At 39.5% G+C, this 288358-nt stretch overlaps 4 protein-coding genes across 14 annotated transcripts; 2 read left to right on the top strand and 2 right to left on the bottom strand.

The window, feature by feature from the left end:
- The first annotated feature begins 126080 nt into the window (after positions 1-126080).
- Positions 126081-165898, top strand: RNF17 (ring finger protein 17). The gene is made up of 37 exons (XM_030952661.1): positions 126081-126196; positions 126620-126701; positions 127283-127374; positions 128065-128123; positions 129079-129134; positions 130322-130421; positions 131509-131586; positions 132991-133088; positions 133873-134044; positions 135371-135447; positions 137717-137791; positions 138965-139056; positions 140616-140777; positions 141365-141557; positions 142011-142176; positions 143512-143702; positions 144273-144411; positions 144868-145021; positions 145722-145837; positions 146729-146849; positions 147574-147691; positions 149257-149478; positions 150438-150588; positions 151659-151777; positions 152382-152472; positions 152980-153095; positions 153425-153732; positions 154854-155017; positions 155803-155922; positions 158321-158401; positions 159024-159149; positions 161465-161569; positions 161936-162086; positions 162993-163128; positions 164392-164581; positions 164912-165013; positions 165819-165898. The coding sequence occupies exons 2-36, from the start codon at positions 126625-126627 to the stop codon at positions 165008-165010; spliced, it is 4515 nt and encodes a 1504-aa protein (XP_030808521.1). The 5' UTR covers positions 126081-126196; positions 126620-126624; the 3' UTR covers positions 165011-165013; positions 165819-165898.
- A 1337-nt stretch (positions 165899-167235) lies between these two features.
- On the bottom strand, positions 167236-183016 carry CENPJ (centromere protein J). Of its 5 annotated transcripts, none has more exons than XM_030948975.1 (17): positions 182970-183016; positions 180979-181489; positions 179809-179932; positions 178774-179007; positions 177968-178115; positions 176714-176819; positions 174797-176420; positions 173809-173941; positions 172824-172989; positions 171558-171797; positions 170838-170937; positions 169611-169711; positions 168834-168932; positions 168596-168736; positions 168404-168488; positions 168195-168315; positions 167236-167559 (listed from the first exon to the last, which is right to left on the bottom strand). In XM_030948975.1, the coding sequence occupies exons 2-17, from the start codon at positions 181354-181356 to the stop codon at positions 167367-167369; spliced, it is 3993 nt and encodes a 1330-aa protein (XP_030804835.1). In that variant the 5' UTR covers positions 181357-181489; positions 182970-183016; the 3' UTR covers positions 167236-167366. The 5 variants fall into 5 exon arrangements, with proteins under 5 accessions (XP_030804835.1, XP_030804848.1, XP_030804857.1 ...); XM_030948988.1 differs by having other exon boundaries at positions 169614-169711; XM_030948997.1 differs by having other exon boundaries at positions 169611-169708.
- Positions 183017-200516: 17500 nt separating this feature from the next.
- Positions 200517-225434, top strand: MPHOSPH8 (M-phase phosphoprotein 8). The gene is made up of 14 exons (XM_030947206.1): positions 200517-200654; positions 201009-201683; positions 205435-205590; positions 206473-207312; positions 210203-210299; positions 211977-212102; positions 212189-212277; positions 213403-213543; positions 214348-214434; positions 216338-216492; positions 219921-220075; positions 221379-221506; positions 222146-222229; positions 223104-225434. The coding sequence occupies exons 1-14, from the start codon at positions 200517-200519 to the stop codon at positions 223155-223157; spliced, it is 2925 nt and encodes a 974-aa protein (XP_030803066.1). The 3' UTR covers positions 223158-225434.
- Positions 223829-285408, bottom strand: PSPC1 (paraspeckle component 1). 7 transcript variants are annotated; one of them, XR_004060834.1, is made up of 10 exons: positions 284916-285408; positions 283020-283321; positions 280373-280468; positions 279184-279380; positions 275141-275225; positions 274143-274251; positions 231704-231808; positions 228519-228623; positions 227988-228268; positions 223829-227358 (listed from the first exon to the last, which is right to left on the bottom strand). XR_004060834.1 is itself a non-coding variant. In XM_030951001.1 (9 exons), exons 1-9 carry the CDS (start codon positions 285291-285293, stop codon positions 250105-250107), a joined length of 1581 nt encoding a protein of 526 aa, XP_030806861.1. In that variant the 5' UTR covers positions 285294-285408; the 3' UTR covers positions 249813-250104. The 7 variants fall into 7 exon arrangements, 1 of the variants encoding a protein (XP_030806861.1); XR_004060836.1 differs by having other exon boundaries at positions 227988-228264; XR_004060832.1 differs by having other exon boundaries at positions 228519-231808.
- Between the last annotated feature and the right edge of the window lie 2950 nt (positions 285409-288358).

Genomic DNA, 288358 nt, shown 5'->3' with positions numbered 1-288358 from the left:
ATTTTTCAAAGGCTCTTACAAAGCAGAGGATCTGGAGCCGTGTCGGGTCATTCTGCAGGGTCTCTCCATGTTCCAGCACTTCAGCACTGCCTGGCCTGGCCATGAAAGTGGCAAAGACCAGCTCTTGGGCATCACCAGGAGAAAGATTTATCTGTTTGCTGAATTGAAACCCAGGACTTAAATATTTTTTTCAAGCAATAGGGGACCTCGGGGAGAAGATGTGAAAGCAAAGGGGGAAAACTCAGTCCTGCTGTGTGTGCAAGCAGGAGCTTGGGTTCCCACAGAAGCAGACTGACTCCTCTTCTTATCAACTTTTGCTTTGGGGTTCAGTCTGAATCTGATGTGAACTGGTACCCAGTTCCTAAGGATAGAAAGGAGAATGCTGGAAGGCACCTCAACTCTGCATTTGCATCCTTTGCCATCCTCCCAGGCTAGACCATCCGCCCCCTTCACTATTTTCCAAGTATCTTCCTCAGGAGAACTGGCACAAAAAAACCCAGAGGGGTACCATAATAAAGATAACTGCTTAAAATTTTCCTCATTAATGGCTTTGCCTTTTCTTTGCCCTTAAGCCATTTTTTAAATCCTTTTCAACATTTTCTTGCCTATTCTCTGCTATGCTTTCTGACCTTGCAAATCAATCTGTTGTGCAATGCAGTATTAAATGCACCCCTGGCAGCTGGATGAACTGTACTGTTTCCCCCTTGTCCACTAATCTGGTAAGCAAATTCCTCAGTAGCCTCCACCCAAAGGTCTGACCCTCCTTGGGGAGCAACAGTGAGCCTCTCACAAGGCTGGAAAACAGGAGCATGCAGCCCAAACGCTTTACTAAGGACGGTAACATTCTTCAGTCATCATCCATAACCCAGTCTGACTCTCCAGCATGAAGTGAGAGGAAAATTAATGTCGGTGAGGTGACACGTGAGTGGTTCTGGCAAGGGTGGGAAGGCATTCGGCTCTGCCACTTAAAATGCAATATTATATTTGCTTTTAACATTCTCACACCTGGGAAGGCTCCCTGTCTTCCCTGTCAGCAGAAGCCTCCCACGGCACAGCTGGTGAGGCAGGGTGCTGCGTCTGACCGTTCCAGCCAGAAGGTGTGAAAGCAGGAGGGCTGCAAAGTGCCTTGGGACATCACACAGTCCAAACCCCACACTGAGACAGGCTGCAAGACATCCAGACTGTCCCTGACGGATGTTTCTCTGACCTTGTCTTGAAAATTTTTTAATTATCCTTCTAATTAGAAAGTTGTAAAATTAAATGTCTCTGGCTGCAAAATATAGCTGACTACCGCTTGTGTGCCAGTCTGATCTCCAGGGAAGTCATGTAACAATGGAAAAGAGGAGTTCTGAGATCTCACTGGTATTTCATAGGGGTTCAGGGTCAAAATCCAGGCCAAAGTAAGTATTTCATTACTGCCTTACTAGTGAAACTGTTATTGACACAGTCACATTTCTTGGAGGACAAGAACAGATGGGAAAACAAACGAGCATCTCAGAGCATGAAGGTGAGCAGTGCTGCTCCACTCATCTCTCTCCATGGGCCCAGGAGAGGAGTGTGCTTTTCTAGTCTGTCCTGGGCATGTCCCTTATATATTCTGTGCTCATCACTATTCGATGTGATGTCCCTGTAGAGAAAGAAAAAATGTGAATTTTAAGTAGAAAAACTCTACTTTCAATGCATTTTTCTCCAAAACACATGATGACTAAATGATTTTGTTAAAAAACACAAAATATTTCCATTTTTTCCATTTGTTTCCCTGAGTATTCTGACAGACTCTGCTCTCATTTCTGCCCCTTGCAAACCAAAGAGTGGGCTTGGGAATTTCACTGCAAGTTCCCTCTCTAACCTCAAAGTATTTCCAAGTTCTCTTTTCTACTTTCTCCCACTTCTTTTCGCATGTGAACACCAAAACTCCCATTCATGTGCAAGGGTAACTATTGGCCTCTGACCTGAGAGAAGCTCGACCAGAAATTAGTAGTTTCACCAAGCTCTATTAATGGAAATATTAAATAATATATCAGATGGAGCCGGTTTCAAACTCCTGCGAGACACTAACATGGTCTCATGTCTCCTTGGAAACGCTGCAGCATGGGGGTTTGGCAGAGCATGTCAGTGATAGTACACATTGTGTAGTGTGGGACTACTATAGCTGCTGGCCACTGCATCCAGTCCTTCAAGGCTTTCTCTACCCTGCCTGCTAAAGACATCCCTACAGAAACTGATTTCCAAAGCTAAAAACTGCCATCCACGTTTCCAGGTTTTTTAGGCTCAAGCAGCAAGGGCACAAAAGGCACTTAGTCCCAAATTATGCACGTTTTCAGAAGGGTTTCAGCACATCCTGATGTCTTTCACTAGACATCTATAGAGACAGTCATGGACTGCAAGCTAAGAATGTCTTTTGATGAACCGTGACCCACATTAAATATTTAACTTGAATAAACTGGCTTTCTAGTACCAAAGATACTTACAGGGAATGTTTGCTTAGACACTAAAGAAAAGCTTTACTTTCTGGTTGCTTTGGCATAATGGGATAACCATTATAAAAATGGAATAACACATTTTTAGCATATTTCCTTTTTAATTTTAGGTGAAGGCACAGATGCATTTGTACACAGTAAAATGAGATAATCTGAGAGAAATATGTCAAGACAGATTGCGAAAAGAGGTGATATTTAGAGTGGATGAAGCAATTACAATATGAGATGCTGGTATGGACTGCTATGTACCAGATTACATTAAAAAAAAAAAAGGGGCAAAGCAAGGGGTTTTGTCTCCTTCCTTCTGAGGAATCACTTTCAGACAAGCCCCAGGAATTAACCTGTGTTCTGTTGTGCCCCTTTCTCACCCCTTCCCCACTCCAGCAAGCAAAGGTTTCTCAGAAAGCTTCCACAGTCCCAGCTTCTGCCCTGCACAGCTCCAGAAACTGCTGAAGCAGGTGCAGCTCCACAGGGACAATAAAGGTGTAGCAGATTGGCCCAGAACAGAGCTTTTTGGAAGCAGGTGAAAGCTCTCCTTTGGTGGGGAAGCTGCACTTTGGGACGTAGCCATCTCCAGTGGGAGATCAGCTGGGCTGGGCTGTCACTCCTGAGATGCTGGATGTAAGCCCTGCACGGACGCTCTTGGGGCAGGTTGTTCTCTGTGCAGCAAAACCACACCTGAGGAGCTCCTGCACAGGGCCTGCACAGGCTCAGGGTGGTACACAGGGATTTGGCATCACACAGCGTGCAACACCAACATATCCTGCTGTCTGCCAGCCTAGTCCTGCTTCTGCACAGATACATGCATCCTTAATGCCCTCAAAGAATCATAGAATGGTTTGGGTTGGAAGGAACCTGAAAGATTGTCTAGTTCCAATGCCCCTGCCATGGTCAGGGACATCTTCCACTTGACCAGGTTGCCCCATCCAACCCAGTCTTGAACACTTCCAGAGATGGGGCATCCACAACTTCTCTGGTCCACCTGTTCCTCACCATTCTCACAGTAATGAATTTCTTCCTCATGTCTAATCTAAACCTACTCTCTTTCAGTTTGAAGCAATTTCTACTTTTCCTGTCACTACATGCCCATGTAAATAGCCTCTCTCCATCTTTCTTGTAGGCCCCCTTTAGGTACTGGAAGTCTGCAATGAGGTCTTCCCAAAGCCTTCTCTAATTCCAGGCTGAACAACCCCAATTTTCTCAGCCTTTCCTCATAGGAAAGGTGCTCCATCTCTCTAGTCATCTTAGTGGCCTATGCATGGTGAGCAATTCCCTTGGTTTTCTATGCATGGGAATTATTTGGACATGGTTCTCTGTAGGAATGAGACTTATGTGTCATTATTATTAATATAAACATGTTCTCAGCACCAACATAAAGCTGTTTCAGCCCCAAGCACTGAAATACAGCCATTCTGTCCTCACTCCTTGCTAGTGTATTTCAGAACAGGTGAAAACAGAAGATAAATCACTCTGCACAGAAGTGGCTAAAACTGGAAAGACTGGGAGAGTTAGCCGTGTGTCACTTTTTCCTTTTTGTTGGTCCTGGGGAGGCTAGAGAGCTTGTGATACTTAGCAGCACAGGTGACAGCAAGGGCACCACAGCCTGTGCAGCAGTATCTTTCTGGTCTAACACACACAGAGGCTATTTATTTCTACTTACTATGAATGTGATTTTTCAGAATGAAGGCACTGAAGAATGATAGCTTCTGTTCCTGCAGGGTGGAACAGGTCAGTAAAAAGGGAAGATATAAGACCTTGGTGCTAACTACATCTTAAAAATTCCTGTATTTAGGAGTGAATTTCATCCTCCCAGCACCGCAGTGCAAACTTCCCCAACCACAGCATCTTCCAGAGCTGCTCAACCCTGACATGGAGAGTTCTACCTCTGGGGCTGAGAAACAGAATGGTGTTCTGGTTTTCAGTTCCCTTTTGCTGTAGTGAAATATTTCCAGTAAAAATAGGAGCTGTTCAGTGTGTGCCTCAAACATTTGCTGAATGGCAGCAGCACTGGGACTTTGCAGTTTAGAAAATTCCTTGTTCACCCTTATGCGATGTGTGAGATCATGGAAAGACAGAGCAATTCACCTTCTGCGTGCCAAACACCCAATCACCATTTAAAGATTTTACAGCATCCCTTGGTGGGTATATATTAGCACCATTTAACTACTTGCAGATATTTTTCAGAGAAAGCAAATCAGAAGTGTGAAAAACAAGAGAGAAACAGGACAGCCATCTTAGCAAGAGGAAGCCACAAAAGGAGGGCAAGCGAGTCTTGGGAAACAATTCTCAAATGAGCAAAAAAGTGGCATTTTAGGTAAGTACACATTCACTTATTATGTCATGCTACCACCACTTAAAGAAACATGAATGTTTTGGGGCAGTAACAGCACAGAACGTTTCCCTGGGTAATCTGCAGGCTGTCAGGTAAGTCCTCAAGTGCCTCTTGCTGTTGACAACAGGGTCAAACAAGTGCGGCAGAGTCCATCCTTGTGGCTGCCTGAGTCACCGGTCCCAGGAGGACAAGCTGGCAGAAGTCAGGGATGGAGAACCTCTGTGTGGCAGCTTCGTGTGCAGGAGATGACCCCAGGACAATGGAGGAGCTGTGAACACGGCTCTGGAGGTTGGTGGCTCCAGCCCAGCACCGTGGGCGGCTGGGCTGAGGAAGTGGGGAAGTACCGCTGTGATTTTGTGGATCAGCTGGCCAGGCACACGTACAGCCCGGCACCACGGGCTGGGAAAAGTGCCCACACGCTAATGAGTACAGAGACATGGCAATTAGCTTGTAAGCACTTTGGATTAGGACCATCTGTGCCATGTTCATGCAAAACCTGCTGCCACGGGCCCTCAGCCTGCCTGGCTGAAACACTCCGGCAGGACAAACACCCGGAGCAAGGAGCTCACACTTTTCCTGGTATCGCTGCATGTCTTCTTAGACAAAGCAGGGAAAACAATTATTTTTCAAAAGAACATTGTGTTATAACAACTCTGAGCATTATAAGCAGTTAGAACTGCTCAGACCAAGTCAGTCCTGAACTTAACAACACTTTCCAGCCGAAGAGCACAACAGAAACATATGCTGGTTTTTGGACAGGAAGGGACAAGATGAACTGAAGACAATTCTGTGGAAGATTCAAGTATATTTCCAGGAAAAGATAAATGATTCATCATGCTTCTAATAGCAGTTAAAGCCCTAACTGCAAAAGCAGTAGCACAGCCCAACAGGTCAGATTAATTAAGACGGAGCAGAATGACATCAATTCTGAAAATCTGAGAGAGGAGAAGAGTTCTGGTGAAGTACCTCTGGGGGATGTGCTGAAACCTTCCAACATACAATCACCAAATCAGAATTTCAAGCTCTAAACCTGCATAAAAGAACAATCAGGAGAGAAGTCCTGAAAACAATGAAGGTCAAGTCCAGCACTAAGGGAGCTGCTCATGCCCTCTGTTCCCAAGATTAAGTGTTCTATTCGTTGTTCCTTATAGTCTAACAGTTCATGGTAGAAAATATTACCAAATTTTTTTTTATATGTTCCTGGGAAAAAGCTAATCTACTTGCTTTTTTTTGTAAAATAGCCCACAGTTTATGGGGAAAGGACATGTGCAACTAGTTTTGAATCTGTCAGGAAAAAATGCTATCCACTCTCTGCCAAATTTATTTGATCATTCAACCTATCAGTAATGAAATGGCAGTGATTTTGAGACAGAATAATCAGACAGGAGTCTGGCAGGGTGTGTGATGCATCTGGGGATACAGATTATAAGGTTAGCTGTGTTAACATGGATGTGCTGCAGGATCAGCAGTGCCACCTGGCACTGTACCATCCTATGTAGGCACTGCAGGATTTTCTTTTCACAAATCCAGCTGTGATTTTAAAATTCAATGTAAATTAAGAAAAACATGCAGCTGGTGTATAAGATATATCTAACTATGCTTTAGGGTCCATTTTGTGCAGAGATGGTGGTTATTGCTTATCTCACTGGATAAGTCCTTGCTTCCAATGAAATCTTGAATAAAGCCCCTAGAAGCTTCAGTGAAGCTAATGGCTAATGCCTTTTCCTACTGAGTTTAAAGTCTCATTTCTGAGCACAGAGCAGAATCCAAGAAAGGTCCAATGATTTAGGTCATACCTGGGTCTCCAGTATTTCCTTGCACTCAGTGCCCTATCCTTTGAGAGATTTTTCAGTGTCTTGTGGCGATACAGGATCTCTGTTCCCATTTCTCAAATGAGGCTAATGCTTCCTCAGTAGAACAGACGAGTGTGTGGAGGATGGCTTGGAAATCAGGCACACAATGGCAGCAGGACAAAGAACTCTAGGTCTAGGCTAAGTCCAGAAGAGCTCTCAAAGAGGATGGACAAAATCCCACATGCATTGAAACCACTGCAAGCAGAGGGACTGGGCAGCTCAACAGAGTGGGTCCTTTCCTGCAGGTTCATCTGAGCTGTAATGAAACAGAGGGAAGGATCTCATGGTAGGAACTCTGCTAGGTTGTCTCCTGCTCCTTTCCAGAGCACAATTCCTCCCACACTGCAACGCCTCACTGATGTAGCTCGTTCTGTCCCTGAGTCTCCTCATGCCTGTAGCAGAGACCCATGTCATCTTAAACATGGGAATGATGCCAAATAGTGTCAAGAGTATCAAACCCCACAACCAGTGTGTACTGGAATAGTTCAATTCCATCTCCTCACCTAGAGGTGGTTGTCGTACCTGGCTCTCAGCTTACTGTGAGTGCCTTGTCAGAATCCATTACAGGGAAACCATGTCACATTCAGCCAACGTTTCTTTCCAGGACTCATCCATGTTCTGAAATGTGGAGTCTCTCATATATAGGGGTTCAGGCAAATTTTGGTTGCCCAAGCAACTCACATGTTATGATTCCCAAACAACTGAGATGTTGGAAGGCTGAGAACACGAGGGAAATGATTATGGAAAACAGAAACAGTTTTCCAGCCATACAGTCACACCGTGGTAAGATCTGCATATTGACATGTTTTCAACTCCTCATCATTTTCTGCATGGCCGACAGATTACCAAATATCAGACCAGACATTTTATTTTCCTTTTTTCCCTTATGAAATTCAGACACCAGCAAAAGAATCTGCCTGGGAAGAGCACAAGGGTGGCACAGCGCCCCTCGGGTGTGCTGCCTGCAGTCAGCCCCTCACAGCTTACAATTGTCTCCGTAGGCTCAAGGAGCTGCAAAACACCAGCTGAGGTTGTAAAATAAGATAATGAAGATTACTGAAGGTCAGGGCATCAGATCTTGATGGAACACCAGTCAGCATCATTCCAGGGACACTAACACAGCAACTCAGTTCACTGGACACCAGTGATACCTGTTTGCAGACCATCCTCATCATCACATTTTTAAATTTTATTTGTTTGCCTGGAAAAACTGTTTTAACTGGCAAAGTGACGTGCTTGGATCTCAAACACCAGGCTGATTTCCAGCCTCTGGTGATGAACAGTTTCCACTGCAAATCAGCGCCTGTAACCCCAATAACCTTCATTTAGTTTCACAGCTCCTGACCTGAATCAGTCCCTCAGTCATTTAATTTGAGGCTCATGATTAATTAGGTAGGTAGCTTGTGTTAATCAGCCATTTGTTAACTGTCAAAATGCCCCCACCTCATGCAAGACTGGGTTCCTCTAGCACAAGATGTCCTGGCAAGGTGGAACACGACAAGGAGCTGGTCAGGCAGATCAGTGGGTTTGTGTCAGCTCCTGTTGTGCATTTCAGCTTTGGCAAAATTAGTCCCAATTCTCTTTTTCCTCTCCACCTGCCCTGAACTGTGTTTTTAAAGCTTGGCTGGCACTCACAGCATTTAGCATTAACAGAAATGCTGCCAATTACTTGAGATACCCTATCAAAATATTTTTAAGGCAGCTATTTTGCAAGTACAATATGAGTCATGTCTAAAGTCAGCCCCAAAGCAGCAGCCACTGTGATAAGACAGATAAATCAATCGTTGGTTTGACTCACATTTCTTATTCATCAACTTTGCAGTGATTTGTCTTTTCTGACAGCAGGCTACTTGTCTGTACACCTTTCAGAGGCAAATTCAGAGAGAAATGCGGACTGAGAAGTCTGCTAAGCAGCCCTATGCAGAAGCAAAAGGAGTAAGAGTCACAGGACATAAGAAAATGTCATATATATCATAGAGCATAATAAAAATGATCCTACCCTGACCTGTGACCATGGGTGGGTAAAGAAACCATTGTCCTGAGCAGAGACCGCTGAGCTCTGAATACTCAGCCCATTGCTGTGTTCCAGCTGACAAGTCAAGCTAAGGGATTGCGAGCCCCTTCGGACAAAAATGTACCATAACACCTTCTGCAGCACTCCCAGATGCCTAGTGACCAAAACCAATATAATGAAAAAAGCTTTCAGATTCAGACAAGTCACAATTTGAAGTGTGACTGCCTCTTGGCTACCAAAAATACAGGTAAATGAATCTGAAAGTTGTAACGTGCTCAAAGCAGCCAGCTCCAAACAAGCTCCTGCCATTCCCCAAGAGTCTTTATCCAGCTCTGGAGCTAAGCAACATACTGATTTTGGAATAGCACAAGCCAACTGAGATTTGAAAATTAGCATAATAGCTTAAATTGCTTTTGATTAATTTTTCTTGGTGATGAATTCATCTTAAGATATTAATTCATTATATTCTGCAACATTAACCAAATAACAGGATTTCAAAATTATGGTTTTTCTTTGAGTAGTTCATTCTGAATTAAAATATTCACCCCTTTGTACATCTGGTCCCTTATTCTTGAATGAAGGTCAACATTGAAGCTAAATGAAGGGAAAAAGCAGGGACTATCATATTTGTAGTTAATTTAGCATCTCTAAGGAACATTCATACTCTGGAGTTTTAAGTTCACAACTGTTTTGGAAACTGCTCTTTCTAGGCAACATGCCATCACTAAGAGAACTCTCGTGTACCAGGAGTTCCTCATTATTCATTTCACTGATGAGATGTTTTGGGATGAATCATGCATTGCTAGAGTTCATTTTGAGGTTTGTCTTGTATGCATCCCCATGTGAAACATCCAGTTCTAGCATGAGAAATTATTCTGGTGCCCTGAGGCATGGAGGTGACAAGCAGATATATCCCTTGATGATGAAAGAATGGAAATCTTGTGAGTTGTGAAGTTGGCATCATCACTTTTGAGAAAGCTTAACACCTGGAAAACAACTGATGAAGCTATTAAACCCCAGGTACACTCTTTTACCCACTGGAATCAACAGCAATGCACCACTACACCAATATCTTTTACTTTAAAACCCCTTTTTATTAAAAGAAAACAACAAAAACCAGCTAATAAACATTCTGTAATTCATAAGAATTAGGCCTGTTAGTATATTCATCTTCAGGAACAGGAGAGACAAGTTTTTCTTGCTGTATACCAAACATAACACATCCCCAAGATAAGATTTCATTAGGATCTCTTACCTCAAACTAGCATGTTTTTAAATTGTTCTATCTGAAAACAAAAAGACAAAGTTCCCTCCATTTCAAGCAGGGATGTCCAAAGGGCTCACTGCATGCTTGTGTCATCCTCTGTGAAAAAAACTTGTGCGACAAACAGACCAGAGAGGTTGTAGATCCTTGGAAAACATCTCCAAATCCTTGGAAACTTTAAAGATGAGGTTGGATTGGGCTCTGAATAATCTGATCAACCTGAAGATGTTTCTGCTTATTGAGGGTGGATTGGACTAGCTGGCCTCAAAAAGTTCCTTCCAACCCAAATTATTCTGTGATTAAAAACATATCTTGAAGCAGGTATAAATAATTTAAATCTTTGATAGTGGTAGGTGGGTCCCTTCAAGCTGTGACAATTCAACATCACGTGTACTTCTAGAGATTTGTGTATTTTTTAAGAACCTAGTAGCAGCTTAAAAAAATAAGGAGTTTATAAGAGAAACTTGCAGACTTTTCCCACTGGTATTAATTGGTCAGGCAGTCCATGGACCCATAGGTAATGGAATAGTTTGGGGGAAAAAAGCACATTTTCCATACTAAGTATGTGTGATGTCGTCACTGCCAAATGGAAATATTACAAGTATTGCAGTAAATTTTGCCACAGACAGAAGTGGACTTTATTTCTACTAGTACCCATCATGCTGTGTTACCAAGATGTGTGTATGCTGAAGTATATAACCTGTTAATAGCCCAGCAGTCCTTCCTCCTCTGCTCCTCCATGTTCCCCTCTCTCACAGCAAGGAACAGACTGCAATGGGGCCAGGAGGCCAGACTGTCCCTCCTGTCGCAGGTGGCACTGACTCAGCCAGGGCATAAAGCCACAGCCTCACCCCGTGCCTTGATTTTCACAGAGACACCCTCTGTTTCCCTGGAAATACAGAGCCTCACGAGCAGAGACTGGTTTTTTTGTGTGTGTGTGTGTGTCTGTCTGTCTGTCTGTCTGTCTGTTTGTACAGAGGGGCAGACTGATGGTGTTCCTTTGCATAGCAGTGATGTTTATATGCAGGATAAGGAGTTGCCAACTTCCCTGAGGACAGTGTGCAGACACCATCCTGCAGTGAGTGCTCACTGTGCTCCAGCAGCAATGTAGGGATGTTTCCCAAGTGCCGGGCGAGCTTCACTACCCTTGTTGCAAGTGGGAGAGTTTTGCAGCTCATCATCCCTGCTCCTCATCTGTGACCCCAAGCATGGGCCAGCTGAGGGCAGGGTTAGCCAGGTCCTGGTGTCACCCACAGTCATGTGCATGCTCCCCTTCCCCAACAAGCCACATGCCTCATTAAGATGGTGCAGGAGGCTTCACCCAAAGCTGTCACACAGGAACAAGATGTCTGGGGCACGAGTCCTCTCACCAAATGTCCTCCTTTCCCTGAGGCTGAGATGTGCTCAGAGCTAGGTTACAGCAGTTTAAGCCTGGTGCAGCTGTGGCTCCTCAGCTCCAGTAGCTCAACAAGGAGGTGACAGCTTGGGAAGCCCCCATAAATCATACACTCAGCCTGCCTGAACTGAGCAAGTGCCCAGTGCCCATGAGCAGGGAAGAGGAGAAAGCCAAGGTCTGAACTGCAGGTAAGCAAGTTTGCTTGTATGGCCTTATATTCCTAAGCAAGATGTGGCTTAAGAAACAAATGCTGGAAAGGGCTCATGAGAAAGAGTAACAAAAAAGTAGGCGAACAGAACTATGGCATAGGATATATCTTACTGTTTCTTATATTTCTCTGGTTGCTTCTTCTCATCAAGTGCAATCAAAAAAGGCCGTGCTCCTCCCACTTGAGTTAATCAACATTTGCACTGACAGTGAGTAGAGCTCAGGATAAGGAGACACTCTAAAATATGACTCTAAGATATGTCCTTATTAACCTCTGTAATCCTCCCTGTGCTTGTTAAAGGTGATGGCAATTTAATATGTATTATTCTGTTCTATTTAATATTTTTCTTTACATGCCACTTCAGTTTCAGTTTCTGTCTGTTCTAGCAGCAGAGAGGGGAAAAGACAACCATTCTGTCCTTTGCTTTGCAAGGAAAAGGATAGAACCCAGAAGTCTGGGAGAATAGCAAAAAGCCATATTTATAAAAAAGTCACCTCCTTTCTCTTGACTTGTCCTAAATAGATTTATTAGAAACACAAGTGAGTACTCACAAGGGCACTGTCAATTTAAAAATTACTGCATCTCTGCCTGTAAAGTACTCACTGTCCCTTGCCACAAATAAAGCTGTAACTCAATATAAATGAAGGCAAAGAAGAGGTAAAAGTCTTTGTTATTTTGCTCCCACCCCAGTTCTTGCAGTCACACAGCCCTCTCTATCTTTTTGCAGCAATCTATTGTCTCTTTGTATTTACAGTCATTCTCCCTCTTCAGAGGTTTGTTGTACAGTTGCAGAAGAGGAGAAAAGATTTTCATTTAAAAAAAAAGGTATCAGGAGGTGTGACCCTTCCTGCATTTGTAAGCCAACTGAATGTAAATTGAAAGGTAAAACATAAATGAAAAGAGCTTAATTTTTTGTCTTGCTACAATTTCTAGTAGTGAGTTCATTGCTTGTAATTTGTTGCTGTGCACCTTAATCCTAATTGCTGAATGTTCATTTCTAGAAAGGCAGATGTGCTGTTGGGGTGGGGCAGAAGTATCCACAGGGCCGGGGTGGTGCAGGCTGCCCTGTGCCCTGCTCCCAGCCCAAGCTATCCGAACAGCCTGGATCTGCTGCCCAGCCAGGGGCTGGCTCTAAGTGTCATAAACCCTATGAATAGCAGGTTCTTGTTCCTGCCTTCTGATGTTTGACCCTGTGCAGGTCACGTTTTCCAGATAATCGCTGCGCTTGGAAATCGGCTGTTTGTAAGATGTGAGATGAAAATAATCATTCTCCTGGCCATGGTGCAGAAGAGGGCACATCCCAGCCCAGAGCCACCACAGCCACCCCTCATGCTCCCAGTGTTTCTGGCTGAGGGATCTCCTGCTGTGTGCTACAGCCCTTTCTGGCAATTAGCCCCGGGGGAACTTGCTTAGGGAGCAATGCCGGGAGCACTGACCCCACCACGGCTTCCCCTGCAGCCCCTCAGTACAGCTGGGTGCCCAATTTATTTAACACCACAGACAAGCACATCCCTCAGAACCACATAAAGGTCCTGTCTAAGCAGAGTCAGGCTTTGTCAGAACCCAGGATATTCCTCTGGCTGCCCTGGAGGACTCGAGACCCTGTCAGGGGGCTCAGAGACCTTGGCACAGAGTCAAAAACACTTGTGCTTTTGATTTTAACCCATGGAAACAATTACCAACTTTGTATGAAGATGTACAAGCCACAAGGGTTTGAATAGAATGATAGCGAATTTATCACCGGGCAAAAGTGTAGAATTTTGGGGTTTTTAGAATGGGAGTTCAAGAGGCAAGATGGAATCTGTGAGTGTCCAGCCTTTCTCCTTCTCCTTCTTGGCCTCCGTCTTCTGCTGTGATGGTGGTACTTCTGGATTGGCTTAGAGTAGGGACAAACTGTCTAACATAGGTGATAGGTATTGGAAAATTATTGTAAATAAAGTCTACGTAGTTTTTAGTATTAAAAGATAACGCCGCCCTGAGGGCGGTCAGTGTAGCGCAAACAGACCTGCCAGATAGACCTCAGCAGGTCAGAGAAAGAATGTTATAGATAAGGAAAAATAAACAACCTTGAGAACCAGAGATGAGGAATCCCGTCTTCTTCTTCGGTCTTGGGACTGGGAAAAAGAGACTTTGTAGCACCTCGGGGTCATGTCGACATCAGAGACCTCTTCAGGTCTTCACACAGGAATCTCCTGCCCACCACTGCAGAATCAAGTACCACCACTCCTTGTCCTATAACAGCAAAAGTGTCTGCAAAATTCCAGCAAGATCATTCCTGATGAAATCAAGCATTTTTTCTGACATTAAATTTTAGCTCAAACTTTTCCTATGTCCACCCCCACCCGATGTCTAAGCTGTTGGAAACACACCACCTACCTGGTGTGAGGATGTTGGGCTGCAGACACTGTGCAGCTTTGTTCCTTGGAAAGCTTTTTCTGCCTTCCCCTTTGGAGACAGAACCAACGTGGGAGTGCTGTGGCTGTGACAGCTCTGCCAGGTCTCTGCAGTGAGGTGCCCAGCTGCAGCACCCTGCCTCTTACAGTGGACACACACATCCTCTCCATGCCTCTCTTTGGAACAGCTAGGGGAGCCCTTCCTTTCCACAGCTTGCAGCAGATCAATGGAGATCTTTCAGGAGGAAAGAAAACCTAATTCATCCTCTCTTCCCCCAGGCACTCTACTCTGTCTCCTCTGAGTTTGGGAAAACAGTCTTCCACAAGTAAAGTGTAAAAATCAGGGAACAGTTATTACTGCAGCATATTGCTTCCAGCCTACAGGTTATATCAAAAATGCTGGAAGAGCCCTGTCATGGCCCTTAGGAGAAATTTTGAAGTGTCTTATAATAAGTATGCTTTCCAAATCTTCTGTAAGCTTAGCTTCCAGTTATGCTGTAAGATTTGTCTGAATTCAAATCATTTTTACATTCAGAAAAAAAAGGCAAATATTTGTTGAACTCATAATAAATTCAGGATGGATGGATACTAAGAGCAGAATAGTCTATTCTTAGAAATATGTAAATTGGATTTAAATAGAGTTTCTCACAAAGGTTGTGCAGGGAGATAATGGGAGGATTACATTTCTAATGTACCAAGCTATTCTGAATTCTGGATGAGTTCTTTCTCTTAAAATTAATTTTTTTTCCAATGCTACCAAAAAGAATCCCATAAAAACGGGTGAATCACATTTTAATCAAATGCTAAGTTTATTCAGGTTAGCTTTAAAATATCTAGAAGCTGTTTTGGAAGGAGGTTGCACTAGGGGCTAATTCAACAAAACAAACCACAGTTTCCAGCTTGTACATTAGTTTTCTGGGGTCTTGACGAGGCCAACATGAAGCCCCATTCTCTTCCAGCAAGTACCACAAGTGGCGATTTTTGGGACAATTCCTCCATATTGTGAAGGATGCTGTAGGGAAGGGGTAGCAAGCAGGTGCTTTCACACACTTCCACATGTACCATCAGGTCAGCAGACTGATGCTGAGCAGCAATGCAGCATTCTGATCCCAATCTCCTGTGGGATTTTGAGCCAAATTACTTCTGTTCCTGCTAATGGCTACTTGGCCTTTGTCCCCTCCTGTGGGCCTGCACACAGCCATCCCAGTGCTCTGATGCAAAAAGGTCCCTCTTACAGCCTCCCAAGCAAATCTGCAAGCACTGTAGAGTCAGCTCCTCATGGATTATCCAGAATGAGCTGTATGTACACTCCCCATATTGCTTAAAAGCCTTTTATGAAGCAGTACACCCTGGGGAGCATTTACTGTCCAGCAATCCCCCACTCATTTCTTTTGCCCCACCAGCCTGAATATTTATGAGGTGGCATGTGATTTGATGGTACTGGTTCCACATGTAATGATGATGTCATGTGTTTTAGATTTTAAATGCCAGTTTCATTTTGTAGTGCATAATAATTTGTTTCTTTGGCAGTCCATAAAGAATTGCACTGAGTCTTGGCATGCCTGGCTGCAAAGACATGGAAGGGGAAGCAGGACTTAATGTGCACAAGGGGTTGTACCCAGAATGGTGCAGTTCATGCTTTCTGCCAAAAACATCATCTGACATCAAGATATGTCTATGCATGCCTGGAACACTTGCTCCTCCAAGTGCTTTGCCAGCAGTGATGAGCAAAGCCCTGCAGCATCTGGGCAAAGCATGTTTGGTGTTGAGTCCTACCCAGCAAGGTCTGATGTAAAGATGGGAAAAGGCAAAGCATCCTGCTAAGTTTACAAAAACCCATGTGCGAGAGACAATCCATCTTGCACAGCTCCCACAGCTTCACTGGAGCCATCCTTGCTCTCCCAGATACAGGCATCATCAGATTTTGGGCATATCTCCCCTAAACACTGTTCTGGTTAGAAGTAGCCCACACCTTCAAGCCTCTATTCATTTTTTCCCCCTGAAATTAGAGCCCTGCGTGTAATCTAACTATCACACCTCCTACCTAGTTTCAAACCAGTTTCCAGTGCAGAACAAGAGGGGTACATTTGGGAAACAGATGCTCAAAGAAAGAGACAAGTTGGATAAAGAAATAGGAAACTAATGTCCTTTTTATTGGCCTAAAACACTGCTGGACAGGACTTACACCTCTAAGGGCAGCAGGAACCAGCAAGGCATGCAATACCCACTGCAGTAAATAAAACTGTTGCCATCAGATGCACACACGTGTATGAAGTTTCATGGGCATTTACATAGAAAACAAAGTCCTTCCAGTAATTTCTGCTGCTCACAGAGGAGTCTGTGCCATGCTGGAGCTTCCCAAACAGCGGGATGAATGCTGCTTGCCAGGTGATGGGTGCTAGCACAGTCCCACCGACATTGCTCCATCACTGCACCACAGGCAGAATTTCTGAAAAAACTGTATCTTTGTAGTGCTCCAAGCAAATTCATTCAAAGGAGGATCACTCTCTGGCCAGGACAGTGTAAAGAGCACCCTGCTAGTGCACTGGTAGCAGCATGCATGCTGCACCTACAGCAGGTGGGTCTAGACTCTCTCCTGCCTTTGCTGCCTGTTCTGCCCAGATAAAATAATTAATCCTTGTCAAAGCATACCCTGCCTGCACAGGCTCTGTATGAATTTTCATTACTATCTCAGCTGCATCAGTCTGGGGCAAGACTTTCCTACACAACTGTGCAGGCAGGGATAAGCTGTGCCTGAGGGTGGCATCTGCAATTTAGTGGCATCTACTTGGCATGGTGGTGTAAGTGCACTGCACTACACTGCTCTATAATGGTGTAATTTATTATTACATTTACATGAATACAGCTCCTGCTGGTCTCCTGATAACTCATCCTAGCATTCATGCCTGCATCAGTAACAAAAACTGTGCAGATAAAAGTCTAAGGGAAAGCTGAGAGAAAAAAAATTAAACCCCCTGTAAACTGACAAGAAGAAGAGGAATTCTTAAAGGAATTGTTCGCACAACCTGGTTACTGAAATAAACCCATCTATTACTCCCAGTGCAAGCTCCCACAGATGTGGGTGCTTGGTGGGATGGCTCCTGGAGGCAGGCTGCTGTCACTGCTGCCTGCAGACATGAGACAAATTCCTCAGGGATAGGCAGGATGGGGTGGGCATCCAGGAGTATATGGGTGCTCCTTGCTGGTGAGGCTGCCTGGTGCCAGCTGTAAAGAGCAGCCTGCTGCTATCTACCAGGTCAAGAGCTCTGCAAGCAGAGGCATAGTGCAAAATCACAGTATACCAGGTCAAGCCAGTGAACAGCATGTTGCTGTATATTGTCACTTTAATTTCCTATTCCTCTCTATGCCTTGGGCTGATGTCTGGCCTGAAGGAGCTTCCTCTTCTGAGGCAAATTAAGGCAATGCTAATACCATCTTTACATGGGTGGACACAGTTGGAGAAGACAAGCCTTGAAGAAACCAGTGCTTTCTTTAGGATTGGGACAGCAAAAGAATCCAATACAGGTCCAGAGAAACTGTTCTGAGTGCAGTCTGGCTATGCTGATCTGTCAGACAGTTAAAAAAAAAGTATCTGGGAGAGCAGAAGGTGTGTCCAGAGAAAAGATGGGAAGACCCCATCCCCATTTCAGCTCCAAGGGAAGGGTGGCCTGTCCACATTTCATAATTTCTATCTATAGGTCTAATAGAAGACACTGTCTCTTCCAATATATCCTGCCCTGCACTCTGAGACTCTCCTGGTAATTATTTTCTCAGCCAGAGCACTCTAATACCAGAGTGTAATAAGCACGGCACACATGCCTTGGCAGGTTGACTAGATAAGGTTATATACAGGATGACAGAGTTTTAAAATTATTACTGACCAGGCTCAAAAGCTCAGTAAGAACTGAACATCTTGTTCTCGTGACATATTGAACCTCTTCTCCAGACCAGAGAACTCTGAATAAATTTCAGCAGGCAGCAATCACTTAGATGCACTTCAGACTCTCTGCTCTGCCACTGCTCTTTAGAAGAGGCCCAGGGGAATGCGTTTGTGAAACAATGACTTCAGATTTTCCCTGTCAGAAATCATTTATCAAAACAGAGAAGTGAAAGATCTCCATCACCCAACAATGGAGATGTCAAGCTCACCAGAGGGGGGTCAGGACACAATCAACATGCATGCACACATGTTAGTGAACTGCAAGGCAAAAAACCACAAATGATTGCTCTTAAAAAATACTTAAAGAATTAGTATAGAAATTTCAGCATACAGCTTTCTTAGGTTTCCAAGGGATGGAAGGAATTGTCTTATGGCTGTGCTATGTGTTAGTCTTGCTCAAGCTCCTGATATATTTTGCAGAATTTCAGATTTCTATTACTTTAAACTAAATGTCTGCAGCCAGCAGTTACTCCTTTGGAGATGAGCCTTGAGTCATTGAAATGCATGTGACCTTCATGTAGACATCTGTGAATCCTGCACAGCCTGGAAAAACAGCTGTGGTTGGTACAACTTCAGAACAAGAAGTATGGAGAGTATCATTCCAAAAGTGTGGAAAAGAAACATGGTGTCACTGTTGGCATACAGACTCAAAGAACAATAAATAATATATTTGGGGTTTTTTCCTGTTAAGAGCATAAATGTGATCCAATACAATTTAAAGGAAGAGTTAAACTGAAGACACTACAGCACTTTACATCTCATATCTTGTTTCCAGTTCTGCAATCCTTAATAAAATCAAACACACTTATTTACTTAAGAAGACACATTTATAACTCCCAGCTGCAATAGTACCAGTGGAGAAGAAAGATATATTAGAGATCTTAGAAACATTGCTCCTGGATCTCATGAGGTATTTTATAGATATATTTTCTGGGTATCTTTAGGCTCTGCCTCCTGCTAGTTCATCCCACTTGTCCTAGGAGAGCAGCCACTGCTCCCAATATATTCCTCTGATCTGTTTAGTTGAATACTTCCAGCAGTGCACAAGCCAGTGCCTCCCTGGGCAGCCTACTCCTCTGCTCACTGCCTGTGCCATTAGACACTGGCCCTGCCTCTGGGGGCCCAGAGTGCCCCCAATGCCTTGCAAGGCATCAGGACTTCTTGTCCTGTCACTGTGGGTGCCCTTCCAGCCTGAGAAACTTCTTTGGAGCAAAACCATCATGGCATTTCCCAGCACTGAGAGCAAACAGAGGTGCAAGTTTTGGTAGTCAGCAGTACGCTGTTTCGCTCCACTCCAGTCCCTGGAAAACCAGCCAGTCAACACAGCCTGTTGTGCACAGTGGTGTCACTGCTGCATCTTGCTCACCACAGCCCCTTCCCACAGCCCTGTGCAACAGGGGAGTGCAGTGAAGTCATCCTGCTCCTCCTTCTCCAGTTGCATCAAAGGAGCAGCTGCAAAACCACTGTGAGCTCTGTGAGACAATCTCCTCTGTGACCTCAAGTACCAGCAGCCAGCAGGAGAGGGTGGTGCAGAGCATAATCTTGGGTTTGCTTATGCTTTCAAAGAAAGATGTGAAGGAAGAGTGTTTAAAGAAATATGTGAACCCTCTGGACTTAAAAATTAGCTGAACCCCAACTCCAGAAAGCTGGTGGGTTAGGTTGAATTCAGTCAGTTCTCCGTGTGCCCCAGCAAAGCCATCAGTAAAACTGGCCTCCTGAGCTGGACAAAGGCAGCAGCTCCTTTGCTCTAAATCTGCCTGCAGAGGCTGCCTGCAGCATTTGGCCAGGGCAAGCCACTGGTCAGAGTGGTTTTATCAACAGCTGGAAATAGTTTGTACACAGGACATTCATCACCCCTTTTGCTGTGACAGTATATCATAAAATGTGAAGTTGAAAGGAATGTAATCTCACATCTCATCAAAGAGAAGAAATTTGTTGTGTGTTGGGTTTTTCTTTTTTTTTTTTCAAAGACAAAAAGAAGGATTATCTCCTAAAAACTTTCTGACCCAAATCAACCTCAAGTGGGAAAGTCTGATGCTCTGTTTATGGCTCAGTACCTTTGTGTGACCATGCTTAAAACTTTTGCAGTGATTGCTGTCTCAGAACCTCTCATTCTCAGCTCACTGTAAATATTAACACTTTAGGGCTTGCAGTATTTTTATCTGAGCTAAACACATCAAGGGACATTTGTCTCATCTAATGTGAACTGACAAAAGTTAGATTCCTCTTTAGTAAAGGCAACTTTAGGACAATTAATTAATTAATGTGAAAGTAATTAAATATAAATTTCCAAAATCATGAGGTATTTCCAAAGACCAAACTCCTCTCTGTTTCTCGTGGGGTGGCTTGTGTGGGGGACCTGCTGCACCACCCCCATTACAGCAGGGCAAGAGGCATGGGATGTGTACTTTGGATTGCTAAGGATGAGACACCTTCATCAGGCTGAGCCTCTGATGCTTAGGCCCATTTTACATCACCCTTTCCTGCAACATTTTTTGAACACATCACTGCCTCCCCCTGCTCCCCACCGCTGTCACAGCTGAGTGTCTGTCATGTGAAATTAAACAGGAAAGGTGAGCAGACCTCATGTAGTCCTTGACATATCTCTAGGATATGTTTTCTGGATGGGATCCCTCTTTTGGCCATAGTCATTTGCTCTGTCATTATTCTAGAGAGGGGTTTTTCTGACAGGGCACTGGAACAATTGGGCACAGGGGTAGATGAGTATGTTTGTATGGTAAGGAAGGTGTTGCAGCTTTTTCCTAAGGGCAGAAAGGCTTTTGATTCACTTAATCCCCTTTCAGAATGTATACTACTGTCAGATCCTTAGAATAAAATTGCTGTCTCCTGCTTTACTGGGGGCAGCTGGGCAACCCTGCTCAGGCTATCTCTCGCATCTCAGGATCTCCATTTCTCATGCTAAGTGAGAACAATATTGCAATCAAGCATTTCTTCATGAAAAACCAGCTCTTTTGTGAGCACAGCTGTGCCCTCCCAGCTCCAGAGGGCCACGGGGTCCCTCCCCAGGACACTTGCTTTACCCTCTGGGTGAGGCTGGAGAGTGCAGGCAGGGCTGCAGGTACAGTGTGTGTGGGGACCATGCCAGCCCTGATGAGGGCTGACAGAGCATCACCACTTGTCACTGAATTACCAGCACACGATTTATGACCACACTGAATTTAGTGCTGCCCATATCTCTGAAACAAAACCCATGAAAGAGAATCACAGCTTGAGTCAGTGGCCATAAATCAACCAATCCCCAAACCTCCAGGACGTCAGGGGATGAGAAATGCATGCACTTTTAAGCACTCCTAGACTCACACAGGGGGCTCCTTGGAAAGCAGATCTGCATTTCATTTGATTTGTCCCATTAATAATAAATACAGTACAATACATGGTGTATTGTCTCCATTTTTGCTTTGTTAAAAATACCTCTACTCTTTCCTCTATTCCTTGTTTTCTCCTCTCCTATTCATAACAATTATTGTTTAAATGCTCCTAGCATTTCAGTTTCGTATTAATAGGAACTAACATTTAGCCCCCGTTGCAAATTGTCTCACAGATTAAAGTGAAATTAATACTACTCAGATGTAGCCACATCAAGAGAGAAATCTCACAAAAGCTGAAAAGAATCATTTTCCCTTATAGATTAGACCAGGGAAACTTCGATTTTCATAACTTGGATGCCAATAATTAGTCCCTTAAATTCACACTAATTTCACAGTTCATACCAACGGTACTTATATTGGTTTTCTGGGACACTTAGTAACAGGCAGCTCAAAAGGAGCTTTCTGGGTGACACACTCAGATGTTTAAATATGAATTTGGAAGTTTGTGTTTAGGTACCTGTCTTTCCCAAGTCAGGTGTGTGTTACTGCTAGCTGCCAGCTGCATGAGTGATTGAACCCAAACCAGCAGTGGTGCTGGGACCCCAAGTCACCACTCCAAGTGCGTATCACACAGAAGTGTGTTTCCTTTGTCAGGATGCACAATGTATGTCACCTGTTTGACGATGTATGTCACCTCCCCGGTCTCACTTTGGTCTTTCATTCAGCTCCTGTCTAAAGATTAACATCCCCTTGCCATTCCTGCAGTGGTGTCCCCATTTGGGGAGGGGGCTGAGGGGATCCTGCAGACCCAGGTCACTGCCCCCAGCCCTGTGAGCTCAAGGCCAAGCTGCTTCTCCCATCCCTTTTATAGACTGGTAGCTCCGGGCATCTCTCTGGGATGCACCCATAGCTCCAGCTGCTGAGTTAAAAATACTCCCCTGTCCCTCATTATTCACCCCTGCAGGTCAAGGCAGGACTTTGATCTGAACAGAAAGGCATTTCCAGGGATATGGTTACATGTAACATTCTATAAAGGCTCCTCACCATCAGACTTTATCTTTGCTTAGTAAGTTTAAATGACATGCAAATGATGAGGGCACGGCGGGAACACAGCAAGCCTGTAGTAGGACCCTGTTTGATTCAATAAACCTAAAAACTGTGACCAAAATGGGGCCATTCCTTGGCTCCTTCCTTGGCTGTTTGCTAGTGAGAACACACCTATCTTGGTGTTTGTTTTCACTCAAAGCAGCTTATGCTTACCCAGCACAGAAAAAGTGTGTGGTCTGGGACACCATCTCTGCTCCTGGAGCACGGTGTGCTCCTGGTTGTGCTGTAGAACAGGAGAAACTAGCTCTTTTATTGTTTGGCATTTTGGCAACCACCTGTCCCTGTGGACTCTGGGTGGAGGATTTTGCTGGATCCCCAAGTCGTCCTCTGCTCAACATGGAGGACACATTTGTGACCAACCATGGGTGACTTCATCACCTCCAGTGTATTTCTGTTTGTCAGTTTGTATTAGACAACAATTTGTATTATACAACAGGCTATCCTTCAGCAATTATTGCATCAGTGAGTTCTTTTAACCAGCCATGTTCATGAAACAAGGAAAGGGAAGATTTTTAAAACAGCTTAGGTAAAGTTTATGTAGCTATTAGAGCTGGAACTTTGTTTCTTTTGGGCAGGTTCCTTAGGGTTTTATGCCACTTGCTTAGGTCAGTTTTGTGTGAGAGTTTTGCCTAAGGTGTTTGGTTTAAAGCCTGCTCTTTCAGTGGTGGCAGCTGTGGGTGTGCCAAGGATCTCGGGTGTTTCTTATTTTGGTTGGGGGGAGCCAGGGGAGGGACGTGTGCTTGTAGCTTTTCCTGCCATTCAAGCAGCTTAGGTTTTATATTTTCTTGATTATTTTTGGAACAGGTTGGGGAATTGAGGAGGTACAATCAGTTTCCATGGGAAAAGTTTCATCAGCTGATACTGCTGGTCATCACCAGCACCAGGCTATGGTCCATCTCAGCCACAGGATTTGCTGCACAGGCTTCGGTGGCTGGGCTGATTATACCCAGGGAAGAAATAAAGACACACTAGCTCTGTTCCACCAACAGGGCTGTAAATCTGAATGCTCTCCATGAAAGTCAGCAGTGTCACACAGGTGTGAGGAGTGACTCACTCACTGCAGCCAGCTGTGCTTACCCTGCTGTGATCCCAGCAGCTATTTTTCACAGGGGTGTCGTTGCTTTGCCCATTAAAACCCGCGGGGTGAATGGAGAGTTTTTCCCGGAGAAGGGTGCCAAGGAAGCACAGCTCTGCCCGCTTGCTCCATCCACCCTGGGTGAGCAGGGCCTCATGTGGCACTGCTCAGGGGCTGCCCTCATCCCCAGAGCAGCTTCCTGCAGGCAGCTCATCTACCTGAGGCACTGCTGAGGAAGGAGAGCAATAAAGTACAGGAGGTAACAGGCTGTCAGGAGTCCACCCCAGCCAAAGCTGGTGTCTGGCCCCAAGCTGCCATCAGGAATTCAACAAAGTAGCCCTGACACAGAAGGAGAAAACCTCTTTAAAGCCAAGACCAGCAATTAGGTTCCCAGTGCCCATCACTTGTCTGGCACTGAGGGGTTGAAGGCCACCAGGGCAGTTGTTCCACACCTCCCTGCTGGTGCTTGCACTGCTCCTGCCCTCACCAAGAGCAAGCACATCACCCCGGGTCACCCCGAGGGCTCCCTGCCTTACACTCCTCAGCCAGCTGTCCATGGGCAGGGCTCAGATCCCTCACCCCTGCAGCGGGTCACTAAATATAGACTGCATATTTTGGAGGAACGTGATGTGCCCTGGGATGCAGGAGGCATGGTGGCATCTTACCCTCTGATTACAGAAGTCCTAACCAGACAAATATTTTTCCAAGTGGAGTCCTCCAGTGAATTAACTTTATGATTAATTACAGGATAATGTGGGGCCATACTTTCTGGCAAATCTACTGTTTGCCAGAACTGTGTTCTTAAAATAACTTATTATCACAATACTGACAGATTAAAAAAAAACAGAGTCTGCCACTGACCTGCCATTCTTGACATCCCAAGGGGCAGGACTTTGAGAGAATGAGTTTGCGAAATGCTACAGAAGTCAAGAGGTTTTGATCTGTATCATCAGGCAGATGATAGGGTGAACACACAGCCAGCAGCCCCTTCTCCAGGACCTGTGTGCCTCCAGCCCATGGGCCCAAGCAGAAGAAAAGATGATGCAGGAATCAGGATTGGCACCTTTTTCCCTGAGCCGAAGAAGAGTTGCATATAACAAGGAAATGCAAAAATCAAATGGTACACGGAGATTCCAGGGCCGATTACTGTCTCAGAGTCAGGAGATATAAACATCCTCTTATTTCATTGCAGTTTCCACATGCAGAAATAATGTGCTTACTGAGGCTGATGTCAAGACAAATTATTTCAGGAAACTCCACAGGGCTGTGTGTGAAGAATGGCATCTCTCATCAAGAATAAAAGCATGAGAATCTGCTTCTAAGTTAATTGTGCCATGCAAAATGAGCTGGAAGTCATCAAGACTGTGCAAGGGCCTACCAGTCTAGAGATGGGAGCCCTGACCAGCAAAGACCTACAGACAGCCCAGCTCAGTGCTCTGCTCACACCTGAAGAGGTACAGGAAAGTGCTGCTTCCTGTTGCTTATGGGGTTTATTATCAAAATATTCCTTATATCTGCTGGGAAAAGCTAGGACTGCCTGCATTTTTCAGTAAGGTTGCCCTTGCCCAGAGTCATCTCACCTACATTTAATCACTTTATTTGGACACCTGAAGTTAGGTGTTTAATCACTTTAGACTTCCCTACCCATCTTTGATGTTGGTGGGCAGCCAGAGGGGGAACCATTCCTGGGGGTGTCCCAGCAGGTCCATGAACACCTTTTTCAGGTTTTTGGGAAGGTCTGTTCTGTATCTCTCCCTCCCTGGAGCACACCTGTATCTCACAACTTTTAGGACTGAACAGATCCCAGCCATGAGGCTAAGCACTGGCAAGGTCCGGAAGATTCTGTCCCATCATAAGCTGTTTCCTACCTGTTCCAGTTCATGAAGCAACACCTGAGAGCCATTCCAAACTGGAGTACATATTCTTTAAAGGCACCTTCTGCTTCTTATTTTGTTAGCAGCCTGCTATGAGGCTGAGACTATCTGAAACACACAGTTGTGCTCCTCAGGTACATGTCATTTAGAAGACACGCTGTCCTTGCCTCTAGAGAACACCGTGGTAACTCCTGTGCACTCTGTGGCCATGTCACAGTGGGACCTGGCACTGCAGGACATAAACCACAGCTACTGCAGAGCCTGCAGGGATTCCTTACAATATGTGTAATGGAAACAGGTGACATTTAAACAGTACACTTAAGTACTTTTCTAGTTCCCATTAGGGTTTTGGAGCTCTCCTTTATTTAAAGAATAAATTTCTGACACTTAAAAGAAGGTAAACAACTGTGTTTGAAAGCTTTAACATAAAACAGCCTCAACTCTGCTCTTTCTCTTGAGAAAATTGTTCAAACCACTATCAAAATGTCTCTGTTGAGAATATGGAAATGTTTGGATTAATCATTATATTTGCTTGCTAAAAATAGATGCGAAGAGCAAAACAGAATCCAAATATATGAACATGTGAAAAATGCACATGTACACAAAGGCAATCAAGAAACAATGGAGGATGTAACAAATGTTTGGAAAGAAGTTACTATCAGGGTCATCCAGGAAAGAACTCCCTCCAAAATACAGAACTCAGACCACTTTAGCTAATTTGGCACTAGTGCATGCTAAACACAAGTGAAATCAAGAGGACTGAAATAGTTATGGATCCCTTGGATCCACTACAGATCCTGAAAAATGTAATAATTTCTTATACCTTTGTTTTGCTAAGTAAGGGGACAGCTCCTGGGTGATTAATAGGGCTGAAACTATTTTGCCTGTGTGATTTTCCCTGGTACTTCTGTGTTCCTTACTGTGTGCTTGGAGGCTGCAGGGAGGAGGTGAGTATTCCATCATTTTGTACAAGAGGCGTGTGGTGTTAGCAAAGCTGGCTGGCTATTTATATCCCCCTTTGGAAAACTGCTCCAGCCTCATCCTTAGGGCTCTATGCTGGAACCTGCCTTAGTGTCAAGGATTTACTCAAGAGTGACATCTGCTCTACCAGTGCCAGTGCACCTCAATCTTTTGGATATAACCTATACTGACCAGATTTTTGATCTGTTAGCTGTTACTGTTTAACATCCCTTTCAGTTAATGCTGGAAAGAAAATAATTCCATATCACTACATGGTGCTAAATATCATCTAAGTGTAGCCCAGCAGAGTTTATTTACCATGTGCATCCTGTCTGAGTCGTTACTGATCTTGTGTTCCACATGTCCAGCTCTGCACTGAGGCATTTTTAAGTTTAAGATGGATGCCAGGACCACTCAGGTGGGAAGGGAGGGAATCCTCCTTGTTATCCTCACTAGACACCAATTTCTCACTGGCCCGTTCTACTTCTCTTGTTGTTTTTCTCACTGCTGATATCTTCACTTCTATAACCTCCCTACTGAACAACTGAATGTTTTTCCTGTTATGAGAGCCATCTGGGTGCCCAGCTGGGGCCCCTAATTTGCAGTGGATGGATAAACCCTCCTGAAAAAGGTGTCCATGTGTCTCTCCCAGTCAGGAGTGAGAAATAGGTTGATTTAAGGGATGCTTTACTGTTATTTGCCAACAGTCAGGTGTCTAAATTAGGTAGATCAACTTCAATCCTTCTGTGTTTATTCTCTTTCTCCTCTATTCTATACCACATGGCTTTTTTAACCTACATCTACAGGTTCCTAATGTGTTTGTGGCATAATGGTTTTAGGACCACATGGTAACGTGAGATTTTTTTACCACGTGGTAAAGTGGTTTTAACTTCCAAATATTGCTCACATTTATCTGTGTCACTTTTCCTTACAGTCATTTTTTCTCATAAATATTTTCAGCTTTGGGAAATTCACCCTTTTTTGAGAGTTGATTGTCCCTTCTGCTTTGGCCAGGGTGCAATAAGAAACAGAGAATGTGTTCAGCTGTTGCTGAAATAAAAGGCTGCATTGGGTTTCCTGGCGGTCCAGAGTCCAGCCATGCTCAAGCCTGATGAATTAGAGCCTTGCACCACGGCACTCAGCACCAATGTCCCCAGGAAATCCACATGTGCAGCAGACAGACTCTCAGACACCCCTGAACATTGCAGAGTTAATGCAATCCTTCATCCAGACACTTAATTATTTCCATTTTGCAAGTCAGGGCGCATATGTTTCGTTTTGGTGATTTGTCAATTGAATTTTGGAGCCGAGGGCAGGAGGCAGGGTGGTGACAGCTGAGAGCATGCTGGTACAGCCCCAGCAGTGCAGGAGTGTTGCTGCAGCAGCAGCAGCAGAGAGGCAGGGAGGGAGGCTGCAGAGAAGGAGGGCTGCTCCCTGGCTCCCCAGCACGTTCCCAGTGCGCACCCCGGTGTGAGAACAGGCTTTGTGGCTGCCTTCACACTCTTGTGCTGATCTCAAGCAGACTTGACATCAGGACAAAGTGTCCCTGCCACATGGGATTTTTCAAGCTGTACCAGAGCTAGATCCATATTTCCAAAGTCTGTTTTCAAAGTCACTCTCTGAATTCAAGGGCAAATCTGGTGATCTGGTTGTGTCAGACTGTCTGAAGCCAATGGACTGAGTGCATGCATCTTTCCATCACAAGTTACTTATCCCAGCTGCTGAGGAAAAAGGAGGCTGAGCCAAATACAAAGCAGAAATAGTCCTTCCTATTTTGTTACTTCTTTTTTGTCCATTAGTGACAACAACCTCCATAGGAGCCTGTGTCACGCCACTCAGGTGAGGAGAGAAAAGTAAATAAAGGGTGTTTTTCAAGAAATAGGAATTACCTTAAAAACAAAGCAGGATTGACAGCTCCACGTAGCATAGTCACAGTATTTATACTCTGCTTTCTGGTGGCAGCATTTGCCAAGGGAAGCCCAACAAAATCTTAACAATTTCTGCACTGCTGAGAAGATGGAGACCGGCAACATTACCAGTGAAATTATCAGCACTCCAGCTGATGAACTATAGGAACCATTTGTATAGAGTCTTCCTGTTAAAATCTTGAAACTCTCTTTTCCTCTTTGCTGGAAGAACTTTTGCTACACCACCACCCACTAAAATCAAGGTTACAGCAGGTTACCCAGATGAGTTTTGAACCCTCTAGAGGATAGAGATCTCACTGCCTCTCTCAGCCTCTGCTCTGATCTTTATCCTAATTCATAAGATTTTCTCCTTATGCAGAAGAAATTACGTGGTTTGTCTCCATTGGGTCTTGCCTTTCTCTGTTCACCTTCAAGAAAAGTGCAGTTCCATCTTTCCTGCAACTCCCACTAGGGAACTAACAATGCAGCTAGCTCCCCTCTGAGCTTCTCTTCCGTGGGCTGAACAAGCCCAGCTCCCTCAGCCTCTCCTCACAGCCATGTGCTGAAGTCCCCCAGCTTGGTAGCCCCTTCTGGACTCACTCATATGTGTCCATGTCTCACTTATACTGAGGAGCCCAGAAATGGATCCAGCACTTCAGATGAGTCCACAGCTGAGCAGAGGGGAAGGATCACCTATCTTGACCTGATGAGAGCACTTTGCCTAATTCAACCCAGGATGCTGTTGAATTTATTTGCTGCAAAGACACAGTGCTGGCATGTCCAATTTTTTGATACCAGGATCCTCAGGTCCTTCTCTGCAAAGCTGTTTTCCAGCCAGTGGGCCCCCAGCCTGCACTGCGCTAGAGGGTTATTTCCTTCCAGCTATTTTCCATTTGTCTTTACAGAATTTTATGGGGGCTCTGCCACTCTGTGTCTCCAGGCTGTTGAGATCTGTCTGAAATCTCCTGCAGTTTCCTCTTAACCACAGAGTTTTCACCACAGAAAGCAACAAGTTTGGCCAGACACAATTTACTCTTGGTAAGTCCAGTGGGGCTGGATCCCCATCACCTTCTCCTCCTTCAGATGATAATTATGGCTTCCGGGAGGATTTGCTCCATTATCTTCCCAGGAGCTGTAGCAAGGCTGACCTGCCTGCAGCCTCCTCCCTGCCCTTCCTGAAGACAGGGGTGATGTCTGCCTTTTTCCAGTTTGTTTCTGGCTCTGTCCATCTCATGAAGCCCATAGCCACTGTGTTGTGCTCTCTTTTTCTGGCTAAGGACTCAGCTTTGCAGAAAATAATCATGTCCTTGTGCTCTTAGAGGGCATCAGAGACATCTGCTACAATATATTCAGCTGCACACCACAGGGGCAGGGTGGATGTTGTGTTGGGATTTCATTCTAATACATTTTGCTTTGCCGAGGGAAAAGCTATCATAGGGGGAAAATCAGCGGTCGTGAATTTACTTGCTCTCTTTCTGGGAAGGAGCATCCACAGCTTTTCTTAAGGAGCAGCTAGACTATGCTCAGGCTCTCAGTCCACCTCCAGCAATGTTAGTAGTCACAGTTTTCACACTGACACAGCTGTCACTTCAGGCACCAGCTTTCTCTCCCAGTTTAGAATGGTTTTAAACCCTGACAGAATGGCACCTGCATGTGTAAATACGAGACATATTTTGTTTCACTATTAAAAAACCCCAAATTTTGTGTATTAAAGCAGATCTGAAGTGTAAGAACTGGGATTGCCCCCAGTGTGCTGGCCACAAACATTGTGACTTACCAGCAAGAGGCGTTACCAGCTGTAATTAAAACATACACATGCAAGTGTCTCCCACAGCCAGAGTCTCCCTGTAAAGGATGAACCTCTGTACCTGTAAAAGGCATCCTGTCCACCACCTCTTACCCACAGCATCCTCAGAGACAGTGGAGAGCATGTCCACTTCTGGGCTGGTCCCAAGTCATTGGCCATGGGGCATGGAGACAGCCTCCAGAAAACCCTCACTGTGTTACCACATTACAAATTGGTTATGTGGTCACACCCAGAGAGCAGTGGTCAACAGCTCAATTTCCAGATGAAAATCGGAGACAAGCAGTGTCCTTCAGGGGTCTGTATTGGAACCAGAGTATTTATTGTCTTCATCAATGACACAGACAGCGGGATCAAGCAAGTTTTCAGACAACATCCAGCTGAGCGGCATGGCTGACACACCTGAAGGATGGGATGCCATCCAGAGGGACCTGGACAAGCTCAAGTTCAAAGTCCTGCACCTGGGTCAGGGCAACCCCTAGTATCAATGAAGGATGGATGGGAGATGAAGGGATTGAGCAGCCCTGCCAAGAAGGATACTCCATATGTTTGCTAGCTGGGAAGACTTATACCACAGTCAATTCTGGACAACTTATGGGAAAGGGGAAGTTCCCTGCTCCAGAAGCTTTCCAAGCAAGTGAAAGCTATGCAGCACCTTAATCTTCTTACATCTTGTGATGCCTTTGAAGGGCTATTCAAAGCCCACGGTGAAGAAGCTGATTTTTATCTGAGGAGCTGGCACAACCAGGCTGGCTGGAGTGACATGAGCATTCTCTGGGCTTGTGAGCTTCAGGAGCAAATAGCTTTTCCCACCAGCCCTGTCTATCATCTGCCCAGTCCCGCTGTGATACGAGGCAGTACATGCAGAACCATCTTTGTCGTGCCAGAAAAATCACTGCTCGTTTCCCTGCTGACATTTTCGGACGTGACACCTTCACAGGATCACTGGCGCTTCCCGCGGAGCTGCGGGAGGTGCTCTGTTTCAGCCAAGGCACCATCTAAGCAGAGAAACAGGCTCAGCCTCCAGCAGGGCTGGGCAAGGCTTTAATCAGCCATTTATCCAGCTTATTAAAGCATCTATGAGTAGCAGCAGACTTGCTGGATGTCCCCATGTGAGCAATGTGCATTTCCCAAGTCCCCAAGAATTTGGCAGCTGCACCAGGGCTCCCCTGCGCAGGGGAAACCAGAGAGCTGGTACAGAGCCTGAGCACCATCTTGGTAGCTTATAAACAGTGTTTTAAGGTGAAGCACAACACACAGGGGCTTGTTCTGGCACATAGCTGTGCCAAAATCATTTGAGGATGGGAACACCGGGTGTAGGAAGCGAGAGAAGGGGGTCTAGGGCATTAATTTAAGTGGAGAAATCTAGCCTGCATGAAGGTTGACTTAGCAAAATCTGTCTGCTTATTTGCACTCCCCTGACATTTCCTGTCCTTCTCCAAGCACAGGGTAAATTAGTCATTCAGATTCTATGAGTTATTTGGGCAGGATTGAAAAATAAATGACAGCTCACCTCCTTCTATGAGGTTGAGTTATTTGAGAAGCAGTGCTGTTTGTGTCTGACATAAGCCTTGCCGTGAGAAATGATGGAGGAGGAGAGAAGAGATATTATCGACTGAAATGGAAAAATTCCTAAGCTCATCACACTGGAGTTTTCCAGGTGTATCTCAGGGCTTCCAGCATGCGAAAAATGGATGAGCTTCATCAACTGAAAATCAGGAACGATAAGACTAAGTCACTCATAAAGCCAGCAAGATCTTTATTTTGGGTAACCCTTCTTTTTAAACCCTGTGATCAACAGCAAAAATGCTTCTAAGCATTCTGGATAAGAAAAGAAGAACGGAAAAAAAGCCACCAAGTAGATAGTTTAACAGGGTGATAATGACTTGAAAGGAACTATTTCACTATCTGTCTCATCAGCTACAGAAAAGGGAGGGCTTGGACTAGAAGCTGTAAATAGTTGTGCATTATTCAGATTTGATCCAGGCTGTAGAAGCCTCCCTGTACACTTGCCCCACTAAGTTCCTGAGACCCCCTCAGTACACCTCAGAGACCAAAGGCATCAGCGGCATGGCACAGCAGGGCACAACAGCATCCCTCTGCAGACACATCCCAAAATTCATGATGCTGAACTCACTGCTGCTGAGGTGACAGGAGTTTGTGCAAACAGATTCTGCAATCCAGCACAACGCAAACATTGGCAGAAGCTTGAAGAACTTCATGTTTATTTATCACAAACTATATTGAAACCTTTCCCAGTGGCTCCTGACAGCTCCAGGTGGAATAGCCAGTGTGAGCTGGGGGGGGCTGATGGTCTTGTACTTGTGTGCACAACCCTCCATCTCTTTCAAACTATAGACACACTTTGACTGTAAAACTGGTCAGGAAAAAAGAAGAGTGCTCTTTTTGGGGGAGCAGCTTGCTTCCTCTCACCTATCAGAAGGAAACTGCATTTCACCTACACCTACATTTTGTTTGACACAGGATTACTGGGTTTTACCTTGCCTTCATTTTCCTGCTATACCATTTGCTTCAGAATCTGACAGAAGTCTTTTGGAAGAAGAATGCTTTCAGATGTAGAAAACAAAATCTGTACACTTTAAAAAAGTAGTTTTAAGTAAGTGTCTCTTCCCCTGCCAGCATATTTTAATAGTGTAGCAAAAACTTATTCCAAATATGCTCATCATATCATCATTGCAAATCTTGTGCAGTCAAATAACTGGCAGCTGTTGAGCCAACTGTTTCCCATTTCAAAAAAAAACCAAAACCCAAAATTTATTTATAAAAGAAAATGTCCAGTCAGACATTCTTCCCTTTCTGTTCCACAGATGCCTGTTTAAATAAAACCTCCTTGCATTACTCATCGGTGGAGTCCTCTCTGCTCTGCTCAAGGTTTAATTACAGCTTTGTCAGAAGTGAGACATAGTAAACAACAACACATGGTGGATCTGGGTACTGGGGTTTATTTAAGAGCCTAATTTCAAGTTCTTGCTTTCTGTCATTATATCCTGCAGTCATTTCCCTTCTTTCCCCCAGGCCTACATGTCCCTCCCACAGGCAGGTCGTTTCTTCTTCAGAAGTCAAAAGTTCATTTTTGGACAGCCATTTTCTCACACACACATACCCAAGGATCTGCTACCTGTTAGTGTTTGTAGTTTAAGATATTTTTTAATCTATAACAACTTTCAATAGCATGTTCTTTCAGAGAATGGAAGTTAGCTACAATTACGTTTGTTCACTTTCATTTCATTCCCTCTGATGAAATTGCTCATCCCAGCTATTGACATTTTCTATGGATGATATGCACATTGAAATGTCAAGTACCAATGTAAGCAAGTTGCTTTTTTTCTGTTAGAAAAGATGTTACACAAGTTTCCATTCCAATGTTAATCTACAGCAGATTGTATGAGATAGTTGAAGCACTACACTGAAGGGAAATGCATAGAAAAGATACAGGAAAAACCATGGGTTTATGCTTTTGACATATTGTCCAAAAGATCAATCTGCACAAACTTCTTTAGTGCAACTTTTTAGCTTGAGCACAGTTCAGGAGTGCTGAGACATTTAAGACAAATTGAGAGAAGATTCTGCAGTTGATGCAAGAGGTAAGGACCTCCTGCTACAGCACCTGTAAGAAATGGAAGCTATCAGTGATGCTTGTCTGAGAGAGGCTCAGCTTTCATCAGCTGTCTGTGGCAGTAGTTTGGAAATAACATCCACCTCTCAAGTCAAAGGCAAACACCAGGCAGAGGCCAGAGAAACCAGTGATGGCTCTAACAAGCACAGCTGAAGGCTGGGGTGAAAGTCAAGAAACTGGAAAATACTTGGACTACCAGATATCAGGTGCAGGACTTGATTGTCAGGCAGCTACTGAGAAAAGCTGTCAGTCTGTGCTATCCAAGTGAAGAAACTATTTTCATTTGTTAAATTCAGCTGGTTTCCCAGCAGTTGAATACTTTCCCACTCCCCCATTGTGAAGATCATTCCCATTCTTTCAGGGATGCCTGTTGCACACAGTCCTAAGGATCCTGTCCCACTGCCAAAGCACTTGTTCAGCCTCGCTGTGGCTGCTGCACTGCATGAGCACACACAGGCTAAGACCCAGCATGGTGGCACTGGTGACACTTGCTCATAAAAACAAAGAAATTCATTAGAAGATGTAGAGGCATGAAAACAGCAACCTCATCCCAGGGTTTAAAAGAGGACCTGACTGATCCCGGAAGCATCAGCTGAGCCTTTTACTACCTCAGGACCAAGGCAGAGACAGGAGTCCTGATATCTCTGTAGAGCAATATACAGGGTGGGAGTGCGGCATGACTGGGTGCACTAGAAGATGTGGATGTATGCTAGAACAAGGAGTAAAAACATCCAGAGTTTGACATTAAAAAAAAAAAGCACATGCTCTGGCCTTGATCTGTGTGCATCTGGTCATGATTGTGCCCTGGCATGTTCCTACTGTGCAAACTACATCTGGCACAGGAGTAGCAGCTGACTGCCCACTACTGCATCCAGCCCCCTTGCCAGCATGGAAGATGATTCATTCTCTATCAAATGGGGGAGTCCTCAGTTGGAATAGTCATGTTATCCCCTATGAAATTATTTAGATAAGCACTAGAAAAGAGAGAAGGCTGGGACATGGTTCCTTGCACCAACCAAGTAAACCCAACCTGGTCACTCAAGGCTGAAAGCCACGACACAGAAGACAAGGAATGTGTATTCCTTCTGCTGTGGGAAAACTGGAGATGAGCAAGCAATGTCCTAAGAAATAGAAACATTTTTTTCTACTGTCATAGATTTTGTGAGTTTTATTAATTAATAATAGAAAAAAAAAGAGAAGAAAGAGAGGCAAAGGAAATAAATTGATTAAGTTTTTGACATAGTAAGGCTGATGTTTTGGTGTGCACATGTCAAATGTGGTTGAAAATTATTTTGATTGAATAACATTTTATACTTCAAGTACAATTCAGATGGAAACATTCACAAACTTATATAGTGGTGATTCAGGTGAGAAATAATTTTATGACTGCAGAAAGATTTTAAGTTTTATTACTCACTTAATGAACTAGAGCATATGTCACACGAATTCTCACATACATCATCCTGTCCAAGGGCAAAAATGTGAACTTTGAATTTCTACCACAGAAGCTTCTAAGAGAAATTAGATGCTAAAATTTTTCCAGCTGTCTTTGCAGTTCTTCAGTTCATTGAGGTTTGAAACCTTCTAAAAATGTTACAGTCTAGCCAAGGTCAGTTTGTAACAAAGCATGTTATGTTTGACCTGTGCAGTGCACATTGCAAAGCACTCACTACATTTTATATTAGTCTTTGCAGCAAAACATGTGAAGGTGAAACTGTGCCCTTAATATTGGTTCTCCTGATATATGTTTATAGGGGTCTGTTTACAACAGTACTTGTCTGCATCTGCATGGAGAACAAGATTCAAGAGCATATAAGGGTAGGTAGCATAAGTTTTAGGCTAAAAATAATTGCTGTTATATGTGAAATGTCTCCCATTACTTTAAGGGCAGTTCCATGTGTCTAATTCTGATTTACGTGTTCAAAGATGGAAATTACCTTGTGTCTGTGGTTGGAAGAGGGTTGTTAAATAGGATCCCTACAGTCAGAAGGTGTGGCTAAATGAAAAGATGGTCTAGAAAGACAGTATTTTTCTTATCCTTAACTTTCTTTTCTGTTTGTATTCACAGGCTTTAGATATTTTGTAACTGTTCTTTTTCAGTTTGTCTTTATCTGTGGAAACCCAGGGCACCAGGAATATTTCTCTGTCTCCTCCAGGGTGTCCTGACCCACTGGGGAGCACTGACTTTGACCCTCATTCATGGGGAAAGTTTCTTAGACTTCAAGATAGACTAGAATCCACAAAAGTGTGGAATAGATTATAGAGAGTAGTGCAGGTGTATAACTTGGTGAGAAATTTAAGTTTTGGGATTTTTAGAACGTTGTGGATGGAAGCAAGATGGAGGGCACAGGGTATCGTCCTGGGTTTCTTCTTCCTGCTTCTTCTTCCTTCTTCTTCATGGGTTTGGGTGGTATTATGCAATTGGACAGAAAAGTCCACATTGTGGGCTTCGAGGGATCAGTTATTGGGTTAAAAGGGAAAATAATCTAGGTGTCAGTTCTTAATTGGATAGTTTAGTCTTAAAAGGCCTTGTTACAAGAGATGGCCATTTTGTGCCTTCTAATGAAAAGCTGCCAAACTCACAGTGATGAGGCTGCTTCACTGATAAGAAATAATAAACACCTGAGTCCAAACATGAATTACTGTCTCAAGTGCCTTCAATCCAGACCCAGAGAAACCAATATTTATCCTGCTCATCATCTATTCATTGATCCATCTTCCTACCCATCCATTCACACAAATTCCCAAAAATGGATTCCCTTCATCATGCCAGCACTTTTCTCTCTGCAAAACAGTCTGTAGGTAAGAATAACCTGCAGGGTGTCAAAGTTCTCACTCCTTCTACCTGTTCCTACCTTCATTGAGCAAACCTTCCGTTTCTTGATGGACAAAATTTCAGGATGACCAAGACTAGGAAACCTGGCACTGGTCTGCTCTGAGACACATAGATCCTGAGCCCTACAGAAATTCAGAGGGGCCAGTTACCCCATTACCCAGAGAGGACATTGCACAGTCCTCGCTTTTGCTCTGTTAGACAGCCTGGTTTGTGTCTGAGTGCCTGGGAACACCCAGGTCCACCCCATAAAGCATCATTTTGGAGCAGAACAGCTAACCCATCCCAGCCAGCTGCTGGACACAGCTCAGAGCCAGCACTGGCCATGGCCCATGCGCCAGGACAGACACAGCCCGTGGGCTCACAGGACAACCCGGCTGCTCCATGGCTACTTGTGTAGGAGAAGCTGCCATTGCAAGGAGCCACCAGAGGAGCATCTGGAGGTTTGGGAGCAACACAGTGACAGGAGATATGGAACCACTTTGGGGAATACTGATGGCAAATGTTCCCTTAAAGAGGAGGAACATTGGAGCAATCCTTGTATTTCAGGCCAGGCTGCTGGAGAATTCAGTGCTGGAAATGCAGAGTGGCTGTGACTTGTTCAAACCTGGCAGCAGGGCAGGTGCCTTCCCAAGAGAGGATCCTGCACACCTTGTTTGGAGCCTGGGGGAGGTAGGTTTGTTCCTGCTCCATTCAATCAGTGTTCAAATGCATGGTGGGGACAGCAAGCACCAGGCACAGCCAGCCCTTGGCATCCCAGGCTTTGCAGCACCATTGGAGTGAGTGAACCTGACCGTCTGGGTCACTGTTCATTGATTTTCTTTAGGGAAAGATGATTTACAAAATGAGAAAAGTATTCCAAAGTGAGTGCTTGTTTTGCAGTCAGCACCACAGGCTGAAGCTCCAGACACAGTGCTATGCCAGGACCTGACAATGCAATAGTAGGAGTCATAAAAATAGCACAAAGGCATGAACGAATCTGCTCTCAAACCTCTTTTTTAAATGATTAATTTAATTCCTGATAACATATTTCTCACCTCCATTTCACAATTTCTGAGCTGTCTCATTATGCAATAAAATGTTGTTTCCTTTGGCTATTTGCTGTAAAAATGACTCTAAAAAACAGATTGTGAATGAAGAACAACATGTGCCAGTTCTGTCAAAAAAAGGGAGACTCAGCTCACAGTTTGGCAGAGTCACAGGAGAAGCTCAGGACTGTGCCAAGAAGGGGCCAAGCCCAAAATAGACCCTGGTCTGAATAAATGTGTGGTGGGCCAGGCAGCTTAAGCATCTCTTTCTGCCTGCAGACCATCTGCTTGCCTTAAACCTGCCATGTTCCAGTTTGTAACAGGAAGGAAGGGAAGGAAGGGAAGGAAGGGAGGAAGGAAGGGAGGGAGGAAGGAAGGGAGGGAGGGAGGGAGGGAGGAAGGAAGGAGGGGAGGAAGGAAGGAGGGAGGAAGGAAGGAAGGAAGGAAGGAAGGAAGGAAGGAGGGAGGGAGGAGGGAGGAAGGAAGGAAGGAAGGAAGGAAGGAAGGAAGGAAGGAAGGAAGGAAGGAAGGAAGGAAGGAAGGAAGGAAGGAAGGAAGGAAGGAAGGAAGGAAGGAAGGAAGGAAGGAAGGAAGGAAGGAAGGAAGGAAGGAAGGAAGGAAGGAAGGAAGGAAGGAAGGAAGGAAGGAAGGAAGGAAGGAAGGAAGGAAGGAAGGAAGGAAGGAAGGAAGGAAGGGATCCTTTCTGCAGTGGCATGCTGCTATTTCAGGTAAGTGCTGTTACAGAGAAAGCATTTCCTCATCAACCAAATGTTCTATTGCATCGTCCCATTCTTCTTCAAATTCCCTCTGATGACCTTTCACATAGCACATGCAGAGAACACTCTTCTTTCTCCCTTCCTTGTATCTTTAAAATCCTATAGACTTGTCCTTCCATACCCCTTCCAGGTCTTTCCTGATCCCCTAAACTACATCTGCCAACATGGCATGGTTGAAGCTGCCCACCTCCAGGATCTCCAGTGAGTTTCACATTCTTGTTCTCACCTTGGTGAGCCTTCAGCATATTTGATGTTTCCTCTGTGTATGCTTTGATGGCTCTGAGCTCTTCTGTGGCTCCTCTCATCTCTCTGAACAAACCTTTATGTTGGACTTTGATTATCTCATTCATCCTCCTGCAGGCTTTGTCCCTCTGTTGTCCAACTTGACTTCTTCAACCTCATCTAAACAGAAAAATCTAAGCCCTTTGGAGCAGGACTTACGAGGACATATCCTGAGCCACTGTGGCTAACTTTGGTGAAACATCTATTGCACACTCACACACCAAGCAGCACTCTGCAAAGGCACCAAGGACCAGAATTGCTGTGTGTGCTCTGACAGGGGCTTTGCTCCCTGCTTCCTGAAACCTGGCTTCATGTTCCAAAGATAACCCAACCCACATCATGTGAGCCTGTAACTAGACTCCAAATTGCTGTCTAATGAAGCAGGGCAACTCTTTATGACTCTGCAGGCACTTCAGTCATGCCCAGGGCCTCTTGAGATGGCACATGATCTAAAAAACATACACAAAATTATTGTCTCTGTACTGGACAATGCACAAATAGCCAGCTGACCCAGAGGGACCCAAAGGTAGATCTCTTAGCCTCCAAAGCTGTAGCCATTTGAAACTACTCTTGATAAATAGCTGGGGCTAATACAGACAGGCAAACTGCTGTGCTCAGGGATGTTCCCTGGCCCATTTAATTTCCTGGGAGAGGTGCAGCCAGGCATGCCCTTCCCCAGCTCCCCATTATTTCCCATAGCAGACTTGCATTCTCATGTCTTCCAACTCTCTCTCATCTTCATGCTTTTGTCTCCAAAGCATTTTTCCTTCACATTTTGCCTGACTCTGTTCTCCACCGTACATCTTCTCCCAAGTGGCATTCTCCAGTCTCCATTGACCTGGCCTCTGCTATCCTCTAATTTAGCATATTTATTGGCACTGCTCCAAGCAGAGTCTCTAGCGTGTTCTCCTGCCAGCTGCACAGGCATATACATGGGCACAGGTGCCAGCATTTGTGAGAAGCTCAGTGGGAATGTGGAAAAGGTACAAGTTCTGAAGGTTTGGAGAAGGCCTGCACACTACAAGCTCAACAGCTTCATCTTTATTTATCGAAAATTCAAAGTTCTTTCTGATGCTCTTCTGTTGCAGGGATGAAGCCTGCCCTTGGGCATGTTCTGCTTTTAAATGTAATGTGAACATGGTTGGGCTGGGAGCCAGGGCTCCCAGAGATGGCCATGCCCTTGGTACACATCACCCCAATGCTGCAGTGACACAGCTGTGAGCCTCTGTCACTAGTGGGTCCCAGGGAACCCATCACACAGCCTTGCAAACCAGGCACGACCTTCACACTGACCTCCTCTGCTCCGCACAGCAGTGGGGCACGACCCTTCAGAGCAGCTTAGTGTCAAATGGATAAACCAGACCTGAGCTCTAAGGGCTTCCCTGCAAAAGGGAATTTTACATTTCATCTGCTACAGACAAAGTAAAGTGCTGGAGCCCCAGGCAGTCTGCAGTGGCTCCCCATGAGCCACAGAGTATGTCAGCAGGCCCAGGCAGTTTTGTCTCACATGCTGCTCTCCTGGCTGCAAGACCTGCTGCTTCCCCTTGCAGTGGCATTGTGATTCAGAGCAGTTTATTCAAGGTGTTCAATTAAAATCCCACAACACCCAAACAGATTGGGCCTTTTTTAAATGATTTGTTATTCCAACCAAAAACACTATCTAAAGATGGTTGTTAGAAGAATATGTTTCCTTACAGAGTTTAATTTCTCTTTAATTAAAAAGACAGGGCACAGTGAAATAGAAGGCTGACATTTTAATTTTATTGTCTACCATAATCCCAAGAGCGATTGTAAGAGAAATAAATGTCAGTGGCAAAATGATTACAAAATAATGAAAATAACTTTAAAAATTACTGTACTTGGACTAAGTTATAAGGTAAAAACCAACAAAATCAGCACTGTACAATTTTTTAAATTCAGTTTATACAATGGTATGAAAAAAAATTAATACTATCTCTAATACTCAACTCTTCATCCCACTTGAAACCTGTGGTTCAGAAGCCTGTGGGTAGTGGGGCTTGGAACTGGGCTCATCTTGAGGAGACTTTCCAAATATTTCACTGGTTTTACTTAAGCAATGCAATCATTTGCAATACAGTTTCTGACTTTGGTGATTGCTACCATTCTTCTTCTGGGTTAATGTCCTTGCACAGCGACCTTGGCTGATGACAAAATTTATGGCTAATTCATTATAGTTATTCAGCCATTTCTAGGGAATTAGGGTTATGGATGGGCTACAAACTGCTGAGATCCACACACGAAACTGTGAAGGAACAGCTGCACTCCATAGTGATCTCAAATAGTTGAAATAACAGTGGCTTCTGTGGCATAACTCTCTAAACCAAAATGACATGTTAATGACAAAGTGTCACTGGCCATTATCCCCAAAAGTTTGTGTCAATGTGAAAAAAGGTGGAAGGTTATAGGGCCCAGAACAAGCTGAAAGGGAGACCTCTAGAGATGAGGGGCTGAGACATGACTGACAGATGCTTGAAACTAAGAGGAAATGAAACTAATGGCTAATTGCTATTTGATTTCTCTCTGTTTGAGAAACGGAGCTTCATCAGTCTCAGTAAGTAAACAGAATGATTCAACAGTAAAACCTCTTGGTGGGATAATTTTGTCCTCTTAGCAGAAATAACCTTTAACAGACCAGAGTTTGTCTAAACATTTGTGACATAGGGGTATCATGTTGGTCAGCACTATTATCTAAGCACACTTAATTCACAACTGCCCAAATTCACTGTTCCTTTCATAGGTCATTAGTTCACAGAAGACTGGGTAAAGCACACAGTTTGAATGCAGAAACCACCACCTCAACCCTCATCACCCTAGAAACAAACCCAGAACCTGCAATCAGAGCTGATATCTGGGCTTTGTACTTGGAAATTATAGCAGGTTGATTTTTTTGGGAGCTAGGTTCCCTGGAAAAATCTTGCATTGTGATGGAGTTCATTGAATGGGCTTTGTTTTGAGGGCAGTCAGTGAAAAGTGAAAATGCCCACATGAGAATTTGTTTGGCATGTGTCTTTGGAGGATTGAAGAGTAAAGTATTCACAGCCCTATCCCAGAGTGGAAGACCTGCATTGATTTTTTTTTTCTCTCCTCATCCATTTAATCAATCAAAATTCATAGCTGCATAATATTCTTCAGGTTACATTTCACTTCCTTTGTTCACCTTATGGCCCTCTTGACACTGTGCAAGGTCTTTCTGAGCACAGTAATAATTAAATACAAGCACCATCTATTTTATTGGAGCCTATATTTATTTCACAACCTCAGAGTATTGCTGCAGAAATTATTGCTAACATATTTGACTGCAGAGAGCCTACCTGGGGCACCTTTCCTGGCATGGCTCCTCAGAAGGTTCCCGTTAACCACCTGCTGCTCAGGACCAGGTCTGGAACACATCACCACTCCTACCCCTTTTTAAACTTGTTCTTTTCGTTCTATATAACTTGTTTTTAATAAGGCACAGCTACAAAGTTGCTTGGTTTATGTTCCATGGGGCTGCCAAAGATTTGAGCAAATAAGGAGGGGGAAGCTGATTTTAGCCCAAGGCAATCTCTCTACAACCCCCTCCCCAAACAAGCTCACTGACAGCCCACTCCAGGGAGATTTATGTTTTCTCAAATGAAATTAGGTAAAAGCTGATGGTGTGAAATGAAGGGCAGCAGGGTCCTGCCAGACCCATTCTTTCCCTTCCTCTCAGGCTGTTGAGCATGGGGAGGAGTGACAGGTACCCTGGCCATCAGCGATGGGACAGCCTTCACCCATGGAAATCAGCAGGGGGACTCTCTGCTCTGGCATAGATACCTCCTCCACTATTCACTTTCCTCTTGTTCAATATTTCTGAAGAAACTGTTTTGAACAGTAAAAATCTGCTCTTGTGTCTTAGCCAAAGTTCTCCAACATCCATATGACCCAGCCCATCAAAGTGCTGATAGGAAAGACATGGAATATTTGGAGATGATTGATCATCCCCAAATAAGCCCTCCCATTTAATTGCCTTCCCTAACTAAATGAAGCACTGTGGATGCAGCTTTTCAACAAAAGCACGAGGACGTGGGCTTTCAAGGCCACTGCTTAGATGAGGTAAACCTGTCCCACTGCAGGCAGTCTCTGGGTACCTCCCTGGGAGGGAAGTCTCACCCGTGGTTAAATGTTCTCAGTGGCCTCACTGTTCTCCCTGGACTGCATTACTGTGCAAGAAACCTCTGAGCAGACATCTATCTTTGGTGGGTCTTCAGTGTCAATTCACTGAAATTACATTTGCCAAGGAAACAAAAACAATCACAGGAAGAGTAAATATTGGGAAAGACAAGCTAATTCCAGCGTTGCCTGAAGAACTGGAGCAACAGCAGTAATGGTGGCAAATCTTGGATGGGGCAGGGAAAGCCCTTTTCTTGGGGAAGTTGTCAGAAAACAGAAAGAGGGATGAACTTGATCCAGCAGCACAGCTGCTGCATTGTTTTATTTTAAAGACAATGTTTATTTTAACAATTTGTGATTAGCACCATTGTAGTTACAATGGGATATTTTCTATAACAGCTGAAGCAGAAATCTAGGAAACAAAGGAAACATGAGTACAGAAAAGGAGCTCCTGAAGTAGAAGTTCGTTTCCTGTTATGAAAATATAAAATATTGTACACCAGCATGTTGTTATTCTAATTTTTGCAGACTATTTTGTCTCTTCTCTGGCTTCTCTAAGTGTTCGTCTTTGCCACTGCAGGGAATATTGTGCTAATAAAAGAGATTGCCATTCTTGGTGGAGTCCTTGAGCGGGAGATTTCTGTTTCTAATTGTTTTCTTATTGTTGGCTTTGAACTTCACATCTTTTGTGCTGATGTGTGCCTTGAAAGCCCTTCTTGGGGAATATAGTATTACTAATGTGAGATGTTGATCAGCCCCCATGGCAGGATGTTTATATACAGAGGAATGTTTTGATCTGTGGCTATAGCTTGAGTCTGGATCTTGCTTGGGTTAATTTGGATGCTGTTTTCTTTGATTCTGGCAGACTTCCTTCACTGTTTCTTGGGTTCACTCCATAGGTTTCATGTCTTTGATTTATCAATGGCCAGAGAATCATATTTTCCCGCATTTTTACAGATTTTATGGTAAGTGCTATGTTGTCAGCAGTTCGTGTTTAATATGTAGAGAGTTTTAAATTTATGAGCAGCATATTACCGTTGCTCTGTTGAATTATTAGCAGATTCCCCTGAATTTGGTGTGTTTATATAGTATTTGTAACTTTTGATTAAATACAGCGCAGTCCTTGGGACATGTACAGTACTTACATTTGAGTGTTACCAAGCAACCTCACATGATTTTTGTATCTGTGATTGTCACAAGGGACTGTGAGGTACTGGCTCAAAAGCAAACTTGCTGCTGCTCTACTTGGGGGGAAAAAAGAAAAAAGATAAATTATTCCAGATTTGCCATGCTGGCTGAAATCCATGGTTGGGCTGGTCTAATCCAGTCTCCCTCGTCCAGCACCAGCTGAGAGCTGCAGAGGAAAATTGAAACAAATAAACTAACAAAATCTGAGAGTTATGTAAGCAATTTACAGTGTGATTTACAAGATCACAGAACTCTTTGCTGACTTACAGGGATGGCCTGGGGCGGACAATTGTCATTACCTTTATTAAACCCCCAGGGCAGCAGATTGAAAGGAGTTCAAGTGAGGTGTGTGGTGGTTTGAGGGGGGTTGATACAACACTGGGAGGGGATGGGACATTCTCCCCTTTGGCAGAGGAGGGGAGGAAGGGTTGGGAAAGGCCACTTGGGCAGCGCTTCCACCACTGGAAGATGTAAGGGGAGCTGGTGGATGCTGATCCTCCCATGGCTTGGCATGTACCGGGACATGCTGCCCTCAGAGAGGTGATTCTCCCACCCAGCTGGGGTTAATTATCACTTTGATGAAGAATGTACCATGAGAATTGCTACTACTGCTGGTCTCAGAAAAGGACCAGGTGAAACCTGTTCAGAATATTCACCTTGCTCATCCTAGACATGCAGAAGGATAAAGGATGAGATTCAGGAAAGTGCTTTAGAACCTTCTCCTCAAGCAAGGCTGTAAACAGTGATCAGAAAAACCTGGCCTATGTCCCTGGGTCCTGCACCTCTGCCAGGTGCCCTAATGACAACCTCATTTCTCATGGGCCCCTGGCTGTGGAGGATGGCCCACTAAGGTGATTACTGCCCAGCAATCTGACCTCTCTTGAGAAGAATTCTCAATTCACCTTCCCCCATAAGCTTAGGAGGACCTAGAATTCACATCCCTTTCAGTTCACTGTCCTAAATCCCCGGGTTCTGCCCCCCATCTCTTACAAAATCTCCCCCCATATATGCTGCAGCATCAAAACCACAATTATTTTAGGGGCATTTATAAGATCCTTCTTGTAAGATCTTTGGGGTGGGGGATGCCCAAAGTAGGGTACACTGTCTTAGTCCAGAAAGAGGTCTGATTGTGGGTTTAAACAGTTGAGTAATTTTGCTAAAGGAACCAGTTCTGTGCTTACTCCATATTGCTGGAGTAACCACAGCCACTCATTTCTGACTCCCTCTAGAATGTTCAGTGCCTGGCAAGATCAGCTCTACACACTCATCACAAGTATCTCAGCAACCCAAAGTCAGAGCCTGCCTCCAGACATCTAAGAAGAGTGTTTGAACCATCAGGGACTTGTCATGGTCCCCTGAGTTGCTCTGAAATGATACAGAACGAAGAGGACGCAGAGATCTTCTTCAGTGAGTATTTCTGGAGCATCTATTAGAATCAGCAAGCTCTCATAAAACCCTCATGAAGATGAAGACATTGTCCCAGAAAGTTCTTCATCACAATTCCCACCCTAAAGACAGATTCCATCCTTTATACCAGCAGTGGAGCAATTCCTTTTGAATATGAATTAATGGTGGGGGTTTTTTCACAGAATATTTGAAGCCCTTCTAAGCTGTCTTTATGCTAGTGCTGATAGTGTGATTTTACAAATGGCCTCTGCTGCTGTGAAGATAAGCCAGGCTCTGCATTAATGCTGTTACTGCACATTCTAATCCAGCAAACCACCTCCAGCTCTCTCAGCTTCCAAAATAGGAACTGTCAAGAAGTTTTCTGTTCTGTCAAGATTTTAGGAGTCTTCTGGACAAGAAGAGTGTCTTCGAAATAAATTCCGACATTTTTTTTAGTTCATACTGGTTTTCTAAGAATTTTTACCAGGTCTCCCAACAGTATATAGAAGTTTATAGCAACTAAATACCTAATTTTGACAGAATGCTTTCATTCCATTTTCTTTCTTCTTCTCAGTCATTAAGGCACCCTGGACAAAGAGCCATAAAGATAACATTTGCAATGTAGTGTTTTCTAATATCAATTTAATAATCCTCAGATCAAGATATGAAAAGAAAAAAAATATAACATATATATAAGTTTAGCATATTGAAAGGCACATGTTTATCAGCAGTAAATCCATCTGACCCCCACATGGCCCAGCAAATATCTATGTGCAACAATTCACACTCAGACACAGAAGTCACAGTGGAAGAACTTAGATCAAGCCACTAGTGCCGGCATTTTTCTCTAGAGGAAAATAATTTCAAGCCTCCAGTTAGAGGTTTCCAGCACAGCTGAATTACACAATCCATGCTGGGTTGGGAAGACTGGGAAGTGTCTCTGTGAGCAACTTTCATACATTAGTCCTGCACATACAGCAGTGAAGTGCAAATAACATCTGGTTCTCAACACTGTTACATCAAGGGCATCCCCCAGCCATTAGTCCAGGTGTTAATCCTTCTTCCAGTAGAAATCAGAGAACACCTGGAATGGGAGAAATCCTTTGGGAACAACAAATCAGAAAAACAGCTTTAACTTCAAAATGTGTTTTAAGGCAAGATTTTCAAATGTACCTAATGTCAGAAGCAAGCACCAACCATGAAATTTAAAACATTCAGCAGGTACATTTGTGGGAGGTGAGTGCCAGGTCAGCTTTGGGATTTGTACAGATGAAGACAAATGATGCCTTGAAGAGTATCCATTGAGGTGGATAGGATGGAAGGAGGGAGAGGGAGTCAAACAGGCTGCTAAGGCTGGAGTTCCAGGTGGTGAAAGCAACTTCTCTGTGTTACACCTGGACAAAATGGTTTCCACACATAGGCCTGATCTCCACAGGTAGTCCCACATGCTGTCTGGAAGCAATCTGCCGCAGGGGGTTCCTGGGATAGAAGAGTACCAGGATGGATTAGAGCACAGGCTTCACAGGACGCAGCAGAGATGAAGCCAAGACAGGGAAGGAAGGAACATAGTGGGATAAAGCCAAACATCCTTTTCTGCTGGATTTCCTTTTCTTGTCAAGACAAAGTCCTGGTAGAGAAAAGTTTTGTTCAACACAAAAGACTGAAGGATATTTCACTCTGTTGTCTGTGTGCCATTTGTAATCCCAGCTGATGTTTCAGGATGCCAGCATGGGGTCTACATTGATATTTTCATTGAGGGCTTCAGGTGTCAGACATGTACCTGAGGAGTTGTTAGATTTACTCCAGATTTCCCCCATTTTCACTTGTTTTCATTTATATATGATTGGCATGCCTCCTTTCATTAAAAACATAAACTCCCCTCCTCATAGCCAGTTCTGGAGTGAGATTAGGTACACAAGTATTTTTAACAAGCTATATTTCTTTCTCAGAATTCTGACTTTTTCTAGGGAAAAAGACCACAGCAACAGCAATAGGAGAAGCTATTTCAAGAGCACTGACACCTGACCACTTTCTATGGTCCTTTCCCATCCTAATTCCCCATTATCTGCTATCAATTCCTAATCTAGATGTGGAATGTCAAAGGGTAAATACCTGTCTTTCCCCTTTAGTACTTATTTTGAATCTGTTGTCTATAAATCTGCTTCATTTCTATCTGAATATCCTTAGTTAAGCAGTTCTGCAACCTACTGGGACAACTAAGTAATAAAAAAGAAAAATGACTGCTCACTTAGAATCATAAAATCATTTAAGTTGGATAAGATATTCAAGATCACTGCATCTGGCCATTAACCCAGCACTGCCACTAAACCATGTCCCCAAGTGCCACACCTACATGTCTTTTAAATACCTCCAGGGATGGTGACTTCACCACTTCCCTGGGCAGCCTTTTCCAGGGCTTGACAACCATTTCCATTAAGAAATTTTTCCTACCTTATAAAGAAATACTTTCTATTATGAAAATCTTGATATTTAGAATTTGGAAAGATACCATTAGGAATTATGGTTTGTTTCCAATCCTTCAACCAGCTCTCAGTCCAAAAAGGACCTATTTCCAGTCCCATAGCAACATAACTTCTTTCACAACCTAAAGTGTGGAACTCTATCACAAGGTTTTTGCAAATCTACACTTGCTATATACAAATAAAAATGCACCCTTTATCAGCATGGTCCCTTTACCACCCTCCCAGAGCATGACTGGGTGTTCCTCTCCTCACAGAGGCTCCATTGAGTTTCCCCAAAAAATAAGGCTAACCCATGTGGTGAAACAATCCTGTTCTGCATCAGGGCTTGCCACCTTACCAGGGTTGGAAGTCAGAGGCACTGACTGATAGTGCCCTTTTGGAGCCTTTTTGTGGATAGAAATTCCACTGAAAATCCACAAGGTCTCTAGCAAGCAGCAGTAGTTTGTAATGACAACAGATACACCTTGGCCCACAGCCCCCTAATTGTGCCTAGGGGCCCTTCAGCACTCCCAAATCAGTGTTATCCCAATTTCACTACTTGATAGGATGCGGTTTTCTTGTTTAGACTGCTATACCCTGTCTCTTCATCTCAACCTGGTCTAGCTCTGCTTACCTATTGGCAAAGAATCTGCTCGTGGTCTTCTGTGTTGACTGATGTAAAAAATTCCCTGATCTTTGCCACTCTGGCTTCATCATCTGTAAATGACCTTTTGACATATTGGTCACCAAGTGCCCCTACTAGTTTTCTGACTGTTTTCTTGCTTTTCAGCTTTTTGTTATCCCCTTTTCCAGGCACACTCATTTCTTCTGTAGCTCTCTAATTTTTCTGTTTGCATTTGAACTGCCATGTTTTATGGCTGCTCTGTTCCCTCTTTTGGGTAATCTTTTCTAGTCTTTCCCCTTTCTGATTCTGTTGGGCCACACACAGTTTTCATTGCATGACTTTCTTGCATTCTTGCTAGCAGGTTTAGGAGTACAGACCACATGCAGGATAGGCTGGCCATTTGTTTTTTAATAATCAAGTTACTTTCTTGAGGCCCCACACCTTTTATATTGTTGTGCTATATCCTCAGTGAACTGTGTGTTACAACTCCACATCCTCAGCCCTGCTCCTTGGCTCACTGGGGCTTGTGCAGAGGAACACACTCACCTGGGAGTGGTGCTGCACAGAAAACTGAGACAGGCATGTTGGCTTGAATACTTCCATCTGAAACCTGTGCAATTCTGACCATTTTTGATGAATTTCTTTCCTAAAATGAGCTTTTGTGTTTGTTTCAGGTACACGTACGGTAAAAACAATTGCAAATCTTACAAACCAGACCACTGAAAAATTAGGAAGACTACATGATGAGTTATTCCATCATTTCTTGGCCCTCCTCAGCATTCTGTTCTAGGAAGGTGACATCATCGGTCGAAAGAAAAATTGATTCTCCATATGTGTGAATGATAGTGAGGAGTTTTTCTTCTCTTATTAATATTCTCTGGCTGTGTGGCTTTTCCTATTGCAAATATATGCAGGTATTAAAAGAGGTGTGATAATGTATGCCTATAGTTTTAACATTCTAAGGATTTTTGCAAACTGCATTTTAGAAACACAGTTACAGTGCTTGATTTGCTGCTGCATCTGTACAATTGGAAAGAATTCCTGGAAAAGGTTGGTATGTTAAGGAAACTCAAAAAATATGTATGGTTTACAGGCAAAATTCAATGAAGAGTCTGATTAGTTCATGATTTATTTTATGCTTTTAAAGGCAAATGTATTCAAAGTATTTCAAGAGTGTTTTGTGTCTCAGAGGTCCTGTTAGGACTTAATATGGTCTTCTACTTGCTAGAATGGTCCTAAAGAAATAAGTGATATGTCACAACTGTAAGAGAAGGAATGCTGTGTAATATAAACAAATTATTAGCAAAACTGAACCGGCATTACTTGCCTAATAAATTAATTTTTGGCATATATTTCACAAACATTAATTTTAATGTCTACATTCTCTGTTTTTATTTCCTAGTGATACAGTTTTATGATTGTGACCTCAACAAGGATCTCTATTGATTGTTACCCACAATTGTTTGGCTCCAGTCTCTAACCTGTCAAAACTAAGCCTGTGCCTGGATGTGGGAAGAATAAAGGAATAAGCCAGACCACTTAGTGAAAAGTTGTACAAAGAAACAGCCATGACTTTTTACCTGGACAGAATCCTAAGAGAATGTTATTTCAGTTCAAACCCCAGAAATGAGGTCTAGTGGACCTAACTTCAGATTAGATTTTGAAAGATTTTTTTAAAAAAACTCAAAAAAACCCCAACAAACAGGTTTAGGTTTAGATTAAACATTAGAAAAACATTTTCACTGTAAGGGTGATTACACATTGGAATAAGTTGTTTGAGGAGATGGTGGGGAGGAGGGAAGGTGGTCTCTGGATGTGGCTTGGGCATGATCATGGTGGTGCTGGGTTGGTGGCTGGACTAAATGATCCTGAAGGTCTCTTTCAACCTTGATGCTTCTGTGATTACATAACTTGAGCCCTGTCATTCATCTGTCAGTCTCAGAGAGCTAGAGAGCTCCTTGCAAGTCAGTCAGGAGCAACAGGCAAAACAGGGCGGGTGATTCATTCTCCAAAGGTGCCCATTTCTGCCCCAGGACTATAGAAGGGAGCTTACATCATGAACTTCAGATCCAGCCAGCTCTCAGACTTCCAGCTTTACTTGAAACGGATTCCCCCCAGCAGCTATCCACAGTGCACATATATATGCTGGCACATTTTGCATCATGAGGAAAGAATCTGATGCCATAGAGATGACAAAACTACCCAGACCCCACAAATCACGTGGTGTACTGCAGGACTGGGGTTTTGTATCCCACAGTAGTGTCCTGGCAGGTGAAGAGATGGATATATGCAAGTGGGCTGCTGGAAGAGAACAGAGCAGCCCTTGGTCACATCTGGCCACAGCCACAGGAATTGGTATGAATAGCCCATGGAGTGTGCAACAGAGCTGAGGGAGAAGTCAGCATCCTCCAAATAAAACCCATAAGCAACGGCCAGACATGGTGTCAGATGCCTCAGTTTTCCTTTCCCATTTCAGTTTTTTTCCTCAGATGTTGTAAAGTTTCTCAGAGCTGCCAGATAAAGTATGCCAGAAAATCTTAATTTTGTTAGAAGAAAAAGTCTTTATTTGTGCCAAAAAAACTGCATTTTCAGCAGCACTGAAGAACTTGGCCTTGGGACCAAATGATGGAAATACCTTCTTCTTATTCTTACCACATCTGTCCAAGTTCTAGCAATAATTTCAGGGCTCCAAAGGTTTCAATGTTCACAGATGAGTGATACAGAAAAGCCAATTAACACACACATTTTAAACAATTATTTTCAGTCCTCTTTGAAATTGTAGCAGGATTATATTCTTTCAAAAGACAGCTCTTTTGTGACAGGGTCACAATTTTTTGTTGTTGTTGTTATAACATACAGCATTAAAAAATATACATTTAAGAAACTAATCTGGCTTAGTTGCACAAAACTTACAGACTTTTAAAAGGATTGCTATAAAAATATTATTTAGTGCCTGAATGAAAGAACTCTGTTGGTCTGCCTATCTTTTTGCAGAAAAGGCAATCTTAAAACTTTTGCTCATCAGTGGAGTTCGCAGTAATGCAGCCAGCTCATGTATGTCAGCTGTAGTTGACAACCAATGCAGTTCTTTAATTGGGCTCCATTCCCATTCTCCAGGATGTTGCAGAGGCATCTGCTGAGACTGTGCTTCAGCACCATCCCAACCTTCAAGGCCCTAAGCAGTATCTGCCTGATGCACAATCAATGTGCACATGCACAGAATGCTTCTACATCACAAACGCCTCAAAATATTTTGGTGTTTGTGATGCCTGAGAACTCATACCAGAATCCAGGGCATCAATAAAACCTCTGCAGTAAACAAGATTAGACTTGTTGCACTTTTGGACTAATTTTGGAGCCCCAGTTAATAAAGGATATTGCAAAACTGCCACCAAGATGGTCAAGGAGCCAGAACTTATGAGATACAGAGAAAGTTGAGGACTTTGGGCTGGCTTTGTCTGGCAAAGGGGAGGCTAAGAGGGGTCTAACAGCCCCTTTTGAAAAGGCAGGTGCAAAGAGCAAACAGTTTTTGGTAGTGGCAAATGTCTAAAAGAGATAAGGGCCCAGATTGTGGCTTAGCAAGCTCAGGCTGAACATCAGGAAAAATTCATCCACCTTGAGGGTAGTGCAAAACTGGAACCAGATAACGGGAGACAGGGGATCCCCATCTTTGGAGTTGTAGCAGACTCTGCTAGACAAAGCCACAGACAAGTTGATCTGGTGCTGTTGATAGTACTATTTTTGAGTGGGTGGCTTGGAGTGGAAACCTCCTGGAGTCCCTTCCCACCAGTATGTCTATGAAATAAACTGCACAGGATAGATCCTGGTAGATCTTCTTTCAGCCTGGGGCTCAGGGCAAAACTGCAGGATATCATTGCTCTGCTCACACCTGGGGCTGTCTTCAGCCCTGGTTTAAGCCTCTTTGGCTTGCAAGGGGCACCACTCAAATCACTCCTGAGACTGGCACTCAATCCTTACCTCCTGTGAGTGTCCTTGGCAGCCTAGGAAAGGTCTGCATGAGTTTACATGTGGGTAAACTCATGGTAAGTATCTGCTGCAATCTCCTGACAGTTCCTGGCTTGGCTGCCACAGAGATCTGACTGTCTCCATTGCTCTTCCTATGACTGGCTCACAAAGAATACAATTGGGATGAGGTGTCATGTTGGGATTTTAGCTTTTCTTTAGAGAGGGATAGAAATCTGGAGCGTCAACCATGCACAGAAACCACCTGCCATCCATACTTTATAATTTGGTTATACTCACCAAAGCATTTTCAGCTCATACAAACTTCTCCAGGGAACCTCAATCCCAAAGCAAATTAGGAAAAAAAAGTATATCTCTCAATATTTTCTAGCCAGGTCTGCCTCTTACTAAGCACTGGCATCTGCAAGCTTGCAGGATTTATGAGTGCAGATTATCTCCACAAGCTCCAACGGGAACAGTGGCCATAAATCCCTACACACCATTAATACACTGCAGTGTGCTATCTGCAGTTCAGCATGCTCAGCAGAGCATTGAAGGAAGATGAACATTAGAAGCACTGCTTTCCACTCATCACTGGCAAATTACCATAAAGAACTACCCTTACAGCAACGATAACCAAAGTAGATGATTACGTATTTGCCTGGAGACATAGATACAGTCTGATTATTTAGCTTAATTATCTCAGAAAAGTGATAAGTAAAAAGTATTTTCCCAGCAACAGCTGGTATGAGACTTCCCTTTCTTACTATAAAGGTTTTTACAAGTTTGAATTATTTTCTCTAATATGTTTTAATAATTTTGAACAAAATATGCAAAGAGAAATACAAGACTCTTTTACCTTTTAAAGTTGATTGTATTTGTTTTACACAGTGGGCTGGAATCCTGACTACATTCCAGTTAAATATTTAACTTCTGTCTACTTAAAATTCACCCTAAAGATAGACTTAAAGAATATATCCATCTTCCTTTCCTGATGTGCTGTACCCACATCCTGCAACCATCTTGAAGGCAGATGCATTTCCCTTGGACTGCAAAGCTGGTCCAAGAACACCCCACACAGAGCTTGTCAGAAACACAGAGGGTATGAAACAGGCTCTTGTTTTGACAGGCAGCACAGATAGCAACAGACGCAGTTAAAAATACCCTGAGATTTGCTGCTTCAAGGTTTTATTTTCAGTTGCTGATGATTTTGTCCAACCATACAACTATTTTTTCACCCTTGAATCTTTCTATCCTTGGTTGATTTTCATTGGAAACTTCTAGCCAAAGCATGTTGTTCAAAAAGAGGCTAAGAGGCTAAATATTAATATATTTCACACTGCAGCTTTAGCAGTCTCCCATGCTGCAGCATACCCCTGATGTTTGGAAAGGTGGTCACCCTGTGCTGTGACTAAAAAAACCTCCAATAGCTGATGGAGTCAGGGGTCTAAAAAACACCATCCACTCTGGCAGAATTTAGCAGCTAAATTCCCCAAAGCTCTAGATTTGCTGTAACTGTAAATGATGCTGCCAGAGCAGGACCTCTGGTCACCCCAGCCCCCACCAGAGGCCAGTCTGCCACGGCAACCATTCAAAACCAGGGAATGAAATGCACCCTTTCTACCACAGCTGGAGTACAGCTTGGGCACCCAGCTCCCCACACTGGGGTCCTGGTGTCAAACTTGGGGTGACACCTGGGGCTCCTCTCCTTCCAGGGCCAGGCTCCTTCTGGAAGGTCAACAGCAGATTCCTCCTTCCAACCTTACCTTAGAGGTAACTCACTGGTAAACTGTGCCTGACACTGCATCACTCAGATGCCATTAGAAAAGACAGTACAAATCCATTTTATTTGAATGATGTATTTTGTTCAACCTGAAATATGTTTCTTTGGTTTAGTTTGGGTAGTTTTTAATGAATGTAGATGAACAGACCCTATAGGGCAGGAGACCCTGTAGGGAGGAGATGGAGGGGGCCAGAGTGTAGCACTAGCCTCAAATCAAACCTCATCCCTGGTGCTGTGCTCCAAGCTGACTGAGTCTGACTTACTGCCTACAACTTTCCCTGGGGACCTTGAGAAACTCTGCCAGGGTATTTTCTTCCTCTACTCTTGCAAGTTTTTTGTGTACAAAATAGCCAAGTTGTTGGATAAGCCAAGTGGGTACTCTGAACATGAGACTGTCTCTCCCACAGTGGATATTCAATAGTCTAGTATAATAGTGACTAAACTCCAAAAGGGGCAGCAAAGGGTCTTGCAGTGTGTAAAAGGCCGAAGTGTAGCTAAAGGCTAATGAGCAGAACCTCCTGAGTTGTTTGTACATGGAGGCTGGATGTCCTTACAAGACCTGCATTAGCTGAAACTCCTCCCGGAGAGAATTCAGCAGCACTTGTCTGGGCATCTCCTACAGAGCAGGGTAAGGCAGTCTAAAGGCTCTAAATCCCTCTTCCTGCCAGTAAAGGTCTGGATGGACTTGTATCCCATAAAACTGAAATAACACCAGGGTGAATGAGATACAAAAGATACACGCAGAGTCAAAACAAGCAGAGTGTTGGATACCTGTTCCATGAGGCAGGCCCTTGAGGCCCCAAAGAGTCTAGATCCTGCAGGGAAGCCTTTTGACCTCTGGACATGGCTCTTTACTGGCTGAAGGTACAATACCCTCCATAGTCACCAGGACACTGCTGCTCACAGTAAGGAGGGTGACGCAGCTTGTGCTCCCAGCTGGGACACTGCCGTCCTCAGCTCGGCATGCTGGTCCTGAAGGGGTTGGGCTGCCATGTCATGCCAGAGGTGTAGACACAGGGAGCAAGTGCCATTTCCACAAGAGAGGCTGGAAACACCAGCAAAACAGCAGGGTAGAGAGTATGAAGCATCTAACTTTAGATGCAAAGGTAAATCTCCCAGGGCCAGTGACTTAGGCTATGGGAGAGTTATGCTGACAGTGACAGATGGTTTGGTCAAGGCACTCCAGCATCACAAGGTTCCCTGTTGGGCACAGTCATTCACCAGGACCTGTCAAATACTACTGCTACTAGAGAGCTCCATCATATAATGAAATGGCCCTGCCTTTGTTTCTGCCTTGCCTTCAACAACCAAACCCTCTCAATCATCATTAGCTGAGGCAGCTCTGCACAGTATTTTGCTGATCCCTGGAGATGTACCTTGAATTCCATTTAAGTCCAACTGTAGATTCCTGACTGCTTTATTACTGAGTTCACCTTAAATCTTTAGGCAGCCTTCAGACACTAAGGCAGCCAGGCAGTAACAGTTAAATAAGCTTTTAAATATATAAATAAAAATTACTCCGAAGACTGCATATGCTTGTTATTTTGCTGAGACTAAACTAAATTTTCAGCTCCAGGATAATGGATTTGTTTAAATTAAAGAATTCTGGTCTTTCCGGTTTGTGATTGTTTTCTTCTAAGATACAAGCCAAGTGAGTATTAAATGAGCCCAATGAGCCCAGAGCCGAGAGGAGAGGACAAAGTGAAAATATAATTTATTTACATAGTGAATGCTCCACACAAGGTTCATAAAAACAAACCATATTATGAGAAGTGAATTAAAACCCGATTGCTTCCAGGTCCAAAGAGTTTGATGAACTAATTAAGCCATGCTTTCTCAAATCCAACCCCTGAAGTCTCCAGGGAAGGTGAATAGCTGAGGGACACACTTTCAGACCACCTGTTCATTAATTCATTCCCTTTCACAGCGTGGCTCTGCAGCCTGAAGCAGAGCAGTGAGAGCCTCCTTCCCTCTTTGAGCTCCTCCCAGGAACGGTGATCTGCCTTGCAATGGTCTGGCATGTCTTGCAGCGATCTGCTGCCATCACTGTCCACAGAATGAGGCCAAGGCTGCTCAGCTTTGTGTCACAGGCTAAGCAGCAGACTAAATTCTCGGTGTCCTATGTACAATCTGTAAATGTCTGCTGAATTATATTTGATATCTCCTTATTAAAAACATTATTTTAAAATTCTGCTGACTTCCAACAATGACTACCACAGGGACAAGGTCCTCTGGCATCACAAACTGGGACGATTCCCAGACAAACTTGATTCCAGGACTTCAGAAGTGACAAGTCTTGGATGCTACATGTCGTTATCTGAGACTGTCCCTACTGTACCCAATGCTGTAAATTTCTTTAAAATGTGTGTTTATCCAGCCTCATGTTTTGCAAATCCACATGTGAGGTCTTGAGCTACTTAAGATTTTTTTGCTTCACTCTGTCAGTTTCACACCAGGAAAAGTCCAGAGTGTATACAAATAGTACGTTCAGCTTAGTCCTCTTCCATTGGTTTTTCCAAGTATTTTATTATAAAAGCTTCCATTTTTGGCGGATCAAACTATTTAAATCCTAGTTTCATCATTTCTTCAAAATATAGGTTTGATTTCACCCATAAACCCTTTGCATGAGAGGATGCCCTGTATTTCATGATGTTGGTCAAATTCCCACCTGATTGTCAAACCCTGTTACAGGAAACAAAATGTCTAAATTCATTGAAGTAGAATCTGTTATGGGGTGACTTCAGATTGAGGGTACATATTGGGATTTGGTCCATTTTTAAGTGACCTTTGGCAATAATTCAGGAAACAATTATCAGTAAATGGAAGTAGATTATGCACATCACAGAATTGTAATTCTGAGATTTTCGATATACAAAAGAGTTTTGATCATTCTACAGCATTATGCAGGACTGGCTTTAGCCTGAAAACTCTGGAAAGCCACATTTTCTTTGTACACATAAAGTATCCACAGTCAGAGGGAAGCTGGTGACCTATGGTCCTCTGAAACAAAACAAACCACACTGGCTGTGTCACAATCTGAAATGTTTATAAAGGTCAAGGGACTCTGACTTTTTGTCTGTGTGCCTTTGTTAGGCCACTGTCAAGACAAATACAATCATTGTTTCAAAGCTCTGTAATTCATATTTGTACTTTGAAAGCAAGAAATATTCCTTAAATGGTAGGGGTAATACAACCTCACATAACACATACTGGTATTTACACAAATTATGGGCCAAGTATGCTTCCACACAGAGAATGATTTTATATCCCAATGGGTACACTTTTCATTCTGTTGTATGTCGAAAGTTGTTGCTCTCTAAGGTCCAAAGCACTCTAACACACTCTCTCCAACCATGTGCAAAATGGAATATCAGAAATTATTGTGAAATTAACTGTTTGAAGAAAAATTAGTCTCCAGTTGCCCAAACTCTTCAGATTGCAAATAAATCCAGCCTCGTTCTAATACAATTAAATTGATTTCCTTTTATAAAGGCTTCTAGGAAAGGATCTGGTATGTCAGTGGTTGGATGTACTCAATTCAATAAATGTAAATATGAAAAGAATTTTTATGCAAAGCTTTTGTTGGCTTGTCGCACTGGCGCATTAAAAATTGGCAGTAGCACCACTTTCCTCTTTGAGAGCTATTTTCTCAGTTTAGATGTGATTTTACAGTCCTGTAAGATGCTAGAAAATAAAAGGAATCATACATCCTTTTCTATCCTAACATGGAACTCCTGGTGGAAAATAATCTCTTGCCTATACTTAGGTATTAGAGAAAAACAGGCTGAATTCAGATATGAGAAAAAATCTTCAAAAACTACAAATTCTCTCCTAAACACTTCTGGTTTTATTAATTCTCAGTGTTGTCACAGAAACCCCACCAAACTACTTTTTTTTTTCATGAGCTTTCTTGTAATTTCTGCTCTTGGACTTAAAATAGAGGCAGGGGCGAAATCTGTTCTAATTCTCTACTAGAACTCCTTATACAGAACTTCAGCTGTCTTGGTAATATGCCATAAGAAAAAAACATTTGAGCTTTCTTGTATCTATTCCAACAACACCCAGGAAATGAAAAGAAATGAGAGGATGTAATGAAGATGGAGACAGTGTTTTCTCAGTAGCGCCCAGTGAGAGGACAGGAGGTAATAGGCCCAAACTAAAATATTGGACACTGCACTTACAAAAGCTTTCTTTTTTTACCATGAAGATGGTAAACAAAAGATGGCATAGGTTGCCCAAGAAGTTTATTTAGTCTCTGGATTGGACATAGTCCTGGGGAACTTGCTTTCAGCAACAGACTGGACCAGGCAATCTCCTAAGGTGCCTTCCAGGCTCAGCCACCCTGTGATTCACCTGTACGTTGATTTCCGCCCAGAGAGTACAAATCCATTACACCAGACAATGTTCTCAGGCACAACTCAACATGTGTTTGGACAAACAGAAGAGCACGGCTCTGGACAAACCACAAAGTGAGTCTGCTGATGGTGCGCATGTACCATAATTTAAATCCATATAAAACATAGGCCACAGTCCAACAAAGCACAGCATACTGATCTCTGCACCTTAGACTGCAAATAAACTAGGAATAAATAAATGTATAAGGGTCCTGGAGGCATTTAATTTTCTATTTTGAAGAGCAGCACACCCTCTATGCTCAAGTGCAATTTCTTGGCCTATACTAGGAGAGCATCTGTCTCCTACCAAAGCTCCTCTACAAATCAGATGCAAGGCAGATGCACCTTATTCCAATCAGATCTCCAGGGCAGTTGACTCCCTCAGGAAGTTCTCAGAAAAGTCTGTGTGTCTACACTGACTATGCTGAGACCAGAGAATGACCAGCTCTGATAGAGGTGCCCACGCTGGAGGTGTCTGCACAGACGAACTTCACCAGTACTGACAATAACCTGAGACCTCACTCCTCAAGGAAGCTCCTGCCTAGACAGCTCCCAGCACAGCTTTCAGGCTTCATGCAGGTTTGCTACACAGAACAGCTTTGAACTCCAGAAGGAAGCAAGGACCATGCAAGAGATGTTCATCTAGAAATTCCCCTTAGGAAGGGTGTCGGTGTCCAGCAGGTAGACAAACATATTCTGGTAAAAAGGGGGAAAACTTCAGGTTAAATTTCCACTTAAACACTGACCTAACTTTTGATCCACAAAAAGTCTACTTTAGTGTCACAACATGCTGAATCTCCTTCAATTAAAACAATTACTGAAGCATATGGGCTCTCCAAGCTTACAAACGTCAGATCCTTGTAATTAAAACCAACAAGATCCATAGGCCAACAAGGCTGTACTAAGACTGTAAAGACAATAAAACCATCAAAATCTGGAAAAGGCTGAGCAAAATGCAAAACTTTCCCAGCTGTCATGATCTTTAAAATATCTCCATTCTGTAACACTTGGTTGGCTTTTCATTTTCGGGGGAGAGTCAGCATGAAATCACATTTCATACTGAGCCTAGCAAGTGACAGTGCCTCCTATATTCCTGTCAACAAGGAATAAATTGGATTAGTTTCAGACAGCGTATGGTGTTCTGAAGATGTAAACATATGCCAATAAGAAGTAACATAACTCTCCAATTTAAACAAAGTAATGCACAAAGGAAGCCAGCAAGAACCGTACCAAACTTGTGTTAGTCATAATAGGCAGCTGCAGAACATGGGATGCCAGAAGATTTACCCAACCCCTGGTGACCATTAAAAGTGCTGTAAATAAGAAGGGCAAACTTGTTTTGCTGAACTTATAAATGATATAAAATATCATATGCTGGAACATGGAAGGAAGATTCTGGGGAGGAAAATATGAATTCACATCAGCACTTTGAATCTGATCTGTAGCGACTGCAACTTGTGTTACTGCCCGGTCATGATGCAGTACCCAGGCAGTAACCCAGGAGTAACTGTCTTCACTTTGTTTTTCAGCTGCTACAGGCATGCAGAAGAGAAAGAGCCATGCTGGTTAGTGGTAGCTGTTATTGTGAACTGGGAAAAGGGGATGATGCTGGAAAACTGATCTGAGCTCTCACCTCTCACCGAGGTCAAAACTGGATTACACTGAACAAGGAGGGGAGGAATAAGATAATTTATTCCTGCTGCTCACAGGGGACTAAGGAGCCTGTTTTTCAAGTCCCAAATCCAGCAATAAACACACAATTCTTCCTGCTATCCATAATCAGGTGAAAGGTAAAAATAGATGCTGCAGAATCAACAGAGTTTCTCCACATTCACACCAGGGTAAACAGACAGTCCTGACATGCAACTACTTCTATGTTCTATTACAAAGATTTAATTTATTTTAATCTTGTTACCTACTGCTTGGTCTCTTGCAAATTGACAGGTTTTTCACCCCTTATGGGTGAGCTTTATGGAAAATTGTCTCTGAAGAGTCTGAAGAATCTGTTGGAGCAGTCCTGGAGGATACAACAGCTGGGTGATGTGATCTGCTGCTAGCTATGGACCATATGCTGAGCAGAGTCTATGCACACAAACACAGTTCCCTCCTCCCATTAGCAGCTGGGAAGAAACTGAATTATATAGAAATGAATCAAAACTTCATTAATCTGCATGAAATACAAAATATTTATGTGCCTAGATGACATTCAAGGGAAACTATTTTGCACAAAGGCAAAAAAATCTGTCAGAGAACAGATGCATAAAACTTCATATTTGATTCTATTCTCACTTGTTGCAATTAATTTTTTAATGTTCTGTAATGATAATGCAGGGAGGTCTAACACATTTGAGTTTGGTTGCCTTTAACAATTAAGCAGTTTTCAGGACTATTAAAGAGACAGTGCTGTTCCTGTGTGAGCCAGCACAGCAGCTGTTTCAATCTCTGGAATGGCCTGTACCTCACCTTTTACATTAGAGCCTCTGAAGCACAGAAAATGCTGCCCAGGACATCAGCAGCATCCTTAGACCTTCAGAACAAAAAGCTCCATGCAACAAGCTGCTAAATAAAAGAGCCACTAAGCTGAAATATACATGTAGAGCAAGAGCAATATTACCGGGTAGGAGGCTGTGTCTACAGCACAGGCAAATAAATAAATACCCAAGGCTTTTCTAACCTTTCTTCTCCATCTCTCCTAGTATTCCTCTGAACAGTGCATCTTTTGAAATAGGAGTTTTAGCAAAATGGATGTGGAGTAATGGTCCCCACAGATCTCTGTCAGATGTTGCAATGCACTTTTCTTTAGCAAACCTGGTCTTTTTCAGCAAGCATCTTTCCCTGGCAGCCCAATGGTGTTTTAAGACATCATCAGTGATGAGGGGGACCTCATCACTCTCTGCTGTATTCCATTGTGCTTGGGGTGATAAACAATAGTCCACATCAATAAGAGCACTTGATTAACATACATTGTAATCTTAAAAAAATACTATCCATATATGTATATGATAAAGAGGGTATAACAGAGTCAAAGAAGAGAAGGATGTATCACAAGTGGTCTTCTCCAGGCTCAATATTGGAGCCAGTTCTGTTTAATATCTTGAAATGACATCTTCCCAGGATGTCAAGAACATGTTTAGACCTTGCAAACAAAAAAAAGGAAACAAGCTGCTGAATAGAAGAGTTTCTGGCTTTGTCCACCAATGATCTGGACAAGGGGTTCAAGAACCCCTCAGTCAGTTTGCAGGTGACACCAAGTTGTGTGGGAGTGTTCATCAGGTGGAGGGCATGAAGGCCCTGCAGAAAGATCTGGACAGGCTGGATCAAAGGGCAGAGGCCAGTCGTATGAGATTCAGCAAGGCCAAGTACCAGGTCCTGCCCTTGAGGTCACGACGGCCCCATGTAGCGCTACAGGCTCAGAGGAGGCTGTCTGGAAAGCTGCCTGATGGAAAAGGATCTGGGGGTGCTGGTCAACAGCAGCTGAACATGATCCAGAGTGTGCCCAGGTGGCCCAGAAGGCCGATGGCATCCTGGCCTGGATCAGCCAGGCTGTGGCCAGCAGGAGCAGGGCAGTGACCGTCCCCCTGTACCCAGCACTGCTGAGGCCACAGCTCCAATCCTGTGCTCAGTTCTGGGCCCCTCAGTGCAAGAGAGACATTGAGGGGCTGGAGCGTGTCCAGAGAAGGGCAACAGAGCTGGGGAAGGGTCTGGAGCACAAGTGCTGTGAGGAGCAGCTGAGGGAGCTGGGGGTGTTCAGCCTGGAGAAAAGGAGGCTCAGGGGGAACTCGTCACTCTCTGCAGCTGCCTGACAGGAGGGTGTCAGCCCTCTTCTTCCAGGTAACAAATGACAGGAACAAGAGGAAACAGCCTTGAGTTGCACCACGGGAAGTCTAGATTAGGTACTAGGGAAGTTTTCTACACCAAAAGGGTTGACAAGCACTGGAACAGGTTGTCCAGGGAGGTGGTGGAGTCACCATTTCAGGAGATATTTAAAAGACATTTAGATGTGGCACTCAGGACATGGTTCAGTGGTGGACTTGGCAGTGCTGGGGTAATGCTGGGCTCGATGATCTTAAAGGTCTTTTCTAACCAATGAGTTTTTATGATTCTGTGATTCTGTGTTTGGAGATAGGGGCAGGGAGAGGAGAGAGGGAAAGAAGAAAAACTATTATCTGCGGATCCCCAGAATAAAGAGCAAACACCAGCAGCCGTACCCCTGCTGAGAACAAATGAGGAGTTGACAGCAGTTAGTAGACACCCACGGTATGTTTTTCAGCTGCTGCTCTGGATAAAATCATACATCAAGGAAAGACATTCCAGGGCCGGCTGATGAAAACTGACAACAGAAATTTCAGTGTACCAGCTCTGGCACAGCTCTGTTTTGAACTGTTCAGGTAGGATTCAGCTCAAGACAAGCATGGCTAAATTTAGAAGCATGCATGCGCAGTGGGTGTCTCTGCTCCCTTTGTTGTCAGTGGAGATACAATCAAGTTTCTCACAGAACCCAGAGAGATTTTCAACTCACCATAAAACAGACAGGGACAGATATGGCTATCTGGAGTGCACTGACTCTATTGTTAGGGCGTGACTCCACAGAAAAGCATCTTCAGCTGCCCCTAATTATCCCATCTCCAGCAGCAATCCCAGCTGAGAAGTGTCTTTCACACATCCTCTCTAATTCTACCAGGCCCATGAAACTCTCTTGGATACCTCACAGCACCTAAATCAGCAATAGGCGCACAAATGTAATCAAATTAATTCCATGCTAAAGCTCCACTGCTGAGATTTAAGGGTCAGATGCAGAATCCTGCAGACAGAAAGGCAAATAATGCTTTACAAAACATGAAAAACAAGTGTTTTCCTACTCTTACTCTGCATTCTCTGCATACTCTGTTTCTGCATTCTACCATCGTGTTTTTCAAGCATTCCACACAGCTTTAATTCTAAGAGCCATATAAAAAACAACTCAATGTTTAGTAAAGACTCAAAAATCTCCTATAGAAGAAGTTAATAACCAACAAGGCATTTCTATTTCTGCTTCATATATAGTTATTTTTGTTCTGTAAATAAGAAAATGCAAATGTACTTTCATGCAAATGCAACCTTTCTACTTGTAAAAGCTGAATGAAAAAGGTGTCAGCATCAGTTGGCTTTATAATAAATTTTACAACATCTAGAAATTGGGCAGAAGGAAAGCTGAAGAGTTTTGTTCCAAAATTACTATGGAGAGAAAAAATAACCAAAATATATTTCTACCTCTCATCATGCAAGTTTTTACTAAGTGCTGGTAGGCTTCATAGTGGTGGTATAGAAACATTTTCAAGGACCTACAAAACATAGCAGATCCGACAAAGATAGTGACATGTTTCTTCTGTTCCACTCAGACAAGAAAAAGATTGACAATTAGCACCTTATTAATGTCATTTGGAATGCCAACACTTGAACTGTAACCTATATTCCATCAAAAGCTCCAGCTATTTTGAAAGATCTCTGGAACTGGCCCCAAGAATATAAATGAACTAAAACTAATAGATAGGATAGGCTGCTGCATTTAAATTCACTATGATTAAATCATTGCAATTTTTTATTGCAGCATCATAGCATTTTATTGCGCTTGACACAGTACTGCCCTGAAAACCCTCATGTCAGTGAGTAGGTAATCAGGGTCCCCAGGCATTTTCCCCAGAAAAGTAAGAGAGCGTCTGTGGATAGCTTGGCTGTAGCTCAGCTGCAGGTGGAAGGTGAGGAGAAAGAGAGGCCTTAGGCTTTTAGCATCTGGTCAAATTACAGAGTTACAGAACCAGACAATACTCTGAGTTGGAAGGGACCCACAAGGATCATTGAGTCCAACTCTTAAGTGAATGGCCCATACTGGGATAAAACACACAACCTTGGTGTTATTAGCACTATCCTTTGAGGAAGAAACACTGAAAAAAGAATGCCTCAGTGAAACAAAATGAAAGGAAACCTGCATAAGGGTATTGGTCACTCATTGGAGTTGGTAAGTCCAGGCTGGATTTCATGCAGTGCTTACCTTAGGGAAATGCCCCCACAAATTCACTTCAGAGCTTTGACTGATTTGGTATCCCATCAGAGGTGGTAAAGAGTACTAAGAGAGAGCCACAGTCATTCTATTTTAAGCCTACATTTCAATGCCAGCAGAAATTCAGAATAGCTCAAGCAGAGTTTGAGCTACAAGAGTCTGCACAGAGAACAGAAGGTCAGCACTAGCTGATGAAATGCCAGCTACATGTGAGGTGCTTCATTGATTTTAAGGTCAGAAATAAATTTATAGTCTCTACTGATTCAGAATTTCAACAAACAACTTCCACTGGGAACAATTATTTACAAGTGTACAGAATTCAATTTATTTGGCCACTGAAAGGATATTGTGAGTCACCAAAAAAAGAAGTAATAACTGAAGTTGTGTGTGCAAATTATGTCATCTAGGATTAGTCTGAACACAAGAAAGAATGGACTGGAAATACAGACCAGATATGATTGATATAAAGTATAAATAAACATTAAAATAATTAAGCAACTTCTTAATCATAGACCTGTTCTACCAGGGACAATAACAAAGACAGAATTGTTAGCATTTGTACGCTTATAATCTGGCAAAAAAACTCTTCCAACCAAATACAGAAATACATAATGAAGAGCAAATTATTTCATTTACTAGGGAGCCTTAAAGACACAACACATTGTTTTTCAAGTCACCTGCTTACCTATAAATTGCTGTACCAAAAAAGACCAGGGATTCATCTAGTTCAGCTTGATGCCTGCTTCTGGCATCAGGAGGCATAAAAACACACCTCACAATGCACCTGGACTCCTGTGCCAAGCTGTCTCCCAGGGAGAAAATCTCAGCCCCAGCCTGAGCTGGCAAACGCATTTTGCCCTCATGTAGGAGTCCAGTTCAATTTCTCCAGCACTCCTTAATTCACTTTTTGCCTTACATTTTATTTAAGTATAGAATGGAATCTCTTAAAATGTGAAATCTCTTCTCAATTTCAGTCTGTTCATGGAGGGCTTCCATTTGCCTCTGGGACACAACAGGACAAACAAAGCCATTGTTTGTCATTGTGCACAGCATTTCACCTCCATTTCACTGCCTGACTTGGAAGGCCATTTCCCATCATGGAATTAGACAAACCTATCTCTGTTAGGACAGTGTGTGATCTCTTATTTCAGTTCTGTATAAGGCCAGACTTTTTCAATGGTGGCTAGCACCTGGGTTTTTAACCCAGGTTCCACTGTACATGTCAGCAAGGTCCTCTAATATTTCATGAGAACCTGCTCAAAACATTTTTGATTGGTTTTAGATTCTGTTCTTCAAGCAGCACCTGGAAGTGAGGCATTTCAATAAAATATGTCTATTCCCATGAGATCCTTCAACAGAAAAATGGCAGCACGTTTTGTTTAGACAAAGGCTGCAGGATTTTTCTTCACATGAGTTTTGATACATTTCAGTATTTGAGTTTGATTTTTTTCTGTAATATATCAGTGAGCTAACAGTGGGTTCTACAGTACATGGTGTTTAATGCTAAATAAGCTGTGCTGTGTTTAATATTGAAAAGCAATAATAAGGTCAAACCATAGCATCATAGAATCATTAATGTTGGAGGAGACATCTAAGACCATCAAGTTCAACCATTAACTTAACACTTCCATGTCCACCACCAAACCATGTCCCCAAGAGCCACATCCACACATCTTTTGAATATTTCCAAGGACAGTGATTCCACCACTTCCCTGAGCAGCCTGTTCCAATGCTTGACCAACCTCTCAGTGAAGAAATTTTTCTAATATCCAATCTAAACCCACTCTGATGAAACTTGAGGCTATTTCCTCTTGTCCTAAAACATGTACAGATATAAGATTATATTCTGAGTTACAGCAGCATAAATAGTAATAGTAAATAGTTTAAGACATTGGAGCAAAATGTGCTTGGCTGGGCTCCATAGAAAACAGAACAAAGCAAAGAGCCTAAGATATTAGGGTTGTTGTTGTGCAGGGCTCATCCATCCATGGGGCAGGACTTGGCACTATTTCTTGCTGAATTTCATGAAGTATCTGTCATTCCACTCCTCCAGCCTGGCCAGGTCCATCTGAGTTACACACTAATTTGCCAATGATCCAACAGGTCCCCCAGTTTGTTGTCATCTGCAAATTTGACAAAAGCACACATCCAAGCAGGCCCTGCAGGCATGGCTACCAGCCTTCTCAAGAGACACATATTATTTTATAAATGTTTTTTATTTAGGAGCCTGTTCAGTGTTCCCTCCAAAATCCTCTTTCTGACTGGAGTATGGCTACACACTGACATGCTGATTTGATATATGTTGTGTCCCAAATGTGTTTATTCTGATGTTCCCTCCCTGTGGTGTTTTCTGCCATATGTTGCTGTGCAATGTGAGCAGTGCCGCTCTGTGGATGCCAGCAGTGCCAGAAGCACACTTCCACACTTCCACATTCATGCCCCAGGAGAAGCTCACACACCACAAGTTGTGGCCACATTTCTCTTCACAGAGAAAAGCAAGGCACAACTGCCCAAGGATGTTTTCTGGGAATCGCGGCGAGGAACCTCAGAGAAAGAAGAAACAATTCTTATCTCATTTGCTGTGCCTGTGTTTGTACAAAAGTAGAACGCAATATGGAGATTTTTTACCCGAAGTTTCGGTGTTTTGTTTCCTTGGCCTATCAGGGCCAAGTGCCTGTGCAGACTGTTGGTCAGCAGACAGTCATGAGATTCTGGGCCGTTGAGTTCTTGTGCGGGTTCAGTTTAGACGGAGTGTAATATAATATAGAATAATATAGTATAATGAAATAATTAATTAGCCTTCTGATATCAATGGAATCAGATGCATCATTTCTCCCAGACGCTGGGGTCACTTTTACTGTAACAAGTGTCAGAGACAGCTGCCTGTTACTCTCATATTTTCTGGAAAAATCCCTTTACCAGGATTTCTTCTTCTGGGAAGCTGAGAAGCCTCGGAGAGAAATGAAAACAATAATTATCTGATTGCTTCTCCTGTGTTTGCTGCTTTGGAATGTGGTCTGGAGATTGTTTACCAACTGGTCATTGTTTGGTTGGTTTCATGTGAATTGTTTTAACTTAATGACCAATCACAGTCCAGCTGTGTCACATCTCTAGAGAGTCATGAGTTTTTCATTATCATTCTTTGTAGCCTTCTGTCTGTATCCTTTCTCTATTCTTTAGTATAGTTTTAGTATAGTATTCTTTAATATAATATAATACAGTAAAATAATAAATTAGCCTTCTAAGAACATGGAGTCAGATTCTCAATTCTCTCACCTCGTCCTGGAGACCCCTGCAAATACCACAGCTGCCCACAGCAACAGAGGAGGTGCCAGAGATCCATACTGCTGGAAGCAAATGCAAATGGAACCGCTCTCCAGGACCACCCTCTCCAGCCAGGCTGAGCATAGGAGCACCATGTAGAGCATGTGTGCAGACAGTGAATAGAGTACCCACAATACAGAGGGTGTGTGCTGGGATGTGATCTGTGGGCCATTCCCAACAGGATCACTTCTAGCCTCTGCTTCTGAGTCGTTTAGACACACACAGCAGCAACTGGACTGAGCAAGACAACTGCTCACAGGATGAGGTTTCAGGGTAGGGCTTGTTTCATCCAGTGTCAGCCATATGAAAGTTGGGAGTTCAGTTTAAGCCATTAGGATCCTGCTATGCTAATGGGGAGAGAAGAACACAGAAGGAACCTGAACTTACCCTTCCTGCCCTTCTTCAGGATAGGATGGATCATCCCTTGCAAGTGCCTGTCTCTCTCCAGTAATTAGAGGCGCCCAAACATCCTTAGGTTCTCCTTCAAGTGACTAAATTTCGATGAGGATGAGAATTCTTCAGCCTGTGTAGGGGTAGTATGTATTCAATGAATGAGGTCTTTTATTAGCACTGCAAAAGTCAGATCAAGGGAAACTCTTTGTCTCAACAGCACTGCTCTCTTTCATTCCCCTTCCTCCCCCTTAGTGCTCAAGCAGTCTATTCAGTTTGCAAACTTTTTGAAGCCAGGACCTGGCTCCTCTCTGCTGGTAAAGCAGCTGGCACATGGTTAGTCCTGTACAAACAAACAATAATAATGCTGTCTAGAAGCAGATGTTTGGAACCTGTTCTCAGATGGAAGCGGCTCTGTCTAATTTGATGGAACACGAGTAACGTGTTACATGCAATTACCTCCATATGAATGTTGAACTCATTAATTAAAAGGGGACTTGGAGGATTTATTGCACTCTATGTCAGCCTGGCCTCGCAGGTAGATGTTTTCCATACAAATAACTATGGGTGTCAATCCTGGTTTTACAAATATCCATTGTGAAAATGTCACTGAATGCTGTGGGGGACAGACTTGGTTCTCTCCTCAGAAAGACTGATTCCTTTTTCCTTTCAATATGAGCATAACTACAGAAATATTTTTCAGCCAGTGAGGTTATCACCAGATACTGAAAATTTTCTTTGAGATTTTTAAAATCTTTAAAGATAGTGTATGAGTACTTGAACTCTGATGCTGTTTCTCTGTTTTCATAGACGCATTATGCAGCTTCTGAGCTGCTACACTGACCATCAGTGGGTAGCTCTCAGACAGCAGAAAAGTAAAGGTGTGAAATAGGTGGTATTCATTTTGCTCATCCCATATTTCTTCCTGGATTTTAAAATGCTGACTAATATGCTAGGTGCTGAACTGGAAATGATTCTCCCTTTGGTCACCCATCTGGACCAATCAGGTTTTTACTGTAATCAGACACTCTAGAGACAATGTTAGCAGATAGTTTAACCTACAGGAGGAATTTAGTGAACAAGTATGAACTATGTGCTTTCAACATATCAGAAGACACCTGAGGAAAAAAGACAGTATATCTTTATATACACACTAGAATATATAAATACAGAATTTCAATGTAACAGTGTTTTCCTTTCAGCTGAAATTGACTTTTACACTTCCATCAACCCCAGCAGTCTTTCACAGATGCAGATATCAGACCTCTGTGTCCTTAACTTGGCTTCTGGCTTTCAGAACCCAGACCTCACTTCACCAATCACTTCTGCTTATAACTGTATCAATTTAAGTTATTACTCATTACCAGCAGCATAAGCCAGAGAGGGATCAGAGCTAGTTTCAGTTTTCTGCTATGACTACTGACAGATTCAGAGCTACAGACAGAAAAATATGTGCAGAATCAGTGCTTCTGAAGCGTCTTCAAATTCACAATTTCTGGTGAAAAAACATGGAAAACGGTTCTTTGGCCTCCCAGGTTACACTCACTTTGCTTAGTGGAGAGATCTGAATCCTAATTCTGACTGTGATAAGTTCTGATCAAAACCTCATGGGACAGGCTTCTCCTAGAAAAAAAAAATGTTTTGAAGCAACAAAATTTCTTGGCAATCGCAATCATTTAGCACCATATTTTGTGCTAGGATCAAATATTTTCAACATAAAGGAAAATGCTGGAAGAAATCATTACTGTAAACAGTTGCAGCTCTTGATATTACACAGTCCTTGTTTTTTGGGTTTTTTTTCATTCAGAATGTAGCACCATTTAATTAAAACATGAAGGGAAAATCATGTGATTTACAGAAAAAAAAAAGAGATGTTTCAAAATCATGCAGACTTATTTTAACACATTATGTTCTCTATAATAAGGAATGTTCAACATTTCTGCAGTTCCAAGCTGAGAACAAAAACAAGCACTACAGTGAGAGAAATCCCCATGGGAGGTAATTGTGCATATTGACCAGCTCTATTAATAGCGCTGAAATTCTGATTAAGTTTGGGCTGCAGGCCATAAAGTTAGGATTATCTTCATATGGAATTTGAAAGCAAAATGGAGCCTGAAAATTAGCAACTATTAACTAATTAGAAAGCTCATTACACTGGAACAGCATGTCAGAGGAATTAATGGAAGATCTGTCTCTTGTAGCACTGAATACGCAGACGGACAAAAACACTTAGAAAGCTCCACAATGGACAAGAAAAGAACCTGATAGATTGATCCATCCCAGCAAAACATTTCCATCTCTACTATCTGTCCCTGTCAGTGAACAGTAGATGGTGAGTTCTATCAAGAAGACTGAGTTTGATCTAACTGCTGCTGAGCCTTTTGGAGTTTCATCATTTCAGCTTTCAAAAATACTTTAGCTAATTCAAGAAATTTCTCAAACCTGAACGTTTTCTTTCGCCTTTCAGAGGAAATGATTCTCAGCACTGTATGAGGAGTATTTTCAGTTCTGAAGTTTGAACTCACTGTAGTAATTGGAAATGTGAAATTTTTTAAGTAAGCTAAGTTTGCTCCTCGAAACTTCACTCTCTGAGGCATATTTCCAGATATGCTCTTTCACAGACACAGCATGTTCCAAATTGCCCAGTCCTCCCATGCTCTGGAAATGTAGCACTTGTACCAGTAAGAACAGCATGACTGCTTTTCTGGATTTTTGGTTTCTATCATTTCTTTAAGCAGTTGTTTACCTCCATCCAAGTAGCCAAGTTATTTGATACACATAAAGTACTTTCACAATGAAATTTTAAGGATAATCACTCATTGTTTTGTTCCATCCAGTTCATTTTTTCCAGTTTTTATGGTGAAAACATTATGATATCCATAGTAAATTCCTTGCTAGTTAAAATATATTCCACTCTCAATTTTCCAGGAACTCAATATGATCACATTGTACTTCAAGAAATGAAAAATTGACTTTCTGAAAACAAGAAAGTGTCCAAGGCCCCAAATCACTTAATTTTCTGTGGTTGGTTAGAAGATTCCATTCCCTGAAATCTGTTGTCTGGTCATTGCCTCCCACAGCTTTGTTATCTCCTTGTTGCACTGTGAGGTAATACAAATAATGTCAGCAACATTGCTAATAAGCAGGTTAAATAAATAATGCACTTGATATGACTCTTTCAGGCCTTGGAAGATTCCAGTTAGCACACAACCTACACATCCAACATATGCTCAGCCATGCTAGCTCTAAGAAACAAATCCAAATTGCTTTCACTCTCACACAGTACCTCTCCCAGTGCTTCCCAGCAATAAATCATAAATCAAGATCCCACACAGGTCTCAGAGGCACACTGCAGCCTGCACCTACTTCTACATGAAGTCCTCAGCTGACAATTCATGTCTTCACCACAATAAAACTCATTAAGGCAAGAGTAAAATCTTCTCTGTACAGGGGAGAAAAGCTCCCAGACTTTCTGGGAAGGCAGCACTGAACACTGAGGTGTGCTTGCATTGAGAGCAGAGACAGTCCCCAGCCTCCCTGCCTGCTGCTCCCGGGGCAGAGCACATTTCTTTGACCCTGTCTCCTCTAAAAAGAGCCACACCTGTGCATATTGATACATCTTCTTTAGGTTTTCAAAATTAAACAACCACCTGGAAAATCTTCAACAGAAAGGAACAGAAAAAGCATACTATATATTAGTCACATTAAAGGTTTCACTGCCATAAGGTTCTGGGATGTTGAGAAATAAGCACAGCAAAGCATTGCATAGCATAGCAAAGAGGGCAAGGCAAGTTAGTTTGGCCAATTTCCACTCAAATCAGGGAAATTATCCAGCTCAAACCCTCCCTACATATACCTACAATCTCCTTATTTTCACTTCATATCTTAAACTGTGATTCACTAGTTACAACAGGAGAGTTCTACCTGAAAAGAGACTTCATTAAGGAAAGACCATGCTTTTCTTACTATGCCTTGCCTATGTCAGGGGCAATGGCATGAGTTTAATGCTTTATTAATGAATTACTGACCATTTTTAAAAATCCAAGTGCTGGTAAAATACAAATACACCTACATTAAGAACATATTCCTTGCTTATATGAGGGAAAGTTTTCATTTTATCTGTCCAACTGCATCAACCTTGAGTTCTAGGGAAATTAAGGCTTTCAGATGAAATCTGAAACCAGTTATCACTGCAGCTACTACATTTATAAAATGTCATTTTGCACTGGCCAGGTTAGTTTCATGCCAGCTGAGATATTTGCTTTAAACAGCAATACTCTTAGAGAAATCACAGCACTGAACATTTCCCTGTATGTGGGCTGGTGTAAGAAACCTGTTACCATAGGCAGCTCAGTGGTGCTCCTGACATTTTTCAATAGCTGCTAAGAATAGGACATCTGAAGCCATTTCCTCCAGTTCCCCTTTTGGGAATGCAGGGAAGTGATAACAATGATCCAGAAAGCCACAAGAAGTTCCTTTCAACTCTGTTTTAATTGGACTCCATGGGCGGCAATAAAGAAAAGGCATGGAAAAAAAAACAGTATTTATGGTAATGTAAAGGAAAACATAAAAATGTCTGCTAAGATTGCCCCAGAAATAAAGATGAACTGCAGGGGAGAGGGAAACATGAGCAGGATGCTGGGCTGAGAGCCTAAAGATGTGGCATTCCTCTGGGACAGCTTGTGGACTCAGAAAGTCACTTCACTCCCTGGTGTCATGGAACCTCTTCTCTGTAAATGGCTTCAAGTGACCATTTCTGTAAAACACTTTCAACCCAATACAAAACAAAATGATGTAAGAACTAGACATTAGTAAGTTATACTCATCCACAGCAAATTTGGGATCCACTCTCCATGTGTTTTTGAGACAATACTGGCAGTTGCTGCCAAGCTGACCATGAAAGCAGGCAAAAAATCATTTTTCTTTATCAAAAAAATAGGCTGGATTGGCCATGTTAAACTGTTCCCAGGAACATCCCAATGACTGGTTCCTGAACATCAAGCTCTCTTATTCCCACCAGCACAACTCAGCAGATGAGAGATGCAGGTTTTGCACTCTTCAGCTCTTCCTGCATTGCAGTGTCACACTTTTCTTCAGAGCTTACACAGCTGCTGAGTGAAACATTTACCTGCCAGGCCCACTTTTAAGAGTTACATGCTCACATCTTCAATGTGTCACTTTCCTTCAGTTCTTCTTGTCCCCTCTGGCCCCGTCTCTGCATCCCAGTCACGTGATGTGGCTCTCCCAGCTCCATGACAGGTCAGGCTCCCTGCACAAGGCAAGGAGAGGCAGATAGATATCTGTCTGACCATCACAGCGAGGGCTCCCGCAGGAAAATTCAAATTATGCGCCAGAGAGGAAAGGAAGGAAAAATAAATAAGGCAGTAATTAGAGCACAGAGCATGAGGAACATACTACAAGGGTCTGGACCAGAAGAAGCTAGCTGGAAATGGAGACTAGGAGCATGGCAGGGCAGCCATTGATTCAAGAGGAAGCAACACTTCAATTTAAAGTCACCATGGCTGACCAAAGGAAGCAAACTTTCCTCCAGTCAGCAGCCCCACTAATTCCAGTAGGATATATAAAGCTGGTCTAGCTGTAGGCCCTGAGGTCTCCTTGGGTTATTTATTGTCTCTAATAGTCTGTAAGGAACAGACTGTACCATCTCATAGTGGTCCTCCACAAAGATCAAACTCTTTAGAAAGAATCCACCTACAGGGTTGAGGATTTTGGAAGGCAAGTGTAACCCACTTACTGCTCTGGGTGTTACATGAAAGCCTGCTTTTGTCAGAGTAGGTGAAAGGAACAAGAAGGATTTTATTGTCTGGTGAAAACCAATATGGGAAGCTGAAATATTAAGATTAGCTTTGGTTTTAACAATTAACAGCAGGGCTTTTCACTTGTATGGCTTCTGTGCTTTGAAGAAAGAGTGCTACAGATAGCAACACAATGCATTGAAAACAACAACAGACAAAAGAATTTGGGAAAGAAAATGCCCTTTGAGCAAAGGAAAAGCTCAGTAGTTACTCAGGAAGCAAAATCACAGCCTTGTACTATTGGATAGCCCATTGAGCAGAAGGAAAGTAATGGGTATGAAAACAAGTACAGATTTTAGCCCCACCAAATACAGCATTGTGTAAAAGGTACTGTGTGTCTCTGGAGAGTAGATTTAGTAGGTTTACTCAGATACAGAGAAGAGAAAATCACTCAAAACCTGTCAACAGGAAGTCAAGATACAGATTTTGGGGGCCTTTCAAACCCTACAATGCTTATCAAATGAAAGGGTCCTCTCTAAGTTCTACTTGCTGCCTTAGGATTTTAGCTTTTATATTTTTCATATATTTGTAATCCTGCAATTCTTTAGTGTATAAACTCCATGTAGAGTGTTAGCTACTGTTCTGCCATTTTATTCAGACAAACCAATTCCTTTCTAGGCCTGAAAGGACATATCACAGTCTACCTGAGAGAAGTAAAAACAGTGAATTGGCAGGGGGCAAACTTGGAGTAAATGACTTCATTACCTGAAGCAGTAATTGGAGGATTAACCCCTGATATGTAAATGGACCAAACTTTGTAACTGTGTGACTGTCATCTGTCTTGGGTGTAGCCCCTCAGAGGCTTTCGACTGCCCAAGGTGTACTTATTGAAGGCCTTAAAAAAATACCCACTTTTATTCTCTTAATGTGGTTTAACCTCTCCTCTAGGTAGCCACTCCAAGGCATCATACTGACACCTTATATCCAGAGCAGGGCTTTTGTTCCTGATGATAGTGACATCTCCTTGTCACTGTTTTTGGTGGAGAAAGCAGACACATCCCACCCAGCTCTCTGCTCTGCAAACCAGCTCACTGCACACGGGGACCCTGCCTAAAGAAGTAATTACCTCTACCACAGAGCACAATTAGAAGAGGCAAACTCTTTGTCTCAACTTGGTTAACAAAGAAAAACTGCAAATTGACTTCTCTTCACAGAAATTTCAGATAGAGCTAGTAAATTAATTCTAGTTAAAAACATTTCCCAGAAATGAGGGGAGGGGCTCAGGATTCAACTATTACTGTCAAGAACAAGAGCTGATATCTTGCTACATAGCAGCTCCTTATAAAATATTATCATTCATATGGCAGGAAGAGAAGTGTTCTGATACACCCTTTGATTTAAATGACATGCCCTCAATTTTTTTTATGCTGTCAGTACTAAGTGATGCCTAAAATTTTTTCAAGTCTCTCACTTTCCTAACTTGTGGGAAAAAAATCTATATTAGGCTTCATCTTGACACAGAAAATATAGCTGATTATAGAAGGGGCTGCTTCAACTGTAGTGGCTGCTCCAGAAGAAATGCTTGTGCATTGATTACAGGTCATGTGGCAAAAGTCTTGGCCACTAAACATGGCACAAAGCCAAAGATTGTTATTCACTAAATCAGTTATGACAATGAAGCACTCTTCCCAAGGTGCCCAAATGGCCTAATGAAAAATCGAGCTAATTAACAAATCAGCTGGAGAAAAAGAATGAAAAAAAGAAAGTAACACAGAGATAATGGTTATGCAAATAATCACACTCACATTAACCCCCAGAAATTTAAGAAGAATGAAAACCACAAATACAATTCCATGACCTTCAGACCTGTGAATAACATGCTGGATTTTAAGCATCTCATGTTGACTTTGCTAACAATTAAATTCCTGTGCTGCAGATAAACTTTAGTCTCAGGCAATTTTGAAAAGTAGGCAGAAATGTTCAAGAAATGTTATGATTCTTCTTTGGTTAAAAAAATATATTGCTATCAAGTTTATGTCAAAATACTTTTATACCAATAGAGCAACAAGTGACAATGTCAATCAGTTATAAGTAAATAAAGTTAATAACTAAATAACATGTTGTCTATTTATTTAATGAGTGAATAAAATAGTTATTAATTTCCTTTAATTAGTTCATTTTAATTAGTTTTAATTAGTCCATTAATTAATTATCTAATAAGTAAATAAAGATAAACATTTAAGCATGTCTGTCTAAATGGCATGTGAGAGTTTGAAGGAGCCAGCCCGGGACTTTTCTGGCTTATTTGTGCTGAGCTTATTTGTTTAGTCCATAAGGAATGTGGATCTTAAAACGCCTAGGGCCTTTGAAAATGCCTTGGCATTAAGAGGAATAGTGTTTGGCTACTGTGACCTGTGCATTTACAAGCTTGTTAGCTTGGCACTGATGCCCAGGAAAGTAAGAATGTGTGTGACATGCACTCAGTTAGCACAGAACGACAGAAGTCAGTGCAATCTTTGAATATCAATGTGCATTTATAGAAAACAGATTTGGTGAGGCAGATGAATGATTTTTTTTCATGGCTTTCTATATTTGGATGATAAAATGACTAGTGTTGATATAATAACAGCAGACCTAAGTAAGCAAGTTTGCTTAAGACTGCATGACATTTTAAACAAAGTATAATCCCACAATATCAACATGGCATGTATTATGTGGACTAAAAGCTGCCAAACTTATAAAATCTCTCAATTTTCTAAGGATGTTTTAGAGAGATTTGATCATCACTTTTTAATATCTCTTAATGTCATAATGGGACTCTTTTGACAGCTACTTCTATTTTTTTCATTATGCTGAAAACCCACAAGTAATATGGATCCACTGGGTGGAAGCTGAAGTTAAATGAGTGAGCAGGTACCCTTAGGAAAGGCTTCCTGGGGGTCACACTTGAGTCCTCCTCTATGTATATTTGAAAATTCAATAATGTTGCTCTAGATCAGACATACATGAAGTCAGCAAAATCCTATGACTTGTGGTATGAAAAGGTTGAACTAAAGGATGGCCCCATCTGGCCTTAATTTACACATTGTTGAGATCAGAGCATGTGCCTGGGTGAACCTGAACAGTCTGTGTGGATTCCCTGGCAGAAACACAGAAAAGGGAAAAATCATTTGTATCTATATGAATTTTGGTTCTGGCTTCAGAGGCAAGATTCAGCAACTGAGAATCCATCTGCTCTGGCTGCCAGGTTTGCTGCATTGACATTTGTTCCAGCAAGCAAAGGTGTGGTGGATCCATCAGCTTCATGCACTGGCACAGAGTCCCTGCTGTTCGCTGGGCTCTCTGAGAGGGCAGAGACACTTTCACAGAGAAATAGGTTGGATCAGACAGCAGAAATTAGTAGCAATTACTAGAACAGGCTGTCCAGGGAAGCTGTGGATGCCCCATCCTGGAAGTGTTCAAGGCCAGGTTGGATGGGGCCCTGAACAAACTGATCTAGGGAGAGTTGTCTCTGATCATGGCAGGGGGTTGGAAGTGGATGATCTTTGAGGTCCCTTCCAACCCAAACCATCCTATGATTCTATGAATCATAGTTTTATGTTAGTTTTATCTTTCTTTCATTTGCAACACAACTATGGGACTGGCTTGCAATTTTGAAGGTATAAAATGTCTATGCAGATAAATACATGCATTTTTACACAAACATTAAGGGAGTATGAAAAAATACATTAAGGGAGTATGAACAAAGTCAGTGTGAAAAGGGCACATCCTCATTTATGAGGCATGATATTAACTGAGAGGATTCTCAGAAAGGCATGAAGAGAAATGACTTCTGCTTGAATAAAGGAATCATACAGGAACAAAGCTGATTTTAAAGACCACATTAAATTTACCCTTGTGTCCAAAGATATGCAAAAATCTATTCTTTCTTTAAGTTTATTTGAACTCCAGATGGGATATAAGAAATACTAAGACCAATGCTAAAATGAATTCAAAATAAGTCCTTGCTTCATTTAAAAACATTCTCAGAAGTATTTCCTCTTGCAGCAGGTGGCATGTTACTGTGAAAAAGAAAAGACATGTAATCTCCTGGTGGCAGAACACTCCTTGAGCTGAATTATATGTGACTGAAAGCCCTGTCATTGAAGTGAGAGCTGCAATGAAACAAAGCACAGGTTTTTCACTCCTGAAGAGAAATTAAATATCTCTTAAAGCTGAAGTGAAGAACAGTTTCATGAGTATTGTCTGATGTTCAGAAGGGGGGGGCTATCCTTCCTTTTGTCTTTATGAATCCATATTGGCAGTGGAATTATTCCAAGTGTGAAGCAGCGGTGGAAAGCAGTGAGACCCACGTGTGAGAAGACAGAATTAGCCTGTGAGGTAATCATGTACAAGACAAGTGAAAGATGAGAAAAAGAATTAATAACAATTATTATCTCCAAGGCACTGTGATAACACTGACGTCTGTTCCTACAGCTAGAGGTTATGTTCCATGGCTTCTCCTATAGTAAGGGAATTCCATCACTAATAGGGTTTTTATTTGTTTCACAGACTTAATGGGAGCAGGCAATATTAACTACAAATAAATAATCAGATTTCATTTCTTCTGCCTGTCCATTTTTGGTTGTTACTGAGCCTTAGCCTGGAGAAAAACCTCAAAATAAAATCTTCTTCTGAAAAGTATTCTGTTAGTGAACTAAAAACAATGTGGGCACATACTTTAGGATTCTTACACCTAGATTTAGGTAAAATATCCCAAGGTGAACACAACAACTGTAGAATAATGCCTGCATACCATTTTTCTGCTGCATTTATAGTGGATGAGTTGCTAAGACTCACAGAATAGCTGAGGATGGAAGGGACATGTGGAGATCACCTAGTTCAAGCCCCTGCTCAGAGCAGGGTCACCTACACCAGGTTGCTCAGGTCCATGGCCAGTCTGAGTTCCCTGCCAAGTTTCTTTCCAGCCAGCTGGCCACTGAGTTAATTCTTTGTCTGCTGTTAATAAATAAACAGAGTTCCACTCACCTGACTGGTACCTACTGCTTTACAGTTTGGCTACATTTTTAATTTAGAGAGGATGCATAATCATCTCTAGGTATTGTAATGCTGCTCATGCAAATGCACATCTACTGCAGGAAAAGCAAGACTGGATTAAGTATTCAGGCATCATCAACGCTGATCAGACAAAAAGGACAGATTTTCTTTAATGAAGAAATAATGTGTTGAATTACACTCAAGTTTATTTTAAATGAATACTTCATTAAGTGTGAAATGGAGATGTATTTATCAGCCTGCATAACAAATGATACCATGTAGAAGCAGACTGGCTTATTAAATGCATATTATTACTGGTTTTACTGTGATGGTACCTCATGGAAGTACAGTGAAGGAGAGAAGGACAACAAATAAAGAACTGAAGGATCAATGTTATTTGTCCACAGCCACAAAACTGGAAGCTCAATCCAAATCTCCCAAATTCCAATCTATTCATGTGTTTGAAGCTAGGCATTAAAAAAAAAACTTGGGTGGGAAAATTTCCTTCAGATTTTTTTCAGCCTGTTGAACTAAAAACAACCCCAAGGGTGGCTGGATTTCTGTTCTGTTCCAAGCTAGATATCTATTTAAATTTGACACAGTTCATCTGTCTTGCTCCAAAGGCAAACTCTGATTTAGGGTCCCACAAAACTGGAGTCCATGACCCCAACACAGGCTCCTGCACTTTGAGGTAGGAGCTCTTCTGAGATCACTGACCTGATACATTGGCTGAAGCCATTACCGTCTGTGGAAAACTAAAGGAAAAATGAGAGCAGGTAAAATCACAGGCCTGCCTTGAAATGGGATGATTCATGCCTTGGAGGACGCTACTTCTCTCCAAAACAGGGAACAAGGAAGCTTTGATGACTTGCTTAAACCATAGCAGAGACGTACCCAACAGGATCTGTCCAATACAGAAGTCTACTCTCCTCATGATTGCCAGCTATTAGTGTTTTAAATCAGCTTTCAGCCCCAAGTAAAAAGAGAAGTTAACAGTGGATATTCTCAAAAAGTAATGTAATTAAAGGCAGAATTGTTCACTGTTGTAAACAGAACAAAATTAACCATGTCTGTGCCAGCAGGTACGCGAACCGATGTCACTGGGATTTGGTAGGGTAAGAGCTGGGACATGTGGAACAGTCTGGTGGGGAGATGGGAAGAGCAAACTGAGAAATGTACAGGGTCAGACAGCACAGCCTGAGCTCTGCTGCTGCACACCTGCCCATGCCCTCTGAATGCCACAGGGCACTAGGAGGGACCAGCAAGAAGCAGTCATTGTGCCTGGCAAGGCAGAGCACAAAGAAAGGTCGGGATGAGTGGAGCTGGAGCCAGGCTCATCAATGCAGCTGCAGCTCCTGATCTGCAGCTGTGCTCCTGAGACACAGCACATCCCTGAGCCAGAGCACTGAAACGCATCTTGGAGGGACTAGGTCATGGGGAAAACCCTGGGCACTGCTTGACATTGTTAAGGAAATCATGAGAGAGTTGAAGAGACTAAAAGGTGAAAATAATTTATTTTAAATTGCGAATTAAATAGTGAATAATTTATTTTAAATTGTGATTTTGAAATGAATGATTTGCTGCGCATAGTTTTTATCTGTCACATGAACATGGAGATTGACACAGGGGAACAAATCAGTCCAATTTAATAAGTTACTTGATGCTTCATAGAAAACAGAATGATGAAATAGTCTTCTTGTGCCCTGTCACTGGCCTATGCATGGAAGCATAAAGGTTGCTAGCTTTTTTTTCCACTCATTCAGTTTACTTGTGGATGACCTAATTTTCCATATTATTCTTGATCTCTTGTTCCCTCTTGGCTCTAAAAAAATTTAAAGAAATAAACAAAATTCACTCTCTTTCAAAATCTAATCCATGTTTTGCCTTTTACTTCAGTTCAAAACCATTGCTATCATGTTTGCCTCTTTGGTGACAAAGAAAACTCGGCAAAGGGATGCCAAAATATCAGTGAGAGCTACTCAAGTCTTTCTCTGCAAGGTACAGATAACTACTTTATCTTTCTGATGACTGCAATCCAGTATCAGAAAAAAATCCTCTGTTAATCTTCAAATGATATATAAAATGTTTCCAAATTGTGTGGCATCCTGTAAACATGCTCTTCCGGATATTTTAAGAGTTGGTTTAAATGGATACAATTAATGCCTCATTTTGGATATATCTGAAGTTGCCTCCTTTTCAGAAAGCAATGACCTCTACCCTCTATAATCTAGGTGCTGTCTGAGTACAAAAGACAGACTTAAAATCACTGACTACTTTAAAATAAAAATAAATTTAAAAAAAAACCACACAGCAAAAATTACCACTATAATTCTAATATACTGAAGCAAATTATTTCTCTCCAGTGTTTCCTGGGTATCACTTACTAACAGATCTGCTTGTAGGAGATCTGAAAAATACTCCTTAAAACAAGCACTGTCATGTGCTTCAGCACAAAGCAGCACCCAGCATCCTCTGGAAATGATTCTTCCCAGGAAAGCCTGCTGCTGTGCTGGGCTCTTCTGAAACAGCTTATCTATTTGCTAAGACCACCTAGGAATATGGATGGGGAATTGAAAATTTGATTCATAGCCTATTCAAATAAATAGCAATTCCAACTTATTCCAACAGGCTCTGCCTCAGGATATTTAGCAAACAGCTTTTAGTTATTGGCTTGGCTTGTAGCTAAATCATTTACTTGACAGAATTCCTACACACTGAGCCCTTCTGCAGCCTGCATCCCATCTTGCAGGCCTTGGTCTTGCTGGGCATCACTTGTGTGTAACGGGAATGGAAATAATTTTCAGAGTACTTTGAATAAATTAACCTGCCACAAGAAATCTGGCATTTCCTTTGCTCTTGTCAGTCTTCTTGATCCCATCTTAAAAGATCAGCTGTTGATACCATTGACAGCTTTATTATTACTAAGTGACAGAATGTGTCAGAAAATCAAAAGAAAGCACAGCAAGAATATGAAAAGGTTAAAAGCAATAGAGACAACATTACTGTTGCCATGGTACAGATCAGCATCTAGCAAAGCCAGCAGGGCAGTAGCAGTAACAGCCAGTGCTCAGGCAGTTTCCTTTTCTCGGATAATTCCAATAAAGTGTCTGGAAGGCAGCAAAGATCATCCTGCAGAGTCCTAGTCTGAGTGAGGACTCAGTGAGAACCACGCTGACAGCTTATTCTGAAAAGTCAAGGCTGATGAGGATGGAATGCCCCATCCTCCCCAAGCTGCAGGGACAGCCACTCAGTCATTTACCTCAAGGGCTGCCAGTCATATGCTTGGCAGTGGCTCTGATAAGCCACCAAATAACATTTTATCACTTGCCAATTCTTGACCAGTTCATGGAGCAGACTGAAAGAATGGGCCATTAATCACATCAAAAGAAACAAACACACGTGGTATTTGCAACTCTGAAGTCTATGGGGGAAAAGCAAGTCAAAAGCACCTTGTTTTCCAGTTTTGAGTTTCCCAACTTTCTTTATTTTGATTATTCTAAACCTTTGCCTGCTTTAAGACATAAATATGGTAGAAAGCAAAATAAATAGCTGATTTAATGTTGGTGGGAAATTAAACCTGGATAAAATGTTGTATTGTGCCATTCCCTATAAATACTTTTTTTTCCTATTATTTTCACCTTTTGTTTATTTTTGGCTACCCTGTCTCAGAATTATTTCTTTCAATGGAGGGACACAGCAGAGTTATGTATCTGCAATGAACTCAACAGCTAAACAAGGAAGAAGTATTATAGGAAAAGGTAAATCTTTTTATGCTCATGGCTGAGCCTCCCTGTACCCAAGACCATGGCAGAACACAAACCTTCCTGCAAACAAAGCTGTAGTCAGAGTGACTCTCTTTGAAGAACTGAGTATACAGCTTCAACCAAAGCATTTGGCTGTAACACAGCAATAGCCTTTAGACTCATTCTTTGGGAACAACACATATCAATGTTTTATGTATTCCAAGTGTAAGTTTTGTATAAAAGCTTTTACCAGAACAAACACATCAGCTCACTGACAGAAGCAGCCTAAGCAACTTTCCGATATTTTTGAAGGCACAGGGGGCAAACCCAGGCAGGTTCACAGCAGCTATGTTCGCTCAGACCCATTGCAAGGAACCAGACAGACTGTTACAGAAGAGGACCCTTGTGTTTCTTCCTCCGCATCTTTGACCTCACCTACCTTTTCCTGCTATTCCTCCCACACTGGTGTGTCATGAGGAGTCACAACACTGAGGCAGATCAGTCAGAAAACTGACCTGCTGAGCAAGTCTCCCGTTTTAGAAATGCAGAAGTTAGGTCAGCCCAATCCACCTGAAGACCATCTCCAGCCTCTGCCTGCCAAGGTGATGATGAGACACTGCTGGCAAGGCCAAAGAACATTAAATCCTCCACAGAGCACCCCACATTCTCAGTGTGGGGCAAGGGGTAATAGGACTTTTTAGCTTCCCACCTCAGTGCTGGGGACAGTGTGTAGGACAGCCTTGTACATCTGTACATCACGTGGCAGGGTGTACCAAATGTCTTCCATCAGCCTGCAGTTTGGTAGTGCACAGGTGTTCAAACACTGCTGCCCTTTAGTCTGTCATTCTCATATCTTCTCTTAATATTTTCCTAATACTTCAAATATTGGGCCAAAACAAATTCTATTTTGCAGGGAATGCCACTTCTTTGATATAAAATGAAGTTATACATGGCAAAATGATGCAGAAACCAATCACTTGTCTGTAGTCTGTCCCCATATAAAAGTTTCTCCCCACATTATTTATTTTTTTATTTTATTTATAATATTTTTTGAAGGGTAAAAGTCAGTAAATTTCCCATAAAAGCCCAAGTAATGCAGCTCAGAGAAAGTCCTAAAAAAGTACACATACTTCATGTCTTGTTTGCAAATCCTGTCTCAGCTCCCACTGCTCCGCAATACTATCAGGAACACAAATGAGACTCTTGGTATCTACATTATTGCAAAGTCATTGATCTGCTTAGGGACCACATGAGTTCTGATTCTCACAGAGAAGGACGGAAACTTTTGTAATGGGAGAAATTTAGGATCATCACATTTACAGAAGCATCACACAGAAATACACACAGAGCAGTTTTGACAGACAGCTCAGTGTGTTTCTTCCACATTCTCTTTAGTGCTTTTCATAGGATTTGCAATCAAATGAATGGAGATCTTATTTCTATTATGTTCTTAGATGGCTTCCACAGAGGAAGAGCCAGCTTTCAGAACCCAGGCCAAACTAAGAGAGTTATTTGGATTCAAATCCTTCCCCTCACAAGGATTTCTTAATGTTCAACTCAGGAAAGATTTTTCAACCTGCCTGCCACGATGCTACTATCAAAACTTCCCAGCTTTGAAAATATCCCGTGGGGTTAGCCTGTTGGAGGCGTCATGTGCTGAAACTTCTCAGAATTGGCTAAATATAAATCCAGTATTTGACTGAATATTAGCAAGTCACTAACTTAGTGCTTGATTTCATCCTAGAAGGATGAAATGTTCTTTTCAATCTGAAGTGCAAAGAAAACATACAAACAAGTAGTTTTTTCAAACAGTGGACAATGGCTGCCCAGGAAGGTCGTGAACTATCCCTGAAGGTTGTCAAGGTGGTGATAAGTCAAAGGTTGGACTCGATGATCCTGGAGGTCTTTTCCAATATAAATGATTCTGTGATTCTGTGAAAGGCAACTTGTGATATACCAAAAGGTTTGGTGATACTTTGATTGGAGCACCAGGTCCAGGTTTGGGCACTGTACATGGAGAAATAGTCATCACTGGGAATCTAGACAAGAGCAGGCTGGAGTAAACTCCAAACTTATGGGCACAGTGAGGCACTGGAAGAGGACAGATGAGAAGACTGTGTAGTCTACAATCAGAGCTTTTAAGAAAATGTTGAATAATTAGAAAACATTAATTATATAGACACAAGTTAATCCTGGTTGAGTGAGGAAAGAGAAACTAAACAGACTCTCAAGGTTTTTGGGGTTTTTTTTGTTTCCCTAAATGCTTTGTTTTATGACAATCCACATTCAGGTTAAGAGAAAGTCCTGCAGCATTTTACTCAGACAGCTTGCATAATGTAGGGAGGAAAAGCTATTTAAATCAACTTGCTTTTCTGTGCAAAGAAACCAAGAAAATGGCAGATCCAATATTGCCAGGTGCTAATCCAAAGCAGTTTGTAACTGGCATCTTTAAGGGGTGTGTAAGAAAATTGTCTGGACTTCATGGACACAGCCAGCCGCACTTAGCTCCTTCTCTAATCCAGGTATTTCTGCTGAGAAGTAGGATGAAGGGGGTCATCTTCAGTCTTAACAGCATCTCTTTAAAGCTTTTTTACCATTTCACCTAAAGTAAGACTAATTCAGATAGCTCAGTGGTGGGTCTTCAGTTTCTTCCGGCTTCTTTTATGCATATGGACACAAATGCCACACATGGTTCACAGAATAATTTCTATCTTCCTCATCAAATAAAAGCTATATTTCTTTTCACTCTTAACTCTTTAATTAATAGATTTCAAAAAAAAATTAGTTAATAGATTTCTAGATATCAGTATGTAACTCCTCTATACTAAACCAGCTGATTGCTGTCTCAGGGGACTGAGGAACTGCTGCAAGCAGGAGACAAAGGGAAGCAATTGACTGGCCCAAGAGCACACATACTTCAAGCCACTAAGGGAAGAGGGTTGTTACAAATTACAGACATTCATCTGCCCTGGGACAAATCAAGGACTAGATTTCCTAGAAGCTGTTCTCCCAGAAACACTCTCAGAATCTGACCCAGCAATCAATTAAGTTAAAGAGCAAGCAAGCCAGCAACAGGCAGCTGAGCCATCTCTCAGACTCAGCAACTACTCAATTCAAAATTATTTATGCCAAATACAAATAACATCAGCACATCCTCAGGAAAATCAAATCCCCATTAATCTGGGGAAAAGGATTCCAAGCAGGGTTTTTTAATGACATAAGTTTGCTAACACCAGAGAGAAAAAATTACAAACCTTGCTCAAGATATTGTTTCTACTAGTGTGTAACAGAGGTCTTCTAAAATAAGCAGATCAAACATTGATCTTACAGATTACAGGACTTAAACACCTACAGAAAAATGTCTTTTTGATGTCCAGAAATCCATCCTTACTGATCCTATTAATTTCAGATGGCATGCTTGGGTTTATTCTTTGCAATATCAGCTCACCCATCCTGGGGAGATACATGGCACCAGTCTTTGACTGCTCAGAACCTTTCCCAGACCTTATTTTGGAGAAGAGTTCACAATGGAAGACTGTGGACTCACATTATAAATCTCACCTTATAAATCTCTTGCTTGGCAAAAATGGCAGCTCTGACTTTAACCTTGACTACTGGGAAAGTTGGCAGGAGGCTGCAGGCTTTTGGAGATAGGGATGATTCCTCCTGCAGGCTGGATCCAGCCTGTAACTTCCTGGGGACCTCTGCTTCCTCTTGAACCCCTCCTTCACTGGGCACCTCCTGGCCATCAGTCCCTCTTTGCAATGATGTACAGTGTGACTTCCCAGGGAAAGTGCCTTTCCCTTACAGTCCCTGACTTAACTCTGAGTGTTGAGAACCTGTCCTGCAGAGCATTTACAGACTGCTGGCTCACAGCCCCATCTCTTGTCACGCCAACAAAAGACTTGAGCCTAACAGTTTAGCTAAACCATAACATTAAAATTATCTCCATGTATTGACATTTCATGTCCTTCCCTAACTGGTGGAATAGCTAATACAAAATTAGAATCAAACTAAGAAAAAAAAAATGCTGCAAATCTCAGAACCAAATAAATTGTCTCAAAATAAATTTAAGAAAAATTAAGCTACCTTCAGCAGAAAGCAGTCTCCATATTTCTGTCCTAGGCATTCCCAACAGAACTGAACTGAGGAGAACTTATGATAGAGTTAAGCCATGCTTGGGTAACAGGAGATGTAATAAATAACAGACATGGTAGCAGAAGCAATAACGTTTTTATACTGCCGTCTGGAAAAGCTTATTAGTATTTTTTCCATTTTGCAATTTTCCCCATAGCAGCGTTAAAGAATGACACATACTCTACCTGTAGGGTTTATGAGAAAGGGACTGCATGCTTTCTACATGAGAAGATATTCACAGTCTTTGCACCATCAAATCAGCAGTTTCCTAACTCCATATATCTTGTTGACCCAGCAAATACGTGTTCTGGACAGCGTACTTGCCAAATGCTGGTCACTGGGCTGTTAGTGCCCATTGTTTCCTGCCAAACAAAACTGAAGTATGTGCCTTTTTAATGAAATTGCATAGTAAGACATGTTAGAGCTTTCTAATAAAAAAAAAAGGAGACTTTAGATGAAATCACAGCTCCTTATTCAAGCAGTATCACAATCAACTTGATAATGTTTCAGTTTTTCTATTACTAACAGCTGTGGATGCAAAGCAAACTCAAGCTTCACGCAATATGGTCTCTTTTGTCTAATATTTTATATGTAAATTGTGTCCAAAATGCTTGATGGAAGTTAAAACTCAGCTACAGGGGAAAATAGCAGAATTTGAGAGAAGTGAAGAAGAAGAGCACAGAACTGGAGACTGAAGAGGCAAATAGGTATCCTTGGAGGCAGTCACTGCAGAGGATGACAGTCAGAAAGACAAGGTTAGGGAAGAGCCTCTGCACAGAAGTGAAGGAAAATGTTCATGGAAGTTTAGCAGGAACCCTAAATCTGACCTTACATCATACCAATCACTTCTTGAAGGTGTCTCACCGGGAATGGAGGCTGCCCTGAAGCTCTCAGCAGATCAAACCAGCAGGACATCCTTGAGGACAGGGTTTCACATGAAGGAGCGCTAAATTAAAGGGAAATAAAGCAATCAATTGAACATAAACTAATAGAGGCAGATGAACCATACACACATTTTTTCAGCAACAAAGAAATTAATTATGCAGCTGTGAAGCCAGAACTGCATTTTGAGTCTAGTACTAAGTGCAGGTTCTGTTCTCTGCCATATGCTTAAACTAATTAGATGAGATACTAAGAGAAAAAAACAGTTTAAATTTACTATGACTGCCATTAGAAATGCCTGATAAACTGCCAGTAAACAGGTATTTCAAAAACAGCAAAGCAAGACTAAATAGCTATATTCAGCTATTGTGCAGTGCTGTGTATATTTTAAGCATAAAAGGATAATTCCTTAGCTAATCTTTATTATTTATAGATTTTGGTACATTATGCAAAATATTGGCTACTATTAACTGCTGCACATTTATATAGAAGTCGCTCCTATCTTCCTTTCAACACAGAAGAAATTAAAGAAATTTACCATAAATGTTTAAATGTACCTGAGTTTAAAATCTCAAAAGAAGAAAGGAAAATTCTTATTTTAGAAAAGAAATTAATTTAATTTATTTATACATCATAAAGATACCTGCTTCCACAGCAAAGCAAATGTTCTAGAAAAAAAATCTTCCCACATCTACTCCATAAAATGACTATGCATTGCCGCAATAATACAGATGCTACAAAGCTTTGGCCTTACATACATTTAGATTTCTGGATCTTAAAGTTAATACATTCTGCGTATTCATAATGCAATTACTTAAACCAGATTACTTGATTAGAATGGCATGTTAATATAAGAATCTTGCCGTTTAGATTTTGCTCTTATCTCCCCTTTTTCCCTGGGTAATCATCATCACAGTAATGACAACAATAAAGGCCCATATGTTTCTTTGTCTCACACGCTGCTGATTGAGGGAGCGTGGTGCAAGCTAATGCAAAATGAGCTTCACAGCTCCCTGTGCCAGATAAAGCTGCCTACACAGAATTACATCAGAGCAGCCGTGGCCCCAAGGAGCAGAGCATCCTGGAAGGCTGACTGCAGAGATGGGGGCATGGTTCAGTGGGGGTTGAAAAATCAGCAGGCAGAAGGAGACAACACACTTAACACAGTCTCTGCCGTGTGATTGCTTAATCATAACCACAGATACCTACATTTGTTAAGATGAAAGAAGCTATTGCTGTCTGATGGGGTATTAACGTTCAATGTGCAGGAAGCACATGCTGCAGATGTCCCAGCCAGCACAAAAACCACGTTTTGAAAGCTGGCAGCCCCTCCAGTTGAGGTAATTCATGTCTGTAACCCACCTCTTGTCTGGAGGCACATTTGCCACTGGTGCATCTGTGCTGGTGCAGCTCTGTCAGGTGAGCACGGTTCTCATACAGCAGTACAGCAAGCTGGGTCTGCACCAGGACTTTGCACCAGGAAAATCTGAACCCCAGGTGCAGTTCAGTTGCCAGAGTATGAAAAATCAGTACCCATCCCTGACCTGCCGCTGTGGCTGCTGTAGTACAGACCACAATGAGGAGCAGACTGAGAGCAAGGCTTATGAGAAGATCTGGTGCCACATAATAGGAAGATCCTTGCAATAGTTTTTCCTGTCCAGAAAGGTAAGGATTTTTTCATGGCTCTATTTCAGCATTTCTGCAGCTATGTAAACAAAGTTATCTTTGTTCCACCCACAGACAACAGTGAGCCTTGTCATATAGGAGCACAAGCTGTTCTCCCAGTTTTGCTTACTTTGTCCCACTTAACCTGAACACTTTTTGCAAGACGGGAGAGCACCTACGTCCATCTCCTTGCTGTGAACTTGTAATGTAAGAAAACAGAAGATAGCTATCTTTTTCTTTTAAAGGCTAATCTTGATGTGTCACTGCTTGATGTTGGATGCCCCTTGTGCTGCACACTGTTATTTTCCCCTTAGCAATATCAATTTAATCTAGACTGTGACTGCTTAGCAGAAAAATCCTATGTATGGCTGGCAATGGTCATGTGAGTGTACACACATACTATGCTGTCCTGTGTGCTTAAGCAGCTACTCAGTATCCTCTGCTAATATGTACAAAGATGCCTTGAAAGCAAAAATACCTTTCTGGCACTGCCTTTGTGTTTAAATTTTTCTCATAAGTAATGATTAAAATTTGTGCCCAGGAGAAACAGAGAGAAAATAAAGAAGAGAGAAAGGGAGAAAGAACCACTACCATGTTAGATGAGCTATATTGCTACTGCCATTTCAAATACTTTATGAGGTTCAATGGGTATATGGGGAAATCACTGGCATGCACATTTTCAGACTAAACACTACTTTTCGTGAACTTCATTCATGCAAAGAGACACTCAGTTTAAAATAACTTGGCCTTGGTTTCTTTAGAGGTGCTGAGCATTACTGTTTCATACTGACCTGAATATCTGCTATGGATGCTTCACTTTTCTGAAAACCAGTCCCATCCTGGCCATACAACATTTCTATTTGCATCTAAATATGTGTGCCTTGATGTGTAGCATGTAATAAAATAGTTTTTTCCAGTGTTCAAAAAAAGAAAGGTAAAGAATGTCACTGGGGTTCAAAGTATCCTTGATTTGATTCACATCTCAGTTGATTTGGGAGAAACTTTCTCTTCCAAAGAGAAGCTGGCCTCATTAACACTGATGTTAATGCTTCACAGCAGAAAGGAAGGACTGGCTCCTTAATTTAAAGCGGCTCTACTGATTGCTTTTATAAAGAAGAAGGAAGAGCAGCAATTTGTGTATAACCTTTGTCCTCCCTCTTCATACTAAAAAAACCATAAAATTAACAATTCTGTTGACCTCAGCAGTGCAACATTTGTGGGTTGGGGTGATGACTGTAACCATCCCAGCCCATCTTCCTTCTGCAAAATCTACTATTGATTGCTAATGGTATTGATGGATTGATCTTAATTTTCTTTTTCCAAGTGAAATCTTATATTTTGCCTCAAAAACAGTCCAACATCTTGTTTAACTGACCAAGGAATAGCTTTGGGGTGGAGATTGCATTCCTTGCCAACACCAATTGCCTTGTGGAAAGCTTTCTGGCTTAGGAAGCACTAAATGCTTCAACACCCATCACAGCTTTTCCTTTTTTCTTAAAAGATGTTTCATCTCCATTTGGGCAGATACTCTAAATGGAGTGGGAAGTCTTGCTGGGAAATGGGAGAAGACCTCCTTGTGAAAAATAACCTTAAAGTCTCTAACAGCCTTTCCTGAAGGCTGCAGACAATAAACCACTAATTTTGGCATGACAGAGGGAAGTCAAGCCCAGCATTAGCAGACTTTTCTAGTTCACATCACAGCTGACCTCTCTCCACAATACATACTCAAAGCATATTTGTTGTTTCTGGAAGAATTATGTCTGACAGAAGAGCTGTATCTTGAAAATTCAGGGTAGCTATTCATCAGAAGAGATGTCAAAAGCTTTGGGCACGACCACTCAGCCAAAGCTTTCTTTCTGACAAAAAAGATTTTCCTTATTGATGCAGATAAAGATGACAGGCTTGGCTGATCATTGTTCAGTTTCATGCTGTTAACATTTACCTGTGTTTTACAAAATAATCCTGCGTTTGCAGCACTTCATAGTTTTGGAAAATTACAGAGATTTGAATTTAAAGACTTTTTTTTTTTTCAATATCTCGTCACCTTAAAGGGAATACAATCTAGTGATATTTTGAAGTGATTTGGTGAAGGCTACAGTGTGAACAGAAAACCTAGCTCGAGGAAGCATCACATCATTGTTTTGCCCCTCTATTCCTGCTTAAACTTAGAGAGGGTCAAGTATGGTATAAGTCAGATCTGCAGTAAAGCAAGATAGAAGACAGGGTTACTGAATGGGTCAGATATTCTCATAAAAGTGCTTTAATTTCTAGGGCACCCCTTTGGCTGTCCAAGCCTTGTGACTTTTCTGTAGAAACCACTGATGTGTATGGACATTAGTAGTGCTTTCATTGTCCTGTTTCTTTGAGCATAAAACATTTCTTCAAGGCAACAGAAGACAAAACTGAAGAGAATTTTTTCTGTAGAAGAACATCACTGAAAATGATGTCCAGGGTCACTGGGTCTCACCTTGCTCTGCAGTAATGTTCCATAAAGACCTTTATGAAGTGAATTAATTTCACCTCAAAATTTCCTATTTATTTTCGTTCCACTGTTCTTATTTCAGAGCCTCCTTTCCATGATGGCAAAAAAAAATATTCTTCTCATTTCCCAAGTAAATGTATTCTTTCAGCAGGATAAGGAGTAGGCTGGCAACTGAAGAGGTAGGGGAGGGTCTGTCGAACCTTGGTAAGGAGGTGGGCTAAGGCTTTCCATTCTCCTGAAGAGCACAGGAGGAAAACAATGAAAAACTCCCCACCTACAAAAAGAGTCTTCCCCAGCCCACAGAAATTGGTGTCTCCCATCACCTTACCCATATCCGAAGTTTCCCAACAACGTATGGCCAGACCTCCCAGTTGACCAACTTAAATTCCTAGAAAGATACTGGCCTGTTGTCTGACTCAAAGCTTTCCCTAAAACTTTTTTTAGCCCCACTTCCCACAGCCCCACAAGAACTGGCCAGCCCTTCCCAGCCTCTCCCTGATGCACCCGCAAAACCCCAGAGCCACCTAGGAAGACTCCCGGTGCCCATCCTTTCCTGCTCTTTTATGGCATCTCCTCTGTCCTTGGTGCAAAACTGAATTACTGCCTGAAGGGCCCTATTTCCAGGAAAATAATTTCATCTGTGTGGCTGGGAATTTTCAAGACAAGACTAGGTTTTGTGACAAAATTGTATATATAGTTTAAATAATCCTATTTCTTCTCCAGTATTATGTTTCTCTTTTATGTCTTGCTCTCCTTCCTGCCACCTCCAGTTAAATTATGGAAAGCAATAATGGCCACTCTCTAAATTCAGTTCAGTTGAAGAATCTTTTTTATTTCTCTCGAAGAAGATCCCCTCTATTTCCTCCATCATGCAAACAGCCCTTTTTAAACAGTGTCTACTCCTCTGCAGTCAACTCCTCCTTGAGCATTCCCATCTTAAGCAGAGAGTTACACTCCATGGGCACACTTGTTGGTGAGATTATATCCAGTGGAAATATCTTGCCTTGCTCATTGTTTGAACAAAATTGTCTGTTTCACAGCTGTAATACAGTTGCTCCTCACACTGGTCCCATGGTGGCTACTAATTTCAACCAGCCCTTAACAACATATCTCTTTCTCTCTGGTTAGGTCTTTTTTGCTGTTGAATTCCTACATTACTGCACAAGATACTTTTCTATTACTTCTGTTCTGTATTGTTCCCCTCTAGGTTTTTACCCCATTTCCATTACTGCACCTTTGAAGGCTGTACTCTTTTTCCTTGTGTGACACATCAAGGTCTGTTTGAAGCCAGTGCCTACCAGCTTGCCTTTTGGTGGCTTCCAGCCACTCTGACAGCCACCCCTCAGGGTCCTGCAGACCACAGACCTGCAGGTTTTGTGCACAGAGGCTGCTGCAGACTTGGAGGTGAGAGAAACGAGCAGATTTCTCGCGCGCACTTTCTTACTTGGCACTTTCACATTTCTAATTTAAATTCTATCATCTGTTCTCCTCTCTGCTGAGTGAGAAAGGTGATTGCATTGACACAGGCCATCTGTATACTGGAAGGTGTAAGAATGAAAAATGTTCTGCTGCCACAATAGAAAACAGTCCAAGGGAGCTGTGCTTTAGGTATTACAGTAAAATATGTCTTTGGATAAGAATAATTTTGGAGTTTCTGTTACCTCAAAGAAGTTCCCTTCAATTTTGTCTTAATGCTGTGCAACTACATTTTTAAAAAGGCTTTGGAATAATAGGTCTATTTCTCCCAATCCTAATAATGAACATAATAAAAACGTTTTTTCAGCTTACCAATATTTCCCCTCTGAAATTACTGAAAGTCTCTTGCTGACATCAGCTCTGAGGAATTCCTCCTGCTTGTTAGTCAGATTTACATCATTCACTACTTAAAGCAGGAGAATTTAGCTAGCATTACACCAGTATAACAACCCAAAAACTTACAGGGTAATTATTTGCATGCTCAGTGCCATATATTTAATTACAGGAACTTTGCTCAATCTGTATTTATTTGCATTCTGATTTACCTCTTTATACTTACCTAAAGACTTTAGTTTTGTAAAGATGAAGAAATAAAAAGAAAATGGTTGTTATTGATGTTTTACTCAAATGACCTGAAGAGCTTATTATGAGGCAGATGGTTGGGCAAGAGGACTGTAGACCTGGGATGAGGTCTAAGATGGCAAAGAGGTGAGAAATGTTCAAAAGAACGAATGAACATCACCAGAAATTAAATTGAAAACAAGAACCAAAAAGATTATAAAGAAAATTAGACAGATGGAACTGAAATAAACTGGAGAGGACAGGGGAGCTTCTGTTCATCTCCTTCAGACACCTCACTCCAGAGCTACAAAAGCCTAAGGAGTGTCTCCCCTGCAGATGCCACTGACTCCAGAAGGAATTAAACACGAGCACCACTGGCCCTGCAAGAGGTTTGGGTGGGCACCAGTAACAATGATTACAGCATGTCTGACTATAAAAATATTTATTTCACATCCATAAAAAGCTTTCCTAACCACAAACTTTTGAAAAGAAGGAATGAAGAATCTGCTAGAATGGCATAACATGTATGTACACCATAACCCTTAAGTTGTTTGGCTTCATAAGGGTGAAGCCTAGAGATAAAGGAAAAACACGTGCTGGTAGAAGTTTTCAAAGGTGATAAATACTCAGGCACATAGTGATTGAATGAAAGAAGAAGCCATTATTTTAAAAATGCTGATTGCTTATTGTTAAATGCCATTTTGAAAGGTGTCAGTAAAAAAATTATTTTCAAAATGGAAGAAAGAAGAATTTTTATTACTTGAGCAGCATGCTTGGGAAATTACTTGTTTGACTGAAGTAATGTGGTATTACAGTATTTTGAGAAGAAGGACAAGTTAATTTTTGTAGTGAGCTCAAAATTTACAATTCTTTCCAAAGCTTCTAAGCCACTTTAATATGATGTACAACAAGGACTAGACTGACTTTGCTATTTAATAAATTACCAGATCCTGTGTTCCATTGTTCAATATGGAAAGCTCCTATCTGACAAAGACTGCATAATAGAAACTATATTGCTTTCTGCTAAGTCATTCTTTAAAATACAGATGTAAGAGTATTAATGCATTAAAATATGGTGCAAGATACAGCTAAAGATGAATGAGCCTGTTTAGATACGATATTAAAATCCACTGAAAGATAATTTGGGCAAAGAAAAATACTTTTTACTTTTTTTATAGATTGTAGAGTTCTGAGACAATATTGACAATTACAAATAATATCCCTATCACACTGTATGAAAAGAGTACTTAAGCTCCACAGACAAAAAAATCCACTATGTTTGTTGACTTCATGCCTGAAAATTATTTTATTATATCAAACCCCACATATTTTCTTAAAAATGGTGAACCCAGTCCAAGATATTTGTGGACTCTGATGCCTATGGAACAGTAACTGGGCATTCAAGTGGCATTTCACTGCCACACGTGAAACAGTTCAGAGTAAACAAAAAACTTAAAAACAAAATTATAAAAAACAATAAATGACTGAAAATTGTAAAGGAAATGTAAAAGGGAATTGTTTTACAAGCACTGAAAATCACTAGTTTAATACACTTCTGGAAAAGGGAATTCATAGTATTCAGTGTTGTTGGTAAATGAAAGTTCAAGACAACCTAGTTGTATGCACGTGTTTATTCAGATTTTGGAGAAGGTAACATGATGGCAAGCCTTCACTGGCCAGAATTATCCATAACTGTTATCAACAGTAACCAATGGGCTTCATGAGTTCTGCTATTTTTAATCTTGATCTCAAAATATTAAACTATTTCAAGATCATGAAAAAAAATGTGCAAAGTATGCTCCCACTTCAAGAGAAACTATTTTCAAGGATTACATTTGAAAAGTTAAAATGTTTCCTCCTGCTGCTGATGCTTTTAAAGGAGAGAGAATTTTCCCAACAGTGTTGAAAGTAATTCTGGAACATGTAGGTACTAAGCAATTTTTTTTCAATTTAATTATTTAAATTGAATGAGAAGTTTAACCATATTTTTAGTTGGAAAAAAACTAAACCAAATAAACACAAAATGAGAAAAAAATATTAAATTATCTAGTTCATGAATCCCAAAAAAGCTAAATATAAAGTATTACAAATACAGAATTTTGTCCATTTGTCTATAAAAAATGTACAGGAGGAAGAGATGAATTATTAACTGAGTTCATTTTGTAATAATTTTACAGGATTGATATGGCAGAACAACGAAAAACTCTTTATTGTGAAACACCAAGTGGCAACATCAAAAATTAAATCCTAAGAGCCTAGAAATTCTTAGAAATTTTTACCACTGTCAACGTGACATTTTTTGAATCAATGTATTTCCCTGAGGAGCTGCTGTCATGTAATACAAGTAAATATCTTGGAGAGTAATAGTGAGACACCTGTAACTCCCAAAGCAGCCCCACTCAGGTACAGGATTATGTAGGCGCATAGAAGAAGATTTTTCCTTCCTCATTTCTAGATAATGAAGCCAGTTTCATGGAACTGCTCATCACTACATTTCAATCTGTGGTTCCTTCGTATTTATAGAATTAATTTCTTCTGGTGATCTGAATGTGCAGGTTCCTGTACCTTCTGGAAAGCTACTCCCAAAATTTAAACAGCCTCTCAAATGACTTTTGTTTGAACTATTCCTGTTATACCTGGTCATGAATCATTTTACAGTCCCAATTTGGATTTTAAAACAACTTTTTCATTCCGTTGCTAAATGAAGTGAGTGAAGCAGATGGCACACTATATGAGGAAAATACTAAAATAGCAGGATGCAGAAGTGTTCACACTGGGATTGTGGAGGAAATTTATGTCTCCAAATCCAACAACCAACTCAGAAGGCTCTACCCTATCACTGCCAAAACTTCCTAGTTGGATGGGTGGAACCACAAGTCCTCTTTGCTTTACCCTGTGCTTTGGTGCATACTCAGAGTAGCACAATCCGAGAGTTCAGTATCTTCCTAAAATCTATTTCAGATCAGACATTAGGCCCCTCATGCTGCCATTTCTACTTCAGTTTAAACCCTGGTAGACAGAGCTGTTACTGGAAGGTCACAGATGTGCAACTTTTGCAGGCATGTCAGAGCCTGAAACTGAGGCGAGTCTTGCCCCAGTTTCCTAACAAGACTTTAAAATAGGCAAAGCTTTTCGTGTGCATGTGAAAACAGGAAAGCATCTGCGTTGGTCCAAAGCTAGAGAAAGTCCATGAGAAAGCCCCATAAAGCCCATGGATAGCCACTTGCCAATTTCAGTGAGATTTAGATCAAGTTTTTATTGCATTACTTATACCTCTGGAATCTACAGGGGTAAAAAAGCCTCGAACAAAATCCTTAGGAAAGGAAATAGAAAGGGAACACCCTGTGATTTCTCATTCCAATTACAAATTTTGAAGCTAAGGCAAATAGTCAAAATAAACAAGTGTTTTCACAGCTGCTCATAATAGCTTAAAATATATAAAGCTTGAGTTATAAGTTATTTTCCTATTTTAGAAATGCATCATAACTTCCACCCCCTCGTGCATTTGTTCAGAGAGCCTGCTAAAAGAATTTGCTGAGAAGTGGAGTGCATTGCCATCTGCTAGCAGTCGAAAGAGACCCACTTTTTAAAAAAAATCTTGTCTTCATATTGCAATCAATTTATCTTCATCCTCTGTCTTGATGCAACCTGTTTTCAACTTCTGAACAAATCCTGAGGTCATGAATATCAGGCAAGAATATTTGGATTGGCTAAGGATGGCTCAAAGGAGAAAGGTATGGAGGGAACCATGTTGTGGCAGTTCTGTGTTCCCCCTGGCATGACTTTTGCAGCTGCAGTGTGCTTGGAGCCCCGGGCTTTGTGGTTTTTGGAACCCTAACCCTAGGCGGAACCCTAACCCTAGGCAGAGCAGTAAAAGCAGCCTTGGCAGAGCTAGGTAAATGGTTGGACTAAATGATTCTATGAAGTCAAGGAGGAAGAACACCAAGAGAACAACAAAATCTGCCTCCTTATAACTACATGATTGCATACACATTTTCTTGCTTTAAATACATTTTATAGGCTGCCAGTTGTCAGTGTTGCAAGTCTCGGTGTTCATCCTGCTTCTGTTCAGAAGTGATTCTTCTGTAACTTATCAGTTCTTATTCCCACAAAGCATTTCTTCATGTCATGTGAGCATTTAGGATGACCCTTGACATACATGTCTCACTTATTGCTTACTCAGAGGAAGGAGAGCTGTACCCCTCCCTGTACCCCTCCCTCGTTGCCATAGTTTTTAAGATGCTGGCCTCTCTAGCATTTTTAAACAAGGTACCAGTACAGAGCTACACTGAAAATGGGGATCTTTCTTTCTCATAGTGGGAATGTCTCACCCATCATGGACAACATCCCAACTGTTCTGAGTACTGTTGATTGAAGGGTTCTTCTGGTTAGTGAGGAAAAACCATGGGACTTCTGCTGCATAAAGAGGTGACTCCAGCAAGCCACACAACCAAAGGCCACAATGAGTTTCCTTCAGGGAAGGAGATATTCCTGTAGTTTTCAGCTAAATAAAGGAAATAGGAAAGGTCTCCATTGTGTTTTGTTGAAGAAGAGTCAGAAGACAAAGTGGGAACAAAGTCAAACTCCTGGATATACAGATGAGATCATATATCTCCAGAACATCCATGCAAACCAGCAGGATCCCTCTTCTTGGGGCCAAAATTAAATATATCACCTTCTGCATCTTTTATAGGTATGTAATTCTGAAGAACTTAATCAAAGGCAACGTGTCCTATAAGCAGATGCCACATTAGTACAATGTATGGCAATTACTGTTCCTACAAATTGATATTATGATAGTACACTTTAATAAAGCCATATGTCAGGTATCCTCTTCTTACCTCTTACTCAAATGACTTCCTTTCTATGGTGCAAAGGCTGTAAATTTTCCCAAATTAATTTTAACTGGAGAAGAGAGAGGAATACCTTTTTTTCCTATTTGTTTTCACTGTAGTTCAGACATCAGAACTCCCTGTCACTCATCTGAGACAATCTGTGAAACCAGTCTGTTCAAAACTGATCTGCTTTTACTCTTTGCAAAAGAGGTAAGATTTTGCTTGCTTTGCCTCACTAATTGTAAAATTTGCCAGTGATAGGGCCTGAAAAGTTTCATAAACTTAATTTCTGAACCATTTATCCACACATCTTATATTCTCACATTTTCCTCATTAAATTATTTCATCTGTAATCCAGAATAGATGGAATTGTGCCAGAGGTCTGAAAGGTAAGGCAGGGAACAAAAAGACTCCTCAAATCTTTCCATTTTCATATTTTAAGATTAACATACTCTGTTCAGCTGCTGGGCTTCCAGTAAAAGCTCATAAGCAAAGAATGGGTGTTTCAGCCTTTCAAACTTGATTAGCCAGCTCAATATCATGTTCATGAATGAGCCTTAGAAAGGGAAAGCCTGAAATGCCAGTTTTGCCTGAAGACATTTCACTATGTACACGTGATGTATTGGGCTATGTTTGTGTTACTTTCAGTAATATTATTCTTTACAGTATTCCTCTAGCTGAAAGCGAGAGTGACAAGCCCAAAATCTCAAATGCTCCTGCTGATTTTGGGCCCCATATTTTGGAAGTCATCTGGATGACCTTAGCAAAAACCAACACACTCAAAAACTGAAGAGCAGTTTTTTTCATAAAATTCAGTTTTCGTAAAATTTTCATTAAATCAGTTCCAAACAGAACTGATTGGACTGTAGTTGGTGCAAGTAGCTACTTGGATGGGAGTTTCTCTGCCAAAGGATTCATGGTCCCCTCACTCAGCTTCAGCGGTGGTGGGGAGAGGCAAGTAAGCATTTAGATACAAAGACTTAGAGATGCCAAGCCTTGTAGTGTGTCTTTGAACACGTGTCAGATATTTGTTATGTTCTGAATCAAAAAGAGGATTACAAAAGAGCATGAGGCTGAAATGTTATGTATCATTATTTCTTTATCAAAGATTGAGGTACGACCACATCCCGGGGTTGCCAGGCCAACAGATATGAGATTCTTGTATCTAGAGGTCACAGAAATTCTTTGGCAAATTCAAGGTTTCTAAATCTTCTTTTCCTTTGAAGAGATCACTGAACAGCTCTACTGATTTTAGTGTTGTTCTTAGCTTGCCTTGTTGTAAACAAGAAAAGAATGAAAAGCAGACATGTACACAAGCAACAATTCTTGTGATGATAGCTGCAATATTTTGTAGAGTTCAGGTACAGAGAGAGGAAATAACTGGAACTGAAATGTGGCAAGAAACAAAAATATCATAAATTTTCAAACACAATAATAAGAGCAAAAATAGACACTCTACAGAGACAATAGATGATCAAGCTACAACAGAAAGACACAGAAACATAATGAAATCACAGCCAAAAACCACGTGTATTTTGTAACTGCACATGTTGGGAAAGGGTGGTGGTCAGGAGAGGATATCCTGGAACCCATCAGAAAATTTTTTATGGTAAGCATGTGGAAGATGTGTCTCAAGCCAAGGTGTCAGAAGCAGTAGTTAGGAAGTGAAGAAAAAGAAAGAGCAACAACAACCACATAGGACAGGACAATAGGAACTCGCAATTGCTAAAGGTACTCTCAAAGATAAAAAAGCCAAACCACTAAATCCTTTAAAGCTGTTTCATGTGCAGAACAGTGGCAGTGGTTTTTTATAAAGGTTTTCAAAAGAGATTTGAGGAACTCTAAGCAAGTAACCTCAACATTTCACTGAGGAAATTGGTAGCAATTCTTCTCAGGAATAGAATTAGCAGGTACAAAGTGGGGCAGATCAACACAGTCTTTACAGAGATCAAGCCTCAGAAATCTGCCAGAATTCCCTGATTATACTTTAATTAACATGTGGACAAAGAAGATGCATTTAATATAATCTACTTTCATTTCCAAAACAAATTTGGCAGGGCTTACTATGAGACACTTTTATAGAAACAAGCTAAAATGGACAAGAGAAAAGGTCTTTGCATGGCTACATGATTAGAAAACAAAGGCTAAGAATATTTAGTTACTTTTTATGACTGGGAAGTTGCTATGAAGCCCTGTCTGGGGCTTCACCGTATCTTTAAAGAGATAGATAAATATGTATAAGGGTTGTCAATGTTTGTTAAGAATACCAAGGTGTGCAAGGTAATACAGATGCCAGCTGACTGCAGAAATGCAGAAGAGTTTTATCACGCTAAGTGATCAAGGGAGAAAATGAAAGATCAAGTTCGGTACAGGTCAACCTAAAATTACAGAAAGGAGGGAAATCATAACTGTCTAATTCCAAAGAAATATTCTTCTATGGTTAACGTAGCTCATGTCATTTCCCAGAGATTGTGTCACTGTAATTTTCAACCCCTGTGTGTGGTGAAAATATCTGTTATAATTATAAACACCAACCCTGAAATCAATCTGAAGTCAAGCAAAATTACCTTTTGGATAAATGGGAATGACACTTTTGAAAATAAGCCAGAGGCCTGTAGATGCAAATAGAGGAAGAACCTGAATTGCTTTAGAAAATAATGAAGTAAGAGCAAGTGTTTTCCAGCATACTATGTACCAGAGCTGCAATCTGATCATTATATCCACTCAGTCCCCTGGAACACAGTATATTCTGTGACTTCACAAATAATCAGGTCATGGCATTCTAACCATGAGATTTCTCCTAAACACTCTTAGAATGTCTCATAATAAACTGTACGATTTCCTCTGTTGTCTCTATAATGGAAACTGAATACATTTTCCCTTTGCTACCAAATAGGCACACAAAAATCTGACTCTATATAGATTTATTGTACAGGCTGCCAGAACCCTGACTAGGGAAGATCCTCTTAACACCAGATCTTGATGAAGGACAGAAAGTACCACTAGAGCACCACAGAGCTGCTGCAGAGGCCAGTGCTTTCAGGCGACATAACAGCAATTGACTGTCCCAAGGGAGAAGGGAGTCTGCTGATAGAGTGAAGAGAGCCTTCCTATTTCCCTGGACACCTTAGGAAAGTCTTCATATGATATGTGCTGAAGAACACATATGGGGGATGCTACATACTGGCTAGAGATCTGTGAGACATTTGATACATGTAATTTGCACTGGAGGGGGGAAGCGGTCTATTACCTGACAGTCATGGGAGAATTTCAATAAGTTCAACAACAGAAGGAAAGTGTGAAGGCCAGCAGTAAGCGTATAAAAATTTAAATGGACACCTTTTTTTCTTGATTCCATGATCTATTCCAGCTTCTGGACACATTTGTCTGTCCCCTGGAAAAGGCTGCCTCATGGAGGGAAGGCTACCCCCCAGCATCTCAGACCCTCCAGAATCCTTTTATAGATTCATAAAGAACAGATATGAATCAAAAAGCTGCTTGCTAGAGTCAGTCCCAAGGCCCTCTCAGAACTGTACTAGTAGGAAGATGGCTTTGTGGATACAGTCTTTGTTTGAGAGGGAATTGGTAATTTTTTTCTTCAATCTGACAAGCTGCCCCAAAAACCTTATTAGTTCCTTCTCCTCAAGAACACAGTGGCAGGAGCAATGTAATTTCCCGTCCCATTAAGGTTTTGACCTGAAGAATGCCCACACTGGGCTTTTTTTCTCACTGCAGCACAGAAACCCAAGTGTGAATGTAAATGCACCCAGGATAGGGCATTTAGGGTTCCATATTGTTACTGATGATGAGAGGAGCTGGACCAACCCTGGGAGTTCTGAGTCCCATGGTATCCATTCCCAAAAATAACTCCTGGCCATTGAGGGCACACTGTACTTAGACCCCATAACACCTGCTGCCAGGCCAAAGGCTAGGACCTCCCATTGGCCTGGGTGGGTAACACAGGGCCATGCACTGTCCTTACCGCCAACAGCATCTGGAAATGCAGCTCAGGTAGCAGAAGAAGAGGCAGGGCTGCAGCAATGTGGAAGAAGGAGAACACCCTGTGTGCAGAGGAAAACAGCTCCTCTGGCTCCTCTTCCTGGCATGCTGAGTGTTTGTACATGTCCATGGAGCAAAGCATGGTGCTGGGGTCTCTTTGCAACTCAGCAGCTGCGGACAACTTTTGCTGTCTAATGAGAAAGGGACAAAAAGATCTAAGCACACACACTGGCTGCAAGTACGTACAGTAGAAGCTGAAAGACAAAACTACTTTCTCTAAATATGCATAGTACTGGCAAAGGCTATCCAAACATCCTGGTACCACTCTGGCTCAGATATTCCACTGTGATCTCAGAGCAGGGGAATATGTCCTACATCCACATCCATCCATCCATCCATCCATCCATCCATCCATCCATCCATCCATCCATCCATCCATCCATCCACACTGGATGAAGGTTGTGTACACAGGCTGAAGGGCAACTCTGGGTGTTTTGGATCTGTTGCTTAAAGTAAACAGCTCATGATCACAGAATCACAGAATCGGTCAGGTGGGAAGGGGCACTGGCAGGGTCATCTGGTCCAACCTCCCTGCTCAAGAAGAGTCTTCTTAGAGCACATGGCATAGGATTGTGCCCAGACAGTCTTGAATAACTCCACAACCTCTCTGGGCAATCTGTTCCAGAGCCTGGTCATCCATACTTGACAAAGGCGTTGTCAAGTACACTCAGAGAGGAGAGCCAGGCACCATGAGCACTCAAGGAGTGGGACCGTGTGAGCACATAAGTAACATGGTTTGTTGAAAACAGGCCTCTTTTCATCACTTTGCTCTTTTTACTTTTTTACAGCTTTATTTCCAAAAATATACATTTACAGTAATCTTAATTCTCAATCTCTCTTATAGGTAATTGAAACACGAAGCTGAAGTAATAGGTGTTACATGGAGAAATTCAGAGCAGACTCCACACTGAAATCCCTTGTGCAGCTCTTTGTTCTTTATTTTGGACTTTTTTTCTCATTACAGATTGCATTTCAGTCTTTAGAGGGTTGCGTGCTTTTAATATGTGTCTATGGCAACATTTATTTTGTTAAAATATTGTATATGCCACACACATTTGGCAACAAATTGACAGTATCTAAACTAATTCCAGAAATAATAATTACAATAATTACACCTTTCCACATTGTCAACAAAGAGATCACTATCAACATCCCCAGCCTTAGCTGATTACTCAGTCCACTCCTGAACTTAATTTTGATCTAAAACTAACCTTTTCCAGGAAATATTTGAGTGAATGTAAAGCCTTGTGCCACTAAAGAGGCACCAAAATAAGTCTGTAGTGAAGTAAAAAATGAAGGCATTATGAGACCAGAGAACTCTACCAAAGATGTCTCGGATCCACATTTCAAAAAGAACATCAAATTACCTTTAAGAAAAGCAGTGGGCCTGCATTCAGCCTTCTCACATATTTATACAGTTGCAATAAGGTCCTCTTCAGTGCTTTACAGGTTAATATTTACTTTTCTTGGGCTATTTCTATACCAGTTAGATTTGCAATGCCTCTAGCATTGGCCTCATTCTCATCTAAATGAAGGCTAAATTCCATGTGCTGATCATAGATTGTGTTTCCTTCATTTACTGCCTTATTTTTTTTTTTATTCTGCTGAATCCTTGCATGGCCTAATACTCTCCTCCAGATGAACTCTGCTACAGAAGGATTTTGTTGTGCACAGTACACAGAGTTCTAATACACCCCTAATGCCTCTAAGTACTGCCTAAACACATGCCATCTATCACATTCAAGTGTTACCTTTTTTCTAGAAAGCACTGTTCCCAGGAGCAGTGACTTCCTCCCCAGGCAAACAGAGTCAATATCCTGCTTCGTGTTAGGAAGATTCAACACAAGGTAGCAGATCATTAGAGATCATTGCCGGAACAGTTCAACAAAAATTAATTAATTCGTGTCCTGCTCTAAGTGGACATTGTTGCCAATGTGACTTCTAAATCTGGACAACTCTAGAAAATACTCTGCAATGGTAATCCTTCATCCTTACGGGAAACTGCATCTCTTAATGCATATATCCTAGCTGTGTTTGTCTTCATGTGTGTTAGAATTCACGACCTTTGGTCTCTCAGACATCAGGCCAGGTAGAAAGGTGCTTAGCATCATACTGGAAAATGTATTGGCCTTCTGGGATATCAGTAACGTTGTAGAGATCTGATATATAACGCCAGCCCATGCCTCCAAGATTAACATGTGCAAAAGAGTTCAGTCATCAAGAAGAGATGATTAAAGATCCTCGCTAATTCTATCTGCCTCACACCCATCACACCAGTCCCATTTCCTACACTTTATTAATGAGTGCACCATTGGAAAATCTGTTATCAATGTTCTTATTATGCAAAGGTCACAGACTGCATTAGCATTTGCAATACACCGGGTTTTTTTCTAGAGGCTGTGCAAGTCAATCACTTGCCAGACAAGCTACCATGTACAGAACTCATCATCTTTCTCACTCCTGCCCAGACTCAGAGCAGAATCTATGAGAAATCAAGAAATTCATGAGCATCAAGAAGTCCGTATTATCCATATTGTTCACATCTCTTCTGTAACATCAATTTTCTACAAAACATCTGTCTACAGAAATCTTAAAAGTAGCACAGCTGAAAGTATCTAGCTGTCAGCATGTTTCAACAAATTTCCATGTTTGTTTTCAGGATGTGATTTTGTGCCTGCCACCAAGTTCTCAAGCAAATGTCAGTGCTGTTCCCAAAGCAGCAGGAACTCTACTCAGAGGACAAATAGGGAAGGAAAACACAACAGCTTTTTTTTTATAGTTAACAAACTTTACAGAACTCTGAGGTCAAAGGATGATGACATTCAGCTCTTGATAATGAACATGACATTTTCACAGTTACATTATCTTCTCTAAATGTCAGAACAGAGTACTCCAGTCACAATACATCAGGGCACTCAGAGAGGATCTGGTCTTCCATTGTCTTCCATTCCTTTACATCAGTTTTGTACCAGTTTGACTTCATTTAGATTCACAGAATTGTAAATTTTGAAAAATGTTTAAAAGAGGAATACAGCACAAGGATGGAGCCAATAATGATTTCTGAAATTCTGCAGGGAACATTTCCCTATATAAGATATCTTAGACTTTGTAACAGTTGTAAAGTCGATTATACTTGAGGAAGAAATCAACTCAGCCATTCTCTAATATTTCAGACAGTACAATATCTGGGGCTGTTGTCAGATGTAAACCAAAACTGACACTTTCCCTGGTGCCTGGTGCTTCCATAACTGACCCTGAAAATCTGAACTAGACTTGCAGAACGACATTTTCTGGTTATGCAGAAAATGAAAAGAACAAACCAAAAACAAGAATCGACCCCCAAATATTGATTCAGCTCCCTTCAGCACAATCAATTCAGAAACTTCAGCTTTTTCCTCAGACTGCTTGGTTGAAAATATCAGGCAGCTATGGGTAGATGGACAGCTAGAGGAACTATATTGCTAAGACCGTTTGTCATTACGCTTATTTTGGTACACATGCAAAACCTCTTAGTGAAGCTAACACAGCCTCTGGCACCTTATCTCTATTTATCTTTGGCACATCACACTTTTAGATTCAGAACCTGTAGTACAAGAACAAGGAATAAGAAGGGAGCACTTGAATTTTAGATCTCTGCTTGTTTCCCCCACATACTGTCATGAAAATCTTCTTACACTCATAATGATATTTTAAGTACCTTTTAAAAGGTATAACTAACTAAACAAATACATAACTTGGACAAACCTGTGTCTGCAAACTTGAGTGGGAAAACAAATTTGTTTAATTTGGCAGATGAAAGCTCCATAAAGCAGAGAAAACTGCATGGATGTGACAGAGTAACCAACTGAGTACGAGCAGAAAGTGATTTCATTTTAGCTGAGAGCAACTTAATTTTGGCTGAGAGCAAAAAGGCAACCTCACAGTGCATGAACAGACACTACACAGTTGAAGTGGTGAAGTGGTAATAATTTGGTACATAGCATTTTTCTGGTACTCATGTCAGACAAATATTCAGAAAGCTGTTCAAATTAGAGTGGCACATCCAGATGCAGCTTTGCTATCAAAGAATTAAAAGCAGTTTCTCTAGTGGAAGGCAAACAGAGCATGATCAGTCTCTAGATATCTAAACAACAAGAGATATTTCTGAAAGCAGATTAATCTTTAAGCTAGCACAGGCATTATGAATTCAATATCTAGATATGGAAACTGGAGACTTCGGCCTAAAAATAGGTGAAAACTGTTAACAGGGAATTAAAAACCTTTCTTATAAATGTGATTTATTTTCTTTTAAATTTACAGTATTAAAAGCAAATCTAAATGCAGTTCTAAAGGTTATTAACACTCATAGTCATTAGCAACTAGCACAAAAGACAGTGAGAACTACTGAGAACAGTTTTTTTTTAAATAACATTTATTTAATTCAGCATGCTTAAATCATGCCTACCATAACTGATGACAAAAGTTACAAGATGTAGAAATAATTGCAAGGATTTTCAAAACTATAGCACTAGAACTAAATGTGTTGACCTAGAACATATTTGGGACAGCTTGACTTCCAGCTGACTACTCTCCCAAAGCCAGTGGCACTTAAGAAAATCACACATTGCAAGTGTATTTCCCACATGCCACTGCTCAACGTGTTTTTTCTGTTGATGTTAATCACTAGCATATAAGCAGTCACATTGTGTACAGAGAACAAGCAACAAGAAAATGTCCATTTTCAGAGGAGACAAATGGAGCAAAGTAGAAGAGGAAGAAACTCTAACCGAGTTAATCCTGGTCCAGTACAAAACTTCATCCATCCAACAGCTGGACACATCTCAGCAGGACGCAAGGATATCAGAGTTCAGACACACTGAGATTTCACTAGCAGAACAGTAAAACCTGTGAGCAGTAACATCTCCTTGCTTCCTTGAATAATGTGCATTTTTCTTGCACAGCAGGTTTGACCTGCTCAATTTAGTTCTGCTTCAAAAAAATGGTGGTTCTGATAGATGATGCCTTATGTTAGCATAGTCTCAAGATACAAGCATTACCTGTTCTTTATCTTGTAAAATATCATCTTTGACCTTCAAGTTCTTTTGTTTACAAATATTAAGTTACTCATATCTGCAATTCAACTGTGATGGACACAGGAATAAAAATATAAAGATCTGAAGAGTACAATATTTATTAAAATGCTTTAATATAGGTTCTCTAAAATAGCCATTACATCTCAATGACATTATTTTGAAGTGTTTGGATCACTGCAAGTAAGTATCTTCATACAGTTCTAGCATTCTCTTCAGAAACCTCTTCTTCATCTCTTGTCAATAAAAAGGAGACAGGAACATAAAATGCCTTCCAAGCACAACTTTTAAAATATTTTCTATTATAAAGAGAACAACTCTGCATGAAGATTTTCTTTTTCCCATGCACTTTCTATTTCCCACACTTTTCATTTCTCTCATATTTTTTAAGATATCTGTTCCAGCAGCCTGGGAGGAAGCATCATTCACACTGACTGGCAAATCTGCAGATCCAGTTTAGTGTCTGACCATCACACAGCCAACAATAAACTCTTGACTATGTGTAATTGTGTAGGTATTCAGTAAAACTCACGTGTTAAGACTGTCTTCGTTGTTGATGCTGACACTCAACCTGCAATTACCAAACATCACTTTGATCAAAGGTTTTGTTTTAAATTCTCAAGGGTATGGGGAACACTTTCAAGATGCTGCATATTAAGACTATAGGAGTAGTGAGACCACAGACAGTAGCTCACTGAGAAGGCTGCTCTAAGATACCCAACCACACACACAATCCAGCGCTCCTCACCAGTCTGCTGGGGACAGCTATAGCTAAGCTGCTGGAGGCAAATCCCCTGCTGGCTTACAGACTGGCAATTCTACATCAATAGGACAAGAATCTGCTCCCAATGGATTCTCTGTGCTAGAGGCTTGATCTGACAACATTTTGTGTATCTTTCTGCATTGCTCACACTTCTAAATGGCGGTTGTTAGTTCCTGACTGGCTTCTAGCCTCTGGCAGACTCAATATTTTGAGACCTTTTTCACATTCATGCAATAAGAAGTATGCTATTCCATTTGGAATTAACTTCTTTATGCTTCCATAGTTACTACTTAATGTGGCCAGCCTGATATTACAGGATTTATACCGAATCTTTTATTTATTTACTTTTCTTCCAGAACCTTCTTTTCTCATCCTTGTATTCATTTTTCACCATGAACAAAACAGTTTCAGAAGAGTTATGTAAAATGAAAAAAAGAGATCAGAGATTTAAAAATCTAGGAAACCTCTTAGTAGAACAGGATAAAGTAATCCAAAACTTTTGGGCAGAAGCTGTGATACTCTCCTTATCCAGTTCAAAACTGCATTCTTGATATTGACAAATTAAAGGTAATTTTCTTCTTCCTATTTTTTTAATGAAAAATCCATGCAAAACATTATATTAGATGTTATTTGATTTTGCTAGCTGCTATGCTAAATTTTTATGTGTACTTGTAAATGGGAGAATGCATTTATGAAAATCCATCCCCTTCTGCGCTGGTTCCCTCTCCTGCAATGAGCTGAGTGCTGGAAGCCCTCTGCCACAGCGTACAGCAACTCAACAGAGTTTAAACTGAGAGGAAAGGCTGTCAAAGGGGCAAACATTTCAAAAGATTCTGACTTTTGTTTCTCCACAGAGATGTAGAGAAATGCCTTTTTTTCAGTTTGTAAAAATAAAGCTATTAAATAAAGAAGTGGCTTAATTATCAATGTTTGTCCTTACTAACCTATTCTACCTCTCTGTTTCTTCACATAGGTCTCTTCTCCAGGGCCTTGTGCAGTAACATTCTTGGGGTGTGCAGGGCACTGGTCTGAACTATAAGAGCATTCCCTGTAACTCCTATGCAAGCCTTAGCAGCTCTGACAGCCAGTGCTAGAGTGTTGTTGGACCTGTGCATTCTCCCCCACCCCTCCAGCACAGTAGGCCAGCCCTCCTGCTCACTTGGGAAGGCTGTCCCGGTGGAGATGCTGAGAGATGCTTTTTGACCTTCTCCATACAGACACAGCAGATTCCAGCCCTCCTGTATCTCTTAGGCTGAAAATATCCATCTGCTTGGACTCTGTCACACATGGGAAAGCTGCGCTCCCTGCACGCTTGTCATCCTGTAATTTACAGATCAGCAGATTCACAGAGGGCCAGGGGAAGCAGAAAGGTGTGTGAAGGTAATGCTGTTAATGCTCTGTGGCTCTGCAGGATGCTGGGTTATACCCACTCTGTTTCTGGTTTTGGCTGCTGTGCGTGCACCTCACCCCCTTATCAGTGCAACGCAGGGGAAAATTTTCACAGGAAATATTCCTAATCCCAGTCTCTCTTTTGTAGTTTATCCTAGTTAAACTTTTTTCTCCAAAGCTGCCTCCATGGACATTTTCATTTCATTGAATGGACTATAATAATGTTGAGTACAGTCTTTGGAACACGTGCTCCATCACAGGCACTCACGCATGAATTCTCACACCTGGGCCCTTCTGCCTCTCTCTCCACTGGCCTCAATGTGAGCAGGATGAGCAGATCTGGGTGCAACAAGGATGGGAGTGAACCAGACTGGGCAGCACACCTGCAGCACAGCTGGTGGCACCACAGACTGCCAGCTATAACAATCATGTGGGGACAGGCAGGGAAACCAACCATTTAATACAGAGCTGAATTCCTTGAACTACATAGGTCCACAAGAGCTGTGGCTATAAAGCCATACCCAAGCTAAAGGCCAAATGAGTAAATTTACCTTCCATAGCTCCTCCCATATAATGCACGGAACGTACTAATAATCTGGCCTCTCTAATACAATTTCTCTGTCTTATTCTATTTCACACTTTTGTTTCTTATTTTTCTAATTTTTCCTAAAATTTAAGTAATTTTAAAAATTGCATGAAAAGAGCTGGAGTACTTTCTAGTACATTAGTGCTAAAACAAAACAATAATGTTCCAAACTAGAGAAGAGAAATGCAAGAACATAAAGTCCATAATGATAGCTAGTTTTAAAAAACAATATGGATTTCATCCAATATAACTCCAGTTAATCCTTAACCAGGTTCTTTCACACAAAAACAATCTTTACTTCAACTGGATCAGGACCATTTACAAAGCTTTGTTATTTTTGGTAGTGACTATAGTAACTGCAGCAGTAAAAAAACAGCTTTAGTAATTTAAATGGCATTTCAAGCATTTTTAAAAGGAGAATTTATTTTTTACGTTATTGAAAATTCATTAGTTATTCATCTTGTATTGCTTGAGGAAAGCTTTAAGGGTAGTTTTCTAAGACTTTAACTCAATACATGAATTAGATTGTGTTGGTCAAGTATAAACATACTCTAATACTAGACTTTGCACTGTATTCTTTTAAACTCATATGGCTTTACAGAAAGGCTTTCAAACATGTGAGATGGCATAATACATTTAAATAGTCATAGATAAGTGTATATAAGGATCTCTAGAAATTCAGAGATTAACTATTTTAGATGTAAGCCTTTAAATTATTTTAGATGTAAGCCTTTATCATGGTTGCAGAGAGGCAAGTTCATCTAACATTATTTTCCCACAGCCCTAGCTCCTTTGCTGGACTATCTTCTTTAAAGCACATGAAAGTCATCTGGAGTCAAAACTCCTTCAGCAAGAAACAGTCCTGTTAGTGCTTCAGACAGAGTGGGCACTGAGTGAAAATGGCTCCATTAGCAGCTGCAAATTACACAAATGAGAGAGAAGCCTTTCAAAGACAGTGAAGGGAAAGAAGGAGCAGAGAGATCAAAGTGAAGAAAACACAGCAGCAGACTAGATTTTTTCAGTGATCTGCAACTGTAAACAAAAGGCACTGAATATTATAGGGATGTAAGTGTTTAGTTTGTACAGAGAGCCACACTCTCCCTCTTACTCCCATACAATCTTCCTAACTGGTATCAATGGCTAAGAACTTTGTGCTTTAGGGAATTCACTGGCCTGATTTTATAGTTCTGGCTGCATGAATTATGTTTTGCATAATCAAATTGTGGCATTCATTATCACAACATGCCACAGACATCATAGGCATAAATAGATTTAAAATAATTAAACAAATTTCAGTCATTGTATCAATGACTATTAAACATGACTAATACTTGATCTACTGATTGCAGAAACTAAAAGGACAAACCAGGAAAAGGAGCAATGTGTACCTCTAATGTTTCTCCATGCACCACTATTTACCACTACTTGATAGAGTCCCAGATTCAGAAAGGTTAGAAGGGACTTGTGGAGATAATCTAACATATAATAACTCCAACATATCTGCTCCAAGAAGGGTGAACAATTTGTTCTCAGGTGGGTTTTGAATATCTTCAAGAAAGGTGACTCTAAAGTCTCTGGGCAACCTTTTCCAATGTTTGACCACCTTTTACAGCTAGAAAGCTTTTTCTTATGTTTAAACAGAATTCCCCACTTTTCCACTTGTGCCACTGCCTCTTGTCCTCTCACGGGATATCACTGAGAAGACTCTGGCTCCATCTTCTTTCTTCCCTTCTGTGAGGTATAAACACTGATTAGGACCCCTGAGTCTTTTCCAGGATAAAGAGTTTTAACTCTCTAAGCCTTTCCTTTCATAAGGAACATGCTTCAAGTGCTTAATCAGCTACATGCCCCTTTGTGGACTTGTTCTGGTTTGTGCATCATATTCTTACATTCCTCCTTCTTGTCTTCCTAGCTTGCTCTTCCAACACAGCTATCCCACCATGTTGCTGTGATCACCATGAGATTTAACCCTGCAGTTAGATGCAGTGCTATAACTCCTCCTTTTTGCTCTCCATGGAGCATGCAGCTGCAAAGAGGCACTCCAGAGAGGTATTTGGTCATGCTGATGTAGTGGCTTAGTTCAATCTTTGGTCTGATCCTGTAAGGATGCTGATGTGGATTAACCCAGATGCTCTCTCATTCTGCCCTGCAGGTGGAATAGGGGACAGAATCAGAAGGGCGAAAGTGAGAAAATGTGTGAGTACAGATAAAGACAGCTTAATAGTTAAGAAATAATAATAATAATAATAATAATAATAATAATAATAATAATAATAATAATAATAATAATAATAGTGAAGAAAATATAAGAAAGAAAAAAGTGAATCCCAAGAAAGAAAATTGATGCAAATGAAAAGAGATTCTCACCGCCAGCTGACCATTGCCCTGCCAGTTCCTGAGAAGCAGCTGCCCCTGGCCAACCTTGCCCCCTAACTTTATTGCTGAGCATGACACCACATGGTCTGGGACACCCTTTTGGTCAGTTACAGTCAATTGTCCTGGCTGTTCCTTGCCTCACTGGTAGGTGGGGCAAGGAACAGAAAAGGCTTTGGCTCTATGTAAGCCCTGCTCAGCAATAACGAAAACATCTCTGTTATCAACACCGTGTCCAGCAGAAATCCAAAACACAGCCCCATACCAGATACTGTGAAGAAATTTAACTCTATCCCAGCCAAGATCAGCACAGCTATCTTATAAACTGGCACTCTGAGTTTTTGCCTTTTCCAGGTAAATGTTGCAGGTAGTTACCAAAAATCATTGTCAATAGGAAAAGAACAAATTGTAAAAGCTCATGGTACAATACCTTCCTTTCAACTAGGATCAAATATTGCTCCTAAGCGACTTTTTAAAATATATTCTTAAGGTATGCAGTAGTTTCAAATTTCAATTATCCCACTAAGAGTATATCTGTCCTTAACATTTGAACTTCTCCATCATATTTACCATAATTAGTCTTTACTTCAGCTAAAGTACAAATTCTCACCGTTACTATCATTCCTTTAATTTTCTTTTCATTAGCTGTGCTTTCCTGTCCCCTGACAAGTCTGGCTGCTTTCCCTGGGACTCTATCCAACCAGGCCATCTTTTTCTTCATGTGCTTCCCCAAAGACTGACATAATAGAGCAGTGAGGCCTGCCAAACAGAGAAAGTACATTAAGGATCTTTCAGATGTCACTTGCCCTGTTCACAGTAACAGACCATTATGTACTCCCATTTGCTCTGTGACTTCTAAACTACATGATTGTAAAATCTTTTATAGAATATTTACAGGCCCAGTTTACATCTTACTTGAAGACATCCACAATGCAATGTCTGACAGAAGAAAGCAGTACTAATGGTCTTGGAACAGAAAAACATCGGAAAAAGGCTGTCACTCAGAAAGCAGGTGGATCACAGAGGCGATATGGCACAGGCAGAAGAGGACATGTTCCTTCTACACAGCAAAACATTTCTCTTTCCCAAAAACATATTGCACCATGAAGCACTCCACCCTAAAGAATTCCTGCCTTTCTCTGAAGTGAATCTAACTGTATCATCTTGCATGAACATAGTGTACAATACCTTTTTATCTTCTATGGTATTGTTGAAGATAACGCCCACAAGATCCACCCCGTAAATAAAATCTGTATGTCACAAATTAGAGCAAGCAATTTTTCATTATGAATAACCTGTGTTTTTTCCATGACTCCTTACTGACAGAACTTACAGTTCCTCTGTTTTTCTCAAAGAAAAAATGTGTTCGGTCAGTCTATTTTCACCGGCCTGAACTCCCACTAATTCAGGGTAAGAGCAATGTGAAGCAGAGATCCTGTATCACTCATTCAGTAGTAGGCAGTTCCCAAATGGGAGAAGCCAAGGTGTATTAAAACAGGTTATATTAAAACAGGTTCACACTAGAAAATGGATGGAAGTTGCCCTCCTGACTTCAAGGATTTCCAAGCACAAAGGCAGATAAAAGTCAAAGATGTAACATTTCTTGAACATTGTTTAAAAAGGTTTACAAGTTGCGGTTTTTATGAAGTAGATCCAGTTTGTAAGATCAGAGGTCAAGATAAATATTTAAGATTATAGATAAATATATAGTTCAATAGGACTTGCTAAAAATTTCTGTTTCTATATGTATATGGGCATAGGAATTGTTTCATGAGCATGCTAATGCCACTGTCTTCTACCAGTGTAATACTTCTGAAAGCCAGACATATCTAGGCTATTTTAAACACAGTAGATTAATTACAGTTAGGTCACCTTGTCTTTTAATGATCAATTTCACTTTCTCCTTTGATGCAGCACATAAGTAAAACTTGCCTTCTGAGCAGCAGCTCAGATGGGTATTAGAATTATAGTCAGAGCAAGCATAAAAGACATAAATAAAGGGGAATAACAGATATATTTGGATTCTGAAGAGAATGATGAATATTACAAAGACATTCTACTATTCAGGCCTCGAGTCTGGAACTGAGCAGCTCTGCTCCTCCTGATGATTAGGTAGGTGAACAAAGTAAGATGGTTACAAATTCAGGTTATCTTGAAGGGAAATCCCTCTGTGTAATTAGGTCCTCTGTTCCAAAAACAGCTACTACAGATTGCCAAAGTAGTATTTATCAGACACCTGCAGATTTCTCTGTCATGGAGAAAGAAAGGGAAAGGGAAAGGGAAAGGGAAAGGGAAAGGGAAAGGAAAAGGAAAAGGAAAAGGAAAAGGAAAAGGAAAAGGAAAAGGAAAAGGAAAAGGAAAAGGAAAAGGAAAAGGAAAAGGAAAAGGAAAAGGAAAAGGAAAAGGAAAAGGAAAAGGAAAAGGAAAAGGAAAAGGAAAAGGAAAAGAATTTTGAAGTATTACAGTCAATACTTTACCCTAGGGAGAGAACAGACAGTGATATCCATTAGTCTTTAAATCCCCCTGTTTACTGTACCACTAGACTTTATGTAATGTTGTTTTTCTTCCTGAAATGGGTCTGCCAGTGACATGAAATGATCACAATGTAATATCCTAAATGTTTTCATCGTGTGTAATTATTTATTTTCATGCTATTTTGAAATCCTAGGCAGATTGCCGACTTGATGATCATGTTTTCCCCCACAAAATACTTAACAGACAAGAGACAAAAGCCTTAGAAGGATCAGAAATAGAAATGTTTGCATAACCTGCCACTTGAATCATGAGAAAGCAAATGCTATATCTTATTATAAAAACACAAACAAGCTTGTCTTGTGCATAGCTTTTAATTAATTCTTTGCCATAAATCTTTATCAACTAATTAGAATAATAATTACAAACAGAAAACACAATTAGACAAAGAAACAAAGAAAATAAGGAAAAGCCAAGCTGACTGAATTAATTTTTATTATCTTTGAAAAACCTGGCAAAAAGTTAACATGTAATTTCAGATAATGTTATTAATTTAATTGAATGATTCTAGAATAGTGGTTATATTAATCCAATTTACAGCAAATTGCAAATAAATTTACAGTATAGGATTTTAGACTCTAAAGAATAGAAATCAGTAATAGCATCACAATCCCATCTTTTTTTTTTAATAAAGCTATAATGTGAATATATGAAAGATAATGTTCTGTAAATTTTCATACCAGAAGGATAATTCTGAAATCTACCATCAGAGTGGATAAAATCACATGACTTGTGGAGCATAAAGATGGTCTCTTTAATACTGCAGCATGAAAAATGCTCTTTTATCTACTCTGCAAAAAGAAAGACACCCTAGAAGTGTGCTCCTTGTGGTCAGATTACTTTACCATTTGGGTTGAAAAGTCAGCTGTGGATAGGCATAAAATTAAATCTTTATGCTTTTTTCCTGAGATTTCAGGTATGTTCAGCACCTTCTGCATACTCCTTCAAAATTTCATTTGTGGTAACCAATTGCACTTTGGTCTTTTCTCAGTCACGCTTGAAAGCACCAATAACTCCCAAACCCAGGACATGGCTAATGTGCACAGACAGAATGCAAAAGAACTTGTACAAGTTGGAGAGAAGAGAAAACTCTTCCAGACACATTATTAAATAGCTAAATCATCTGGGCGGAATTCATGTCAATGACAGGTCGTAAGGCAGATGTCCCAATCTCAGCTGCTCTCTCTAAGTTACCTCTATGAAGTCATACTGACATTTTGCCAACTTCATTTCTTCCCAGCCTTACCAAAATAACTATTGTAATGGAGAATAACCTTAGCTTAACAGTATTCTGTATTTGCTTTGGAACTCCTTTTGAAGCTGTACCTTTAAATAATACCTCAGGAAGCCTGAAAAGCACCATGCTGTTATGAACCTCAAGAACTCCTGCAGCTTAGGGGGTCTTATCAGTCCTAGCAAGAGCTTCTATGGCTACATCAGCAAAACACAAAGAACAACGTAAGTAAAACCACATAACAGTTTCAGAAGACTATTTTGGGCAGGGATGAATACACTTTTTGTCAAGCTTTCTCTCTTTAAGTCTCTTCTTCCCACCTACACTTTCACAAACACCGTATCTCTTCTCTACATTCTCAAGTAATCTGCCTCAAGTCTAAATCCAGAAGCTGCTGAAACAACCTGTCTTACCTAATGGCATTCCTCAACTGCAAACTCCATGCAGAACCACATCTGAGATGGATGGTTTTAAAAAGCACCTGGAAAAAAAAATCAACAAACCCACACACGAAACTACACTTTCAAACCAATGTGTAGGCCCTTTCCTGGACTTATCAGCAACTCCAGGAAAACAACTTCATTTGAATTTCTAAACATGTGCCCAGGACTCTTAGACCTATGACCTGCTTGGAAGGACTGAAGACAACTGACCAGGGATGAACTGATCAACTTTGCCTGGAATGTAATTGAGCACTGCTTTGTAAATGCATGGAAATATACTCTGAAGAATTTCTAGCATTTCTGCTTATATTCTAGTATTTTCCATTATTTTAATTGAAGTCTGCTTGAAAACTTTGGATTTATTTTTCTCCTTGTTCCAGCCATTGCTCTACCAGTCCAGTCTGGTGGTGTATGCTGTTCAGTTTAGAAGAACAGGTTTCACATTTTCCACTTAGAACTCCAGTGATTCCTGGAACACAGGCGAGTTACAGCGAAGAGCTTCCACGCATTGTTTTAGCCTGACAAGAGTGACTGAAAAAATAGAGAAAATAACACAGAAAGAAAATCCAGCAAAGCGTTTCCTTCACAGAAAACAGACACTGGAAAATACTCAAGTTTTTGGTTAAGGATATGTAATAAATTTTCTCTGTATATTCTCTAAAATACTACAAAGCTGAGGCACATTATAAGTATTCAAAAGATCTTGTCTAAATTAAATAAGATGCTAGAACAACTACCATAAGAAATGTAATCCTGGGCTTTAACTGCTCTTAATGATTCCCCACTGCATTCCAAGTGGTCAGTCTATATTGAAAGGATTATATCTTCATGTGAAGAAACCTTTTTCCCACTCTCAACTCACAGTGTCATTTTTGCTAAAGTCAATGTATTAGCCAATATGTTAATTGGAATGTTTACCCAACCATGGAATACACTAAAGCTCAAAATGTATTTCAGTGATAACAAAGAGATGATATAACTACTTTATTAGTGCTAATACAGCTGTAAAAATGCACTTGTTAAAAGTGCATTTAGACCATGTATAAAAAACTAACCACACACCTGAAATAAGTATATGTGTTTTAAAATTTTATTGTATCTATACTTAATAATTTTGTGCTATGGCTGAATTTAATTCTCCTAAATCACGGTACCACTCAGTAATATCAAGTTTTTGCATTAGACCTTTATTAGATTCTTGGGATCATAACTTATTAGCATGGAAATACAAGCAAATTGGTGCATGAAAGAGAAAATTAAAGAAAAGTAGCCTTACCTCTGACTGTGGCCGTAAGTGGGTGTTTAGAGCAAACACATAAAAATAGACCATTATGGAATGGTGCTTCCCTCAGTAAACTCTTTTGCTGTGAGCACTGAGACTAACAGAATTACAATCTATCATGTGTGCACCATCCTTTCTAATTCATGGACCATAAAATTGACTGATCATATCTTAATACATTTATAATTCTGTATGAAGTAGTTTTTTAATGTTTAATTATGGATTGTTTTCAAAAGTGATTTTTGCTTAAGGTCTGTCATTTTATCATTTCATCAAGTGCCTTCTAGTTCTTACATTACTTAGAAGAAATGAACAACCATGGCTGCCCAAGTTCTTATAGAATACTCTATCCTCTACTCTGTTCTTCAGCAATAGCCATGCTAAGAGTTACAGTCCATGGATGCTTTTTTGTACAGAAATCTCTGTGTATTTCTAATAATTCACAGCAATTCTTACCTTCAAATACAGAGGATAAAAGTGAATACTCCTGTGATTTGAAGTAATTTTTCCTCATGTATAATTATCAACTTTAATTTTATGCTCAACATCATATGAATGTACTAAAAGATAGAAAGATAGCTTTTACACCAATTGAAGTTATTAACCACACATTTCAATTATTATTCCAGAAAAAACAAATACTGAAAGATGAAGCAAACAGCTACACCAGCCAAAATAAACCAAAAAGACTTTCTGTTCCTGATATCTTCTTGTATTTTTAAAAGAAGTGAAATTTAAAATACACCTCTTCTTTTTTTTTCTTTTTTTTTCCACAAAAGCTCTGGGCATATTAATACTCATGTGCTTCATAAATAACAGCAATGCTTTACACTCTGTCAAACAGCAGATGTACACCCCAAAAAATGAGCAATACAAAGATAATTTCTGGGAACATAAGGCACATATACATAAGAGGCATATAATCTTGTTTCTCTGGGACCACAAATATATTGTTTCTTGGATATTTAATATTCTGCCTTGTGTAGATTGAAAAATAAAATACTCACAGTCCTGAAGATGTGCTCCACTTGCTTAGCAGTCATTTTAAATTCAGATTCTCCATTTGTCATTGATTTCATTCCCTTTTTTATGCATGAATAACACAAAAACCTTAAGACACAGAGTACCTTCTAGTAAAATATTTTCTCTTTCCTAGAATAGCCAGAATTAATTTGATAGTAATTACAATGACAGGGATTGGAATGGATGTGCCACAGGGTGGTAATCCTGTTCTTTCTAAACGACATCACTTTCATCAGTAAAGCAACAGAATTCAGAACCAGTGGTATGTGGTATTTGTAATCCTAACAGCCATCCAACTCCTTTGTCTATACTTTTGGAGGAACATCACAAAGAAACCAAAATAAACAAGGGGAAATGATGATCAACTACCTAACTAGCTCAAGGTCTAGCAAGGAGTTAGTGGAGGAATATGGTATTAAACTGTCATTTCAATGGTTTCAGTAGTCAAGCTCTTAGACCATCACATAAAGCTTTAACCATAGAAATAATCTACACTCCTCCCTCATCACTACCCATTTTCAGTGCATTATGAAGAGTTTTAACTAGTAAATCCTCTAAATGTCTTCTTCAGACATCAACAATTTTCTATGTGTTGATTATAAAAGACAAAAAAACTAATGATTTTGTCTTACGGGGAGGTCCAGTAAGTGACATAGCACATGAGCAGCTCAGGGGGATGCTGAGAAATTTATACAGATGCATGTGGTAAATATTTGCAACAATTTGCTGTGAAGGGAATATCATTGCATATTTACATCTTGAACTGCTGAAACGTTGTGTACAGGCACTGAAAAAATGCCACTGATCTTTTCACTTTCATTTTGCATAGGTGATTCCAAAAGATCTTCTAATAAATTTGTTTCTTAACAAGAGAACATAATTTGTTAGCAGTACTCTTTATCATAGGACCAGATGGCATTTTTGCTGTGAAACCAAGTTTCTTAAAGATTTTATGAACAAAAGAGAAAAGCTTGGTTTGCCTAGAGACAGAATTTCATCTTCAATTAGCCTAACAAAGGCTGATCTGCAGAAAGATTTGAACATCTTTTATACCTTTCCATACAAACAAATGCAATTGAAAGACCCTCAAACCAACTTCAGTGCCCACACAGAGGCTTCAGTCAGATCCCACAGGATACAGCAATCTCTCTACTTGATATTCATTTGTGTAATGGGACCCAAATCTGTGCCTTGCTACAGACATACTGAGTTTCAGAGATGCAAAGCTGAGGTCAGAAAAAGACTTTTTGCTTGTTTAAATAGTCTTTATTTCCAGATATCCCTACTTATACTGTGTGGTCAAGATGCATTGTAGTCTTTTCAATAATAAATCAAAGTTGGGAATACACACTCAAACCTCACTACCTGCTGGACCTAGAGAGATGGAGCTTTAACAGCCTCAGCTCTGTCAGGCTACGAGACCCAGCAGCTGAGTAGAATGGACCAGGCTAACTCACCATTCCATGTTTGGCTGCTTGATTCAAGTACTAACAGTGTGGTAAAAATCACAGTAACATTTTAAATTAAACATTCTTATCACTCTAAATTTTGTCAAATTTTTACTATAAATATATCTGAAGACAGACTCGGCAGATTTCATCCACTGTGTTTCAGACACAGTAAGATCCTCAAGAGAAAAGGAGCAGAGTGATTTCAGCACCAACGCCACGGAAGTACCTTGGACCAAGCTGTCCGCTGTTACACTTACAGATAGTTTGTTAGATTTAACCAACAGGGTGGATGAGAAAAACCTATCTGGCATACCCTGCAATTAATTTCATTCACAGAAAATTATATAAAAAATAGCTACTGAATATAAGCACCACTACTAAGTGGTTATTGGGTAGTGGTACTGCTAAGCCCAAGTAAGAACAGCCACTGACTGCATTGTTAAGTGCAAGCCTCCAAGGCTCTTGGTATGAATTATGAGGGAACTAAATGGTTACTCAACAACAACCTATACAACCAGGTCACTAATCCATCCAGTACGGTGCCAGAAACACTAGTGGTAACACTAGGAAAGGGGGAACACACAGCTGGGATGAGAAAAATGCAAGACCAACCCTTCAGCAACAGCACAGGTTTAGACCAACACTAACTGGTCATAAAAAGTAATTTTAGACACAGTGATAATAGCAATGTAGTAAATGAACATAAGTAAGTCATAACTCTTAAATTTTATTTGAGTGACTGCTGAAAGATACTAGAGCTGTAAAAATTAACTATTTATCATCATATAAACACAGAAGAAAATACCAGCTGTACTGCTAGAGCAGGAATTCTGCACGTTGAGTAGATCTAGAAATCACAAATGTACATATGGCTAACAAAAAAATCTAATGATCATGAAAAGTAGATCTCTTTTACAGTATAAATTACTTAAATCTGTGATACTTCAGAAAGGCAATTATAAGTACTATGAGCCAGGAGTTAACATTAAGTACATTTCCCTCAGCTATCAGTGTCTCTGTGTTAGGCCACCACAACGTTTTCAAGTTACTAGCCTAATGTGTAAACCTTCAATTGTTAATGCTACACAATTAAAGAAACCATACTTCCAATACAACTGCACCACCCTACCTACAAACTTTACTGAATTGTGTCATTTGGCCCTGCCTGCAGTAATGTAACAGATATCCTTCCTTTTGCAAACACACATGGAACCTGTCACACAGCATCTAGGGGAAGACTTTGTTTCTGCTTAGCACTTAATCACACAGCCACAGTAAAGGAAAAAAAATCTAATAGCCATCACATACCAAATAACCAAGATACATATTTGCACAATCTATAATCTAAATCACAATTAAAAAAATTAAAAACAGGGCAGTTTTAGTGCATTTAGTAATTAAATGTTGAAAGCAGAAATTATTGCTGAGAAAAGGCAAGATACAGACAATGAGAAAGGAAGATGCAATTATGCATTTGAAGAAATAACAGATGGCTGGAAAGATTATAAAGAAAACATAGAACCAGAATAGAATCATAGAATCATTTAGGTTGGAAAGGACATCATTGACTTAAACCTCAGACTAATCACCACCTTGTCAACAAGACCACAGCACTATGCCACATCCAGTCTCCACTTCTAGGAATGGTGACTCCGCCACTTCCTTGGGCAGTTTGTTCTAATGTTTGACCACCCTTTCAGTGCAGAAATGTTTCCTGATGTCCAACCTCAACTTCCCCAGTGCAATTTGAGGCTATGTTCTCTTGTTCTGTCACTTGTTACCTGGCAGAAGAGGCTGACCCCCACCTGGCTGCACCCTCCTGTCAGGCAGTTGCAGAGAGTGACGAGTTCCCCCTGAGCCTCCTTTTCTCCAGGCTGAACACCCCCAGCTCCCTCAGCTGCTCCTCACAGCACTTGTGCTCCAGACCCTTCCCCAGCTCCGTTGCCCTTCTCTGGACACGCTCCAGCCCCTCAATGTCTCTCTGCACTGAGGGGCCCAGAACTGAGCACAGGATTGGAGCTGTGGCCTCAGCAGTGCTGGGTACAGGGGGACGGTCACTGCCCTGCTCCTGCTGGCCACAGCCTGGCTGATCCAGGCCAGGATGCCATCGGCCTTCTGGGCCACCTGGGCACACTCTGCATCATGTTCAGCTGCTGTTGACCAGCAGCCCCAGGTCCTTTTCCACCAGGGCAGCTTTCCAGACAGCCTTCCCCGAGCCTGTAGCGCTACATGGGGCCGTCGTGACCTAATCTATGTTTTCAAACTGCATTTGACTATGACTTCAGAATACAGCTGCAGAGTTCACCCCCAAGCCGTCAGTCTGTCCAGCAGCATCCCCCAATGGCAGCCGAGTGACAGGCGGGCGGGCGCGGCCAGCGTTAGCCCATGCTGCCACCTCGTGGGGACCCACCCGCGACACACCGGCCCTCCGCTCCAACACCGCCGCCAAAAACCAGCGAACATCCGTAGTGCCCTCTGTGCACAGCTTTTTTAGGAATGATAAACCGAACCGCCCGTCTTGTCTTTAGATTCTCAGAGTGGTGTGAGCACAAAACTGAAGGGATGATGTATATATTCCTTTATTCTTTCAGATACAGGCTGACAGAGCTATAAAACCCACAATATATACATGATACATAACATAACCTGTATGCACGTCTTTATAATTCTCTGTAAAGACATGGAGAGCAGAATGTGAAGCTGTATTTTTTTAATTTTTACACCATTAATAATAAGAAAACTATTACTTCAGAATGCGTTGCTATTGTTCACTTAAATATAAGAATGAGCTGTCTTCCCAACAAAAAGCTAATTAGGCCTAATTAGGCTTCATATAGCTAATTACACTGTTTTTCAGATAATCATGTTCTGCTGGTTTAAAATTGCATTCAGACCTCTAATCAAGGCAAACCTTCCTATCATTTCCCTTTCTCTGCTACATCCACATCACCTGGATCTTACATTTTACTCCTTAGCTGTTACTCATTATGATCTTAAGAAACTGTGAGTTAGATTTTAAATGGGAATTAACACATATTAAGGAAGATGAAAGCAAAATTTTGGGTGAGCAAGCCTGCCCTCACCTTGGAAGCAATTTCCAAATCTAAAGATATGTTGAGAAAACACCTCAGATTTTAGCTTCATTGCAAAAAGCTGTTGTTCTAGAGCACGACACAGCACAAAGTACCACAACTCCATCAGAAGGGCGTGAGAGAGACTTATTATAGCAACATGTTGCTTTTATACTTTTCCAAGATATTTACACTCACTTAACATACACATTCACTGCCCATTGGTTATAGGAAAGAAACAAAGTTCTCAGTGGGTGACCAAGGAGCCATGTCACTCTGTGAGCCAGCTAGAGTCTGTATCTCTTAACTTTCTTTCCATCACATCTCCATAGTGACAACCTTGGTGTCCTCCTCAGGAGAGATATGGGGCTTTCCTTTATCTTCAGGAGGCCTTTGCTGGCTCACAAGAATGTCTTTCCTACAAAAAGTGATGGGAGATTCAGAAAGACTGGTATTCACAGAGCAGGAGAAGGGGGTTTAGTTCTTATGGGTCACATAGAGAGAGATTATTAATTTCTTCTCATCTGAGGGAAATTATTTACAAGGGAAATCAGTTTGAGGATAACTTCTGGATAGTTCCGCCCGTCACACACAGATCAGCCTCATTCAAGTGCAGATTAAAAAAAAACCATGCAAACTTGTTTGATTTGGGTGTTTTACCAAGAATGGGTGAGGCCCTACTCCATAGAATTGTGTAATATTTTAACTTCACTGCTCCTTTCTTCATGCTTTCTTCCTCATTACTCCTGAAATTCTTCTCCTGTCCTTTAAGCACACAGGACTGTAGTCTCTCAGTTTTTGGCTCTTTTCCACACAAATACTGTTTGCCTTGGCCACACCAACTGCTATTCACCATGTTATTAAGAAAACCTTGAGTAGGTTTGTGTTTCAGCATTCCCTGTGCCCACTAGCAGTGGTGTGTCCTTCTTGACAAGTTTTGGTAACCTTGATAAGCTTTTGGTAACCTTCCCCTGAGCATATCAAGCCCAAAATCTTAACAGGGCAATTCTAACAAGAAACTTATCATGTTAACACCTGGACATCAGCAGAAGAAAATCAGTGTATCTATAATTTTAAAATTTAACTGTATTGCACTAGAGGTGGTTAAACAGATAGCTGGACAGTATCATGCTACATTTGTGACAGCCGAAACATGAGTTGCAAAACACTGCAAAAATATCTCTTGCCTCTTCTGCAAGTAAAGAGAATGCATGTAGAATAAAGTAACCCCAAAGCAAGGACTTAATGGCTTCTAATTCAGTGCTCTGGTTTTGGCTGGGGGAGTGACAATGGCTGGTATGGGGCTGTGGTTTGGATTTGTGCTGAGCAGAGCGCTGGTAATACAGAGATGTTTCTGTCATTGCTGAGCAGGGCTTACACAGAGCCAGGGCCTTTTCTGCTTTCATATTGTCAGTTTTTGAACTGGTGAGGAAGCTGCAGGTGCACCAGAGGCTGGGAGGGGACACAGCCAGGACAGGGGACACAGCCAGGACAGGTGATCCCGACTGACCAAAGGGACATTCCAGACCATCTGACATCATGCTCTGTGTAGCAAGAGGGGAAAGAAAGGAATGTGGGACGTTTGCAATGATGGCTTTTGTCTTCTCAAGTTACCATTGTACGTGATGGGCCCCTGCTTTCCCGAGGATGGCTGAACACCTGCCTGCTCATGGGAAGCTGTGAATTAATCCCTTGGGGGATTTTTTGCTTTGCTTATGCGCGTAGCTTTTTCTTTCTCTATTAAACTACCTTAACCTCAACCCACGGGTTTTCTACCTTCCACTCTGCCGATTTTGTCCCCGATCTCGCTGCTGAAACAGCGAGCGAACAGCTGCCGGTGTCTCAGCCCGGCCGCAGGGACCACGCCGCCCCCGGAGCGGGGCCTCCTCCATGCGGCACGACGGCGGAGTGACCCGGCCGCGCGCGGCCGCCCCGCCCCTCGCGCCCGCCCGCGATTGGCTGTGGCCGCCTCGAGAGGCGCCCCGGGCCGGCCGCCATCTTGACGCGCGAGGGGTTCGGCGCGCCGGCGCGGGGACCGGGCGCGGTGCGCGAGCGGCGGCCGCGCGTCCCTGAGCCCGCCCGCAGCGGCGCGGGGAGAGAGAGCTCGTGTGGGACAGGGACCGAAAACAACAGCCTGAGAAACCACGGAAGGTGCGGGGCGGCAGCAGTCCCCAGGGATGGGAGTCGGGGTCCGTACGGGGGGTGGATTGCAGGCAGGGAGTGAGTATGGGGAGAATTGCAGTAGGGAGAAACCATCCTTGGAGGGTGCGCGCTCAGGAGGGAGGTGGGAGAGCAGTAGTGGTGGGAGCTGTTAGCTTCCTGCGGTGCCCAGCAGTGGTAGGTGGGTCGGAGAAGCTGAGCAGTGCAGGGTCTGTTCCATTTAGATTTGCTTTTCAAGGAAGAAATAGGTGTGTATGATATGGTTTCTGTGTCTATCACTTCCAATTTGCTCTGTGCAAAATGATGTGAACCTATAGCATATAGTGTTGGCTCAAGTGATGAACTGGGCTGCCTTGAAAGGTTGAAAGTAATTTGTCTCCTATTTTTTCTTTTTTTTTCTTTTTTTAATGTTAGGCACCATGAGTGGAATGGGAGAGTTCTCCTTGTTGGGTGATAGTAATAGAGAGCTTCCCAGAAACCGAACGAAAGGTGTGAGGTATGTGGATTTCGAGATGGTGGCTTTAATATTATCAAGCTCTGACAGCTCAATTTTGAGGAAATAGAGTTGAGAAAACGTAGAAAGTAATGCTTGTGTTCTGCAGTGTTGTGAGACCGTTATGTATGTGAGTAAAAATACTCAGTTTGTGTAAAGTTTCAGTATTGAGAGAGGTTCATGGAAAGGGACATTTTTAATGCAATTTGGTATGCTGTCAGATACTGTATCATACTGGTCTGTATGTAGTTTTTACAAATTAGCTCTGTTGATTTATTCAGTATGTTTTAAATAACTGTAATGAATGTGATTAAAACTGATTACATAACAATTTATTTGTGCTGGTTCCAGTTACCTGAAATACTGCATGCCTAGCAGCTGTAGTCTCACCTTTATGTATGATGAAGTACTTCCCCAGTTAAGAGAGGATAACAAATTTTTTGTGGTGTGTTTTGTTAACTGCAACTTCTTCATAAAGTCATTTGGTAAAAGTGGATGAGCTTAGCTCTGAAACAGCTGGAAGTCAGAATTAGTTTCTTACTAATATTCTTGATGATCCTAAATCTTTACTTTTACCTCTGAAGGCAATGTCCTAAGCTACTAGAAGAGCATTTTACAGAGCCATATCAGAGAAATGGTGATTTGTGTCATATGTCAAAAACTGCCAGTGCAGAAGGTAAGGCTTTGGGATCTTTTTATTTCCAGCAGTTTTATTGTGTGCACAGTTCACTGTTAATTTTTATTTTATATGATCTGTGAAGAACAGCAGATGGGCTGCTGGATTTGATTAACACATTGTTTATTTGCTACTTACCTGTAGTTAGCAAGAACAATCAATTCCTTTTGATTCCTGTCTAGCTCCTTTTCTTGATGAAGTGATTGTCAAGTTTGTTCTAAAAGAAACCTCATTTTTCTGGGTTTTTCTGCATGAGTAACTTTTTTCCAAGAGTTGAAAACTTGTATGGGATGTGTAGTATTTATGGGTGTTTATGAAGCCTTTTTTTTTCCTGTACTTAACTATGTTTTTTGAATGTGTGGGGTTTTTGCCTTTTTTTCCTTTCATATAGTTATCCTGTGCTGAATGTAGTAACGTTTATATATGTATAGCTAAAGATAACAGATAATGCCCTAATCAGTACATGCAAGTCAGTCTTTGTAATTCTCAGCTAAGTTTTACATCTATCCATCTGGATTACTATTCCTAGCTCTTAAATTCTCTTATTAAAAAAAGTCAGGGTTCTAATTCCTGTTGACTTGCTGAATACTGTTTATACTGTTTATCACTGTGCTGGTGATAGTATATTCCTATTGTCTTATGGATTAGGGTGCCCTGCAGGAGTGGGTTTTTCTGTGCTTGCTTTTACAGTGTTGCATGGTGATGGGAAGGATGAAGACACTGATTTGTTTTGTTTTGCTTCTGCAGAAGTAAGTTGATCTAAAGCTTTCAGTTCAGTAGTCACTGTGGTGGTGTGAAGTAGCAATTTTATAGGAGCTTGTGAATTTTCATTGAGAGTGATTAAAGCAGGCTCAGGCTCAGGCCCCCTCTGAGTTCAGGATCTGTGCTTTATGATCACCTATGTCCCCAGCAGGTGCTTGCTAGCGTTTTTCATTACACAGTGTTGCTGTGTAGTGCACATCAGCTGTTCAGAGCCTGGGTTTAGGAAGGTGTGCTTTTGCAGTTCTCATTAGTGCCCCTTGTTGCCAGACCTATTCCACCCTCTTGTGTGCACACAGTGTGCAAGAAAACAACTCATTAATATGTACGTTTTCTGTACATAAAGATTTAAAAGATACTGAAAAAAACAACTTCACTTTGCCCAGTAGTGCGTAAATTTTGAGGTTTTCTGCTTCTGCATCTTAAAAAAAAAAACTTGCCTATGACATGTTAATGCCATTGTTTCATCGAAATTTATATTTTGGACGAACATGAAATGCCCTTTTTTCCTCTTATGAAATTCAGGTTTAGTATTTATTGCAAAATTCAAGCGAGTCAGATCTTTGGCATTTAAACCCTGAAATTAGGCCTGATTGAAAAGGTACATTGTAGAATCTGGTTCAGGAATCCAGTGCGTTATGAGTTTTGCATAATAATGGAGAAAATACTGAGTGCAAACAGGAAGTTGGGATTCCTTTTACTTGGAACGCTTTTTATTTATCACAAAGGTGCACTGATGGCTACAGATGAGATGTTCCACTTTGGAGCTCTTTCCTTAGACCTCCCCTTGTACAATTCAACAGCACTTATTTGAAGCTTGGTCTAATTGAAATGGTGGGCAGGGGTGGATACTGAAGGTGAAAACAGGTTTATAGAATATCTTTCCCTGGGATTTGGCTGTAAGCCTGTGGTTTAACTTGTTTTCCTTTTCCCCCCTGAATTTAGAACAGAACGGACTTTAAATTTGGGCTGTGTGGCAGCAGCTCAGAAAGACAAGCAAGGTAAACCTTTATTAAATCTTTTCATGTCTTTAAATGCCAGCCTGGGGGAAGATTTAACCAAGTAAGTGATTCCAGACACTTTCCTTGGGCTGATTAGTGTGTTCTTTAAACTTCACTAATGTATTGTTGGTATGAGTGTCTGATACTGTGAGAACACATGGAGTACAAGTATAATTTCATTGAGAGGCAGCGAAAAACAAATTGGTTTGGCTTGAAAATGTGTGAAATTGAAAGTTTAAGCACTGTGGTAGATGGCTGATAAGGGTTCAGAGGGAGAAAGATCTGCTGAACTGCCAGGCTGTGGTGGGAAGGACTCTGCCTCCTTCTCCCCAACACCTGCTGATCCCATTGCTCCTTCTGTTTCAATAACCAGTCACAGCTATATGAAGATTATTCCAGCAATATTCTGTGGTCTTATCAAATCTAAAGTACATTCACTTGTTTATTTGCCCAGTCAGTGTGAACCTGAAGGAAGTTTTAAAATGGATGTCTTCCCTCTGCAGTGTTATTGCTGTGGAGATTGATGTTCATGCAAATAAAGATAGTCCCAGAAAATTCTTTCAGGTCTGTTGCATAAGGAAGGAAGATGCAGGAAATTTGTCTTCTGAGTTTGGTGCATGTTACATGCACTGCTAACCTTGCCCAAAGTGAAAGATTTCATGTGTGGCTGTCAGTCTCTGCAGCAGTGTTCTCCAGATGCTCTCACTGTTGGTCAGACACAACAAACTGAGCCCAGGAAGAACAACACAAGGCTTCCTTCCTGGAATAAGGCTGGTTTATGCAGACTGCTTTTGTGGGAGTCTTGTTAGCTGTTGCAGCAGAGCAGCTGGAGGTCATCATATAATAAAACTTAGGAGCCTTCCTAAGATTTTAACAGTAACAAATGAAAAATGAATCCTGGAATATTCACAGTCATGCATTTACTCTCACTGAGGATAAGAATCACTACCAGCTACCAAGGTTTTGTCAGCCTTGCCAAAATTGTCAAATGAAAAATAGCTACATTTAAGGGGATTATAGTAAGAAGATTTTTTTTATGGGGTATCTGCTATATGTGTGAATTCATCTGTTACATAAATAGGTGTGTGTACATGTATTTAATGATGGATTTTTTGTGTAAAGTATTTGTAGGAAGTTTGGTACTTTATTTAAAATGAATAGGTCTTTAATTTTTTTTTTGTTTGCAGGCCCTTCAGTCACAATATCAAAGAGAAAAGTGTTCAGTACCCATTTTCTTCCAATGGTGGGCTGAGTGATGGATCAGCTCTAGCTCCATCATCTGACATGGTATATTAACATGGACTTTCCTTATAATCTCACTTGGTTTGTATATGCTTAGTTTATAGTGCACTTTGTAAAACAAAAAACCCTGCAGCCTTAACAGTTACTTGCTACTGTTCTGTCTTCTTATGGAAGGGATGTGCAGCTACAGTGTTCATAAAATAACTTGACAAAATGAGTGCAGCTCAGACCCCCCAATGAGATCATAGCTGAAGATTGTTAGTTCTATCCAGTTGCTGTGAAATGATGTATTTTGAATTTAGCTTTTCTTAAAAGATACCCCAGGCTTCACAACATTGGCGTTGGGGACTTCTCTAATTGTTTTTAAATTTGGGGCATCTGCAGGGCTCATGTTCACATCCTTAAAACAGTAATTCAGGGCAACAAGGTTGGTGGACAAACGCACCTCTTTAAACGTTCTGTTAAATTTCCTAACCTCGTCTTTCTGAATAGGTTTGTGAGGTTTTAGACCAGAGAACGTAAGTCGTGGATATTTTAAAGTGTAAAGGAACTGTATATCAAGTGCCAGTCATGTTTTCTTCTGTGGAGATTGTCCTGTACACTGACCTTGCAAATGTCCGATGTGATTTCTTAGGTAGTTTTGTTACAGTGCCTGTTAAAGTTGAAAATGGTTTCCTTGTATCGGCAAACTACTGGGAGTTAGCTATGTTCTTTTGAGGGGTTTTCCCCAAGTGATATTCCTAAATATTTTACTTTTGTTCTAGGCTGCAGTATTCCCATTCTTCAATCTTCCATGTTTTCTTTTCTCTGTATTAATAACTTCATTTTGCCTTTTTTTTCAGTTACTGTTTTAATTTGTTTTTTGTATGTGAGTATGCAATTAAATTGTTTCAAGAAACAAATTTAGCTCTGTTTCAGAAATACTAATTTCAGTGGAAATGTTCTCAGTGGAATTCATATGAGCCAAGTATTTTGTGCCTGATGGCCATTATGGAGCTGCTCAGAGTCTTCGCATAGCTCATCAGTCATCCACATCAAATGCCTCTGTCAAAATGGCCAATGGTTGTAGGCCATCTTGTCTTCTAGTTGTGTAAGCAACTTTTATGTTCATTGGCAAACTTTTCCTCAGGAGAACAACACTGGGCAAGATATTGATGAAGCTTTGGGCATAGCTGTTAGTAATCTTGGCCACTTCCATGATGCAAGCAAGGTGGGTGAAATTTAGTTAAATAAATCATTAAATAATCAGTCCTCTCCTAGACTGAAGGTTTTTGTTGGGAGTAGTCACGCATTAACGCATTATTTAAATTTGCTTTTCCTGCCTTTGTTTTGTTACCTCTTTTGTCTTTAACTGTTCCATGTTATTTCTGTGAGTACACAGCCTTGAAGTCCAGGCTACAGCCTGAGAAGTAGTCTGCAGAGGGGTACACGAGCCTGTGCTCAATTTAAAGTTAATAGGTCAATACATACATTTAGCCGAACCATATGCAAGCCAGTCGTTAAGTACTAAGTTTCTGTTTCCTTGGATCAGGGAAAAATTCAACTTTTGTTTTTACTGTAGCAGCTAGTTTAACTTTTTAATTCTGCTGTGCCTCTTTCTGCATTTAAAGGTGGAAAAGATGTTATGAGGGAAGGAGAAGTAAAAAAATGCAACAGAATGTGCAGAAAAATGTAAATCAAGTAATTTGTATGCACAGTATAAAACATAGGAAGAATCCTAAAACACCAGCTATGTTGTTAATAGGTTTTATTAATTAACTTTTAAACTTTATCAATGATAATTAATTTATTTGAACTTTAGCTTTTCTTAAATGTTTTAATGTGCTGTAGAAAAGCTTGCAGTTCTGTCTTTGCCATCTATTTGCATTTTACGTGTAAGATACACAGTATAGAAGTATTTAATGTTTCAAAAACTTAGTTCTGATAAATGTGGTGGGAAGTGTCAGGGAGGCCTGTTTTTCATTACCTTTCTAATGGCCAGTCTTTCTGTTAAGCAAAGCTATGTTGAATTCTTAATTCATACACTGGTAGCATATTGAACTTCCTATTTCAGCAGCTATAATATAATAATGCATGGGTATTATATTATAATACCAAGACTGTGGTCTTGCAACAGGTTTTCAACAAAGACTGAGAAATTGCCAAAGCAGTATTGCGCTATTGAGGGTTTTTTTCCTATAGTCTCTTCATTGAATGTAACTGTAGTGACAAAACTGATGTTTAGCCAGAGGAAGAAATTTTTTTCAATTTTCCCTTTATGCTCACAATGAGTTAAAAAAAAAACGGTAGAAATCTCAGCATGCTGTTCTTTGTGTATGGTGCAGGTTTGAAGGTCAGGTAAGGAAAGTGAGACATTGAGCCCAAGATCTGTTTCTTCATAGAACTAAAAGATTCAGTGGAAGATTCAAACAGTGCCAGCTGACTCCAAGTTAGAGAAAACAGAGGGTTGTAATGAGCTATAAGTGGTTTAATGTAACTCTATCTGCTGAGGTATCCATCACTGTCTTACTGTTCATTGCTTCTGTTCTGAATTTTAAAAGTAGTAGTAGTAGTATTGTGAGAATAATAAAATAATAATGAAATAATGCATGTTTATTCGTACTGAACAAAATAGGTGCTGGAATACTTGGAGCTCAAAGTAAAGCATAAAAAAGACAAAGTTACAGAAGCTGCAGATAGAACACTTGATGAACTTATTACTCTTCTGTCAAGGTAGTAATCTAGTTTGTAGTATGGCACGGGTGAGTTACTTTTACCACAAACCTCGTCCTAATTCAGGTGAAAGAGTAAAATTTTGTTTAGAATTTTCTTGTAGCAGTATTTCGTAGTACCTGTCTTTTATTTTTACCCTTTCATTGTGGCATCTTGGAGCTGGTTTGCATGGTTGAAAAACACTAGCTTATGCTGCCTCTGCTCTTAAAAAGATAAGAAAAACTACTCATAATGTTAATTTTCTGAAAAAGCTCAATTTTGTAATACTCTTATTAGTGGATGGCAAGGATAGCAGGGGTTTTTTTTATTTACTTCCTGCACATTTTCAAGCTGATAAAAGCGCAGGGACGCTTCATTTCTGGATTTTCACAAATATTTATGTCTTCAGACTGGGGGGAGAGAGGTATTAAAGCTCAGGTTTCCAGAAGAGCCTCTGAGGGGGATGGTCTTTAATTCTACCTTAGTAGAATTAATTGTAAGATTCAGCTGTTTATTTTTCAGTTGGATGTGTTTGGAAATATCAGGAGGCTGAAATGGAATAGTGCTCTTAATATTTAATTAATAAGTATCTTTTCAGTGTGACCTCCTTAACTTTTGTGGTTCCTCCAGTTACAGAGTGCATTTCCCATGCCTGTACTTCTCACTGTTTGGGGGAGATGATCCTGGTGTGTGAGATATATCCACTTTGTATTGTGTGGCTGGCAGCTGTGTGTAACAGTTCAGATTTGAGTCTGTGCAGCTGAGTGCATATTAAATTCTGTGAAAAGTAATGTTTTTAACACAGGAAAAGGAAATCATTCGCAGAATTAAAGGAGAACATCAACAACTATTGTTCAAGTATTGCAAAAACGAAGGAAATCATCGAAGAGAAGAAGAAGCACTTGATTGGTGCCATTAGGACGGCAAAGGAATTAAAATTTTCACATTCTCTAAGAAACTGTTGTGATCTCACTCAGGTAGTAACATTCTTGCACTGTGAAATAATTTATTTTTAAGAAATACGTTAAAATTTGGATTAGAAGTTTGTGGTCTCAGTTTGCTGACTTCAGTGCTGACATTTTGGGGCTGTTATATTCTTACCCTGCTTCTTCGCAGACGCAGAATTTTTATTTGGTCTTAGTCATAAGTTACAATCTGGTAACTAATAGGAAGCAAAGAAAGGTGGTTCTTACCTTGAAGAGTTTGGCATCTGAAACAGGAAATGGAGGGGGAGGATAGGAAAACTGGCACAGTGCTGATCAGTGAAAAGGTAGTGTTTGGATCAGTTCAGTTTCTCAAGCCTTTTCCATTCCAGAGCTCTCCCTCCTTTTCACTGAACTACCCCAGAATTCATAGCCACACTCACTGAATCCTCTTGGTCCCAGGCCTTTACTTTTGTTCTTTCTCCCCATCATATCTGCTGTTCATAGAAACCCATGCTACCTGCCATGCTGTTTCAGAGCAGAGGTCCATCCTCTGAAGTCTCCTGTCTCTGGCAACAGAGAGGAAAGATGCTTGGAGGAAGCATCCAAGAAACTGGGGAAGTTGAAGGTTAAGGATTTTAGTATCAGTAGGATACATTGGGCTCATTACACTGAATAACCATTACCTTATTCTGTCATAAGATTGTGGAACATCTTTAATGTTATTGTAGAGCTTGTGGCAATGTGCATGGGTGTGTACATAGGTGCATTATGTGTACATAGGCATAGGTTGTGTCAGTGAGTTCTACCTTTTACTATTTAAAATGGGGTTTATGTAAAAAAGCTTCCTCTGTTATTTCAAAATGTGCCACTCACTTATTTCATTTGAAGCCTTTGTAGTCCTTGTGTTGAGAAAAGGAATGAATAATTGGTCTTGTCATTCTTTGACGAAATGTGCTTTTCAGAATCACCTACACTACATCCGTTTGTCACTTTCCAGCTGAAGAAACTGGGTCTTCTGTCCCAGACAAGTCTAATCTTTCCTTTTTTTCTGTCATTTACTTCTATCTCACCACTGTGATTTTTTGGGAACTGGCAGCCACCACTCTCCTCTCATAGGCCTGCCTTTTTACTTAGAGATCACTTTCTCGTTTGATATTGAAATAAAAGGAGTATCTGACTTTTGCTTCTGTTTATATGCATAGATTACAGAATCCCAACCATTAAGTCTTACTAAGGCAAGAAGACATATTTCAGAATTGGCTGTTGGCTGAACTCTTGGGGTTTTTACCATAAAATTTAAGGTGTCATGCTATAGATAAGAGGTGTTTCTATAACTTCCTGTTTAATGGAAACTAAGATTGTACTTCTTAATTTCAGATTATTTATGATTTGAAGTTGCCAGTGGAGGCTGAGCTCTCAAGAGTGAAGAATTTAAAGGACAAAATACTTTCAAGGTAAATGACTGGAGTGGGAGATATACAGGAGGTAAAAAGAGGCATAGGTTATCTTAATTACAAAAACTGTTCATGAGACAGTTAAACAGCAGAAGTTGAGCTTCTTCACTTGCGGTTGACTGAAAAACTACTTCAGGCATAAGTATGAACTCTTCACTAAAAGTAGGCAGTAGCCTTCATGTGAGGCATGGGGGAGGAAGCACATACAATTTGCTGAAATATAGGCAAATACATATGCATTTTAAAAACCCTTGACAGACTTCTGCCACTTCTGAAATCCTCCTTTCCTTACAAATAGAAATAAATTGGGAGAATAAGAGCTTCATTACTTTTCAGTGAATCAGTTTCTGACCTTCAGGAAACATGAAATGCTTTTTGGGCTGCTGAAGTCTAAACAAAGTTGTGAAAATCCCAGTTGCCGTGCTGTCCTCACTGGAAGGCGCTGATGATTTCTGTAGCAGAAGTGAGATAGAAAGTAGGTCACAGCTGAGGTATACCTGTCCCTGTGCAACTTGGTCATAAGGCTGGTCAAGAGTGCTGCAGTTCCTTGTGCATAAAGGCCACACTGGAAAGTGATGGAGGGGCAGGACAAAGATAGTGCTCCTTTGGAACATCTTGGGGCAGGTCCCTATTATATTTCAGGATGTGGAACCTCTCTGGGAATAGAGTGGGGGTGTGATTCTGACTGGCACAGAGAAATGAAGCTTAGCAAGCTGATTCTTTACATGCTAAATGCAAACAATTTTTGTAGGACCACAGAATCATTTAGGTTGGAAAAGGCTATTAGGATCAACCATTAACCTCACACTACCAGCTCCACCTTTACCATGTGTTTAAGTGTAGTGTCTACATGTCTTAAGTCACAGAGTCATAGAATGGTTTGGTTTGAGAGAGACCTTCAAAGGTTGTGTAGTCCAAGTGTCCTCCAGTGGGCAAAGGCCTCAGCTAGATCAGGTTGCTCAGAGTCCCATCCAGTCTGACCTTAGACCTTTCCAGGGATGGGGCATTTACCACCTCTCCAGACCACTTGTTCTGCTGTTTCACCACTCTTAGTGTAAGAAATTCCTTTTATCTACTCTGAATCAACATTCCCTTAGGTCAAGGGATAATGGTTTTAAACTGTTGCAGGAGGCTCTAGAAAATTTGTGTGTGCCTGTGTTTCTGGAGGGTGCTGTAAGATCTCCCTGGTGCCTTGCCTTCTCCAGGCAGAACTGCCCCAGCTCTGTTAGCCCCATGTCTCCAGGGATGGTGACTCAGCCAGTCCCTGGGTGGGTTGTTCCAACATGAGACAAAAATTAAGATCCAGTCTTGTTAGTTGAGTTCTTGAGTTAGAACATGGATAAAGCAATCTATAAAATCCTCTTTTAGAAAATTTAGGCCCTACCTACCAAGTCACTGTTTTGAAGATACTGTCAGTGATGAATGGCAATTTCAGAGAGGCCTGTTTAAATACATAATGGTAAACTCTCCCAACTTAAAAGAACGCTGAAGCATAACAAAATCCAATTTTTTTTAATTGGAAAACTTTTTGAGAACTTCAGCTGAACAGAGGACAAAGGAGACCTGATGAAGGATAACTCTGAAGGCATTATGTACCTTGTGCCACTCCAAAATTACACCAAAGGTGAAAAAACCACAAGTAGGAGGTGCATAGAAGTTGAGACACGTGCTGTAGACATAAAATGTTGCAGAAAAAAGTGATACTTTCCTGAAGGCTCAGCTTGAGAGAAGCCCAGACAACTGTTCAGTACTACTTACATTTTGGTTTTCATTAATTAAAACTGGATAGAAAAGCTAAGGCATTTATTTAAGTTACATTCACAGTTCCATTAGTTTAAATGTGAAAGTGCTTAAAAGATTTTGCTGGTTTTCTTTTTGGTAAAGAAAATAGTTAATAGTGTAGCAATAAACAGAGGCATATATTCTGGACTTGAGTTACAGTTTTGTTCTTTACAAAGGAAAGAAAATTCTTTGTCTCTGTGCAGAATAATATATTGAACTAAACTGAGTATAGATGAGGAAACTGGGTGAATGCTACAGTACTCTGTGCATGAGGGAGAAAGCATAAGACAAGAGTTTTTAAATATGAACATGAAGATAAATGAGCAGCCAAATCTGGTTTTTGTAGGAAGAAATAAACTGGATTAGGTAATTAATCTTACTTTGCCCCTCCATGAATATTGTGCTGAAAAACACCATAGGTCTCAAACTGTCAAAGTGATTTAGGTATTCTTGTAACCCTCTATAATATTTGTTCTCTTCTCTTGAGATTGTTCCTGAACACTTCTGAGATTACATCTTCATTAGAAAATTTGGGAGAGATTAAACATGGAATGACAAGGAAGTAAGTATTCTTTAATGAAAGAGAATAGGTGTAGTAATTTACCTGCTCTAGTGTTAAGTATTTATTGGAGACCAAATCAAAAAAACTGTAGGTGCGTGTGGAGTTCTAAGAGTTTATTGAAGCAAAGCAAATCTTTATATGCTGGTATTTCAATCACCATTCCCGTCAGTCCAGTTGGTGTTTCAGTTCTGACATTTTGGTTTTGCTTGTGTTTTGCCCTAGTATATTTTGCTGAATCACTTAAGTTATCCACATTTTATTTACACTGTATACTTTTCAACTTTGATTGGCACTTAATGTTTCGACCATGGAACCAGTTAGTTTAGTGGTTGCCTTGGCAGTGTTAGATTTACAGTCGGACTCCATGACCTTTTCCAGTCTGTCTCCCTGAGTGCTGTGTCTACTATGTTTCTGCCACATGTAATAGAGATGTTAATTATTTCAGCACATGAAAATGCGTGTAAATGAATCTCTAATGAACAGCAAACACTGAAATTGGTAGTATTTCCAGTTCACAGTATAAATACAGATTTTGTCAAATGCCAAAAGAATTTTCTCAAGATTAACAAAGAAAACCCTTTTGTTTTTAAAATTACAATTGATTTTATTTTATTTGGAGGTTTTTGTTGTTCTTTTGTTTATTTGTTTCTGTGGTCTTTGACTAATACTTGAAAAATGGGAATGGAGTTGCTGTTAGTGCTGTTGTAGTTAACACTGAATATGCTAAAAAAGGCTTATTGCATACTGTAATATTTGAAAATCCTACACATGAGAGTGAGTAGTATCTGTTGGTGCAAAAACATCTGATATGCCCTTTTTTTTTTTTCAACATGAGCTATTTTATCACATTATGAACATTTTTTTCAAATAGTTTGTATTTGTACTTGTGTTCTCTGATCATCTAGGTGCGGGTGTAGCTCTTGCAGTAAGCTGTGCCCAAGCATATGTACTGTGTCTCTGACAATTCTTCCTAGGATTCAAGAGTTACAGTACTGGTTTTTTGTTGTCTTGGTATTAAAAAATGTGATTTAGTTTATTTCTAGCAGGTCTTATGAGGCGTTTTTTTAACATAGTGATGCATTCTTAATAAAAGTTCTGCTTTGACTTGTGCTTTTCTAGAAGCAGACTGAATTATGTTAATTTGTCTCCAAATAAAATTTTTCCGAAACACAGTGAAGATAATGGGCAAGACACTCTTATCCTTAATGACCAGGAAGAAACACCTGATGTCATAATAGAAGAAATACTTGAAGATGACTTGGAAGGCAAGTGTCTTAGTACCTCATGCTTTCAGTTTTCCGTTGTTGAGTGTGATCCTGGTTTTCAGTCTTGTATTATGCTGTATTTGGCTCGTGCAAGTTCTTTAATGGTGTCTGTTTCAATTCTTTTGAGGCTTTTTTTTGTTCTCAAGTTTAGCTTCTTGAAAACTTTATCACAAGCTCTCCAAAGAGTATTAAAAGCACTAGCTGCTATATGATGATTTACTTTGACTTGTAAGAGTTTCTGTCGTTAGCTCCTGGAGAATTCTTTTCTGTCAGTTACCTCAGCTTCTTGAATCTTCTCTCAGGCCATAGTCCTATGATATTGGGCAGGAGCAGCTAGGTTCTTCAGCTTTTCAGATTTTTCCCTGGATTTTATTAGTAGGAGTGTAGCTGACAAGTCCATGAAGGGATTCTTCCCCTCTCTTTGAAGACTGAATCTGCAGTACTGTGTTCAGTATTGGACCCTGTGGTACTGAAAGTCACTGTCACACGGGAGGGAGTCCAGCAGAGCCTGCCAGGCTGGTGGGCAGGAGGTGCTCAGGGTCTTAGAGGTGTTTTCCAGCCTTAATAAGTCCATGGTTCTGTATGTAAGACAAGATAGCTGACTCATCACTCTTTGCAGATGGTGACCAGGGGTGATCCAAAAGAGGCTGTGTCCCTATAGGGGAAGTCTTTCAGGTCATTCAGACTTTTTGTTCAGATGCCATCTTTTACACTGGAAATGGCCAAGAGAAATCTTGCATCTCTTCTGGATGTGGCATTTCCTAAACTTGGAAGCACAGTTCTGGATACCTGCTTAGATTGTTTCAGGTGCCAGATTCTGTGTAGTCTTTCACCCATGATGTGTTGCAGTTCAGAGGTGGCAGTGCTCCAGGATGTTGCAAGTCTGTCTGGTTGGTGTGCGCTGATCAGTCATGCAGGTGGTGCTCAATTAGATGATGTTGTCCACTCTTTGCAGGTATAAATTATGCTTGTAAGAATTGCATTGTGGAGCTTCTAAAACCCTCTGACCCATTAACAACCTTTGTTGAGTGACTTCAGAAAGAGAAACCTGTCTTTTGCATCCCTAATGGAGTGAAGTACCTGCAGTACAGAGGATTTGAATGCTTAGTCACAAGTCCTGTCTTACATAGGGCCATCTCTTGCCTCGTTCCTTGGTCTTCATGCACTAACACTTAGTACTATAGGAAGGTGCTTAGCATACCTGTTCTTAAAAGTAGAAGTCTTAATCTCTAATTTGCTTTCTATATCTTTGTTAGAAGGAATGAAAACTCTGAATTACCCACTTAAATTCAGGCTACCGCTTTGTGAGACAGCATTTTGTTTTGGAGGGTAGCATAAGGGAGGTAATTCAAAAGAAAAATTCCATCAGGAAGCAAATTTGGTAATAGTTTGAAACAAGTATGAACAGACTTGTCAGATTAAGATCTGTTTGAGGTCAGATTAAAATCTGTTTGAGGTAATACTATAATGATTAATGCAACATAAACTCGATCCTATGCCTGTTAGTATCTGTTGGAGTCACTTGGAGGGTGTTTGATAATTTGTTTTGTCTTACTCAGGTTTGACAGAATTGGTGTTGGTAAGCCATGTTATAAATCCATGCCATTTCTATATTCGGAGATATTCACAGAAGAAAGAAGCATTTGCTTTGCAGACGAAATTAGAAGAGTTCTGCTGTAGTAAGAGTTCCTATCTCTTGCCTTCAGACATTTTGGAACTAGGTAAATTGTTAATTTCTAAAGGTCTACGCAGTTTAAAATACTACCTTGCAATATGCCTTCCTTAGTATCATATTCTTTCTTTTTTCTCTCCTCCCTCCCACTCCTTTGTGTGGTAAAGCAGTCTTTATAAAGTTCACTGACTGAATTGAAACAATTCTAGAAAGAAAAATGAAAGACAATAATACATTCTTAAATCATTAAAATTATTTCCTAGTCCACATGTTGATGATGTTACCCACTTCCATCATGTGTTCAGAAAACTGATGAAAAGTATGTAATAACTTTATATGTCAGTGGGGTTTTTGCTGCTTTACTTAGAACTATAGAAAGTTTACCAGAAATTACTTTTTGATACAAGCCAAGCACTTGCTAGCCTTAAAGATACTGTGTAAATGAATGTGAGGGGAACTTCTGGTGGCTACAGAGATAAGATTTACTGTCTTTGTCTCTTCATTGTAGCAGTAGCACTTTTATTACCTGTGTGGAGGATGGGAACAGGGGAGCATTATGCAGAACTGTAATAATAGTTTCAGTGTGAAATACTTTAAAATACTGAATTTAGTCCTTTTGTATTTGCTTCCATATAGGTGCTAGAACTTTCATTAAGAGTAAGGAAACTGGAATGTGGTGCCGTGGAACTATCACTGAACTAATTCCTGTAGAAAGTAAAAATCAGAGGAAGAAGCTTTGTGGTCCAATAAGATACAAAGTGTGTGATATTGCCTTGCTGAAAGTATACCTGATTGATTTTGGAAGCTCTGTAGTTCTGATTTTCTCAGGGTATGTTTATGGAGAGAGGGGTTTTTGTTTGCAGTTGTTGTCTTTACTGTTATTCAAGGTCTCTTCTGAGAAACAAGTCCTTCCTCAACTTCACACAGGTGGAAATCCAGATACCCAAGTGGCTCTGGTATTCTCTTCATACACATTCCCCTCAAAATAAAAAAAAAAAGTGGCACTATATTTAAGTGCACAAGTGTACAAGCCTGCATATGTTAAAATATTTAACTGAGACATGAATTGCAAAAGCAAACTCATGAACATGTAACTACTAAATGCTTTAAAAATGCATTTCACTGAGACTTTAAAATTCTGTTTTATTAACATGACGTTATGCCAATTACTGCAATAATAACTTAAAATAAAACTCTGGGGTTTGGTTTGGGGGGTTTTAGGCATTGTATTTGGAGTATTTTGTTTTTAAGCTAGTGCTGCATTTATTCCCATTGACATTAGATGTGATCCCACTGAAAGGCCTGATCCTGCTACTCTGCAAACTATTGAAACCCATGACATTTGTCTGTTTGTGAGGAAGCCTGACCAGCACATTGAGGCAGAGCTTGCAGCCATTCCTCCTTTAGCAGTACGATGTTCACTGAAGGATGTTGTTCCCAAAAATGAAGTAAGTACAAACTGCTTGAAGTATTTCAGGAACTTCTTCATAAGATTTCTGTTAAAAAATGTAAATATGGAATTTAAAGTTATCTTATTCCAGTATAAACATAAGGAAACTCAAGAGTACAGAGTGTATTTATTTTAAGTTAAATTCTCTTGTAGAAAGATGTGTTGCATTGCTTTCATTGGAAAAGAAATAAAAGCTTATAGCACTCTGTCTTAAAAAGCCTGTGAGACTACAAATGCATATTTGGGGCGTAAATCTCACTGCTCATACTTTAGACATGTTCTTTTGTGAAGTTTAAAAAGTAATTGCAAAATTTATTCTCTTCTGTGTCTGATAACTATGTAAGTAGTACTTTCAGAAGTCATCCAAACAAAGAATAAATGGCTTCTTTAAAAAATTTAAGATAATCCCTTCAGGGATTGTACTTGTTACTTAAAAAATTTTGCCACTATTGTAATGGCAATAAATAACACTTTATTCTCTTTCAGTGTAACCACAAATAAAGTACTGTCAACCTTTGTTCCATTACCAAAAAACAGCATATATATTGCAGTATTATTTCCTTCAGTATTCACTTTTTATTAGCCTTTCTTTATTCTTGCCACATTCACATGGAAATGAACTAAGTCCAGTACAGCTGTGCATTTCTGACAGTATTAATTGTTGGTCAGTTTTGAGGAGTTTTTACCAGTCTGATGTTGACTGAAATAACTTTAAATAGGAAAGTTGTGGAACAATTTTCCCAAGTGCAGATAAAATGCCTTCCTTATATGTACTTTCAGTTTTTTCTGTGCCTAAAAGGTACAGATTTGCAGTATCAATTGAGAAATGCATTAACTTGATCCCAGAGAAACAAATTCAGACACGGTTCTTCAAGGTAGATAAAGTGTTACACAGGATACTGTGGAGAGTAGCCGTGTGTAAATTGATCAAATCAGGTTATGCATTTGTGTAAAGACACAAGAAGACAAACTTATATTTCTGCTCTCTCATTTCATGGGGAAGTCATGAAATGAAAGTAAGGTAAGATGATTCTGGTTAATGTATCAAAACAGTCTGAGGGGATTTTCAGAAGAAACGTGGTAGAAACTGCAATCCTTTGACCTGACTCCGTTTTATACAGTTTAATACACATACTAATCCATAAAATGAAAGAATTCCATTCAGTGCTGTCCTTGCTATGGACTAGACAAGTTTGACCATGTTCAGTTTTTAATCTGTTCAGATGCATCTGTGCTTCCTTCCTTGCGTTTTCTTTATCTTTTAATTATTTTGTTTGTGTTTTTTGTTTTAACATTCTCTGACATCCTCAGTAACTTTTTCTTTCTATTACAGGATGAAGGTTGGGGAGAGGAGGCAAAGACAAAATTTTTAGAAATGGTAAATAATAAAGTTGTTTCAATGATGGTGTTTAGAGAAGAGGATGGTGTTCTCATTGTGGATCTGAGAAAACCTCCACTTAATGAAGTAAGCAGTAATACACCACTGTCTCTCAAGGATGCGTTGGTTTTCTTAGATTTGGCAAGGTATGTGTCTTCCTTTGGGTCCTGCTCCTTTATGCCGTAACTGATAACAGAGTAATGCTTAACCAAGTGAAGTTTACTAAGCTGGTTACTTTTGCAGTGTTCCATATATTAATGTGTGATGTACTAACCTTCAGCAGCATCTGCTGATTTCCTTTTTTCACCTTCACTGATGAGCACCATGCTATACTCATTTGCACTAGTCAGGCTTCATTTAGATAGGGCATTTTATTTTAGAAAATGGCAAAATATATATTCTGTACAAACTTTAAATAATAGGGGAGGCTCTCTAAGTAAGAAGCCCTTGATGTCTATCACAGACAGAAAACCACATAGAAGTGAGCCCTGGATCTGTTTGATTTGGCTGGTGGGCAGTGGGAGAAGCATTACAGATAATTGACTGCACCACCTGCAAGAGGGAGAGTTTAAGCTATGTGTATAAGTATGAATCAAGTAGTTTTTATAAGATCATTTTTTGGTTATTAATGGAAAATTTGACATTTGAATATAAAAGGGTTCGTTTGTGGTTCATTTTGACTGACTTTATTCAAAATTTCATTTTGTTTACCTTAGGTTTAAATTACAGCTTCCCAGCCAGTTGGAAGACTGCACTGTCTTGCAGTACAGTCCACCAAATATTCCACAGGAAGGAGAAGAGGTCTTTGTTGTGGTTTGTCACATTAATAGTCCAAGTGATTTCTATCTTCGCTTGGTAAGTTTAGAAATAAACTTCAGATTAAACTATGAATAAACATTTTAATGTTATTTGTAGCCCACACTAAATAAGCTACAACTTCTGTTATGTTCTGTCACTTGTTACCGGTGGTTGGATTCCTAGAATTAGTAGGTGAGATTAATTCCAGCAGTCATTGATTCAGCCTAGTTAAAATTCAGGAATTCTTAAAATCCCGGAAAGGTTTTGTCAGTTCTGTAACATGACTCATTCCCTTGTGGGTGTGCAGTATTTTACTGGTTAGAATTGATTGAGCAGGGCACTATTCAATAATTGTTAGGCTCTTTAATTCACTTTATGTATTCATGACCACTTTAATTTTGGAGGGAAGACTGGAAAGTACAGTACTATGAAAAGAATTATCCCTTAAAAGAATAAAAATGCCATTAAAAAGAACATCTGCTGTGTATGTGTGGTTTGTTGTTTTTATTGCAGAGAGAGAGTGTGGAATCTTTAGCTCTTCCAGAGAAAATTCAGGAGATATATAAACAAGAGAATGGTAAAAACTTTGAAATTTTCTGCCCAGTTGAAGGCCAAGCATGCATTGCAAAGCAGGAGGATGGGAATTGGTGCAGAGCACAGATTATAGGTGAAGTATTGATTCTTTTACTCTAATGCTAGGTTGCAAAATCAGATGTTCTGGTAGGTCAGAGTCACATGCTGAATATGAGCAGTAACAGCTAGCCAGTATTTTTACTGGGAATTATGGTGCTACCAGGTAGCTTCATAAAGTCAATAGTACTAATTCATATTCTTTTGCTATTAATAGGCTGGTTTATACACCTCTTCGTCTAAACAGAGATGCAACATATTCCATTCTCTTCTAATAGAATTTCTCTGAAATTCTATTACGTAATTATTTTAAGTAGCATTTCTCTTGCTGTTACAGTGTGAGCCCCAGCTTTGGCTATTCCAGCCAGCCTGTGAGTGTATCTGGAGTTGGTTCATAATTCTCCATTGTAATTCCAAAGGGAGTGGGGGGCTGTGGTTGTGCTGAGTCTGTGTTAGCTGTGTGAGTGCAGTGTATGTCTGCTTACATGTTTACTTGGCATGTATTCAATGTGCCAGTGTCTCACTAAGGGGGCCAAAATGCCAGGGCTCTCATTTCAGGGACCTGAAAAAGCTGGCTCCTAAAGAATACTCATTTTGGTTGGGGTATAAAAATTTTTTAAAAATTATACTAGGTGGTCATATGGTGTGAATGTGGGGTCTGCTCTGAAATTCTGGTGCTTTAACCTGTATCAGATACTAATTTTTTGTTAAAATATCTTGGGCTGTTTTCCTTGGAGGGCTGCCAAGTTGTCGGGAAGTTCTGGTAAAATACGTTGACTACGGCAACATTGCTAACCTAAGTCATAAAGACATACGCAGAGTGAAACAGGAGTTCCTGAGCTTTCCAGAAAAGGTAAGTGCCTGGATTAAACTCTCAGAATTAACAGTATCTCAGTGAATGAGAGGGGAAAGACAGAATTGTTCACCTTCTTATTTAATACATTAAATAAATAATATGTTAAGGAACTTGTTTTGGGTGCATATTGAAAACTCTTAAATTTTTTTGTATCTTTCAGGTGTAAATGAAATCTAATGTTGCTCTGCAGTGTACATACTGCAGAGGAGGTGTATATACGTGTGTATTTAATTCACTTAAATTTATTTCCGTAATAAGCCAAATGGATTTTTGCATTCTTTTTAAATGATAATCTCATAATAAGTGGGGGGTTTTATATATATTTTTGTTTGCATCTAAAATTTGGCGTTTTTCTAACTTGAGGAATGGTTGGTTGGAGTATCTCCCTTTTGAGGAGGAGGAAAACTGACTGGGAAAGAAAATGGCAAAGTATTTCTGTCAAATAAAAAAAATGCCATAAATAGATATTATTTTTTTCTTTGGTATTCATTTGATAGTTTTGGTTACCAATCACAATTATGCTGAACTTTGAAATTTCATATGTTGGTGGGGGCTTTTCTTAACTCCTTGAAGGTACCAGTAGGCTTTTTTTATCGCTTCTGTGCAATAATCTTTACTGATTTCTGCACCAGTTCTGTGTCTTACCATAAAGGGAGAAAAAGATTTAGGCTCTCTGTATTTCAGCAAGGTCTCTGAATGTGAGGTTCATGCTCAGCTACTGGGAAAGGAGGGATCATTTTGAACTAAGTCATATTGTGGTAATATGGAACCAGAAGCCAAGGTTGTGCTGTCTTGGACGAGTGCAAAGCGAAGCCTGTGATTGAGTCATAATGAGATGATCTTCATCTGTATGTGATGTTGATTGCATAATCTTGGGTTATTCTTCAGGCTATCAGGTGTAGGCTGGCTTGCATTGAGCCATTCAAAGGGGCAAATGAGTGGAACAGAGAAGCCAAGGAAAGATTTGAAGAAATGACTGAAGATAAGCTTATGTTGTGTTCAGTTATTGGTAAGTTATCAGGAGTGTATTAATTTCTATTTATATATTGTTGTCTCAAATGTAGAAACAATCACTTTGATATTTAAAATAGTATTTGTTTGAAATGCTTGTGTTTGTACCTGCTAGAGATAGCCTGGAGTGAGAATATCTAAATTCTCTCCTCTGATTGGAGGAGGCATAACAGATAAAACTTGCAACAAAAGTTCTGTTCGTGTCTTGTCTTACAGACCACACCAGTGTTACATGATATAAATATTCTGATTATTCAGGTGGGCTTGTTTCCAAAAGTACTAGCTGTCCATGGTGTTTCCTGACTTTATGGTATCTGGGAGTGTGATTGCTGCTGCTCTAAAATATTGCCAAAAAAGAAAAATAATTTCAGATAACACATATATGCCTTAGTAGGGTTTTTCTCAATACCATACATTGTTCATGTGTAGCTGCTCACTTTTCAGCCCTTGTGGAATGATGATTTGGAACCCATTTGATAAATGGAATCGTGTAGCAGTTGGAGTTTACAAAAGTGTTTTGTGATTATTGGTGTATTTTAAGTTAATTTTATGGATATGTGCAAAGCTAAGCATCTGCATATTGTTGATGTTCAGAATCAATTATTTTGTACATCAAATGTAATTTTGGAGAATCTTTTGGCACTGTTTGTCATTGCTCTAAAACCAGAGTGTTCACACTGTCATTGATTGGCACTAATTATGTTGATATTATTCATTCACAGAAATTGTAGATAATAACATCTTATCTGTTGAACTCTTCAATGCCTCTGCCAATAATGGGAAAAAATTAAGTATTAACTGCCAGCTAGTTGAGGAAGACTTAGCATCCTACATACCTGGGTAAATACATTGTGCATTTCTTTTAAAGTATCTGGAAATAAAGAATTTGTGTATTGAAACTGCTGGTGTTGGTGTGTCACCTCCAGTGGCTGGAATTTACCACATCTGCAATAAATTGATTTTAAGATCACATCCATCAGCTGGTGTAATTTAGAGTGTAACTGCAGTTCAATAGTTAAATTCTCAAAGTAAATCATAACTAATGTATTGAAGTTGTACCTGTGAAAAAAATTGAAACCAAATGTTTGCCTTGTACTTGTAGTGTCCCTAAGTGCCAGATCTTCCCAAAGTGTTCACTGTTAAGGTTCCCATTCCCATGTAATAAGAAAAAGAATTTGTGTCTTAAACCTGTGCATACAGTGAGTCGCCCCTTTGGGAGGTGTGTTACCAGAAAACACTTGGGTAACCAGCTATGGCAGCAACAGAAGGGTTGGGAACACAGCAGAGTTGGGAAGTATAATAGATAATCCATGGGCTATATAATTCATGAAAATCTGTAGTTACTCTTCAATTAATCATTTTTGAATACTGATGGAAATATATCATTAAATGGGAAGTTTTAATTCCAAAAGGAAATTCCTGAATGTGCTTTTTTTAGGAGGAAGCATGTAAGTGGATTTTTACTCCTAGCTCAGAAGCGTTACTAAATCTTAGTAACACTCTAATACTATCATAGTCACAATTTTTAGTAAGATTTTTGTAAGTTACGCAACCTAAACAGCTGAGTTGTTTTTCCCCTGTCACAAAAATATTTTGTTGCGTCCCATCTGAACTTAGATGCCTGCTTCCAGCCTTCAGTCCAGGGGGTATATTCCTTTAGTATAAGTTGTTGTGTAACACTGATCCCTTGAATAAGGTGGATTTTATGATCCCTTGCTCGCTCCCCCTTCTTTAGTTGGACTGGGGAGAAAATAAAAGAAATTCAAAAACTCATGGCTCAAAATAAAGACAGAGAAATCACTCACCAAATACTGTTGCAGGCAAAACAGACTTGATTTGACTTAGTTTTTACTAATTAGCATAAACACTGAATTACTAATTTGGGCATTGGTACAAAGAAGACAAAGATTTATACCTACCCTCCCCCTTTCCCAGGGTCAAGTTTATTCCAAGCAGCTCTCATTCCTCTCCTGCCCTTGAGTTACACTCAATCCATTCTCCATTCCAGGGAGGCAGTGAGTAGTGCAGGAGCTGGGGTCAGGGCACAGCAGTTTATCCGTGTGGCCCCTTCCTTCTTTTTTTCTGTGCTGTAGAATGGACCCCCCACAAGCCTTTGTCCCTTATTTTGTGGGACAAGAGGCCCACTCCAGTTCTTCTGTTCTTATGATCTTGGTGTTTCCTGGGCTATCTCTTCTCTTGCATGAATGTGCAAGGATACCTTCTGAAGGAGAATAAAAATGTTGCTATTATTAGTGTTTAGAAGTAGCACTTCTGAATGTTTTTGTCTAAGCTACAGCTCACTTTTTGCATGTTGGATAATTCCTGTTATTTTGTTATTGAGCCTTTTTCACTTCATTTAAAATCTGTTTAAACTTTCTATTCTAACTATTTTGTGCTCTTTACAGGTACACTGAAAGAACTGAAGTAAAGCCTAATGAAATATGGGATGATCCTCTAGAAGAAATTTCTAAAACCTCAGAAGCTTTTATTCCTACAGACACGGAATCTGTGGATGAAGGAGATTTCAGATCACTTTGTAACAAGGAGTTACATGGGAGGATTAGTCATGTTGTGTCTCCTAGTAAAATTTTTGTACAATTGCTGGCGTCAGAAGGTATACTGAAAAGGTATTGAAATTCAAAGAACTTCTCTTTAATTAAAAGTGTCCTTATGACAAAGTGGTGAAGTATAGTTAGAACAAACTCTCATCAGAGTTGCATTTGATACTGTGTACTTCTTGAAGGCTGCTGACTTACTTGCCTTTGTTGAGGAATATAGGAGGAGAAGAGAGGTTGGCACTATATTGTGGCTTATTAAATAGTTCTGATTCCAAATTAAGCATACGATCTCACTCGTATTTCAAATCAGTTTTATTGTAGTAAGTATTGGAGCCTGATGAATGCAACAGTGTCCAAAAAGATTAAATCTTCCTGTTCTTTCTTCTCTCCTTCCCATTCCCTCATTAGAAATCTGGTTAAATAAAACCTGTATTCCAAGTCTTAGAATTTACTATTAGTGGTAGTAGCAGGGTTTTTTTTATTCAAAGTGTTTCCAGTACCCTGTTAGGAAGTTTGAACACAATTTCTAGACACGGTGTATATCAGCCTGCCTTTGGTAGATATTTAGGTAGCGTTTAGGTAGTCATGCCTGCTCTTTGGAAATAGTTAGAAGAGTGTGTCAAGGTTTAGTGCAAGTTGCTTATGTATTCATTTATCTTTTAATCTTCTTGGCTGTGACTGCCTGGAATTCCATTTATTGTAGTCATGACATTGAGGACCACACTCTCAAACTGTCAAGATAAAACAGTGTAGTTTTCAAATAGTGCCATACAAAGCACTCAGGATTGCTCAGATTAATTCCAGTGTCTAAGTTAACATGATAGGTTTACAGACTTCTAATCAACATGCATGTGTTTTGTAACTCCCATTTCATGTATTTCTTACATGTCATGAAAAAAACTGCAGCACTGTGCATCTGTTAAAACAGTACAGCTTCATTGGTATGCTGGTTGAACACTGGCTGAATAAGCCTTTTATTTACTGCATTACATTTTATCTCTGGAAAAACGGGTTTTTTTGAATGTCAGATTACAGGAGGAGATGGCTTCCATCTACAAAGAATCCCAGCCACAGTCTGTGACGTGGGAGAGGGAAATGCACTGTGCTGTTTACGTACACGATGTGGGACAGTGGCAGAGAGGTCAGATAAGCAGAATTGTCTCTGAAACAAGTGCAGAGGTAAAGCTCTTATTGTAACAGGGTTCATACTTTTATTTCTAAACTTGAAAGTGTTCACTGATTAAAATAAGATTAAATCTTTGTTTATTTCTTCTGTATTCATATTTTCTCACAGCCTTTTGCTTTTGTTGAGAGTTTTAAGTAATGCTGTACATTGCTGCAAAAAAAAGTCATTGCTTTGACTGTCTTGTCAAAGCTCAGATGCCTTTAGCAGGGAATCTGGTAGTGCAGGAAGGCTCATGAGGTTGACTTTCTCTTTGGAACTGCCTTTTGAAACATAGCATCCCAAGCTATAGTCTAACAATTCATTTTAGATTCCAGCAGGTGTGTGAAACTGGGGTCACAGTAATTCAAACTTAATGATCCTTGTTAAAAGAGGGAGCCTGTTGAACCAAGTGCACCACCACAGGATCACATGTAGTCAGGCAGCTGCATGAACCCTAAACTGATGCTGATCCACTGTGCCATGTAGCTATAACATTTTCCACAGTAACCTCACACAGCACTGGTTGAAACGTGTTCTGTTGTACCAATTTGAAAATAATGAGCCCCAGAAAAAAGCATTTTGTCATTGGATACTTATGTGTCTCTAAAGTAAGAATGGCTTTTTGATCATGCAGGTAATCCAGCACTGGATTGCTATTATTTTCTTTTCATCCATCATCAGATTGTGCCCAGGGGTCTTTTTAGTAGGAAGCAGGGATGGGACTTTGTGTACTTCAGTTTGCATCATCTGCTTTCTGAGGCCAAGAGCCTTCAAACAGCTCTTTAATCCTATCAGAATAAAAAGCAAATGGTGGAAGAGAGCTATTTCAGTGTTTCTTGGTTTACCAAATGTCAATAAAGTTGTTTAACCCTCCTTGAGCACATTGTATGGTTTGTCCCTTTGCTTTGCTGTGGTAGTTGCTTGAGTTGTGGTGAAGTATTTCAGTGCAAAAGGCATTTGTTAAATCTCAGTAACGTTTGAATTTTTTTAACCTCCTCATGGATGCTTTGAATTATCATTTCTTACAGATAACAGTAAGAGAGGTTTTTTTTTTTTCTGTTTTGTGGTTGCTTTCCTGTAACAGGTACTACTTTATGATTCTGGAGCTGAAAAAACAGTGGAAGTCAGCTGTCTAAGAAAACTTGAGGAAAACATGAAGGCCATCAGAATGTTAGCAATGGAATGTTCACTGACAGAAATAAGGTAGCCTTTCCCTTATACTGAGTGGCAGCATTAGAAACTAACAATGGCATACCTTTGTTAGCACTGATTGTGTAAGATTTGGATGTGGTTTGTTTTTTGAATAAAGAAATGGGGTGCTGGCTGTGATTTATTTAATAAAGGTGTGGAGTTTTTTTTCTAAGGGTTATACTATATAGTGGTAAAGCAGAAACTGTGCTGTAGAAATAAGCAATGTTTCTGAGTTGAGTTACAAAATAGTGAACAGATTTATTTTATTGAGTACTTTCTTTTCTTGGCTTAGAATTTGACATTAATTGGATCTCCTGAAACTCTACAGAAGGCCTCTTTTCTAGACTGTTTTGACAGATGTCATAACTTCTAGAACTCACGATCCTCCTCAGTTTGAAATTCTGGGCTTGTATTTTTTAATTTTTCTGGTTGTAGAGATCCAGAAGTTAATGATTTCATGTTACTCTTGCCTGTAGTAGAGATTTTTTTTTTTTTCTGTAACAGTTTGGGCAGTGTAGAAAAACGCCAAGTTTTTGGTAGAGGGAAGAGTTGGTGGTTATACTCAGGAGATGCCAACTCCTTTTGTACCTAGAGGTTATCATTTGTTCTGTGTTAGACCCACAGGTGGAAGCACACAGTGGACAGCAACAGTGTGTGAATGCTTGTCCTATTACCTAACTGGAGCACAAGTGAAGATAGTCATACAGGTTTGTAATCAAAACCAGTGATATTTATAAAAATCTTGTCAGGCTGTCTGCTAATTTGGGATTTTTTTTTCTGAATATTTTACCTTTCAAAAAGTTGTGAATAAAACTTGTGTAACTCTTTGCTCTAGGGGAAAAGGTGCTTTCTTCTTTCTGCTTTACTCTTGTTATTCACTGAAGCATTAAAGCAGTTGGCTACCCAGTGTGGAGAGAACTTCATCTTTGATATATTTGGTTACTGAAGAATAGTAGATGTATCTTTGGGATCATTGGATGCTGACAGCCTTTTTGGACAGATAAGCAAGCTGCTCAGGTTTTTTATGAGAATTATTTCAGCAGCTAATTTATTAGTCTTCAAGCCTCAGAGACTGGAAGAATTAATCCAGTGGTGTATGAATATCATTAGTAATTTACCTCTTCCATGGTTTAAAAAAAAGATTAAAAATGTGCCTGTAGTTTAGAGGAAATGCATATTTGTAGTATATTGTCCAGCACTCTCATTTTTTCCAGGAAAATGTTGTGGGTTGTGCATTGCCTGTGAAAATTCTTTGCAAAGACGAAACAGGAAAAATGACTGATACTTCTGAATACCTTATTGAACAGGGTTTGGCTCTTAGAAACAGAAGGTTTGGATACTTTTCTTTTATATTTTCTCAGACTCTGATGTTCATATTTGACCAAACTAATAAGTAATTTCTTTTTTTTTTTGATTGTATTCTACTGTTCTAGCAACAAAACTCCATCTTCAGTGAACTTACTTATAATGTTATATAATGAGTATAATGTTATTTATTGTATCCATGGCACATTTCAGTTTCTAAGTTTGTAGATGAGATGCTTGACTGTATTTTGAGATACCTTTGCCACCTCTCTGTGTTACTTGTATTATTTTATAGATTTGCACTTTTGAAGTTCTCTGTCAATTAATGTATTGATATTTGATTGACTCTTCTAGAACTGGTAAAGCCAATGGCGCTTGTTTAGTCTCCAAGGAGCATCTTGAAGTACATTTTGAGCAGGAGAACACACAGCTGGATGGCTGTAATTCCAAAATTGCATATGAAAGAAACAGGACTGTTCCAGAGGAAACCACCACTATTTCAGAGAGTGAACAAAAATCACTCAAAATACACGAGCCACTGCCTCATCCAGAAATGGATGAAGTATATAAATCTCCCATTGTTCCTGAAGCAAAAGTTTTCCAGGCTGTAGTGAGTTGTATTGGAGGTGATGGAACTATTTATATAATACCAAAATCATTTGGTGAGTTTAAATAGAAGAAAATACATTTATGACTCTGAGTTCCCTTGGGTATCAGAATGTATACTAGAACACTATCTGGTACATGTTCACTGGTCTGGAATATTCCCCTTGGGAGGTGATGTCCTTTGGTGTGAGGGGCAGGGATTCTCTCTGTCCTTAAATTACCTTTCCTGTCCTCCCACTCTCCCAGAAATCCAAAAACCCAAAGCACTTGGATAGGCAGGTTACTTGCCTTTCTTCTCTAGGTTGTAATGGGTAAAGCAGCAAGTGCTTTATTTTGTAATGTTGACTGATAAAGTAAATGTAGTAATTTACTTCAAACTGATGCAGATACAGTCATAAAGATTATTAGAAGTTAGCTTGGTTCTTAGATACTGCTGTATTTTTTCCTTCAGTTTAAGTTCAGTACTGTTTCTTCAGGCTCATTATTTGCATTGTGATACATTCTATATCTCACAATGTTTCGTGTTTGTGTTGCTTGAAAGAAGTTCATTTTCTTCTGAGTGATGCAGTTCCATGTTAGTATATTGTGCTTTAGAGAAATATTTACATATGAGAACATTATTTCTGTCTTTTTTGCTCCACAAGTGCATTTAACTATTAGATTATGTAACTGTTTTTATTCCTAAAACTTTGAAATTCAAAGTACAGTAACCCCACTTGCACAGGACTGTGTGTTCTTCCTGCAGTTCTTGCTGTAGGCTGTACACATAGCAGGAGAGGTTCTTCTGGGCACCTCTTCTGTGTTGTTTCATGGTGTCCTACCCCTGAAACAGTGGTTTGGGATTTGTTGTCTTGTTCATGCTTTGTTTTGCTCTGATATAGTGCTGCCTAGGTGTCGCTTACAAAATTTATAGACTCTTCTACAAGTTCTTCTGATATTAGAATTCAGAATTTCTGATGGCTTCAGAATGGGAAATGCAGTCTACTGTTAGTAACTCTTCTGCATATACTAGATATTGAACATACATATTGTATCAGTGTTGGAAAATATATTTTAAAGCTGCACATGTGTTTGTTTATACCTGTCATCTGCATCTGATGGGGTTTAGTGATAGAAATATTTGCATGAACATTAGAGGCTATTCTTAATTTTTTTTTATTTCGCCTCCTCTCTCAAGAAACTGCACTAAACAAATTGATGGCTGAAATACAAAATACCTTCAAAGGCCTTGGTCTCCTGATACCCTACTGCTGGAAGAAGGGAGAAGCCTGTGTTGTAAGAGGATCAGATACTATGTGGTATCGAGCTAAAATTGTAGAAGTCAGCGGTAGTACTCTGCAGGTAAGTTTGGTTGGATGGGGTAAGGGGGGAAGGGTGTGTGTATGTCTGCATATGTGTGTTTGAAAAAGGCATATATCGAATCCTCTAAAATAAATAATGGATTTAACATTTTTTTCATTCAGCTGACCTGTGCAGTTGTTCATTCTGCTTAAAGGTGTGGATTACTGTCCTCATTTTTACATCTATTTTAAAGATAATTTTTACCTATTTCAGTTGTCACAATTTTTCCTGTAGTTTCCCTAGTAATGATTATTTTCTTAAGTAAAAAGCTGCTCTTGATTTCCTGTAAGTAAACCCTTCTAGTTTTTTTATTTTTTACTGTTCTTACATTATGTGGAATGCTTTGAAAACAATTAGGTTTAGAGTCTCACACCTGCCCTAATCCCCACCCAAAAAGTATTGGCTGTCTGTTTTGAATTCTTTCTGCTGCACAGGTATAGAGCCTTCTTCTCATTAGCAGTTCATCTTACCTAAGCTCTTGAGTCTGCTCATGATTTTTGAATGAAGATTTGAAAAATCTGTCCTAGTTCACAAATTTTTTCCCTTTCAATTTTAAGCTGATGTTGGTTTTTCCACAAAAGGTAGGAATTCTTGCAAGAGAACTTTATAAACTGAATTTCTAATCTGCCACACCACTTTTTTTAATCCTTCCTTGCCTTTTCACTTTGTCACATCACCTACTTACCATCAAACCTTTTTTTTTTCCTCTGTTAAAGTAATGCTGTAAATGAACGCATTCCTTTACTAAACTTAAGTATTTCAGGAAATGTTTGCGTTTCCTCTAGGTACAGTACATAGATCGTGGTTACATAGAGAGCATTCCTCAGTGTCACCTGTATCCAACTACGTTCTACACTGGCATTCCTCCATTTTGCATCCCATGCCAGCTCTACAAGACGCTGCCGGTGAGTAGCGGCACATGCGTGTGTTGGTGGATGGTTACTCAAATCAATACCCTGCCTAGTCAGAAAGGCTGAGAGTAGTGCTGGTGTCTTCTCTTGCCTGCAAGGATTCAGAGAAGAGATCGTGAGGATTGTTTCAGCAGGTCCTTGTCAGGGCCCAGCAGGTTTGCTTTAGGAGGGGACCATGCTTGAAGGGTAGATGTCAGTGGAGTCAAACCTTTGTGAGACGGGACACTGCAGGCTTGGCAGGGGATACTCTGAAATAATTCATTTTGCAATAGCAGCAACAAAAAGTAAGTCCTGGATTTCTTAATGCAGAATGGCCAGACCATCTGAAATTGTCAAGTCCTGCAAAACTGTGTTTCTAACATTCTGATCTTGGCTGTGTAGGAAGCAATCTAAACTAATACAGCTGAATTGTTTTAAGGGTTTTTGTCAGTAAGTAATTGGTGTGTAAATAACATGATCACATACTGTCACACCTTGCATACTCTGAATGGTGCACTTAGTAAAAGTGGAATACTGAGGTTACCAGCTTACTTTTATTGCTGGAAATAGTTAAAGTGATAGAGTAAGGAAGTCTGCAGGGGTGGTGGGGCAGGGACAGGCAGCAGGCCTGCCGGGGAAAGGTAGCATGCCCAGGTAGGAAAGCTCCTGCAGCAGGTGCTGAGAGGGCTGTGCAGCACCAGGGAGGCTGAGGAGGGGTTGGAGAGCTGATTGCAAGTGCAGTCTGCAGTGGACCCACAGCCAAAGAGCCAGAAACCCTCCCAGCAGCATGTGTGGAAGAGAGAAGGGGCAATAATGCAGAAGAATGGAAGCTTGCAATGGCAAGGGCCTGCAAGAAGAAGAGGTTTCCCCAGAGTGTGAGGTGCTCCTGCAGCACTGCTTCCTCTCTCTGTGGGCTGATGAGGACAGAGCCCTCACATCAGGAGAGGCCAGGGCTGAGGAGGGCAGCACCCTCTGCTCCCCGTGTAACCCCCAGGGCAGCTGACAAAAGGCAGGGGGAGATGGGAGACAGGAGTAGCTGCTCCCTCCAGAGAGGTTCAGAGGAGCCCACGTCCTGACCCACCACTCTCTAGAGAGGGGTGGTGCTCCTGCCTGTTTGTACTGGGGACATCACTGAGAGGCTGCAAGGCCCTGTACAGTCCCCTCCCTGTTACCCAGTGCCAGGAGTTAGTTATCTGCTCCTGCTGGCACCAGTGATACCCCTCAGACTGCTCCTGGTGCTATCTGCAGGGGTTATCTGTAGATCCCAAGAGTATGTGTAAGGATCTGTGGCCTGCCAGTAGTTTTTTCATCAGTCCTGTCTGGCAGAGAGAAGGGGTTTGAAAGGTTTACTCCAGTGTGGTGAGTTAAGAAATCATTACAGGACTGTTGCCGTGGCCAGTGGTGGTTGGGTTGCTCGGATGATGGCACTCACTTTGAGGAGGCTCCTCTGGTGGGGTGCTGTGGGGCCCATGTCCCAGAGAAGAAGAGCCTCTTTGGTCTGTAGGCATGCCAAGCCTGGAGCAGGATCACAGGTCAGGAGAGCACCTGAAGAGCAGCGCCTGTGGGAGCAAGTCCAGGGAAGGGCGGTGGAGATAGAGGGCTGGAGCACCTCTCCTATGACAGGCTGAGAGAGTTGGGGCTGTTTGTCCTGGAGGAGGCTCCAGGGAGATCTTCAGCACCTTCCAGTACCTAAAGGGGGCTGCAGGAGAGCAGGGGAGGGACTCATTACAAGGTCATGGAGTGATAGGACAAGGGGGAATATCTTCAAACTTAGAGGACAGGTTTAGATTTGGTACTAGGAAGAAAATCTTAACTACAAGGAGAGTGAGACATAGGAACAGGCTGCCTAGGGATGTTGTTGGTGCCCCATCCCTAAAGTGTTCAAGGCCAGGTTGGAGGGGGCTTGGAGCAATGTGGTATAGTGGAAGGTGCCCCTGCCCACAGCAGAGGGTTCAAATTCAATCTTCAAGGTCCTTTCCAACCCACACCAGCCTATGATTCTGTGAAAGACAGGCTTGTAAGTGTACAGGTTGGACAGCAAACAGATACAGCAGAGAATAAGAGTATTTAAGTTTTGTTGAGTGTCATCTTCATTTCTGTAATTCTTTGGATTATGCTTCAGACAATTTTGCACACGTACATTATTGCATACATAGTATTGGTTAGATTTGGCAAGCAGTATCTCTTTCTAAGCCATTTCAGGATCTGAAAATTGTGGGTTGCATTGTCACTTGAATTATAATGCATCAAATTGCAGGTAATATTTAAATGATTGTAGACAAATCAAACTAATGTGTCTTCTAGTCAGATTTCTTTTTTAATGGTATTTGTGTATTTCCGTGTACCCTAAGAATAGGAAGACTATTATTTATTAGCATCTTTATGTGTTGGTTTCTTGCTTTTCTCCAAATAGATTGGAAATTTTTGGCAGCAGGAGGCAGTAGAATACCTTCAAGAACTCCTCAAAAATGAAGAAGTTGAAATTCATGTTAAGGTAGCCTAATTTATTAATAGATGTGGAATTAAGCAAAAATTTTGTTGTCTTTTTCCTTTTAACTGGCATTGGGAATGGTACATGAGGGAATATAGCAGTAACTGTACTTCTTAGACAAAAGAAAAACCACAACTAAACTTATCCTGTGACTTTACCTTTATTATAGTTTTTAGGCCTTAAATATCTCTATTAGGGCTAGTAGTGTTTTTTCACCATGTTGAGTTGTCATTCTGACAAGTAACCTACCTATTGGCAGCATAAATTGTTATAAATTCTATTCTAAGTGATAAAGTTTTAACATAATTTATTAAAATTATAAGGAAGCACATCATCTGTATTGTCTGAAAACAAGCCATTTCAGACAGCTTAGTGATAAATTGTGAAGGGGAAGGGTTTGAGCAAACATGGGATAATATTTCAGTGTTAGGATGAGCAATTGGTGCTTCCATATTGGAAAGAGAGATATTCCCCTTTGTGTTACAACTGATGTTAATAGGCATCTTGGTCTTGTGTCTTTGAGTATTATGCTTATCAGCAGAGAGGTTTGAATTTCTTGGTCACTATATCTAACACTTCAGTCCCAGTATTACTGTTTCAGTCCTGTTTTGTCCTGTGTAAATAGGAGTTACCAGACAACCCATGGGGCAAGTTGTCCATCAGCCTGTATTTTGGGGGGATGTCACTTTCATCCTTCATGGCATACCAGAGGTACTGTGTTGCTGAAGATTGCCAGGACATACAAAAGCTGGTGAGACGTGTGTGTGTGTCCCTTCTGCTGTTGCTGTTCTAACTTTAGAAAGATTATTCAGTTGCTTGTTGTGACCTAGGAGGATTTGTTACTTTAATATTTGTGTGTGGTTTTGTGCTGTAAGCAGCAGTAGGACTGAGCACACAGATCTGCAGCACAACATGGGGAGCTACAATGTGCTGAATTAGACTCTGTGGAATAAAAAATTTCCAAGAGTTTGTTCATGGACTCTGTAATGAAAAGAGATTATTGCACTTCTGTTTAATGTCCAGCTAGTGTTCCTCTAGAACACTAGGAATAGGGTAATACTCTTATCACTTGAAGGCATTAGTTATTCATAAAAATATATCTAAGGATGGAGTAAATTAAATCAAGTATTTCATCATAAACCCAGTGATTTATTGGGGAGTTACCTAGGTTCTTTATTCCAATAGTCTGGGACACTTACCTGATGATCTTTAGGGGAGGATTGAAGTTTCCACCTAACTTAATTGTCTTAACACAAAAAACCCGTGCAATAAGTAATTTCTCTGTATTTTTCGTTTTTTTGTTCCTTGAAATCTGAGGATCAGGTTTATTTAAATTGCTAAGACTTTGTTACTGCATTTTTCTCTTAATTTTGTTTGTCTGCCAATGTACTTTTCTTTCCAACAAATATCTTTGCTTCAGAAAATAATTTTCCAGTACAGAGTCTGCTGCTGTCACTGCTGGTGCAGAGCTCGAGTTGTCTGCCACTGGGCTCATGATGCAGTTAGAAAAATCCTTCAGTGTGTATTAGAGCTGAGTAACCATGGAAAACCTCTTTGTAAATCAATCTCTTGTTGCATTTTCATAAAGTCAGCACGACACACAGCTTCGGCAAACTAAATATGGATCTGGAAATGAGATTTGTACCTTTAACACAAAAATTAAATTTGGAAAACAAAAGTAAAGCTGTGTAAGAAGGTTGCAGCTAGAAGCATTCAGAAAGCCTGAAGTGCTTTCCTCAAGGAATAATTGCATTAAGCAGATCCATTCCAGGAATAAGTGACTCAGAACAATTTGTAAGAAAACAGACAACAGAAGTGTTCAGTTGCAAACCAGAAAAGAAGCAAGGTGTCCAGAACTTGAGCTGAATCTCAGGAATAGCAGAAGTGGGAAGCAAGCAGCTCTGAACACATTCAGACATAATCAGCTCTGGTTTTAGCTGTAGAGACTCAGCAGCCATGCTCACAGGAAGCTAAAGTGCATTATTTTTACATAAGGCATAACCATTATCTATTATTTCATTCTATAGCTTTGTAACTTTATTTCACAGCTTCAAATCTGTGATTTGGAATAAGTTAAGCTGATAAGGACTTCATTCTATGTTGTGAGCCTTGCAGCTGCTAACAGTGGCTTATGCCGAGCTCAGTGCACCATTGCTGCAGGGTCTCTGTCTTAGAGATGAGCTTGCCTTGCACTGCACTGATGAGCTTAGGAGCTGGTCTTTATTACCATAGGACAGTCCTAGCTTAGGCACTAGCCTGAGAATCCTGGTAGGGCAGTAGGATGTTGGAGAATGCATCAGAACCTCCAGGCATGCTGACCTTTACAGCAGTGACTCTTACTCCAGGTGTCTGTGTCCAAGTGTAGTCAGGTGGCTCCTGACTCACAGTGCTCCTGATAGTTTTGCAGAAATCTGGGATTCAGTTTGTGTATCTGTTATTTAGTTAGACATCCTTTCTTTACTTGTAGGAGTATGTACTTTAAATGGAAAAAAAATCTTTTTTTCCTAGCTAAGTTTGAGGAACATAATGATTTTTTGTACTGAATCCTCTATCAGATCCTGCAAGGGAAACAAAGGGTCATAATTCATTGTTTCATTTTCCAGTTACATATGTTGCTTTTACTTTTTTCTCGGGGCATAATGAAAAGTGTTCCTCAAGTAAATGTGTAAAAATGTATTTTGGAGAAATTGTACATTTTGTTACTCATCGTGTTTTAAGCAAGAGATAATACAAGTTCTTTTCATGACCAATGTTGTAGCTGAGCTGTGTGCCGTATCCTTCTGAAAGTATAATTTAATGCACCAGGGTTTATTTTGTGGTGAACCAAATGCAGCAATGACATGTAGAATTCAAATACATAGTTGTAAAAAATACACTGGACAATGCCATGCTGCTGAGAAAAATCTTTATCTGTACATTGCAGTGTCAGTTTTTTTCATCAAGGACACACTGCTTACTGTTACTATATACCTTCTTAGGTAACTCCTTTGAGCCCAAAGTTATACCTAAGTTAGTTTTTATTGTGTTATTCAGTATGATGCTCAGCTGAAGTCTGTCTTGGTCTAGGGGGTATTTGAAGGAGACCTTTCGCCTTCGTACCTGCTGCAGCCACTGCCTGTTCCAGGAGAAACCTTTCCTGTCACAGTTACCCACTTGGTGTCCCCCAAGGAGGTCAGTGTGTCTGGTCAACATCTCTCATGCTGCACTCCCACTGAGCTGGTGAAAAGGAGAGCACAGATGGCAATCTTAGAGCATTAGAGGCTGCAAAATGGTCCTGAGCTATTGGTGCAGGGGGTTGTGTGGGGCAGCTCTCTGGATGAACACTTATTTGAATAAACCTCATAGGTGGGGGCAGTGAAATACTAATCATTTCTCTAGAAAAATGAATTGAAAGAATTACACTACTGCAGTCTGGTAGTTAGCTTTTTAATAAGAAAATAGGTTGCTGGAATGTAATGTGGCAGAACAATAGTGAATTTTGTGTAAGCCCACACAACTTCCAAAAAATAGTAACATCAGAGCCTTATCTTTAAATAGGTTTATATTTGTCTTGATTCTTCTGAGAACCTGACAAAGTGCTCTGCCACAGAGAGATCTGCCAGCTGTGACTCAGAGAGCCTTAGTAAAGCCCTGAAGTGGTGCAATAAAATTGTAAAGACACTTCCTCATCTAACAAACTTCAAAAAAGGTACGTTCTGTTTATTTTCTTGGTTGTTTTGTTTGGATATTCAGAAAGCCTGAGTTTCCTTTTGTATTTCTATGTATTTTAAATAAAAGTTTTGGAGAGTAAGGAGTAAAATCACACTGTAATTACATGATACACTGTAATATGTTTTTACTTTTCATTACATTGAGGCTTTTGTGTCATTCTCTTCCACTGGAAAATGATGGGCAGAACTCAGACTCCCAGTGCCTGTTAGAGTTACAAACTCACTTCAGATCCCATTTGGCAGTAATAAAACTTTACTCTAAAGGCACCTGTCACTGAACTGTGACAGTTTTATTAAATATTCAAAAGACAAAAGTTATGTACAGAAAATCATGTTATCAATGTTTAGAAGTTGTGTGAGCCCTAAGGAGCACCACTTTAATGTCCACAGCTGTTGGGCCTAAACTAACACAAGTATGGCTGTCTAAAACCTGATGAAGAAAGCAGTTCTCGCTCATACTTGATTCTGCCAACTCATAAAACTCTGGGTGAGGTTTTAGGCATTATCTGCCTCCTGTCTTCCAGACATGTCTGTTCACTTGGAGATCAATCGATTTACTGACTGGACTGTGCAGATGAGTCCCAGTTGAAAAGCTGGAACATTAAACTGTTTGGACCACTATCTTTTAACCAAGCAATTTGGTGTTATTTCTCACCATTGCCACGTGAGGCAGAGAAACTTGACTTAAATTGCATAGTACTGCTTGGATTGAAGTTCAGAGAGAATTGGAGGATGCATGGAACAAAATTGTAGCACAGTTTCGATGAGGAAGAGGAGACTTAATCTTGGTCACAAAGTAAAGTGGATTTTCAGGATCATTTTGTACTGCACTGAGTACTGTGGAGTGTTCTGTGATGGTTTTGTTTTTTTCCTTTCTTTTACAGAACTGCCTTGCCTTGCAGAGTATGTGGATGGTTTATGGTATAGAGCAAAGCTCCTCTCTATTACACAGCTTGTGCCTGTTCAGATTCTGGTTCAGTTTGTTGACTATGGTACTTACTTAGTTGCCCCAACAAGCAGGTAAATAAGAAATAACTGCATGTAAAATGTCTGTGTGTATGTATGTATGTATGCACTTAAATCATAAAATATGTACTTACAAATAAATATGTGTATGTTACATTCATTATTAATTTTTCTAGAACTATGTATATATTTTTTACCATCATTTACTGTTGTATTACAGTTAGAAAGTGTTTTGGCTGGTTTAATAATTTCTGCCTGTGGGGTGTGGGGTTTGTGCACCTGTTTGTGTTTCAGATTGTTCTGAGAAGCCCATTGTTAGAGTATCAGATTTCTCCATTATCTCCACTTACTTAACCTGTGAGCGGGCTCAGGTTAATCTGCTTCTGCCCTTGAGAACCTTACTCAAAACAAGGGCTGAGCCCTCCAGGGTACAGACAAATCCCAATCCTGTGTGACTGTTGTCTACACAGAAGACAGCTGGGGAGTAAACTAAGGGATAAGGGAGTGTCTGAGTAGGACACACCCTGCTCTGCCTGTGTGGAACATGGATGTTCAAATCCCTGTTCTGTGCAGTTCTGAAATGCTCTGGACTGCTCCTGTGCTGACACAGATGTCAGCTGAGTGTCTCAAACATCCCAGGTTTTTAGGGTTCCATAAGCCTGTCTGAATTTCTCATACATATACATTTATATATATACACACACATATGTACTGCTTAATCACAGTGACTTGCTCTCAAGCTTCTTGTGGAATGTACACTTCCTTGCTGAAGATGATGCAGAAATGGGGATTTGAACAGAATTTGTGCTTTACAGTCTGTTGGAGTCTAGGGAGACAGTCTCTTCTGTTTCAGTGCTGCATTTCTCTGCTTCCCCTTTCCTTTGCTTCTTTAGAAAGATAAAGAATGGGGAGATTACAATGTAAACCCCAGGTAGCTATTTCCTGTAGTAGTGTGTCTAGTGCACATTCAGGTGTGAAGCATGTGGACCACAAAGGTTTGTGGAGCTGCATTGTGATGATTCACACTTGGATTCCTGTGCTGCAATCTGTGTTTGGCTCTTGGGAGTCCTCCCTGAGCAGAGTACTAAGGAGGGATCTCTGATGCTGGGCTGCTTTCTGACAGCTCCTGTGCCAGGTCCTTCAGAGGGCCTGAGGAGTTGTTGGGTCTGACGTTGGCATGTTTCTGTAGAGCAGGCACTCCAGTCCTGGTTCCCATACCAGGAAGGTGCTGTGTGACCCACTCAGCCATCCTGATGTCCTTACTGGCCAGTGGATTGCCGTGGGCAAACACTTCTCATTTTGTCATTTTGCTTTCAGATTGCGTCACATACCTTGTCACCTGCTGAAGTACCCAGTTCAAGCAGTGCGAGTTCTGTTGGCTGGATTTAGACCTGCTTCAGATGACAAAAACGTGGAAAGAATTCCTTATTCCCCAGAATGGAGCCTGAAAGCATTGTGGGCCATGGTGGACTGTGTGGAAGGAAAACGTCTCTCTGCTTCCATACTTGTAAGAAATGTTTTGGGTTTTTTTTTTTCTTTCCCTGGTTCTTACTGAGCCTAAAATTCTTACTAGCACTCTAATTTCTAAGTCTTTGTTTTACTCTGAATCCTCATAGTTTTAAATTGAAAACCATTTACCATGAAGGAGAGCTAAGAGAAAATGGTGTAATGTTCTTAATTCTGCAGTCACAAAGTTTCTGAGCATTCCTATTATTTTAAAACCAGAGGTATTCTTTTTATATTCACAGTTCCATTTAGACAGTAAGTGTAGCCAGTTAAATCATTCAGTATCAGCTTGAGATTTAAATCTGTAATTCTCAACACTGTAAACTTTCAGACTGTTTCACCAGAGCTTACAATTTCTTTGTATGGAGATGACAAAAATCTGGTTCATCTGAAGCTGATAGAAATGGGTCTTGCAGAGTTGGATCAGTGACATGTAAGTACAGTGAACATGAACTACAAATTCATGCCACTGGGGAAGGGATGATTGCAGAAGTTCTAAGCAAAGTATAAACTGCCAGTAATGTGGACAACTAAAGTTTATTTGAGAAAAAAATCCCTTCTGTCCACACATCCATTCTATTAGTAAAGTATTTAACATAAAACAAAAAGTTGTTAAAAATTAACGCCTTCACATACCATTACTGAAACCTACAGTTTTAAGAACTTACAGGCACTGAAACAAATAAGCCTGGTGTGGTATAACATAAAGAGCTTCTGCTGCCAGTAACTGAGAAAGGCAGTTTGCAGATGTGGCAGTGTACTCTGCCCAAACAATCAAAACTAATCTTTATTTTCTGCTTTTAATCTGTGTCAGGTGCTGGTGGTTCTCAGTGGTTGCTCAGGCAAACATCCATGATAACATGCTGGTGTCCATATGTCTAGCCAAACATGGAACATTTTTAATGAGGAGCTTTATACTATGTGTATAAAGCTCCTCATTAAAAATTTCCTTCCCATTTAATAAGCACTCTTCTAGCAGATGTGAACAGGTGATGTTCCTAACACTTTCTAATATTGGAATAGTGAAACTAAATATCCACATCTCAGTCTTTTCTGGCCTTGGAGCCTTAAGTATTGTCCTGTGATACCCTTCTCATAGGCATAGATGGAACTAATGCATAGGGGTGAAGAATTAGCTCAACAGCTGATGCTGGGACACTTTTTCTAGTATCTTGTTAAAGTACTTGGAGTAAAGATGAAGTTTTATTATTGGGACATAACTCTTGTTTGTGTTTCAGGTTTATTTGGTGACAGACATCTCCACCCAGCACCAGATAGGGAGCAAACAGCTGGGGCTGCATTACTGTCTTTGTTCTGGAACACGTTTGCATTGTTGCTGGTTTCTGTTTTCACTTTCAGGTGTTGTTACACCTTTTCCACTTCAGAGTTTGGGAATAAACAGTTTGATCAGCATGCACCTGAAAGCTTATTTTCCTTTACTGCTGCAGTATGTGAGGTTTCTTTGGGTGTCTCTTCATTGTACTAAATCCTTTACGTGTGAAGATCAGCCCCTCCCAGTCTTTCCAATGAAAACACTTACGTGATGACTCCATAGCCTCTCCAAGCAGCAGTTCCAGGGCTCAGTCACCCCTCCCAGTACAGCAGCCTCTTGCTGGTCAGAGGGAACCTGCTGTGCTTCAGTCTGTGCTTATACACACAGAGCCTTGCACACATCTCTTCCTTCAAGCTCCCATGAAAGCAAGGGTCCAAAGCTGACCTCTGTGCCCAGGCACAATGGGACAGGCAGTGGAAGGATCCTCTCACACTTCAGTACATATTCTGGTACTAGCCAGACACGTCCTAGGTGCTGTTGCAAATACCCCAAAGAGCTCATGCTCATTTTCAAAATGTTTTCATTTAAAGACCAAAACCCCACTGTTTATCACCCATCTTGAAAGTGACTCAGCCCTGAATTATGTAACAGCTGCTGTTGGAGCAGTTTGACCCAAAAGGCTAAGGCCTGTCTCTGCACCCAACCAGGGAACTTCTGGGTGTGAGTGAGCACAGTTCTCATTGCCACCCTGTGAGTAATAAAGGGCATAGACAGAGTAAAGACAGAGCTGGCCTTCACTGAGGAGAAAAAGGGGAAGGGGCAGAGAAGACAAGAAGAAAGTATCTTCTACTGTGTGAGAGAAGGAAACAAATTTTTCAACATGCACAGGAATGGAGACTTAAAGCAGCCAGCCCAGCAGCAACCTTTTGATACTAAGTACTGCAGAATTTTGAAAGACAAGTCAGCTTAAAAATACCTGCTAGGTGGGAAAACTGGATGAGATGACTTTTGTTTATTTTCTGGTGTTTCTGAGTAGCTCAGAGAATGAACCTGTCCCCCAGTCTCACCTGTGTTAGCCCTGTGAGTATAGAAGAGCAGTTTCTAGAACACACACTGCAGTCTGCTAATGCTATTGCCTCCTAACTCCAAGATGAAGAAAATAAGATGAAGGAAAAGAATAGTCCAAGACTGCCATTCCTTTGGTCTCTCAAGTCAAGCAGTAAGTAAACTGATGTCCAAAATAAGCTGTGGTCTGCGGTTGTTTGCTGATTTAAAAAACACCTTTTTAATGCCATATGGCTGAATACCAGATCAGTAAATTGTTTCTTAAACATAGAAATGGGAAAAAAGAATTACCAAAAGCGCTGATGTAGTAGCACCCACTGAAAAATAAATTTATTTAGAGAAAATTATAAATAATATATACACAACAAGCTTTAAGCTTTTTCACTTGTTTACAGAAATGTACATTATTTTTGCTGATGTGCTAACACTTCAGCAGTTTTGACATGGTCTACAACTTGGTGTCCATGATAATATTACCATCCTTGTCCTTTATTCTGACTCTCCCAGAGACATACTTGGTTTCCTGCTGTCCATTCATGTACACAGTCTTGACAGTCCCATCTGGATACTCCCGTCTCTTAAACTGTGGTGTGTGCAGTTCTCTCTGGCCATTATTGAACTCTATCGTTTTGGTTCCATCTCTGCATTAAAGGGGAAAGAAAACCCCAAGGATTATGCATTGGTGTGAGATTAGTCTCAGAACCAGCACTGGATATGTCAGCATAAATGAAGGAAGATAGTATTTGTGGAAAAATTCTGTTAAATATCTCAGCTGGTTCATACTCAGAAACCTGTTTCTGCAAAACTGATATTACTTCTTTATACTTGGGAGCCTCCACTGCACTTTATCTGCATCAAATCCATCACTGCTAAAGTCCAAGGGGAAGTTTAAAACTTGGTATTTTGAGCACTATCAGTTACCCGCTGTTAGTCACATCTGCTTCCCACACCAGCCAGGTTCCTAGGTTTTTTTTTCTAGAATTATGTACAATTTTACAATGTAAAATTAGATTTTTTTTCTAGAATTATGTAGAAACAGAGAAGTCTCTTAGGTTAGGGTATAAGAAAATGCACTATCTTTTATGCCTCTTCCATGCTACAAAAAAAAAAAAAAAAAAATAAACAACAAAATTCAAAAAAAACCCCAAAACTCCACTGAAATGCAAACCTGCAGGAGCTGCAGAAACACAGCTGTCACCATTTAGTACCCCTGTCACTGATCCCCAAGTGCTCCATCCCCTGCCCAGCCCAGGGAACCCCAGAGGGAAAAGCTCACCGCTGCACACGAACAACGGTGCCATCAGGAAAGATACTTTCTTCTTGGCCATCTGTAAATAGACTCTTAATTGTCTGATCAGGAAAGGTTATTTCCTTCTTGCCATCAGGATAATGCTTCTCTGAAATGTATTTTGAGACAATGTGCTTATTACATAAATACATATGTATATCTGGGCAATAATTCTGACAGTTGGGTTGGATGATTACCTATTTGTCCATTTGAAAACTGCAAGACCTCTAGGCCATCAGTGTATGTAGTGTGAGTAGTCTTAGCATCAGCATAGTAATAAATCTGCAGACAACAGTTGAGATTTAGTGTAACTAATGAGAAGTTTTAAATGAGTGTACACATGCAGATGAATAAGCATTTATTGAAAAATGCAGATATAGGATACCTACCACTGTTTGATCAGGCATAATCTGTTTCACATCCCCATTGAAGAAGGTTATAGTTATGGTCTTCCCATCAGAGCCCACTTTTTTCCATGTCCCATTTGGGAAAAATATAAGGTGACAGCCATTTTTCAAAACCTTCTCGACCTAATGAAAACACGAGTGAGGTCAGTATTGAGCCCTCACACTCATCTTTCTCAACAGCTTTCTTCCAGAATTTCCAAGTGCCAAACTGTCATTTTACCTTTCCATCAGGATAAGCAGTTTCTCTCTGTATCTCTTCACTGCCTGTAAATGCAGGAGCAGATGGTGGTGACACATAAGCTTCATTAGGAGAGGTGTCCTGAGATGACAAGCAGAAACTCAAATCAAGCTTTGTCTTTATATACTTTCTTCCTAGGCTGACAGGTATTTTAGGAAACAAGGAGCATCACAGACAGAAGATGAGGATTGGGAAGCATAAACACAATCTGGGGTTTAAGCAACTCCAAGTATAATTCAAGTGGTACAAGAGATGGAGACTGAGCAATCATTGGATATCTGTGGTCAGTTGTAATCTGGACTAAAGTGGAATTCAGTGATGTGCTGTAACGTGGAGCTCAATTTCCTTAAGAAATCCACATCATCGTATGAAACAATCAAGTTCTCTAAAGCCTAAGTGTAACCTACAGCAAATAATGTAAGAAATAATTAAACTATTTAAAAGATCCTTGCACAGTTGCCCTACATGGAGCATATGAACATCCATCCTTCTTCAGCCCTCCCAAAAGGTAAAAAATTCAAAAGAGCAGATTATTACTTTGTGGTTTTCCTGAGCCAAAGAATAATGCAACTACTAGACAAAGGTAAAACACTCCTCATTGACTGGTACATAGCCATTTTCTGCAATGACAATAAAAGATGAAGAACACAAAAAGATGAGTTAACAGCCTTATCAGTCACCCTCCAGATACTCATTAACTTTTCTATTTTAGGCTTTTTCTTCCCTGCTTTGAAAATCAAATGAAGATACAGGACTTACTACCGTAAAAGTCTGAGAAGAATCTTCCAGTGCTGTCATTGCCTCAGAGGTGTTTCTCTCATTAGCAGGTCCTGATGCAGGTGTTCTAGGAAGTTTTCCTACTGAGATACATGTAATAGTTAAATTGGAGAGAAACAGAAGTGTGGTTTAAGAGTTACAATTATGTAGGAGGTCAAGCTGTACAGGACACCCATTTTTCTTAACTGCAGTAGAAATTGAAAGCAGGGTATTTATTAAAAGGATAAGCACATGCCCAGAAAAAAAAACAATCACTGACATTGTTTTGTGTGTCAGCAAGAAGCTAGAATTGAAGAATCATTACAATGGACATTTAATGCACTTTCTCTCCTATTTCATCTCTGTAGATTTAAAAAGGATTTTCCCCTCCTAGACATTTAGACAACATTATTACTGACACCTTATAATGAACGAAGGAAGGTGAATATCAGCTTTTAACAGGAACTGATCAGCACATTTTTTCCATGTATCTCCTATCAAATTACCAAAATAAAACTACCTTCAATTCTGGAACATACTCCTGTAACAGATAACATGATGGTTGGATGAGCTGTCAGAGGTGTCAAAAAAGGACCCTGCAGTTACTTTCCCTATGTGATTATCCCTTAGGAAGGCAGACACTAACTAACTGTGAACAAGGAACACCTGCCACAGCATTGCCCATATGATTATGAAGAGACACAGCAGTTCTGATGTTATCAACACACTCAACTAGACATTAGGAAGAAATTCTTCACTGTCAGGGCAGTGAGGCACTGGAACAGGTTGCCCAGAGAAGCTGAGGTTGCTCCTTTCCTGGAACAGTCTGAGCACCTCTGGTCTAGTGGAAGGTGTCCCTGCCCATGGCAAGGGGTAGGAAGTGGATGATCTTGGAGGTCCCTTCCAAACCATTCAGTGACTCTGATCTAACCAACACCTGCAGCTTGGAGAACACCAGTGATGAATGTCATTTTTTATTACAGAAAGCAGCTTCTACAGTGCTCCAGACCATCAAGTATGACCAGAAGCATTTTTCACTCCAGAACTGGAGTGAAATCACAGCTTTCTCCAGAATCCCACCCTATGAGGTATTTATCCATATGCTCAAGCCCATGACAGCTCCCACTCTTCTCTCCTTTTGAGGTGGTAATGCACTCCACAAAGCAAAACTTCACATTCATTTTATTTTAAAGATTTAACAGAATTCTCTGCATAGACAAATATTTTTACCTTTTGCTTGTGAATAACTTTTGCCATTTATCTTGCTGCACTTCTGTACTGGAAGAAGTGGAGATGCACTTCGACTTTTCAGGCCTCTATTCGGTAGACACTAAAAGAAAGGAAGTATTTGTGGTTTATGTGACATGTAATCATAACTGTTCAGACAGAGTCAATAAAATTTATAGACCATCTGACATTAAATTTACTGGAAGCTTTCTTCACAAACGACACAGTTTTGAGACCTGATCAGCAGGAGGGCTTGTGTGATGTAGCCCTAGCTGCACTTTGGAACTCTGCCTCCATCAGCTCCTTCGCTATCAACAACTCCAAAATGTTAATTTGATGCAAGCAATCCAGAATAAGAGTTATAGTTTCAAAACTTAATATAACCGGTTTAGACAATTGTGAACTGCTTGGTTTGCCTGGTTGATCCCAAAGGGGCAGAGGTTCACAGCTTAGACTCCATCAATTACTTTTCTTTCATACTTGCATCATCTTTTATTTCCAAGATGAGTTCCTCAACAAAAGGGATACTGCATATTGTGAGCATTGACATTTCCAGAGAATATGGCTTGAACAAAATTCTGTGTCTGTCACCACTAGTGTAGTCCCCACAGAAGTAAATTAAAAGAAAACAGCTAAGTTGTAGCTATTAGAGTCCAAATATATAACAGAAAACTCACCAGTACTCACACAAATATATTTAAAGCATCAAGATTAATAACTTACAGATTCTGTTCTATTTAGACTCATCCCAGGATTTTCTATTTTTTTCTTGCTTCTAGCAGCTTCTACTTTCTTCCAGGCTTCTAGACGAAACTTCTCCATAATTTTGATTTCCTCTTTTAGCTCAAAATTCTCATTTACTAAAGCTTCTATTTGATCTTTCAGGCGTCGATGGGTAGTCGACCATTTTGCCTCTTTTCGTTTTAGATCTTCCTGTAACTCTGCAATCTGCTGTTTTAAAGCCTTAGAAAAATGCATGTTTTCATTTTTAATATAATAAAATATATTTTCATTTTTCATAGTAATACAAACACAAGCAAAAAAGGCATAAGTGGCAAAAAAGTCAAATCAGCTTAATAGTGTAGAGGTGAAAAGTAAGGAAGAGTTTTCTTTCCTGAAAGAGTCTAAACTACCAACTTTATAAGCTCTACTCCAATCACAGGAATTGTTTTTCTTACTTTCTTGGCATCCTTTACACTTCCTAGACTGGACAGTACAAATAAACTTGAGACAGAAACACAAAATCGTTAATGCTACCCTTGGAGGGCCCTTCAAAAATCTTGGCACAGGAAAACAGCAAGGACACAAACACACAAAAACACATGTAAATCTGCCTAGTTTAGCAAATGTCAATTCAGTTTTCTGAAGGGAAGTTTGTAGGGAAGGAAGATGTTTAATATGGCTTGTTTATGCATCTCATATACCATACATCCTGACAATGAAGGAAGAAACGGATCTTGTTCCTTATCACTGATACCTAAAGACCTATAAGTGATAATAAAATGTAACTTTGAAAATTGAAGAAGATTACTACATAGACTGTACAAGAGTTATAGACAGAATTAAACCCTTCTGGAGTTCTAGTATGCACTTTGACTGACCACCATGAATAAAAACTTACAACTTAATATTTTAACTTTGGTAATTTTGTTTCAAAGTTGAAGATCATTCTATCAGTCACCAAGAATTTTTAGTATGGAAATGTGTCAAAAAGATTTGCTCATGAGGAGTTTTTGCCTTAAAACCATCAAACAGCATTGTAAAGACTGTAGTTCCCTTCCTCAATAAGAATAATTTAGATTGGGAAAAAAAACCGTTAAGATCATGGAGTCCAACTGCCAAATTCACCACTAACCCACGTCTGCTAGCAGTTCCCATCTTGAAATCACCTGTAATCTTTGAACTAAGTTAGAATTCAGTTCTTGACTGCCTTTAAGTGAACTTACATGTTCCTTTGTGCACTAGAATAACAATAATATATTTTTATACCTGAATTTCATCCCTTTCCTTTTTATCTGGAATTGCTCTAGCTTCTGTGGTGTATTTTTCAAAAACTTTACGCTCCTTTTGCAGTTTTTTAATTTCCTTTTTTTTATATTCTTCTATTTCAGCCAGTTCTTGGGCTTTCTTCTGTTCAAAGTCTGCAATTTCTTTCCTATAATTATGAAACAAAGTTGTTGTTTTAGCTCAAATCGCCTTTATATTCTGGATTTTAAGAAAGAAAGTGAAGACTCAGTGTCTTGTGGTCACAGATTGCAGTTCAGCATCTCTTACCCCCAGGAAGACTTACTTATAAATGGTATTACTTATTTAAGGAGTAAGAATTGTCACACAGCAGGTGTTCGAAGTCCAACAATATATATTTTTATATCTTCTAGTCACAAACATTATCCTGAATTTAGAAAACGTTTGGCCAAAATCTTGCCACATTCTTTAAAACATTAGAACACCATCCCCCAAAAACACCAGTGAAAACAATCTGCTAATAGGAGGCCAAAAATTAAACGTTAGCCAGAGACACAATGCTATTCCCAAACAAAACAAAAGTGGCTGTGATAGGAACATATGTGCTCCATTTATGTCATCAGAGGTAATTCTTCTGTTCTATATGCCACTTATAAATGCCTCTGTTCAAATTAAAATATTCTCAGTGTGTACACACCAATATCAAATCCAAAGGGAAAGCATTAAGACCAGTTCTGCAGGGCTAATTCAGGACTGTATTATCCTTTAGAACAAAAGTATTCATTCTCCAAAATACAGCCTTTAGGGATAGCATTTTAACTGAGGTGGGGTTCTTAACACTATTAAATTGCATGCAATAATTACAGTTTAGCAACAACTTGTGTCTAGAGCAATTTCTGCTGTAACTGAAGCACGTGAATTGTTTACCTGTGCTGTTGGTAACTGGACATTAGGAGTCTGCAACATGCTGTGAAAGTGAATGCACCAAAATGTTTTGAGTAAAAGTTACCTGATATTTGCCAGGGCGTGCTCTCTTTCTTCACGGAGTTTACTCAGAGTTGTGTTCTCAGCTCGGAATCTCTCAATTTCCTTCTCCAACTCAGCGAGTCTCTCTCTCAGGAGCTGGGATGGACCAGTGTTTCCTGTCAAAGCACAGCCACGTGCACATTACCCCAATGGCATTCATAAGGCTGAAGTGAACAATTATCACACACCAGCTTAAAAATTGTTAAAAATAAAAAAAAAAGAAAAACTAAGTAAATGTACCTCAAATATGGAGTAGATCCATTACTTTTGTAATGTACTTTTAAGTACAGAATGTATCTTTCATCTTGGTAGAACTAAAGCTATATTTGGAACTGGAATTTGAAGGGCTTCACATCCAGAAGAAAATGAGAGAACCCAGAGAAATAAAATGAGGGTATAAGGGTGTAATGAGTGTATATGGCACATGTGTAGGTACATACCACATACATGTGCCAGATACATGTATACAGCATGATGGTATAGGGTATATTAAACAGGAAAGTTTATGGTTGTAAGTTTTTTCAAGTTGTAGTCACTACAAAGTCTGTTCATACCCATTACCCTACTGTGGTATAAATCCACTGTGGTGGAAAGGAAGGTACCACTCCATTTTCAGCTTGCTCTTGCTATTTTCCCTCATTCAGAAACAGTGATTAAGCAGCTTCAGATCACATTACTTCAATGAGCTGAAGCCTCCAGAGGGAAGGAGAAAAAAGAAACCCATCAATTAAATAAATAAAATTTTAAAAAGAAGTTTTCATGAATCAGAGTCATTCTGCAAGCTGTGTAATTGCTAGATCTGGCATCAGACATGCAACCAGAGATGCAGGGGGAGAATAGGGCCATTTCTCACAGCAGAAGTCTGTACTTAAACCCTCTGGGGTAATTTCAGTTTGGAGCTTAAGCACCAGTAGGGAACACTTGTACAACACGCCTTCCTCACCACCTCCTACCCATTGCTGTTCTCTCACCTCCCAGCTCTGGCTCCACATTTGATTTGGTTTCATGCTCTGGATGGCAGCCTGCCTTCTGCTTTGGCTTCAGTGAAGGAAACAGTTTCATCATCAGGTTTGATACAGGACGTCCATCTGAATCACTGTCCACTGCAAACTCTTTGGACATTTCATCTCCTTTCTTTGAGGCAACTTTTCTCTTTATTGCTTTGTCTGGGACAGTGGTATCATTCTTAAAGGAAAAGTCCATCTGCAAAGGTGTTTTAGTATATTTTTCAGGTAAATCAATGCTAACATAATTTTCATCAAGATCACTCCATGTTCTTTCATCATCAAACTCAAATTTATTCCTACTCATACACAACATGCTTCTGTGATCATCTGTAGCTTTTCTAATCTTTTGCCTTGACAGTGCACCACAATCTTTGTCTGACAACTCAAGGTCAGCACCTACATTTTTGCTCTCTTTGCTGATGTCTTTAACAGAACTTCCACAATCAAAAAATTCTGGATCACTTTCTCCATGGTTCACAAGGGCTGTCTCAGCAACTTTGTTGTCATGCTTCAATGTGGCCCCAAATTCACTCTCAGAATCTGTAGCAGTATCACTGTTGCCCTCACTCTTATCTTCATTTACCATCCAGTGATTACTTTTTAAAGCAGGAGCTGCTTTCATGGAAGAAGCTGAGAATATTACACCATCTGTTTTACTCAATGGATCCTTCATTCTAAAATCTGTTCCTGAATTTGAGGCTGTATGCATAACTGGGCTATCATTTGTATTTTCCTGTGCCATGCAGTCTGCCCTTTTATCTCTCTCATTTGTAAGTTCCGCAGCCAGCACCTTGACTTGCTGCTGCTTTGCCTTGACAGGAGTAGAAGACATCCTACGGCCTTTTGAAGTTTGCTGGTCTCGTTCCAAGATCCTTTGCACAAATGAGGAATTACTTGAGAAAGATATTTCATCTGCAGCTTGTTCTAGAAACAAAAATTCATCTAATTCTAGATTCTCTTTCTCTTTTTCTTTTTCCCAGTTCTCCAGTTTATTCTGAAATGAAAGTTCAAAAGACAGTTCTGAATCTTTTACAGGGCGACCTATGGGACATTTAGAATTAGAAAAGGCACTGGTCAGTTCTTGAGACAACTGAGACTTTTCAGCACCAGGTAATTTGTTTTTGATTTTGCCAGTGTTAGACTTAGCAAATTCTGCTCTGTTCTCTGTATTTTCTATTTTTTTGTTAATTTCTGATGGGTAAGAATCTCTCATCTGTCCATCATGATTTTTTCCTGATTGCATTCTTGTTTCTAATAGCAAGATATTTTCTCCACTGTGATTTCTGAGTACCACTGTCTTCTGAATAGGACAATGTTTTACTTTATGGGGGTGGCTGTATTTTTTACATGGTGCAAAAGGATTTTCAGAAACCAGTTCTTTGCCAGGAAGCACAGTTTTCTTCTGTATTTGTAATCTGTCCACTTTAATAACATTTCTACCATCTAAACCCCTTTGTTGAAGTTTTGAGGTGTTTTCTCCAAGTTTTGTCATTTTAGACTTGGCATTAGTGAATCTTGTTAAACCTTCCCCTCTTTTCAGGAAGGGTCTCTTGATCACTGGTTTTTGGACAGCTGATCCATTTGTCTCCTGAAAATGAGTAGAGAAAAGCAAACGATAAAATGTTAAAAAGCTCCTTACACAGTTTGAAGACTTCTTCAAATAAATCCCAGATATCAGTAGAAATTTACATGGTACATTTTTACTGGATTTCTGAAGACTTAAGCAAGTGAAGTATTTGGGGCTTATTATTTTTCAGAATGTGAATGCTGCATTCAGTGTTAGCTTTCCCTGCTAGGATCTTCCTTCTACACTTTTAAAGCACCTATCACATCTTGGCACAATATATAAAGAAGAATTAAGGTTTTTAAATAATCAATAACCTGTAACTTCTGGGTTTGCTCCAGCCGCTCTTCTTCTAGTTGTATCTGTTCTTCCAAGAATTCTTCGAAAGTTTGTTTCTTCCCATGTAGTGCAGCTTTAATAGGTCTGGAGTAAGTACAAACACAACTCTTATAATTCTGTATAAGATAACTATGTTTAACATCACTGATAATCAAAGACCTATGCTGTAATTGCATAAAAGATGGCAAATTCTGAGGTGCTTTAGGCATTAAGTTAATCTGAGAAACGCATTTTAACACTAAATGTTTATCCAATCCCTGCAATAGTTAATATACATATCTAAAAGACAGTGTGTGCAGGTTTTGTTGCTTTTTCTTTCACTGCTTTTCTTAATGATCCTTTCTTTTGGACAAATCACCAAACTTCCACTCATAATTTAGCCACACTGCCAATTCCTACAGTATCACCTTTCCACTCAGGAATGCTACTGAGATAACGTTTCCTGTCTCCCTCTTCGATATTTCTCCTCCTTCACAGGCATGCTGGGTCTGGCTGGCATGGAGTGAGCTTTTTTCATAGCTAACAGCACAGATAACAATATTTTTTTTAGCTATTACTGAAGCCTGCCTGTACAGCATCAGGGTTTTCTTTGCTTTTTCATGCTGCTGCCCACCCCAGGAAGCAGGCAGGGGGTTGGCAAGACCTATCCCAAGGGAGATACAGCCACATTTCATAGAATGACAAAATCACTGAATGATTTGGGTTGGAAAGGACTTTAAAGATCACCTTGTTCCAACCTCCCAACCCTGCCGCAGTGGGCAGGGACACCTTCCACTAGACCAGGTTGCTCAGAGCACTGTCCAGCCTGGCCTTGGACATTTCAAACAATCATAACTCCCCATAATGAACTAAAAAGTCACCACCTCACTCTCCTCCCTCACATTATTACTTTCAGAACCTAACAGTGGATAGGAGGTTGTAATAAATCAAACTGGGAGCAGCAATCATAACTGCTTATATATCCAGCTATACCGAAAGGTGCTTCTATGCTGTCATTATCCCAGGCTGCACACACACCTCTTCATCTAACACACAACACTTCATCTTTTACAGCACAAGCAGTTCCAAGCAACAGCCTCTCTTACCACAGGTCTCCACAGTACCTAGGAAAATCAAATCCTTTGTTAAGAAATTGCACAAATTCAGAGCATCAGACTGTTTCATTCAGGACTCAGAATTCAACCAAATTTGTGTAATTTGATTAAAAAATGCATAGTCATAATCTGAATTACCTTTCCTCTGCATTAGTCAACAACTGTTCACCTCCACAGGAATTTTCAGAGACATCTGCACTTCCCACACCTAATATGTGATCAATGTGATTATCTTCACTCTCCATTAATAATTCCACCTTTTTTTCTGGACACCACAGGTTTTTTCCTGTGAAAGCAACAGAGTTATTTGGTTTTTTTCATCCCAACAACAAATCAGTTTTTAGCACATAATTTAAACAGCATTCAGGTCAGGTGAAAACCAGAAGGGAGCTTCATCACCATTTGATTTGAATTCCTACATAAAACAGTTCTAAGATTTCCCCAAATTAATTCTTACTTGAATTTGCACTTTCTTTTTAATGGAACAAGCAATTACGCACTAAAAATTTTCCACATACCTTAAATAATCCATTCTTATTGTTCATCTGCTTTGCTATTGTTAATGTATGGCTTAAAAACATAACTGAACAAATGTTGATGTCTGCTGTACTGATGAGCTCTCTCATCAAGCTTCTTGTTTCCCACATGTATATGCATAAGTTGAGAAGAATTTGATTTTTGGCTCATGCTGCTTTTAACCAAACTTGAATGGACAACAACAGGAACATTCTGAGGTCTTTAGGCCGTCAGGAAACAAACCAATGTACTTAGTAAACCAACTAAAATTATAAAACATTCAAAATAAGTAGCAGAAAATTACTCTCGGTGACAAGGGGGAAAAAAGCACCACACATCAAGTTATTTTTCTAGAAATGACTAAGCAGTAATGTATTTCTCTTCCTTATTTTTCAAACAATTTGGCCTTTTCAGAGGCACACACAGACCTTGCTTTTCACAAGCAGACACTTCTGGAAGATTATTCTTCAAAGATGAGGTGCATTCTCTGTTGTTCAGCTTTTGTAAAGAATCGTTGTCTTGTGTATGGGAAGAAACAACCAGAGCACGAGCTCTGTCTTCAAAGATATTCTGATATCCAGACACTGGCAACTGAGGTGGAGGTGCTAAGCCTGTGGAATGCCCAGGTCTCAGCTTTTGACTTTCAGCCACTACAGTAAAACCTTGAAAGGAGAAGGAACAAAATGGCTGTGTCATTCTATTTGTGTCACAAAACTACTGCTCCACAGGAGAAAAGAAATGGCACTGAAGGGCAGGATTGATTGCCCAGCCTCTGCCCTTACATCACTGACCAAGAATAAGTGATTGGGCAATCCTGGTTTCTTCTCCTAAAATAAGCCCTAATTTAATCTTCTCAGGTAGGTAGAGCAAAAGAAAGACAATCATTTAAGTCAGGTTGGACTGACACTGCCAAGAGCAGAAAGTACCCCTTCTCAGCTCTAAAAGCTCTTCCCAGCCAAGAGCTGTCCCCTCTCCTTGCACCCAGCAAACAAGACTGGAAAACTGATACAGGTTACAAGTCTCTGTTTTTAAATACAGATCAGCTCTCCATCCTGCTTCAGTTCATCACCTGAACGTGATATGTGTGAGCATAAACAAGGAGGGACCACTTCATTTGGCTACACCGAAAGCTTACAACAATCTAAAGTACTCTGAGAAGGAGCTAATGAGAAACAAAAGGAATTGTTTTACACTTCAATACATGTACTTTGAAGCAAGGGCTCCCATCATAGCACATACTGATCAAGCCACAATTACAGCTGGCATTTTATAAAAATAGGGCAATATTCCTTCTTCAGTAGCACTCAACTTTCAGGCACTGAAGCAATGCAGCATTTATCTTTGACTAATCAAGTAATCTTAAAATTAAGAACCCAGAAAACACTTTCAGATTTTAACTGGAAAATGAGATTAGATTTTTCAGTTTATACAAAGTACATCATGTGCTTTCTTTCCCAACTTACCAAGAGCTGCTGGCTGGCCAGATACCATGCTAAGCAGCTTCTGCTGCTCCTCCATTAACCTTTGAAGTTGTTCCATCTGTTGTTTCTTTAACTGTTCCTGTTTCTGCTGTTGCAATTCCTTCAGCTTTTCAAACAAATAAATAAATGTATTAGAGGCTAGGTTTATTTAGAATATACCACAGAATTATTTTGTCATAGATTGTCAATAACTTTCTAAGGACATTTAATAATTCCTCTTAAGATACCAATAAATCAGCTAATATTTATTTAGCCACTGATTGATAGTACAGACAATATTTAAAAAGTGGGCAAGTATTCACCTGTCATGTAAAATACAGGAGAAAACTTTTATAGCACCGGGTAATTCATGGAATTCTACTCTGGCAACACACACTCTCTCCCTCTCTCCACTCCAGTGAACAGACATAGGGATTTATAATGATGTAGCTGCTGGCAGAGTGGACAAGGACTTCTTAGTCCTTAACTGTAGGATTTACTAAAGTGCTGCTGAAGACTTCCAGCCAACGCAATCTGTATCCAGTATTTGGGAAGTGCTTTTGGTGAAGAAACAGCCACTTACAGAGGATTGACAGACACACTTGCAATTGGAAAAAAAAAAAAAAGTAAGTACCATAACAGCATTACAATTCCAGGCCTTTTTTTATCCTGATGTCTTGGATACTTTATCACATTCAACACTAACATATCCCCTCATCTAAACAGAGCCAGGTATGTCACACCTGCTTTGAGAACTAACAAAAGATGTTGCTATAGATACAAGAACATTCAACTCCACTGTGTTGTGAATACCTGTGGTCGAGCACTATCACTGCAATGACCAGCACCCCATTCCCACAGCCTCAAGGGAAGACACTTGAACTAGAACTGTGTGCACCTTTCCAGGAAAAATTATTTTAAGAACGATTTCATTTTAAACCGGAACTTGTGCCACCTGGAAACAACAGTAGTTACACTCCCAGTAAATGCATGTCATGAGGAGGACAACTTTCATGTGAGCATAACTGGAGCTTAGGATTTGCTCTTTAAGCTTGCTGTGGCCTATACATTCATGGCAAGGGGTTTGCTTACTTGCAGGCATAACAAATCATATGCAGGAACAAAATAAATCTTACTGTAAGCATGTCAAAGAATTCTAGGTGTATTTATTACCTGTTCAAGCTTTTGTAAGAGTGGATCACTGTGACTGGATTTCTTCTGACCATCCACTTCACCATGGACTAAGTCTGGTTTAAAGCTTTCCATGTTTCCAGCTGCTGCCGGAAAAGGTGTTCCAGCAGTACATTGCTGAAGTGCCTGAGAGCTGGCAGACTCTTCACACAGGGAGTCATCACTTACAGAACAGCTATCTGAAAGGTGCAGCACTTCTTCAGGTAAAGCTGTGATGTTTTCACGTCCAGGTAACAAATTTTCTTTCTTAAAGTTCAAACCAGTAAAACTAGGACCTAATAAGACTCCAGCACGGGTACTACTGAGCATCCAATATGCACTGAGGTTTTGCTCACCACTCAGATTTTCAACAGTTGGCATCTTGCAAATTGTATTCCAATTTCTCTGCTGATCAGCATTAACACAATAATATCACGTTCTGTAGATTTAAGACAATATAACTTTCAAAGTTCCAGGAAGTTGGTATGGACAGCTATCTATCTGCTTCTGGCACCTAGAAATTAAGCAGATAAACAAAATCAGAAATTTACAATAACAGATTCCCAGTAAAAGAACACAACCAACTCTGTTATAACCAACCTAGTGCATTTATAAAAATAACTCATAGTCAATAGAAACAATCTGGATAATAAGTAACAAACACTTTTGGTGCAGAAAATAAACATAATCCAACTCTTAATTGTATTATTTCAGTGCAACCAATATAATCTCAAATATCAGAAAGCTGTACATAATATTTTCTTCAGTAGTACTCAGAGGGATTCAAAATTTTTTTATACACTTGCAACAAAAGAAGTAATTTGATGAGCTGAGAGATCTCCACCACGTGAACTTCACATTAATGCAAAGTTTCAGATATGTCCATCTAAATACAAACACTTTACTGCACATATTTCAATACAACACTTATCATTTTCACGTCTTCCTTAGTTTCTCAAGGAAACGCTGCAACTACACTGCCCGTTATCCTCCTTTTCCTAAAAAGATTCTTTAAAATCCATCCAAAGGAAAGTTTAAATACAGCAACAAATCCTACAAGTGCCATAAAACATGAGTAAATTCATGTAGGAAGGAGGCCCAAAGTGATTTCCTCGCTTAAGAAGAAAAGGACAAAACTGCTGCCGGTGACAGTGTGACAGCAGAAGCCGGGCTGCTCAGCCGTGCTCCTCAAGGTAATACCAGGGCAAATGATTCTCTGCCCGCGCATGCGGTGTGTCAGGGGAATAGGGAATACAGAGGAGAAAAGGGGTCAGGGCACCAAGGACACACAACCACAGCAGTCCAGGTTCAGGAGTCCTGCTAACCAGGAAATAACTTATTAAAGTTTCCTCTTTAAGAGGAAGAGAGTTCCTCTTTAAGATTCCCAAGAGTTCAGCCCAAGCCGGCTCTCACTTCATTTACCCGCAGTCAAAATGAGAGTTTCAACAAGAGTTTGAAACCGTGACGGGGAGAAACATAGAAATGTTTCATATAGAAACGACTGCCGTGTGTTTCCCAGCGAGGTGCAGATTCCCGCAGTGGCAAACTGAAGTCTGCAAGGTTCACGGGCTGTTCTACCTATCCCCTTTGGGAGACCCTCTGGACGCCGCCCGTCAGTCTAAACCTCCCCATGAAATTTACGGCAGCAGCCCCTTCGTGCCAACCGGAGCAGCCGGCAGGGATCAGGCTGATTCGTCCCGCGAAGGGCAGGAGAGCCAAAGGGACCCCACACAGGTCGACAGTGGGGAGATGAGCACAGCCCCGCTCCTCAGCCGAGCCGAGGTGTCGGGCCCGGCGCCCTCCTTCCCTCACCGACACCGCCCTCACAGAGCACGCCCCAAGCGCACCCCCGGCCCCGAAGCACCCGCTCCATGACAGCTCCGACCCGCGGCCCCTCACATACAGCGAACCAGCTGCCCCGACCCCGCTCCTCAGGCCGCCGCCGCCACCGCGCCCAGCTCCGACTGCCACAGCCTTCTCCTTCTATTACAAACCTGCCGCCATCGCACAGCCTCCCGGCGCCACAGGCGGGCACCGCCCCGTCGTCCCGCATGCTGGGAGATGTAGTTCGAGCGCCGCAGAGCCGCCTCGCAGCGGACCTGGGAACGCGGCAGATTGGGACTACAGCTCCCAAGAGCCTCCGCGGCGGGAAGGCGGTTGATGGGCGTCCACAGCGGTGGCCGTGCCCCGGTTCGTGCCGGCGCTGTCCGGGCGGGAAGCGGAGGCGGGAGCCGCTCCGGAGCCGCGGCTGTCCCGGCTCCCGAAGGCGCCCCGCAGCTCGGGGTGGCTCCCGAGTGCTCTCGCTGGTTGCCCTTTGCGGAGGCCTCTTGAAGCAGCGTCGCTCAGCTGCTGGGACGAGGCTGCGGACTTCAGTGTGCTTTAGCTGCGGCTACTCACTTTTAAACTTTAAACAGCCTTTTAAACTTTAAACAGCGGCGGGAAGGGAGGAACGCAAAGATAAATGGGCGAAATGCACCCCCGGGCCTTCTGACATTTCGTGCTTTAGGCACGCTCTGTATTACTGAGCGAAATTAGTGTTTTCCTCTAAATTCCAGATAGAGCGGCACGCCGCAGTCCTGGGGAGCGTCTCCGGCTGCGTCCGGCGGCTCCAGGGCCTCCTTGCGGGCAGGGCCAGCGCCGAGCGAGGGGCTGGATAACCCCGGGGCGGCCTCTTCGGGGGCCTTCGATTGGTCTTAATTCTCGCTGGTTCTTTCTGTAGTCCCGCAGGGCTCTTTCTGCTGTACTGCTGTGAAAAAGGCGTATTTTATGATTGGCTTTTCGCAAATATTAAGGTGACTATTATACGTGAAAAATGCGTATTTTATGATTGGCTTTTCTCAAATATTAAAATGAATATTATATGTGTTGTGTTAGATAGTAAGGCTGCATTAATTCTCTTAAGTAGTGTGGTAAATATAGTTTTAGGTTGTAACAAAATGTTAAAATGGAAACTATGCTATGTAGGGATACTTTTTTCCTAAAGAAAGGACGCCCACTGAGATAGCAGTCACAGGACACTTAAATCTTTCAGAGAAAGGAATTTATTGCTCCATTATCAGGAGAAACGAACTTCTTCCTGCCTTGCTCAGCCAGGATGACGCCGCTAGGCTTATGAGGAAGAAGTTGACGATGACCAGACAGAATCCTGTATTTGAATGGAATTTATGCATCATGTATGAGGTGTATGAATATGCAACAAGCTACTGTTTTTAAGGGTTAATCCTCTGTTAACATGTGTCCCTTTTCAGGCTTATTTTGCCCAGAAAAAGGTACCCGGACGTCCGTAACTTTTGTTTCTATAGTCTCATATTGTCCTAATTCAAATTGTCCAAATTATTATTACTCTAATTGTGTTACTATTTTTATAACAATGTTATTACTATTAAACTTTTAAAATTGTAAAAACAACTGATTGGCATTTTTCACATTATATGTGTTATGTTAGAAAGCTATGCTGTATTAACTCTTTTAAGCAGGGTGTTAAATATAGTTTTAGGTTATAACATAATGTTAAAATAGAAACTATGCTATGTAAGATACTTTTTTTAAAGAAAGGACGCCCACTGAGATAGCAGCCACAGGACACCTAAATCTTTCAGAGAAAGAGAACTTATTGCTCCATTATCAGGAGAAACGAACTTCTTCCCGCCTTGCTCAGCCATGACTATGCCATCAGGATTAAGAGGAAGAAGCTGACACTGACCAGACAGAATCCTGTATTTGAATGGAATTTATGCATCATGTATGAGATGTATGAATATGCAACAAGCTACTGTTTTTAAGGGTTAATCCTCTGTTAACGTGTGTCCTTTTTGAGCTTATTTTACCCAGAAAGAGGTACCCAGGCTATCCATAACTTTTTGTTTTTATTGTCTCATATTGTCCTAATCCAAATTGTCCAAATTTTTATTACTCTAATTATATTGCTATTTTTATAATCATTTTATTACTACTCCTCATAAGGCTTCCCCTCAAGGCCCTTCACCATCCCTGTGGCCCTCCTTGGATGCTCTCTAATTGTTTATTGTCTTTCCTGTATGGTGGCACCCAGAACTGCGCATGGGACTCAAGGTGACACCAGCTCAAAGCAGAGCAGCACAATCCCCCCCTCAGCCAAAGAACACTGTGAGAGATAGTTTTGAAAGCTTTACTGAAATCCAAAAATTACATCAGCTGCCTTCCCTTGATCAGCTAGATGGGTTACCATGTCATAAAAAGAAACTAAGTTTGCCAAGCAGGACTTTCTCCTCATGAACCCAAGCTGGCTGTGATTGATGACTGCATTGTCCCGTTTTGCGGGAGTGGGTGTGTGTGTGAGCAGAGAGTACTTTTATGCCAAAACCATTGGTAATGCAAAAACAACCAACCAAAAACAAGAACCACAATATTTAGGTATATATTGACCTTATGTGCTCTTTGATCTGTTATCTACCTGACCTAAATGCACCTACTACCATTATAGAGTTGCCAGTTCCATCAGGTGTATAGTGTATACAGACATGGGTAAAATTGCATCTCATAGTGTTGATTTTCCAGGTTTTAATAAAAAACCCAGATTCAAATGGATTATGATGCTCTGTCTCCTTGACTAACTACTTATTTTATAACTAATAATTTATGTTATTCCACAGTAGCCATCTGATTTTCTTTTTCCTGCGCTGCAGAAACAATGCATGCATTGAAAATCAAATAGGTCAGAGAGTAAGAATATTAATGTATTCCTTAAATGTAGTGTGGGTAATGTGCTCTCAGTCTCAGCCTAAAATTATCTCAGGGTAATGTGTTTTGTTGGAGTTTTTTTAATCTGAAACCTCATCCTAATCATCTCCTCTCAACTTGGCCCTTGATAAATTAATCAAACCATAATCTTATATCAGATTGTCAAATGCTGATGTCAGTGCCATTTAAACATTTTCTCTGCATTGTCACTATCTCTTGATTTATTCCTTCTCTGCACTACAGCAGAATCTTTCTGCAGGGTTGGTGTAAAGGTTTTATTCACCTTTTAAAAGCTGTGGCACAATTTGACCAATAATTTTAAAGCCAGAAGGACCTACTGGGTAATTAACTTATTTGGGTTTAGTCTAAAGAAAATTTTCTAATAAATGTTTCCCCATTTGTACGTACATAGGGCAGAAAACTGTGAATTAGGAAATGAACGCAAGTACTTCAAATAGCATCTGCTTTCCCTTTTTTTCTTTTTTTTTCTTCAGTCCTTAGTGTAGGTTTGTTTATAGAAGGATAGAAGCTTAATCAGAATTTGCAGTCTATGTGGAGTTCTCATTAAGATAGAGAAAAGGCATTTTTGTTCCAAAGGGCCTCTCCAAGAGAGAGGGAAGTTTAACATCAGATGTTTTTGCCAAGCACAAGAACTGCGTTCCTTTCACATTACCTTTGAACAAGAAGTTTCTGATTTCTTCTGCCTCCTCCTGCAAGTGCAGGATGAATTTAGAGGGGCCAAGTATTCTAGTCAGCTCTATCCAGTTATCTCACAAATAAAATTACTTGGCCTTAGGTCACTGTGGAAAATTTGCATCATCAAGTAGACTTTTCAGAAATATAAATAGAGTAAAAGTCTTTCCCAGTGACACTGATACATACCCTCTGGATAAGATATGGACATGGTGCACTGGGATCCAAACATTCCTTGGTGAAAAAATTTATGACTTGACTGTTTTGTTTTATAAGCATGTGTTCCCTTCACACTAGTTACTGTAGCATTAGCAGGGTGTCTGCATTAGCTTGGCTTGGAGCAGTAATGCAGTTTTCAGCCAAACCAAGAGCTACCTAAGGTTGTTCAAGTTCTCAGAGTAGTTTTGAAGCATGCCCTCTGAATGCTTTTCAGAGAAAATTAAACTGTGCCCTGTGCTTCAAATAAGCTTAATGGGAGCATTGTTTTTGGCTTTGTTCTGTCTGAACCCACCCAGTCATAAGACCAGCTAGCTTGCACTTAAGGCTTATTTACCACTGATGGGCTCTGAAACTCTAGAAAGCCCCATGACATGCTGAGGAGCTCATATGCTATATAAAGAGGTCAGTGCTCTGTGCAGTGTGCTCATTTACACAGTGTTTATCATTCTTTTAAAATCAGCTTTTAAAATAACCTTACAGTCATAGGTGCCCAGGAAAACAAATAGATCTTGATGATATGTTTTAATCACTTAAGCCAAATACTGACATTTTGTTGTCATAAACTCTACTCCTGTTTAATTTAAACTTTCACAGTCTCCCATATCTTAGCATAGTTTGTCACAAATGACATGCAGCCGATTTTCATTCAAGTTGTTTTACAGATGATTCAGATTGACACTGCTGAGAAGAGCAGCACTCCTATTTCCATCTTTCCCCTGCCTCAGCCTCACTTCCACAGCCAGAGGTGAATTCTGTCAGAAAAAAGATCTGGGTTAATACTGTCCTCTTGGGTCTGGGGGTTTTGTTGTTGAGGCGTGTGTTGTGTGTTTCCTGCATTGGGTTTAGTCTGGATCAGTTTTCCAAAGTTTTTTTTTTTTTAGATGTTGTGTAATGGGGTTTTTGTTTGGTTTTTTTAAAATATGTTTTCAGATTATAAATCAGTGAGTGGAAACATGAAATGCAATTTACTTTCTTGAAGAAGAGTTATTTTATAATGGTTCTGTGTGAAAGGAGAACTGAAGGCGAGGTTGTTCCAGTCCAAATTAAGGTAATTCCACATTACTAATGGCATGTATCAGCAGCAAGAGATTAGGAAAAGAGTTTGCACTTAGTTCAAGCCATGATTTTACTGAAAATGTAGGTCACACTAAATTTTCCACATAATTAAACAAAATGAATAAAACTGATTAAGATATGTTCCAAGTAGCTTTGAATAGCATGCTGATAAAATGGGATTTGTTTTGGAACTCCCTGGAATTGCAAGAATATGAGAGACTACTTAGGTGGATATTGAGAACAGAAGTTTTCTCAGCCAAAAAAAAAAATCTTTTAACAGCAATGGCAGTCTTTGCAAACTGTGTGTTCTTTATTAAACTAAAATTCTTGCCTATTCGGGAGAAGAGCAAGTTGAAAGCATCCATAAAGGAAAATGGTAGAGTAGTTAATCTTGTGCTGAATTACAAAGTGCTATACTAATGTCTGAGATTTCAGGAGGAAAACACCAAATGGTGCAAGTGTTGTAGAGTTTTGCCTTCACATAGAGAAACAAGAACTGTAGAGATTGTATCCTGATTCAATATTTAAATTAAAATATTCCATTTACATTTTTAATGCATGTGATGCTGTAGTAGTGAAATGTTATATAAAAATTGAAGAGCAATATTCTCTCTCCACAAAAGAACCAGGGAGGGTTTTTTCCCCTGGCTAAAATTGCCATGCTGTTGTTCTTCTCTCGTTGTTGGAGAGGGGAAACTCTGAACAAAAAACACATCACTGAATTGGGTTTTAGTTATGTTATTGTTTATGTAAGAATTTGGAGTCTGCAGATGGTTATGTCCATGCACCTGATAATTCTATGAAAGGCCTGGATAATTTAGTAATTGAATCAGTAAACAACATCGGCCTAAATGGTGTAAGTTAATTCTTGTTACTCTGTGAGGGTCAGTATGTAAAGGCTGTTAGAAGTAATTCTTTCCCAGCAAACATGTATCTTGTGTTTCAGATTGGGGTTGGTAATTACACTTTTGATACTTCTGTACTTCAACAAATCCATGCAGTCATAGAATTGTTTAGGTTGGAAAGACCTTTGAGCTCATCAAGTCCAACCATCCTAACTCTGCCAAGTCTACTGCTAAACCATGTCCCTAAGTGTTACATCTGCACATCTTCTAAATACTTCCAGGGCTGGTGACTTAACCACTTCCCATGCAGTCTGCTCCAGTCCTTGCTTCAGAGACTTTTATCTCAAATTTTGCCTTAGAGTCAGAACACTAAAACCACGCAGTACTTCCCTAGGGCAGATTTTTTATTTTCTAGCAATTCACACAATTCTTAGGATCCCTTTCATGAGATAAATCAAGTAATGTAAGAAGATAGTCACAGAAGGCAGAGCATGCAGCAGGTTTCAACCATCCTTCAGTCAGCCATTTTCTTGTAATGGAAAAATTGGTGTAATTATAGTCCTTGTTGCATTATCAGGTGACATGTAATTAATGCACAGCTACTGCTGAAGGCCTTTGATATTACAGCTCTTATTAAGAGTAACTGCCTATCCACCCTTTTGCTAAGCCTATGGCTCATTTAATCTCCCTTTCCCACATATGTCAATTCTTTTACTTTGCTGTCTAAATGTTGAAGAGGATAATCTTCATTCATGTAATTTGAGTTCCAATGACCTAACAAACAACTATGACTTAAGAACAAGAAAATCACTGCTTAAGGCATGAATTTTGCTAAAACTGAAGGCAAAATTATGTTAAATTTGAAGAGCTTTGCCAATAGAATGTTCCCCAATTCTGGAATGACTTTGCTTAAATCTTATTACATGAAACTCACTTTTGATGCTCTTCCTCAATTTCTGTATGGCAGAAGAGTATTCTTTTCACTTTTAGATGTGGAAATAATGCACACTTATATGGGTTCTGGTGAGTAAGGATTACATTAGCAATTACCATATACATTTACTGTATAAATGTATAAAGAAACCATAGTGACTACATTGCATAAATCAGCAGACACGAGGAAATGCTGTTTGTGGTAAATGCTTTTTATGACATACAAATGTTTTGATATTAAGATTCCTAACATATTTCAGGTAGATGACATTTGATAAGTATGTGGTAAATAATGTTCAATCATTGAAAGCTTTTACAAGAACTGAACCACAGAGATATAAAAGATTCTGAATCTCAATGCATCTCTCTGTAAGAGTACAATAAAACAGTTTTCACTAACTCTTCCCACTTATGATTAATTTATAATAGCATTTAAATTGAAAGGGAAAAAATCTCAGTTAAAAAAAAATCACACAATAATCAAGAAGTGGGATGCTGATCAGTTAGATTAACCTTTCGTTTTGTCCCAAAGGCATTTGAGAGACAGAGACTAGTTCTTGGATCAATATTGAACTGCAGTAAGACATTGCTATGCAGCCTCTTATGTCAACATTTTACTAGCTGTTGCCTGTAGTTCATGTAAATTAAAGAGCATCTTGCCTTTTTCCTCTTGCCTTGAGAGGACAAAATAATAGAACATTCATTACTACCATTTCATCTGTAGGTTGCACTTTATAAATAAGACTTCTACTCTCTTTTAGGATCATGTGGTGCACTTAAACATTTAGTAAGAAATTTATTATCTTCTTTATGTTATTTCATCAATACATTAAAGCTGCCAATGTGGATCAACATGATGTTGTTCTCTTTCAATCTGATTTATATTCCATTTTATTTCAGGGAGGTTATTTTACTGTCTCTTAACTCTACTTGAGGTACTTTGCAAGTAGCCCAGGATGAGGGCAGAATAATATCCAACTGTTAAATACTGTTTTCCTATTCTAGCTGCAATAATATATTTCATGGATATTGCACTAACAAGAGTTAAAGTTTTATTTCAGTGCGGAATTAAATGATCCATTTTCCGTATTTGTTGCTTTGTGCTCTTTCTGCAATTTTGCAATAGCTTTCAGTTTAAGAATCTCTTCTTTTAAAGGTGAGCAAAGCAGAAAGTATTTTACTCCAAGTTAAAAATGCACCTGGATGAGGGACATGGTGATGAGGCACTATAAAAGATGCTGATGGAGTTCTATCAAGTTAGATGTCACCAAACTGAAACAGAGTACATAGTTTCCAAAAAGTTCTTATCTAGAAAAGAGGACCTATGGCAGATAACTTTTCCATATTGCTTGTAAACTCTATGCTACACACCAGTTCTGAACATACTTACTAGATAAATTGACAGGATACTTTGCATAACTGGCAAATTCACAGGCTGTAAGTTTAAAACAAATTAATTTATTGGAATCTTATTATTTGAGTGACACTCATGGGGGGAATTCATTGCTTTCATGTCAGGAAGACAAGTTGCTCTCTAAATGGTGACTTTGTAATCATTGTGAGGGCATCTTCAGCTGGACTTTCATAAATGTTTATCAGAACCCTTTTTTGAGAACTTGCTTGAAGCTAACATAATAAAAAGTAATTTGTCATTTGTTTGCGGATGTTACCAAATTAGCAGTTACCATGTGCATCTGTGTAACATCTGCTTAACAGATTTCCTACAGCCATAATTACCAACAGCAGTTGCAATCCTGCCACAGTACATTTCAAGAGAAGCAAAGGAAGTACTTCTACATAAATCATCAAATGGTCTTTAAATAATTCAAATATGAGGTTCTAAACAAAGACCTTGTAAAACTTAAAGAGCTATCCTGAACTCATGATCCCTTAGATAGACAGCCTGCAACAGTGCACAACACAGAAATGGAGTGTTACCTTTGTGTTCTGAACCTCATAAATAAATGTGGGCCATTGATATAGGATTCGTTTCAATCATACTTCACAAGTCTATATTTCAAAAAATAGCTTTTTAATCTTTCATAAACTCTTTATTTAGCTTATGCACTACCAAATGCAAATCTTTCAAATCCTGTAAAAACTGGTTTTCAGGACAGATTGGGAAACATTTCTTCTGTCCTTTCCCAAAATAAACACTTTCCCTCTGAAAAGTGTTTATTTTATGGCAAGGATAATAGGCTTTGTAGCCCAGGTAGAGTAGGCTATTTATTGTCCTTTTCCATAACTCAGCCCTGAAAAAATACTCTATTTGTTAAGCTATTTTTTAGTAAAAATGCTATTCAGTTGAATAAAAATTAAAAAAAAAGGGGGATGCAACTCAATCTCTAAATGAAGACAAGTCCTGAAACTGAGTAGAAATAGGTTTTATTCTTAGAGATGTATATGCAAACAAATACATAAAGTTCTTTGGTCAGTGAAAGATTTGGCTCTATTTTTAAGTCTATCTTCTGCCTGTGTGTAATCAAGTGACTGTTGTCAAGAGGCTTTCTGCAGTAGCATACACATTCTGTCCTCTTTAAAAGACCTCCTTGGCTGAATTGTAAACCATGAAGAATACCTAGGATGATAAAAGGTTTCTGGAAATGTATTTTTGGTTTGGTTTTGGCTTTGGTTAGACAACCTGAGTTAGCTGTTACAAGTAAAATATCAATCACTCCAGAATAAGTTGCTATTCTAACCTGAAATAAAACTAATAAAAGTTAGCCAAGCAGGCTAACTTGGTTTTTAGTACGTATTCCCTAAGAACACATTCTGTCAAGTCACAAGTCTTTTCCAATCCTGCGACATAATTCCACAATCTCCTCCCCTTTCAACTACATCCTGCCCCAAGCAGTCCCCTCATGCTGGAGCTGTGGCTTCACCAAATCTGTCACATGTGTCTCTGCACAAGGATCTCTATTCAAGGGGTTTCAGTGCCAAAGCAGCCTCATAAAAGCACATAATGATTTTTGTACTATTATAGACATACTGCAGTGGTGACTTCTTTTACAGGCAATAGCTTGACACCTCCAGCTCTGCCAGTGTATCAAATGACCTTTAGAAGGCCATGTTTTCCTCTTCTTCTGGAAGAGATTTTATTGATGATTTAGAGATTAAAATTCTACAGCTCCTTATATATTTCTGGAGATGTCTATTTTTCAAGCACTAATGAATATTGTACCTTCATTTCTAAAGTATAAATAGAAGTTCTAATTGTGGCATGCTGATTGATATTTTGTAGTGAAAAGCATCATTACACTGAAAGTGTTGATGTTTTAATCACAATTTAATATTGCACAAAAAATACTAATTTCAGGTAGTGATGTTACAGCCTCACACCAATTAAAACCATAAATCAATTGAAGCTAAATATATCTTTCCTTTGGAGGATAAAGCTGCTGTTTATGGATTTGACGCTTTTATCAATGGAAAACTCATCACTGGAAAGATAAAATATTATTGTACTTTGCCTTTGATGTAGTTCCTTCAATCTCAAGATCTGAAACCACTTAATTAGTAATGAAGATGTACAATGCTAATCTTAGTTTCACATCTTTTGTTGTTGCCACTTAGCAGTATTTCAATTAGTCATGTCATTTAAGAGAATATTGGCTAAGTTTTCTGTCTATAGAGATAAAATTATTTATTTTGGAAAAGTCTTTCAGAGGTTAAAGAAAAGAGTGGTGAATCAAAAGAATAGGTAATATCAAAAAGTTATTAGTCAGGGTGATAGAGCTTAGCAAATGAACCAAAATACACCACTATGTTCAATATCATGGCTTAGTGCCTACCAGAAAATTTACAATTGTCCATCTACAGATTCCTTGCTGAGTCATGTCTTTATTGAGAAGAGGGCTTATTTAGACCATACATTTGACACCATTCATCGGGTTTTGCCAGAAATGAAGGAATTATGAAAAGTTTGAATTTCATTTTATTATTATAAATTCATTATCAATTCAACACTTCATTAAAAACAAATAGTAGTTTCTGGTTTAGCTTTTAGTTTCAGTGCCTCTAAACACTAATTATATTATTGTTTTGGAAAACATGGGCTTTAATGAGATCATTAAATCTTGTTTCTGGTTTTTGTTTTGGGGTTTTCTTAAGATATTTTTGTAATAAGTGTTGGAAGTTAATCTTCATGTTCTGCAGTTGTGATCTAATCACCTGTGTCACTGCACTGACTTTTCAGAATGGCTGCAGCTCCTCCTATGTGCCAGCTTCTGTGTCACTATGGCAACAAGAGAAAGCATTGAATGAAAAAATGCAGGTTTGTTAAAACAGTCTTAAAATAACCTCTTGTTAAGAAGCAAAAGTTCCATGCCTGTAGGAATGTAGTTACACAAGAGACTTAAATAAGCTTATAATTGTTTGCCTTTCAATTTCTCCTCTTTTGTCTGAGGATAATTGTTTGTAATCATTCTTGTCATAAAGCAACTAAACCATAAACTTAGGCTTGCTGTTATTGGTAGAAGGCCTTGTAACTAGCTCCTGTAGGACTTGGAAAGTTCACTTGTGTTGGCACAGCTCTTTTGAGTTATCTGCTGTGTCTGTGCTGCTGTTTTTCCTTTGGCTTGCACCTCTGTCTGCAAAGTGGGAGATGATTCTACATCATCATGTGGTATCTTGGGTCTTTTTGTATCTTGAGTGTATTATTAAACCTAGCAAATTGCTTTTTGTAATGCTGTTGCGGAAATAAACTAAGAAGCAAGGTCTGCAAATTAAAGCTAAAAAAGAAAAAAAAGACATGCAGATTTACCAGTGATATTTGGAACAGTTAGCCAGGGAAAATTATGAACTCGCCTTCTTTGAAATCCAGTCTGGATGGCTGTTATACAGCTTTGCTTTAGAAAAGAAATGTAATGTGCTATAGAGGAGATGATGCCAAATGACCTCTTGATCCTTTCTAACCTTTTAAGCTATGAATACCCATAATGAATCAATGTGGTTATTCTTTGGGTAGCCTAGGAACAAAAATTTGTCTAACAAGTTTGGTATTCCCCACTTTCGTTTAAAGAGTTTAAAAGGACAGAAAACATAGCTCCTTCTCATGGATATGGCATGACATGCAGATTAAACATCAACTCTCCTGGAGTGGGTTTTTTCTTTTCTCTTTATTTAGTGGATTTTCCATACCCATTTCCATACCCATGGATATGGTCATTGACATACCATTCAATATTAAAAACACACATAGCTTTACAGATAAAGGTAAATTAATTTCACTGTAGCCATGCTTCTCCTTTGGAAGTTCTGTTGTGTATTTAAAATGGAAGTTTTATCCTAGAAAACACTTCTGTCTCATCTCTTTGGCTTTACTGTTCATTCTGCAGGCAGCTTGGTTCTCTGTTCTTCTCAGCTGAAAATTTCTGTTGTGCTTGGAGCCTTTCTGGTTTATCTTCTTATCTAAAAACACATTGGGGAAGGTGAATGATATTTTAAAGAACATAACATGTAAATGGAAACTGTACCTTGTAGACTTTCTATAACCTCTTTGGGAACAGGCCTTGGGAACTACATCTGTTAAATCTACTGTTGTCATTCTCTGTCGTTACAATATAATTAATATTCACTATCTTGTTATTAAATAAATATTTAAGTGCTTTTTTTCCTCTTCTAGAAGACAAACTGCCAGGCTGTAATTAAATTTGTTAATGAGGTTTTGTTCTAAATATCTAGATTTCTCAGGTGTACCTGCATTAAAAGTAGAGAAGCATCTCAACAAAATGAGAGATATAATGCATAACTTGTACTGTTCACAATGTAATAATGAATATGCTAAAACATTATAAACATGAACAGCTTAGTTTTGATGAGTATTTCACACCATGGAAGGGAATGCATTTGATTAATTTTCCTAAGCTGAGCATTCTCCAGAAATTAATTTTCTTTTCAGTAGCACAGAATCTTTTGTAGTTTTTTTATCCTTTGCCTCATACAAGTAAAATATTTCAACACAGTGTCCAATCCTTTCTGTTAAATGACAGTTTTTTCCCAACTGTTGTGCTGCTGTTTGTATTTCCTAGAAATGTGACTACAGTGTTTGATACAGATGTTGCATTTGGAGCAGTGGATGTGAACAAACAAGTCACAGCTGAGGCTGGAACTAAGTGGCATCTATGAGTCATGTAATTGCTATACTAATTAAATATAAACAAATAATGAAACCATTACATTTTTAGGACTGTATTTACAATTTACACACAAATATTTACAGAATCTGTCAGTATTTCATTCTAAGGCATTTGGCCTTCCTAGATTTTGCATTCTGCTGTAGTTGTTGCTGCTGCAGTGATTTTTCTCAAAGGTAGTTGAATCTTTTTCACTAAAAAGTGACAAGGACATAGGTGGCACTTCTAGCACTCTGAAGCACCCACAAACAGAATCCAGGTATGGCTGTGTCACAGAAAAGCTCATTATCACCACTGGAAAACATTAATAAAAGGTTAGGTAGGAAAGGAGAGATCAATTCAACCCCTCTTACTTTCACTCACAGAAATTCTTTGCCTGAGAAATACCCTTAAAACTCAAGAGAGTATCTTAAAATATGTGATTCCAGGTTATTATTGTCCCACACAATTATGAAGTCCCTGACACTTTTAGTTATTTTCAGCTCCTTTTTATATATTTTTTTCCTTACATAAGATAAAATACTGCAGAGGTAAAAGGCAAAGTCTTCACATGACTAATCTTTCCATCCAGTATTGAAATTGATTAAAATAAGTAAGATGACAGATAATATTTTCTTTCCAACCGTGGTGTTTTTTCTTATTCTTCCTTTTCATCAGTGTTGCTTAGTTTAAATGTATTCGTTTTGGGATTTCTTTCTGATGGCTGCAATAATACAGCAACTCCCTCAAGGAAAGGAGACAGGGATTCCTATTTATGCAAACCTTTCCTTCCCTAGTGGAAACACTTTCATTCTTTGGGCATTTCATTGTGCCATTTTTTAAAATCTTTGGGTTTTTTATAGCATCTCTGTTCTTAGCAAGGACAGTATGCACTTCTGGTTTACATATTCTTTTTAATTCTAGTACTTCTCAAAAACTGATGGTGGCAGTGATGACTAAAAGATTATATCTGATTTTTTTTAAGATTTAGAATCAATACTGGTTGCAGAAGAGTAAATTGGATAAGAACGTGAAACCACAAAATTCCCTTTTCAGTTTTTCATGTGATACCTGGGATATAGGTAAAGGACAGGGAATTTTGACTTTTCAGGCATTAGAAGTAAATGACATGTATATTTGTTAAAACTCTAAAATATAGCTGTATTCTGGTCTTATTCCAAAATAAGAATAATGAAGATGTTTGGGTACACTTGTAATGAAATATTTTTCCATTGCCCTGATGATTTTGCTTCTCCTCCTGTAAGCTTGCATGCTTCTGTTTCAACCAGAGTTTGAAACAGCATTTGAAAAGCAGCTGTCCAATGAAATTATTATTTTAATATATTGCTCAATTTTTTGGCAGGTTCAGCTCTATACCAAGCAAAGCCAATTGCTTTACATGTTTTGGATTTTTTTTTGAGAAAGAATAAATACAGTCAAATTTGGCTTGAAATAGAAGTTCCTCTTGAAATACAGTTCCTCTATTTACTTTTTACCCAAAAGCCAGCTGTTACTTTCTTGTCATGGCCTAATTTTATACGTATTGTTATTATCAAACCAGCAAAACACACTGAACCAGGAATGTGTGGCAGTTTGTAATACTTCTATTCTGATATTCCAGTCATAAATCTTAAGTTTGTGTTTCCATATCATTTCTCCATGCTTAATATTTTAATGGTCTTAAAATCAGTCTTTACTCACAGATTTCACAGAATTTTCTTCATTTTCAGTGAACATCATACATGATTTGGCATTACTGAAGGGGTTTACTACAGTAAGTAAATCACTTTGGTTATAGTCTAAAGAATGCTTTTTGTATGGAATGCTTGTCATTGCAAGACTCTAACATGCAACTTTTTCTTTAGGCCAGATTTTAATATTTAGTCTAATAAAATTAGATTATTAATTTAATTTAGTCTATTTGAAGTAAATTTGTCCTAATAACAAGCACAGTCACATATGAATATTATTTTCCCCTAAATATATCTTTTGGAGTCTTATACCTCTCATTGCTTGCTCATAGCAGAAATTACTTGCTTTTTTCTGGAAATCTGTAATTTGTAATTGAAAGCTGCACTTAGACCAGAGAACATTCAGTGAAAAGGAAAATGCTTTTGCCACCAAAGGATCAGATGTAGACTACTTAGGGCAGCAGGAGGTTTTGGTTAGTGCTGTATTTCATCTGTGCCACAAGTAGATGAGAACCTAAGCAAACACAAACTGCAAAATTCCCAACAGCCCATTACCAAGGTTAGTGTGAAACCCAGGAGCATGTTTGACAAACCACTAATGTGAATTCTCTCCCTAGTAGTGGTTGCATGGTGAAACAATTAACTGGCATTAGGCAAACCCTGGCTTAAAGGCCTTTGCAGAAAGTACCTTTATTGTTGTCAAGAAATCATTTAAGCAGTAAAGTTCCTTCCATTTTCTTCTTCCTTTGTTCCAAATGGAAAAGAAAAGCTACTGCTATTGATTGCTACTGTTCTTGTGCTACAGTTCATACGATGCACAAAGGAATTGAAAAGGAATAGTTTTCAAAACACTAATGAAATTGGAAGATTCATTTAATTGAAGGTGTGCACTTTAAAAACATCTCATCTATAAATCCTCCCAACAGACAAAGACTAATATCATCATGGAGATTCAATGGCTATATTAAAGAATATTATAATTAATATATAATAGATTCCTTGAGCCAAAAGAGGAAGATGTATACGCTTCATACTTTACTGGGCATGTAGGAAAAGGATGCAGAAACAGTCAGGAGAGCCCTGGAAATCTTCCTTCCTCTTTTGAGGAATTATATTACTCATTCTGCATCAGATGATATTTTATATATGCTGGATCATCATATTATAGACAATTTTGTCTTTAAAATAATTATCATTGGAAATTTTTTTTTCCTGCTCCTTTGGTGGGCTTATAAGATTTTATTATAATGAAACTTCATTTCTACTCGCAGTGGTGTTCATTGGGCTTTTGTGCTGATGAAGAAAGCAATAGAGTTGGTAAGAAGGCAATTTCCATCTATTTGCTATCAAGCTGAACTTGGGAAAGACTAGGATTCTGCTACCAAGAAGATAATGGGTATCAAGTTTATCTAACATGAGTTATCCTTCTGCACAAAATATTTAATGGTATCATTCTTTAAGATAATAACAGAGTTAGCTTTCCTAGCAGTTTAACATACAATGTTTAAGTTGAGGACATTTGATCTTATATTGTTACTAAATATTAACTTTCAAAGTCACACACTTTAAGGTATGGAAAGAAAGGGTCTTACAGTAATTAAGTGTTGTTTTTACATATTTGTCGTATTTTACTTACCTGTAACTGTTTAAAACACCTTAATGTTTAATTTTTCATGCTAATTTCTGGTTTGTTGCACATTGTAAAGTACTTTTATAATATCTTTGTTTTGATTTCTGCTAAAATCTCATGTACTTAGATGGCACAGTAAAGAAAGCATAATGTAGCAATTCAGTGAAGTATGGCAGATGTTTTGGCAGCTACAAGTGTGATTAACAAGGAACTAATAAATATCTTTATAACATATCAGTGTTCTTAATTGGGTGGTTTTGTAATTCCTACAGTGTGCCTCGAAATGCAAACAGCAGAATAGATATTTTTCTAGTGAACTGCTTTGCTTACTGATCATAGGTTTATTTGTGAATACATAGGTCTGTTTTGTTTGGAGGAAAGAGTTCTCTCTTTCTTTCCTGTTGTTACTCTGTATTCTGATTTTATGCTGATAAATTTATTCCATTTTGTACCAGACCAAATACTGTAGCCTAATAAAAAAACCAGACTAACATTTATTTTAATTTAATGGGCTTTTCATAGGTGTTTAATGAATACACCACATCTTCTAAATTAAGGAGTTGCACAGAAGAACAACACTTTGGTACCTTGTGATCTGATGAAATGTAGTTGGAGACAGCACAATGGCTTGGACTGACGGATCAAGTGGGTTTAGAGCATATGCCATACTTGTTTGTCCATCCTTCGAAAATATTCAGAAGCAGGGGATTCGCCAGTACCATAGGTAATGCCTGAAACTGCCCTTGCAAATGAAGAATGCTCCCCAGCAGTCACACAGAACTAAGAGGTTACTAAGGAAAACTGCAGAACCTTTTCCATAGAGGTTTTCCTGAGAATTTAAGCAAACAGCCTAAGAGTGGAGTAGATACACTTGACGATGTACACTTGCCAGGAGGGATATCCCAAAGTCCTTCTGTTTCTAAGGTGCTCTGAATCCTTGTTCTCAAGATGGAAGGCAGTGGCTCTTTTTAGTAAAAATACAAAGGAAATAGTTGTACTACACTATGAGAAGAGCCAGGGTATGGGTTTCTTAAAAACTAGAAGGACTCCTTAATAGAGACAATGACAAACTAGCTTCCAAATCTGCTCTTCAGTCCTTGCATGGTCAATTGCTCCATTGCTAGAGTTACCTTAGAAAGCAAGTGCTGGCAAAAATAGGAAGATTTTTTTTCTTCAGTACATCTGTCACTCTTGCAGCAATACATCCCACATGGGTATGTGTGTTTGGAAGATACACATTCACACTAAAACCCAAGTTTTGGATCAGTATGTTCCCTAAGGATCTGTTTCTGAGATCCAATATACTAACAGTCTGGCTCTAGCAAAAGGCAGCGGAATAAGCAAATAGTGCATGATTTATTTGCTTTTTCTTACAGGACTTCTTTTTCCTTCCTCCGACATGTAACATAAAAAAGCTATACTTGCCAAGTGCTTTAACATGCAAAATACTATGAAATTAAAAGCAGTTCTTTTTCCTTAGTAAGAAACCCTATCAATGCCACAGCAGGACCTTGTCCTGAGATATCCATGTACATCTTTTTGTGCATTTCTCCAAAACCTCATCCACCTGAGGGCAAAGAATACCTTTGATTCAATCAGTCCAAGTGGAAGATGCTGCATTTGGATTGGGGTGATCCCAAGCATGGGAGAAGAACTCACTGAGAGCAGCTCTGCTGAGAAGGACTTGGGAATGCTGGAGGATGAGAGGCTGGCCATGAGCTGTCAGTGTGCTCCCACAGCCCAGAGAGCCAAACGTGTCCTGGGCTGCATCCCATGGCAGGCAGCGGGGCCAGGGAGGGGATTCTGCCCCTCTGCTCTGCTCAGAGCCCACCTGCAGGGCTGCATCAGCTCTGGGGCACCAGCACAGGGAGGACAGGGACCTGTTGGAGTTGGTACAGAGAAGGGGCACTGGGATGATCAGAGGTATGGAAGACGACAGGCTGAGGGCGTTGGGATTGTTCAGCCTGGAGAAGGGTCCAGAGAGAGCTCGTAGCACCTTCCCGTACCTAAAGGGGGATTACAAAAACGAGGAAGAGTGACGGGCAGATAGCGACAGAGCAAGGCGGGGGGGATGCTTTTAAACCACAGAGAAAAGATTTAGATTAGATGTTAGGAAGGAATCCTTCCCTGTAAGGGCGGTGAGGCACTGGCACAGGCTGCCCACAGAAGTGTGGATGCCCCACGACTGGAAGTGCCCAGGGCCACAGAGAAGCCGCGGCTGCCCCGTGCACGTCCGGAGGTGCCCAAGGGCAGGTCAGACGCGGCCAGCACCCCGCCATTACCGAGGGAGCCGTCCCTGTTCCGGGGCGGAGCCGTCCCCAGCCACGGACGAGGCTGCACCGGGACCCTCCCTGAGGCCCCGGAGGTCCCTCCCAAGCCCCGCCCAGCAGCGGCCGCGCGGAGGGCACGCGACCCAGTGCGTCACGGACTGCGCGCGCGGCCATTGGCTGGGGCGGCCGCTGCCCCGCCCCCCGCGCCCGGCCGCGGATGTTGCAGCCCCTTTGCGCCCTTGTCGTCTGAAACGCGGCCCAAAATGGCGGCGGCGGCAGGGAGCGGGGCCGAGGCGGCGGCGGCGGCGGCCAGGCTGGAGGGGGCGGAGGGAGAGGAGGAGACGGCGGCGGCCGCGGCGGCGGAGGATGAGGAGGGCGGGGAGGAAGAGGGCGGTAGGGCGGCCAAAGCGGGCAAAGCGACGGGCTCTGCGGCAGCAGGCGGTAGGGAGGCTGGCGGCGGCGAGAGCGAGGAGGACGAAGAGGAGGAGGGAGAGGACGTGTTCGAGGTGGAGAAGATCCTGGACGTGAAGAACGAGGGGGTGAGTGCACGGCTCGCTGACACCGGGCCTGGAGGAGCACGTAAAAAGGTTAATCCCGTTGGAGGTGCAGTGTGAACCGCGCTGGGCACGGCCAGGCAAGGAAGCTTTCTGTGCCTTGCTCCGGATTCTGTGCCCTCAGCCAAAGATAAGGCTTTACTAAGTTGGTGAGGTTTTTTTGTCTGCATTGTTAAGCTGCTCTTGGCGCTGAACTGCGGTACTGTTTTGATGTGAAATGTTTTAGTGCAGAGATGGGCAGGGTTGGATAAGAACTGAGAGCTTAGAGGTGTTTTCAGGGTGTGTTGCCAGGGTTCACGTTCACAGACAAAACGGGAGAAGACCTCCTGAAATAAGAGAGTCTTCTCCTAATTGAAATAATAAGCTGTAGTCATCTTGCATTGTTTAAACTGAAATACCAGGCCTTGATTTGGTTCTTTGAAAGCAACCTAGACTGGTTGAAGTTCTTGAAAAATTTTCCGAAACCTCAAATAGAAAAAATAACACAGGTTTTTTTTTTTTTAATTATTTTGTGCCTGAAAGATTTTTATTTTAACTCATGGATGTTTTTATTTTAGGCTTCAGTCAGATCCATGACATTATAAAAATCTGTCAATTTCTTGTAAAAGATTAGAGTCTTGAAACCCTTAGGCTGGAGAGCCTTCAGATCAGCATTTTCTTTGATATTTGTGATGTTATTAAATTGTGCCTTAGCTGAAATATGTTGATATCTTAAGATTATATTATGCTTTCAGGCTAATACAGTATTTATAGAAGTGAAGTGTTGGTCAACGTAAGTCAGGCTTGAAAACAAGAAGATTCCTTTTTCTTTTTCTTTTTTTTTTTTTTTTTTTTATTCTTTCCACCCAACCCCGAGTGACAGAACCTGAAATCTGTAGGTGGTCGTGGTGGTGACATTAAAGAGTACTGGGATACATCAAGTACCATCTCTTAAAAATGTCATTGGCACGTGCTGGTAACAGGGTGTCTCTTTTCCCTCCCCTCCAAGCAGCCTGTTCTGCGGCACATCCTGAGCTCTGTGTGCCTGAGTTTTCCAGGCTGGGTCAGCTCCAGCGTGTGGGTGTAGCCAGCACGTGGTGATTGTGGCTTTGTGGCATGACCTCCAGGCTCGTCAGGTGTCCTCTCAGTTGCTCTGCTGCAGGGGCTGTGCTCCTGGGCTCCGCAAGTGCAGGGCAAGGCAGGAGCTCGTACTCAGGTGTAACTTCCAGAAGGGCTGGGAAGAGCCAAGTGTCACCACAAAGGGAGTCAGCCACTCGGAAGTGTGGCGTGGGGCAGGTCAGGGTGCTGTGTGTCACAGAACAGAAGTGTCACAGCTGGAGAGCCATGCATGGAGATGCTCTTCCCACACACAGTACTGGTGGTGTTGGGCCTGGCATCCCATCATCCCTGGTGATGGGATGAGAGACAGCTCTCCTGGGTTGGGATTAGGCTGGGGAGTTAGACCTGTGCATAAGTAAAACATTAACGTGGCCTACTTAAGAGAGCAAGCAGTGAAAGTTTGGAAATGTAGTTTCTCAGTGTATCTATGAAGCTTTTCATACTGCACCTCAGTTATACTAAAACAGCAGGCTCTGTGCAAATTGTGATGTTCCCCAGTGGAAGTGGGAAATTTTAACTGTTTAATGACATGATGGTACCCTTTTCCATACGAATTGGTTCTACCTCATCACTAGTTCTCACAGAAGCTAGAGCAGTATAAAAATGCTTGGAAGCATTCTATTTTTCCTAAGTGATAACAGAAGGGAAAAAAAACCAATATTGAGTGAGAGAGTGTTGATAGGTGAGTGTAAGACTGTGTCTCTTAGGTGCGAGAATCAGTCTTTGGCCTTCACTTAAGCAGAATTTTGTAAAATTGTACTAAGCTGCATTTTTCCGTCACTCTCCGTGTACAGGAAGTAGTCATTCAGCAGCCACATGGTTTTGCATTTCCATTAGACTTCATGTAACTTTTTCAATTAATGAAAAAGGGACTTGTAGCTTATTTAGTACCTGAGTTAAAAGGATGTTCCTAACTCTGCAGCTAGCAGAAGTCCTGCATCTGAAAGGGAATAACCCTGTGCCACCAGGCAGGTGAGAGGATTTGCAGGAAAGGAGCTGGAGTCCCCACAGGCAAGTGAGGTGAACATGAGTCAGCAGTTCTTGCAGCAGAGGAGGCCAGCAACATCCAGGAGTGTAGCCAGAAGATCAAGGGATGCTTCATTCTCTCTTCTCAGACTGCTGAGAAGCATCCTGAGTACCGTGTTAAGTTCTGAGCTCCCCAGGACAGAAGAGACGTATACATACCAGAGAGAAGGGTAATGAAAACTGTTAGGAAGCTGAGAGCTGGATTTGCTTTGCCATGAGAAGAGAAGAATCAGGGGAGATCAAAGTAATATCTGTATCTGACAGGAGGATATAGAGAGGACAGAATCAGATCTTTCCTGGGGGTGCACAGGGAAAGGATGAGACAGACAGAGGACACAAGCTGGAAGACAGGGAAACCTGCATGGATACACTGACTGGGCAGATACGTGAGCAGCCTGATGGAGGCAGTCCTGCTTTGAGAGGGCATTTTACTTGTTAGTTCTGGAGATCTTTTATAACCTAACACACTCTGTGACGAGGAAGTTACTGGTTGCTTATATTGTAAGTAACCCCAACAGAAGAAAGAGGAGAAGGGAATATGATTTGGGAAACTTAACTCCTAAATCAAGAGAGATGGGTTAAGCTAAATTCTAAGAGAAATGTTAAACTAAGGTGTTTGAATACAAGCTATTTATTTATTTAGATGTCTATGAAGCAGACATTTTACTTCTGTGAAGCGAAATACAGAAGATTATAAATAGAATTAGTTAGTTGGTTGCTGAAGTTTAGTGGCATGTTTATACACTTGGTCAAAGGTTAATTATGCTCAGGCAAAAATTTATGCATAGACATTTAATAGTAAGTGCCAATTGGCAAGTCTTCCTGAAGCTTTCTTTCTCCAGGCTTGGTTAGCACTGTAAGGTCTCTCAGAGCATTATCAGTCCATGTTTGAAAGTGAGAGGTACTATTTTGCCTCTCCAAAGGTACTTTCCTAAGTCCATCTGCTAAAAAAATAATTTTTAATGGTAAAGAACTTCGTAATTTAGTAGAAAAAACTAGATAGAGACCGCAAGATGCAATTTTATCCCTCAATGAAGTTCAATAATGTTGAAACAATTGATCTCAGATTTTTGTATGTAATGTACCAAAATCTTTGTAACTAATTCCACTGAGATGCACACGCTCAGTTTTTTGTCTAGGTTTAACTTGATTTCATTGCTGGGATTTTTTTTTTCCCTTACTGTTGATATTTCAGTTTATCAAAAATAGAATTGATTACAAATATAGCATAAATTATAAATTTCAATATGAAACTTGGTGAATGGTGGTAATTAATTGGAAGTGTTAAGGGTTTATATCAAGTTATTCAGCAAAGAGAAAACAGTCAATCTTGAAATTATTATGGAAGAAATATTAAAACTTGAAAAAAAATCGTTTCGTAAGTGTCAGAAAACCCATTTTGATAAACTGATTGGGAATTTATGATATGTACATTGTAGCTGTGGTTCTGAACAAATGTTAGACTGGAAGTATTTTGGATAAAACTAGTCCAACTACAGAAATACTGATTTTTATATACACAAAATTGTATATCCACTGACATCCTCAAGAACTGACTAGCTGATGCAATACTGTGCTATATTGTATTAAATGCTGGGGGTTTTTCTTACAGGGTAAAACTCTCTATAAAGTCCGGTGGAAAGGATACACCTCTGATGATGATACCTGGGAACCAGAGGCTCACTTGGAAGACTGTGAAGAAGTGCTTCTCGAATTCAGAAAAAAGATTGTGGATAATAAGCCTAAATCTGTTAAAAAAGAAATACAGGTGTGTTTCAACTTCATTATCTTACCCTGGAGACATAATCCCTATCTAGACTCTAGTGATGAGATGAGGGGAGAAGGGAAGGCATTTGAAACGTGGAATTTAAAAATCTCATCCAAAACGTCTTTGATTCTTGTGAAACTTAATATTGTTGCTGTTCTCTGGTAGGGATTTTTTTTGTTGACAAGTTTGCTTGTAGACTAAATCCATCTAAACTTCAATTTCATTTCTAATGGGACTATGTAAGTAATGTATGGTCATTTTAGTTTGTTTTTGACAACATAAATAACCCCATTTCCCTACCCACATGCATATTGTCACTGAAGCGGGGCACAGTATTCCGATCATCCTCCTGCTTTCTGTAGGAGATCAATCATTTGGTAAAATATCAGTTTGGTAATAGAGGAATACAGAAATATTAGATGCCAGAGAGCAGAATATAGCTTTCTCTTTTCTTCTTTTTAACAGCTCAGTTAGCCTGAAAAAGCAGTGTAAGGATCCTTTTTGAAAACTGGTACCCTGCTTCTGGGAAACCTGTGTAGGTAAATCCTACAAAATCAAATCAATTGTTTTTGATGTAAAATAGCTCAGATTTGTTCTGTTCTAGAATGTGGTTGTTGGATGTGCAATTGGTTGACTTGAATTGTTTGTGTATTGATTCTCATCCAAGCAGTTAGTAATGTAATTTAGGTAAGTAAGCTAGAATTGCATTATCACATTTTGTGGTTTGGCAATGAGGAATGATCTTGGCAGGGATCAAAAGATTAAAGTGCTTAAAAATTTATTTTTCCCAAGCACAACCACTACCATTTTTGTATACTTTGTACCAAAGTGATAGTTTACTGGGGAAGGAAAAACTTTTAATTTTTTTTCTTTACCTTTTAGAAACCACCTCTAAATGATGATATATTTGATGCAGAGTCTGACAGCGACTGGCAAAGTGAAGCAAAAGATGATGTTTCACCAAAGAAGAAAAAGAAGAAGTCAAAAGAGGGAGAGGATAAAAGTTCAGATGACCTGAAGAAGAAAAAATCTAAGTCTCCAAAAGTCAAGGAAAAACCCAGAACAGAATGTGAAAATTTCTCAGATACTTTGGTTTTAGATTCAAAGCCAAAAAAAAGGACTTTAGAAACTAAGGAGGATTCAAAGGACCCAAAGAAGCAAAGGAAAGAAGATACTAAAGAAATCAAGAAAAAGAAGGCAGAAGATTTAAAAATAAAATCTAAAGAAGATTCTAAAGAAAATAAAAAATCACAGAAGGAGAAGCATGGAGATGTTCAGATGGACTCAGAATCAAGCCCTGTGGATGATTCAATTTCTCAAGGAATTGATAATGAAAATTCAAACATAAATTCTGAAAATACAGATGAGAAACAAAAGGTAATAAGTGGAGAAGAGAGATTGGAACAAGAAATGGATGAAAAAGATGCCATTCCGGATAAATATCTTGATGGATCAGCAAGTAATGAAGATGATAGTATTGATACTAGGGCTAAAAGAAAGAAGAAGAAAATTCAGAAAGTGGAAGACTGTAGAGAAGAAGATGGAAAAGTAGAAATTCAGGATACTCATTTAGAGAAGAAGAGCATGCAAAAAAAGCAAACAGGTCAAGAAAAAGTACCAGGAGAGTTGGAGAAAGTGTCACCTGCTCCTTCCCCAGTGCAGAAGGGTGTGAAATTGAGCACTGATGAAAGGGTGTGCAAGCCCATGGATTCCCCTGGGGAGGTAAGCACGGTTAAGGTGGGGGCTGGGGGTAAAATCAGTCATCTTCAAGGTACACATACCTCAAACCATGACTGTTCATGGTGGCAAAGAGAAAAGTACAAATTGGAAAGGTACTGAGCTGCATGAACTTAAAGAGACACCCACCGCACAATGTATAACAGAGGCTGGGAAATTTCTGGATTCTGAACACTGTAAGGGGGGGAATGCTTTAGGAAAGGAGAGGACAAATGTGAAAGGATAAATGTCTCCCATTTACTGTGTCTTCTTAGAATGAAATTTCCTGTTCTTGCAAGGCATGCTGTTATTTTTAGTTTAGTTCATGTCCACCTTCAAGAGTTTCCTCATCTGACTTTTTTCTACTTGTTTAGTAAGGCAGAACAGCTTTGAGCAACACTTTCTCTCTCAGACACTGGCCATTCCATCAGGGATTACCTGTGGTGGCACCTGAGAACTGGAATGCTGAAATCACTTCTAAAGCCCAGGTCTCCCAGATAATTGTGTAACAAGCTTGTCTTGTTAGAATTCCTGGAGTGCTTACAGCGAATGTTTCATTTCATGACATGGTTTCATATTAAATAGAAACAGAAATGCTGTACCTGTTGTAAGAAATGAGCTAAGCCAATACCAGGATATTTACTGTTCCTCATTTAATACAGTAGTGCTTTAAGGAAAGCAGTATTGTAAAAGGCAAAAGAAGAAAATTATGACAAAAAATATTTTTTGTAATGTTTCTAGGAATATAATTTCTTTCATCTGCTTCAGCCTGTTCTAATACAGTTTGCATTCATAAAATGTCTGCTCAGAGCAGCCATGTTCTGATTTAACAGGACTGCAGCCAAGACACATTGATACTTACTGGACTATATCCCACTTCTGAGACCATAATTCCATGGTGGAAAGTTACTTCTGCAGGTTCAGCTGTGGTCCTCTGCTTGTGATTGTTCTGTGTATGGAGTAGGTCATCTTAAATAAGTTATTTTCGGGATAGAGAATTATGTGGCATAGTCTCAGAGTAGACCTGCACAGAAGAGTGTGTTTGCAAGATCTTAGTGTTGAAAGTTCTGGAAAACAAGGAATTACTGTGAGGCATAGGCGAGTTTCAGAAGGCTATTTAAATAGTTGAATTGATGAGGTCCTTTATTACCCAAATGTTTTACTTGCAGTTCAAGGCTATAGTGTTTGTGAGAGAGAGAGACAAGAATAAACAAAATCTTTGGAATTCTGTTCTATTTACCAGTAGTGTAAAAATCCTGTCACCTTGACCATGAATAAATGAACAGCAGAGGACAGTGGCTTTGCTTGTGGCTCTTCCGTCAGCATTCTCAGTGAGTTGTCTCTGTGCTTTTCTTGTGGTCGTGTTCCAAGGAAGGTCCTGCTCTGAGGTACCAGCAAAGTATAGAAGGCGTTCTGCTCTTTGCTTCTTTTGAGTGTAGAAGGCTTAAACAGTGTTTCCTGTAACTGGTTAGTTATTCTCTGGCGCAGCTGCGTACTTGCATAGGTAGGTTTGGTGGAGTTCTGCAGGGTTTTTTTTGTTCACTAAATTGTTGACCAAACAAGATGATACCTTTCAAAGAAAGTCATCATGTATATTGCAGGTACCTGTCTTTCCTTATGTAACTCTGCTTATGGAGCCCCAGTCATGTCAAATTATAACACAGTATTTTCTGTTTGGGGTCCGTCTGCATGCTGACCCATTCCTTCCATTTCATTTGCCTCCAAAAATAAAAAAGGGTATGTTCTGCATCTGATCAGCATTACAATTCTGGCATAGAATTCAGGGTTACTGCTTTTAACAGCCCCACTGTAGCACATATCTGGTAGTCCCTTTAGGAAGTTATGGATTTCCTCTTAAATACTGAGCATCTGGCAGGATGAACAGCTGCCTGTGTTTGCATTAATCACATCAGTGATCAAAAGCTGAGGTTTGTGGAGGGAAGGGGGATGGTGAGGAAAGCAATTAAATGTCTCAGCTCTGCTAATACATAACGATACACCAAATTAATCTGGTTTAATTAAGGTTTTTGCTCTGTCACATGGTAGCATATATATAAATTTTTGTGAGGGCTTCTTTTGGGGCAGTTTTTCAGAAAGACAGTGCTGCTCTCTTTGCCAGGTTAGTGTCAGAGACTGATACAAAGCCTTGCCAAGGAGCCTTGTCCAGCTTACTCTGCAGTGAATTTGGTGAGTGGAGAGAGAGGATTACAGGAGGAGAAAGGCAAACTTTGGTAGAGAAAGCTGGATTCCATTCTGGGAAATTTGATTGTACATTTACATCCATAATAAATTTCTTCTGTGATACTAGATACTGCTAAGCTCAGAGTTCTGCAGGGATATAATGACTTTGGGTGGATTTTGCTGAGTGTCTGTTTTTCACAAATAGCTGTTGCCATAACATTCCGTTTGTGTGAATTGCGAAGCTTGGAACCTTTTCTGTCCAACTGTCAAGTTTTCTCAGTTGAGATTCAACTCAATGATATCATAATGCTTCAAATACGGTGCTATAAAATTGTTAAATACTCTGAAATAATTACATTCTAGTTTACTAGTTAGAACAAATAATAAGTTTCTAATTTTGAATTTCCTTCAAAATGCTGATTTTGTCATATCTGCAGCTCTTCCATAAGGCAACTTGAATGGCTGGGATGCAGTAAAATTATGAATTGAAGTTACTATGTTCAGGAAATAGTACCTCCACTGTTAGGGAAGAAGCCTTCACAGACTTAACTCCTGACTCACCTGTTTAATTCTTAGGAATGTCTACAAGTCTGTTGCATACAGGTTTCAGTTGTATTAATTGTAAATATACTTTATTGTTGCAATGGTGAAAGGAGTTTATTTTCCTTTTTTTTTCTCCACCACTAAAATTATTGGTCTTTGCTTTCAATTTTAGGAAAAAGAAGTAAAGAAAACTGAAATTAAAGAAAAATCTCAAAAAAAGGAGCCTGAAAAAGAAGAAAAAACCAGAAAAGAACAGAAGGTCTTAAAAAGTAAGTGCTAACTTCTTGAAACAGAGAAGGGAATGACCCTTCGGGGCATTCTCATTTCTACAAGGCCAGATATTGTGTACTTTTGTAACACACAGACACACACCAGAAATAAGGAATTCTGTGTTTATTTTAGGAAGCAAAAGTCTTGTGGTCTGTGGCTTTGCTAATACATGCTTCATGAGAATGTTAATATGTGCTTCATGTATGAAGCACAGAAGTATATATAAGTCTCTGACATTTTTGTAGACAAGTTAATTTTGCCCTTTTTAATTTAAGATTTACAACTGTGCTTCTCTGGCATGTAATAGTAACTTTTTTTAGAGGAATTGATCCAACTATTGGCTATTTTCAGAAATGTTCTGACAATATTATGAGTATATACTTCTTATAGTTAGAAAAATTAGTAGGGGTTCCCATAAGACAAACCTCTTGCCTCTTGCTTTAGCCACAGAGACAAGTTATGTTATACAACCCTGGATGATTAGATACACAACAAAGGATGTCTAGGTTCTGTTTCTGTTCCTAACAGTGTAATGGATTATTAGTGTTACTGCTCTTCATCTCAGAACAGCTCTGGATTACTTTTTTCAGGATAAATTCCTTCACTAGAGAAGCACCTTTTTCTGAAAGTGGCATACATGCTTACAGTGCATATGAAAAGTAGTAAGAAGCAGAATGATTAATGATTGTTTCTGTGCAGCAGTTGTCCTTTGTGTGGTCATCACAGATACTGAACCATACTTCAGAAGTAGTAATTTATGCACAATTCTAAACAGCATTTCTTAAAAGGAAGATGGTACCATGTGTAAAGTAGCCAGAAATCAGACTTGCCAGGATAGGTGGAGGTGGACTAGCTCTCCCTGACTTTTGTCTTAGGCCAAGCTTGCTACTGTGCTCCAATACCTTACAGAAAAAGAACAGATCTTTTCTAAATTGATGCTGGTCGTTTCCTTAAATTTTGTTATGTGATAGTCTTTAGTGGCTCAAGTAGTCACTCTTGGTAACTGTCTTAATATTCTAGGCTTGAAGGTCATCAAAAGTGCATTTGAGTTGTTTAGTGTAGCTTCAGAAGAAAAAAAAGTGAACATTATGAGAATAACTGCAAAAGAGAAGAATCTTTGCTAGGATAGAAATTCATAAAGGAATTAAAAGAGCAAAGTGTACAAGGAAAGGTGAAATACAAGGGATGAAGCAAAGAGATGGACTTGCATTGCTGCAGAAGGTGATTGAAAAGTAGTGGATGTGTGTCAAATGGAGAGCACTGGTAGTTAAGATTTTCTCCATTCCTGCTTGCATCTCAAGTGCTCCAGGTCTTGTCTCTGCAGGGGGCTGAAATGAAGTTTTCTTTTGAAACTCACTGGTACCTTTTCAGTGTGTCTCCAGTGCTTCTGCTACTACAGTGATGGAGTGTTCACCTTCCCATAATCACTTCAGCCTTATTTATTACAACAAATTGGCAGTTTCTTTCAAGTAAAAGCTTTTTATGTTTGTTTGTAATGTAGCCTTTGCTGCTGAGAACCATTCCGTGCTGACTGCCAGGGTTTATTTGAATGAAAAGTAGCAGTAGTCGTTTGTTAAGCTGCTGATCATTGAAGCAAGGGCAAGCATTCATTAGCTTGAAAATTTACAATTTATTACTTATTTTACTTTTCTTCCACAAAATTAAATACATGATAGATGGCAAGCAGCAAGTCCTGAGTTTGGGTATGGACATGCAGTTAGAATGGCTGACACTAGAAGAATTCCAGAAGCATCTTGATGGAGAAGATGAGAATCATGTATCAACAGAACCAATATCAAATGGTGAGTATTTTCTGGCAAGAAGGGGTATTTCTTAGCTGACATTTCAAAGGAAAATATCCTATAACAACACTGAATTTATTTTCTAGCTCTCCTCAGAGATGCTGTTAAAAGTGGAGACTACATGACGGTGAAAATGGCCCTTTCTTCAAATGAGGAATATAATTTGGATCAAGAGGTAATTTTTGTGCAGTAGAAGTATTGGAAGAGAGTAGGAGGGAAGAGTACAAATTTTGATTTTTTTGAAAAGCTTTCCCCTCCTATGTTGTTGCAGATTTCCATCTCACCTAAGTAAAAAAGCACAGGGTGTCAAAAAGGAGTACAGACTTGGAAGTTTCAGTATTTGTTATCCATTTCTTCCAAGAAAAAAAATGAAGTTTGATAGAACTGTCCCAGTAGCTTTCCAGCCAACTTGCCCAGTGTATTTAACTGACTACATGTGGAACTTTGCATGCCATTAGGAACAATAACCATCAGTACAAGTGGCTGAACTGTGTAAAACACTGTACATGGGAAACAAAACTCTGAAAAGCCCCAAAAACCTGCAAGTTGTTTGACATACTGGGACCACTTCACTTCATAATTGGTTTGCCAGTTTGTCATCAGCTGTGTTCTTAGTGGGTTTACGTTCAAGGATAGATTTTCCTGTTGAATAGGACTGTAGTTCCATTTTTTTGAGTTTTAAAATCTCCAGTATTGGTATTTTCACTGGTGATCTTGTGTAGTTGTGTTATGTAGCATTTTGAGAACTCCACATTGTGCTAAGACTTCTGAGGTGTCATAGGGAAGATGAGAAATGAACTACTGAGGCCAGCATGTGTTCTGTGAGTTGTAAGGTCTGGTGAAAAATGCAGGAATAAGTGAGAAGACTGGCTGGTTAGAGTGTCTTTGTACTTACACTCTGATAAAATCAAAAAGCAATGTTGTGGGAGCGGCTGACTTGAGCCATGGTGGTTTTTCTCCATGGGTGCTGACAGTCTTGCTGTCTTCCCCACCCTCAGATACCTTACAGCCTTTCTTCCTGGTTCATTTTGGTTTTTCTGCTTCTTGTTCTGATCCTCAGAATGTTATGGATTTTGCAGATTATAGAGCTGAGAGTGTGAGACCTGCGGACCAGAAAAGTGGGAGGTGATAGTTTGCTGGTATCTGGCAGCTATGTATGTGTGAATTCTACTGCCAGGGAGGGAAATCTTTGTGAAACGTGTTGATGCACTTGAAATTTTTGTCTTGCAGCTTTGATTTATCTTGAAGTAACTTTTTTATTGTTATTTTTTCTGTAATGGAAATGATTTTTTTTCCCCAGGACCCAAGTGGAATGACCCTGGTAATGCTTGCTGCTGCTGGAGGGCATGATGACCTTCTGCGGGTGCTGATCAGGAAAGGAGCTAAAGTTAATGGTAGACAGAAAAATGGAACAACTGCATTGATACATGCAGCTGAAAAGGTTGGCTTGGGTATTGTTCTGTTTGGGGTTCTGAGCTCTTTTACTTATGTTTAAAGGTGGTACACAGTTTGTTACCTTTGAATGATGTCTAAAAAGTAGTTAGCAAGATACAGCACGGTGACTAATCATTTCAGCAGCTGTGGTTATTGTAGTCTAAATAAGTTCTGATCACAAACCCTGCCCTGAGCAGAGAATATCACAGGAGGAAAAGTGGAGGCGAGGGTATCTCTGAATTTTTTTGTCTGAGAGGTGAAGTTCTTGTGGTAGAATTGCTTGCTATGATGTCTGGCTACACAGGATCCAAACTGGAGACACTTAGAAAATCTCTGATTAAACAGGATCTGGTATTTTAAAGCCATTGGGCAATGAACGCAGTGGCAAGCTCTTCCCAAACTAAGACCAGCTCAAGCAGTAAATTAGAGCGAGTCAGGGTTTCATGGATGCACTCCTCTGTTCAGATGGGTCCATGTGCTTTCCCATGTACAGTAGATAGAAAGGAAGCGGGGAACCTCATTCCAGTTTGGTGGCAGATGCAAATACACTGCTTTCTTTCTGTGATGTTTATTATTGCAGGATTTAGGAAAAAAAAATGTAAGAACTGTAAATAATTAGGACTATCCACTTGCCTAAGTCTGAAATGCTCTTTATTAGCCATGGGAGAGAACAGTGTTAATTGTGCCATGACTCATGTTTTGAATTCTATGGATGAATTTTAAGTAAATGTCATTTTATATTCTGAAACAAAATCAGAGTATTTTTTTTACTTACTTGTGTTGTGGGTTTGGTTTGGTTTTTTTTCCCCAGAACTTTCTAACAACAGTAGCTATTCTTCTGGAAGCTGGAGCATATGTGAACATGCAGCAGAGCAGTGGTGAGACTGCCTTAATGAAGGTAAATCCTGTGTTTGTCCTTATGTGGTTTATTAGGAATACTTTTGTCAAACTAGTAAAACATAAAAACTTACTTATAGAATTCATTTCAGGAACACATTCCATATTTGAAATAAAAATACCATTCATAGTTACTCTAAGCAGAGTTCTAATCCATTTCTTTAATGTAGTGTAATATCTAAACAAGAAACAGACGCCTTCAGCATGCAGTGCTAAATGTGGCTCATCATCCTCTTCTGCTGTTTGGCTCAAAGAAATGCAGATGTGGTCTTCCAGCTGAGATAATCAAATTGTCAGCAGGAAGAGAAAAATTCTAGAAAGGATAATCTTGCACTTGGGTGCTTCTGTGATTGGCACTTGCTGTTTTATTGCAGGCCAGAAATAAAATACCCAATTTACAGTCTGATTCCCAGTGCCTGTTCTGCACCATTATTCCCCCAGTCACAAAGGAAATCTTGATTTTTTAAATTTTTTTTTTTGTAATGGGAAAATTCTAATACTCTTAAAACAGTTTGTGCTTTTAATATTTTTTTCTTTATGTGGATGAATTTCACCAAAGTTCCCCTTTGGATGAAGTTGATGTATTTATGTGTAGGCTGTTTGTGTGGTTTGTTTGCCAAAGAGGTTACAGAAGCTTTCCTGCCGGGACAATGTGGTATTGTTTCTGCTCTGCACTCTGTGAGGCTTAACAAGTGGGGATTTCACATTTTCTCTGAAGACAACAACTCATTTGTGGTTTCCTCAGCCACTTCAATCCAAAATCTCTTCATAATTTGGCTACTTCCATGAACCTCAGTCTTGACCTTCTTTAAAGTTTTTATTAGTCTTTGATGCACAGCTGTACAAACCAATTAGCAGCCTACAGTGATTTATTCCAGGTGTTTGTTTTACAATGCAGATACAAAGAATAGGATCTTCATTTCCAGTAACTTACTGGGGCAAAGCTAGCCCTCTGTGGATAACCTGTCAATGTGTTTATCAAGTCGCTCTTATGTAACCTTAGGAATTTGATCATACTTTTTCTAAAAGGAGAGAAAAAAGATCTTAGCACTCAATTCCTTTCTGTCAGGTGGTGTGAGATTTTTCTTGGTTTTTTGGTTTGAGGAAAGCAGGTGGGATGTTCTGTTTATGGAAGATGATGGATTGAAAGCACAGATCCAAGCTCAGAGCAGAGAGAAGTTTCAGAAGCTGTCTTCTGAAAGGTCTTACAGTGATAAAAATGTTTTATCTATTGTGCCTTTTCCTAATTTATCTGAGTGAAGTGTTTGAAAACAAGTGATCAAGAGCATGTGTTTGCTTTCTTCAAAGTAAAACTTTTTTTAGATTTTCCTGTGCTTTTGTTAAGTTTATGGTTGATGTGCCCTGAAATTCTTGCTGTAAGTAACAGTGCACAGCCTTGAACATTTATGCAGAGGATAACAGTGGCTTTCTGACATAACTACGTACCGGTCTGAGACAAATTCTGTAAATTACTTGCATACCCAAAGTACCATTTTAAACTGAGATGCATAGAAAAATAGGCACTTGAAATGTTACTTCAGTAATTTCTGAATAGTTCTACAGAAACATATTTACTTAGGTAAACAATTGCAAGAATATTTACAGTTACTGAACTCCAGCAGATCAGATGTTTTCACAGAACTTCTTTTTTTTTTTTCCTAATTATGTCTGCTTGGTAATCCTGACTGTTGCTGCTTCTGTCTGGATAAAGATAAAATATTTATGGAGTGTGTTCCTGAGTTTCAAGCTGTGTTACCATTCACAGAGCAAATAATTAATGTTCTGAATTGTAACTAATTTTGGATTTTAATTAACTTCTGCAGTTCTGCTTACTGTCACGTATGCTCTGTTCTGAGGGGTTTGTCATTGTTTTCTGTCCTTCCATCTTCTCCCTTCCCACCCAGGCTTGTAAAAGAGGGAATTCTGATATAGTGCGGCTCATGATTGAAAGCGGAGCGGACTGCAACATTTTGTCCAAGCACCAGAACAGCGCCATGCATTTTGCTAAGCAGTGCAACAACGTACTGGTGTATGAGCAGCTCAGGAGCCATTTGGAAAAGTAAGTAAAATGGACTTGGAAGTTTGTTCTGCTGAAGTTTGCAGTGCTAGGAATCTCATCATTCTGGTTTAAGTCAAGGAAAATGCCAGGAAAGAAAACAGATCTGATTTGGGCAGAAAGCTAACTAATAAATCATGTGAAATCAAAATTACATGAGCTAGCAGAATTGGCATACACTTGCTCAAACACTGAGTAAAAGCATGGAGAGGAGGAAAAGGTAATTCCTAGAAGAGAAAGATTCCTTTAACTTAAGAACAGCAGTCATGAAAACTTAAAGTGTATAAGCACTGGACCATTGAATGTAAGCTCTTAGTAGGGCATGCCAAATAAAATACCTTGCTGGAAAGCATAGGAGAAAATCAAACAAAAGAACACCAAGCAGAAACACCATGAGAAGTCTGTGCAGGCATTGTGTTGCTGTGGTGGTGTTTGGACCTTTAAACATCAGCTATGAGTTGAAAGTGCCAGGGATAAAGCTTTCATGCCAATAGATTATGGAAATCATCATCATGCAGCAAAATGACTGAAGAGCAGTGCAGTGTATGTGACATGTGAAGTGTTGATATCATATGGTCATGACAAAATATACTGAGCTAAACTGAGACAAACACACAGAGAAGGAGCAAGCTCTCCAAATATCCATTTGGAGGAATACTGTAGTTAATATATATGGGCAGAAAATTATAACCAGCCATCTCTAAATTTGGAGAATACTTAGGAAGGGTCTCGTGGCTTCTGCAGCAGTTGAGATTTTGCCATGAATGCGTAGTTAGTGCTGGAAGAACACTGTCTCAATGCAAGACTTTTTTCTTCTTTCATGATGATGTAGTCCTCGTGATTCATCTACGTAATCTAAGACAATCTATCAAGTAGTTTGTAATCCAAACTTACTCTCTTCCAGTGTACAGAAAGCCCTGGCTGTTTTTTGCTTCATATCTCTTGTGTATCCCATCAGCTGACTTCTTAAGTCTGTCTTTACAGAAACTGCCTTGCAATGGTCAATGTTTATCAATCAAAAAACACCTGAAGTGACAGGGTTAAGGGGATGGAGTCAGGTTGTTTTTAGTGGTTCCCAGTGACTGCTCAAGGGGCAGTGGACACAAACTGGAACACAGGAGGCTACCTCTAAGCATCAGGAAATTTTTCCTTTTGAGGTAGATGAAGCACTGGCACAGGCTGCTCAGAGAGGTTGTCAGGTCCTTAGAAACTTTCTAAAGATATCTGAACATTGTGAGGTTTCTGCCAGCCCACTTGTCAAGCCTGTCGAGGTCTCTTGTGGATACCAGAGATTATCAGCCACTCCTCCCAGTTCTGTCTCATCTGCCAAAGTGCTGAGGGTTCACTGCACCATCTGCCAGGTCATTAATGAAGCTGTTGAACAGGACCAGACCCACTATTGATCTCCGAGTGCACCAGCAGTGATTGCTTTCCAGCTAGATTTTGTGCTACTGATTTTTGCTGAAGTAACGTGTTTGGATCCAGTTTCATACCAGGAGGAAAGTGTTGTGATGCCACTGTTTTAGTGCCCTGTAAAGTTTGTCTGAGATACTGTAGATCACTGTATCACTAGATCATTCTTCCCTGAGCAGAGGAACACTATAAGGAATGTTTTTCTCTTGTAGAATGCTAAAAGAAAAAGAAAAGTGCTAAAAGCATAAAAGGTAATAATTATTTTTCAGAAATTAGAAACTTCTTAAAGTGAGCAGGGCCAGCTGAAGTGGGTCAATGGACTATGCTGATTCTTGCCTAGGGAAGCAAAGCATGACTTATTAGTTAAGGTTTTGAAGGCAACAGTAAGCATGGAGGATAAATAAGTGATCTTGGTATCTGCTGTTCAGTGTAGTGAGACTTTGTCACTCATTCACTATCTGATACCTTTCCAGTTTGTTTCGTATTTGACATCTGCCACATTCAGTTTTGGCTAACCTAAATAATGAGTTTTGGAAGATCTTGACCATGGAATTTTGCCAGTGAAGTGGCAGTTGAAATTAAATATTGATGATTACAAAGTCATGTCTCGGGGTATCACTGTGCTGATGTGAACTGTACAGGGAGTAACACAGCTCTTGCTAATTTGGGAAGCTTTTAGACTCACTACCTGAAAATATCAGTTCAGTGCTTTTTGTCAGTCAGAAAGGAGGACAGTATAGTAGTAGTGAAGCTGAAAATAAAATTATTAGAAGGTCAAAATGTGAAATCAGGAAACGACAACAAAAAATAACCCAAAGCCATGAGACAGGTTCTGCAGGCCATCCTACTAAATGATCTAGGGATAGGTTTGAAGTGGAAGAATATTTTTGCACAGCAAAACTGAATCATGAATCTCATTGTTGCAGAATGCTGTGGTCACAAATACATGGGATTTTAGAAGGGGTTAAGCGGATCTAAGGAGATGGGATTTGGCTGCAGTTTCTAGTTTTGGATGGCTCTTAATCAGATTGCTAGAAAATAGGACACTGTACCAAAAAAACCCTACTGTTTAATTTCTCATATTTAATATGGCTTTGTCAAGCATCTGGGAAACAGGCTACATGGGCTTTGGGGCTTGCTTAGCCATGGCAGTTCTTGTGGTTTCTTTCCAGTGGAACACTGAAGTTTTACATTCTGCAGATGATAGTCCCAGTTAGCAGGGTGGGGAAGTGTGTTCTGAATAATAACTGGAAAAGCCATAAAGCTGCCAGAGGAGGGACCTCTGCTGTGCTAAAGCACTTAAAACCCATTTCTGACCAAACAGCTTTCTGAAGAGGATTACTGAGTGATCTGCCTGCAAAGGTGCTACACACCACTTGGTAATGTGGTCTGTCTTTGAAGTCTGGGCTGCCACTCCCACTGCTTCCCTAACCCCCCAAAGAAACAAACAAAACCCCCACTTTGCCTGCCTTTTAGTGGTAGAATGGCTACCTTTGCACTGTTTTATTCACAGAGTTTAACTAGGAACTGCATTTCTCTAGTAGTATTGCCAGTAAAATTATAGAGGGATGTGCTTCTTTATTTTTACTTGCAGGCAGATTGATAATTCAATCAGGCTGGGAAAGTGGGGATGTCTGTTTAGCCACCAAGTATATATTGATGTTCCTGGGATATCTTTCTATATATAAAGCCTTCAGAATATGTGGCTAGTAAGATCCTTTTTTTTAATCTACTGCAGTGCATTTGTATTAACATTTTATTTTTTTGGACCCAGTAGTTGAATTTCACAAACAGATTGCTGATAAAATATTTTATTAACAACATACTGGGACCTGTGGTTCATCTATGTATAAATGCTAGTGAGGAAGGCATTCACTCCTGAAAATCAGGAATCTAAAAAGGTGATCTGGAATCCCTTTTTTGCAGTGTGTGTGTGTGTGTGTCAGCTCTCACCAAGCCTGTGTCTGGTAAAATAATTCACTGTGTGAAGCACAGGCCTCACTTGTTTGGTCTTTCAGGCTTTTAAAAGTAGCAGAAGATACCATCAGGAGTTATTTTGAAACTCGCCTTGCTTTGCTGGAGCCAGTGTTCCCAATTGCATGTCATCGTCTCTGCGAAGGGCCAGACTTTTCTTTGGATTTTTACTATAAACCTCCACAGAATGTGCCAGAAGGTAGGGAGGGGTTTTTTGTTGTGGTGGGGTTTTGTTTGTTTAAAAAAGGTAGAACAATATGTTTAAAGCATGTCTTAAATTATCTCCTATGCAAAATTATTTTTGTATGATTTTGCAGTGCATCACATTAACAATGCTCTGATTATGGAACATAGGGAGAGCAATTATATTTTGATGTATTATGGGTAGGGTTTGTGTGTATTTTTTTAAGGCTTTTTAATTGCCACATACAGAGTGTCAACTTCTTTCTGTTCATGGGTTACATTAGCTCAGTGACAGGTGTTACAGGAAAGGAGTGGTTTACCTTTACCTTAGAACTAATGATACAGGAAAATCTAGGCTTACTTGATTATGTAGAGAAGGTCTTGTAGTGGATCCTTTTGTTTCATGGTCAGTAGGTCATGTGCTGAAGGCTTGGAATGTAGTCCCAGCAGTGCCCTGAAACAAATGCAGTCTAGAAATACTAGGAAAAGGAAGCAGCTGCAGTCAACTTTGTTTTGCCCACAAACCTTTTGAAAAAGACGGGAATCAAATTCCCAGTGTATTTGGGAATATTTTGTTATTTTTCCAGGAATTCAGATGCTATTTTCTGCTGCTTGGCTTATCTAAGTCATTTTTTATGAGTATATCAGGGAAATGTCTACTGATACTGATTTTTCTTAAAGTGATAAATCCGTGTGACTATTGGAATCTACTTAAACTGAGATTGAAAGTGGGTATGTCTGCTCAGTTTTCCGGTTGTTCAGAGTTGTTGGATAAGTCTTCCAGTTCTTACTATAGATATCGTATCTTTTAGAATTAAGAAACTTAATGTAAGTTTCTGTATTAAAATGAAACATTTGTGGGTAGTTCAAGTTGCTGCTTACTGAATTCCAGTGCAGTTCATAAAGATCTATATTGTCTGGGCTCAGTTGTCTTTTCTCTTGACTAGACCCAAACCACACTAAATTCCATAACTCTCTTTGAGTAAACCTGAAACCACAGAAGTGAACTGTGCTGAGGATTGCTGTTTCCATTTTGCATTCCTTTCTATTAGCTACATAAAATTATTTCTGCTGCAAAAAGTCCTTAACTTGGTGACCAAGCCAATTGTTTTCTGGATTCACTGGTTTGGGAAATGGGATTTTTGCATGTTGGTTTTTTTTTATATATATATATATATATATATATATATATACACACACACACTATATGATGGTTTTTATTTATATGTATTTGCACTTGTCTTCAAAGGTCTAGTGCACACAGTTCTAGATAATGGATCTGATTTTAAATTCATGTAACTGAATTGTCTCCCTTTCAGGATCTGGAATTCTTCTCTTTGTTTTCCATGCAAATTTCATCGGTAAAGACATTGTTGCTCGGCTCTGTGGACCATGCAGTGTACAAGCTGTGGTTTTAAACGACAAATTCCAGCTCCCTGTATTTTTGGTAAATCTTTTCACATAGCTGATTGTCTGTAAAACTACTTCATAAAGTCTTTATAGAGCAGCCCAGGAAATCTCAGTGCCATAATTTGAATTTACAGTATTGTGATGAAGCATACTTTTTATCATGATGAAGTTTTTCTAAAATGAAACTTAATTTTATTTGGATATGGACAGAACTATAATGTTTGCTTGTACTAGGTTCCATAAAAATGTATGACTTAAAAGTTAGGGACATAGTGCTGGATAAGCTCATTCTAGGTGGCCCTGCTTGAGCAGGGGATTGGATTAGATGCCCTGGAGAGATCTTCTCCAGCCTCCAGCCTTCTGTGATTCTGGGACTGAGGCTTCTTCTCTAATTGACCAAGCCTCTCATATTTTTGACCCAAGTAAGTTCTTAAATATTTTTTAACAACCTACCTCAAAGTTCTAATAATTATTTTCTAGTTTGTTTTTTTAATCTATTAAATGCATCACTCTGCACAATTTTGAAGTCTTCTTGTTTTCTCAGTCATTACATCAAAGGTTCATACACAAGGTTCTTTCAAAAAAAGCATAGTGAAAATATTGTGTTGTTAGTCCTCTTACACAGCTCTTTCAGCCATAACCTACCATTAACTTTGTCCATTTTTTTTCCTTGTAGGATAGTCATTTTATTTATTCCTTCAGCCCTACTGCAGGCCTTAACAAGCTTTTCATACGGTTGGCAGAAGCTCCTACTGCCAAGGTACAAAATGTTCTCAAAATTAAATGTGTATGTTCATTTGTTGTACTCTTCCATAGTCTGAATGCTTCTAGCTGTGCATTGCAAATGTAAAACTTACAGATTTTCCTCTGTTTCATCGTCCCAGTTTCCATCAGTTGCAGTTACATCCTGTGACATAGCCAGAACTTGGGAACATTGCCATGTGTTAGTTCTGTTATAATTAAACGTTTTTATATTGTGGTGAGAATAATTCATACACTAGGATAAACTAGTGTTCCAGCTAAACATCTTCTCCATCTATATTGTGAATTTAATGACTGAAAGATACATGGAGTAGCCACCTTTTATTTTGCATACAGAAGTTTTTGCTTGTGTGTTGGAAATACTTACTGGGGTATGCACTCTGCTTTTAAACAGTCTGTTGCATTTTACAGGTGGTTTGGGCAATATTCCCCACTACATGTTGCAAGATGAATTCTGTTCTGGTAGCATTTATTTCATCCTAGAAAGACATAGCAGTATATCTTCCAGATCCTTAGATTTAAAAGTTACACTGAAGTTACACTGTTAAATATTTTATTGTAGTTTCTTTTAATTTTTTTTTAAGTGGAAAAAGGTGTATTCAGATGGAAGTACATGTTTGTCTGGTTCAGATTTGGGGCTAACTTGTTCAAACACCACCTGATGTTGCAGTTTTCTACTGGAGTCCTCTAAAAAGCCATCCATATCTCAGTAGGGCTACTATAAACTGATTTTATTAAGGACTTTGTAATTTCTCTTTTTTCCTTTCTTAGTCAGTAGCAATTGTGTGCCTTTCCTTGTGCCACATAGAAGCATTTAACACAGTAATCACTTGTGGCTAGCGTTGATGTGGAAACCTTTGTTTTCTTTACAGGTGAAGCTGCTCATAGGAGCTTACAGAGTGAAGCTGCTTGAGAGCATGCCGTGAGTGGACTGACACTTTTTTAGATATACTTCTGATTCCTCTGTTCAGAGACTGAGTAAGCAGTTTGGAACTTTTTGGCACCACGCTCTGAAGACTCAGTTCCCAGCTCACCGCTCATTGGCAGTCAGAGGAAGTGTGTGTTGAGAGAGCAGTTGAATACACTGCACTGGTGGGACAGGGTTGTCAGCTTTTTTTACTTTGTACAGATGTAGATGTAAGTATTTGTGCCAATACATATAACTCTGTTTTTCTTTAACTTGTGGAGTCCAGACTGCATATTTTGGCTTTTCCACAATGTGGAATGGTGCATATAAGAATTATTTAAGGTAATTACATGAAATGTCTTTTTTAAAGATCTTCATTTGTAAACTAAAGTTTTGTACTTCCTCTAACATTTCTATGTGAAATGCAGAACTGTCAAATTACTGGAGCCATGGGCAGAAATTACACTTTAAAATGACTGCATTAGGTTTAACTTTTAAGTTGCTGAGGGCTGTGTTCTGTTTTAAAACTGCTCCTGTTCCTGTCTCTCAATGAGACACCAGTTATGCTTAGAGTGATTCCCTTTGAACTAACAGACTTTAGTCTGCAGGCGTGAACAAAGACATCTGAACAGGCTCCATTTGCAGAATGGTCTCAGTCAGGTTCCCAGTTAAATCTCTGCTTTAACCTGCTTTGGTATTAGAGAAGCAACTGATAGTTTTACAGACATCTTAACTTTTGAGGTCTCAGGTGACATCTGGAAAAATAAATACAAGGTGAAAACAGCAAATCAGAAAACTTGTAGCTACCTTCAGTGTCCGGGCAGTGCTTTTTGTAGACAAGAAGATACATAGAGAATTTCAGATGTCCTCAGCCTAACAGATGACAGAACACTTGTTGTCCTTTACTTCGGAAATTCAGTTCCTCAGTGCAAAAAGCTGCTATCTTTTTATCTTATTATTATATTATTTTATTTAAATGACCCGTTTTATCAGATGACAGCAGTTTTGTAATGGTCCTGTGCTGTAAAATATAAATGTAATACTTCTGCATGGAGTATAGAATATCTTTCTTTGTAAATTAACCAACATCTTGAAAGGTAGGAAAAACCAAACCAGATCGTGCCTTTGCTGTTCTAGTTGTCACGTGTAGTTACATGCCACTATGTGCCTATATTATTAGCAAAACTTGTGCATAAATTCTTGATGATTTTGACTGCTCACCATCAAAATGGTGCAGCTGTATGAAGTATCCTTTTAAGAACTGTGATTTTTTAATATAAATTTCAGTTAACTGGTTTTTAATTTTTGATTCTTGAAGTTTTAAATCTTTCATATTTAAGAGATGCCAAATGAGTAACAAAGGACACAATTTTTGTGGAATGTCACATTAAGCTATATAAAACTAGAACAGCAGCATGACATAGAAATACTCGTTTCTGTTTTGATTTAGAATAGTTGCTTATGTTTTTGCACAGTATTGATGAAATCTTAACAAATTTGGGTTTTGAACAGATTTTATACCTCCAGCTCTCTGAAATATGTTAGATACCTCACTTTGCTAAGTGTGAACACCTGAGATGCATGAAAAGCACTGGCTGAGAATCAGGTATGTCACTGCCAACACTTGGGACTTTGTGTAGCTGAAATTTTAGTCCCTGTGCATAAGCCTGGATGATGCATAAGGAAAGAGGACACTTGTGTTTCCTTATACTGGAGTGCCAGGCTTCATCTGCATGGCTGCCCATCGCAGTCACTCCTGCAGGACGTGTGGCAGCACAGTGTGTGTGGCACAAGCTCTGTACAGCACCTGCCAGTGGGAAATGCTGGAGCTGCTCCAGGCGGGGATAAAAGGTGTTTTGAACAAATGTCCAAATGATAGATATGCTATTTAGAAACTGTTGTACAGTCTAACCTAAAAATGTCTAGTAATGCTCCAAGAGTTGATAGAGCAAGTAGTTTGTCAAAGGCTGTTGATTTGGGGAGTTGTTTTGTTTTTTATCTTGAGGAACTTGGGAGAGATGGAGGAGTTCTACAGAACATGGGAATGAAATCTGGGTTTCATGATGCTTTTATTAGGGATGAATATTTTGCAGCCATCTTTCTCTTTTAGTTGGCAGTAAAAATTCAGAATCCCTATTGAAAATGCGTAAGAAGTGTATGAAAAGCTCTTTGAAGCTGGGTTTTGTTGGTTTTTATTGTATGGGTTTTGTCCGATTGCTGAAAAAGGTTTTGGTGGACAAAGGATGAAGAGAAAGCAGCTACAATAAAAAACAATTATTTAGGCACTGTGGAGAAATACCTGTGAAGTACTTGCTCAGTTTCTTCTTGCTGCCACCAGCAAGGGCTGCAGCTGCAATTCCCACGAACTGCAGTGGAAGCAGATGGGTCTGAAGGCTCAGGGTTTTTACCTTTGCTGTTCCAGCACCAGTACTGCTGTTCTGGCTTCTTTCACCACTGCCGAAGGTCGGTGGGTGATGCAGCTGACCATGTCACAGGCCTTCTGTGCTTTCTGCACCCATTTGCAAAAACAAAATGGGTTTTGATCAGTCTGAATTTAAGAAAGGTGTGTACTTTTCACCTTCTGAACATGGCTCAAAATGTTTGAGTGAGGGACAAAGACAAGTTTGGAAAAAATACCTGAAAAAGACACCACACACTAGAAATTTGAGCAGAACTAAGGCAGCAGGAAAAATTAAGCTTTAAAAGGGTTTCTCAAAGCTCAGATACCTCAAGTATAGCAGTCAGCAGGAAGGAACCAGGCAGAAGATGGTTCTTTCTAACTTCAGGTCACCTGTTTTTCCACAGCAAACCAGTCATGCGTGGTAACGACAAATGAATCTTTTTCCAGAATCTCTGTAATATTTCCTGCATGATCTGAAGTGTAAGGAACTCCTCTGATCAGTTACTGGTGGCACTGATGCAGTTACAGTGGAGGGGTCAGACTTTCCCATTGTCTCCCTCTGCTGCTGTGCCTCTTGCTCTTAAGGGAAGGCACAGTTCTGCTGCTGAGAAACCCAGACCATGTGTATGGGAACTGAAGACATTGTCACATACCCAGGGAGATGAGGGCCTGTTCCAAAACTGGATTCACTGCAACTGTGTGGGCATGGGCCACCAGAGCTTGAGGGGACAGGGTTACCTATGTGGTGACATCTCAGTCTGTAGCACAGACTCCCACTTCCTGATGAGAAGTCTTCCACCCTGTAGCTGGTACTTGTATGGACTTTCCCTAGCCAAGAAAAGTTTGGTGAATTTGGGAAGAAAGCCCTGTTAGGCCTGTTAGAGCAGCTGCATGTCCTACACTGAATACAGCCCTCCAGTGGGGGAGGGGGGAAGGTGCTGTCCCAGCCCCTCCCACCTGTGAAGGTTGTGCTGACAGAGTTTTTCTCAAAAAGGCTTTACAAGGTTGCATGAGACAACCCGTATGCTTGCACAGGAGACCTGAAAGCTTTGGATGTTTCCTCACCTTTACAGATCTGTCAGCTCTGCTGTGTCAATATCAGAGTAATTCTTTCAGTGAATAGCAGGGTTAAGATCCCTAAAACCACAAGTGAACCTCCAGACCACGTCCCCTGCATCCACCCTTCCTGAAACCAAATGATTACCAGGAAGCCCCCAATGGTTCCACAGTGCAGGGAGTCCAGGTAAGTACAGCCACACTGTGCCTTGCACGGTTTTTATTAGTGCTATGGTACACCACTTCCGTGCACAGAAACAATGGAACAAAACTGTCACCATACTGTGCGCCACTGCCGTGAGCCTGGCTTCATCTTCTCGACACCCTTCTCTTACACAGCCAGATTAACAGGATCTCTTAACCACCCCTACCTCCTGCTCTCCAGCTTGAAAAACCCCTGCTGCCTGGCCCTGTGGCTGCTGTGTTCCACAGCCCTTCTGACTGGCCAATGGCTTCCATGGGGTTTGTCCACATCATCTTGTCTTCAAGAGCCCAGAACTGGGCACAGTGTTTCAGCTGCAGTCTCAGAAGTGCTGAACAAAGAGATTGCTCTTCTGGCCCCTGCTCAGCCATGATCTTCTTATGGAGCCCAGCATGGGGGTGGACACCTTCATCTTCACTTGTCCCTCAGGACCCCACATCAGCCTCTGCAAAGCTACTTCGCCACCAGGATCTACAACTGCATCAGCTTAGTTCAGTTCCCACTGCAGGATTTAACTGCATGAGGTTCCAGTCAAGTCTTCAATTCATGTCCACTGCATTGCTGATTTCAGGAAATAAAAAATAAACATCCTGTTACTCATTTAATTTGAAACAGTTTTACAATAGCTATAGAAATTTGAAAAAACCCCTCATGGTACATTACAGGCCAGTGTTCAAATCACATCACATAAAATTAATTTTTCATTCTTCATGTTTTTTCATCTTTTTATTGAGCTACATTAAGACAGCAGGCAATTGTAGCATAACTCCCTACTCAACAGCACAGACAACTTACTGCAGCTGTAATCTCCCCTATAATTAGCATTTCCTTCCAGTTCTTTTCAGCTGTCACTGGCTTATACCATTTTTCTCTAGGTAATTAATACTTTCATATTCTTCTAAACTACTGTAGCATAAACACAATCCACATTACTGCTTTTTCTTTAACCCCTACCACTTTCTTATTTTTTTGTCATATATTGTAGGGCTCAAAAGTATTTTCTTACTTTTTAAAGTCCAACAGCAATCAGTTAAACCAAGGAGCAGTCGTTTAATACATCATTTACTCTTACTATTCTTGTAGAACATACAAACGTTAATCCTTTTAGTTACACCCATTTCCCTTAACACTGCTGTTTCTATAAAGAAAATCTGCTTCAAGTGCAGTCTAGATGAAAAGGGCATCAGTACCTCAGTTACACATCAAAGTAGGCCAACATCAGCTCTGCTATGAAATGCGGGACTGGCACCATCTTCTGTGCCAGAGGCTGAAGTTAGTAACATCACAAAAGCTGTAACTTGTCTCCTCATGTAGGAAGAGGACTGGAGCTCACAAGCAGATGTATTCACATTCTTCTTGTGTCTTTTCCAAGCTGAGGTATTGGTGGGGGCACACCACATCCAGGCTGTGCATGTCCTTTTTTGTAATTTCAAACAGCCCTTTTCCCTCGGGTCTCATAGGTCCAGCCTGTCTGCAAGCAGAGAGAAAACAGCTTAACTGAGAATGATCAGTTTGTCCTTCTCCTACCTTCAGCCAGGTGTGATGGATTCAGTTACTATTTTATTAGATAACAGCATTTGTGTGTCCAAGAGCACTGAGATACAAGGAAAAAAAAAACATTCATGCATTAAGCACAAAAATATTACTAACAAACTGAAAACTGAGTACAAAGTGTACCATAACAGGAGTTTTAACAAGTGACAACACGATTATATTCTCACCCTGATGGTCCTTGTAACTCCAAGGTGCAGAGCAGCATTTTGCATATCACAATGTAACAGCCTCGGTTCTGAGGGTGGGCAGCCACCACTGGCTTCCACTGAAACCTAATGCATTCAATAGAGACAAACATTTCCAAGAAGTACAATTCAGGCTGAGGAGTTACAAGAGACACTTCAGTGATAACTTCCTTGAGAGTGTGCTTTTGTCATCAAAGTAGAGCACTTAAGACTCAAATGGCAAATAACAGAGCAATGCATCAGCAAATGTCATCTTATTGCAGGGGTTCCATACTGTTGTCTCCTTATGACAAAAGTTTCATACCTTCTTGGTGTTTCTCGTGGGTATCTCCTCAGAATACTGACTCTTTCTTCTTCACAAAGTGGCCAACTGAGTCTAGTTCCCTTCTCAATCAGCCAACCCACTCTTTTTTAGCACTCTTTTTCTCATTGGTTACAGCTGTGGCCTCTTAAAGTCAAGCCTGTTCCTAATCTTTGATAATTGGCCCAACTGCAACTCCTTAGGAGTAAGATTATTTTCTACACTATCTATATTTTCTTATATTCTATCCCCCTACAGCAAATACAGTTGGATAAAGAGCTGACAAATGCCAGCAATTTTTCAGACATCCCTGCCCCCACCGAGGCAGCTGGAGCTCCCTCTGTTCAGGAAGCCCAGGAGCAGGCAGCCTGGCATAAACTTAACACAAATTCATTAGGCCATTATACTTGGTCAGCCAGGTTCACACTGCAATCTGAGGCCCACACACATGTGAGGAATGGGGGAAGAGGAAGAAAGGCTCTTATCACTTCATTGAGACAAGGAGTTGTTATTTAGCCAGTAAAAGGAACACTTGTATCTCCAAGGAACCTTGACCACCCTTTTTTCCCTTCACAGGAAGGAAACTAAGCTGACAGAAAAATTCTGAGATGCCTGGGAAACCTGCCAAACACTGAGGTTCCCAAATGGCTCTTGTGCACAGCAGCACTCTCATATGTAGTGACAAACAAGACTGAATTCCAATGGCTACATGGTCAAGACAAAACATCCTCTGCATAAAAAAAACCAACCAAAAACATTTGAATCAAACTCTGAAAAAATTAGGCATTTTCTGTTTTACTTCTACTTTTCTGACAAAGAGCTTTAGCTGCTTGTCTTTTTTAGATTTTGTGAGTAAATGCTTGTAGCTTGCTTATTTCAGTAGTCTGGTTTATATTGCGAATTGTTGTGTGATAATTTTTATACTGTGATTTTACTACAACTAGAAAATAATGGGACTCCTTAGTAAAGGGCAAAAGCAGAACCACAAAAAGAGGTGTGCAACAACTTTCCCACCTTGTCAGTGCCCTTCCCAGTACCAAGAACATGACAGGGTCCAGCTTAGAGAACACAAACTGGACAAGTCACACGTGCTGAGCTTGCAAGGGACTCCCATGAGTGCTGAAGGAGTTGCTGCTGGCCTTGCAAGGCCACCCTGCATTGCTGACAGAATGTGGCAACTAGGAGAGGTGTGCAAGCATCAGGGGAAAGCAGAAGTCACTCCAGTCTTCAAGAATGGCAGGAAAGAGGACCCAGGGAACTAGAGGCCCTCAGAAGGTGATGGAACAACTACTCCAAAAAAAACATTTCCAGACCAAGAAGGGCAAGAAGGTAAGTGGCAGCACTCAGCATGGATTTACAACGAGGTCATTTGCAAATTCTTAAGGATCCCAACTGGAGAGCCTCTCTGGTGACATGACCAGTTCAGTGGACGCGGGGAGAGCAGTGGATATTGTCTGCCTTGGCTTAGGAAATCTTTTGACGCTACCATAGTATCTCCAATTATCATTTTGATCCTATCATGATACTAACAGACTACTGATAGGCTCAGTGGACCACGAGGTGGACTAAAAACTGGCTGAAGAGATAGGCTTAGAAGGTTGTCGGTGGCATGAAGTCCTCTTGGACATGAGTGAATAGCAGAGTATCCCTGTACTGAGGCCAGTCCTTTTCAGGATGTTCATTTCTGCCCTGGTTGATGGGACAACATGTCCTCAGCAAGTCTGCAGGTGACACAAAGCTGAGAGGAGTGGCTGCTAAGGCCATTGAGTCATGCCACCATCCAGTGATCCCTTGACAGGCTGGAGAAATGGGCTTACAAGATCTCATGAAATTCAACACAAGGAAATGCCAAATCCTGCTTCTGGGGAGAAATAATCCCAGACACCAGGACTGGCTGGAGGCCAGCTGGCTGGAGTGCCCCTTTGCAGGTAAGGACACAGTGGCCCTGGTGAACACCAGGTCCAAGAACCACCCTGAGCAAAGAGTACAACCTGGCCACAAAGGCATCCAAATGGCATCCTGCTTTACAAAGAAAGTTTCCAGCACATGGAGAGAGATGATCATCTGGTCTGAACCCCTGCCATGGACAGGGACACCTTTTACATGTGATTATAAAACAGATAAATTGTTCTGGTCCTTTATATTCCCAGTTCTTTTATTTACTGTTAACACAACTACAGAGACAGCTCTGAGTCCTTTTGCTAAGCCAAACAAACACAGAAGAATTAACACAAGTTTCTCTTGCTTTACCAGTAGAACCTGCACATCTTGATCAAATCCCACTAGTGTTTAAATTTACTTTTACTTTATAAAAATAACTGGTATATTGGAATTTTGGAACTACCAGATCTATTCAACTTAGCCACATAGAACTCTCTTTAAAACCTTGCTATCTGTCAGCCCCATTGAGATGCTGTCCACAGTCAGGGCAGATGGCAATACACACCTGTGTGCACACAAACTGTGCCCCAGGCTTCCCAGAGTGCATGGACACCACCTTCCAGACCAGAGCCCTCTGATTAATGCCAAAGACTGTTCAGAATCAGTAACTACTGTGTTGGTTGTATAAACGATCAGGAGTCTGAGTGCAATGTATCAGTAACATCCAGCAGCTCAGACATGGCATCATATTAATGTGGCACTGTGGGGTTTGGATGGCTGGCCAGACTGCTAGAGGCTGTGTGCATATGCCTGAAGTCCTTTAAAAACATAATACATGGCAGGAATTATGCCAGGAATTACATTATCTGAAATCAAGTATTACTTGAAGTGTAGAAGAACAACTACATCAAATCACAAATCTGAACAAAAAGCAGGGGACTGATTTCAGTAACTGCTGGATAAAGCCATATACCTTAATACGTACCTTGTTCTAAAACCTGGTTTAGGATTCTCTTTTGTCTGCATGAGATACCAGAAGGATTCTGCACAAGCCAGTCTTCATCTGCATTTTAAAGATTTTAATAGTAACCTAAAAAAATAAAGAGACAGTAAATAACTGACATTTCAAGCAAAAGGGAAAACGCAGTAGCTTCTCTTTTCAGAAACCCATTATATATGGAGTAATAAACCATAATAAAACTTCCCATTAACAGAAAAAAATCAATTTATTCTCTACCCATTCTAACCACTTAGTTGTTTCTCCACAGATTTTATTTAAATTTTTACTACCTCAGCAGTTAAACAACAGCTGTTCCAAGAACATTAACAAGTTCCTAGATTTTCATATTTCTGCTTGGAGTAGATTAACTGCAGTTCTTATCCAAAGAGCCACAAGTCATTTCCCTTTGGAGGTTTTCTAAAACATGTATTTCATGTGACAGAAGACATTCTAGACATTCTAGGCCTGCCAAGGCACGTGGCCAAAGTGGCATTTCATCCTTCTAATATTAGAGCCACTAAAATGATCAGGATCCCTGCACACAACACGGAGTCATTAGTGACACTTGAGAACTAACAGCTCTCACTGCAGTCTCCTCCTCTTTCTGCAGCATGTTGTTGTACACACATTATTAACTGGGGTCAAAGTTTTCTATCAAAATAATATACCTGAACTGAGCTGGAGTAAAAAACCATCTCACAACAGAACTGCATACAAGTATCATTTTTAAAATACAGTTTAATACTGCAAACGTTAGAAAATGATGCAAAAGTTTAGGACTTCCGTAATTTTACAACTTCTGCAATTGATTGGCTTGTATTTGCAGTAAGTGGTATCCACCTCACACAGTGTCTTCTCAGAGTACACATGCAAAACAACTATCCAAAGTGTTTAAAATTCAACAGCTCCATGCCCCAGCCACTCAGGCTTCAAAACAGCTCTCACCTGTAGACACATTCCCTCCTCCCAGAATTAAAATCACCTCTTCTCCGTAAGTGTCTCAGACTTAAAAGTAATGTGAGCAGTGCAATGTTTGACAGGCTTAGCATAATCCCTTACTCAAGCACAGAAACATGTTTGCAGAGCCTGAGAGTCCTAAGGAAATGTCTACAGAGAAGACTGCCTGAAAAGGTCCTCATCACAACAGCACAAAGGGGTGAAGAACTCCCCATACTCTCAAGTAAAGACTTGTTAAAATGATTTTCCAACATCTTGAGGTCCTGTTTTGATGATCATAAAACTTAGCATACCCTGTAAAGCATTTATTACAGAAAGAATTCCTTTGGAAAGCCACACACAGGTTACACCTTTCAGGCTAGCTTCACTTTAGGAGCAGTTCCAAAAAGCAATTCAAGAAGTGACATATGTGCAAATTACAACACACAACCACAAACGTTTACAATAAAGGTAACATTTACCTTATCAGACACAGCTGAAAACAGGTTGAGATGTGCAGCTCAAAATAAATACCATTTTAAAGTTGGCATGATTAATGTCTGAGTCCTATTAGATCAATTTTCCTATTTATGCCCCCTCCCACACCATGGTGAAGCTTGCTATCTATCAGATTTCAAAAGTTCAGTTATCTATTCTGTACCAGATATGCAGCAAGATAGATACTTTTTTGTAAAGCACAAATGACAGAGCACAGCCCACTAACCCTTTCTAACTGTGTTGATTCTACAATCATTTTGCAAGTCCAATGCAGTAATAGCTGTAGTGATGAACTGTCAGTCACAGGGAGTTGGCTGGAAGTGTTATCTGGACAAGTGTTAGTGTCCTGAGACATTACCTCAACATGCAATTAATGTAGCTATTGATACGTATGTACCCATCTAACAGGAAGGCTAAAATTACAAACTGCACACTTTTCAGGCAGTATTTTATTATTAAAAAAACCCAATAATTACTCTCTCCCTTCCCCCCCCCCAACCCCCCACCTCTCAAGAAAGCTAAAGCATCAAGGCCTAACACAGTCTCTCCAGTTTCTGGAACTGACAGTGAATATTACTTTCTCTTTCTTGGCCACCCAGATTTACTGAAGAGAAAGCAGTGTGCCATATTCTTGGCAACCAGTAGATATTAGTGACAAAGCTGTAGCCAAATAAATATCACAATTTGATTACAGGCTCTAAAACCACCCAGTAAGACTGCTTGGAGTGTTAAAATGTCTATAGTTTCTACTAGGAATGTGCCTCTGCACGATTTATTCATAATTCTCCCTCTTCTAAGATCATTCCAACCTCTCTACCCTATATAAACTCTACTATTTGTGATTAGCAGTAATTACTTTGCTAGAGCTGAATGCATCCAAGCAGCCAGCGATGAAAAAAGTGATTTCTAAGAGTGAGCTGGAACACAAGAGAAAGCTGTTTTCAAAGAGACTAATTTTCATCCATATGATAAAGTTCTTCTTTAAATTGAAGTTTAAAGTGGGTATGGTGGCTATGGTAAGCAAAATGAATCTGAACTAGTCTAAGAGGCTAACAGCATGGTAAACATGCCTGTTCTGGAGAGAAGAGAGGCATCACACACAAACACAGTGATACTGTGCTCATATTGTGCCATTGTGAAGGAAAATTGAAAACCAACTCCTAAGTGCAGCTATCTCAAGTAACACATACTCAGCTTAGCAGGATACCTCCAGCAGAGACTGGCTGTGCGGGACAAGCTCCAGGCTGCCAGCGCCAATTCGGAGCAGGAACAGCTGTGGCACTCCAACACCGAAGGACATTGCACATGTACCTTGTACACGGATGCATGGCAGCTTCATCAGATTGACTGACAGAACAGGTTTTGTGGTTTGGTTCAGGTTTTTTTTGTTTTCATTTTTTTAATTAAAAGGAATTTTGGTGACTACTCTAACTAAGATTAACAACCCCCCTCCCTAAGTTTCCCCTTTATTTTAGGTCTACTTTAAAAATTACCTAGCAACACACAACAGCAGCACAGGTAAATTTTGACTTCCACTGAAGTGACCATATGACATTTTGCACCAGCGGGCACAGGTATGATTTTGAGAGTAGCAGAACCACTATCCAGCACACAGAAAGAAGAACTCCAATGCCGAGCTGTTCTCAGGAAAACACACAATCCCTTGTGGCCACTTATTTGGGGTTTCCAAAGGGAACCCGAGATGATCCGCAGAGCTGTGTTCATGTTTGCATTTGTTCAGGCTTACCTATCAAAAGGTAACAGATAACAATGTTGGCTGCTGACATACTAACAGAAGATATAGTGCTAGACATTCCTAAATGGTCAGGCAATCTTATCCTCCCCATTCTTCTCTTCGTTTTAACTTTAGTCTGGCCAAACCTGCTCATGTTAATTATGACTAGTCCCTGATGAGGACAATGAAACCATTAGAGACTAAAAGCAATTGTTACCTGGCATCACTGCATAGCTGCCAGGGATTATAGGAGACAAACTGCAACACAATTTTTCCAAATCTTGTTTGCCAAGTTCTCATAATAGGTGCATATACTTGCAGAGAAGTAGAAGCAAGCAAGCATTTAACGGGGAAAAAAATTACCAAATTAGAGCTCAAAGGAAGAATTAAGTTCCTAGAAACAAAAGGGAAAACACTACTTGAGCTAAGCCAACAAGGCATTCAATTTCCTTTGCAAGATCATTAAAAATATTTTACATCCATTCCACAACTTTCAAGTTACGAGGTGTAGGGTACCTGAAGTTAGCATCTTACACAGAATGAGGAATGTGAATGCAGTAATATTCCTCTTCTGGGATCAGATTTCAAAAAAGAACAAATGGTGGCAGTTACTAGTGGCCAGGCAATGAACACATGCCAGTGACAATCTGCGATCAAGGGACATTAGTTTCTGTTTTGCTTGGATTGCAGATCTTCACCACATAGAAATTAGATGATTTCTTCAGTATTTAGGGAATGATGAGCATGTCTGAAAGCATTTAAACAGAAGACACAAAAGTTTTCATCTGTACAGCTTCAGCACAGTCTGAATTCAAAGGTACTAAAATTTGTAAGCACTTCATAAAATCAATGAAATTGCTCATTTGCAAGTCATTACATTCCTAGATGCAAGACACAATAGCATCAAGTGGGTTTTTTATATATATATATACACCCATTATATTTTTTGCAAAATTTTATGCATTGTGAGACAGTAGTCCAAGTCATTAAAGTCATTCATTGTTGCTATGAAACAACAACTAAATCCTGTATTTTTTAATACAGCCCCCTCCCCTCTATGACACTCCCATTTCAAGTTGAGGAACCTGCAGCACCAGAATAGCTGGCTCATCACTAATTTTCATAATTATTACCCATTTTACAAATGTTGTCATTGAAGCAGCAGAAATATTTCTCAATGTTTAGATTTTTACTTTCAATGACTGTATTCATGCTGAGCAACTTGGAAAAATGACCAGATAGTGGTGTTATTTTCTCCATTTAGAACTCACATGACAGGTTACACAGATGTGAAGTTTTGAGCATTTTGTAATACTTTATCATGAACAGCTAAAAAGTACAAAACTGCTGAACGAACAAGAGAATAACCTTTAACCCTCATCATCTCTTTCACCTAGAAATAATGATGTATAGATGTGACTTCACAAAGAAAACTTAAGAAACCTGACAAATGAAAAGCATCTGACAATGCTGCACTTGGCACTGGAAGCTAGAGTTAAAATTTCACGAGATAATTCTGCCAGGTTCTGGAAACTCTGAGGTCACCTATCACAGACATAGATTTAGAAAAGTCTGCTGTAAACAAGATATCATCAAACCAGCACAGCTAGCACAGAGTTAAGTAGGATCAGTACAGCTCTACTACTTTAACAGAAGTTAGGATACCATTGTGCTACACACAATGCAAACAAATATAAACTTATGCAAGGCGTTAAGAGATTTTTGGGATGTTTAAATAGGCATACCTCTATTAAGACTCATTTTTTATTTCAAAAATATTTTAAATTGTTTTAAAGTAGCAAAAAGGTGCATATGCAAAACATAAGAGACAGTTTTCTCGTACCTTAGTTTTAAGACTACAGAAAATCAGCATAAGCTTTGTATTATAGAGTAATTCTTATATATAGTAGTGATGACCTCACTAGTTTGAGGATGTTTTCTATCTTCCAAAACCTAAGAGGGAATCTAGTTTCACACAAAACTTCCTATACTGTGCACAGTCTCATCTTCTCTAATTAAAAAAAAAAACAAACAACAGTACTCCTAAGGAATTGTGAAACTCACTAATACACAGCTTCTGAAGTGTTTGCCATTATTCTTTACAGAACTTCACACAATGCTCCCCATTCCCTCCTGTAAGGTTCCTTACCTGTCATTTTTGCAGCAGGTGCCAAGTTAGGCCTGTGTCCTAACCTCCTCTTCCAAAATAATGACAGCAGAATTGATTATCTTTGTGGGGCTAAAATCTCTGAAGCCATAAGACTGTGCTGGGGGAAGGGCAGGGCAAGACATGGTCACATAGTCTTTATTAACATCAACTCCAAGAGCTTTTATCTTTGACATGCTTCATTTGAAAATATAAAATTTAACGATACTATCCAGTACATACAACTACACTGAAATGAAACCTAGTAAGGAAGGATTTAATAGGGTTTAACTGTTAATTTATTCATATAAAGTTTAATAAATTCAAAGTTTTGCTTAGATGACAGAATCATGGACTTGTTAATGTCAGAAGGGATCTCTAGAGATCATCTGGTTCAACTCCTCGGCTCAGGCAGGGCCACCTAGAGCCAGTGCCCAGGACCACATCCAGATGGCTTGTGGCATCTCCAAGCATGGAGACTCCACAACCTCCCTGGGCAGCCTGTGCCAGTGCTTGGTCACCCCTCACAGTAAAAATGTTTCCTGATGCTCAGAAGTAATCCTCTGTGCTCCTGTGTGTACCTGTTGCTTCTGGTCCCATCAAAAGATCTGTGATTCTTTGTGCAATTAAATAATTTCCTTCCTGTACTAACTCTACTGGGTGACAAATTCAATCACAGATTACTCTATAATAAATGCAGAATATCAACTTCTGGCTTCCACCATAATAAAATCATAATTGGTAGAAAAGAGAAAATCTTACATTAGATTTGAAATACAGGAAATGGAATATGTATTTCAAGACAAAGACAACAAACAGCATTAATAAACTGCAGGGTATCCTGAAAATGTTTTACCCCATATTGATATACTGACATAGACTTACCTGTTTCTGAAAAAACCCACAATGCAATGTTGAGTAAAGAAATAATTTCTCTATTTGCTACTCTCTGCCTGGCAAGCTGGGACTCAAACTTGCTTCTTTGTCCTTTCATTGCACAACTGGACATATTCCTGATGCTGCACTATCAGGATTTATTTCAGCTTTATAGTACCATAGAATGCTGTAAATTCTATGTACAGCATTCCTTATTTTAGTAGAAGTCACTACTACCTGCAAGATAAGAGCTATTCTTCCTACCCAAAGTGAAATCCCTTTCTAAGTTAATATCAAACATTTTTTAAAAGCTTTAAGCTCAGCTGTCATACACAGAGCAAAGCCAACACCTACTAACTTGTGGCAGAGGACTGAAAAGCACTATATTAGAAATAATTTCAAGTCTGAGTAACAGATGAGGCATCTTAGTGAGTGTTAGGAATACTATTAACCATTCCACCATATACCCCCCCATAAAGTCACTCCAGTTGGTTACCATTTTCTCCAACTGAGACCAAAGTAAAGGCCTCAGTGATGACAGTCATTTGCACAGGACTAGGCCAAGACCACAGTGCGAGAAGTGAGGAACTCCCTTTTGATATCATCTTATCAGTAACTTGGCATCATATTCAAAACTAAGTATTTTTAATCAGAGTGATTGCTGGTACTGTTTTACATCATAGCTCATTCAGATTTCAAGATGCAAGCTTGCACTATAATTCTCACATTAAAAATACTAATTTACAAACAAGCTATCAAAATTATCTTGGGTGCCAAGTTTGTAAATATCAACACATTAATGAGAAAATGGTTACACACACAGGACAAAAATATAAAAGCTGTTACTTCAGTTACCTGTTTGCAACTTTTGATGTAAACAAGTAAAAACCATCCATTCTAATACACTACAAACATTACTTGCAACATCTTGAAAGCATCCGCTTAAGCAAGCAGCAGCTTCTCCAAAGAACTCTGCATTTCAAACTGAAGTTCTGCTTTCTGATGCATCCATTTCTTTGAAAGATTAACAGAACATGTACTTGTTACCAGATTCTTTTGCACTACTTTTTACAGACCACCTTCAAAGCAGTTTGCTCTCCTATTCTGCTCAGTCTTGTTCTGGTCTTCTCGAACTTACTTTCATCTTATTTAACAACTTTTACACTTACTTTCATTCTGGACTCTGAAAAATCTTGCATCTGATCAGCACCTGACTGATGAGTATGCCCTGACAGGGTATATTTATGCATAAAGTTTGAAGGACTCTAGTTTACATCAAGTTGTGAAAGCTAAAATAAATGCAGATGTCCAAACAGTTTAAAGATGAACCTCAGAAAACAGAGGTAGAACAAAATCCAAGTACCTTTATTACAAACTTAGGGAATTAGAACCATCCAAGAGATTAATTTTCTGTAAACACACCTGGAATTATTAAAGGAATTTGTCTCATTGACAGTACAAGTGTAACTAGTCTGTATTTTCTCTATTTTCTTAAGTCTCTAATCAAACTTGCTGAGATCAATACCTCATTGAAAACACAACTTTCATTAATGAAAAGTAGTATTTGGAAGTGCACTGTAATGACTGAACAGGTATAAACTAAGCTGACTGCAGCTGATAGGAGCAAATGCTGGTTTAAGCACCCCATGATGGCACCACTTTCAATCCACAACTGCGGTAGCTGTCACTACCTGAGAGAATTTGCTAAGCAGAAAAGATAACTTTAAAAAGCATCTGAGGAGCCATAAATAAACTTCATTAACTGAGGCACATGAAGCAACTGCTGAAACAACCAAAGGCACTACCATATTCCAAATCCTGGGAAGGCTGTGAAAATCATGCAGCTGTACATATACCAAGCAGACAAACTTACCCAAGATGCTGACTCTTCAGCCATTCAAATTTATCACTGTGGCAAGATAACTAGGTTCTTCATAAACTTAAATCCTGATAATCCTATTCTTGGTTTCTCACAATCAAGGTAAAGATGACATTTTCCTGCCATAAGAGCAGGACCAGATTCAGCAGCACCTGTTTCAAAGCAGAAGCTTTCTGAACTTATGACAGAAATCCTCTACTGGAAGCACTGGTACTTAAGTTACACATATTTGAACTTCAGTCCTTTTCCAGGAAATTTTGTCCTGTATATTTAGCCTTTTCCTGCATGTCATTAATTTCACCTCTATTCCTTTAAGGTTATGTAGTCAAAAATTAAAGATACAAGAAAATATACCTAACTCCCCAATAACATTGCTGTTCTTACCTTAATAAAACACAGGCTTTCAGAATTACATTTTCCATTAAAGCATGTATTTTATTTGAATGTTTACACTGAATTAGTTTTGTTTATAGCAGAACTCTGAAACACCATTTAAGAATTTTAGATGAAGTTTATAAGAGTCATATTTGGGGTCTTTAATTCTGTGGTAGTTCCTAAGTTATTAAAAGCTGCAAAGTGAAAGATGAGATAAAACCATGTTTTCCTGCTCTTCCACAATATTATCTCCACCATCTGTAAATCCATGAAGATCACTTATCTAATTTTACTTTTCTGTATAAGTATTTGCACATATCTGTGAGTTCAGAAAGAGTAACTATCTATTAAGTTCTCATGTACTCTCTGTCACTTCATTACTGCATAATTACACAAAAGAGAAACAATGAAATGAAATTAATCCAGAACAAAATTTTTTGCCCCCCTTAGAAAGAGACCTATATCCTTCTTAAAGGCACAACAGGTTAAGAAAACATACATGATATATACTAACACATATGAAGAGGTATGTAACAACTTGTCAAATCATAGAACTGGTTTTTACTGTGCATCTGACAGCTTTCCCTTGCTTTTAACTATTTCCATCAAGTTTAGTGTTAGAACCCCCAAATAAAGTTTCATACAGCTCATATCTTCCACATTATCAGGAAAACAAAAGCCTTTTACAACTAAAGAAAACCTAGAGTACAGAAAAGGAAACAAAATCCTAAAAGGAATGGATTAGGATAACCAGAGCAGGCCAGTGACAAGCATCAAATATCAATAATTTGGCCCAATCCTACAGTGAGTATGTCACCTTACATCCTCACATCACTTCTAAAGCTTGGCAGAAGCTTGCACAATTTTCAATATAATTGTAGTGTAAGGTTAGAGTTAAGTCCTCAGTGTCAAACCAGTAAATGATTTAGAGCTCAAGCAAGACCTCTAGTGAAATTGCTTTCCCACATTCTTTAAAGATACATCATTTGGCTTCCTTCACACTGGGCAGTTTTAAATATATAAGACAGTTAAAAAAAAACGAGTAGATTTTTAAGCAATCATATAAAGAAGATTCTGCAATACCAGTTTTCCCACACAAGACCTCAAAACCAAACAACATACAACAATCAATCCTTTACCCTCCTCCATATATCTAGATGTAAACTTTCAAACCTGTGAGTATTTTGTTTTTATCACAGCAATAAAGCAGAAATGCAAATTCAGCATCAAGGTTCTGGGCACCAAGTCTTAAGATATTGTTAGTTTCAATATGTATCAGCTTTTATCCAACCAGGCTTAAAGGCACAACAACGTATCATCAGTAACTACCAACACTTGAATTACCCTATTTCTGATATCTATACTACATGCCATAATCTCCAGTAAAGTAAATGTGCCTAAACTAACCAATTCTGATTTTTACAATGTAGCAATGAACTTATAACTGGATGAAATATGATAAATGATATTTCTTTTTACGTCTCTGTAACAAATGGGCCCAATGTAAAGAGTAAAAAATGCATGCCCAGGAACATAACGCAATTGAAAACAAGAGTATGATTTCTCCACAAATCTGTGCTTCCGCCACCCTCACTGCACCCCCAGGGGACTGGCTAATTCTGTACTTAAAAATTACGAAACTCAAACAAATTATTTTTCCCTATGTTTAATACAACTTGGGGAGTTAAGAGTATTATTCAGAGCAAACATTGAGACGTTTGTGTTTAATTTACTGTCTTGTAAACACAGTTAGGATTAAAACCTAACAGAAATTAAACATTTTGTCTGTAACCTTGAATAACGATCCTTAAGTGTGCTGTAAGCAGCGAAAAGTCTAGAATAATCATGCAGAAAGTATACCAAGTGATTTTCTTCCCCTGAGTCAGCTGTCATTTTAGAAACAGAAGCATCCAGTACTTCCATTTACTTTCCTAATAACCACTTTTTCATCACTTGCTACTTTTTCTCCAAATAAAAAAGTGCATTTTGCTCAGAACATCCAGAGTAAACACAAGACAGAAAACAAGCTTATCAATGAAAAACCCTCCTAAACAAGTTATATAATACTAAACAAATGCTCTGGTAACCCCCATCTACAGAAAGTTGTATTAATCAGAGTGAATAATATATGAAATTATGCAAGTGTGATGCAAGAAAAATGTCAAACATGCATGAAGTGGTATTACAAAAACTACACAAAGTTTAGTTACATGGCAGTAATAAACTGACACATAGCATAAAAAAATGTTAGAAGTAAAGCCATCCCTGCTGCCAAGTTGACAATTTTCACCTTTAAACCAGCAATTCAATAGATGACAATTCTTCCATACATTTTCTTCCAAAACTCTTGAACATTCAGTTTTTGAATTGCAGTAATTGCACTGTTCACACACTAAGGCAAAAACTTTATTTGTATGATTTGGCACAGCTCTGGTTCTGAAAATGTCAGATGTGGAACTGGAACTGGTATAATGCTAAGTTCTAGAAACACAGTGTTCCACACTGAAACAAAACTGAAGATTAACTACTGTTTCATTATTACAGGTGTGTCTTCTGGGAAAAGCTTTTCATTTGAAGTTGATTAAAACTGCAGCTGCGGCTTACCTTGCACATGCTCTCTCCCTTAAAAGCAGAACATAATACATGGAACAACACAAGGCTATCATGTCAAAGAATGAAGAATGTTAGCATTTTAAAAGACTGTTTTCCCCATCTTTGTAATGGCAGTTTTTATATTTTCTTCCAAGAAAAATACATGTGAATAGTCTTGCTTCTTTTTAAAGCAACTGTGTATATTATCTCTCCTGGAGAAATCATGAAGAACACTATTTTCCATTTTTTTACTGGCTTGCAAGTAACCTTCTTGGTAACTGCAGAAAATGAATAGACAGATCAAGCTCACATAAAATTTGGCTCAACATTTTAGTGGACTTTTTTTTTCACCACTTGAAATACTCGCCCTCTTGGCCCAACTTTCACCAAGAATGTAAACCATAACCATGTTATTCAGACATCTAAAGCCCTCAACACACTTCTTACCCATTTGTTCTAGGCTATGTATTTCTTCCAAACTCACTTAATGAGAACATTTATTGAACTACATTCTGTGTCTGCAGCACAAATTACCCTATGTATGCACAGGTAAGAAGAGTCTTGCTCTACTCTCCCTCTGCTCTTCTTTCCTTCCACACTGAAATGAGCAGAATCAGTAATTCTCACAGAATCTCCCTTACCTGCCTTTACCTGTGTCTCCTGCCTGGGGACACAGAGGGAGCAGGACCAAGCAGCAAGGAGGGCAAAAGGCTATTTGTATCTGCAGCAAGGCATGTACTGGATTATTTTAAATATGCACACAAATATTTCAAATTTCCATTAGCATACAAATATTTAAAACATTTGTAAGCAGCCTGGAAGACCAATTCAGCTAGCAGTTCAAAGACAGTACTGCAATAGCTGGTTTATGCAGTGTTTTTTCATGCAATTTTACACTACATAAAAATATTGAAAACTTAGTAACAATAAATAAATTTAGTAGAATAAATTCTTTTATAACAAATAATGAACAGTAATGGAACTCTTTTTTTTAAAAAAAAAACAACACTTCAAAATGACCAGAACATCAAGAGCTAACAGATGCAAAAAAGAATTACAGTAAACTCTTTTGTTTTTTACATCTTTTTAGATTTATTTTCTCTTCTACCTTGCTTAAGTACACATTTTTATTTAAAGTGGGAAAACACATTTTGCTAGGGATTGGATTGTACACTGAGGTATTTAGGGTTTGGGGATTTCTTCGCGAGAGGTGTTTTGTTGGGGATTTTTTTCGTTCTTTCTTTATCTTTGACTGATAAAACTCATTTCTCTATCACACACAAAACAATTCATTACGGTGAATTAAGGCAAAAAATTAATGAAAATACCTTAATCTCATCCCATTACTACTAACAGATATGTACTATTTTATTTTCCTTTACCGTGGTCTTCTGTTTCGTGCTTCTCTGTCTATGATGCACTCAGGTTTAAGACTGGATTCTCACTAGTTTGATGAGAGGCTAACAACCTTAAAATCAGCTGTTACATACTTACATGGTGTGTGTGCGCTGTATATGGTTGCTGTATTCAGCCACAAAATGAAGTCCTACACAGCAACTTCATAAAAACAACACAGAAGAGATACATCCAATTGCAGCGATCTCCCTATACAACCCAAGAATTCCAAAATATTTTTAAAACATTAGTTCATTTCAGTTTTTCTGCTATTCTTTGGCCATCTGCACAAAACTAAATTCAGTTCCAAAAAATCCAAGACATGAATGTAACTGGTATATCCACCTCTTCTATTAAAAATTAGTTGCATTGTGGTTTTCATGTAGAACAAGACTTAAAGTTATTTCTGTGAATCTGCTGTAGATATAAAATTAAACCACACTTTTCTCACTTTTATTACGTTACTTTATTCCCTCTCTCCCATTTTTTTGTTCAATTTACATACAGGACCCTTCACACTTATTCCTGTTCAAGGATCTATGCAGTTTTTACTTAAAGTCAAGAACAGCATCTTTATTCTCACTGCAATTCTTTCAAGTCAAGCACTTAATGTCCCGCATACAGTCAGCATGTAAATTCAATCAAATTATACAGCTATGCTTTACTCTAGAAATTGAGACATAAAAGCACACTAGTAAATCTAGGAACAATGGAAGTTCTAGACAAATCATTTACCCAAACAAATGGAAAAACCTTATCCACATGTGTATGTAGTAACACACTCCAGTTCCTTTTGAATCTCATACCTCTTATTATGAGCATTTTATTCTCCACTCAAGGGACCACATACAAATCACTTGAGTTTTTACCCACATTTACAAAGTTGCTTTTTTTCTTTCAATGTGATTTGTGTGTACAATAATCTTTACATTAGAGCAGAGGGTTTTTTAAATAGTTTTACCTGTAAGTATGTTGTGCTTATCTCTGAATGGTTTTCTGAATAGCTCCTTTAATTAGGAAAAAAGGGCTGCTGTTCCAAACAGAAGAAACTTCTCATACTGCTTTTAAGAGTCAGGCTGAGGTCATTAATAAGGATACCCTCCAAATTTCAATTATATTAACTTTCAGAATATCTTAAGGAAGTTCAAGATGGAAAAGACCTATTAAAATCTATCCCACTGAAAATTAACACAATGAGGGTTTGTTTCCATGCATTTAAAATAATAAAAAATAGTTTTCATGAAAATTTCATGTTCAGTTCATTTATTCTACAAGTAATATTTTAGACAATTTTATAACTAGCTTCAGTATTTCATGGATTACCGTGAAAACACACCTGAAATGCCTACAGCTATGATTTTTAAAATACTTTATGGGAAAGCACCTGAAACCATCAACAAAACACACTAAATTGGTGAGATTGCTAAAACTACTTTACAGTATATCTGGAAAGGTAACAAAAGGTAACATAAAAACAATCAAATGGGAAAAATTATATCTGACATTCAGTGTTCAAAGTTTTTAGTCAATCCTCTCATTGTTACTAAGTTCTTACATTTCAGTAAGTGAATTTTTAAGAAAGCAAATGCTTTCAGGTTACTACAGTTCAACATCTGCCACCAAACTAGCACTGAATATCCAATAATCTAAAGTATCGGATTTGCATTTCCCATAGGTCACACTCACTCCCTCCTTACCACTGATGAGTCAGGAAAGTTTGGTCCAATATTCCCTCATGCTAGGATTGAGCTAACAGCCCAAGGAAAGCACCAAACTCCAAAATAAGCATCTTAGTAACAGCACAGTGTCCATATTAATAATTTGAGGGCTCCTGAGAAGACAAATTGCATTGGAAGTATGTGCTCTCTGAAGTCCCCCACTCCTGGCCACAGGCACAAGCTAAGAAAAAAAGTTGCATGCAGACTCTAAAATGACCCATGGATATGCAACACTTCAAGATTCAGAAATGGGATTTAGAACCCCATTCACATCTGTGGTCCAACATAAACTGACTCTAGTTGCCACCTGGCATTCTGTGCTAATTTAGTGGTTCAATTATGCTGTAGTTTGACTTAGGAAGGGAAAAATCATGATCCAACTTCTTATAAACAATAGATAAATTAGGAAGTACCAAAAATTTGTTTCTGCAACATACTAAAGTAAAATGAACTTCATGCCATCAGAGCACACCAGATAATTGCTGAACATCTCACCTCCAATCATATTTTCTCCCTTCAAAAAGGCCTATGGGGTTTTGGTTTTCATTTGAGAATCTGCCTTTAGATTGGTTATTTCAGCATTTTTGAGCCAAGTTATCTCAAGAGAGATGGCAACTGTTTAGCAAGACACAGTTCATAAATGCCACTGTGTTTGTAGTATCTTTCAAAGTATTTGTAATGACAAATTATTCTATATCTGAAATCAAGAGCGGAAAAGAGGGAAATGAATTTGGTGAATACGGCGGCATACTTTATATCAGAATGCTCCTCAATAAATTCATACTATAAAATCCTACTGGCTTATGTTTAAAATTTAATTATTTAGTTCATACTGTCTTCTTGCCATCTATTTTAAATTTTACTCTAGTAAGAATCTCCAGCTTATTATATCTTTATGTACAACTGCATAAAAAAACCATGGACAACAAATAAAAGAACTGCAAGTCAGGAATTTTCATTCCAGGTAACCCACAGTAATTTGTGATTTTCTTAGGAAATTAATACAGTAAAGTACATCAGGATCACCACAAAGTTTCCCAAGATATCAATGTGCTTTATCTAATGAGCACATTGGTCAGAACAGTGTATAACTTAAATGGAATAGTAAAGCTTTGTTATCTTTAAGTACCAAAATTGTATCTCACTGGAAAATTTGGTAGTTTAGGAATATGAAACTTCAGGAATAATGTAAAAGCTCAGTAAGTACATTATAAAAGTAAGTGCACTGTAGTTGGCAGATGCGCATATATTCCAAGCCTACTTGTTTTAGCATAGCATATAGCAGAGTGTCAGGACTTCACTGTACTTTCCAGTTAAACAACGCGAATGTAGTTAAAAACTTGAGTACCTGTGTACACAGAAAAAATGATAAACTGCTCCACCAGACGAGGATCAAGAAAAATTTATCACTTTAGGAGAAGGGCAGAACCTTCACACAAAAATACTGGTTGGCCACATCTACACATTTTAAAGAAACAATTTGTGACCATTCCTTTTTCAATAAAATTACGTGTTTATTTTATAGCTAGGATCAGTTTCTACCACATTTGGCAAAATGAGAAGTACTGCCTTTAGAGTTAAGCCAAGCAGCCCAAAGAAAACTTTTAAGAGCTTAACATAGCAGCATGTCATCAGCTACAAAAGGCATTCTTCATTAACTCCTTACAATCTGTCCAAAAATATATTTCAGTATTGATTTGTTAGGACTTCGTTCACAGACATTTAAAAATAGATTAAATTATTTTCTGCAGTAAGGACAGCTGACAAATCCACTGCTACCATGCAGCAGAACCATCCAAGTCAGAGGTTTACAGGAAGGGCAGGTCACAACTGTGGAGTGACAATCACTAATGTTAAATAAAATCTAAAATAACTTTCAAATACATGCATATCTCTACTTGCTACCAAAACCACAGTGCAACAAGCATGCACTTAAAACAGCATGAAGCTGGCACAGAAAGTATTAACAACTTCTGAAGATTCAGTGTACTTAATGTTCTTCTGAAACATACTCAAATATTATAAGGAGGAGGGTTTACATAGCTAAAAAAATACACAGGAGCTAGCTAAAAGCCTGAAGAACACAGCCTTTTCCTTTGAAGAAAATTAACCAACCTTTTGAATGCAGTTTAATTTGTACTTAAAACATGTTCCCTGTACAGCTTTACAGTTGAGAACTACCAATTCACCTATACTTCCCTAATCCCCTAAAAAAGGTCACGTACAAGGGTAGGAAATATTAGAAAAAAGTAATCTCATATTTAGACACCTTACTAGATACCAATGTAATCTGCATTTTCAACTGCATAAAGGACACTAGAGCAGAGAGCTTAACTAGTTGCTATATGCAAGCACTAGTTTATAGCAGTGAAAAAACAGTAATTTTCCCAAATCTTGATGTTTAGGACCTTTTAGTGTGTAAAGGAAAACCATTTGCAGTTTGGTTGAGGTTTACTTTAAGAATGAGTGCTATAATGCGATACATATACAAAGGAGAAAGAGTATTCCATACTAAAGGTAACTCAGTATTGCATTACGAAGTGTGGCATGTGTTAAGTCAAGCAAAAAACAGCAATATTAAAGACAATATAAAGGAAAATGCTTAGCAGGTACAGATGTCACAAGTGAGGACCTACATACTTAGTAACACTAAGGTAACTCCTGAATTGTATGAAAACAGTACCTTAAGCCATATACACGGGCAATTTAAGTAACAGTGTATTTCCAAAATGCCAGCAATATCGCAATTTTCTTGTTAACCATTTGCTCAAAATTCAATCCACCAAGCCAATCACTGTCACATTAACAAATAACACACAAGCTCTCTCTGCTGCTTGCATCCCATGCTGAGGAATGTATATACTATCTGGATGTTATTAGGGCACCAGGTTATTTCAAATCAGTTTTTAACCCATATAGCATCACAATTCATGCAGATAAAATTTAGTTATGTCTACCTCTGAAAATGTACGTGACCTGATAAAAAAGATCACTACTATTTTACAACTATTTTGCCCAGGAAAAAGAGTAATTGTAACCAACCAATATCCCTACTTATTTGCCATTACAGGAATAGAACCAATAGGTCTTTTCCATCATCTTCCAAGACTGACAAAACAAAATCATAATAAGCTTCCTAATAGCTTTACTACCAGTTTTATCTTAAAACTCAATCAGCAAACCTACCCTGAGTTGTGCCATAAATAGGATTTTCCAAATTCCTTGTTCTGTAAAACCTTTCTGAAGAATACTCATGTGCAATCCTTCCAAATGTGTATTACTCAACTACAAGTGAACACTTATTTTCGCTGGAAAACATGTATTTGCTTCCTAATTAAACAGCTGCTCACTGATAACAGACATGTTTTTATTCAAACCAACCACTAGGGAAAATGTATACTTATTAATAATGATGTGCAAACACAGAGGAAAGCTTTTGACCACCGTGCAGAAATGTCTCCTTCCTTGCAATGAGAGATACTTCAGCCATCCAGCAGAACACACAGACGTCACAACCAATTTTCTCCTCTATAGATATGGTTGAGGTAAATTCACTCATACTGTATGAATAAAGCATACATAGAGATTCCTTTCCGAAGTTGGTTTTTTCCCTCCCCAAGTTAAATTTTCTAATCATTTGTCTGACAGATAACCTCTGCTGATAAGCCTACTGCGACTAAGTTTGCAATGGTGGATTGAGATGCAAGGACACACCATCTTTGAGAACACTTTGTATAAAATGTTATGCTCTTTGAAAGTCAAAACAAAAGCAGTTGTGTTTTAAGTTTTCCATAGTATGTACTGCACCATGCAGTTCAGCTAAACACTATTAAGAATGGAACTTTCTTGACACATAGTAGAAACTACATAAAAATGAAAATGATGCCACTTAAAATAAAGCATAAAATTATTCTTACTCAGTATTAGTAATAACATTCCCAAAATCCTTTCCAGTGATTTTTGTTTTATTGTAATCAGATAACCACACGTTTTACAGCATAGTCACACATTGCATTTTGCTAGAGTCACAAACACATTGCCTTACATAATGATCCGCATCGTTTCTGCTCTATACTACAAAGCCTATGACTGAATACAAAAAAAGTTTTACAAAAGAAACTGTTTTAAAGACTACAATAACAATAGAACCGTTTCCAGATAACAGCTAAAATTATAAAGGCATATCACTGTATAATTTTACTGGAATTTCTAAAACAGTAAGGAATGAATTAAGGTTTAGTATCTGCGACGCTTGTTAGGTCCTTCAAAGTTGCCCCCTGGGTTTCCTCTACCAAAGCCACCAGGTCCACCACTCACGGCACCTACACCACTCATTGGAGGCTGAGGAGTTTCAGAGCCCGTTCTACTAACCAGAGATGAACCCATCTGGGATGGGCCTCCTTGAGGGAATCTCTCATTATGCTAGCACAAGTCCATTTGGAACATGTCAAATGTGAGTTACAACAAAAACCACAAGTGATGTTGTCATGGAGTTCAGCAGATAGTCCAGCAGAATCAGGATCACACATAGAAGGAAGAAAGGAGCAATTCAATTAGTTATTATGGAAAAAGAGCTGGAAATTAAAGAGTGCTAATGTTATGCTCCAACTTTGTAAAGTAAATTTAAAATTAAAAAACAATACTTAAGACCGACTCTGGTGCTGAATGTAACTTCATCCTTACAGGCACATCAGAAGCAATACATATTCTCTATGTAACAGAGGAGACAGGAAACAGTTTTAGATCTGAGCCCTACTGTGCCTTACATACCAACTACAAAGCTTCTCCCTTAAATAAATTAGACCGAAGAACATTGTCAAACTAGGAGGGGAGGAAAGAGCTTTTGTATTTCTAGACATTGCATTTATTCTTTTAATAGCCTTAAGACTTCTATACCCACATACATATGGATATTTCAAGTCCATGCAACCTAGAGTTAGCCTTTTGTATGGCACTTAAGAGATCTTTAGTTAAGGCTTTTAAAATTCTGAAATTCTGTCTAAACAAAACTACATTAGTGACAAAATGCATAATTTTGGACTATTCCTAGTTTATTAAAAAACTCATGTAACTAAGGTTCATTCTGAAATAGCAGTGTGAGATAAAAATCCAACTAATATTCCATATTTACTTTCCTTGGCTCTATGATTAATAAGGGTATATATCCTTATACAGATTTATTTGCTTAATTTAAAGTAAAAAAAAATCCATCTGAGTAATTACAGTTCAGTATATAAGTGTTTAAAAATAGAACCCCACATGGAGAAATTTAAACTCAACATAAACCGTTAAAAGCATAGATACATGGTACAATCAGATGTGCAAATAAGTCATCATTCACCAGTTAAGGACAGTTATGCTTTCAGAATAAATTCCTTCTGTACAGCGATTACATCAACTCCCCAAGTATTCAGAGTTCAATGAGGACACTAAGACCGGCACTTTATTTATATGCCTCAATCAGAAAAGAATTCCTCTGAAAGCCTAACTCCAGTAGCAGTAGTAGAGCTCATCAGCTCTGGAGTCAGCTAATATATATATATATGCATACATCAGTAAAACCCCAGCATTTTATCTATATAGATAAAAGTACACGCAGCCCAGATCATGGTTGTATATATGTGCATTATTTCAAGTGTAATATTGTGTATGAGAATGGTTACTTCAAAGAGCTGCATAAAGATCTACTACTGAGCTAAAGCACCTTTAAATCTGTAGCACTGGGTAAAAACTGTTTTAAAATTATCTTAATGCATGCCAGTTTGTTAGCAATAGACATGAAATTCAGCAAGTAAGTTATTCCATACCCCTGAGCCCTTTTACCATTTGACTTTTGGACAAAAAGTCAAGTCCTCTTTCCAATAAGGACCTCTCTTCCCAGCCAACAAAAAAACTGCTGTAATTAACTACCTACATTAGTAAGTGGGGGAAGCTACTTTTAAAATGTTACGTTCAAAGACAATCCAGGTTTCAAAAGACTGCAGTGAAACAAAAGGGAGATTTCAACTTTCCCTTCAAGGCTTCAGAAAAATATCCAATCAAAAACATTAAATTTGTAATTTATAAAGCATATTCTTCGTTTCCCTCATTGGCAAATAACTGTTACAGTGTTTTAGTAGATAGCCCTAAAAGGATCTATCTTTAAGTGTCTTTCTAACAACAGCGATAATACAATAAGGCTATGCCTTTGTGTAGGGGCCTGACCTCCCAAGTTAAAAACTTTCAAAGACCAAAATGAAGAAAACACTAAAATCTAATTTATCCTTCAGAAGCATGCATAAGAAAATGAAAGGAAAAAGAATTTTTTTAAACATGCATTTTGAAGTGTCAGGTTATTTCCTACATTTCCATACCTGGAATGACTTTTTGTAGAAAAACAACAGTTTAAGTTAGATACTGTGATTTATAATACCATGTTCTTTTCCATACACCTCTTTTTCAGTGTCTATATAATCACAAGAACCATCACAAGATGGTTCTCAATGTGACCAGTAACACAGCGGTCTCCAGCAAAAGCATTTCCAAATTCAGTATTTTGTGAATAGCATGCTCTCCCATTTTGTGAGTAATGGCACAACTGATAAAATGAGCTGGCTCATACGATGTGAAATAAGACCCTCTCCTTTTTATCTGATAAAGACCAGACCCACAATGTATTTTGTGCAAAATAGAAATCTCATTTTCTTCTATGGAACAAAGGATTTTGTTCTAACTTCATTATACAGATTGCTCAATCACAGACAGATACTGTTGAGAAGGTATATCTAAAAAAACACAGCTACAAAATGCTTCTGTGTTCCAACAAAATTGTAACAGACTAACAGTTAATACTATGTATTCCATTATATCACACCACCACCAATCTAGTATCAGAACAGTACTGAAAAATATGCAAAAGTCAGATTTCAAATTATATAGTTGTTTCTCTACATAAGACATTACAGCTAGGAAAAGTGACTGGCTATGAGAATAAAGCAAGAATGGCTAGTGCTTTAACTGCATCTAATGGCCTATCTGCTCTTGATTATAAATCCCAGACATATAAAAGACATTCCCTATTACCCGAGGCAATTGGGCAATATTATTTTTCCTGTATTGATAAGAGTTATCAATAGCTGTTGGCTACCAATTTTCTAAGTGGTACAATTACTGTCAATCTCATGCGTTTAACAGTGTTAGAAAAGAAATACAAAGAACACTAAAGTCTCTTTAAAAAATTAAATAGTTTACACAAAGATATCTTCACACTTTGCACCTTCCAACATTTAACTGTTCATCAAAAATCCCAACAAGCTAATTCACAGAATTTAGTTTTACTAAAGAAAAGAACAGTAAAAGTCTAAACTTAGAGATTTTTGTTCCCTAAGGGAAGTAGGATTTTCACAGTAATATAAAAAAAATTTCTCTTTCCAGTTGTAAATTATTTGCATGAAAAATTTTTATCAATTAGTTTTAACAGATCCAAAACTTGTAACAAATTCTTACTCAGCGTGAAAATACCTTTGGTAAGAAAAATGGGCCATGAGACATGACAGCTATTCAAAGGAATTAAATTTGTGATACATTACCACTGTTCCATTATCTGGCATCATTGGTGTTCCCATATTTGCAGCTCCTTCTGGTCCCATGGAAGGACCAGGACCCATTGCAGGGCCAGGTAAAGTTCCTCTGTTGTTCATATTCATACCCATCATTGGAGGAGGGCCTTGGTTACCAGCAGGTGCTGGGCTAAACGCATCTATGCAAAACAATCTAAACTTAGAGCTGTCCTATCTTAATTTTACAAAAACAAACAAACAATTTACAATATTTAAAAAGCCAAATGTACAAGACTTCAAATACTTGGAAAAAATATATTCTTTGAGACTGTACATTTATCTCAATTATCTGCTTTTAAACAGATTTTAAATAATCTCTATTATTCTGCATTACATAATTTGCCTCATGTATTTGAAAATCCCAACCTTTACAGCTAAATATAGCCGTACAGCTTCTGTGCAGGAACCAAAACGTTCATATTGCATCTACATGGAGTACGCACACCACAGATTTGCAAAAATCTCAAGTGATTTTACAGATATTGGCACCTTGGCTCTTTAGGGATCTTAACAGATGAAATGTACATTTGCAAGAAGTCTTCCACCGGTAGTATGTTAATTGATATAGTGTACAGTAGATTAGACTAAAGGTCTAACAGCAATAACAGAGATGGTACTCAACTTCACAATAAATTATTTGCAATATAGAATAAATAACATCTTGCATTTAGTTGTAATTTCTTACGGTATAAGTACCAGAAAACTAAGTAGTTTTGTTAGAACTTGAAAAGACAGAACAATCTCCTCCCAAAGTCTGAATCAAAGAGGTAGAAGGAAATCTTGAAAACATATTCTGAGGAGATCATTTAGCTGTAATATTACACTAAGAAGTATCACTCTGCCAGTACTCACTAACCTACTGAACACATAGGTAAAAATGCCTTCATTGTATTTTCATGTGTTGCTATAAGAAAACGCTCTGATTATCTACCTCACACCTTACTATTATGAAATATCAACTTCAAGGCTGGTGTTGATGCATTCCTCCCCTTCCCCACAAAAATCCATCCTCTTCAGCCCAAAGTATGCGTCCAAAATAGTAATGGAAGAAAGCATACCTTTGGCATTTAGTGTACACTTTAGGTATACATTTTCATAATATAAAGAAATCTGACATGTTGCTAGACTAATAAGCCTGTTGTTTACATCTTAAAAATAAACCCTCTCACTTCTCACCACAACTGCACTTTTTAAATTATGTATCTACACATCATTCAAAGGAAGCCACTTTGCACAGATACAGTACTGTGACTATCTGCAGGCATGCACAACTACATCTCAATTATTTGCCTTGAGGACACCATGTCACAGCACTCAGTGAAACCATGGCACTCAAGATATTGCTGCTAAAATTGAAGACCTGGATTTGATCATATATACATTAGGCCAATCACAAACTCCTTACCAAAAACAATGCATGCTACACAGCAGCACATGAGAAGTGCTAAACAAGTTTACTACAAGGGACAGAAATCCTGTAATTTTGAAAAGCAGAAGCCTTTGCGCTTAGTAATGAAATAACTCGTAGACCCCTCCCTATAACATTGAGTGCAAAGGTACGCTCATGTTGGATGCATCTTACCTATCCGTACACATGGTCAGTTCATGCAGCAGGTAGAAGACTGGACTACAATTCAAGAAAATTACAGGAGCATATGCTCTAAAATGGTTTTTTACTGTCACCCATTCAGTTAGATACAGAAGGAAAAGTCTAGACTGCCAATATAAGGAGAAACCTTTATTCTCAGAGGCACTCTGCAGGACTATTACGATGTTAGCAGCACTTGGTGCATGCAGTAGTGCCATTAACTAAATGCTTAATTACTTCCTACTGGTTTGCTTATCAGCCTAATTAAACTGAGCCAGGTGGCCACTCACAGGTACTGTCACTTATCTGCCAACTGCCACCAAGTTCTCATGCTCCATATCATACAAACGTACCCAGGGTGGCAGATAGCAAATCATACTATGAAACTTCTAGAATTCTGATCCTGTTTCAGGCAGAGTCAGATCTGAAAGGAGCAAAACTACAGAGTATAGTGCAAGGAGAGAGTGGGGCCCTGCATACTTTCAGCAAGAGGCCACTACAATAGATTAGCTGTAACTCAAAGGCCCTCCAAAATCTTCCTATCTCCAAAGCAGACCCTGAGAGCTAACCACTTAATTGTCCTTTCTTTTTGGTGGGACACTGATGTGAGGAGTTCATTTACAGGACCATGCTCAGCAACAGATGGAAAGTAGTTATGAGTGTTCATGCTACAATGCAGACACTAACAAAAAGTCCTTTTCTGAAAACTGAAGGGCTGAAAAAGTCCACTCTAAATGTCTGAAATGCATCCAACAAGAAAGTCCATCAATGCAGAGATGGTTCCCCAAAAAAGTCCCTTTTTTACATATTAAAGTTTATCATATGCACTTAGCACTACAGATCCAATCAAATGCTTTGATGAGGGATACATATTCTCTCAGAAATTGTCACAGAAAGTTGTAAAAATGACAAGTTCTGCACAAATCAGCACTTAGTAAATCTGTCATAGAGGTACTCTGCTTTCTAAGAAAATTATCATTCAGGTATTTCAGTTATTAGAGATATTCCAGCTCCCTCCGTCCCACATTATAAAAAGTTGCAAATGGTACAGGTAAAGGTAAGTTAAAAATAAAATTACAATTCCAATAGAAATATTAAGAAAGGATGCCACTGTCAACAACTAAAGTTCAACTATTTAAAGGTCTACTGTAAGGTTTTGGGGTCAATTATTTTGGTTGTACTAATGGAGTTAATATGCTGGGAAAAAACCAAAATCTCTATGATGAGTGAACTTAAAATCCAGCCTCTGCAGAAATAAATGCTACGCTTATTTTCTATGGATATTTTAAAGTAGCAGTTCAGTGTTACTATAACTTTTGGGGGATTATACAATTTATTTCTAAAAGTATTAAGTTTAAAATCAAGTTGTAGCACAAAACTTAGAAAGCAAGACCAATAATCACCGTTAAGAACAGCAGTAAATACACACTTTAAATCTGCACATAGTGTATTTTGTGGATCTGGACAACTAGCATAGTATCAATATTTTAAAAGTCTTCTAAATGAAATTTAGACTTTAAAAAGTCTTCTTAAATGAAATTTTCAAGTATGATGCAATCATATGCAAAAGTACAACTATAAAAAAGAAATTAAGTCTCAATTTATGCTTCAGTTTAATATTTGTAGCTAACTTCACAATGTCCATCTTCAGAATTATTTGTAAATAATTTTCATCATCCCTGAAAGCACAAGCCTCTTTCTATTTTTCAGCTATAAATGTGTCTCAATAAATGCAAGGAAATCATGAATGTTTCAAAATTTGAAACAGATTTCTTACTCTATAAATTCACATTACTCAAAATGTCAACTGAAATTACTGAGTTTTGTATGCACTTTCAATTTTAAAATATATGGGAAAATAGTTTTATTACTTTTCTTTTAATTACCACCTTAATTTATTTTAAACTACCATTATGACACTTCCAATAGATTAACAGTTCACACAGCTTATTTAGATTTGGTGGTTTTGAAGTAATATTTTAAGTTTCAGTCTTGTTTAAAAGCAGATATTCTGGGTAAGTAAGATTCCAAACTGTTTCAGTCTGCATACATGGAGCAAGCACTAATTATTATACTTTTCTATTACACAATACTAGTTTTTAGTAGTAGATTACACAGTAATAGATTTTAGCAGTGACAGTATTTTAAGCTGCAAGAGCTAACAGAATATTTGCAAATAAGAGACTCAGAGGAAATTGGTAGAACACCAAGCACATTATTCATGTACCACACCAAGTACATCAAGAAGAACTTGCCAATTTTAACCTTTACATCATTTCACTGCATGCAATTACAGTCATAATTTCTTTGAATAGGTAATCCCTCCAAAATAATGCCAAATATTTTTTTAACATAAAATTCCCCTTTTGTATCAGGTCACTCCCAGAGCATCATTTGTCCCTGATTTTTGTTTCTCTTAACTTGCACGTCATTTTTTTGCCATGTATATAGTCAAAGCAGTAAAAGAAGGATACACCAAGGGTAGAGGGGGAAAGCTGCTTGAAAACAATAAATACGTTGGGGTTTTTTTATTTCCTGATATTGCTTACTCCTTTTTTACCAGTTGTCAGTAATTAATAGTGCTTGAGTAATATGTACAGTCCCAAAGAAAAAAAATTTACATTACAGAAGCCTTTTTCCTTCAGATCCCTACCTCCCATGTTTATTGCTCCACGAGGACCCATATCACCCATTCTCATTTCCTGTTCTCTCTGAAAGTAAACATAGTTTTCATGGTCAACCTATCATTCTTAGAACTTAAAACATTCCCATTTACTCCCTGAAAATAAAAATGTTAAAGTTTAAAAGTTTCCATTGATCAAAAACAGTGCAAGGAAAGATTACAAAAACCATTACAATAATGGTTTTTATAACATCAAAGGGATAAATAAGTTCAAGGTAACAATGCTGTACATTTTTGCATAATAAAGATTAAACATCCCAAGTTTCATTTATCAGATGCAGCAGTCTAAACTCCCGAATAGTTATGTGATCAAACACAAATGAATCCATCTTTACGGAGTGTTTTTAATTAATAAATATTTCTGTTTTACCTGTAAACAAACAGGTCTTTTTACAGTACTCGCCTAAAAGTTCAGTAATACTCATACTGATTTAATGACTCAAAAATACTTGTGTTGATTGAAAACCAAGTTCTGATATATTATATTATGGCATATAAATTCAACCTACCAATTCATGATTGTTCAAATAGTTTCGAATTAACTTGGTGGTGGTATATTTTTTTAATTAATTATACTTTGCTATTGATGTTAGTTCAGGTACTGACCATCCTTTTAAAACCAGCATAAAACTGTAGCATCACCAGAAACTGTAACATGCATTTACACTAAACAGACAAATAACACATCAAATTAATCAAGATGCAATTGATGGTCAGTCACCCAACAGCAGAAGTTTTCTGACATGATTAAACATGAACCCCAGCCTGCTGTGAAACAATACTCAAAGGATAGTACCCAGAGTGGCAAAAAAATCATCACCTATGGGAAAACAAAATACTCTAGCAGAGACAATTCCAAGGGATTTTAAAATTACTGTTTACATCAAAAAGAACAAATTCACAGTTCAAAACAAAACCAAATGAAATTTATAAAAAAAATTCTCCTTAATTTTCTACAGGAATATTAGCAAGTATTCTTCTCTTGAGTAAACAAACACACACATGCTGAGAGTAAGAAAATTTTTAAAAAATTTACCTGAAAAACCATTCCACTTATGATTTAAGAGCCTAAGATCAGATACACTTTGAAAAGAAATCCGCATACTAGGCAACTAAATCAGTCTATAAGCGACTTTTACATGGAAATACTAATAAATCAAAATACATTCATTGTATTTGTACAGGTTCACAAAGTCTGGTTTGGTCAATCATATTTGGGATGCCAAACATGAGTCTTCTATCTTCAGCCACTTGAAGCAGCAGACACCACTATTTGACAGAACAGAACCAACAGTTTTATAAAAATATCTTGCTATAGGAAAATGCCGTGAGATATACGATAAAGAGCTCTCAAGTCAACAACTTGGTTTGTAGTAACTCATATTAACCTAGAAAAAGTACTTAACATAAGAAGAGTATACACTCTTTTCAAAAGAATATGGCTTAATGTGGAGTGGAAAAATAAGGTCTGGTAACTAAAAGACACAGGCAGGTTTTAAAGTCCAGCTAAAAAAGGCCATTGATGGAACACTAAGGAGGATCTCTTCTATCTCTATCGTGACCCTAGAACCCACGATAAAAATTTATCAGAGAACATGCAGCTAACTCTGACAGACCTTTCACAGTAACATCAATTGACATTTTAAGTAAAATCAGCAGCCCCATCGGGATAAGCATATCCATAAACTGACATGAGTTAGTCACAAATCAGCATACAACCACGTTGATTATTAGTCTGCTTGTACACCACAGTCTTGACATCAGAAAGCAGAAGAGAAAGTGGTGTATCATCCCTGGCCCAAAAGGATAGGGAAACACCGTGGCTATCAGTTACACTAGTCAGATCGTGTGCACACATGCATGCCTATATGCTTGTGTGGAAACCTGACACACCATGAACAGTTGTGACAAACTTCCACTGCAAAGCAAAGCACCAGACTTTACAGTAGGCACAAACCTTACTTAATTCATCTCAGGTTAAACTGCAAGTTGGTTGGTATTTGTTTTTTCAATGTGACAAGTGCCATAATGCAAGGCTAAGTAAATACTGGCTAGATAAGGATGTTAAGTACAGATTTGTAAAGCTGCGCTAGTTACTAAAACTTGTTTTCTTTGTAAAGGACAGAAGCATATGCAAGCTCTGATGTACACTTTCTTTAAAAAATACACTAGTCTTTCTCCTAGCAATTCACCATTTTTTCCCTGTCTTGAAATGCTACCAGTCTTTGGTTAACTGAAGTACAGCAAAGATGGGTAGAACCTACTTTTGTTTAGTCTAGTTTAACATTTGTAAGAAAAACCATGAAGTAATTATTTGCCATTTTTAAGCTTTAACTTCAGTATTGAATTATTACAGTATAAACAACATTTCAGGTATAGAATCAAGACCCTGATAGTAAATAAATGTGCCTTAAGGTCTCTGCTGCCTATTACTTTACCAACACATCTGCAAGATTAAGATGCTGCTGCTGCTTATAATTATTCCTACTGTTGCATGCCCAAAAATATATATGTTCCCTTGACTTTTCAGCACAGGAAAGATTCTTCCATACTTGTAACACAGAATAAGCAACTTTACACTTCCTGTCAGAGAAAATACTCAATTTCAAACATTAACAAGCAGTATATATCATTTATGTCATGAGATGCTTGATGTATTCAAAAATTCTATCTGGAGGAGTCCTGGATGGTAACAAAAATTCAGTCCTGTCACACACAAATCAGCTCTTTAAAATGTGAGCATAAACATGTTACTACAGGTAAGTTAAGTCCACTAGTCCATGGGTTTTGCCCAAAATACAACAGAAAGGAATACCAACAAGCAGTTTGACACAGTAGCTGAACCACTGCTGGTTGGTAATTCCAGCCCATCTGAGAGGTTCATTTTCAGATACTCAAGCCTTTTGAAGAGCTTAACAATGACAGTGCTACATTCTCAAAGCTTCTTTTCCTCACTATATGACTTCCCATTCTTCTGTTCAGTAGCAGCCTGCTTCAGACCCTTCCCCAAAGCCACCGACAACAGGCAGTTAAAACTGAACAGCACGAGAACAGGGCTTAACTCTTAAGAGAGAAATATGTGGGGTGATTAAGAACCTCTGAAGTCACCCATACCTGGGAAATAGATCTTAACAGGAAGAGAATAAGAAAAATGGATGACATGCTGTTAACAGGAAGAAAAGAAAGCGATAAGACAAAGAATGTGCAGGAAAGCAAAAGTTAAGCCTTGTGAAAATCAGAAAAAAACATGATCAAAAAGACTAAGTCAGCAAACAAAAAATGTCCTATTGTAAAAGCACTGTTTAGACAACTCAAATTTTTCCAAATTATTTGTTGCCAGGATATTTTTAAAATACTTCAGAACTCACTAATGCAGACAACCTTCAAAAAGGTCTAATTCATCTGATTCATCTTTTAGAAAAATTGCTATGATGGCAACTATAGGATTATACTTACTAATTACTTTTGACAGAAGCATTAAAAATTGTATTTCTCACAATGCCAACTAATGTTAACATCATATGTAAAAAGTAGATCTACACCAAAATATTGAATACACTCAGTTTTCAAAGTATATATTTAACATTTAATATAGTATGGATTCTCCCCTTTTTACCAAGTACTTGAAACCAGTTTTCCAAAGTATTTGAGGTGTATCATGTGCTATTTTCTTACACCTCTTACCACACTGATACAACAGTCTAAATATACAGAGAACAGCCAAGATGATTCTTCTGAGTTTGTTAAATATATTACACTATTTTTAAATGTTCTACAAAACCATGAAACTAAATCTTTTGAAAAACACCTAAGAATTGACACAGGTCACACTGCAAGTAAAAATACAAATAGTCATAAATCTGACTTTTTAAACTGACAAACCAGTGCTACTTTTTTCCTTAAAAATAGGCCTTGCAATTGCAGCAACTGAGCAAAAATTAATCTTGTCTCCAAGTGATGGAATATTTATGGTAACAAAACTGTCAAAAATTATGGTATGAACAAAACATGGCATGGAAAATTTTAGAACAGCAAAAAAGGAAGACATTTCAGAAACGTTATGATGGCAGACCATACAGTTTTCAATGGTTTGTGGCCAGAAGAACATGCAACTATTTACTTACCTTTCATAGTACAGTAACCACAATAATGCTAAGACATGGCATCCAAAAAATGCCTTAGCAAGAAAAGAACACTTTCCCCATAAACTTGAAAATTAATAGTTTAATTAGCACTTTATCTAGGTTATGTATGTAGAGCAAAATGTAATTAAAAGTGCTGCTGATTCTCACTTTTTTTTCATTAACATGAAAACTGAATTTTATTCTCCAGCAGACTATATATTTGTCAAAATAGGTATGGCATTTCTATACCTCTTACCAGAATTCATTACTCTCTTCTAGTCTGGTTTATTTCATTAACTTCCTTTTGGAAAAGAAAAATTATTTCCAAAGACCTCTTAATGAGGCATAAACCTTACTTAAATTGTAACTTACGGAAAGACACCTATATTTTAATGGCATAAATCATACAAGTTATTAAAGCTGCTAGTTAGCAATCAAAACTAGAATCTGGGGGATACTTTTGATTATGCATTATTTATCTTTTCCTCAGAATAGTCCACTATTTCACTCCAATGACAAGTGCACTGGAAGTTAAGAGGCAGTAAGAAGTTAAAGTAATAAAAGGTTTCTCTTCCATCTTCTTGTCATCCTTCCCTCTTCAGTCTGTTCCTCAATTAAGATCTCTAGGTAATATCCAAAAGTTACAATATCCCCACACAGTTCATATACAATACCAGTAAGTAATTTTACATCACAAATATTGATCTTTCAAAATCCAAGATGTGTTCTTGAGCACTGAAACCTAAATTCAGAGCTGATCCCTACTCTGAGCTGGGCATCATACCAGATGATTCCAAAAATGTCTTCCAGCCTAAACTACTCAAAACTCTAGGAACTGAGTGATAGTACTCACCCAAGAGTCTAAAAAAATATAAACTCTTTTACTTCACACAAATCTACACAAATACATTAAACTAAATAGCAACTATAGTAAATGTAGCTATAAAACATATAGCATGCAGTAAATTATAGAGTCCTGTTTTTAAATAGGAATCCTAATGCAAAGAATTTTCATTAGGTTTAATAACTGTCACCAGGACTCAAATCTTCAAAAAAACATACTAAGAAGGCTAGAGGAGATAAGGCAATTTACCGCTTTCTGACTCAAGTCATGAATAAAGCTGATGGAGATGACTCATTAAGTTCCAACACTAAAAACCCTCAACATTAAAAAAGTATCACACAGGTAAAATCAGGAATACACATTGCATGAAATACAATCAGACATATTCCAGTAAATGCTACAAATTGGAAAAACACTCCTAATGGTAGCAAAAACCACAATTACAGAAAAAAAAAATATTACTAGTCCAGCATATTTCTTAAGTATTCCTGACCTTTCAGTAAGATTGCAAAGGAAGTATCAATTTTATTTGAAGAGGGGAATTTCTTTCAAAACTAACAGCAAAAGTATAGGGATGTATTAGTGAAAAACCTCTATGCACTACATCTTCGTTCTCTTCTTTTAGTTCTGAGAACAAAATGTCTTCAACTCCTATGGGATCTCGTTTTCCTTCTGCATCAGTTGCTAAGAAAAGCCTCGATAGCTAAAGCCCACAGAGAAAAAACACCCAATTAAACAAATGCAATTAAAACTCCTCTAAAGTATTAGCATTGTAAATTGAAGTTATTATTTAAAAATACTTTTACAGTAAACTGTTAAACAGCTGTGAACCTCCCAGAATGTTTTGATTTTGTCATTCTCTTACAGCTGGATGCAAAACCCAATCTGAACGACACTTAGCTTCCTTTCAATTCTCACATGATGTTTAAGTCAGGTCTAAACTGAGAGTACTGGAAAGAAAGCAGTTTAATTGCACTAACATGACTCTCAATACAAAGACCTTTAGGGGATACATCACTAACCAGCAACATTTAATAGTCCTAAAGATTAAAGAAATGGTTAATTCTAAAGGTTAAAGACAATACTATTTAATGCACACCAAAGTAACAGCTTTGTTTTACACAAGAACTCATACTTTCAGAATGTATTACAGCTCAAAATTCAAATTACAATCTAACTTGTTAACAAGAAAGAAAATAGTCTAAAAGAAGCCAAGATATACCATGGAACCTATTCTTTTAATTATAGAACTTGGTTCCATATTTATATCTTTTCTGCTTCATTATTTTGTCTTGTAGTTACTTGCTCCTTCACTGATTTTTAATATTGCATTTAAGCCACTGCTTTAGTATAATTTGTGAGCTTTTCTCCCACCTCTCTTATTTCCATTTGTTAAAATACAGTACAACATTGTATATACAAGATCTACAAAACTGACAAAAAATTTATTTCATTTTCTCATAACTTGAGACAAAAGTTATTCATCATCTAAAAAAAAATAAGTACATAGAGGGCAAAATCAGGCCCTAAACAAACTGCATATATATACAGTAGCTAGGACCAAAATGAAAGTATCTTAATTCCATGCCTCCAATTATCATCACATCATCTGTTCAGATAAAGAAAAATCCTACCATATCCCTTCACTGTAAATGAAGCACTCTCTGAGGATGTAACCGCAAAGAAGGACAGTTTTTCCAAATGCCTTTGCTGTTGATGATTTGAGAGAAAACAAGCACAGAGGTATTCTGGCAATTTTTCCCCTTGATTTAACAACTAAGACTCACAAGAGAGGTAAAAATCTGCTTCTCAAATATTTTAAGCTAAAATTCAGAAATAATTTTCACAAGACAAAGGTGCTTAGAGAAGGTAACCACCTCCAACAGATTTGGAAATCCTTTGAAAAATGAGATCCCATTATATCAATTCCCTTAATAGCAACTTTTTCAGTTCTGCCACTTAATCTGGTTCTGCTGGAGTTAGGAGCCACCTTAGATTCATGGAACCAAAATATTAAAAAATTTCTTCCATTTCTGTTAGCTTCTTTTTTTCAGTAACAGTAGAAAAATTAAAAATATAAATTAAATACAGATCAACAGCTGTACATAATACAAATATTTTTTCAAAGGCACTTTACTGTTTACTTACCCATAAAAGTATTTTCTAGAAGAAATATACAGCATATCACCAAGTTCATGACTGAGATATGTAACGATTACACTACATTCACAATATATTCACATCTTCAGAGGCATATTAGAGAATTTAATCTTAGAATTATTCTGGTTTTATATGAGCTGAAGAAATGTCAAAAGAGTGGATAAGTATCAAAACAGACAACCTGGCAGGCTGCAAATGATTTAAGATGCACTCCGCTATTTAACATGGTAGGGGTGGACTTGAAGGACTGCTCAGCTGGTAAGAAAGACTGGGCTAACTCTACCCTCATACAGAAATGTACTAAAATACTAAACTGAAAATCAGGTGTTACAGAACAATGCTGCATTTTAGATTTCCCAAACTGTTACGTTTTCTTTGCACAAATCCCAAATCTATACAAATATTTTAAAGAGTGGACACTGGACGGAGTCAAAAAAAGAGTTTTCCCCAAATGCAAGATTCAATGGTAAGTAGTAGAATGTAGTGAAAGTCATCAATGTTTACTTACAAGAGAAATTAATAACCCAAGAATACCCTTTATCATGGAATGTTTATGTGAAAATCTACTTCTTAGTTGAAGTGCCAACTATAAGACTGCAAAATCAACTTAAGAGCACCACTAGTTACAGCCACAGTGCACTAAATACAACTTATAGCCAGACTTCTCTAACATGAATTTTTCCTCACCAAGTAGATATTATATATGCCAAATAAACTATAACAGAAAAATCAGTCCAATTGTAGTTGTTAACTCATAATTAGAGTTACCAAGTAAATAGAATATGCAAGTATTTGTTAAAAGGAAGCTGAAAGCCAAAGTCTTTCAATCCTACAAAGAGGTCCTGTAGGAGAAACTTCTAGCACCCATATAGTGTCTTTTATAGATGCTATGGATGCTGCTTACAACCAGAATAGTTCAATGTTTAAGATTTCTCCAATTAACTTATAGCCTGTCCACACATACAGCACACTAAAACATAAGAAAATATAAACAGAGAAGCATCAGTGAAACTTTCTGCAGGAAGCCAGCTCCACAGTTATTCTACACAACTTGTCGGCCATTTCCTGTAAAAGTGGTGCAACATGAGGCAGACTTGAACGAGGAAGATGCTTGTCATTTGCACAAAGTTCTCACTGATGAAAATAATACATTCTACCAGGCAATTCTAGTATTTCCATCAAAAGTGTAAAACCCTGGTCATCTGAATAAATCCAAACAGATTGAGAAACATTGCTTTCTAGCTAAATACTCTAACCCAAGCTCACTTAAGCTACACTGTCTGGTTTCACCAAAAATATCCAGCAAAAACTACTATTTTATTTACATATAATAGACCCAAAGGTCAGAATTATGATAGAGACTCAATGGGGACCACCCAATCAACAGGGACAAACATGAATAGCTGGTTCTTACCTAAACTCAGAAGTTCCCCTATAGTTAAAACAAATGTTTAATGATTCAGAAATGGTGGGGGAAACAAACAGGAAGACTCCATAAGTAAATAACATTTTTAAATTATTATAAAACCCAGAAGCATGTAGGAAGATAAACAAAGCCTAATTTTCAACATTATATTGTCTTATTCTTAGAACAGACAGCTACTAGCTATCCTGTCACAAGCAGATAACTCAAACTGCATTTGAGACCTGTAGTAAGGGCTTCATGTCATGTACAGAACAAAACTAATGCAAGCACTCTTTAATCCTACACAATTCTAGGCCTAAACTAATGAGCCATTAGCCACTGTAGGAAATCATAATGGTGACAAATGTTTTAGTAGGGCCTGTTGTGACAGGACACGGGTGATAACCCTAAACTAAGAGTGGGTATTCCAACTAGGTGAAAGGAATTTTGAATTTTTTTTTTTACAATGAGAGCAAACCAATACTGGAACAAGTTGTCCAGACAGGTGGTGGATGCCCCATCTCTGGAAACATTAAGGACTGGATGGGGCTCTGAGCAACCTAAAGTAGCTTAAGATGCCCCTGCTCATTGCAGAAGGCATCAACTAGGGGCCTTTAATGGACCCTTCCAAACCAAACCATGCTGTGATTTTAAGATTATGTTCAGGCAGAAACATCTTTGAATAGCAAATCTCAAATATATTTGACTCTTTAGGCTTCGGTTTCTACTGAACTCCCCATTTGAACAGTTACAAAATAGCTCTACTGAAACTCATCTTCTTACCAAAACCCACTATTTATTAAAAGTGCTAATTAATTGGAAAGTAATACCCAATCTTTGCACAATTAAAGTGTACTTGATGGAAGTCAGAAGTATCAGATTTAAACTCGATTTTCCTCATGGATGATTTAATAACCCTAAAAAAGCACTACCTCCAGTAATAAGAAAAAAATACTTTGACAAGGAGGCTTGTGAAATATTAATGAGAAAAATAATAAATATTTTAATTTTAAAAACAACATCCTGGTTTCAATAGACAGGTAACAGCACTAAGTTAATTTATACTTATTTCTATTAGTTTACTGCATTACCACTATTAACAGTTTCTGCTCTGTGAGAGTTACTGAAGTAAAATGCTAGAGGCTAATCAAAAGGTCACATTTAAGAAAAAAACTATGTGGAAGGTACTGGCTTGAGAGACAGAAATCAGGTCGCTAAATAGGCTTCCTTCACACTATGCAACAGACCCATAACAGGTTTCCTCGTATGCAAAAATACTATTTCTACAGAAATCTCACTTATTGCTTCTTGGGTGTGTTATTCTTTCTTTAAACACAGATCCCTTGAGCAAAGACAAACTGTTCAAAGCAGAGGAACGTATTTTGGTTGCAAGTCTCAGTGCCACCAAGCAAGATCTCAAGATTTAGAGAGGTGGATGAGTCCAAAATAGGTACCAAGCAGACAACTGAAACTGAAAGTTAGTTTCTTCGTAGTCTGGGTAAATACATGTACAAACTCCAAGTCAAACTTAACTCCAGTAGCTGAGGAAGAAAAAATGAAAATTATTAAGGCAAACATTAATTTCAGCTTCTTCAAATATATATGGCATTTATCAAACACATCAATAATTTTTTAAGTTATATATATAATTTCTAAGTATTCTGGCTTGTCAGAATATGAAAAACTGAAGAACTCTGTTTGAGTAATTTGAATAAGATGATTTCATTTATCATTTATTTATCATTAATTTCATTTGTCATTTATTTAAAATAGTGAGCAGGAACAATTTTCAGAAATAATAGTAAAATATAGAATATAGGCGTATAAAATCTGCTCTTGATCAGATTTTTTCATTTTATCTATCAAACAGCAAAAGTTAAGTATACAAATGGAGTGTTCTATAAACAAGTACAGATGTATTTGAGGTCTTTCCATCAATAATTCAATAAAAATGGCATCTGCTACAGCTGAGGTCTCATGAAACACCGAGACTGATGACAACTAATGTCATTTTGCTATTACATAAGCAGCATCTGGACAGTGTTATTTTAGCATCCCAATCATCAGTCTTACTAAGAGAAAGTAAAGCTATAAACAAAACCAGATAATCTAAAGAATATGGACAGAAAATTCTCTGTCAATTACTGTAGAAAAGAATGAATTTGGGAAAGCTTAAAAGCAGTACGACAACACCTAAATTCATATTGGAGATTACCACACAGTTGACAGCAGAATAAGCTATAAAAATTACTTGTGAATAGTCACTTGTTCTGTTTGTGAGTTCACATAAAGTACATATTGGTATTTTCCAATTTAGAAGATGACTGCAACTGTGCAAAAGATTAGTCTCCTAAATATAATACAAAAATATCACATTGCCTAAAAACTGTTACTGAAAAATTACTTTAAGTATCATCCATGACATACATAAAAACATGACCTAGAAAATCAATTACGAACTATCCTAAAATGGTCATGAAATACATACAACCAAAAGAACTTATTCCACAAACACCTTCATTTAATAAAAATAAGCACATAATACATTACAAAAAGATACCTGAAGATCTGCATTGATTTCCATGCAATGTCTTTTCATACTAAAAGCAGTTATGATAGCTAAAGTCTTTTCGACCTGACAATGCAATTAAAGGATCAAAATAATTTATTTAGTTGCTGAAAAAAATACAAATTGAATGTTTTAAGGCTTGTTAAGGAAGTATTATTCTTGCCGAAAGCAACTAATATAGTATCCGAAACATCAAGGAACAGAAGAAATGCATGATTTAAGAATCTGTCTACTGATGCACATCACTCATGAAAAAATAAATATCATTTAGTGCTACTGCCAAAACTAGGACTGCCCACAAAACCACAAACTATGTATTTATAGAATGCCTGCTTAAAGGCCTACCCTGTGTTGATTTATGAATAGGAAGAAACTCGATCACTGAAATAAATCCACTGCCAAGAAAAGCAGTATTTTGTCAGGTTGGTGTGTTTTAGTTCTGCATTTAATAATTTGTCTTCTTCCAAGCTAGTTTTACCTTAAAAAGCCTTTAAGGTGTCACACATGAACTATGTATGTTGGACTGCAGTAAGGATGCAATTCATCTCGCCCAATCCCGCTCTACAGAAGAGCTTTTATAAAGCAGCAAGAAACTAAGATTTTATTCAAATGAACTCACACAACTTCACCACCATTAGCTTCATTCAGTATACAAGGCTGTCAGGATAAAATAACCAACATTAACTGTTAGAAAACTTACGAAATTTTAAAAGATTCTTAGAAATGTTTCATTATTTTATTATTGGGCATCTGCCTTAGTTTAGTTTTGAGTTAGGTAAGAAACAAATCACCATTCAGTGAAAATTCTAACTATTTACATTAATGGAGCCTTTGAACACAATGCTATGAGAAGACAGGATCAAAATACAGTTCTATTCTACTAAACAGGCAAGAAGTGCAAAAATCTAGTCCTGAATTATTGAAGTTCAAGAAATTCTAACTGACAGTCTTGTTTAAAACATGCCCAATGCTTAACTTGCAAGTGAACCTAGAAGTGAGGGATAAGACATGCCTCCATAGGGCTCCAAACAGTAAGAAATGGAAAACTATATTTATAAACTGCTCCAAAGGACCAAACTCTTAGAACAAAAACTATGTTGCGATGGCATTCCTGAAGCTATAAACATCATTGCTGTTTTGCAATGTACCTTTTTACCTTCTTGCTCTCATCTGTCTTAGAGCTTTTGATCTAAGTCCACTACAATCCCTGCTGTTGAAGCATCTCCACTGCTTTAGCAGCTGACACTTTATGCTCTCACCATACTTGAGAGCAGTGCTTCTGCAAGAAAAACTAAAGGAAAGCAAAACAACATCGAGAAATAATTCCTGAAAAGACTATGGGGTTCAAAAGAAAACTATTTAATATACGAAGTCTTACATGAAAAAAGCAGCAAGCATTCAGAAATTGAAACTGATGAATTCTCAGGAAACAGTCCCTTACACATTCAAAAAGGGGTTTTCTTTGGAGGGAAGCAGGCAAGGATGTCCAAAAATCTCAATTTCCTCTTTAAACTGCCAGTAAGAAGAGAGGTAAGTCTAAGGCTGGTATTGCAGCTACTGTTTCACTAAGTACAATACCCACCCAACACTATTTCACAGTGTTACTACAGAAGTAAATCTGTCCACATAAAACCAGGACTACAACTCTGACATATTTTTGGTCTCTGTTTTAGACACATAGAAACTATTTTAACACACTAAATCCAAAACACTAAGTTGGTGACACAAATAAAAGCAGGTCTTGGAACAGGAATTATTTTGTAGAACCCCTCTGATTCAGATTCAACAATGTAAATCAAAGCAAACCATCCATAACTGGATAATAACCATTGCATATTTGAGTAATTAATGTATTACTGGCACTCAGAAGTATTTTCTATTTAAAAAATTTTTGTGCTGTTGCAAAATAAATCACCATCATCAAGTTCCTCTTTCAGCCAGAAGAATGTATGCAAAATAAAAATTAGCAAACAACTACTGGAAAATTAGTTTCCCAATTAAGCTACTGTGAAATCAGAATGCATATAAATTGTTGAGCTGTAACAGCACATTTCAACTAACTGACTTGTAGAAAGGCAGGGAAAAACCCTAACTGATATGAAAGTATTCATTCATAATTTATCTAGTAGAGATCATACAAATAGATTAATAAATTGTTTAGGCATCAGCAGGCTGCCCATTAGATTAACAATCAATGCAATCAAATTTCTAATGTTCATCATCACCAGCAACAAGAATGCTTCAGGAAAATAAATCCTCTCACAGATAATATTTTTATCATCTGTAATAAAATCAAGAAACTGCTAGCTGCATTAAAACTTGATTACAAATATAATTTCAAAAAATCCAAGTTTAATGAGTTAGGGAAAAGACACAGACAGAAACTTTCAACAGAAAAGCCTAATACTGCAGCCTTACATGAGAGGGTCCAATTCTGGTTGCCATTGCACTTACCATTTATCTTCCTGTTTTAGACTGACCAGTAAAAAGTGATAGGATGTAAGTGAAGGAAGCTTACTTTTCAAAGCTTTTAAGAAACAAAAACAATGATTAGAAACAATTATTATTGTCCTGCTAAAGACATTGTTGGCAGAAGACTTTAATATGTTGTAAGTATAATGTCAGAAGAGTTTATCAAGACTTGATATGGTAAAAAACTATCCAACAGTATCAAAAAATGCAATTCTCACCAAGAGTCAACTTCTAATCTCTGAAAATAGAGAATAACTTTCTCAGTACACGTACAGTAGTAATCTGAGAGTAGAACTAAGTGCAAGACGGAATCTGTTCACAGTAAACAAGTATTAGTTGCGTAATAAATTCTAAGTTGAAATCAGATTTCATGTGTCATTTTCCAATCTCCAGAAAAGACTTTAGTTTTTCTCTGCTGCAAAATGCAAAGGCTTTTTCAATTCCCATTCACACTATATAACTACAGTTATCTAAATACATCTACAAAATGCTTAGTCACACAGCTGCCCTGATTAGAAACTGTTGCTAAAGAAAGTAAACACATCACTCACTATTTTGTTTCAATTTTTCCTCTTTTAAAGTTTAAAGAGCATTAGAAGTAAAACCTAAGACATAACCAGAATACTAAAGACTGATCTTGAGAATACATTTTTTCATGTATCATTGTATATGCCACTTCAATTTCATATGATGATTTAAAAACAACACCTGTACTCTATAGTCTTTCATATTTAAGTTTAAAAGCTTTTAGTAGGACTGTTACTGCAAAACTACATCTCTATATTCTTGCAGTGTATTAATCAGGTCCAGATGAACACACCATTTCAGTAATGCATGAGAGTGGGAAAGCTACACTCTTCCAAAGCACTCTTCCACCTTTCGCCTCCAAAAAATTTGATGTATAAAAGCCATTAAAATTATGCATAGTGACTGAAGTGGTTTCCATTTGATTCACTCTTCTTCTATTTTATCCTACATTTTTGCCAAGCCCAGCACAACAACTTCAACAGTTTCTATTCATGTAGGGTTTGGAATTTAAAAATGTAGATAAGCAACAAGGATGGACAAACTGTGGTAAGCAATTTAAGCACAGAGACTAAATACTGCTGTCTCAAGACAGATGTAAGGATAAAGCAGTAAAGGCTGTGGTGGCCAACATTATCTAGCTTTCCCTGCTCCAAGCTGCAGAATACAGGCCACAACTTCCTAAAAGCAATGGAATCCGAGGGAGCTACTGCCATCCCAGGGCTGTGGGTTGGCTCCCCAGCTTGCTATTACTGCAGCTCTCTGCAGCAAGAAGCCCGGGTCTCACAGAGGAGCCAGGATGTTTTGACAAATAGCTTACAGGGTCAGAAAGTCAGGCAACCCCAAAAGATGCTACATTAGGGTATTAGAAAGATGAAATTTCACATTTGGCACTACAGAAGTCATCAGTAAGTGCTATTTCTAAATTAATTGAGACGACTGTAACATGCTATTTCCCCAATTATGTTTAATAATATTTGGAAAACACTAAAGGACAGTATGAGTTCTGAATCCCTGGTCTTCATTTCCTTAAGAAAAGATGTGCTGAAAGCAGTTTTCTTTTACAGTGAGAACATATGGAAATAAATTACCATCTACTTTTCGATAGAAGTCCCTCAAAACACAGTGAGCAAAAACAAATCACATCTGTTAATAAAATCAAAGGAACTATTTTGCTTCCTCCCCATCTTTGCTAAGAACACTAAGGGGCAGACAAGGGGAAAAATGTCCCGCTGACAAGAGGAAATAATTTATTTTCTAACATCTCTCAGGATGTCTCAGAACATACATAACAAATTCTTCGCAACCCTACAGAAAATTTCATGGTATAGAATATAAACCAGGTTTTTCTTCCACAGGAAGTAGCTGAGAAACCAGCAGTTCATTTCTCATTGATGTATGAAGTTGCATCTGTGAAGAGAGCAAAATCCCCTCCTGCAAACTACAGTTGTTTTAATAATGTAAAAGAGCATTGTGTGAATTGCTTATTCATTACTTCCTCACTAGGAATAGCTGTTATACCAGACGGCATCCTACTCAAGAGAAACTAAAACATTTGTAACACAGTTTGCATTCACTGAACTGATGCGGTTGGTAGAAAAAAAGTCATACCCTTTGACCAAAAAAATTTAGAATCTGACTCCTCTGACAGCACCATTTTGTTAGTCCTGCAGGATGAGTCTTCAGAGGCAGAGCATACCTAAATTACTAATATAAATAATGTACAGATTATAGCGAGGACAAATTTTCCCACACCGTTATAATCTTTCAGTCTCCTTTAGCAATGATTTGGATGTTCTCCTCATCTAGTTTTACACAGGGTCAAAAGGGAGAGTGATTTTAGGCTCCAGATGAAATTAATATTGCCCTTTTTGTTTCTGAAAACTTTCTTATTAAGTTAAGCATAAACCAAAACCAGAAATTCAAACAAGCTTAGCAGCACTGACGGTTTAAAATTAAAACCTTCAGGCAGAGTAGGGCACATCAGGATGGATGATTCCTATCACCTGCCACTTAAAAAAACTATTTTACTGAAACATTTCAATTCCCAAGTAAAAAAAATCAGTATCTGAACACCTTCACTTGATGGAAGTGTTACATCAGTAGCTTGTTGGAAAAATAAGAGTGATGTCATCATACAAAAGAGTAACTACCCTATTGAATATGCAGCAATTCGCTCAGGGAAACAGTGAAATACTGAATTGAAAACAGCCAACAAGAAGACAGCAGTTCAGTAACTAGTACAAAAATAATGTAATGAAGAAACTCTTTTGCAGTTTCAATTTTCACCACAGAACTGTACTTACATTGTCCATGAAATTTGGCTTAAATCCTCCCTCCTGCTGTCGTCGTAATTCCTCCTGTTCCCTCTGGCGTAGCATCTCTTCTTCCCGACGTCTGTGCTCTTCTTCATGTCTAGGGTATTTTTCAAAATTATGTCAGCTTAGTCTCTTGACCTGTTTAGGCTTGCACTCAGCCTCAGGGGTAAGAACAAGCATATAAACAAAATTGGCTATTATTTATTTTTTACATAGTGCAAGGCACTCATCTACTCAACTTAATGAGTTTGAGTAGTTTTGAAGTTTTGGTTGTTTTTTTTTTTAACTGGAATAGAAGTAATTTCAATACTAATATATTCTACACCTACCCTTCCAGCTTTGTATCAGTAAACAGGTTAAAATATTCCAGTTTTTAAGAAGCCGCTATGGATTAAAACATTTCAACAGTACCAAAAGACACAATTTTTAATTCTGAGATGTTTTTCTTTTTATCTTATTGACATTTATTGTGATATTTAACAAAAAGTATAAATCAATATGATGACACTACGTCTATTTTCTTAAACTTTAGAAGAGGCATTAAAACAATTATTTGCACGAATCAAATCCTAAAAGAAAAATTGTTTTCAACATACTAGAATATCAAGCGAAAAAACTTCCAAAATCCCATGTCAGACTATAAGATTGCAATGCTATGATTCTACATGCAGACCACCTGCCCATAAAATTTAGAAGCATGTTCCTATTACAGCATTGCTATGGTCATGTTAAAATAAATATGAAACAAAAAATAGGCTGACATTTCTATGCTATTTAGACATCTCAGAAATTTACAACAAAATTAGCGGAGCTGAAATAAGTGAAAAAAATCAAGCAACACTCTAAAATAATCTTTTATATTGCATTATATTTTCAGAAACATCACACATTATGCTTTTGAGAAGCCAGTTTAGCTAACATATCTAAATTCATGCAGGCCTACAGTGGCTGCACGCCACACTTGTGCACAGTAGAAGACAAAATACCTCAGCTGTATCTGCTTGCGTTTTTGAAGTTCTTGGTTTCGAAGTTCTTCCAAGCGCCTCAATTCTTCCTGACGACGCATGAGATCTAACAGGATTAAAAGTGCATTTAAATATAAAAGCTGTCAATCAATCATATGGCAACACAAAATTTGTTATTACTGTCAGATAACAGTTCTAACATTCAAGGTTTTAAACCAAATTTTCAATGCATTTAACTCATCTCTTTCCATAAAGCTAAGTCTAGTACTTGAAAAAAACACTGGATCCGTGGCTTACAAATATAGAAAAGTACAAAATAGGCAAAGCCCCCAGAGCAGGGGGGCTTTCCAGGTTATGGAAACAGAAGTTTTTAAGTTCTCAAAGAAAAGGAAAAAAACCTCTCTTAATCCCTTAAATCACATCCTGGTTTTACATCTAGGACAGGGCATCAATTTTCTCACAACATTTTATACTGCTAAAGTCACACTACTAAGAAAACCACTACAATATTTATGGACTTTTATACTCTCCACGACCTACTGCAGACCCCTGCATGGCACACATCAGAGCAAGAGAAGTCATATGAACTTTAGGTGCACGAAGGAAGTCTGAACCTCCATGAAGACCTATCATGACTCTGCTTACTGCAACTTACAAATGACTAGTAGTTTAACCCCACAAAAAGGGCCCAACCATAGCCTCCTATGAAGCACTTAAAATGTCCATAAAAAGCGGGGCACAACTCACAGTAATTACTTTTGCTGACCAGTTACATTATTGATTTCTGCCTGGAAATCTATGCTTTCTTCAATAAACAATAATTTTACCATTTGTTAGAAAGCAGGGTTGTTTTTTTTTTAACTACATAGGATATTGGCCACATGATACTATTTATAGAAACCACAAGTAACATTTTCTCATAGTATCCATTACATGCCTTTCATGCTTTAGTTCAACTGTTTTGCACATTTTCTCTACGCATTTCTTCACTATACTAATTAAAATATCGTTTTAGTTACGCAAATAGGTTTTCTCAAACTTGTACACAACACTGTCCACTACGGGAAAATATGTTTCCTTTTTAGCTCTTTGTTCTTCCAAATTTATACAGCAGTCCCTATTTCTTGTGCACACAGGACCAGGATTTCCTACTTTCTCACTACCACTATCATTTACTGCTCTTAAGGTGCAGCACTCTACTTTTCTCATTGTTCTCCTAATTTTCTCCAAAGCATAGTTTATTGCCTTGCCTGAAATTGTTAGTATGTTAAAAGTTCAACATAGCAAATTATGATTCAGTGTCATTTGACAACTGCCAAATCTTGGCAGAAAGCCTCACTAAGCGGGATGAAAACACAGATATAGAGGTTCAAACTCTGCACAAGAGCCATTCATACTAAAGGAGCTGTAATGATGGTGATTCTTGATTGACAGGCCCTTCTGTGAGCAGAAAAAAAATCTGCACTAAAGCAGCTGTAGGAAAAAAAGAAAACAATCAGAGAGCATTATTATTAGCCTCTGCACTTTCTTGTGCTTATAAAAGGACAAGGGCTTTGTTTTACCCTCAACCTTCTAACATAGCAGACAGCAGAAGGTGAAGATGGTTCTCTCACCTCAGAAGTTAATCCTACAAGCTGGAATATCAACTCCACAAAGACTTTTAAGCCATTTTAGCTGCTGATTTTATTAAAGATGGAAAATAAATGCCAAGCTTCCATATAATTGATACAAAAATTAAGGTTCTGGTTAAATTCAGTCACATTTTCCAGTATTTTCATAATCTATTTAACCATCATTATGAGAAAATATTTACAAATGTTTGATGCATACCACCAGTACATAGATCAGAAACACCATGCAATTTACTTACACATGGAAACACGTATTCTGCTTTACAAATTACTTCTGACTCAGTCTGTCAAAATATGACACTTCAAAGTGAAAAATTACACGTATCAAAAGAGTTAAATCTACCTTCAGATTTAATACCACACCAAAAAAACCTGAGTACTCAAACCAACATGTTCTAGAGCTCCAGTCCTACTAGCTCTTGTGGAGCAGTTTGAACACAACCTTCACCTGCTAGAGTATATGGACCAGTAAGCTCATCCTTCCTGTCTTCTTTTTAACCCTTATGCAACTAAAACATGACATTTTCTATTTGATTTCATATTTCATACTGACTTCAATACATTTTTAAATTTGACTTCATGCACCAGGGATACAAAACTATTGATTCTAGGTTCTGGTGCCTTAGAAACTTCATTGCATCTTTCTACACAATCCTGTGATGTGCGGATGGCATGGGACAGAGAGAGAAATGGCAAGCATTTCTCACAGCAGTTTGTGAGAACTTTCAGGGAGTTGTAAGGATGTGATAACTTGTTAAGTATAAACAATCTGCAGGTGGTGTTTTTCTACTTCGTCTTTCTGTTCTTCTCAAGGACAGAGTATGAGAAAGGTGCTTTTGTTAGTTAGCCAATCAAATAGAATGCATCCTATCACTCTATATAAACCACGCAGTTCTCTTGAATAAAGCCTTCTTTTGCTCTTTCTACAATACTGCCTCCTGCCTGTTCCTGTGTCATTCTCGGCACAAGAGTGACAGTGATGCAATCACAGGATTACAATCCTGTCATGCAATTGATGTAATCAATATTCTTGGCATGGCATGAACTTAGACCCACACTGTTCAGAGCAACAAGAGGAAGATCTCTTTGAAAATAAAATGCAAGTGAAAAAACCACCTTATTTTCATGCATACTGAAGCTGAAGAATTGACAAGATTAAAACAGAGGGAATACTTACTAATCTCTACAGTTCTAAAAATTAAGTGTCAGCAGGTAATTAAGAAGAAACCTAATTATCTAACAAAATTCTGAGTTATATGGTACCAAAGAGGTACTCTGCTAACCAAACTGTGAGGGGGGAAAAGCCCTCCTCCTACACTAAAAGAAACATATTTTCTCACTGGAACAGTAGTACCACATGCTTTCATGTTTTAGTGGCTCTCTAATAGAAGGAATAATTCTTTCTTTTTAATATAAAACTGGCATTTAACAAATATTCAAAAAGCAGAATACCTTCTCCTGCATATTGTCCTTAAAAGAAACCCTAATATGCAAAAACACACCGAAGATGTTTTCCCATGTTTTACCATTTTTTCTATCTTAATGAAGAGGCCAGTGTAATCTTGTCTCAGTTTAACACATAATTAAGGCATGAATTTCAGACAAAGTAATCTCTAATCTTGCCCTCAAATCCAGGCAACAGGTGATTAAATTCAAAGGAAATTAAAGAGCGTGAGTTCTGGAACTGGACTATTAGCACTGTTAAACATTAACAATTAGATAAGTCAACAGTAGATTTATCCAACCTGTAACTTAAGCACTGAACCATCTTTACAAATCTCAGTCACGCATACACACAGAATTACAATATGTGTCCAGCTGCCAAGGGAGGGCTGCACTGTGTATTGTCGGCAGCGTTCTTGGATCATGTTAACATGCACATTCCTCACCTCTAATATACACCTGTGCTTACAAGGTAACACAATGCTTCAACAGATTTTCTTGGAAAATAAACCAAGAAACAGTTGTCATTTCAGGTGCTGCAGCAACTATCTGGCATTTCAAAACAGTTTTCTATGTTATTACACTCTGTATAAGACCTTATGCTTTTCATGTTATTATATAGGTAAGCTTTTATGTTATTATCTTCTGCATAAGACCTTCTGCTCTGCACAAGACCTTATAAAAACAGCATGGTTCCACACTGGGAGCACATGTGCCTGTCCAGGAAAAACAGGCTAAGTAAACTTTTTACTAAAGATAAATTTAGGAAGTGAAGAAAACAGACAATCACCTCTTTATTAGATTCTTAATTAATTTCTGCAAATCATCAAGGAATATGTGCACAGAGAATTATTCCTTCCTTTTTCTCAGTTAAATGCAGTTAATTAAACGGTGACCAGCAAAAGGTCCAAGCATACAGCTCAATATCCTACACAAAAAAAAACATCTGTGACAAAATAAATTCAATACTTGTAGATAACCCGGTTTTACCTTGCCTCATCAGCATTAGCTGATGCTCATGTCTAGCTGCTTCCATTTCTGCCTCAAGTTTCTCTTTGGCTTCTCTAATGTTCCTGTCAACCTGTTCACGCTGCTGCTTTTCCATCTCATCAAGAGCCTTCCACCGTGACGCATACTCAAACTCAAATGTTCCAGGCTGAGCAAAACGTGGAGGCTGTTCTCTTTCCCTAATAAAAATTTTGCAGTAAAAATGTACAGGACAGATTTAGATCAACAACTGTAACAGCCACAGAACATATACACAACCACTTCAAGTGTAGATCTCACTTTTTATCAACCTGTCAGATGACTACATTCTAAACCAGACAAAGCTTAAATCAGACATTAAGATAAGTAAAAGGACACTTTTCCAAAAATTGCCCAAATAAAGATTACGATAAAAATTTGTATTGACATCAATACAAAATACTAAGCTGCAACACTAGATTAACAGTGTTCAGCCTTCTAAATCAAGCAGTCAATCCACTAAACCAGTTATTTAGATAAATATCAATGCTTACTAGACAGCCCAGAATATTAGCCAGAATCTGTAACCATTAAAATGAGCCCACATTTCCCATTCTAACACTAATATTGTACCTAACAGTGAAAAATTTTTAAGAAGTGGTAGTCTACAGTCTCAAAACCAACATTTTAGATTAAAGCAACATAAGTGGCAAATTACAATATTAAAAATTAGTATTTTCAGATTAGGGGACTTCTATCTCATTACTGAGATTCACTTTCTCATGTCATGCTCAAAGTTTTACCTCAGCTGTGGAAGCTGCAAAGATTTACATGCCAGGGAGGCTGCAAAAGTTCAGGGGCTATTCAGAGAACATAAAGATCTGTGGGTATCCAAAATCTCTGTAGGATTAGACCACACCTCTAATCCATAAAAGACTATAGTTCGCTGGCAACAAGCTCCTACTGACTGCAGTGTAAGCCAAGAATCTCTCTACTACACTAAATGCAGAGAATGTTAAACTAACAAGCCAAGTCTGAATTTTACCATGATTAGGAAATTCGGGAAGGTCCTATTTAATCCTTTGACACAAAACAGCACAACATACAAAAGCACTACTTCCTACTACACAAATTCAAAAGTAAAAATCAGTGTATATTTACAAAGCTAAGTATGCAAATAATGTTTTATAAAAAAAGGCTAACCACAACTTACTTGTGGTACTGTTGTGTTTTTTGCATTAGCTTCTCAGGGAGTCCATCCTCATCATCAAATTGCTCCATTGGTTCTACAACAACAGGTCGAGGTGTTCTGGAAAAACATTTTCAATTTAATAACTGAATCATTAAAGAAGCAGTTATAACTTATTTTAGCATTTTGAAGAAACACTTCAGAAAAGTAACATGTAATTCCTGCGTCTTGTCTTAAATCACAGAATTCCAATGAATCCCAATCTTAAAAATTACCTTCAGAAAAGAATTGTTTTTATGTCCAAATCCAGCTATTCTGCCTAGAAATCACAACTTACTTGACACAGTTCTGTTTGCTTTTTTAAAATACCAAAACCATCTACCAATAATTACAACATATTTAGGAAGGAACTACCTTTCTGTTTTTATCAGTGAGGCACCACAGAGGCCATGATCGTTCTGGGAAAGCAACAAACCCAAAACAGAGCAGCACAACCTATTCGTATTTCTACTGACTTCTACAACTTCGTTCTGCAAGTTACTCTAGAACTGAAAACAGCTTGATAATTTGGTGCTACTATTACAGCAATAATTAAAAAACATTTCCAGTTAAGTTATTTAAAATCCATTCTTTGAACAACCACACACTCACAAATTAGAATCCTGACTGAAAAGCTGAAAATGGCTTCCTTCATATGTTGGCAAGTGTGAGCCAAGGAGAGCAATGTAAAAACTCTGAACTGTGTAAAAACCTCTTTCCATCAGTCTTGGAAGCAGAGTTTACAAAACACAGAGCACTAGAGACATGATTTTCAAAACATCAGCACTCGTTTATTGCGTTCCATGCCTTTATTTCACTTTGCAGATCTTCCCCTACTGCCCCAGTCCCTAACCAGGCAAAAAAAACCAAAAAAAACCCAAAAAACAAACACCAAACAAAACCAATAACCCCCAATATATTTTACTCTGTGCATCAAGTTCACATTAAAAATGAAGTCCAGAATCAAAGACCACAACTCAACAACTGTTTTTTCTGATGCCATCTGCATGGCAATTGCTGACCGCTCTGCTATTTAAATGCAACTGAACTGCGGCGCTAACATGTTATGATATAAAAAAACAATGTTAAAACAATAATGTTTTGAATGTCTAGTTTTGATACATTTAAACAGGAACTGAAACATGTTCTGATTAGGCAGAGTTTTCATTTAAAAAAGGCAAAACTTTAGACTCTGAAGGAAAACATCAAAGTAGATTAGCAGCATTTTAGGTTCATGCTAGTTATCTTTGCAACTGTGCATTAGGGAACATGTCACCTAAGCAAGAAAACGATCAAGCGCTTTTTATTCACTCAGGACACGGTTAGATGGTCATTTCAATCCAACTGATCTATCCAGCTGGCAAAACAAGAATACCCTCCCCTCATATCCCAGCTTCTTTTTCCCTGCCACATCTCTCATGCCAAGAATAGCACTAATGTAACACTGAACTACATTACTTCCATTGATTGGCTCACCACACTTCCATTCAGTTACTAATGCCAAGAAAACCCAGGGAACAAGAACAAATTGCTGGCACCTGCCAGTAAGAGTAAATATGTATTCAGATTAAATTTACTATGGAACCATCAAATCGGTTCAGCAGCACACAAGATTTGGGAGTCCCAGACCCCTTACTCACCTGCCAACTCCTCCTGGCAACATTTTCCCCTGCCTTATTCTCTGCAGGACCTGACATCAGCAAGCACCTTCCTGTGCTTGAGCAGACTGCAATGGACCCCCACACAAATGAATGCTTTTCTGTTGTTTTAGCAAGCACAAGTGGCTTACGGAAGTGTCATGAAGTTCAAAAGTAGCACAGCCAGGGCAGGAAAAGAACTCCAAGCCAAATTTAACGGCAGCAAGTTTTCATGCTGTGAAACCACAGCCTTATTTTCCCAATGAGAATCACAGAAATAAAAAGAAATCATAAATATGTATCATTTCACACCGTTTTTAAGAAAGCATTTGAAAATGTCACTTGTGACTATGTAAAGTGCAGCAATTAACAACTCTCTTTGGCAAGTACAGAAATAGGAGATGCAAGAGAAGTGCTGCTATTTGCAAGCTTGCTTGTCCTTGAAATAGACTGTTTTCCAAACATCACTAGTACATATATCAACCTCTTCAGAATCTCAGCCTTCATTTTAAAACAGCGAGAAAATCCTCGCCTTACAAGCCACAGACAATTTTTGGGGTATAAACACTTTCTTTAGTCTACAGAAATATTGGCAATGTCATGCACTGGTTTGTTAAGAAACAAAGGAATATTATTTTGTCACTGTTACTGGGATCAGGAAGAGTGCGACCAATGCAAATAAAGTCTCAACAGAAAATGCCTTATTATATAGAGAAGGAAAAGTAGTATTACATATGAACAAGAAAGAAATGAAAATTTTGCTCTCAGAGTCTCATATGGTAATAAGAAATCTTATAAACAGTAAGCAGAGAAAGATGGTTTTCTTTAAAAAAAATCAAGAGTATTTGTGGTATTCATGCAAAACACTTAAATTTCTAACCTCGTGGCTTTCAGAATTTGAAAACAAAATAAGAACTAGGGAATACCATGAATGCAATTTTTGCTCACATCAGGAAGATATACTCTCAGCTTCAAACAAAAACCCGTGAACTTACGTAGTAAGCAAGAATGCCCCATCATTGCATCTTTCTAGAGCTTTCCGTGCTGGAGGTTTTGCTGCAAACTCTACAAAACCTTTCCCTGTAGCTCTGCCGCGATCATCTACTACAACAACCGCTCTTTCCACTGGCCCGAATTGCGAGAATGCTTGTTCCAGCAGCTCATTAGAAACCACAGGCGACAGATTCTTCACAGTTAAGGCAGCTCCATGGGTAGCAAATCGAATTCGAAGTGGTCTGCTCTTCAAAATAGTACCATCAAGTTCTGCCTTCGCTATTTCAGCCAAGGTCCTAGATTCCTTTATAGAGATATAAAATATTTTATATATTTCCTTTCCAAAGACAGCAAGTATGACTTTTGTGTGCCCCCCCACCACAAAAGTAGCAAAGTTTTCCTTCACTTGAGCATACTGGCACAAGGATCATTCAACTTCTTTCCTCTTCAAAGAACCAAATCGAACCAACAACAAAAAACCCAACAAACAAACCAACTAAGTCTCTGTGCTCTGACTGAAAAAAAAGCATTCATTACCCCTTATGGTTTATTCTAAAAACAACACAGACACAATTTTTTCTTGCCTATTAGAGGATTTAACAGATTCTCATTATGATGCTGCTGCTCTATTAAGGTTTTGAGCAGAGTTGGAAAATTCATAATTTTCACGTTTTCCTACTCTAATGTTTATATTCTGCATCGCTGGCTCCCCGCAGCAGGAAACGGTATTCAAACATTACACTACAGGATCTACGGTATTTTGGGTTGGGTTTTTGTTTTGCTTTTAAATAAGTGAAAATATCGCACTTGCCCTCAATGGATGTCCAATTCAAATTTCATCAACAAATGGTGAAATTACTTTTTGCTCTTCTATTCATTCGTCTCGCATTAATGGGCTTTCTGCACCCACATTCCTGAGACTGTCAAACAACAACTACCCTTTTTCTCACTTCAAAAATCTTCACCAGGTGGGATACCTGCAATCCCTGACATTTAAAGAAATTCTTTAAATATTTCTTCACAGTTCAACTGGCTAGGCAAGCTGTTAAAATGTATGTATATCTATTCCCTAAACGTAATGGAAAATGGAAGTTTACATAAAAACTCTATCTAATTTCTATTACACACAAAAATAAATAACGAGATGTAAGTATATCTCACTTCCTCCATAAAATTGCTATTTCAGGCCGGGGAATTCTCAGGGTAAAAGATGCATGGCAGAATGCCACAAGTATTTTAAGATGATAACCAAAAAGTAAAAAAACCCTAACCAGTAAAATATATGGGAAAATGACTAGACACCTAAAGCACTCTAAAGCTGTTCCCAGAATGATACAAATCTGTGCATTTTAACAGAGCATTCGTGAAAACTAATCTCGCATACTAAATGACCATTTAAATACAAGATCATAAACTTTTCGAATAAGTCGGGGTTTTGCATGCTTAACTCGAGCATGTTTAACCAAATACTGTATTACCCCTAAAAATCTAATTTTATCTGGGCACAAGTAATTTAGACAACTCGCGGTCCGCAACCTTTTCAATTCTGTGATTTTATGTTCCGTGTTCACAATGTGCGAGCAGCTGTATTTCGAAACAATCCTGTTCGTTCTTTAAAATTAACCGTATTAAGTGCCATGGGGTGAGGCGGGGACCGAAACGCCAGGGGCTGGGAAGACTCCTCCGAATGCAGGGGTCTGGCTTGGATGTGTAGAGGCGAACGGGGAGGGGAAAGAAGGAAGAAGAGGCGGGGGGACCAGCGCTAGCAGCGAGGAGAAAGAGAGGCAGATGCTTCCTTTTCTTTACACCCGCCGAAATGGAGGGGAAGGGGGCGGGGGGCAAGGGACCGAAGCCTCTCGGTTTCAGAGACAGCCCCAGGGGCCCGCTCGGATCCTCACCAGGCGGATGAAGCCGAAGCCACGGTCCCGATTGATGAAGACCTCGCTGGGCTCCCCGTAGCGCTCGAAAAGGCGCTTGAAATCCTCCTCGGTGATATCAGTAGGCAGATTCCCCACGAACAGCCGGCAACGCTGCGTGTAGCTCTTCTCGCCAGGTTTGAGAAAGCTCTTGATATCGATGGTGAACCCAACCTCCTGCTCCTCATCTCCGCCACCTTCTTTGCTCGGCACCAGAGCCATGGCCGCCGCCGCCGCCTCACTCTCCGCTTCTAGGCCGCGCAATCCTTTCAGGTTGCCGCCGCCCCCCACCATGCCCAGCGGCACCGCCGGGGAGCTGTTTTCGATCCGCACTTGCTTCAAGTTCCTATTCGCGGCCATATCCGCTCCTTCCTCGCGGGTTCTCCCTCGGGGGACGCGGAACCCTGCTCAGCAGCCGCCGCCTCCGACCCTCAGCCAATTCAAAATGGCGCCGCCGCCAGCCCCGGCGAGTTGTGCCGTCCCCGCGGGAAGCCCCGCCCCGGCCCCGCTCCCCCTCACGGCCGCGCCGCCGCCGCTCCCCTCCCCGCTCCGGCGCTCGGCCGAACCTGCCCCGGGTCCACGGGGAGCCGTTTGTCCCCCTCTTAGAGACGGATGTGAGTCCGCGGCTGCGCTGCCGTGTTGTGTTAGAGCAGTGGTCTCCTCAGCGTGTCCCCAGGCAGAGGAGCCCCTCGCTGGGGTCTCTCCCGAAGGCAGCCGGGCGGGATGCCCTGGGGGTGTCTGGTCCCTGCGGGAGAGGGAGGCAGGCATGACACGAGAGACGCTGAGGCGGAGGTGGCGGGCGCAGCCGAGGGAGTCACAAAAACCACAGAATCAATCAGGTTGGAAAACACCTCTTGAGGTCATCGAATCCAACCTGCGGCTGAACGTCGCCATGTCAACCAGACCACGGCACTGAGTGCCACGTCCACTCTTTCCTTAAACACCTCCAGGGAAAGTAATTCCACCACCACGCTGGGCAGCCCATTCCAATGTCTAATTACCCTTTCTATGAAGAGATGATGTCCAACCTAAACCTGACCTGATGCAGCTCGACGCTATGTCCTCCTGTCCTATGACCTGTTACCTGGGAGAAGAGGCCAACCCCAACCTGGCTGCACCCTCCTGTCAGGCACTTGTAGAGAGTGATGAGGTTTCCCACGAGATTCCTTTTCTCCGGGTTAAACACCCCCAGCTCCCTCAGCCACACCTCACAGGACTTGTTCTGCAAACCTTTCTCCAGCTCCGTTGCCCTTCTCTGGACTAGTTCCAGCTTCTCACTGTCATTCCTGAATTGAGAGGCCCAAAACTTGACACAGCATTGGAGCTGTGGTCTCACGAGTGCCCAGTACAGGGGGACGGTCATTGCCCTGCTCCTGCTGGCCACACCCTGGCTGATCCAGGCCAGGAAGCGCTGTCTGGACACTGCTGTGCAGCATGGGAGGACCTGCAGACTGACAGGGCACAGAAAGCATTCATTGAGGCAGATGAAGGAGACAAATTTGAGTTGAGAGGCCTTGTTACACTCCTTCCAGGACAACTTCTTACAGAGCAACAGCTTTCATTATAAAGGGGGCAGCTTTCTTCTGAGAGGTGTGAAGCCAAATGTTTCCTTCCTTGGGCACGCCTTCTAGCAAAGACTGTGCATGTCCCCCATCTGCAGCAACAGATGGTGGTTTGCTCTCCTGCCAGATTTGTAGCTGCTTGGCTTGGTTCATGTGTTTTGACCAGTAGTACAACTAGTGCATGGTTTCTCAGAATTATTTGTTTCATTAATAGAAGTCTAGCATTGAAAAAGTCCAGACCATCTTATGAGGTCAGTAGTTACTTCAGCTAGTGTCTGGCACACACTGTTGTTTGGAACAAGCAATATCAAGCATGATATTCAAGAACAGATTAATTCTACAACAGGTGTGAATGTGTTGCTTGGGGGTTACTTTGTCTATAGTGGAATATCTGAAGTTCCTCTGTCTTGTTGTACCGCTTGAGGTACAACAAAGGTCTGTCCCTTTCTTCCTATCTCTGAGCTTGTTCAAGGACCTTGAGAAGACATAAGTTCCCAGCTTTATCAGTCTACCTCTTTCTGAAGCAAACTTGTGCGTGCAGGGCATCAAGCCAAATGCAGATTTTAACCCCTGAAATTCAGAAAATACAGATGATAGGAGAAGGATATCTACTCATAGAAAAGGCAGGAAGTGAGGCAGTGTAGGAACATGATGGAGGCATTAGAGTAGCAGTATGGGAGCCCTAAAGCCTTGACTGTCCAAAGAACAATGCTTTGAAGTATATTTAGGATTCAATAACAAGTGTTAAGACACAAGTGTTTAAAAAAGGAACCAACTTACACCAAACCAATAAGTTTATAAATAAAGCATGAAAAAGGAGTGAAATATATGTTAGAAATTATGTGACTATACACTGTAGATGTGTACTCATCAGTAGATGGAAAAAAGGAGATGCCAGGTAGTCTGGCTGTTTTCACCAATGTGGTATAATAAAATTGTCATGGTTTTCAAACAGAGATTTCCAAATCAGGTTAGTAGTAAAAGCTGCAACCATTTAAATTCCAACCACAGTTTCCTGTGTACTATAAAAATGTGAATAGGAAGAGAAAGGTGTTTACAAATTCCATACTAATATTACTTTTCCTTAACTATAGCAATACCTCAATAAAAAAATTATAGTTCAGTAAAATAGAGCAATAAAATTCCACCTTCCAGAAACAGGGAAATATATCTGAAAAAATATATATACTTAATGTGCTCATGGATCCATACACTATCTTAATTATTCAGATTCACAATATAACCATAATGCTTGCACTTGTTTTAGCTTTTTTGAGAAAGAGCTATTTGCACATGCCCTATGGTCAAGCGTTTAAAGTTAACACACAGAAAGAATCTTCTATCTGCTGTGTTCAGTCACTTCCTCACCTTCATTAACACATCATTTCACAATAATTCACTCATTCATCAGAAGAGCCCCAGACAGTTTATTTCCCCACATGCCCAGAGTCTTGGTGGCTTGGTGACATGTACACCTTGGCACTGACACCAGTTAACCAAAAATTATTTTCAAAGGAGAAAAAAGGGTCCCTTAAAGTTATTGTCCCAATGTTTTCCTTTAGCTATAAACATCCACTGAAATCTTTATGGCTTACTAAATCGAATTCATATCATTGAAAGTGATATCCTAGGCTGTTCCAGCCACTCTACATTAGTCTGGTATTGTTATATTTAATGTTTTTGATGTAGTTGAACATGAAAGTGATTTCAGAAGAATGAGGGAGAAACATTTATAATCACATGATAATTTACATTCATTGTCATTCTTGAGGGGTTTTATGGAAGCCTGAATTTACTCAACTTGGCATTCAAAAGGCCACAACAGACATCCCTGATTTTGCCTAACAAAATTTAGTTTGATTT

This window comes from Camarhynchus parvulus, chromosome 1 (assembly GCF_901933205.1).
Source record: "Camarhynchus parvulus chromosome 1, STF_HiC, whole genome shotgun sequence".
NCBI lineage: Eukaryota > Metazoa > Chordata > Aves > Passeriformes > Thraupidae > Camarhynchus > Camarhynchus parvulus.
This window is presented reverse-complemented; position numbering and strand designations above follow the sequence as displayed.

Coding starts and splice junctions, on each gene's coding strand:
- RNF17 (XM_030952661.1), top strand. CDS start 126,625: ATGAGTGGAATGGGAGAGTTCTCCTTGTTGGGTGATAGTAATAGAGAG. Junction 141,558..142,010: donor GTAGTTCTGATTTTCTCAGG/GTATGTTTATGG, acceptor CATTGACATTAG/ATGTGATCCCACTGAAAGGC. Junction 152,473..152,979: donor AAGTGAAGATAGTCATACAG/GTTTGTAATCAA, acceptor CATTTTTTCCAG/GAAAATGTTGTGGGTTGTGC.
- CENPJ (XM_030948975.1), bottom strand. CDS start 181,356: ATGCCAACTGTTGAAAATCTGAGTGGTGAGCAAAACCTCAGTGCATAT. Junction 179,008..179,808: donor TGGCCAGCCAGCAGCTCTTG/GTAAGTTGGGAA, acceptor TCTCCTTTCAAG/GTTTTACTGTAGTGGCTGAA. Junction 176,820..177,967: donor TTGACTAATGCAGAGGAAAG/GTAATTCAGATT, acceptor TACTTACTCCAG/ACCTATTAAAGCTGCACTAC.
- MPHOSPH8 (XM_030947206.1), top strand. CDS start 200,517: ATGGGAGAAGAACTCACTGAGAGCAGCTCTGCTGAGAAGGACTTGGGA. Junction 205,591..206,472: donor CTGTTAAAAAAGAAATACAG/GTGTGTTTCAAC, acceptor TTTACCTTTTAG/AAACCACCTCTAAATGATGA. Junction 216,493..219,920: donor CTCAGGAGCCATTTGGAAAA/GTAAGTAAAATG, acceptor TTGGTCTTTCAG/GCTTTTAAAAGTAGCAGAAG.
- PSPC1 (XM_030951001.1), bottom strand. CDS start 285,293: ATGGCCGCGAATAGGAACTTGAAGCAAGTGCGGATCGAAAACAGCTCC. Junction 283,322..284,915: donor GCTTCGGCTTCATCCGCCTG/GTGAGGATCCGA, acceptor ATCTCTATAAAG/GAATCTAGGACCTTGGCTGA. Junction 253,607..257,707: donor TGGAGCAATAAACATGGGAG/GTAGGGATCTGA, acceptor TGTTTTGCATAG/ATGCGTTTAGCCCAGCACCT.